General features: G+C 45.1%; 8 protein-coding genes and 1 pseudogene across 11 annotated transcripts in view; all 9 read left to right on the top strand.

Annotated features, from left to right (window-relative positions):
* The first annotated feature begins 273 nt into the window (after nucleotides 1–273).
* On the top strand, nucleotides 274–54,171 carry Stox1 (storkhead box 1). The gene is made up of 4 exons (XM_052744859.1): nucleotides 274–598; nucleotides 41,926–42,078; nucleotides 43,494–45,840; nucleotides 51,534–54,171. The coding sequence occupies exons 1-4, from the start codon at nucleotides 298–300 to the stop codon at nucleotides 51,676–51,678; spliced, it is 2,946 nt and encodes a 981-aa protein (XP_052600819.1). The 5' UTR covers nucleotides 274–297; the 3' UTR covers nucleotides 51,679–54,171.
* Nucleotides 52,336–52,461, top strand: LOC128115106 (uncharacterized; annotated as a pseudogene).
* A 6,641-nt stretch (nucleotides 54,172–60,812) lies between the features above and the next one.
* Ddx50 (DExD-box helicase 50) lies at nucleotides 60,813–94,461 on the top strand. 2 transcript variants are annotated; one of them, XM_052744860.1, is made up of 15 exons: nucleotides 60,816–61,044; nucleotides 65,183–65,476; nucleotides 68,502–68,577; nucleotides 68,931–69,109; nucleotides 71,011–71,128; nucleotides 71,238–71,423; nucleotides 71,865–72,010; nucleotides 75,734–75,883; nucleotides 82,495–82,656; nucleotides 83,635–83,754; nucleotides 84,495–84,568; nucleotides 84,792–84,951; nucleotides 88,819–88,953; nucleotides 91,570–91,614; nucleotides 93,961–94,461. In XM_052744860.1, exons 1-15 carry the CDS (start codon nucleotides 60,958–60,960, stop codon nucleotides 94,237–94,239), a joined length of 2,211 nt encoding a protein of 736 aa, XP_052600820.1. In that variant the 5' UTR covers nucleotides 60,816–60,957; the 3' UTR covers nucleotides 94,240–94,461. The 2 variants fall into 2 exon arrangements, with proteins under 2 accessions (XP_052600821.1, XP_052600820.1); XM_052744861.1 differs by lacking the exon at nucleotides 75,734–75,883 and having other exon boundaries at nucleotides 60,813–61,044.
* A 6,682-nt stretch (nucleotides 94,462–101,143) lies between these two features.
* Nucleotides 101,144–121,268, top strand: Ddx21 (DExD-box helicase 21). Its single transcript, XM_052744863.1, has 15 exons — nucleotides 101,144–101,330; nucleotides 103,732–104,163; nucleotides 105,300–105,375; nucleotides 105,995–106,173; nucleotides 107,696–107,813; nucleotides 108,861–109,046; nucleotides 110,211–110,356; nucleotides 111,040–111,189; nucleotides 111,606–111,767; nucleotides 112,726–112,845; nucleotides 113,855–113,928; nucleotides 116,100–116,259; nucleotides 116,960–117,094; nucleotides 118,214–118,258; nucleotides 118,722–121,268. The coding sequence occupies exons 1-15, from the start codon at nucleotides 101,244–101,246 to the stop codon at nucleotides 118,998–119,000; spliced, it is 2,349 nt and encodes a 782-aa protein (XP_052600823.1). The 5' UTR covers nucleotides 101,144–101,243; the 3' UTR covers nucleotides 119,001–121,268.
* A 2,479-nt stretch (nucleotides 121,269–123,747) lies between these two features.
* Kifbp (kinesin family binding protein) lies at nucleotides 123,748–143,162 on the top strand. Its single transcript, XM_052744864.1, is given in 8 exon segments — nucleotides 123,748–124,246; nucleotides 127,397–127,495; nucleotides 132,653–132,732; nucleotides 132,988–133,171; nucleotides 135,720–135,804; nucleotides 137,827–137,942; nucleotides 141,743–141,961; nucleotides 141,963–143,162. Coding segments are annotated over 8 exon segments (1,854 nt in total). The 5' UTR covers nucleotides 123,748–123,832; the 3' UTR covers nucleotides 142,620–143,162.
* A 24,924-nt stretch (nucleotides 143,163–168,086) lies between these two features.
* On the top strand, nucleotides 168,087–205,467 carry Srgn (serglycin). 3 transcript variants are annotated; one of them, XM_052744866.1, is made up of 5 exons: nucleotides 168,104–168,217; nucleotides 183,382–183,574; nucleotides 189,882–190,082; nucleotides 200,362–200,512; nucleotides 204,797–205,467. In XM_052744866.1, exons 3-5 carry the CDS (start codon nucleotides 190,007–190,009, stop codon nucleotides 205,053–205,055), a joined length of 486 nt encoding a protein of 161 aa, XP_052600826.1. In that variant the 5' UTR covers nucleotides 168,104–168,217; nucleotides 183,382–183,574; nucleotides 189,882–190,006; the 3' UTR covers nucleotides 205,056–205,467. The 3 variants fall into 3 exon arrangements, with proteins under 3 accessions (XP_052600825.1, XP_052600826.1, XP_052600827.1); XM_052744865.1 differs by lacking the exon at nucleotides 183,382–183,574 and having other exon boundaries at nucleotides 168,087–168,217; XM_052744867.1 differs by lacking the exons at nucleotides 168,104–168,217; nucleotides 183,382–183,574 and adding an exon at nucleotides 187,128–187,241.
* Nucleotides 205,468–213,646: 8,179 nt separating this feature from the next.
* Vps26a (VPS26 retromer complex component A) lies at nucleotides 213,647–247,215 on the top strand. The gene is made up of 9 exons (XM_052744870.1): nucleotides 213,647–213,772; nucleotides 221,320–221,469; nucleotides 230,942–231,017; nucleotides 232,084–232,240; nucleotides 233,558–233,722; nucleotides 235,448–235,554; nucleotides 236,447–236,515; nucleotides 243,056–243,198; nucleotides 245,623–247,215. Exons 1-9 carry the CDS (start codon nucleotides 213,770–213,772, stop codon nucleotides 245,734–245,736), a joined length of 984 nt encoding a protein of 327 aa, XP_052600830.1. The 5' UTR covers nucleotides 213,647–213,769; the 3' UTR covers nucleotides 245,737–247,215.
* A 4,949-nt stretch (nucleotides 247,216–252,164) lies between these two features.
* Nucleotides 252,165–282,202, top strand: Supv3l1 (Suv3 like RNA helicase). The gene is made up of 16 exons (XM_052744869.1): nucleotides 252,165–253,417; nucleotides 254,834–254,911; nucleotides 255,459–255,566; nucleotides 256,125–256,239; nucleotides 257,722–257,890; nucleotides 260,079–260,190; nucleotides 263,004–263,081; nucleotides 265,096–265,187; nucleotides 267,223–267,403; nucleotides 267,525–267,618; nucleotides 269,693–269,912; nucleotides 271,092–271,172; nucleotides 271,626–271,802; nucleotides 273,568–273,716; nucleotides 274,334–274,748; nucleotides 279,538–282,202. Exons 1-15 carry the CDS (start codon nucleotides 252,934–252,936, stop codon nucleotides 274,746–274,748), a joined length of 2,553 nt encoding a protein of 850 aa, XP_052600829.1. The 5' UTR covers nucleotides 252,165–252,933; the 3' UTR covers nucleotides 279,538–282,202.
* Nucleotides 282,203–282,543: 341 nt separating this feature from the next.
* Hkdc1 (hexokinase domain containing 1) overlaps nucleotides 282,544–284,982 on the top strand; it is a 39,327-nt gene continuing 36,888 nt past the window's right edge. The window contains exon 1 of the mRNA XM_052744871.1: nucleotides 282,544–282,838. Coding sequence (XP_052600831.1) covers nucleotides 282,776–282,838 — 63 coding nt within the window. The 5' untranslated portion in view covers nucleotides 282,544–282,775. The remainder of the gene's footprint in view (nucleotides 282,839–284,982) is intronic.

Here is a 284,982-nt window from a genome sequence, read left to right on the forward strand (position 1 = left end):
GGCCCTCAGAGTACTCTGCTGCGAGATGAGGATCTAAGACCAGAGAAGCCGGAGAACTGGCCTGAGAGATCAGGAGCGGAGCGGAGGCTCAAACCCGGGTCACCTCCCACGCGCGACCTGGGTCCTCTCCGCCCCTGCGGGTGGGCGATGTCCGGGGCTCTTCGGGTTGCTGCGGGGACCCGGGAGTGACAGCGACGCCCTGGGAAGCCGGGCCCCGCCCCCGGCCCCGCCCCCCGCAGCGGGCTCCCGGGGCAGCGGGCGCGGGCGCAGGGAGCGCGGGTCCCGCCGGCGGACGGTATGGCGCAGCGGGTGCAGCTGGCGCCCGGCTCGCTGGCCCTGGTGCTGAGCCCGCGGGAAGCCGGGCAGGCGGCGGGGGAGCCGGGCGGCCGCGCCCTGTTCCGCGCCTTCCGCCGGGCCAACGCGCGCTGCTTCTGGAACGCACGCCTGGCGCGCGCGGCGTCGCGGCTGGCCTTCCTCGGCTGGCTGCAGCGCCGGGTGCTGCTGGTGCGAGCGCCCCAGCCCTGCGTGCAGGTGCTGCGGGATGCGTGGCGGCGCCGAGCCCTGCGGTCGCCCCGGGGCTTCCGCATCACCGCGGTGGGTGAGTGCCGGCCGGGAGCCGGGGCGACAGACTGCGGGGGGGGGGGTGCCGGGGGGGGGGAGGCCCGGTGCGTGGCCAGAGGCGGCCCGGGTCACCGCGACAAGTCCCGAGAGCCCGCGGGTTCCTGGTGGCAGGGGAGGGGGGCATTTTAAGAAAAGTTAGGCTCTGGTTGGAGAAGGAATCCGCTTGCTCCTTCCTTCCTAGCCTTCTTCTTACTTTTAACTCCCTTTCTTCTTTAATTTCGATCTTTCCTTCCTCCCTCCTTTATTCCATTTCGGTCCCTGGTGTCCTGCTTCTTGGGTCAGCCAACTTTCAGAAGTTTGGGAGATCATCATTAACTGCTGGGGGTGGGATGCGGGGAGAAATAGATGGTGCTGTGGACGCATGCCATTTCATTAACCAATTAGAGAAATTTCCACCTCTCCAGTCTTTTCAGACTGATCATTTGTTTGGGAAACCGATAAGAGCTGTTTGCTTGTAAAATAGAGATTCTCCTTGAGAAATGGAACACACTGACCACTACAGGCAGGCAACTGTGACAGCTCCCTCCAAAGCCTACCTAGTTCTGTCCTAGCTGTCTGTGGGGGCTGTGGGGACGTTTGAGGTGTGGTGGTGATCAGTTGTTTTGACTCCTACCAAGGAACCTCTTCATCTTAGTCACAGGCCCTCCTCCTCCTCCCATGGCAGGAGCACAGCAAATAAACATTCATTATACTCCCTGGGGCAAGGGAACACCTGATGCTGTGTGTGGTCTTGTCCAGGGATGGTGGGTGACCTTCTCTAGGCAGCCCAGGCCAACAGAGCTGGCCTGAACCTTGGAAGGCTTCTCACCTTCATGCTGTCTTAGCCAGCCCACCCCCACATTTCTTTACTTAAAAAGAATAAGAGGAGGTTGCAAAACCACATAGAAAGGTTTCGTCTTTTCCATGCAGGAGTGAGTCAAAAGAACAGCTCTCTGGCTTTGAAACAGGGAGCCAAGTAACCAAGTCAGAATCCTCGCTGGGGAAGGGGGCTTGCAGACAGGCTGTATGAAAAAGTCCTGTGTCCTGGGCTTCTCTGGTTTGAATTAGTGGTTGCATTCTCCCGTCCTCTGCCTCCTTCCAAAGGGTGAGCACAGTGTGTATTTCAGAAAGGGAATTGAATGCAGTGGGGGTCTAGACCGGAGGGGTGAAATAAGAGAGGATTTATGCAAAGTCTGAGGCAGCCATGATATCACCATTGGGGCCCAAGGAGCTGTGGTGCATGCTGGGATAGGGGTAGAAAGGTGAACTGGCCGCCATTCCTTTCCAACACAATGCACCTACCTGACTAGTGTCCAGTAACGAAAGACTCATTGGATGTTTTTCATATTTATTTGTTTTTGTGTGTATGTGTGTATGCATGCCTTGGTATACGTTTGGAGGTCACCAGAGATTCATTAACAAGGCAGAGTATAACAGGCCTATTTAAACGTTTTACAAATGTTGGGGCTGTTTGCCACACGTTTTGGCACATGCCTTTAGTCCCAACACTCAGGAGGCAGAGGAGGTTGGACCAGAGCCAGCCTGGTCTACAGAGTGAGTTCCAGAACAGCCAGGGCTACACAGAGAAACCCTGTCTTGAAAAACAAAACAAAAAAGGTTTATTTTGTGTGTATGGGCCTGAGTGTATACATGCACCTTGTGCTCACAGGAGCCCACAGAGGCCAGAAGAGGGTCAGATGCCCTGGAACTGGAGTTACAGCTGGCAGTGAACCACTATGTGGGTATGTGGACTTGAACCTGGATCCTCTGAAAGAGTAGCTGGTGCTCTTAACCACTGGGACTTTTTCTTTTCCTTTTTTTTTTTTTTTTTTTTTTTTTTTTTTTTTTTTTTTAGGTAGGGTCTAATGCAGCCCAAACTGGCCTCAAATTGGCTATGTAACCAAGGTTGCCTTGAACTGGTTTTCCTTCATTTACTTCCTATGCCTTGTTTATGGGGGTTGAACCCAGGGCTTCATGTGTGCCAGCCAAGCACTCTGTCAACTTCAGCTTGGGGAAGAGCTACCTGACCTAGGGACAGATGCACATGGGTGGTTAGGAGTGTTTTTGTTTTGAATAGGATTGCTAATTGCCATCTATCTTGAGATGCCAGAGTCACAGGAATAAAGAGTCACCAGTCATCAATCAGCTCTTGGGCCACCTTAGAGTCCCAGAGGACAGTGAATATGGGGGATGGTGCTTTCCATCAAAAGAAATGAGGTTTCAGGCCAGGCAGTGGTGGCGCATGCCTTTAATCCCAGCTCTCGGGAGGCAGAGGCAGGAGGATCTCTGTGAGTTCGAGGCCAGCCTTGGTCTACAAAGAGAGTTCCAGGACAGCCAGGACTGTTACACAGAGAAATCCTGTCTTGAAAAACTAAAAGAAAAAAAAGAGAAGAAATGAAGTGTGAAGTTTTAGTCTGTTCTCCCACCGAGGGCAGCATGGGCTTCTGGGGACACAAAAAAAGAGCTTCTGGGGACACAAAAAAAGAGCTTCTGGGGACAGACAGCTGCAGGTGCTAGCTCTTGTCTTAAGGTAATTTGTGGGAGAGAGTAAAATACTGAAAAGGAACACAGAGGGTCTGTTTGTCTCTGCTGTTAATTTGGATCTTTTTCCCCCCCCAGAGCTGAGGACGGAACCTAGAGCCTTGCGCTTTGTTAGGCAAGCGCTTTACCACTGAGCTAAACCCCAACCCCCATAGTTTGGATCTTTCTAAGGCTCACACATCCTTGCAAACAGGCATGTGGGCACAAGGACTGTCGCTGACGGACACAGACAGTGCAGGGAGAGGAGGGAAGACCATCTTCATCCACCCAGCTGTGCTCCCAGGGGACTTTCTAGCTTCTGGAGCTTGTTGGGGCCCTCAAGCCCAGAGGAAAACATTGGTGTGGTGGCACACGCCTGGGATCTCAGTATTCAGGAGGTGGAGGCAGGAGATCAGGCGTTAAGACCATCCTCAGCCATATAGCAAGAGTTCATACCCAGCCTGGGCCGCATAGAGCCTTGCCTCCAAAAAACGAGTGCCACTCAGATTGTTCAGCAGGGAATGGGACCTGCTGTGCAAGCCTGGGGACCTGAATTTGATCCCTGAAACTTAGGAGAGAGCAGGTTCCACAGTGTGCCTCTGACCTCTCATATGTCCCGAGGCCCTGGCACCCACCCCAACACAGAGATAAATAGGCAAAACCCAACTAATAAATAAGGCAAGCACCGAGAGCCTGCGGTCAGGACAGACGGGTCCCGGGGCACAGCTGAACTGGAGGCTGCAGTTTCTTCCCCGACTTGTGCTGTTTCTCTCCTCTTTGCTTAGAGACCTTCCCCACCTCCACCCCCCCCCCCCCCACACACTAGAGGAAAGCCAAGGTGGAGGCCTCGGAGCATTTTCCTGAAAACGGGCATTAAAACTTTCAGCTTGATGACAGCAGGCAGCTGCCTCTTTAGTGCCGGAGGCCTCAGGGGTTTTATTTGGGGTTTTGTTTGTTTTTTAGTAGCAAATGACATTAACTCATGAAAGGGGAATTCTAGAAGCTGTTAGGAGACAGCTGGTTTGCTTACTCAGCTGAGGACCGTGTGTGTGTGTGTGTGTGTGTGTGTGTGTGTGTGTGTGTGTGTGTGTGTGTGTGTGTTGGGGGGGCGGGGCATCGTCTTTTGTTTGGGCAAGTCCAGTTGCTGCTATGAGAACCCACCTACTGGGACAGATAGGAAAGGCGGGCAATCAGTGGGATGCCACTTGTCCAAATGTGTCTCCACGTTCTCACCCTAAACACCGTTTAGAATCTTTACACTATCCACTCTCCCCGACCCCCCTCTGTGACCTCTCACTGAACCTGGAGCTTACCAACTGGCTAGACTAGCTGATCAGTGAACCCCAGGATCCTTTCTCCACCCTCAGTGCTGAGATTACAGGACACACACATACTCGAACTATCTCAGCCCTTAGCATCTTTTCACATTGAGTGCCTGGTGGCTGTGGAGGTCCGAGGTCAGCAACAAATCTCCTGAAACTCACTTAGGATGATTGTGAGCTCTTATGTGGATGCGGGGAATCCAACTCTAATCATCCATAAGAGCAAGTACTCTAAACTGCCCAGCATCTCCTCCAGCCCCCCTCCCCCCCATGGCTTTATTTATTTGTTTGTTTGTTTGTTTGTTTGTTTATTTGTAACAAGATCTATGTAGTTCTGGGTGTCCTGGAACTTGCTATGTAGACCAGGCTGGCCTACACATTTCTTCCTGCCACATCTCCTGAATTTCGGGACCAAAGGCATGTGTCACCACCCCGATGGCTATTTTTAAATCTCCACCAGGCTGAGGAGGTTGCTCAGTGAGTAGTATGCTGCACAGACCTGAGGACCTGAGTTAGGAGCCCCATCATCTGCAGAAAAAGCCAGGTAGGTATGTCGGCTCTGACCTGTAATCCCAACACAGAAGGCGGCTGGGGATAGGCAGGCCCCTTGAGTTTGTTGGCCAGCCAGCTTAGCAAAACCAGTAAGGGACCCTGTCTCAAAAAAAATAAAGTGGCCGGGCGGTGGTGGTGCACGCTTTTAATCCCAGCACTTGGGAGGCAGAGGCAGGCGGATCTCTGTGAGTTCGAGGCTAGCCTGGGCTATAAGAGTGAGTTCCAGGAAAGACTCCAAAGCTACACAGAGAAACCCTGTCTCAAAAAAATAAAAATAAAATAAAATAAAAAAATAGTGACTAAGGGAGTCATCCAATGTTGATTTCTGACCTTGATACCCATATACACATACATACACCTGCATGTACGTGTACACATACAAATATATCCAACACACACACTTTAAACAGTCTTCATTCATTCTTCCATATTCCTGATTATTCCGTTTTCCTCTTCCTTAGTGGTGGAGGTTGCCCCCAGGGCCTTGCACATACTAGGTAAGCACTCTACCACGGAGCTTCATCCCCAGCTCGTTTTTAAAGCGTTATGGGTGTCGGTGTGGGTGGTGAATGCAGGCTCTGGTGTGTGTGTGTGTGTGTGTGTGTGTGTGTGTGTGTGTGTGTGTGTGTGTGTGTAGGTCAGAAAATAACTGGCGGGGTTTGCTCTCTCCTTCCCTCATGTGGGTCCTAGGGATTGGACTCAAGTCACCAGGCAGAGCCGTAAGCACATTTGCTCACTGAGCAATCTCAGTGGTCCTCTCTGTGCTTTTTACTTTGGAGACATCTTGTTCCGTGGCCTGGGCAGGTCTTGAGGTCTTGAATTTATAGGCCTTTGGCTGCAGCCTCCTGATTAGCTGGGGTTACAGGAGTCGACCTCTAGGTTCTGGTGTTGTTGTTTTTTTTTTTTTTAAACTTTATTTTATATGCATTGGTGTGAAGGTGTCAGATCCTGGAGTTCTGAACTTACAGTTATGAGCTGCCATGTGGGTGCTGGGAATTGAACCCGGGTCCTCTGGAAGAGCAGCCAGTGCTCTCAACCATTGAGCCATCTCTCCAGCCCCGGTTCTGGTGTTTTTAATGCATCTTTCTCTAGGCTTATGTGCTTCAGAAGAAGGTAAAGTCGGCCTGTCACACAGGTGAGGGAAGGATAACTGAGTAGGTGACCACATCCCAGGAGCTCAGAGCACAGCCTTCCAGCTGAGCTGGGGGTTGTAGCTTCATGGCGCCTGCCTGACACATGGGAGACCCTGAGTTAGATACCCAGGACTTTCAAATGAAGTTGAGCTGGGTGTGGTGGTGCATGTTGAAACTGAGGCTGAGGCAGAACTGCTTGCTGTGAGTTCAAGACCAGCCTGAGCTGTATAGTGAATTGTAAGACCCTGTTCCAAAACAACAAATTAAGCCAATCCAAGTAATTAACAAACAACAAATTAAGCCAATGTAATCCCAGCACTCTAGGCAGAAGCAGAAGGATCAGGAATTCAAGGCCACCCTCAGCCACTTGTGGAGTTGGAAGACAGCATAGGCTAGTGAGAGCTGGTCTCAAAAAAAAAAAGAAAAGAAAAGAAAAAGTGATTGATTTAATTCCTGTCTTTTCCCTTTTTATTTTGATAGACTAAATGTTTTCTTTTTTGGTTTTTGGGACTTGAACTTGCTGGGTAAGGGCTAAGTCACTAAGTTACATTCTTCTCCTTTATGTCATTGTGCTGGGCTGCAGTTTCAAAACAAAACAGTAACCACAAAATGTTATTCTGGGGCCTGGGCATGTAGCTTAGCTGGTGCATGTGTAACATGTGGGAGCCTTGGGTTTGATCCTCCAGGCTGTGTAAACTGCGTGTGGTGGAACATGTGTGTAACCCCAGCATTTGGGAGGGCAGGAGGTGGAGGCAGGAGGGTCTCTGATGCCAGCTAGGGCTACACAGTGAGTGTGTGTCAGAGAAGTTGGTGAGGTTGTTAAGTCACACACAGTTCAAGACCTGGGCGACGTGAGACGTCAGAAAATGAAAGAGAACAAAACTGTCCTTCTGTTGGGGAGAAATGTCCAGCTGTGGAGGAAGGAACCCATGTGACCACCCCTTTAGTTGTCTGAACGCCATGGTCTTAGCTTGCCCTCCCCATTCAGGCGGAGGGCATCTTCAGCCTGGCTGTTTTTCTGTCCTGGTGACTTGGAGTGAATTGGGATGATTCTGCCCATTTTGCAGGTAGGAAAGGAATGGAGGGTGTGAGGTGGCTCCTGAAGAAGCTTCGGTCTCTTGCCTCATCTCTCTTTCCCTCCAGCCTTCCTCAGAGGCCAGGCCCTCTCCCTTCCAGGAAGGTTGTCAAGAGTCCCCTCTCCTCCTGGGGCATTCATGACAGAAACAGCTGCTCCCCGCTTTCAGCTCCTCCTCCCACCCCAGCTTCAGCCATGTTTTCCTAAGTTCACTTGCCAAGTGTTGGCTCTGCTTGGATCCTTTTTCTGCTCAGAGGCACCCGCAGGCTTCACAGTGGGGTGTCAGGTGGGCATGTTCTTGTCATCAGACTACTTGAACTGCATGCCACATCTGATAGCTAGTGATGTTCCCAAACCCCCGTGCTAGAGGAGAATGCAAGTCCTGAAACCTTCGCAGTTTGGTGGCCAGAAGAGCCAGCATTCTCGGGGAGGGAGAAGGGAGCTGCTTGCCGAGACCACTTGTGGTACTCGGCTCCTTTGATGTCAGCCTTTTTTAAAAATAGAATTTTTATTCTATGTGTATGGGTGCTTTGCCTGCTTATGTCTATGCACTACCACGGGGTGCACCTGGAATCTGCAGAAGTCAGAAGAAGGGGTCAGATCCCCTGGAACTTCAGTTATAGACCATTGTGAGCCCCCAGGTAGATAGATCCTGGGAACTGAGCCCAGTCCCTCTGGAAGAGCAGCCAGTGCTCTTTAACTGCTGAACTATTTTTCAAACCCTGATAATGCCTTTTTGGAAAATGTATTCTTACTGGGCGGTGGTGGTGCACGCCTTTAGTCCCAGCACTCGGGAGGCAGAGGCAGGCGGATCTCTGTGAGTTTGAGGCCAGCCTGGTCTACAGAGTGAGATCCAGGACAGGCACCAAAGCTACACAGAGAAACCCTGTCTCGAAAAACCAAAAAAGAAAAAAAAAAAAAAGTATTCTTTTGGGGGAGAAAAATATGTGAAAAAAGAACTTTCTGTGTGTATGTGTTCTGAGGCAGGGTCTCATATCACCTAGGCTGGCCTGCAGCTTCCCATGAGCTGTAGTGGAAGCTGACCTTCACCGATCCTCTTGCCTCTGTCTCCCGAGGGCTGGGACCACAGGCGTTTGCCCATACCTGGGATAGGACCTTTGTGCTGTCAGTCACCCCTTCATGGCTCCGTACCATTTCCTTAGCAGTTTATTAAGGATCAGTGGGGGGTTGGGAGTGGTGGCACACGCCTTGAATCCCAGCACTGGGGAGGCAGAGGCAGGCAGATCTCAGAGTTTGAGGTCAACCCAGTCTATATAGCAAGTTCCAGGACAGCCAGGGTGTTGCAAGCAAGAAGATAGATATGCGTAGTTGACATAACAAAAGTTGTATTTTATTATGCTTAGGGTCATCACACAAGGTTCACACTCTAAATTCCTAACTATGGTCCTAAGCCTATCTCCCCAAGGCTACTCACCTGTGTGACATATCTGAGCAGAAGGTCAGGTCCACTCTCTGACAGACGTCTCTGGTTCAAGGGTCAGGATCCTGGGGGAGACTCTCCAGGTGCAGGATAGATGAAGGTGGCATCTCTCCAGATGTGCAGAGCAGCACATTGCTCTTGGTGTCTGCTTAGACGTCCAGGGAGTGTCATGGGCATCTGGGACTGTGCCTGGTTATCTTGAATGAGCGATGGGTTCTGGTTATTAGGTGCAGCCTTGGGCGTAGTGGAATGTCTGACTGAGCTATTTTGACATGTCCAGAAGGCATCTTTTATATGCTCATTACATTCCATCCCCTGGTCCTTGAGGTATACACAGTGCCGATGGGGAGCGCGCTTAAGAATTACTAGCAGTTTCCCAGCAATTTGCAAATTCAGGCCACAACAGGAAAAGGAGAAAGCATAGAATAAGTATCCCAATCACTAATAGACACATAAATGCCAGAAAATAAATCTCAGGCATTAAAACATACAATTATTAAGCAAAGTGGTCAAAACAATGTCGATTACAGGATATTGCTGTGATCCCTATGGTATATACGCATTTCCCCAAATTTATATTTTCTACAGGTTTGGTTTGCACCAAGTTGAGAAACACATTCAGAAATAAAAGGTAAAGCAGTCGCTTCCAAACAAACACGTCGTAAAGGGGGGTATAGCAGGTTTGGAGCTGTAGGACTGAGCAGGACCAATCATAGAGCATCATCCCAACTGGATCAGGGTCAAGTAGGAGGAACATGCGGGTCACGGCTGGGGGCCAAGTGTTTCTTCTTTAATTAATGAAAAGAGAAACTAAGAGTCCAGTAAGCTTCAGCGTCCAGTGTTGTCTCTCAGTTTTGTGTATGCTAATATTATAAAAAAGCAGCTGGGTGGTGGCAGCGCATGCCTTTAATCTCAGCACTCGAGAGGCAGGCGGATCTCTGAGTTCGAGGTCAACCTGGTCCACAGAGCAAGTTCTAGGACAGCCAGGGCTACACAGAGAAACCCTGTCATGACAAACAAAACAAACTAATATATATTGTTAAAAAGCAAATGATAGATATAAAGCATCAGGAAGTCTGGCAAGTCTCTGCTGGCGTCCATCTTGGGTCTAAAATCAATGTATGCAGACCATCTCTTTTGGCAAAAATGGCAATTACTTGGTGGGGTAGAAACAGGAATCTGGAATACAATATTCCTTGCCTGAGGTGTCATGTCTGGTGTGATAGTGGTCTCTGGAGCTCTGTGTCATAGCTCCTCCTAAAATGAAGGTTATTAAACAAGCCCAAAATAATCATAAGGAATTTGCATGTCAAAAAGGCCAATATGATGTATACCAAAAGCCAAAGGCTCTCCTTTATCCAGTGGAATAAGTTCCACATGGGGAAGCAAGGATAGTCAAATCTAAACATACAACCAGTCACATCAAATAAAGAGCACTTTCGAAGGTTGCTGCTAACTTTATGGTACAGGCAATAGTGTCCGCGTTGAGTGCAGCTGATAAATGTTGGACTCTGTCTCTCTGTCCTCCAGTGGAAATGTCATTAATGGCTTTCTAGTCTTCCCTAGTGTCTTAGGGTTTCTATTGCTGTGATAAAACACCATGACCAAAAAGCAAGTTGGGGAGGAAAGGGTTTATTTGGCTTACACTTCAGCATTGCTGTTCATCACTGAAGGAAGTCAGGACAGGAACTCAAACAAGGCAGGATCCTGAAGGCAGGAGCTAATGCAGAGGCCATGGAGGGGAGCTACTTACTGGCTGGCTTCCCATGGCTTGCTCAGCCCACCTTACAGAACCTAGGACCAGCAGCCCAGGGATGGCACCACCCACCATGGACTAAGCCCTCCCCCATTGATTACTAATTGAAAAAAATGCCTTACAGCTGGATTTCAAGGAGGCATTTCCTCAGCTGAGGCTCCTTCCTCTGATGACTCTAGCTGGTTGTCAAGTCAACACATAAAACCACCCAGTATACCTAGCAAGCCATCTTCATGTTCATTATTATATAGGGTACCTGAGTCAAAAATGTGTCTCTGTTCAAACATTAGGCCAGAGCTCTTGGGCAGGTTTACCTGTCCTGAGAAATGAGCTGTAACTCCAGCAGCGTTGTATACAGCCAACCAGGTTCTGCAGAAGAAAAAGTGGAGTCCAAGGTATCCCTGGAGATGTTATAGATGTCAACTGTGAGGCTGAAGGCCGGCATGGAGCATGTGGTAAAGACTCCATTGCCAAGGTCTGTGAGTTGGTTTGCAGAGACCGAAGGAATCAGTTCTGATGTTTGGAGCTCATTGGACAGAGGGTGGGTGGCTCCAAGTGAGATGGTATGTTTCTCTAGGTAGTAGACATCCTTTGTATTAGTCCAACTAGTTCATAGGGAATAGTTAGTGGGTTTAATAGATCCACTGCCAAGTTTCCTAGGAAACAGGTGTGTGTGCTAAGCTGGTACTGAAGTCTATATAGACTAAATGTAAATGTATTTTGCAGAATCCATGCTCACACCACAGGGTTTGCATTGGGTCTAGGAGAGACTTGTAGATTGCCATTTTTGTTCCAAATCCTGTAGAGAAGGGCTGAGATAGTTCTGTGTACTCACTGACAAGTGAGTCTTGCTTGGATACATTCTTCTCTTTGTTCCTCTGAAGAAGTTGAAGCAGATAATTTTGAGAGATCTGGTTGGCTACAGCTAGTTTCTTCAAACTTTCAGCTGTATATTTATTAGTATCCACCAACAATTGCTTCAGTAAATTTAGTTCCAGATGAAGGCTTGTAATCAGTTTGTGAGTTGTATCTAGTCCATCAGACAAGGTATTAATGGCCAATTTTTGTTATTCAGTAAGATTTCTGATGTCTGCGATATCCTCATTTATGTCTGAAAGAACCAAGATGCTATGCCAGTTCCTAGTGAGGAGCCAAACAATACAGCTCCAGCAACCGTAAGGGTTTTCCTACAGCAAACCGATTTCCTGAGGAGTAGGAGAAGACTGGTATTCTCCTAAATTCAGGCTCAGAGCGGAGTTCTTCAGGTGGGAGCCATGACTTGAGGTTGAAGGTAAGTGAGATCTTCTGGATCCTAGGTGTGATTCCAAACCTTGCAGGTAGGCTGAGGTCTGATGTGATGCTCTCCCGTAACCACTGGTGGGGAAGTAGGAGAGTCGACAAATGCTGCCTTCTAGTGGGCTGTGAAGAATGTGCTGTTCTTGTCTCATCCTCCTTTATCAATGATGCACGGTGTTAGGCTGCCTTCTTTGATCCCATAGAACTTCCATGTTATGGAGAAGACATACGCCTCATCAAATGGGGGTCCTTTGTGCAGTTCCTCCATGTGATATATTGACTATTGGCTTATGGGCCTCAAAGTCTCCAATGCCCCATTCCTTGAGCTGTAGTAGAAGGAGAATCATGTAGAAATAATAGGGAAGTCCTAGGGGGGGTGTGTTTCTAGGGTTCCAGTTTGAAAAGGTCCATATCTGAAGTTTTCCACCAATGTAAGTTTCCGTGGTCTGCCTTTTTATGTGATACCTTGGCACAAAGGAGTCGTAGGATCCAGGGCATCCTCTGGTTGCAAATTGTATCATATCCACTCTTGGGTTGATGTATTCACTTTGGTAGCTGGTATAAGTCCAGGCTGGAATTTCAACAGACTGTGAACCAGTGTTCCATATTCTGGGAGGAAACAAATGTGTGATGTTCCCGGCGTGTATATCCAGAGGAATTGGGAAGTCTATCATTTCATTGTTGTGGAGTATAGGCATGATATCACAGCTCCAAACATTCTTCCTCATTTGGCAAGCGGATTTTTTGGTTTTAAAGATGGGTATATATCACTGATAATTAGTGATTATGCATTGGTTTCAGTTTTCCTTAAAGGTAAGTCAGTAAACGTAGTTGTCAAGTGTTGAATCTTCTAAGAGTGGTGTATGAAACAGACTGGTAGGTCCGTTACATCACTCCATTGTCTCTTCCACCACTTAGATTGTTGTTCTCTTGGTGGTTGGTGTATTAAGCCTTGTGTAGTGGTGGTCCAGTTGGAGCCACTGATGGACTGCAAGGCAATTTGAATGGATTTTCCATTACAAGTCCAGTGTGAATTGGGTGATTGCATTGAGAAGTCATCCCATATGCTTGAGGTGATGTTAGTCACTTTGTTAGTCCAGTTTACACCAGCTGGTACCCATCCCAGAGAGTCTATTATGGGGGTTGAGGCCTTTTGCATCAAAATTGTGGTGGTACACCATGTGCCTACTGTTCATTCGAGACCCCTAGGAGCAGCCCCCAGCCTGGGCTCCATACCAAGTTCCGGCTGTGGTTCCAGACCCCGAAGAAGGACTTGGGACACCCGGTCCTGAAGACATACTGAGCCTGACTGTGTGCTGGACCTGAATGTCCGTGCCTTCTCTAAGAAGCGCTTGGATGGTTCTCAACATGCCAGCAGGGCTTGAGTCCACTGAAACCCTGCCTTCCCCTCCCCCTGGAGTGTGGGAAGTCACTGCCATAAAGAATGACGGGTGTGGGGTCAGTGCTAAGTTAAAGACTGCTTGAGAAGGGCTTGCTCTGGCTCTGTCTACAGTATATCTCACTTGCCTGACATCAGCCTAGGGAAGGGAAATAAAGGTTGTGCCCATTAAAAAAAAATTGTGGTGGTATGTAAGTCGTGTTTGTAGAAAATATGGCTGGCTATGCTGCAGTATAATCTGAGTTCTGTAGAGTACCATGCAGGCACAGAATGTCCAGGTGTCTGCATGGATTCTCCTCAGGGGGCAGAGCAGGCTATTCCCCTTACCCTCTTCCCTCTGTCTTCTGTACTACTCTTCCTCACCCTCTTTGAAGTACCTCCTTCCCCCCATTTCCCTAATCAGAGCATTTGAACCCCACCATTCCCTCTCCATTGCCTCCCAACCCCCCATCCTGGCAGCGGTCCCATTTTACTTTCTTGGTTTCTGTAGTTCCTACAAACTGTGTACTCACATCTAAAGATTTGGAGCTAGGCACCTCCAATAAGAGAGATGTATGCCGGGTGGAGGCAGAGGAAGGCAGATCTCTGTGAGTTCAAGGCCAGCCTGGTCTACAGAGATGCAAGACAGCCACCAAAACTACACAGAGAACCTTGTCTCAAAAAACCAAAAAGAAGAAGAAGAAGAAGAAGAAGAAGAAGAAGAAGAAGAAGAAGAAGAAGAAGAAGAAGAAGAAGAAGAAGAAGAAGAAGAAGAAGAAGAAGAAGAAGAAGAAGAAGAAGAGAGAACATGTGAACATGTGACATCCTGGCTCCGGGTTACTTCACTCATTATGAACTTTCTTAGTTCCATCCATCAACCTGCAAAGCAGTTTTCTTTACAGCTGAATAGTATGCCATAGTATATATGTACCACATTTTCACTATCCATTCCTCAGTCGTCAGACGTTGAGGTTGTTTCCCTGTCCTAGTTATTGTGACTAGAGAGCAGTGAACGTGGCCGAGCAGGTACCTGTGGAGTGGGATGTCAGGTCCTTTGGGCAGATGCCAAGGAGTGGTTTGCTGGGTCATATGGTAGATTTGTTGTTAGCTTTCTGGGAATTCTGCACACTGGTTTTCAGTGCCTGCCCCAGTTTGCAGTCCCTCGACAGTGGGTAAGGATTCTCTTTTCCCCACATCCTTTCTAGCATCTGTTGTCAAGCTCTTCCATCGATCTTTTCCGTTCTGGCTGGGGTAAGATGAAATCTCAAAGTTGTTTTGATTAGTAGTTCCCTAATTGCTAGGGATGATGAAAATTTTGAGAAATTTCTTAGCCACTTTTTTCTTTTGAGAACTCCATTCAGATCCCAGTCTCATTTACTGAGTGGGACATTTAGTTTTTTTGACTTGTTTTTTGAGTTCTTTATATATTCTGGATATTAATCCATTCTGTGGACTTCACTCAGTTGGCTGTTTCTTTAGCTGTGTGGAAATATTCTGGTTTTCTGAAGTCCCTCTTGTCAATGGTTGGCCTTAGTTCTTGGGCAAACAGAGTCCTATTCAGGAAGTCCTTTCCTACACCTATTTCATGGAGGGCATGGCCTATGTTTTCTTCTAGCAATTTTGGTGTCACGTAAATGGTCTTTGATCCATTTAGAGGTAGTTTTTGTACAAGCTGATTCTTCTGTATGTGGACATCCAGTTTTTCCAGCAACATTTGTTGAAGATGCTTTCTTTTTTCCAGAATATGTTTTCAGCATCTTTGTCAAATATTAAGTGGCTGAAGTTACATGTACTCATGTTTAGGTCTTCAATTTTGTTAGGTTGGTCCATGTGTCTATTTTTGTGCCAATACCATACTGTTTGTTTGTTTTTTGTTTTGTTTTGTTTTTCGAGACAGGGTTTCTCTGTGTAGTTTTGGTGCCTGTCCTGGAACTCGCTCTGTAGACCAGGCTGGCCTCGAACTCACAGAGATCCGCCTGCCTCTGCCTCCCAAGTGCTGGGATTAAAGGCATGCACCACCACCACCACCACCACCACCACCACCACCACCACCACCACCCGGCCACCATACTGTGTATCTGGAATTATAGTCCCTTTAGTGTTTTGTTTTTGCTTAGGGTTGTTTGGTTACCCAGGGTCTTTTAGAGTTCCTTATGAAGTTTTAGGATAGTTTTTTTTCTATTTCTATGAATAATGAAGTGGGAATTGCGTTAAATCTATAAATAGTTGATGGTCATTTTCACATTAATTCTATGAATCCATGAGCATGGGATGTCTTTATATTTAGTGTCTTTATCTCCTTCTTCAGAGTTTTAAACTTTTTACTGTAGAGATGATTCACTTCCATTGTTAGATTTAGTCTCAGACATGTTGTTATTATTATTATTATCATTATTATTATTATTTGTTTTTTTGAGACAGGGTCTGTCTGTGTAGTCTTGGCTATCCTGCAACTCGATCTGTAGACCAAGTTGACCTTGAACTAGGAGATCTCCCTTCCCCTGCCTCCCAAGTGCTGGGATTAAAGGCGTGTACCACCACTGCCTGGAAGGCATATTATTTTCTTTCAGGCTATTGTGAGTGGGGAGTGTGTCCATGATCTCCTTCTCTGTGTGTTGTTGGTGTATATAATAGAAAAGCTATTGATTTGTACATGTCAATTCTATATCTTGCCACACTGCTGAATTTTCTTCTAGAATTTTCTGGTAGAACTTTTTCTGTGATCTCTTTTTGAGAATCATGTCATCTGAAAATAGGGATAGTTTGACGTATTCTTTCCCTGTCTGTATTCCTTTAATTTCCTTCTCTTGCCTTATTGCTTCAGTCAGTCCTTCCAGCAGGATGCTGTAAAGGAGTGGGGATAGTGACTCTCCATCCCTGTCTTGTTCATGACTCCCATTGTTTTGCTTCAAGCCTTTTTCCATGGAGGATGATGTTGCCTGTTGTTTTTTTTGTATATAGCTTTTATTACGTTGAGCTATGTTCTCTCTAGCCTTACATTCTCTAAGACTTTTATCATGAAGGCTGTTGGATTTTGTCAAAGGCTTTTCCTTCATCTACTGAGACGATCATATGATTTTTGTACTTAAGACCATTTATGTGGTTTATTACATTTATTGACTTGGGTTTGTTGAACCATCTCTGAATTTCGGGGATAAAGCCAAGTTGAGCATGGTGTATGATGATCTTTTTGATGTGTGTATTCTACTTGCAAGTATTTTGTTGAGAAACTTTGAGCCTGTCTTCATTGGGGATATAGGTGTATAGTGTTTTTTTCTTGTGTCTTTGCCTAATTTGGCTATTAAAGTGATACTGGCTTCATAGGAGAAATTTGGGAGTGCTCCTTCTCTATCTTTTTGAATAGTTTAAGGATTGGTTGTAGATCTTCTTTGAAAGTCTGGCAGAATTCTGCTGTGACTCCATCTGTCCTGAAAGACTTTTTATTACTGTTTCAATGTCCTCATTTGTTATGAGTCTGTTAAGGTTGTTGATATCTTCTTGGAATTTTGGTAGTTTGGCTGAATCTAGAAAATCATCTATTTCTTTTCAGTTTTCCAGCTTCATGGAATACAGGTTTTTTAAATATTCCTGTACAGTATTCTGAATTCCCTTGGTGTCTGTTGTAATGTTTCTCTGTTCATTCTGACTGTTAATTTGTGTCCTCTTTCTCTTTCTTTTCGTTACTTAAACCAGGGTCTGTCAGTCTTGTTTATTTTCTAAAAGAATCAGCCAGTATATTGATTGATTCTCTTTATTGTTTTGTTTCTATTTCATAATTTCTGCTCTGATTTTTATTATTTCTTTCCTTTGACTGGGTTTAGATTTAATTCGTTAATTTTTTTTAACTTAAATTTTTTTTAGATTTTTAAAAATTATTTTATGTTTAGGAATATGTGCCTGGTGCCCTACAAGGTGATGAGTCTCCATGTGGGTACTGGGAACTGAACCTGCGTCCTTTGCAACAGTAAGAAGTGCTCTTAACCACTGAGGCAACTCTCCAGCCATTTTTCCAACTTTTTTAATTGCATCATTATTAAGGCATTTATTTGTGCTCTTTCTGATTTCTTTTCTTTCTTTCGTTTTGTTTTGTTTTTTTTCAAGACAGGGTTTCTCTGTGTAGCTTTGCACCTTTCCTGGAACTCACTCTGTAGCCCAGGCTGGCCTTGAACTCACAGAGATCCGCCTGCCTCTGCTTCCCGAGTCCTGGGATTAAAGGCATGTGCCACCACCGCCCGGCGTTTTTTGTTTTTTGAGACAGGGTTTCTCAGTGTAACAGTCCAGGCTGTCCCAGAACTCACTTTGTAGACCAGGCTGGCCTCAAATTCACTGAGATCCGCCTGCCTCTGCCTCCCAAATGCTGGGATTTTAGGTGGGCGCCACTACTGCCCAGCTTTTTTTTTCTTTAATCATATATAGCTGTTTAATTAGGTTGTTAGCAATTTAGAAAACCAGCTTGTGAGGCTACATCCCATTTGTCAAAGAGAACTACATTGCAGGTAGCCCTGGAGCTAAGGAACAACTTTGATCTTTGGTAAACCTTGCTCTGTTCTGTAATCTCGTATTTCCCCTTTTCGGTGTTGAAGCTCTTGCCCTCCCTGGGGCCTGGGCTTGCTCAACTGCTTTTTTTATTTTTATTTATTTATTTATTTTTTGAGACAGGGTTTCTCTGTGTAATAGTCTGGCTGTCCTGTGGAACTCAATTTGTAAACCAGGCTGGCTTTGAATTCATAGAGATCTGCCTGCCTCTGTCTCTCAAGTGTTGTCTTTTTTTTTTTTTTTTTTTAAAGATTTGCTTTATGTACATGAGTACTCTATCTGCATGTACAACTTTATGCCCGAAGAGGGCATCAGATCCCACTATAGATGGTTGTGGGCCACCATGTGGTTGCTGGGAATTGAACTCCGGGCTTCTGGAAGAGCAGTCAGTGCTCTTAACCTCTGAGCCATCTCTCCAGCCCCTCTTTGATGTTTCTATCTCTTTATTAGATGACAATTTCAAGGCCTGGATTGCCTTGGTCACTTGCAACACCCTTCTGTTTGTGTTTTCTTGGGCATCTCAGGCATTTCTCCTCTCTTAGCTCCTTTTCCTTGATTTCATTGAACTGTTTCTGATATCTTCTTTAAAGTCCTTTAATTCTTTGAGGAGGTTCATGATCTTTTTTTTTTTTTTTTTTTTTTTTTGGTTTTGGTTTTTTTGAGGCAGGGTTTCTCTGTGTAGCCCTGGCTATCCTGGAACTCACTCTGTAGACCAGGCTGATTTCAAACTCACAGAGACCTGCCTATTTCTGCCTCTTCAAGGCACGCACTACCACTGCTGGCTCCTTCTTTTTCTTCTTTTTTAAAAAATGTGCATTGGTGTTTTGACTGCATGCATGTCTGTGTGAGGGAGTCAGGTCCCTCAGTCAGTTTAAGTTTGTTGTGGATGGAGCAGAGTGGGGGAGAGGAGAAGATGTAGGCCTGGGGATAAGTCTAGAGGTTGGAAGTGGTGTGGGTAGAATGCAGTCAGGTGGGCAGAGGGGACTGGCTGATGCACAGTGGGCTGGAAGAGTGGGACAGGATGTGGGAGGGTCCTGTGATGTGACAGATAGGTAGGTGGGATATAGGCCCAAGCCTAGACCTCCTCTGCAATCAAGGCAGGGAAAGCAGATTCTGCTGGTGTACCCATAGTGGTACCCAGGCTAAATCTGGTAGACTGTGGGAAAGATGTGGATGAAGAGGTCAGAGGTACTTGCCAGGCTAGACTCCAAGGAGGATGTATCTGGGTATGGAGGAGGTTGGTGAAGGGGATGCAGAGTCCTGTGAGTGGATCTAAACTCACATTTTCATCAGCTCTGTTCTCAACTGTGAAACTCTGACCTGAAATCAATCCCTCCCTCTTTATTAAGCACTTTGGATCACAGCTACATCCATGTGACTAATACAAATAGGTCCAGTTGGATGGAGGAAGTGAGCCTTGTCGGGTAGAGCTGGAGCAGAGTGTGTGTGGAGGTCAGAGGTCAGTTGCCACAAACTCATTCTTCTTCCCAAGTTGTAGTAAACTTCTTTGATTATGTTTTCATTTTGGCACATACCTATAGAACAATTTCCAGATACTTAATTTTTTTTTTAATTACATTTGCTAACTGTGGAGGGAGGAGAGTGTGCATGCCAAGGCATTTGAACTTGTAGAGGCCAGAGGACAACTTGTGGTAGTCAGTTCTTTCCTCCCACCATATAGGTTCTGATCTGGCATATACTCAGGTCGGCAGACTTGTGGGCAAGTGCCTTCACCTGCCGAACCATCTAATGCCCCAGTTTCCAGAAACTTTTATAACCAGTACAGCAATGGTTGTGTGTGTGTGTGTGTGTGTGTGTGTGTGTGTGTGTGTGTGTGTTTAATGGGTTTCAGCCAGATTTGCTTTGCTGAGGAGTAGGGTCTCTGGCTTTCTCATACTGACACCCTAAAAGAGGAACCAAATTAGTTGTTATGCAGATACCCTGGGGTGACACTGAACAAGAGATGGAAACTATTCTTTTTCATTTTTAAAGAATAGACTAACTTTATGTGTGTGAGTGTTTTGCCTGCATGCATGTGAGTATACTGCATGCATGTAAGTATACCACATGCAGCCAGTGGCCATAGAGCCCAGCAGAGGGTACCAGATCCCTGGAACCAGATGAACTGCCATGTGGGTACTGGGAACCAAACCCAGGTCCCCTGCAAAGGGCAGCCAGTGTGCTCTTAACCATGGAGCCACCCCTCCAGGGCCTGCTGGATGCCACTCCACACAGAGCAGCCTTTCTTAGCTTATACACAGGACAAAACCAGTTGCTTCTTCTCTTCCCCAAGGAGAGGGGGAACCTTTGCTGTTAGAAGACCAGATGAGAAGGCTCTGGATTCTTTCTCTACCTCTTTGGAATGTAAATACATCTCTCCAGAGATCTCACCCTAGAGACGTCTCTGAGCCTCCTGTTCCCTGGTAGGATAAACACATGCCTCTGGGTTCTGTGAGTTGCATGGAGTTTCCCTCTCTACAATTATAGCTGAGTTTTCCAAACCTCTAGGAACTCAGGTTTCTGGCTCGATGTATTCAGAGTGGTCTGACCATGCAGAAACACAGAAGTCTTCTGTCTGTATCACACAATTGTATCCCTTGGGTTTTGCCACAGTTGACTGCTGTTAAGTTTCCCACAATATGCCATTCTGTTGGCTTTTTTCTTTTCTTTTCTTTTTTTTTTTTCAGACAGGGTCTCACTATGTAACCCTGAACTCCCTATATACACCAGACTGGCTTTGAGATTACAGAGATCTGCCCGCCTCTCCTTATTGGCTGTTTTGTTCCAAGCTGAGCAGCAGAAGCTAGGACCTAATCCACTGTGGGTTTGTCTTAAATGGCACCTGCCCAGCTGGTGCCTGCTTGCAAAACTCCAGAGGCAGGATGTTGTTAATTCTACTGCCGTGATATCAGCTTCATTCTCCAAGACTTCCAATCCAATTCGAGTTATTTGAACAAATCTCATTTACTATAGATCTACCTTAAAAGCCTGTAGTGGAGCCGGGCGGTGGTGGCACACACCTTTAATCTCAGCACTCAGAAGGCAGAGCCAGGTGGACCTCTGTGTGTTCGAGGCCAGCCTGGTCTACAGAGCGAGATCCATGACAGGCACCAAAGCTACACGGAGAAACCCTGTCTCGACACTCCCCCTGCCCCCAAGAAAAAGCCTGTAGTGGAACTGCTCTGGATAGTTTTATGTCAATTTGACACGAGCTAAAGTCATCTGAGAGGAACCAATCTCAACTGAGAAAATGTCTCTATAAGATCCAGCTATAAACTAGGGTGTGGTGGCTCATGCCATTAATCCCAGCATTCAGGGGGCAGAAGCAGACAGATCTCTGAGTTCGAGGCCAGCCTGGTCTACAGAGCAAGTTCCAGGATAGCTAGGACTGTTACACAGAGAAACCCTGTCTTGAAAAACAAACAAAAAAAGATACATCTGTAAGGCATCTTCTTAATTAATTTTCTTAATTAGTGATTGATGGAGGAGAGCCCAGCCCATTGTGGGTGGTGTCATCCCTGGGCAGGTGGTCCTGTTCTACAAGAAAGCAGGCTGAGCAAACCATGAGGAGCAGCACCCCTCTATGACCTCTGCATCAGCTCCTGCCTCCAGGTTCCTGTCCTGACTTCCTTTGGTAATGAACTGTGATATGGAAGTGTAAGCCAAACAAACCCTTTCATTGCAGCAATAGAAACCCACACTAGGACAGGAACCAAATTAGTTATTATACAAATTAGTTACAAATAACGTAGTGATGCCTGCATTTAATCCTAGCACTTGAGAGACAGAGGCAGGTAGATCTCTGTGTATTCCAGGACAGTCTTGTCTACATAGTGAGCTCCAAAACAGCTAAGTGTAACATACTTTTTTTTGTCCACCAACCAGCTCCCAAATCATGACACAGAGGCTTATTTGTTATGCTGCTCCGCATTAGCTTAGGCTTGTCCCATTAGCTCTTATAACTTATTTTAACCTGTTTTTCTTCATCTACATTTTGCCTCGGTTTTTCTTTTTTTTTAACCTGTCTTTCATTTTGTATGTCTTACTCTGTGTCTGGCTGGCTGGCCCCAGGCATCTCTCTCTCTTTTTCTCTCTCATTTTCCTTTCTCTTCTCTTCTCCCTCGAGGCTAGATTCCTCCTCCTAGTTATTCTCTCTGCCCGCCAGCCCCACCTGTCCTTCTACTGTCTAACTATTGGCCATTCAGCTTTTTATTAGACCAATCAGGTACCTTAGTCAGGCAAGGTGAAGCAGCAACATATGTTTACATAATTAAACAAATATAGCATAAACAAAGGTAACACACCTTTACACAGTTAAAGTAATATTCCACAACATAAACAAATGTAATATACCTTTACATAGTTACAGTAATATTCCACAACATAAACAAGTGTAACACATCTTTATATAATTAAAGTAATATTCCACAACCAAGGCTATATAGACAGAGCCTGCCTCAAAACAAGTCTGTAGCTTCTCCAAATCACTGTGTTAACCTAGTTCAAGATGTATACTCTTTTTAATAATTTATTATTTTTATTTCATGTGCATTTTTGTGTTTTGCCTGCATATATATGTATATATATGTGTATACATATGTATGTGTATATATATATACATATATATCTGTGTGAAGATGTTGAATCCCCTGAAACTGGAGTTATAGGCATTTATGAGCTGCCATGTGGGTGCTGGGAATTGAACCTGGGTCCTCTGGAAGAGCAGCCAGTACTCTTAACCACTGTGCCATCTCTCCAGCCCCAAGATGTATGCTCTTTATATAGCTGGATGGTATTGTTAATAACTTGAACAGATTCTGTTATTGCTTGCAAGGAAAAATCTGCAGCAAATTCTTCCATGCAGCAGCCTCGTGAGCTGAAGCCAACCTCAGTGCCTTCGAGGCTAAGCAGGCATGAGTGAGGAACAGAGCTTTGTGTTTTGTTTCCTTTCTAGTGGAATTTTTCTCACTGTGGGAAGCCGCCCACAGAGCACACCCCAAGTTGCTTGATCTTTTGGGGATTTCATAAATGCTTAAGTGTTTCTGATGACTGTCTAAGTACCCAGGAGATCACCTTTTAGTTCCCTTTGGCCAGAACCTGCCATCTAAACGTGACATTTCAAGAGGGAGGGGGCGTCCGTAGTGGGCTGGGAGTGCCAGGAACATCAGCGGCACAGAGGTGACACTGTCACCTAGATTCTGAGGAGGACTCCACACCCCACCACCCTGCTGCTTCAGCCTGACTTTGCTGCAAGAAGAATTTTAGGCCAGCACAACTTTAATCCCAGTACTCAGGAGGCAGGGGCACGTGGATCTCTGTGAGTTCGAGGCCAGCCAGGACTACCCTGAGAAACCCTGTCTCAAAACTCATCCCCCACAAAAAAAGAATTTTAGGATTAGTCAGTATGAAGCAAAGTTGGACTTACTAAATAGACATAAGTGAGATTTAAGTGTATGCTTAGAGCTAAATACAGGATTCTGAGGCCTTTAAAGTTGCCTTGCTCAAAGGATGTAATTTAATTAACAATTGGACTAAATGATTAAGCAAAGTTCAAAAGATACATTAAAATACATGAATTGTCTCCGAGGTGTAGCTTGGTTGGTGGAATGCCTAGCATGAATGAAGCCCTGAGTTCATAATCCAGGTGAGGTGGTACACATCTGTAATCCCAGCACTGGGGAGGTAGAGGCAGGAGGATTAGGAGAGTTCAAGGTCATCCTTGGCTATATTCTAAATTCAAGAGACCCTATCTCAAAACAAAACCAAACCTGAGAAATGTTGAACAACAGATTTCTGCCGTTGTTGAATGCAGGAGGCCTGCCTCTGCAGGGGACAGGTTCTGGAGAGGAGGCAAGGTGTAGGCAAAGGAAGACGTGAGCCAGGATCTCGCAGCCTGACTGACTAGCAGTCAGGGTGTTTATACAGAACTCAGTAAGCAAGGATAGATTCATGTTGTTCCAAAACATAGATCATGTTTTTATTTTCAGACTTGTGTTTAATTCTTTTCCTGCACACCCAGGGTCACAAGTTTAGTTATTATCGATAAACTGACAGAGAAGAGTTATCTCTTACAATCATTTTTTCTCAAGTTTAGTCATCATTGATAAACAGAGTTATCTTTTATACTCATTTTTACTCATCGACCCCATAACCCAATTTCTTTTTGGTTTTTTCGAGACAGGGTTTCTCTGTGTAGCTTTGGAGCCTGTCCTGGAACTCAATCAGTAGACCAGGCTAGCCTCGAACTCACAGAGATCTGCCTGCCTTTGCTTCCCAAGTGCTGGGATTAAAGGCATGTGCCATAGCGCCTGGCTCCCCATAACCCAATTTTAAGAATCTAAGGGCATATGGCAGCCTGTTCTCAGGCTGGTAGCTTTTGTGGCTTCAAGGATGCTAGACAGAAAGAAAATCTCCAAGCCAGCCTAGGCAGTATACTATGTTCCAAGCAGTGTATTAACTCTTAATGATCAGAGTGCTCAAGAAAACTCCTCAGGCCAAAGCTGCTACAGTTACTATTCAATTTCTTGCATAATACAATGTTTATATTTTATGTCTTTGTAGAATTGGTTTATATGTGTAATCCTGGCATTTTTGTTGTTCCTTGATCATATGACACCACAGTGACTCTGAATGTGTTAACTTTCCTAAGAAAGGGAGATCCTGACACTTCATTCTTTTATCATCCTTCCACATCATTCTTTGCTCATCAATGTAAGTACCTGCGTAGGGCAGAGGGAACTCCAGCTAATCTAACTCTGTTGCTGTATATGCCTGAGTGGATAGTGGGAAGAGGCTCGTCATCTGATTTTTGACCAACTTCTTGACAAATCTCATTGACTTTTTAAGTTTACTTTGTTCTGATTATCTTGTTCCTGAGTAAGCAAAGGGGCAGATGTTTTAAGACTGTCTCAGAACCTCATGAAGAGACCTCTGGCCTCTTTATGTGTGGCACAACCTCCAAGGCTAAGGAAGATCTTCCAGTAGATAAGGAGATCTCTAAAAGCTGGAGGGGTAGCGCGTTCAGGACTTTCCTGGGGAAGCTAAGAAGCAGTACTCCTGGGAGGAGGCATACCTAAATGATTCATAAGAAATGTTCCATCAATCCAATATCCCCAAATTGTACAAATATTAGAAGCCCCCCAAGCATGCAGCACGTGGAGGTCAAAAGCGAAAGTGGCCCGGAGGCCGTCATGCATCTCAGCTTCGCTGGATCTTTGTCAAGCGGCTGTGCCAGGGACCCCTGCCTCAGCTTCCCAGGTCCTGTCGTTACACCACATCCAGCTATTTCTTTTTTTTTGGTTTTTTCGAGACAGGGTTTCTCTGTGTAGTTTTGCGCCTTTCCTGGAACTCGCTTTGGAGACCAGGCTGGCCTTGAACTCACAGAGATCCGCCTGGCTCTGCCTCCCGAGTGCTGGGATTAAAGGCGTGTGCCACCACCGCCCGGCCCAGCTATTTCTTACTCTAAGGAATTTCCTTTTGTAAATGGTGCTGTAGGGTGGTTTAGGAATGAGAGAGGACTGTTGACAGAGGTCAGCTCAAAGGTCACAAGGTCACGTGGGTTCTGGCTCGAAGCAAGATGAGCCCTCTTGACTTGCAGCACTTTTTTTTTTTTCTCGAGACAGCGTTTCTCTGTGTAATTTTGGTGCCTGTCCTGGAACTCACTCTGTAGCCCAGGCTGGCCTCGAACTCACAGAGACCTGCCTGGCTCTGCCTCCCGAGTGCTGGGACTAAAGGCGTGCGCCACCACTGCCTGGCTACTTGCAGCACTCTTGAGACACCTTGGGAAAGGAGAGCTCTGTCTTCATGTTTTGCTTATCAGGATTTATTTCAAAAGTCAAAGAATCTGCTTTCAAAGTCTTTTTTTTTTCTTCCCCCAAGATAGTGTCTTTATAGCCCTGGCTGTTCTGGAACTCATTATGTAGACCAGGCTAGCCTTGAACTCACAGAGATCTGCCTGCCTCTGCCTCCTGAGTGCTGGAATTAAAGGCTTACCAAGTTTTAAGTTCAACATTACTCTGGTTTGTTGTTTTTTGTTTAATTTTATGTGCATTGGTGTTTTGTCTGCATGTATGTCTGTGTGAAGGTGTTGAGTCCCCCTGGAACTAGAGTTACAGACAGTTGTGAGCCACCACATGGGTGCTGGGAATTGAACCCAGGTCCTCTGGCAGAACAGCCAATGCTCTTAACAGCAAATCCATCTCTCCTGTCCCATTCTCTGTTTTTAAAATGTGCAGCAAAATGTCACTTTTTTGGGCCACTGACAAGAGTCAATGACACAGATGCCTTTGGACACTTGTACCAACCCCACCACCATTGTGCCAAAATGACCCACGTTACTCTGTAAAGTGGCAGCTTTCAGATACTTGGTGACTTTTTGGACACGGATAGTCCCCCTAGTGTAGACCATTTTCCTAGTGCTATTAACATGAACTTTGAGCCTCTTCATTTGCACAACTTTGTGGATCAAATGATTCTCACCAGTAACATTTTCTCAGAAAGAGAAAGCTACTTCATGCTCTGAATTATCAGGGCAGAATTCTGTCTAAAAACACTCTTTAGACTTATGTTACCCTCTACCCACCCGTGGCCGCAATCCCCGTCCATGATCTGACCTAACAGACACCGATGATGATAAATGCCTTCCTGAGGTGCACCTACCAGGAGAGAAGGTGAGTGCTTGGAGTCATAATGACATCGGACTGTTGAGTGACTTCTGGCAGAACCAGAAAAGGCACAAATTGCCAAACCACACAAGTTAGAAAGGCCAAACACAGAAAGTTAGTAGCAATGACATCTTCCCCAGAGGAGCCCCGAGTCCTGTCTCACTCCGTCTACCCAGCAGGCAGGGGAGCCACACTTTTGCCCAGTCCCTCTTTCTTGCTCTGCACCTTCTGTTCAAATTCCCACCAGGCTCCATCCTCTGTGACCTTAAGGGAAGACAGCCCTTTCTGTGGGCAGGACCCACACAATTTCCCAGCGTTCACTAGTTTCCACAGCTGGCAGCCCCTCAGTGGGGTGTCTTTCACCAGCCTCAAGAGTCTGAGTCCTGCTCACTGAACAGGAAACCTTGCCCGTTTCAGCTTTGTGGAGCTAAAACCCACACAGGCATCCAAGTGCTCAGGACCAGCAATTGAGGGAAACCTTGTAAGCCTAATATACACGCATGTACACACACATACACAACCTCCTGATGTTTCTCCTTGCAACAGAGGGGACCCGCTGTTGGCTTCTCATGCAAAGCTTGAGAGGAGGCTTCTAGGAGCTCCTTCCACCTATCAGTCCAGTCGCCCCCAGCATGGCCATCTGAGTTGAGCTCATTAGCAAACCTAAGAACCTCTTCTCAGCAAAGTCGGTGTCCCGGAAGTATACTGGGATCTGGAAGTGGCCCCCTTTTCATGCTCTCTTGCATATTGCCTTTCCTGAGCCAGAAACACCAAACGCTAAGCCAAATATGTTCTGGAGTCTAAAGTCCTAGATTCCAGGACCCATCTGCCTGGGTAAGAACCCAGCAGTTTTCTCACTGCCGGAAGCCCAGGCTCAAGAGGCGTCCTTGCCATCCCAGGGCGGCGAAAGCAAGGGCACCTCAGAAAACTCTTGCAGCACTGAAATTGTCCTCTCCGTTTCCCTGAAGCTCCTTCCTAGCCCTTTTGACAAGTAACAAGACGCCGAAATCGATGCTGTTGTGCGTTGTTACAATGTAGACACAGGGACACGGAGAAAAATGCAAAGCCGTTGTAAAGACCTTCAAGAGGGGTGTGGTGGGACAGCCTTCTGATTGCAGCACTCAAGACTGTGAATTCTAGGCCAGCATGGTTGAAGACCTCTTCCAGAGAGACAGAAGAGAGAGAGAGACAGACAGACAGAGAACTGAACTTCACTTTGCCACTGTGAAGTTCTGCACAAAACCCCTAACAGTTAAATTCAGCATTTAGAGGGATCGGGTCACAGCTGTGAGGGGAAACTTTCCTCCCTGTTAATAATGAATGCAGACGAGGGCATTGTCTGGGATGGGACATGGTGTGGCTCTTTATAACCCACCCCGTTCCAGTGCTCTAGAGGCTTCTCTATACCCCTCAGCCTCTTCATTTGCTGCTGACTTCTAGTCCCCTCTCTGAACTGACTTGTCACTCAACAGAGCTGTCAGTACAGTGGCATCCCCTCCACACCCCTGGTCCCCCTATGGAAGGGACGGCAGGCTTCTCTGGACATGGGGCTAGGGTGGGGTCTATAATCAGCCAAGGCAGAAAGGAAGTGAAGAACACAGGGGACCAAGGAGTGTAAGATTGTGAGCCAGATGTTTTTCCCGAGGTGCTTGACATCTTGGCTCTACAATCTTGTCCCTGCTCTAGCTCTGGCTACCAGCTCGCCTTGGTTCTCTCTCTACTGTGGGAGAGAACAACACTCTTGTCCCCCTGAAGCTGGCCTTGAAGGCTCTCTGGGCCTCTTTGCCTCCCACTGAAAGGAAAGAGCAATGTTGGGAGGTGCAGAGGTCTGGCCAGCAGCCTTCCCAGCCCTTCCGCAGGGCCGTACCACTTCTGATGAGTACTCCCCAGGTCTGGCCAGCAGCCTTCCCAACCCTTCCTCAGGGCCGTTACCACTTCCGATGAGTACTCCCCAGGTCTGGCCAGCAGCCCGCTGAGCTTGTCTCTCTTCTCATAAACCACCTGACAAAACAAGATCCCATCCTCCTGCCCTCTATAACTTGGGCTTTTAACATCCATCTTTGTTCATTTTTGTTGATTTTATAATCATACTTGAGTAGACAATCGTTGCCCTAGGGTTTGACCCTGGGGTGACTGGATAAAACCCAGATAGAAAGTTCTCCAATATAGGTAGTCAGGCCCATGGGGAGGGATGGAGAAAATGGGAGGGGAAAAACCTTTGCTTTTTGGAGACAGGATGGGAAAGCCCGGCCTTCTCTCTCTAACCTTTTGGAATATAAACGCACCTCTCCAGGAGCCATCTGCTTCAGTGGCCCTAAAGTCCTGAGGCTTGCTTTTCCTTGAAATGTAAATACATGTTTTGGGTTTGGAAATCTCACCGGAGACTCTCCCTAGTGGATGTAAAGCAAGCTGAGCATTCTGGAGTTTTCTAGAAAGCACAACTCTTCAAAGATCGGTCTCTTACTACCAAATGAGCCATCCAGCTGTGTTGAAAGCAGGGCCAGTCCTGCCCCTGCAGTCATGCCCCTGCAGTCTGTTCTGACTTGCCTCAGCATGGCTTAGGTCGGCTCAGATAGCACTGCTGTGCCTGCTGGCTGGAGGCTGCCAGGCCTGAGGAAAGGGTGGAGGGACCCAGACCCGGGGTTGATGATGTAGGAGAGGGACTCTATCTGTGAAGCCCTAGGAGAGGGGCTTGTTCGTTAGGAAGAGCAGCATGAAGGTCTCAGGTGCCACAATAGGAGAAAGAGGGATCTAAGAGAGCTAATGAGGTAGGAAGGAGGTGGACCTTTAAAAGATGTTCAGCTCACCCAGAAAGGCAGGGAGGATGAATTTATGCTGCAGGGGAGGAGTTAGGGAGCCAGGTGTGAGCAAGGCCAAGGAAGAGGCCAGATAGCTGTGGATGGCTCATGCCAGGAACCTCTGGATCCCCCAGGGCAGAGGTGTAGTCATTTAAAGGGCTCAGTAGGTCAGCTCTTAGGAGTGGCAATCAGAGCCACTGACCTACAGTGGTCCCTTTTCACATTTCTCATCAAGCGATATTTCTGGAACCTTGAGGGACAGGCTGAAGTGTGTTGAAGAAGCCAAGCAAAGAAGTACCACTTTCCTCTCAGAGGGATGGGGGTTTCAGACAGGTGGGGTGTACTTAGTACATCTGTTTAGATGAAGATGAAACACGAAATCATCTTATTCTGTGCTCAAGAGAACCTGCAGACTTGAAAAACTGCACTTTTGTGTCTTTAAAACGTAAACATTTGGACACAAAAACCTCATCAGCAAGATGGCCCCTGGAGTCATGTGAGAAGTCTTTAGCAAGACTCCCTTCAGCGGATTACTCTGAGGCTCATCACACTAAATGCAGCAGTCAGGCCTGGAATTCTGCCTCCTCCGGCTGTTCTTGGCTCTTTCTCCACAGAGGGGCTCCTCCACCCAGCACAAGGGCTGGATTTCCATGGCCTGGACAGATTCCAGCCCTCCTCCTGGCTGCAGAGGGTGAGATCGCCATTGGACCAACGGGAAGAGCTTTATCAACCAGTTCAGTCTAGCTGCTACACGTGCTGAGGAGATTCCCTACCGTAGTCATGCAGGCCTTCGTCACTGGTGGATTATTGAGAACAGCCATGCTGGGTTGGAGGGGAGGCTGCTGCCTTCCAGGATGTAAAGCGTCAGCTCGAGAGGAGCACGGGCCAGACTTCCTTTATCTTAAAGCACTCAGGCTTTGGAAGGCCGCGAGGCCATTGCTCCTGGGCATTTTCCAAACTGACATAAAGTAGCGAATGTGAGAAAGAGGAAGACGGATAGCACCTTTGGAGACTAGAGATCTAAGAAGGAATTATTGTCCACCCTCTCCGACAGGGAGACGGGAGGCATTGCAGCGACCCACCACTGAAAAAGACGACAATATCAGGGCAAAATTCTGATGGACTCAAGGAGGTATTTGGTCTAACCAACCAGGACCTCCAGGCTGTCCTAGGCATCACATCCCCAGAAGAGGGTCTAACCCCTCAGACTCTGCTTGACATACTGAGGACACAGCATTGGCTCATTTATATACATAAATCATTTTTTTAATAAATCATTTTTAAATTAAAATTTTACTATTTGGTGTGTATGGCTGTTTTGCCTGCATGTATGTCTGTGCACCAGGTATGCACAGTGCTAGCAGAGAGCCAAAAGAGAGTATCAGAACCTTGGAACTGATTTAGAGATTGTTGTGAGGCGACATGTACTAGGAATTGAACCTGGGTCCTCTGCAAGAGTAGCCAGTGCTTTTAACCACTGAGCCACCTCCAGGTGCAAGCTTTAAAGTTTTAATGGTCTAGAAATATTTCTCAGTGAGATTACATTCATGGGAACTGTTTTTTCAGAATGGCTTTATTTATTTATTTATTTTTCCAGACAGGATTTCTCTGTACAGCCCTGGTTGTCCTGGAACTTGCTCTGTAGACCAGGCTGACCTTGAACTCACAGAGATCTGCCTGCCTCTGCCTCTCGAGTGCTGCACCACCATGTCCATCTTGGCTTTTATCTTTTAGAAGTTAATATTTCAGAGGCCAGAAGAGTCAGTAATCAGCTTGAAAGAGCCGGAGCTGGGCAGACAGTCTAGACAATGTGAGTGGGACCGTTGATCCAAAATGGTGCCTTTGAACTGCCATGGTGCAGTTACCAAGAAAGAAGGTGGCCAGCAGGCGGAGCTGCCCCACAGAAGGGAGAGGGGACATGGTACTAGTGGGCAGGGCCAGGCCTCCCTGGATTTTGTTTTTGTCCTGAATGACCACATGGAGCAGACAAGGTGCTCTCTGCAAGGCTTCTGGTAAACCTTGGGTGTGCAGAGTCTGGTGGAGAGGCAGTGTTGTGTCTATCTCATGAAACAAAAGTGCAACCTCTCTAGCTCCTGTCACCACAGAGCCCAGGTCCCAGTGCAGCAGCAGACTGCTGGGTGTAACCTACTTCCAGGCAAACCCACCCACAGAGACTTGGGGAGTCAGGGAGGATCCAGGCTCATTTAGGACCCAGGCAACTTCCTTTGACAAATGTCAAGGATTACCTCCCAAAGTACAGGAGGAGTCACAGCTATTTGCCGCTATTTCCCGAGGTAATACTTGATTGCCTCTCAGGGACATCATTCTAGATACTCATTTCCCATGATTTCCACATGCAGTAAGGAGTATCTCCTGTAAGCTCAAAGAGAGATTTTCATCAATACTTAAAGCTCGCAATGCTAGTTGAAGGCGCAGCTTCTGCGTCTCGTAGTATTGTAGCTCAGCTTGGGCATATAGAGCCTAGGACCTCTTCTGTAGACAGCCGGCAATGTGGCATTCTTGTGAAGGGGCCGTAGTGGGTAGCTGTTCTAGCTATGACCTTGAAGCACCGCCCCCAGTGAGGTAGCAGGTAACTGTTACATCTACCTATGACCTTGAAGTACATGTCCCTGGGGCGTAGCCACTCAGGGACCCTTAAGAAGTGGGATGCATGTACTCGGCGCTCCTCTTTGCTCCCTCGTGGTTTTGGATGCTGAGACTGACCAGGCAGATCTTGGAAGAAGATCAGCGTGGGACGTAACTTGGCTTTCCAGGACCCTACAGTAAATACTTGTGCTAAAGTGAATTAGCCCCTAATAAATTCCCTTGCTCATTAAATAGACTCCGTGGATTTCTCACATTAAGGGGCTAATGAAGTATCTTGTGATATCAAACCCAGAGGCTCTAGTCAAGCCCTTGGCGCTTACAGCTTACAGCAGAAACCATGGAAAGACAACTCATGTCATTTGCCCTGGAGTGGAGAGATTTGGGTTAAACAAGAGTTTGGTTGTGGGATTTTAGAAAGCTGGAAAAATGGCTTTATACAAACGAAGGGTAGATTTGCCTCCTATAACAAGAGGCTTAGAGGTAGGTAGGCTGGCATGGGTACAGCTCAGCAAGGCTGTCCAAACCTGGGAGTTCCTGTCTGCTCTCTGCTCGGCCTTCTTGAGTGGGTAGGTTGTTTGACCTCCAATTTATTTTCTCCTGGTCATGAGATAGCTGCATCTACCTAAGACCCAAGTGGGAAGGTGTGGTAGCACACACCTGTAATCACAGCACTCAGGAGGCAGAGGAGGCAGGAAGATGAGGGGTTCAAGGCCATGCTGGCCAAATGAGACCCTATCTGAAAACAAAACAAAAATCAAGCAGGAAGCAAAAACGAAGAATGTAAGAGTCTTTTAAAATCGCTTTGGCTGAAGAAAGTCATGTCGCATGTCTTGCCAGTTTTAAGTGAAGCTAGAGATGTAGTATAGATCTTTCTTGCCTCCACACCACAGAATGACAGTGAGTGGGGCCTTGGGAATATACTGAACGGACCAATCAAATAAAATACTAACTGCAGAAGTATATCTCTCATAAATGAAGTACAGCTTACCTAGCCTGACGTCTTTCCTTTCAGGTGAGAGGGCCATTGTCAGGATCGGTGTTTAGTCAAAAGGCTATGGGAACTGGAAAAAGTCAGGATTGATCTAGAATCTTATTTATGTGCCTAAGTAATGGGCTGCAAGAAAAAAAAAAAAAAACCAGGGTGCTAAAGATGCTGTGGCTGATCAGGTGTCTTTAGTTTGGGAAGAAAAGGTAAAGATTCTGGTACTGATGAAGAGCTGACACATGTCAGTCTTACTCCAGTACTGCCAAATGTTGGCCTTGGGAGTGCCTGTGAGCAGCTACTGTTCCCTTGTTGAAGAGTTGAGGTTACTAATCAGTAAAGAGGGCACCCGGAAATGAAGTGAAAGATGTGAGGCCAGGGCTGCTGAACACATACCGGGACTGCCCCGGCTTCCCCATGCTGCCATTAGTACCTCAGACCCCACAGCAATGTATGTGTCTGATTCTTTTTTCATTCAGGCCTGCCCTGCTTGGGCATCTCCAAATGTCTTGAGAAAGCATTCGGGTGGGAGGCTGCAGCTCTCACATTGGGTTATGATTGGCTCCACCCCACTGCTCCTCACTACAACCGAAGCCCCTTGAGGGCAAGTATTGGGTCCCGTTTGCTGTAGTTCCCAGACACCTGTCGTATAACAGATACTCAATAAATATCTTCTGGATAAGGAGTGGTGCGGGCGCCTGATGCTGCACTGCAGTGGCTACTCCCTGTATCTCAAAGATGTACATGGAGAATGTATTCCCAGCTGCTGGCATCCAGGAATATTCAGATACACATCATGAAAGTTAGCCTTAAGTGATAGCGCAAAACACAGGGGCCAGGCTTAGGAAAAGAGGCACGAGGTCATAGAGAGGAGGGAGTGTCATGGAGGGAGGCTGCTGCTGGTTGCTACTTCATAAAAAGGAGTGTATGCCAGACCCTCCCCTCGGGTTATGATTGACTGGGACCACTGCTCCTTAGGGCCAAGAGCGGTTGAACAAAGCCAGCCAGGCAGGCCATTCTTTACAGATGGCCTGTAACCGTGTCATTGAGATTCCAAGCAGCATCTTTTCAAACATTTGACTATCGGATACTGTTTTTCTTTTCTTAATATTATTGGGAGGGAGGGGTGCATGCCATGGTGCATGTGTGGAGTCAGTTCTCTGCTCCCACTTTTATGTGAAAGGGGGAGGCGTTGAACTCAACTCGTCAGACACATTTGAGCAGCAAATGCCTTTACCCACTGAGCCATCTTTCTGGCCCAGGACCTTTTTTCTTAGCATGTAGGCGTGATAGTGCACACCTTTAATCTCAGCACTTGGGAGGAAGAGGCGGGAGGACCACTGAGAGCCAGCTTAGTCTACATAATGAGTTCTGATAAGTTTTTGGCACCCCAACAGGCCTCTCTGCCGATGCAGCAATCCAAATCAGACGAAATCAGACCGAATTAAAAAAAGCCCTGGTTTAATGGCTAAAGCATTCCCCAGTGATTCTCCGGCCCCCAAAGAGGAGACACGGAAGGGAGACCGGAAAACCATGGCTCTGTTTTCTGGGATGCAGCTTAAATACCCTGTGGGAGTATTTAAGGAGTATTTAAGGTCTTGAGCCTCTCTAGGAGAGGAGCTATGTTTGGCGGGCTTTGAAGGGGCGGGTTTGGGGAAAGAGATGGGGGAGGGGAGTTGAGGTGGATCTTCCACCAGAACATTCCAGACTCTTTGGGCATGTGGATGCCAGGGTGCCAGGGGTTGAGGTGGAGCTCCCACTCCAACACGTTTCAAGACATCGAGGACAACATAGAGACTCTCTCAAAATCAAAACAAAAAATTTTTTTAAAAAAAGGTTATTTTTATATGCATTGGAACTGGTGTTATAGTTGTGAGCTGCCATGGGGGTGCTGGGAATTGAACCCAAGTCCTCTAGAAGAGTAGTCAGTGCTCTTAACTGCTGAGTCATCTCTCTAGCCCCTTAATCTTTATTTTGATTGTACGCATATGGGTATTTTGCCTGCTGCGTATCTCTGTACCATGTGCATGCAGTGCGTTCAGCTGCCAGAAGAAAGCATCAGATCCCTTGAAACTTTAGTTCCAAATGGTTGTGAGTGGCCACGTGGGTGTTGAGAATCAAACCGGTCCTCTGTGCTTGATCTTTGCAAAGAATAAAAAAAAAAAAGAAACCAAAAAAACCTCAGGGTCCCTCTGGAAGAGCAGCCAGTGCTCCTAACTGCTGAGCCATCTCTCCAGCCCCAAGGACCCTTTTTCTTACAGAGTGCTTCATGCAATGAATGTACAGTTTGAAAAGTGCTGGTCTATCTCAATCCCACACATATAAACAGGGAACTGGACCAGAGAAGAGCTGTGATCACTTGGGGCCACACAGCAGACTCAGATTAGAATCCCGAAACTCTGATTGGAGTGTTTGACACCCCACCCTTCAGTGAGGCTCACTTTAAATGCGGGGGACTAGGCAGATAGAAAAGACAGCATTTAATAAAAAGTCATATGGAAATATTGTTATTATCCAAATAACGACTCGGCACTAGATTGTCTTCCATGGTTACATACAATGTTTCATTTTGTTTTTCAAGACAGGGTTTCTCTGTGTAGCCCTGACTGTACTGGAATTAGCTCTGTAGACCAGGCTGGCCTCGAACTCACAGAGATTCTTTTGCCTCTGCCTCCCGAGTGCTGGGATTAAAGGCGTGTGCCTTCACTGCCCAGATAATGACAGCATTTTTTTTTTTAGACCATATCTTATTTTTAAAGTTATTATTTACTTATTTAAAGTTGCATATGTGTGTGTGTATGTGTGGGTGTGCACGTGCCACACATCATGAGGAGTAAGAGGACAACTCGTGTGACTCTGAGGGATCAAATTCAGGTTGTCAGACTTGGCAGCAAGCACCTTTACCTGCTGAACCATCTTGCTGGCCCCAGGGATATTTTGTATTTATGACACACAGCAACGAGAGCTGGGTTCAATGGGAGCTGCCCCCTGTGGTCTCCGAGACCTCTTGGGAAAATGAATCACCTCAAATTTGCCCCAGGCTTGCCTAGAAAGCCAAGAACAGAAGTCATGCACACATTTTCGGGGGAGGGAAATGTGGGAACCAGAGCAATATATAATTTAAGTTTAAAGAGCATTATTATTTTGGTTTTTCAAGACAGGGTTTCTCTGGGTAGCCTTGGTTGTCCTGGAACTCCCTTTGTAGACCAGGCTGGCCTCAAACTCACAGAGATCCACCTGCCTCTGTCTCCTGAGTGCTGGGATTAAAGGCATGCACCACACCGCCCAGCAAGTTCTATTATTTTAATTGTTTAAAAAGTTTAGATGTGTGTGAGTGTTTTGCCTGCATATTGTCTGTGTACCACGTGCATGCCTGGTGCCCTCAGAAGCCAGAAGGGCATCTGATCTTCTGGAGATGGAGTGACAGAGGGTTTTGAGCTGTCATGTGGCTGCCAGGAATTGAACCTGGGTCCTCTGGAAACACAGCAAGCACTCTTGACCACCCAGCCCTCTCTACAGCCCAAATGTATAGCTGTTCTCTCTCTTATTGGTTGTCCATATACCAGAGGTACTGGGGAGAATGATCTACCAAAGACATCCACTCCCTGGAGCCTGTGGATATGTGGCCTTGCATGGCAGAAGAGATTTACAGATAGAATGGGCTCTCCATTTGAGAGACTCCTCTGTATTGCTGAGATAAGCCTGCTCTAATAATTTGAGTTCTTAAAACAAGAGAAATGTCTATGGGTAGTATTGGAAGTGACACAGACTTTGAAAAGCAAATCAAAGAGAATGGAGGTGTTAGGAGCACTGTGATGGATGATGATGTGGGCAGCACCAGATATGCCGGTGCCTTTGAATTTCAGAGCAAGGCTCAGCTTGGACCACTCTTGGTGATATAGGGGACCTTAGTCATCAGTCTTGTAATCACAAGGAAAGGAATTCTACCCCAAACCCAAACCTAAACTTACTCATCAACTCTCTAGGAGACTAGGCTGAAAGCCTGGGCGTGATAGCACATACCTATAATCCTAGGACTTGAGAGATAAAGACAGGAAGATCAGGAGTTCTAGGCTAGCCTTTGCTACTAAGTATGAGGGCAATGTGGCCTACATAAGATCTTGTCTGGCTCTGAGACCCAGAGGAAGAGGAATTGAAGCACTCAGACTCCTGGTCTCTAGAATGTGTCATGAGAAATGTATTTTGTTTTGTTTTGTTTTTTTAAGGCAGGAACTCACTTTGTAGACCAGGTTGGGCTCGAACAGAGATCTGCTTCTGCCTTCCAAGTGTTGAGATTAAAGGTGTGAGTCACCACTTCCCGGCTGATAAATTTATTATTTTTTTTTTTTTTTGGTTTTTCGAGACAGGGTTTCTCTGTGTAGCTTTGCGCCTTTCCTGGAACTCACTTGGTAGCCCAGGCGGCTGGCCTCGAACTCACAGAGATCCGCCTGCCTCTGCCTCCCAAGTGCTGGGATTACAGGCGTGCGCCACCACCGCCCGGTGATAAATTTATTCTTAAAACCCCTAAATTTGTGGACTCTCCCTCTCCCTCTCTCTTTCTCATGCTTGGGATGCACCCCAGGGCCTTGTGAATGTTCTGCACACGCTCTCCACTGAGTTACAGCCTGTCCTTGGGGTTTTTTTTTTCTTTTCTTTTTGGATACAGGCCTGATTGTGTAGTTCAGTCTGACCTTGAACTCTTGGTCCTCTTGCCTTGCCTCCTCCAATGCCTTAGCTTTCACACCAGGCTTGTTGGAATGTTTAAGAGGCAGCTGGTAGGTACCAGCCTTACAGGTATGGAGTTAGCATGGCTGCCGCTGAGAGCCAGCTGGTTTGGGCCACTAGCTCCTGCCCTCCCAGCAGAGCCCTCCCTGTGTCTCTACTGATAATGAGGATGGCACAGGAAAGATGGGAGAAGAGAGGCCTGCAAAAAATAAAAAGAGGGTGGTGGTCACAGGAGAAAAAGCTGGAGCTCAACAAGTACTTCCTAAGTAAAGGCCATCTGTTTTTTCTCTGTATGTATGTGTTGTCTGACAACCAAACTGTGGAATATCTGTCATCATTGGTTCAAGGCATCTCTCATCTATCACTCAACTGGTATTTGATATTTTATATATCACTTAAAAAGGAGGCTGGTGGCCCATGTCCCATACTCTGTGCTTGGAGCACCCCAGGCTAATGTGTTCCTCTGTGGTTTATCCCCCAGTTGGCTGCCACACTAGTACATCATGTGGCCAAGCAGTACCCAGGTTAAACATCTGGGCATGGACCCGTAGGCAGCTGGTGTCCACACACCAGTGCTACAGGGTCACCTGGGCCGTGACTAGGGGCAACATCGGCCCCTGCAGAAGTCCTCCACCAGCCTGTGCAGGAGCTGGGTTAGCCCTATTAGAGTCACTCTGGTCAGGAGAGAAAAGGCTCCAGATCTGTGGCCAGGGGAGGCTTTGCTATGGAGGAAGAGGAGGAGACTGAATGGGGAATGGGGTGCCTGGGAACTGTCAGGAGTAACACACCGGTGCTGTCGATGCAGCCCAGTTAGTAGAATGCTGCCTTGGCATGCATGCCTGTGATCCTAACACTTGGGAGGCAGAGGCAGAAGGATCAGAAATTCAGGGTCATCCTTGGCTACAAATCAAGACTGAAACCAGCCTGGGATATGTGAGACCCTGCCCCTCCCCCAACAGGGCTGGCCTCAAATTCAGAGACCCACCTGCCTCTGCCTCCCAAGTGCTGGGATCCAAGGTGTGCGCCACCACTGCCCACCAATCCTTTCTTTCTTGGCTACATTACTAGTTTGGTTGCAATTCCAAGGCCCCATGTCAGAGTTGGCATCACAGTGGCTATGAGGGAAATCAATCCTGCAGTGGCAGATTTGACACTTCTTCGAGTTTGATGTTGAACCAATCCATGCAGGACCAGTGAGGCACTTTATGAGATGGACTATGTATGGGCTAAAAAAATAATCAAGGAGGTGTCCACTGCAGATCCATCATGGAGCAGATCCACTGAGCTTAGCTCTCCTTGATCCCAGTGCATTATTGACTCTGTTTGAAGTCCTTGGAGAGGAACATCACTGTGCTAGACCCAGCCCTCTTGCAGCATGCACCCAGAAAGGGGTACTGGTGAAGGCCAAGTGAACTGAACTGGTCAGACTCTGAAAAACCCCCTTGTTTAATACAGAACTTAGGTGGATTCTCTATTCAGTCTTCACAGACAGGCCCATGAAGATATCAGAAGCTAATTCTCTGTGTGCTACTGTAGACTGTTCACCCCATACATCACACCCAAACAACTCTGTCCCAACTTAAAATGTCTTCAGCTGCCACTGGGGCATGGGGATTTATAGCAAGAGAAGAGCATGGGTGAGTGACGCCAACTTTGAAGCCTCGGGCATTGCTGCAATCAAGAGCTGACTGTCCTGGCCCGAAGGCGTGAGAAATCCTGTTGTCTGTCATCGTGAACTTAACACACCACCCACACACCCCCACACACACACCCCCACACACCCGTCAATGCTGTCCTCTTTTCTCTAATTCCCTTTTCTTTCCTATTAAAACACTTGCCTGATAGTTCACACTCTAGTCTCAGCTGTTTTGTTTTGTTGTGAGACTTAGTCTCATGTATCCCAGGCTTTCCTGGAACTTGCTATGTAGCAAGGGATGACCTTGAACCCCTGATGCTGGGATTATGAGTTTGCACCATCATGGCCTGTTTTCTGTGCTGTTGGGCATACCAGGCAAGGTGCACCCACAGGGGCAAAGTGCCCCCATATCCATATCTAATGTGCTGGAGGAAGAATTTCCCCTTCACGACAGATACCCAGCTGCCTTAGATTATAGCCAGCTCACAAATCCTGGCACTATTTGGTTGTAGATGTAGAGGAAAGTGCGGTATTTTTTTTTTCTTTCATTCAGCTGAAAGGGAGAGAGGGAGAGGGCTTGACTCTGTGAGACTGAAACCTTTCTTCATCTTATTTCCATTCTGACTGATTTTTTTCCCCCTGAACCTATTTGAAGTTATAACACAGCAGATCAAATCATTTAAAGCCACCGACCTCTGTGCAAGCCGTTATCTCCGAGGAGGAGCATGTTGTTACAAAAGGCTGGTTTGGCTTGCTTGCTTTCTTTTTAAAACCAGGTCAGGATTAATTTTAAGGTTAAAAAAAAAAAAAAAAAAAAAAAAAAAGATGTGGCAGATAAAAGGGCAGCTTGAAATCCGGGGCTCTTCTTGGGTTACTCTGAGCCAAACATCCTCTTTCATTAAACCAGAGTGTGTCTGCAGGCTGCTTTGTCTGCTCTTTGCTGTCATCTCTAATGCACTTGGAAGAAGCCTTTCCCACCGTGGGATTCAATACCAGGCCCCAAAGAGATGGGCTCCGATTTCCCGAATCCGGGTAATTAGCTGAGGTCTAGTGGCTCAGTTAAACCATCTGAAGGTCAATAGCTTATAACTATCTGTAGTTGAAGTCTGGTGCCCCCATCTGGCGATGCAGGCAGAACACTGCATAATAAATCTTAAAAACTTTTTTAAAAAATACTTTCCAGTCTGTCATCTGTCTGTCTATCTACCTACCTAGCATCTATCTATCTATCTATCTATGGATTGTAGAAGATGTATCAGACACAAATGCCCCTCGTTCTACTTAGATGATATTTGTCTTTCAGCCTAACCCCTTTTTCCATTTCTGAAGCACCCAGGAATACCAGACTGTGTAAACAGAAAGAACCTTGTGGTGAGCACTCTCTTGCCTACACTCTCTTTAACCCAATGCTTCCACAAGCTCTGGGGTGAAAGGTCCCAAGCAGGCCTGTTCTTAAAGGTGCTGCATAATTCCTCTTCAGTCGGAGCATCTCTGGACCTGTGAGATCTGATTGCATCTGCAAGTGGGATCGTCTGCACTTTGCATTGCAGAAACCCAAAGGATGCAATAGTAAGGGAAGCAGACCGTTGCTGGAGCTTGGAAGCCATCCCAGCATCTGTCACCAAAGTTCCCAGGTTAGGGTTCACTTCACTTTCCTGCGCACAGAGAGCTTCATTTATGCACCTGCAGCATGTATCTTAGCAACAGCTGTGAAGGGAATGCACTGGGAAACTCTCCCGGCTTTGTGTAGTGGGCCGTCTGGGGGGGGGGGGGGAGGCGCGGGGAGGCTGTGAATGTGGCCCCAGCACAAAGTCGGAAACTTACTGAAAATATGATGAGTTTTTTTTGTTGTTGTAACTCACTGTGGGGGTCCTGAGCATGAGAAACTTGCAGATGAGAACTTTGTGTGTCGTAGTGTCAAAAGAGTGGACACACACATGGTACTTAGAGGAGAGAAAAACAGAATGTTCTCTCTAGCATGTTTTGTACAAAGGCACATGGATTTTAAAGGGGAAGTCACTTTTAGCTAGTAGTAGTTTTGTTTCTGTTGTCTTCATTATTTTTCCTTAGAAAAGGCCTCATGTAGCCAACCCTGATCTTAAACTCACTATGTAGCCGGAGATGACCTTGAACTTATGATCCTTCTGCCTCTGTTCCCGACTTGTGAGGATTGTAGGCAGTAGAAGATTAGTTTATCTTAGTATGTGTGAGGTGCCTCAAGATGAACCTAAGGCCTACCCTAAAGGAGATGAACATGCTAGGCAAGTGTCCTACCGCTGAGCTATGTCCACTTGCGCTTTTGAAACTGAGTCTCGAGTAGCCCAAGCTGGCCTCCAATTGACTATGTAGCCAAGGGTGACCTTGAACTTCTGATTCTCCACCCTCCATGTCTCAAGTTCTAGGATTACAGGCCTGTGCCACCAGGCTCTTTATGCCATATTGAGGGTGAGCCCAGGGTCTTTTGCATGCTAGGCAAGCCCTTTACAGACTGAGTTCCATCCCCAATCTATTTACCATCAATGGTTATCTTTGGTGCACCAAACTCCATACACACAAATAGGTCATTGGCTGGCTGATACCCAGTCTGTAACTATAGTAACAGGCATGGTGTATCTCCACCTGTGCTGCAAATGATGCTGTACTTCCTACCACGGCTTCCCAACCGATAGGGAAGTATGCTTTTAACAATGTGAACTGCTGGATAGCATGTCTGACCTCTGCGACAGCACGTCACAGAGGGACCGTGATGCAAACCTTTGTCTTCTGTGGTTTCTACCATCGCACATGCCATGTTAGCAGAGTCTGGGCCCGTCATCCAGTCAGACTTAGACTGTTCTCTGCTCACTAATTCCGAATGATTCATAGCAGATTTACCACCTACACTGTTTTTTGACCTCCAATTCAGGTGATGTCTTCCCAGTGCAAATGAGTCCCATAGCCCAGTGTCGGTTTGTGCCCTTGGCTGAAGTTCTTTGCTGCATTATAGCTGATATGAACGCGGCTCAGGTGGCTGTAACACAGGAATCACTCTTGGAGCACTTGAAGAAACATTACCCAGGTAACCAGTGTTCACCACTTGAATTCATTCAAATGTGTTTGGTTTCTATTTATAAACAATCCTACAATATAAGTAACGGTCCTGGTGTCCTTTTTTCCCTTTTTAGAATCTTTCGTCACAACACTGAGTTACCCAGCTCAGTGGCAAAGGCATGCAGTCTCAGCTACTTGCTAGACTGAATCAGGATTGAAAGTTCAAGGCCAGCCTAGGCAGCTTAGTAAGACCCTGTCTCAAAATAAAGGTAAAAAGAGGGATAGAGATATAGTTCACTGATGGAATGTTTGCCTAGCATGCGCAAAGCTCTGATCTCCATCACCAGTACAGAAAAAAAACCCAAAAAACTGTCAAGAATAGTCCTACATTAACATTTGTGTGTGCATGTCACATGCATGTCACGGTACACGTGTCAGAGGACGACTTGCAGGAAGAGTCAAGACTTGCTTTTCACCCTGTGGGTCCCAGGATTGAACCCAGGTCCTTGGGCTTAGCAGCAGGGGTCTGCTGAGCCGTCTCACCAGCCCAACTTCAACATTTCATCAAGATAAAATTTCTTTTACTTTCTGGATTCTTTTTCATATGTAAATTCGTGTTAATCAGCTTCTGTCGTGAGGGACTTTTCCCTCAATTTTTCCCATGTCTGTTTCCCAGAAATGGAACTGATAGAATTGTAGCTCTTAGTTATGCCTCCACAGACTGTGTTTTAATGTACAATGACATAAGTGGAATCATTCTGTACATTCTTCATATAGTGCTCATGAAGACTTTTTAATTTCCATGTTTGTTCATCACGAGGCTTTCTCAAGGTGTATGTAGGTTTGGGTTTTTTTTGTTTTCAGTGCTGGGATCGAACCCAGGGCTTCGTTAGGCAGTTGCTTTCCTACTGAGTTTTCAAATTTTAAGTTGATTTATATCCAGTGATATTCAGATTTTTGGTTTTTGTACTTAACCATTAACCTTGCCATATGTAATATGGGGACCAACTTGTATAATGTTTTGTAGTTTAGTTCCACATATTATTCTTTGGGTTGTTTTGTTTTGTTTGAGATAGGGTCTCACTGTAACTCAGACTGGCCTGCTTCTCAATATCTAGCTCAGGGTGGCCTTGAAATTGCAGTCATTCTCCTGTGTCAGCCTCCTGAGCGCTGAGATTACAGATCCGAGTCACTAGGCTCAGTTCTAATTTTAAAACAGTGTGTGTACGTGAGCGCTGGCACGGATGTGTCACAGTCCACGTGTGGGAGTTGTCCTCTGTCCTGCCTCTTTGTGGGACCGAGGACCAAACTCAGGGGTCAGGTCTGCATACATGCACCATTATCCACTGAGCCGTCTGACCAGCTAGCATTTTAATTGCATGTAATATATACAATCAGCTCCAGGTTTGTGGTCGTTCTGAATTTCTAACTGTTTGTTTTTAGGTATTGCGGTTCCTTCCCCAGACATTCTCTACGGCACCCTGGGCGCTCTAATTCAAGGGAGGAAGATTTACCACACAGGAGAGGGCTACTTCATCGTTACACCGAACACTTACTTCATCTCAAATACACCCATGCAAGAAAATCAGAGAGCCCTCCTGCCAGACGAAGGGTGCCCAGTGCCAACTTCTGTGACCTATCTGGTCAGTGTGGATTGCTGTGCAGAGCTGGCCCAGGAGAACGAGGTCCCTGTTTCCCACTGTCCATCATGTCAGTGTTTCCTTGATACAAGTGTGCAGGACTCTAAGGACCCACTGACTGGGGCAGAAGTGTCTAGAAAAAACCAGGAAGGTCTTGAGGAACCCACACCTTTGTCTAAGAACCAGGTAGCTGCAGCATCTGAAGACACCCAGGTCTGTGTGAGCCCCAAACCATTACCATACACCAAAGACAAAGGCAAAAAATTTGGTTTCGGTTTCTTGTGGCGAAGTTTGTCCAAAAGAGAGAAGTCTAGAACAGAGCACCACAGTTTCTCTGCACAGTTCCCACCCGAAGAGTGGCCTGTCCGGGATGAGGAAAGCGCCAACAACATCCCCCGAAATGTGGAACATGCGATAATCAGGAGCATTAATCCTGTGCTGACTGTTGACAACCTAATCAAACACACAGTCCTAATGCAAAAATATGAAGAACAGAAGAAATACAATAGCCAGGGCACTTCCACGGATGCGCTGACCACCAGGCATAAGCATTCTTCTAAAGAAGGAATTCGGAAAAGGCAGGGCCACTTTGCCAAGCCTCACAGGCGGGGCTGTTCTCACAGGGATAGACACAAAGCATGGAGCCAGGGGAGTGAGCTGGAGCCAGGAAGCACTGGACTTTCTGAAAAGCATCCCAAGGTCCCCACAGCCCAGCCTGCTCCCAGAATGAAAAGCCGCAGTGAAGAAATTCAGCAGTTGCGTGGTGGGATTCCAGCTGTGCTAGGTCCCCATTTGATTTACAAGAAGCAGATCAGTAATCCTTTTCAGGGCATGTATCTCAGAGGGCCCCCAGTATCCAAAGGGCACAATGTTCAGAAGAGCCATGATCTGAAACCTGGTCCCGTCGGGCCAGAAGAAAAGCCTTTCCAGAGGGCAGGGTCTTCAGGTCCTTTGGGAGTCTTTGATGGTGGAGGCCAGGAGCCATATTTGGAACAATGCCATGATAAACTGGAAGCAGAAACCATGCTTTCAATGAAGGCTCCTGGCCATCCTGTCAGTGACGTCAGAGGTGGCCCAGGAAATTACCCTCCGTGTAATGTTTTGGCAAGCCACCCTCGGGGCTGTTCTTTCAGGGAAAGCGTGTTGAGAGGTGAACTGTATAATGAAGAAAACAAGATCTTGAGGAAAAGTTATTCTGACTGCGACATGTTCTTGGGAACCACAGAAATGCATCAGGTCTTGCCCTCACAAAGTCCCCCCTCTTTAGACCCAGTAGTACCCTGTGTGTGTACATCAGTGAATAAGACCATACACCAGTTCCAGAACCTGGGCCTCTTAGATTACCCAGTTGGAGCAAACCATTTGAGGACACACCAAAGACAAGGTGACTCCAAAGATCTATCTAGGAAGACATTTGTCCCAGAGGCAGAGATTGGGAATGTGGAAAATGAGGGGCCCTCCGACAGTGAGCAGGACGAGGCAGCCGTGAACCAGAGTGAGGCAGGGGTGGATGATGGGGCCTGCAGTTCACTGTATCTAGAGGATGATGACTTCTCTGAGACTGATGATGACTCCTGTCACACACTGCCTGGACACACTCAGTATTCCTTTGCAGGTGGAGGCAGGCCGAAGCAATGGCAGGGAAGACCAATGGTGACTGGAAGACTTCTGACAGGATGTAATAGCAAAACTGATAGGTTTGAGCCCCTGGCGCTTGAAAGGAAACACTGGTACAAGGCCACTGGGTTGTCTGCAAATTCAGAGGAAGGTCCAAACCCTGATCTCACAGACAACCCTGGCCTACACTCAGGGACTCCATTTGGTTTCCACTATGAAGGAGAGCCCATGGCTGCCTGTGTCCAGGCCCCAGCAGCCGCTGGTGGAAGTTTACTTGAATTCTCTACTGCAGGGAAAACCAGTTGGAGGGCTGAGGTCCTTCGAGATTCTCCTGGTGACACAGGAGAGAATTCAACTGGCTGGAGACAGAGCCCTGCAAATCAGGAAATGGAAAAACATTTCCCAGACAAGTCACGACTTTTCAGCACCTCCCATGTGCCGGTGTTGGCTCAGGAGCCACAGCGAGAGCATAGTCGCCTGGAAGGGACAGAGAGTTGTAGCGTGACAGGAGACAGCGGGGTCGATTCCCCAAGGTAAGGACGCATGTGGGTGCTACATTAGCTCCTCCTGCAGGAGTCCATTAGTCAGGGCACGTGGAGCTGCCTAGTGAGAGACTCCTGAACACACCCATGGAACAATGTCAGCAGCCTTGGGGGAGTAAATTGTATCAAGTTACGATGAGGTTGCATATGGTAGGACAGAGTCTACTTTTTTTTTTTTTTTTTTTTTTCCGAGACAGGGTAGCTTCGGAGCCTGTCCTAGAACTCACTCTGTAGACCAGACTGGCCTCGAACTCAGAGATCCACTTAGCTCTACCTCCCAGAGTGCTGGGATTAAAGGCGTGCACCACCACAGTCCGGCTTTGTTTTTGTTTTTCGAGACAGGGTTTCTCTGTGTAACAGCCCTGGCTGTCCTGGAACTAGCTCTGTAGACTAGGCAGGCCTCGAACTTAGAAATCCATCTGCCTCTGCCTCCCTAGTGCTGGGATTAAGGGTTTACACCACCATCATCTGGCCAGAGTTCACTTTTAAAAACTAATATCTTTAGAATTTTAGACAATATGTATTTTAAGGGTTTATTTTATTTTTATGTGTATCAGTGTTTTGCCTGCTTGCGTATTTGTGCGTGCATCTCGTGCAAGCCTGGTGCCCACTGGGATCAGAAAAGGGCATCAGATCCTCTGGAACTGGAGTTATGGATGGTTGTGAGCCACCATGTAGGTGCTGGGAACTGAATTCAGGTCCTCTGCAAGAGCAGTCAGTGCTCAACCGCTGAGCCTTCTCTAGCCTCATACAATACATTGATCATATTCATTCTCCTACCCCCAGGTCCTCCTATATGTACCCTCTCCCCTCTACCCACCCAACTTAAGTTTTCTTCCCTTTTTTCCCCCATCAAGTTAGTGTTTTCCAACTACTCTTGCGACTGGGGCCTGGCCTAGAGAGTGGTTAACCTACAGGGGTCACAAAATTAAAGAAAACTGACTCAATAGAGTTACTTTTTAGTGGGAACCAAATTTTACTGGGCATTGTTTCTAACACTAGAAAGGAACTGCTAAAAACAAAGCACTTTCAGAACTTAGAGTTGGAGATCTTCTCATCTATTCCTGGATCTATTTGTGTTAAGTAAAGGATGTGGGGGGCTGGAGAGATGGCTCAGCAGTTAAGAATACTGGCTTCTCTTCCAGAAGTCCTGAGTTCAGTTCCCAGCAACCATGTGGTGGTTCACAACCATCTATAGTGCGATCTGATGCCCTCTTCTGGCATAAAGGTGTACATGCAAATAGAGCATTGATATAAATAAATAAATAAATAAATAAATAAATAAATAAATCTGAAAAAAAGATGTTAAAAAAAAAAGGATGCAGCCACTTCTCACTCAACTTGTTTAAACAACAATTGTTGTATGATAAACGGAATACGGACTTATAAGATACTTAAGAAGTGTTTGGAGTTGTAGCCCAGCTGGTAGAGTGCCTGCATGACATGCGCAAAGCCCTGGGTTTGATTCTAACATTGCATAGATGGGATGTGCGGGCATAGCTCTCATCCCAGCTTGTGAGAGTGAAACAGGAGTTCAAGGTCATCCCGGGCTACATAGCAAGTTCAAAGCCAGTCTGGGTTCAACCCCCTCCCCCAACACACATACACGCTAAGTATTAAAACTAAGTATTAACTAAGTATCAACAAGTTTTAAATAACATTGTGTGTGTGTGTGTATGTGTGTGTGTATGTGTGTGTGCATACACTCCTGTGCACATGCACACACGGTACAACAGAGTATGGAGGTTAGAAAGAATTCTTTCTTCCACTGGGGATAGATGGGTCCTGGGGATAGAACTCAGGTTATCGGTATCCGCAGCAGCAGGTGTCTACCCACTGAACCATCTTACCATCCTCCCCAAAGTATTTTTAAAATTTTGTAATGATCCTACTATTTTTTTCTTTCTTTCTTTTTATCTTTGCATTTTTGAGACAGGGTTTCTCTGTGTAGCCCTGACTGTCCTGGAACTTGCTGTGTAGACCAGGCTGGCTTCAAACTCAAGAGATCTGCCTGCCTCTGCCTCCTGAGTGCTGGGATTAAAGGCATGGACCACCACACTCAGCACAAATACAAGTATTTTAGCAAAAATACTGGGGGCTAGAGAAACGGTACAGTGGTTAAGAGTACTGGCTGTTCTTCCAGGAGACCCAGGTTCAATTCCCAGCACCCACAGGGTGACTCACATCTATGATTGTATCCCCATGGGATCTGATGCCTTCCTTTGGAGTGCAAACGCACATGCAGACAAAACACTCACCCACAGACGCAAGAAGAATCTTTTAACAGGAAGTCATTCACAGCCATGTGTCCTTTTCCACCCAACTTATCATGGATAGCTTGCAATTGATATATTCACGGCTATCTTGGGGGTTTGTTTTGCTTTGTCAGATTTTTAAATTTTTTATTCATATATATGTGTGCATATGTGTAATGTATGTACATGTGTGTGCAGTAAGGCGGCTTTGGATCCCCTGGAGTTGGAGTCACAGGCAATAGAGCCACCCAATGAGGGTGCTGGGAACAGAACTTTATCATCCACCGGAGCAACAGGAGCTCTTAACTGTTGAGCTGGTTCTCCAGCCCCCCGCTTTTTGTTTTTGAGACAAGGTCTTATTAGGTTGACCAGGGTGGCTTCCAACCTGTGACCTTCCTGCATTACCCTCCCAAGCCTTTGTTGTTCTGTTTTGGTTTGGTTTTGGGTGGGGTGCTGTTTAGTTTTTTGAGAAAGTCTTCCCATGTACCCAAGATCCTTCTATGTAGCTCAGAGTATGATGGTAGCATTATCACCTAGGAGACAAGCTTGTGAGGGATTATCTAGATTAGGTTGATTGGGGTGGGAAAACCCATCTCAACTGTGGGCAGCACCGTCCCATGGGCCGGGCTCCTGGACTGAATGAAAAGGAGGAAGAGAGGTGTGTACTTCTTCCTGACTGTGGGTGCAGCCTCTCCAGCTGCCTTGAGCCCTTGCTCCTGCCATGATGACTTCGTGCCCTTGATGGACTGGGTGTGCCCTTGAACTCTGACCCAGTAGACCTTTTCTCTTAAGTTTGTTTTCTCACAGCAACATGACAGACAGCACACACAGCTCCCTCAGGGCCCAGATTTCCAAGCATGAGTGCGATAGGCACCTGACTATCTCACAGCTTTTATTTTTATTTACTTTTTTTTTTTTTTTTTGAGACAGGGTCTCACTATGCAGCTCAGTCTGTCCTGGAACTCACTCTGTAGACCAGGCTGGCCTTAAACTCAATCCACCTGCCTCTGCCCTTCATGTTGGGATTAAAGGTGTGAGCCACCACACCTGGCTATTTTTATTTAAAAAGTTTTTTTCTAGTTTCTTTTTCTTTCTTTTTTTTTTTTTTTTTTTTGAATTTTTTTTTTCAAGACAGGGTTTCTCTGTGTAACAGCTTTGGCTGTCCTTGAACTCACTCTGTAGACCAGGCTGGCCTCAAACTCACAGAGATCCACCTGCCTCCCAAGTACTGGGACCAAAGGTGTGCGCTACCACCACCCAGCTTAGTTTCCTCTTCTTTAATTAAGGAAAACATTACATGTGTGGTGCTTTGCCTGTATTTATGTCTATTCATCACATGTGTGCTTGGTGCCCACGAAGGCCAGAAGAGAACATCAGATCCCCTTCAGTTACAGATGGTTGTGAGCTGTCCTGTGGGCGCTGGGAACAAAACTTGGGTCCTCTGCAAGGGTAGCCAGTGTTTTTTGTCTGTTTTTGTATTTTGTTTTATGTTATTTTCGAGACAGGGTTTCTCTGTGTAGCCATGACTGTCCTAGAACTCACTCTGTAGACCAGGCTGGTCTCAAACTTGGGAAATCTGCCTGCTTCTACCTCCCAAATGCTGGGATTAAAGGTGTGTCCCACCACCCCCCAGCTGGAGACAGTACTTTTAACAGTTGAACATCTGTCTCATGAGTTCTCAACAAGTGGGCAGAGACCACTTTGGAAGTCCAATGACCCCTTTCACAGGGGCTGCCCAAGACCATCAGAAAACACAAATATTTACATTATGATTCATAACAGGAGCAGAATTACAGTTACGAAGTAGCAATGAAAATAATTTTATGGTTGGGGGTCACCATAACATGAGGAACTGTATTGAAGGGGTGCAGCATTAGAAAGGTTCAGAACCACTGACCTAGCCAATCCCATAAAGAAGTTATTTTTTAAATTATTTTGCGTTATATGTTTGTATGTGTATGTTCATCTGTATATAGACAGTGTTCATGTGGAAACAAGAGGACTTGGGGAGTCAAGTTCTCTCCTTCCACCTTGAGGCAGGGTCTCTCTTGTTTCTGTCTCCGCACTGTTTTCACAAGCTTCTGACCAATTCTTCTGTCCCCACTTCCCATCTCACCCTAGGACGGTTGTCATTACAGCCGAGAGCCATGGGAGCGGGCGATGGGGGTGGGCTGGGGTGGGGTGGGATTCGAGACAGGGTTTCTCTGTAGCCTGGTTGTGCTAGACTTAGTCTAAAAGTCACTTTTAGACTAAGCTGACCTCCACCTGCCTCTGCCTCCCGAGTGCTGGGGTTAAAGGTGCGCGCCACCACCGCCTGGCTGAGAGCCTTTTTTATGTGGATTTTGGATATCAAACTCAGATCATTAGGCCTGCATGGCACACAGTTTTAAATGCTTAGCCATCTTGCTGGCCCAACTTCTTGTTTGGTATATTTTTAATTTTTAACTATGTGTATTATGTGTATGTCTGTGTGGGTATAGGCACAGGAATACAGGTACCCTCAGAGACCAGAGGCCTCCTGGAGCTGAAATTATAGTATTGGTGATACTTGGTCATAACATGGGTGCTTGGAATTGACTTCAGGTCCTCTGCTAGAGCAGAGAGCTATTTCTCCATTCCCAAGTTTATTTTTTAAAATTGATTATACTACGGTTTTCTTGAGAGCCTTATAATTACAGATGTTAAGAAGGAAAAGGAAAACAGCATTTGAACATCGGCTCTGTGCTGTGGTTCTTAGGATCAAGGCCAAATGGCCAAGACATCACTGGTACCTTATTTGAAGAGAACTACAAACAAAATTAACACAGACAGGCTGAACTGAAGAACACGCACAGATTCTTCACGTGTGGGATTCAGGGTGACGGGAGAGCTAGGGAGATACTCAAGGGTAGAGCACTTGCCTAGCATGCTCGAGGCCCTGCGTTCAACCCTAGCACCACAAAACAAAACCACCCCCAAATTACTGGTGGAGCTGCCGTGCGTCTTGGCAGTAGGGTACACAGGACAAATGTGCTGGAGCAAGACAAATGTGGCTAGATAAGAACATGGCTCCTAGTTCCCAGGACGAGGACATTATCACTGTGAAAAGTAAGAGTTGATTCTCCCTTTCTGTGACTTCCCCAAAAAAAGATACTATACAAGATATGGATACTGATTCTGGCTGGCATGGACTAGGCTTGATACTTGATACTAGGTTTGGGAACCGATGTTCAGAAAACACAAACTTCTTTGAAAGCATCTGGCAAATAATTGAGGTGCTATTGTGGAGCTTTTCACATGTGGAAAATGGGCTAGGTTTTGGAAAGGTTGCCTTAGATGAGTATGAAGTGCTAGCGTTGCTTCAAACTAACAAAATGAAATTCCAGTGCCTTGAGTGGCATTCCGGGTCCCTTGGGAAGACAGTAATCCTGTCCCTTTTGATATCTTTAGGACACAGAGCCTGGCATCTAATAATTCAGCTGTTTTGGATGGAGCTAAAAGAAGACAGGCTTTTCTGCAGAACAGTGAAGACATGAAGAAGAGCCACCAAGCACCCAGTTCCTTGCTCCAACTAACCCCAGTCATAAACGTCTAACTTTGAGATGAGGTTTTACACTGTAGTTGAGACTGGCCTGGATCTCAATGGGTAATCCCCCTGCCTTAGCCTCAGGAGTGCTGGGATTACAGGCATAAATTACCATGTCAGGATTAAAATTTTAACTGACTTTGGAGAACTCTTTAAAAAATTGGATATGTAAGGATCCTGTAAAGCTGAACATATGTGCTATTATTAACCCCACCATACTGTGTTCTAATTACTTTCTTCCTTTTTACCGTTTTTAAAGCAGTTTTCAGTGCCCTTTACTAGAAATTTGTTGCAGTTTTCAATAAAAGAAACATGAAATTGTTGGTCATTTTCTAACTAAATGTCGTTAATTTTCCTCGATCAGTTTCTCCAATACGTACAATGCTGACTTAGTACCCAGTAGTCTTCCTCATCAGCCAGAGGAATATGGAATTCTCAGGTTAAGCGGGTTTCACACAAAACCCAGAAAACAAACATGGGCTTTAAAGGTTGCATTGATACTTGGAAATGAAAGGATTATCAGAAAGAATCGATACAATGTGTTGCCTATTTTCTAGAAGAATTCTTCCCCTGGGTCATTGCTGCCCAGGGTCTTTTTCTTGTCAATCTGCCAGTAGGTAATCAAATGGCTCCGAAGGGACTGACTAAAGATGTCTAAAATCCCTATGTCAGTAGGCTTGTGGTTCCTCCTTGCATGGAGACCTGTGTGTTGTGACTTCAAACAGCAGCCATCTTGGAAATGCCGCAGCCCGTCGCTTGCATGTGTTGCTTTAAGGGACATTTGAGACAGTTTTCCGGCGAATAGTCATGCTCCTGGTTTCACGTTGTCCCCAGACCAAGGTCCAGACAGGTTACGCTGTATGCCATGTACTTTCGGGAAGCCGCGGAGCACAACTGCCTGCGCTCACATTGGCCAGCTCATCCTATTCGTTCCAATCAAGCTGCCGAATGAGGAACACGTGACTGAGGTCCTGCAGCTTCAGTCCCCGGCCACCATATCTCAAACAAGGCTTCACGAAGTTAAGTTCTGATGAAGCTGAAGGCTGGTGGCTGAGAAGCCGCTCATCCCTGATGGCTGTGGAGTCAAATACATTCCAGTCACGGACCCCGTACAAGTGGCAGACCTTGTGCTCGGGAGGGCCTCCCTCCACTGTGCTCAACCTCCTACCCTGTCAATTTTCTCAGCCATATTTACTAATAATGTCATCTCCATTCCAAAAAGAACAAACTAAAATAAGACAAAAAAAAAAAAAAAATCCCTCCAAGTGAAAAGTTGGGCAGATGTCTAATTTTTGTTGTCGATAGTAGTAAGGCATTCTGTTTAATTTGCAGAGAACTTGTCACGTTTTCAAAGATTTAAAAGTCATTCTACATAAAATGTGCTGCCAAATTGGATGTGTATCAAGGGTTGTGTTGAAGAGCCTGTTGGAAACGGATGGAGAGATTTTTTCCTTAACAAACATTTTTTGAAAAACTGAAACTCGGATTCTGTGGTAAAAGCTGGTTATATAGTAGCATATTGAATAGCAACAAAATAATTTACTGATGGTGAGTTTGTTAATCCATGTATAGAGAGTAAGTATATCAGATGTAATACCTGGGTGGGGGGAGGATATTTCTAAAATCAGCTTGTACATACAAGTAAATTAAGGAATTGGAAAATGGAAAGAAATTCTGAGGGAGATAAGGATGTAGCTCAAATGGTAGAGTGCTTGCCTAGCATGCAGGAAGTCCTGGGTTCAAGCCCCAGCACTGCATGAAGTGGGTGTGGCAACTCATGCCTGTCTTAGCACTTGAGAAGTGAAAACAGGAGACCTAGAAGTTCAAGGTCATCCTTTACTATGCCAAGTTTGAGGCCAGCCTGGGTTACATAAGGTTCTGCCTCAAAAGGAAGGAAGGAGGGAAAAATTATAGAAGTGTCAAGGTTTCTCCTAAGCTTTGGCTGTGGACGTTCACACTGGTGCTGCAATTACACCTCAGCTTGCTCTCTCTCTCTCTCTCTCTCTCTCTCTCTCTCTCTCTCTCTCTCTCTCTCTCTTTGCTTGTTTTTTTGAGACAGGGTTTCTCTGTGTAGTTTTGGAGCCTGTCCTGGATCTCACTCTGTAGACCAGGCTGGCCTCGCACTCACAGAGATCCGCCTTCCTCTGTCTCCCGAGCGCTGGGATTAAAGGCGTGCACCACCACCATTGCCCGGCTTCAGCTCTCCATTTTTCTTAGTGGTACTGATGACAAATGTCACTGTTGGAAGAAATGTCTTTTTTGTTTGTTTTGTTTTGTTTTTTGTTTTTTGAGACAGGGTTTCTCTGTGTAACTTTGGAACCTGTCCTGGATCTCACTTTGTAGACCAGGCTGGACTCGAACTCACAAAGATTCGCCTGGCTCTGCCTCCCGAGTGCTGGGATTAAAGGAGTGCACTACCACCACCCAGCAAGAAATGTCTTCTTGAATGCCATTGACACACACTACGTAGATTTGTACAAAATAATAAATATATTAAAAGTTTTCTTTTTCCATTGTCAATGGATCTGGATGGTACCCTGTGATAATAGATGACCGGGACTTGGAAAATAGAATCTCACGTAATTACCACCCCAAACTCACCCTTACTGAGATATCATTGCGTAGTACATCAGGGAAATTCCCTTGAAAAATTGTTAAATACATCAAGTCTGTCACCAAGTTTGAATTTCATAAAGGGTCAAAGGATTAAATCACCCCCAATTCCCAGAATTTAAGTGTTCACGCTGACTTCATCGACATCCTTTGCTTTGGGGAGGTAAGATGGCTGAGTTGAAGCCAGATGTTGAAAAAGCTATGATTTTTGACATGAAGTGGTTTATAGTATCACAAGCAATGGGTGGGTGAACTGGCTCATTGGGTAAAGGCGCTTGCTGCCAAGCCTGAGTTCAAGTCCTGGTATCGACATAGTGGAAGGAGAGAACCGACTCCCAACGGTTGTCTTCTGACCACACCACTGGACACTAGTAAACGCAATGACAAATGTCTCATTTGTTTCATGTTATTCTCTTTATTACTTTTATAGTAAAACACAGTTTTAAAAATCAAGAAAGGTCCAGCGAAAGCTGGGTGGGTTAAGGCTCCTAAGTCCAACAACCTGAGTTCAATCCCCAGGACTCAAGGCGGGAGGAAAGAACGAACTCTTGAAAGTTGTCCTCTGACCTCTACGCTTAATGCTAACCACAATAAATGTAATTTTTTTAATCAATGAAGTTTTATTATTTATATATGCTATTGTTTTTATTAGTGATTGCAAACTTATGACCTGTTTTTTTATTAAGAATTTTTTTATTCATTTTACATACCAACCATAGATCCCCTCTCTTCCCTCCTCCCGCCCCTCAACCTTCCCCCCTACCCCCCAATCCACCCCCTATTCCCTCCTCCAACAAGGTAAGGCCTCCCATGGGGAGTCAGCAGAGCCTGGTACATTCAGTTGAGGCAGGTCTAAGCCCCTCCCCCGCCTCAAGGCTGTGCATGGTGTCTCAGCATAGGTAGTGGGCTCCAAAAAGCCAGTTCATGCACCAGGGATGGATCCTGATCCTACTGCCAGGGGACCCCTTAAGCAGATCAAGCTACACAACTGTCTCACTTATGCAGAGCTTATGACCCGTTTTTAGGACTCTCTGAATGGGCTACTGGCTACACCACAGAGTTGTTGTCTCCATGTGCACATAGACTTTCCATCACATGAGTGTATGAGTGTTTTGCACACAATTATGTGCTTACCACATACATGTCTGGCATTCTTAGAGGTCAGACAGGTGCGTCAGATCCATTGGGACTGGAGTCACAGAAAGCTGTAGGTCCACATGTGAGTGCTGGGAACTGATCCCTGGACTTTTGCAAGAAGACATACTCTTTTGTTTTGTTTTGTTGAGACAGGATTTCTCTTTGTAACAGCCTTGGCTCTCCTGAAGCTCACTCTGTAGACCAGGCTGGCCTTGAACTCAACGGAGATTGCTTGCCTCTGCCTCCCAAGTGTTGGGATTAAAGACGTGCGCACTACCACCACTTGGCAAGAACAAGTACTCTTAACAGCTAAGCCATTTCTCCAATTGTCCCCCCCCCACACACACCTACCTCCCTGCCGCCCCATCCCATCCTGTCCCCGGTCCTCCTCCACCCCCACCCACACTTTTTTTAAAAAAAAAAAAAATCAAATTTACTGATAGTAGTTGAAATTACACCAGCTCAGGAATAGATTCCCATGCTGGTGTGCTGTTAAACTAAATGTGTGTGTGTGTTCTTCGATCATGGACCTACTGTTGAATTTAATTTAGCAAACATGATATTGGAAAATGTCAGCTCTGTTATGGAAAGCAATGGGAAGAGCCTGCTGCTGCATTTAACTTCTCTGCAGCTACAGCTACTTGAGAAAACAGGAAAGAAGCTGTGGCCTACCAGGGGTTAGAACACTATAAAACAAGAATGGGTTGCCCTGGACAAACTTCAGCCTCTCACACAGCCCCTCTTTCCTGAAGCCTTCCTGGCTTCTCAGCAGTTTCCACACAGTTCTTGGGTGATGGCGCCCTCTTTGCGGGTAACTCACCCTGGTTCCTACAGCCCAATTCAAAACACAGGCAAAGCAGGGCTGGAGAGAAAGCTCAGCGATTAAACACCTGTATGGCTTGTGCAGAGGACTGTAGTGTGGTTTCCAGGGGATCTAGTGGCCTCTTCTGGCCTGCCCAGGTCTTCATATACGTATACCGATACACATATATACATATAATTAAAAATGCATTCCCCCCCTTTTTTTTTTAACTCACAAAACTATTTACTAATGGTGGAGCTGGTCATGGTGGCACACACCTTTAATTCCAGTAGAGAAGGCAAGAGGCAGGCAGATAGTGGGTTAAGGCAAACTTCTTCAGCTACATAGTGAGTTCAAGGCCAGCCTGGGTAACTTGAGACCCTGTCTCAAAGCAGCAGTAACATCTCGATTAAGTGTGAGCACCCCCGTACCTCACCTCCACAGTGATGTTGCATTTGCCAATCCAGTTTCCTGCCTTGTCCTTACTTGGCTGTTTTTAAAGGTGAATTGGCTCAGGTCAGATGGCCTCTTGCCTCTCATTCTCTACTCCAATTTCTCCTTAGCACTCTCAACAATCTTGTCCCCACTGTCTCCATCCATTTATAACTGCCCCCTAATTTCCATATCACCATCTGAAATGTTTTATTTCCTCTTGTTCTTCTCATTCACCTTCAAGGAGGTGGATGTAATTTGATAACTCTTTGCCTTCTGCTTTCTAATTATGGGCTAAAAAAATAAGCAATTTTGGAAATGGCCAGAGCAGCAAGTTTAGAAATAGTATCTTGGTTTTTGTTGTTTTTTTTAAGATTTATTTATTATACATACAGTGTTCTGTCTGCATATTTGCCTGCATACCAGAAGAGGGCACCAGATCTCATGATAGATGGTTGTGAGCCACCATGTGGTTGCTGGGAATTGAACTCAGGACCTTCAGCCTGGTACCTTACAAGACACACAGTTTAATAAGCTAAGGCCAAAGGCAGGGAGATTTTTATAGAACATTATTATATAGAGAATAGCCAGGAGAGCACAGCATTTATGTCTTCAGGGTGCATCACTAACTCTTTTAGGATGTTTGGAAAATAGGATCAGCAAGATGATTCCATTGGTAAAGGTTTCCACCACCGAGTCTGACAATCCGAGTTTGATCCTCAGGAAGCACGTTGTGGAAAGAGAACTTCTACACACAAAATGCAAAAAATCTGAAGCCAGGCATTGTGGCACATGCTTTTCTTTAATCCAGTACTGGGGTGGCAGAAGCAGGCAGATCTCTGAGTTTGAGGCCAGCTTGGTTCACATAGCAAGTTCCAGATCATCCAGGAGTACTTGGTAAAACGTATCTAAAACTTATAAATTAAATAAAAATATTTGGACTATAAAGCTTTTCTGATAAAGTTATGTTTGGAACTAGGCACCGTGGTCCATGCCTGTAGTTCCAGGTACCAGGGAGGCTGGAGCAGGATGATGATCACTTGATGCCATGAATCTGACAATTATATTTTGAATCCATGTCCATGATGGTTTATATTGATGGTCAACTTGACCGGATCTAGAATCATCTTAGAGAAAACCCTGTGGGCATGTCTATGAGTTTGATTAATTGAAGCGGGTAGACCCACACCTACTGCCAGACTGCATAAAAAGTTTGGTGAGTGCTGTCATCTCTCTGCATCTTATGGAACGAGACCAGCTGCTTCATCTGCCTCTTACCACGACTTCCCTGCCATAATGGACTGTACCCTTGAACTATGGGCCAAAATGAAACCCTTCCTGATGTCCCTTCTGAGGTGTTTTGTCACAGCAATGAGAAAAGTACTGTTTTAATTCCCTATTGGTTCCACATCTCACAAGCAGACATAAATTTGAGGTTTTTTTAAAAATGATTTTTATTTTATGTGCTTTGGTGTTTTGTCTGTACATCTGTGTGAGGATATGGAATCCCCTGGAACTGGAGTTACAGTTGTGAGCTGCCATGGTGGAATTGAATCCTGGTCCTCTGGAAGAGCAGCCAGAGCTCTTAACCACTGAGCCCTGTCTCCAACCCCTTTACTGAATTTTAAAGTTTGAAATTCCTAATGGATTAAGCTAAGCAGATGGTTACTGAACCCTCCACTCCTTGGGCAAGTTACTCAGGTCAAGGTTTATACTCTCCTTTTCTACCTGGCTAGATAGAGATCAGAGAACTGGTTCAGGCAATGAGGAAGCATTTGTTGTCACAGAAGGTGAAAGGAGCAGGGGCACCCACTGAGACCCCAGGTTAGGCGCAAGCCACACCCAACACCTGATTTCACCGAGAGGTCCTTTATTAAGCGGGGAGGAAAAGTTAAAGTGGCTGCTTTCTGACTCATCTGCTGCAGAAAACAGCAGCAAGTGACCTTGTGGGTGTCATTTGAGAGGAGGAAAAGGGGAGGTCTGTGGTAGAATGGGCTAGGATGCGCTGATGTAGAGGAGATAGGGGACAAGGGAAAGGGGGCAGGGGTATTTGTCCCCAAGGGATGAAGGACTGCTTCTGGATAGAGGCGGCAGACGTGGCCCATAGGCAAATGGTTGTTTTATAAAGGGGGAAGCCCCCGTGTTAGGATGAGGTGTTTAATTTTAATTGGGCATGTTAATTAGGTGAGCCAAAGGAGGCTTTTGATTACTGAATTTCAATACTTTGATAGCTGGACCTTGGTAGTCGGCCTCAGGAGGAGGAAGTGGCCAAATAAGGGAATGGACCTTGGTGGCTAGCTGTAGGAATGTGATCTAACAAGGCAGAATGTGATTTAGCAAGGCAGAGGGAATGGGGGAGAAGGGCAAGGCCTGCCAGAGCCACGTGCTCGAGTGGGCTAGTGTCCCTTCAGAAGGTTATTTTGGAAGAAGTCACTTAAGGAGGGAGTACAGAATAGGTTTAGTCTTTTCAGGCTTGCCATGAGAAGTTTTGGCATGAGAACAAATACCAAAAATAGGATCCCAAGGAGCTAAAATTTTACTTCATCTGTGTGACCTTCAACTACAAGGAAAATCCCCATTTTCCGTGCGACATTCTTCACCCTATCCTATGTTTCTCTGCATATCATATTCTGTTGTAGGGCACAATGACTGCCACTATAGAACTGGGTGTGGGTGTGAGGCAACAGGATAGATTCAGAAAAACTATTTGGATTTATAGATTTAGACCAAGAGACCCATATCTAGTTATCCAACCTCCGGAAAGAGCATTTTTCTACCATCAATCCTTGGACACACCTGGTGTTCATAGAACTGAATCCATAAAACTACAGATAAACGGTCACTGACTTTAGGCCAATCTTGAATTACACAGAAGTCCGGAAGCTATCACAAAGTTAATATTGTGATTCCAGTTATTCATGTCTAACCCCCAAACTCAGGGCACGTATCCATTTGCCGCTTTGTGTTTGGGGCTCAGATTACAAGGCCGCTACACTAGGCAGGATCATGTGGTTGGCAAGAATGCCCCCTGCACCTCCATCTCAGTTTTGTGTCTTAGCTCCCCTCAGGAATGGAACAGCTGACCAGATGAATGAAGATATCATCAAATGACTAAGAAGGTTTAACTGTTGTTCAACTGGTAGCAGGCTTGCCTGGCCTGCGAGGTTCTGGGGATTGAACCCAGTCTTTGTGAACACACAAAGAGCAAGTCAATTCGCTGGTACTGATACCTTTTGTGTAAGTTTGTAACTCAAGAGCGAGCTAATCCTGATCAGTAAAATTAAATCTATTTATCACAACGAGGTAATCTGTCAGACACATTGGGTTTGCTTTTCTCATCTTAGGCTCCTTTGGGTGTTTGTTTTTCCTATTCCTTCTCTTTCACAGGAGCAGGAGTCCCCCTTCCAACTCTGAGAAACTTATAGCTGAGACTGGTGTTTGCCCATCTTGGATTCTGAGCAATGGTCTAGTCCAGCCGGCGCTGACTGACTGACTGACTTTGGACACATTCCTGTCTCTCGGGTGGGTTTTGTGTGTCTTCTGAGGAGCGTGAGGACGAAACGGAAGCCGTCCCTTCACGCCGGCTTCAGGGGCGCACGTCCGTGCTGCCCGCCCGCCCGTCCGTCCGTCCGATCGTCGCCCACCCAGCCGACCCCAGCCGACCCCAGGCAGCCCCAACGACAATGCCCGGTCCACCCACCCGCCCGGCGGGGAGCCGTTACACGCTAACGCTCCACCCACTGCGGAGCGGGGCGGGGCCAAGGGCGGCAGTTTCCGGCGGCGAATGGCCGGACGGCGCGTGGCGCCCGGGTCGGCGGCAGCGCGTGCCGGCCCACGAGCTGATGCCTGGCGCGTCAGCCCCTCTCCCCGGCCGCCCGTGAGGGGGCTGCTCGAGCCCCGCAGCGCATGCTGGGAAGGGAGGTGTTCCAAGGGGCGGGGCGGGGCGGGGGGGGGGGGGGAGGAGGGGGGGAGGAGGCTTGGAATTCTTCGTCCGGCGCCCAAGGCGCAAGAGCGTCCTTCCTGGAGATTGGCCCGTGCCCGGGAGAAGCCTGTCACTTCGGGGCGTGGGGCGGGGCCATCGGGGCCTCTCCGCGTTTTCATTGGCTGAGGGGAGGTTGCGGCTTTCCTCCCGGACAGTTCGGGCTGCTTTTTTTTTTTTTGCTCCCGCCGGGCGGTGCGTGGCCCGGAAGTGACGCACGGCCCTGGCCGGCGGCCGCCCTGCCCCCGCTTCCTTTCACGCTGTCGGTGGCCGTAGGTGGTCGGTGGCCACCGCACCCGGCGGGAGGTGGCGGCGGCGGCCCGTAATGCCCGGGAAACTCCTCTGGGGGGACATCATGGAGCTCGAGGCACCCTTGGAAGAGTCCGAGAGCCAGAAGAAGGAGAGGCAAAAGGTGCGCTGCGGCCGGGCCGCGCCTCCCGCGGGCGGCGCCGGCCTGGGCGGGGAGGGGAGCGGTCCCTGAAGGGGGACGACCTGTCAGTACCGGGCGCGAGCTTCCGAGGGAAGGCTTCCCCTCGCCCTGCTCGGCCCTCTGAGGTCCCGGGGACCAGCCCCATCGCCACTCTCCCGGACCTGGAGCAGAACGGACCTAGGCTTCGGCCCGACTTCCGTGGCACTTCAGCCCGACGTCGGCCTTGGCAGCCTGGATCTCTCCCCAAGAGATGGGCCGACTCGAGCTGCCATCGCCGCGGATTCTGCCCCTTTCCCCTTCCTTCAGCGGCGAGGCCCTTCATTTGGTTTTTTTCCAGGGCCTTCGAAGAACGTAATTAAGAAAGATGATGGCTTTGCCTGTGTGTTGCTTCTCGGTCGCGGTGTCGTGTCTGCAGCACGACAGCCTTTCTTGGGAAAGGCTATCCTAGGGTTACAGTCCTCCATGATTGGGTAATAGAGGCTCAAGGAATAGTATCGCAGCCAGGGTTACCAGGGTTCGGCTGTGATGGAGTTCGTGGGGGTTGTATTACGAATAGCCCTTACTGTCAGTATTTTCAATCCACAGGTATTTATTGAGCCTAATTTGTGCCAGACTCTTTGCTGAGTACCAAGGAGCTTAAACTAATTAAGTATGCAAAATGGTCCCTGCCCACCAGGAGCCTGTAGAGGAATTTTTAGAGGCTCTGCCCCCACCTCCGTCCGAAAAAAAAGAAAAGGAAGAAAAAACAAAAATCCCCCCCCCAAAAACCCCGAAACAATAGAGGATCTTAAGGTGCTAAGAAAATGCACAGGTAAAATTTTTACTGGAGGCGTTTGACCTGGAGGGGAAAAAAAAAAAAGAGCTGAGGAGGATAGAAGTGACTGTGGGAGAGATGAAATTTGATAAAAATATTTATTCTGTAGAGTGCTAGAGATGAGGGAATACCCTTAGGATTTACCGCGAAGGCAAACTTGAAATAAACTTATTTCAAGTTTAATAAAGTTATGGCCAACCAGTCTTGCTTCCTTCTTCCCTGCTTGTATGCCACTTCCTAGTGGGCATTGAACTGGCATGCATGCTTATGCCCAGCATTGAGCTGTATTCCCAACCCCCACTTCTCTGTTTTTGTAGAATAAACTAAATTTGGGATTTACATTTTGGCACTTCCGTTTTTTAGTGCTTGGGTTTGAGCTTGACCGCATCCACTGCCCTTTTTTTAAAAACCGTTTTTAAGTGTATAACTTGGTGTCAATAAGTGTAATAGAACCGTTCAGTTGTCATGACCACCATCCATCTCGATAACCTTTTCATCCTCCCGAGCTGAAGCTTTTTGCCCCTGAAAAATTAACTCCCAAGCTTTTCAGTTTTACTACTGTAGGCACCTGGGGTAGATTCTGTATGTAATCCCCAAGCAATTATTTTAATTTTAGTTCCTCTTGAAGAGCTTATTTTTCCTTTTACACCTAAATCCTTCATCTGTCGATGTGTAGGTAATGTTTTTTTTCCCAACCGTACCAGCATACAGTAATCTCATCCCTCTTCAAGGTCTTGTTCTACTATTATCTTTGTGATTAGTGTTTTTTATATGCTTCCTTGTAAAGTTAGCTTTTCTTTATATATGCTGAACATCTCCCAAAGGTTCTTGAGGAAAGTGACGGTATCTTTGTGCGTCCTTACATTTCACTATGTTCTTATATGTTGGTAGCGTTCACATTGTAAAGTCTCCAGAAATATACTTGTTGATTGCCCATCATGAAAGAGAACTAGAGATTTGGAAATGGACTGAGACATGAACTAGCAGAAATAAAACATTAGGCCAGGTCTGGTAAGATGAAGATAATTCTGGTTTAGCTATGTTGAGGTAATGAATTCATGTTCTTAGAAAATGAATGAAGGGCCTGGAGAGATGGCTCAGAGGTTAAGAGCACTGACTGTTCTTCCAGAGGTCCTGAGTTCAATTCCCAGCAACCACATGGTGGCTCACAACCATCTATAATGAGATCTGGTGCCCTCTTCTGACTTGCAGGAATACATGCAGGCAGAATACTGTAAACATAATAAATAAATAAATCTTTAAAAAAAAAAAGAAAGAAAATGAATGAAGGTAGAGAAGAGTCTGGAAGAGTGTGTTGAAGGCAAAGACTTAAGCTTCGGCTGAGAGTGAGGACGGGAAACTGAAGAAGGTTTGAGAGCTAAGAGTAAGAAGACGTACACAGCCGTGGAAACAGGAGATGGTGTCAGGCCCTGTCGCTCCAGTATAGAGTAGTGGAGTTTTCAGCCCTTTGGGATGCTGCAGGGTTTGGACTTGGAGGTGTCACATTGACTTGCTCCATCTTACCAAAGTGCAGCCCTGGAGCAATTCAAACCCCAGGGCTGACTCTAATATTGCTTTTCTATAGGACTTACTACTTTAGGAAGCTGTGGGCTAGTGTAGTTAATTAAAGATCAAATGATGTAGCACATTTTTTTAAGGCATTTTCACATATTACTCAATGTGCTCAGCTGTTTTATGGATGAGAAAATTTTGTTAAAACACTTTAAAAAAGTGGTGTCAGAATGGTGAAAGTTTGATGCTTGTAGTTTTAGTATAGTGAAGTACTGCTAACTAATCTTTTCTGAAGCAGGTAGTTTATTTATTTGGCCAAGGGACTCTGAAGGACTAAATTTCCAAATCATTTTTTGTGGTTTGTAAATATTAAAAAACAAAACAAAAAAACTTCCCTCCGGTTTGGTATTTTAAAGAAACCTAAAAAAATTTTTTTTTCTTTTTTAATGTGTATGGGTGTTTTACCTGTGTGTATGTCTGTGTACCACTGCTTGCTTGTCCTCTGAGGCCACGAGAGGCTGTCACATCCCCTGGAGCTGCCCTGTGGGTGCTGGCAATTGAATCTGAGTACTTTGGAAGAGCAGCCAGTGCTCTTAACCACTGAGCCATCTCTGGGGTCTTAGTTTTGCATTTTAAATTGAAGTTACAGAATTGTGCCATTGTGTTTGGCTTTTTTGTTGTTCTGTTAACCTAAACACAGTCTTAAATTTCAGGGTTATAGTCCTTCTATGGAAGTGTAACAATTGGTTTTATATAATATAAATTACATAGTTTTGTTTCTCTTTAATCTATCAGAAGTCAAGGAGAACTATGTCTACTAGTAAGTACATACCTGTTCCATGCACTTGGGAGGTGGAGGCAGGAAGGTCAGGTGTTAAAGGCCACCCCCGAGCTACGTGAGAACCTATCATAAAACAGAAGAAACAATTCAGGGAGGAAGCATGGTGTGAAAAGAACATAGACTTTGAGGTCAGACAGGGCTACATTCCATTCTGTCCTTTCCACCTGCAGAATAGCCTTTAGAACTTTGGCAAGTATTTGACCTCTTCAATTCTGTTTCCTCATCTATAAAGCGGCGGCAAAGATAATACAGGTTCACCATCCCTTATCCAAAATCATTGGAGCTAGATGTGGTTTGAAATAACTGGAAATCATTAGAAGGGTTGGGGACCTGCAACCTTAATATTAAATATGGATAGTCAAAATAAATGGGTGGGATAAATAAAGACTATATAAATAGCTTCACATTAGTTGTCAAATGAATTCATGCCATCGAATGAATTCAGATCAGATAAAGTTTTGTCTCCATATAAGTTACAAAAACACTTTCGGTTTTCAGAGCTTTATGGATTTCGGAATTTCGGATAAGGGATTATGGACCTGTACTTCCCTGATAGGGTTGTTATGAAGATTTAAACAAGATAAGCCGAAAACATTACACAATGATGGGTAGGTACTCGATATATTTTTTTCCCTTTTGGAGATGTTAGTTTTTATTTGTATTTTAATTTGTAATTTTGAGACTTCATTCTTTTTCTGAGGAGGAACTATTTAACTTTCCTAAAAATCTTAGGATGGGATTAGAATGTTCTAGAGACTGAGTCTTGAAAAGGCAAGAGATGGCATGACAAATTGAAGCAGGTAAGATGCAGACTTCGAATTACTAACCAGTGTGGATTTCTTGCAGGTAGAGTGTTCAGTGTGACTATAGGTTGAGCCTAGCCAGCTGGGGAGTCATACTTGAGCTTTAGTCCTCAAAGGAGAGCTTGTCACTGTTTGTTTCTTTGTCTCCAGAGTGACAGAAGGAAGTCAAGGCACCATTATGAATCAGATGAGAAAACAGAAACAAGAGAAAATGGCATTACAGATGACCTAGATGCTCCCAAGCCCAAAAAAGCTAAAATAAAAGAGAAGCTAAATGGAGACACCGAAGAAGGACTTAGTAGACTTTCAGATGAGTTCTCCCCGTCTCCTAAGTCGAGAAGAAAAGACCTCCCAAACGGAGATGTGGATGCCTACGAGAAAAGGTCAAAGCGAGTGTCATCCTTAGAGAATTCTACTTATAAGTCAAGTGATAGAGTGGAGGAGGTACACATCATATTTACTACCTTGCATATGGTGTTGTCTTTGAAATGTAGGCTGACTTGATCTTTAGGTTCATTAGAATTGATTCTGTACTATTTTCTGCTTAGTGTCTAATGTTCTTATTTGAACCAGAGAACCAGAATAGCTGAAACCTGAGCCTTTTCCTCTTTGGCCCTGTTTCTTTCACTGTATTGTCTTTTTAACATTTATTTATTTATTTTTGTGTGTGGAGGTGACGTCACTTTCCCTTCTGCTACATGGGTCCTAAGGATCAAACTCAGGTTGTTAAGCTTGGCAGCAGGTGCCTTTAACCACTGAAACAACTTGCTACTACCCCACTTTCTTTATTTTATTTTATTTTTTTAAATTTATTTTTTTTATGTGCATTAGTGTTTTGCCATGGATGTTGAGTCCCCTGGAAATGGAGTTACAGACAGTTGTGAGCTGCCATGTGGGTGCTGGGAATTGAACCTGGGTGCTCTGGAAGATCAGTCAGTGCTCTTAACCACTGAGCCATCTTTCTAGCCCCTGTTTTGTTTTCTTGAGACAGAGTTTCTCTAGGTATTAAATTTGGGGAAGTATAGTAGACATGCTTAGTATAGACTCTTCTCTAAGACCTACTGTAGTAGTGTTTATTCATTTGTTTGAGATGGGGTCTCATATAGTAGCTCAGGCTAGTCTCAGACTTCCCAGGTAGCTGAGGATGACTTTGGACTCTTTATCCTTTTGACTCTGCCTTCCAAGTGCTGAGATTACAGGTGCATACCACCTGTTTTTGGAGACAGGCTCTCACTCAGTAGCCCTGGCTGGCCTGGAATTCAGAGAGATTCACCTGCCTCTACTTCCTGTGTGCTGGGATTAAAAGTGTGCCCAACTGTTCTGGCTTTATATCTGCTGAACCTCTTGGGATACTTTCTTTTTAGAAGAGTTTTTTTCCCTCCCTCTTATATGTATGAATGTCTTTTTTGCATGTATATACATGCTCTATGTACATGTCCAGTGTCTACTGAAGCCAGAAGAGGGTGTCAGACCCCCTGGAACTGGAGTTTCAGATTGTTGTGAACTGCCACATGGGTGCTGGGAACTCAACATGTGCCTCCTGAGTGCTGGTATTAAAGGCATGCATCACTGTGCCTGGCCTCTCTTTTTAATAATAACTTATTACAATCTTTAAATTTGATAATAGCTAATAATTTAAGCCATCCCCATTATTTCGTTCTGCTGTGCTAGGAATCAAACCCTGGTATAGGCACCGAGGTTAATTTATGTGAAACCCTTGGAGGATTGTGGGAAGAGGTAAATCTTTGTATTGCTGTTCTGTATTTTTCCACTTGTAAATTTGTTATTTGCCAAGAAGCACATATGTTAAATTGAGTTCAGTAAGGGCCTACAAATCTGTTTTGCTAGTAGAATGTACAGATTGCTCCTGGCTTTGTTGAAATTTGCCTAATGCAGTGTAAACTGTTGATTATTATTTGTGTGTGTGTGTGTGTGTGTGTGTGTGTGTGTGTGTGTGTGTGTGTGTGTATATGAGTCTATGCCACGTGGCTGTGGGTGTCCAGGGAAGCCAGAAGAGGCCATTGAATCCCTTGGATGTTGGTGAGCCACCTGACATGGGATCTGGGATTTAAACTCATGTCCTTTGCAAGAACCAAATTTGTTCTTAATGCTGAGCTGTATTCACGCGCTGGTTATTTTATTCCTGTCAAATTAGATTTCAGGAATTCTGCTTTTAGGAATTTATGCTAAGGGTATACTGTGTACAAAACTATATGAATTAAGTATAATGTCGATCATAGCAAAAGTCTAAATAGCCTATATGTCTAATAATGGGCCGTTAGTTAAATAGAATATGTGTCTATGCAGTAGAACACAGTTATTCCTGCTGGTGGCACAGTCCTTTAATCCCAGCCCTTGGGAGGCAGAAGCAGGTGGATCTCTTGAGTTCGAGGCCAGCCTGGTATACAGAGCTGGTTCCAGGACAACCAAGGCTACACAGAGAAACCCTGTCTCTACAAACCAAAAACCAAAACAAAATTCAAATTACACAATTATGTATATATATTTATATAAAAAGACTAATAGTGTGAGATACATCAGTAGTGGAAATAGCTTTTCCTGGCTCTGCAATCATCCAAACAAGATTGTAGAGGCATCTAGCATATTCCACTAAAAAATAAATAAGTAAGTAAGTAAGTAAGTAAGTAAATAAATAAATAAATAAGGGGCCAAAGAGATGGCTTTGTAGTTAAGAGTGCATGTTCCTCTCCTAGAGGACACAGGTTCAGTTTTCAGCGCCCACATTGGACAGCTCACAACTGTCTGTTACTTCAGCTTTTTTTTTTTTGTTTTTTTGGAGACAGGGTTTCTCTGTGTAGCTTTGTGCCTTTCTTGGAACTCGCTTTGTAGACCAGGCTGGCCTCGAACTCACAGAGATCTGCCTATCTCTGCCTCCTGAGTGCTGGAATTAAAGGAGTGCGCCACCACCCCCTGGCTATTTCAGCTCTCTTAACTCCAGGGGACCTGATGCCCTTTCTGGCCTTCTTGGGCACCTGCACACATGTGGCACACACATAGACACATAAATTTAAAATAAAGTTTTTTTGAAAAGACACTAAAGGATGAAAATCTTTTTTTGAAAATACTTTATGGGATTGGGCATGGTGGTGTATGTCTTTAATTCTAACACTTGGGAGGCAAAGGCAGGTGGATCTCTTGAGTTCGAGGCCACCCTAGTCTAATTAGCAAGTTCCAGAACAGCCAGGGCTACATAGTGAGATTCATATTTGTGTGTGTGTGTGTGTGTGTGTGTGTGAGAAAAATAAGCTTGCCATTTATGGAAATGTTTGGCCATGTACAACTGTAATTCCATCACTCTTAGAGGTGGATGCAATCAGAATTAAGGGCCGTCCTTTGCTGCAGTCCAGGCTATATGAGACCCTATCTGGGAAGCCCCCTCTTTCCCTCTCAAAATGAGTAAAGGTCAATATAAACTATATTTTTTAGAATTTTGGTTTCATTTTGACAGAGTCTAACACGTGAACAAAAGGAAGGAGCCTTCTCCAATTTCTCCATTTCTGAGGAGACCATAAAGCTTTTGAAAGGTACTGTGATTTTCATGTCATTGAAAATTTGCTGCTAATTTTATAAAACTCTGGTGACTTTTTTGACTGAAGGGAGAATTTAAAAGATAAATAGCCCCCTCTTTTTAATTGCAGTTATTTCTACATCATTCTTTTTCTTTATTCTGACTTGTTTTAACTGTAAGAGCTATATGTGTTTGTCAAATCAGACCATTTTATTCTAATTCCTGTTTGGGGTAGGAATAACTGTAACCATTACTAGGTCTAGGTAGTGTGTCTTTAGGTAGTCATGGAGAAATAAGGATTGTCATTTTCAAATGAATTTATTTTTTCCTGATTCTAGTCACAAATTTTAATGAAATCTCATTTTACAGGTCGAGGGGTAACATATCTCTTTCCTATTCAAGTTAAAACCTTTGGTCCTGTATATGAAGGAAAAGATTTAATTGCTCAAGCCCGGACAGGAACAGGAAAGACATTCTCTTTTGCCATACCCTTGATTGAAAGGCTCCAAAGAAATCAAGAGACAATTAAAAAAAGCCGCTCACCAAAGGTAACGGTTATTAAGGAAGTAAAAGCTCTTAACATTAATGAGGAAAAAAAAAAGTCTTTTGGTTTTTGGTTTTTTTTCCCCTTGGTGCTGGGATCAAACCCAGGGCCTTGTGCATGCTAAGCTCATGCTCCCCCACTGAGCTGTACCCTAAATCCTGAGAGAATTATATTAGTCTCAAAGTCAGCTATACACCTCCCAAATAAGAGTCATTACCCCTTTTTTTATAAAGTTAAGTTTTGATTTCTAAAGAAAAAATTTGTTGTTTTTCACATAGGGAAATTTCAAGCAAAGCTGAATTACATTGGTTAATGAGCACAAGTGTACTGTCTCTGGATATATAGACATCTTCCATAACTTTGAGTTACAAAGTCAGTTTTCCTTAGAGAATTCTTTTTATTTAGTGTATTTAGTGTCTTTTCTCTTTTCATTCCCGACCTTTGCTTACAAATAATGAATTTTCCAATGAGATATTTACTTGGTGATTCAGTAACTATTCAAAATTATTTCACAGGTTGACTTTTTATGAAGAATATTACACCAGTGATATTGCTATTATTGGGTACTAGAGCTATGTCTTAATTTATAAATAGTAAAATGAGTTAACAGAGAGAACTAGTAAAACTCTAGTCTACAATTTGACGTTTTAGAACCTGGGTGCACTTTAAGGTTTGTAACAGTGGAGAAGAGAAGTCATCATAGTGATTTGAACAGGTACGTTTGTGCTGTCAGGTACTCCTAAGGCTACACTCGAGAGGCAAAGTCATACGTATGTGAATAGAATGACATCATAAGGGCTTAGGAGCCACTATCATACCTATTGGCTGTGTTGGTTTTCCAGGATAAATTGTTTTTCTTTGTTGAAATTAGGGAAAGTTGCAAGTAATGAAGATAGGAAACAGTTGCACCCTACCTTAGTCTGTTAGAAGGCTGTTCCTGAGATCACAGCTCCACTATTTCTAGCTGTGGGAGGGACCTTGGGCACGACTTATAACTTCACTGTGACTCAAGTTCAATGTCTATAAAATTGGAATATTAATGCTGCCTCACCTGTTTTTCATGATAAAATCACTAATTCACTAATCACAATCACTAATTCATACAAAGCATACACACCGAGTATATGAACCATCTTGACTTTGACAAATACTTTTTGAGTTTTGTTCTGTACCAGCTTCTTAAAGTACAGCGAATACAGTGCCTCTCCTGACATGAACTTTGCATTCATCGACCTTACATTTGAATAGATGAGCTAGACAGTCAGCAGGTAGTGTACATTGTCTGTCTATAGATACATGTCTGTATTTTAGGGCAAGTTTGAAGTTTGAAGGAAAAGGAATAAAGAGGGACAAGGAAATCATAAAAAGGCTTGGGAACCTCATTAAGGAAGTCTCTTATATTTTATTTTTATTTGTTTTTTTGAGATAGGGTCTCATGTAGCCTAGGCTGGCCTTGAGGTCACTATATAGTTGAGGACAGTCTTTTTGCCTCCCAAATGCTAGGATTGTAAGGGTGCATTACCACACCTGCTTTTGTGCAAAGCTAAGGAATGGACACTAGACTTTGTGTATGCTAAGCACACACTTTACTAATTGAACTATTCCCAACTATTCAGGAAAGTAACTTTTGAAATCTGATAAAATATGCCGTAGTAAATACAAGCTGTTCTTGTTGATATTTATGTTCTCTGTCTGCATACCTTAGGGCTGGCGATTAAACCCAGTTCATGCATGCTAGATGATTATTCTGCCACTAGCAATCTGCCCAGCGCTGTCTTTGAGTGCTTAAGAAGTTAATGTTGAGGTTCTTCCTCTAAATGCATCTTTACAGAAATGTCCTTTCAGGTTGAATTTAGATCAGCCTTTAGAAAATATGTATCTTTGTTTTTTAAACTTCTTGCTCAGGTACTTGTTTTGGCTCCAACAAGGGAACTGGCAAATCAAGTAGCCAAAGATTTCAAAGATATAACCAGAAAACTCAGTGTCGCGTGTTTTTATGGTGGAACATCCTATCAAAGCCAAAGTGAGTAAATACATACACTAGTCCAAAGCTGTGTTGGTTTTAAATCGAAAGAAGTCATGGGAAAGCGTCTTTCTGATTTTTAACAGTCATGCTGGTTTTCCTTTCACAGTTAATCACATTCGGAATGGAATTGACATCCTTGTTGGGACTCCAGGGCGTATCAAAGACCATCTGCAAAGCGGCCGTTTGGACCTTTCAAAGCTGCGCCATGTTGTGCTTGATGAAGTAGATCAGATGTTAGATTTAGGTTTTGCTGACCAAGTTGAAGATATCATTCATGAATCCTACAAAGCTGGTATGTCCTAGTTGAAGAAAGTGTATTAGCAGCTGTTCTTTGATAAAAGCTTAGAAATTTTCATTTCATAATTTTTATTACCTTGTCTCTTGGTATTCTAACAAAATTAAAGTTATTTGGGATCTTTTCCCTAAAAAAGGAAACTATAAAAGCATACTCTGAATCTTCTCTTGATTATTCTGTAATCATTCCAGGTAGATTTACTACTTTATAAACCATTTCTTGAGTTGTTCTTTCTTAAATTCTTTTCTTCCTAGTTTAGTTTTCTTTTGTTTCATTTTGAAAGTTAAACGGATACATTGAGATTTGTATGTTGAAAATTTGCCCCAAGTTTTTCATTTTTCATTTTTTTGTTTTGTTATAAAGTTTGGGGTGATTTTTAAAAGCTGGCTACCTCATGGGACATGAAGAAAACACTTGAATTGTTTTTGTTTGTTTAAGATTCAGAAGACAATCCTCAGACCTTACTTTTTTCTGCAACTTGCCCACAGTGGGTATACAAAGTTGCCAAAAAATACATGCGGTCCAGATACGAGCAGGTTGACCTGGTGGGGAAAATGACGCAGAAAGCTGCGACCACTGTGGAAGTAAGTAGCTTTGCCACCGTGCAGATTTTAGCTCTTAATTGGTGTTTAACATTTGAAGTTGAATGAAGCTGAATTCAAGTTTGAGGTACCTCCTGAAGCCTCACCTCTTTTCCTGCCCTTAGTAAGACACATGGTAGTGCTGGGGACTGTAGCTTAATGGTAGAGTACTTGTTTAGCATTTGTGAGGCTGTAAATTCAGTTCCCAGCTCTCAAAGTAAAGTTAAACATACATTGTATTTCTACAGTCTGAAACCTAGGAGCAGATAGAACAGGAGTGGGGGTGTGTGAACAAGGAAGGCCTAACTTAAAAGCAGCAGTAAAACATGCTGGGACTGTTTATTGCTATAGAGGCCAGGTGTGACGGGGCATGCGCTGAGGAGACTGAGCCAGGACTATCCCATTAGGTTGAAGTCAGTAGAGGCTACACAGTGAGGTACAAGTCAGTCTGAACTACAGTATGACACTGTGAAGAGCTGTCTCAAAAACAGTAACACATCCAAAACAGGGGAGAAGAAAGAAAAGAAGCTAACAGAAGGCAGTTCTTAGTTAATGAGAAAAGAGTATTTATTACTGGGACCAGTAAGATGGTTCAGTGGGTAAAAGGTATCTTTGGCCAAGCCTGATGACCTGAGTTCTATCTCAGAACCTATATAGTCAGAGGAGAGAACTGACTTCTGAAAATTGTCCTCTGACCTCCACACATGCACCATGGTATGCAAAAACATGCAATGCAATAAGTAAGTGTAACTAAACAAACTTTCTTGTTTGGTTTTTGAGACATGGTTTATCTGTGTAGTCCTGTCTCTCCTGAATCTTGCTCTGTAGACCAGGCTGGCCTCAAACTCAGAGAGCTGCCTGCCTCCGTCTCCCAAGTGCTGGGATTAAAGGTGTACACTACCATGAACGACAAAATATTTACAGAATGCTATGTATAGAATCATAGTATTTTAAAAAAATACAGGATTCTTAGCACCTCAACAAATCTAAAACATGTAATGCTCAATGGATTTTTTTAGGTGTAAGCCCAGAGAATGAATATTAACATGATTATATCTTGAAAAGAGGACATTGGCATGCTTTATGGTCAGAGGAAGGATGTTCTCAAACATATGCAAAGATTGAATGGTATAACAAATATGTACTATTATTTAGGCTTTTTAAAATCCCCCTCATATTTTTCACTTCTGCATTTAAAGTATTACCAGCCATGATTTCATTTTCATGTATGGAAGGCTGGCTTCAAATTTCACTTGATAGTAGAAGATGACCTGTAACTTGTGATCCTGCTGCCTTTATGTCCCAAGTGTTGGGATTATTGGCAAATGCCACTACACCTGGTTTCTGTGGCACTGGGGATTGAACCCAGGGCCTCAAGCATTCTTCCAACTAAGCTACATCTGTTGCCCTACCTTGACTTCACCTCTCAGATCTTGAGAATATAGTCATTCATGTAACACTAAGATTGGCTGTTTTTTGTTTAAAGCTTTATTTTTATTTCATATCTATGAGTTTTTGCCTGCATCTGTGGCATTGGATCACCTGGAACTGGAGTTAGATGATTGTGAGCTACCGTGTGGGTGCTGGGAACTAAATCAAGGTCCTCTGGTAGAGCAATATGCTCTCTTTAACCACTGAGATCTCTCTCCCAGCCGTGTTTTGTTTTGTTTTGTTTTGTTTTGTTTTGTTTTGTTTTGTTTTGTTTTGTTTTGTTTTGTTGAGAAGGTGTTTCACCCTGTAGCTTTGGTCTGGTCTGGAACCTCCTTTGTAGAATAGGCTGGCCTTGAACTCAGGTTGCCTGCCTCTTCCTCCCTAGTGCTGGATTGAGGATGTGTACCACCTCACCCAGCTGTTTGTTGTTAACAGTGTCTTGCTATGTAGCCCAGGCTGTCCCATATCTTGTCATCATACTTCTATGTTTTGAAATTATTGGAGTGATATCATACCTGATTCCCCTCCCCACCTTGTACTCTTTGTTTGAAAACAAAACAAAACAAATTCATGTTCTATCTTAGTCATCTCTGGTCTTCATTTTTCTGCTGTGTACCCCTGTCATGTTACTTCATATATTGGGTAAATTGTGGGTTTGATCTGATTCGGGTTTTTTTTTTGGTTTTTTTGGTTTTTTTTGAGATATAGAAAGAGCAAGATTTTGTTGTGGGTGGTATAAATAACTTTTAGTTTTCTTTGTCCTTTTTGACTTACTTTGCATGTAGTTTATAGTTGACATATTACATTAATTTTTTTTAAGAATAATTTAAGCCAGGGTTGGTGGTGCTTGTCTTTAATTCCATTATTGGTGTGTGTGTGTGGTGGGCATAGGCAGGCAGTTCTAGGCCAGCCAGGCTACTTAGTGAGACCTTGTCAAAATGAAAGAAAAAAGGAGTGGGGGCTGGACAGATGGCTCAGAATTCTTGGGTAATACATGCACATGGTACACAGACATACAGGCAAAACATCCACATACATCAAATAAAAATGGCTAAGTTCTAAAATTATACCCAGATGATAGGGCCAGTGAGCTAATCTAATTAATGGGTAAAGGTGCTTGCATCCAACCTGATGATGACCTGGATTTGATTCCTGGGACCTGCATAGTAGAAAGAGAACTGACTCCCACAGATTGTCTCTTAGTTCTCTACGTATGCACCGTGGTATGTGTTCTGTGCAAACATGCTTACACTAAATATATACAGGAAAGATGAGTGGAATAACAAAAACGAGTATTAGATTTAAAATGTTGTGTAACCTTTTTCAAACATTTTATTGTGTTAAATTTGTAAACATTTAGATAGGTTAAAAGGATTTTATAGTGAATATATTTAGATATATATGTACTTAGCATCTAGATCCTATTACTAATGTTTTATTTTCATTTTTGTCTTTTTGCTAGTTTTGATTTCTTGAGGGACTAGGAACTTGCTGTGTAGCTAAGGATTGCTTGAACTCCTGATCTTTCTGTTTCTCATTTGAATTGCACCCTCCTCTTTATCTGTCTTTGGGGTTGGGTCTGGCCACGTACTCTAGCTCAGCAACCTTAGTCTCCTACAGGGGGGCTGCACCACACCTGGCTCATTGCTTTATTTTCTTGGTTATGTACCTGCCCATTCCTGTATTCACCTGGCTTTTATTTTATTTTATTCATTGTTTTTGGTGCTGGAGATTGAATTCAGGCCTGTCTTGTATATAATTCAGTATCATCTAGTATTATATTTATGACAGATAACCACACTTATATCTCCATCACCCCAAAATGCAGCTCTGAAACTTAGTGAGTCATTCCCTAGTCTGTCCTTCCCCTAGTAGGCCCTGGCAACAGTTAATCTTCTATCTTTGTGAATATACCTGATACGGATATTTCATATAAATGTAATTATACCATGTGATACATCTTTGTGTTTGATCTAAATTCAAATAATATTTATTTTCATCTTCTCCCTTCCACCGCTAGGGATTGGCTCCAGAGCTTGTCTATGTTAGTGAACTGTTCTACCATTCAATTACATCCTTACCCCTTCTGCTTGGGTTTCACTCTTAGACAGGCTAGCCCTGAGATTCCTGGCCAGGTATGAGTCATCAGTCCTGGTTTATGCAGTGCTGGGGATCTAATCCAGGACTTCATTTATGCTAGGAAATCATTCTGCCAGCTGAGCTTACAACCTCAGTCCCTTTAAAAAATAATTTGTGATGAAACATAATTTTGCCTTTTTTTTTCTTTTCTTGAAGCATTTGGCTATCCAGTGCCATTGGTCTCAGAGACCAGCAGTTATTGGAGATGTCCTTCAGGTCTACAGTGGATCTGAAGGGAGGGCTATTATCTTCTGTGAGACCAAGAAGAATGTAACTGAAATGGCCATGAATCCACACATAAAACAGGTAGGCCTTCTTTACCTTTCCTAGATAATTGAGACACATCAGTAGGCAAAATTCACTCGTTGTGGACTAAACTTGATAGTTTATTCAAAATAATTTAGTTAGATGACATAGCAAACTTTTTCTTACCTTAAGTCATAATAGGTTGTTTTTCTTCTCCTTCTGTTAACAGTCAAGCCAGGACCTTATTTATGCTACCTAAATAGTATGCTACTGAGCGAGCCCCAAGAAATTTAAAAGTCATAGTATGGGGCTGGAGAGATGCCTCCACAGTTAAAAATAAATGCTGCTCTTCCAGAGGACCCAAGTACAACTCCCAGCACCCAAACAAGGCAGCTCACAACCACCTATATATCCAGCTCCAGGGGAATCTCTCTGGGCACCTGTACTCACTTGTACATGCCCAAACATAGACACACGCGTACACATAATTAAAAGTAAAGTAAATCTTAAAATAAAAATCATAATAAAATTTGTGTTTTTTGAGGTTTGTATGATATTAGGAGGGAATTCTGTCATTTTTCATTAGAAACATTTTAAGATGTTAGTTTTGTGTGTGTGCATGCATGTACAGGCCCCCAGAGGCCAGAGGAGGACACCAAGTGTTCTGCTCTGTCATTTTCTCCTCAGTCACTTGAAGCAGGGTCACTCACTGAACCTAAAGCTATTGCTAGGCCAGCTGCTACCATTTCTCCAATGATCCTCCTGTCCCCTGTCTTCACCATACGTCCAGAACACAGTCATACTAGTTTCTTACATTGGCTCTGGTGATTGGAACTCAGACTTATGCAACAAATGCTCATACCCAGTAAGCCATCTCTCCATCCCTTTTTAAAACATTTAAAATATGGTCTAGAAAATATGAAAATTGATATAATCAAATTTAGTTGGTAAGAATTTTAATATTTTATTTATTTTTTTTGTTTTTCGAGACAGGGTTTCTCTGTGTAGCTTTGCAACTTTCCTGGAGCTCGCTCTGTAGACCAGGCTGGCCTCAAACTCACAAAGATCCGCCTCCCGAGTGCTGGGCCGAATTTTAATATTTTAAACTTGTGTTATAAGAAAGAATTATAGTCTGGCAGTGGTGGCGCACACCTTTAACCCCAGCACTCGGTAGGCAGAGCCAGGCAATCTCTGAGTTTGAGACCAGCCTGGTCTACAGAGTGAGTTACAGGACAGCCAGGGCTACACAGAGAAACCATCTTGACAAAACCAAAATAAATAGATTAAACAAATAAGTTGTTTTGTGTGTGTGTGTGTGTGTGTGTGTGTGTGTGTGTGTGTGTGTGTGTGTCAGTCAGTGTCAGGCTAGCTTCAGCCTCCTGAGTGTTTGGATTAAAGTTGTCTACTACCACAATGGTTCCAGAGTAGTTGTTCTTCTAAGTATAAATATGTTCATGATACTATTCTCCGTATACTCATTCAGTTATTCCCCATTGTTCCACCGGGTGATGTTCATTTGTTCTTTCCAGTCCCAAATCTCATCATTTCACTGTTTCAGCAGTAGTCTTGTTCAAATATTTGTAGTGTGTTTCCCAAGTAACATTTCTCACTCAGAGTCCTTAGCCCTAATGTTTTTGTTTTTTTTAATCAGTTGAGTTCCTTTTTCTAACATTCTTTTTTCTATCTTTTTTTTTAAAGGTTTATTTATTTATTATGTATATAGTATTCTGCCTCTATGTATGCCTGCCAGCCAGAAGAGGGCACCAGATCTCATTAAAACTGTTGTGAGCCACCGAATGGGTTGCTGGGAATTGAACTGGGGTCCTCTGGAAGAGCAGCCAGTGCTCTTACCCCCTGAGCCGTCTCTCCAGCCCATCATTGATTTCTTACTATTGTCCAGATCTCAGCTTCAGTGTCACTTTCCCTTAGTGGTAGATTCTCCTTTGTTACTCTTAGACCACCTTGCACTTGGTATAGCTGTGTCATACCGTGTTCAAAATTCCTGTCAGAGTCCTAGAACCTCTGGCTTGCCTTCCTTCCTTCCTTCCTTCCTTCCTTCCTTCCTTCCTTCCTTCCTTCCTTCCTTCCTTCCTCCTTTCCCTTTTATTTTTTGTTTTCTCTTCTCTTTGTTTGAGATGGGGCCTCACTATGAATCCCACATTGGCCTCAGCTTTCCATTCTTCTGCCTCAACAGCACTCAAATATGCTGACATTATAGGTGTGTATCACCGTGTGTGGCCCAGAGCTAATTCTTTATGACTGTTCTCAAACTGGCAATTCCAGACACATAGCAAGTACTAAGTAAATTAATTTATATACAAAGTTTGAATGCTAAGGGGGCTGGGATGTAGCTCCACTTGTAGAGTTCTTACCTAGCATGCACAAGACCTTGGGTTCACTTCCCAGTAGGTATGGTCATATATGCCATACAGTCCTAGCACTTCGGAGGTAGAGGTAGGAGAATTAGAAGTCCAAGGTTATCCGTATCTAAATAGCAAGTTTGAGCTCAGCCTAGGCTGTATGAGGTCATGTTGTTTTTAAAGGTTGGCTACTTAGGCTTATATACTGTCAGACTTTAATCATGGCTAATGAATTTTTTTTTTTTTTTTTCCTTTTTAGACAGGGTTTCTCTGTGTAACAGCCCTGGTTGTCCTGGAATTTACTCTGTGGCCCAGACTGGCCTTGAACTCACAGTGATCTGCTTGCCTCTGCCTCCTCTGCTGGGATTAAAGGTATGTGTGACCACTTCCCAGCGGCTAATGGATTTTTCACTATAGTAGTAGGTAGGGATACTATTAAAATATTAGGAAAAATGGGCTGGAGAGATGGTTTAGTGGTTAAGAGCATTTGTTGCTTTTCTAGAGTCCTGCACTTACATGGCAGCTAACAGCTGTCTGTCTGTAACTGTAGATCCACGGTATCTGACACCTTCTTCTGGCCACTCTGGGCACTGCAAGTGGTGAACAGACATCCATGCAGGCAAAATACACCTACGTATAAAACAAATTAGGAGAAGTATTTCTGGCACAGATACCAATCAGTACAGCAGAAGTAGGTTCAGCCTAATAAAAATTACAGAAATACCAGGCTGGAGAAATGGCTCAGTGGTTGAAGAGCACACTGACTGCTCTTTCAGAGGACTTGGGTTTGATTCCCATCATCCGTGTGGCAGCTTAGAACCATCTATAACTCTTGTTCCAGAGAATCCATGACCTTGAACACAAGGCATGCCTGTGGTGCATAGGTGTACATGTGGGTAAAATACCCATGAACATAAAAACAAATACCAAAACTAGAGAAAAGCAAATTAAATGATTGGGATATAATTTTTGCCTATTAACAAGGATTATGATTTATAATAGATTGGCATTGGTGGGTAGAGTATAATTAATAAATATAGAACATTGAAAGGTAAGTGGGTACAACTAATTTTTTTCTTTCTTTTTTGAGACAGGGTTTCTCTGTGTAGCTTTGGAGCCTGTCCTGGAACTTGTTCCTTAGACCAGGCTGGTCTCAAACTCACAGAGATCCTCCTGCCTCTGCCTCTCGAGTGCTAGGATTAAAAGAATGCACTACCACCGCCCAGCACAATTAATTTTTATAATAGCTTGGCAATAACAATTAAAATCTTAGGAGCTAGAGAGGTGGTTTATTGGTTAAGATTACTTTCTGCTCTTGAAGAGGACTCGGACTCTATTCCCATCACCTACTATCAATTGGTAGCTATCAATTATTGTACCTCCAGTTCTGGGGATCTAATGACCTCGTCTGACCCCCATGGACACTACACATACGTGGTGCACAGACATACACGCAGACAAAACATTCAAAAACATAAAAATAAATATTTTTTAAAAGATTTATTTATTATGTATACAGTGTTCTGCCTGCATGCCAGAAGAGGGCACCAGATCTCATTACAGATGGTTGTGAGCCACCATGTGGTTGCTGGGAATTGAACTCAGGACCTCTGGAAGAACAGCCAGTGCTCTTAACCTCCGAGTCATCTCTCCAGCCCCATAAAAATATTTTTTAATAAAAAAGTTAAATTTTTTTTCTGGGTATTGAATCCAAGGCCTTAGCTATATTTAGTAGTCCTCTTCCAACTGAGCTCCAAATATTCATTATATTTGATCCAGAAATTCAGTTTCTAGGTAAGTATGCTTCTGAAACACATATGGGCATATCCAAAGATGAAAGTAAATTGTTTTTCACTGCAGCATTGTTTCTGTGAAAATTTATATACAATACAGATGTTCATCAGTTCTTTAGTGAGATACTGCTAAAATAAGTCTTTGCGTCCATATGAAAACAAGTTTGTGCATCTTAAAAAATTTAGTGGAGCAGGGCAGTGGTGGCACATGCCTTTAATCCCAGCACTCAGGAGGCAGAGGCAGGTGGATCTCTGTGAGTTGGAGGCTAGCCTGGTCTACAGAGAGATACAGGACAGGCACCAAAACTACACAGAGAAACCCTGTCTCGAAAAACCAAACAAAAAGAAAAATTAGTGGAGTTTGTACTTACAGATATCAGAAATGGCTGCATTGTATTAAATTTATAAATTAGGTTGTAAAACAGAACATATGTAGTTTCTCTCCCCCTCCACCCCGTTTTTTTTTTTTTTTTTTTTTCTGTTCTTTTTTTTTTTTTTTGAGACAGGGTTTCTCTGTGTAGCCCTAGCTGTCCTCTGTATACATAATAAACTCTTTAGCCCAGGCTGGCCTCAGACTCACAGAGATCTGCCAGCCTCTGCCTCCAGAGTGCTGGGATTAACGGCATGTGCCACCACTGCCCGACTGTAGTATCTCACTTTTATGGAGACAGATTTGTACCATATACTAGTGAGTGAATTGTGTTTTTATTAGAGACTAATTTTTATTTTGTGTATGAGGATTTTCCCTGTATGTGGTATTCCTACATGCAGTACCCACGGAAGCCAGAAGAGAGCGTTAGATCTCACAGGAGTTACAGTTCTGAGCCACTATATAGAGCCTGTGAAGAGCAGGTGCTCCTAACTGCGGGGACATCTCTCCAGTCTCAGTCTTGTGTGTGTGCGTGTGTGTGTGTGTGTGTGTGTGTGTGTGTGTGTGTGTGTGTGTGCGCGCACGCGACAGAGGGAGGGAGAAAGAGAGGAGAATTGGGTATCTGCCATGATGAGTGAGTGATGGTCAGAGGACAACCATGGATGTCAGGCCTGGCTTTCCCCCTTGTTTGCCTAGCGTAGCTTGCTGGTGAGCTTCTGACATCCTCTCTGAACCTCCATCTTTTTGTAGAAGCATTAGGATTACAGACACTACAGAGTCTGGCTTTAGAAAAAATTCTGGGGAGTCAAGCTCAAGACTCATTCTTGCTGAGCAAGTACATCAACCCTGAACCATCTCCCCAGCTCTGATGTATGTATTTGATTTATTCTTGGTTTTTTTGAGACAAGGTCCCACTATGTACCCATGGCTGACCTGGAGCTTGCTTAATAGACCAGGCTGGCCTCAAACTCATAGAGATCCACCTGCCTCAGCCTTGGAGTGTTGGGATTAAAGGCACTTACAAGAACCCTGGCCTTGTGTATTTATTTTAAAAGAACAAAAATGTACCAGCTAGTTATGGCAGTAAACCTATAATCCCAGTGCTCAGAATGTAGAAGGAGTATAGCAAATTCAAGACCAGCCTGGCTTATACCTGCCTTAAAAAAACTACCAGGGCTGGAGAGATGCCTTAGCAGTTAAGAACATTGCCTGCTCTTCCAGAGACCTTGAGTTTGAATTCTAGCTCCACAAGTCTTTAAAAAGAATAAAACTTAGCTGGGCAGTAGTGGCACCAGCCTTTAATCGCAGCACTCCAGAGGCAGAGCCAGGCGGATCTCTGTGAGTTTGAGGCCAGCCTGGTCTACAAATCGAGTTCCAGGACAGGCACCAAAGCTACAAAGAAACCCTGTCTTGAAAAACCAAAAAAAAAAAGGAATAAAACTTACTTTTAATAAACCCAAACAAACAGAAAACTTGGGCATGGTCCTTGTAATCTGCACATTCAGGAAGCTAAAGCAGCAGGGTAATGAGTTGGAGGCTAGCTTGGGCTACATTTCAAGACTATCAACAGTACAAAAGGAAGCAGACAAACATGTTCAGTCCAGCATGCATAGCTCAGTGATTGAACTATTCATCCTAGGAAATACTTGACCTAGGATGAACAAAGGATTCGATCCTTGACACTGGAAATATAATAGAAGTTGTATAAACTATCTTTCAAACTATTAGCAATTAATTATTTCTTAGAGGCCGATATTAAATAAGATTTACATTTTATGCAGTATATTTTCTGGAATGTTTTGGGTTTTAAATTTTTTACATTTACTTCTGTATTTAGTGTTTGCACACATGTGCACATGCCACAGTGTTGAGTGTGGAGGTCAGAGGACAACTTGTAGGATTCTGTTCTTTCCTTCCACTGTAAGGGTCCCAGGAATTTAACTGAGGTTGGCAGGTTTGGTGCCAAGTGCCTTTACTTACTGAACCATCTCACTGTGTTTTTTTTTTTTTTAAACGAATTATACATTGTTATTAAAGATAAAATTTAAAAAGAAACATAAGAAAAGGGCACAGACTGAATGGTGTTGGGAAACCAAGTTATACGTATAAGATATACACTTATTATTTTTTTTGCTTTTTTTCAAATAGAATGCCCAGTGTTTGCATGGGGATATTGCACAGTCACAAAGAGAAATTACCCTGAAAGGCTTCAGAGAAGGTAGTTTTAAAGTTTTGGTGGCAACCAATGTGGCTGCCCGCGGCTTGGACATTCCTGAGGTTGACTTGGTGATTCAGAGTTCTCCTCCACAGGTAGGAAATGAGGTTTGATTTGAACAATCAGAATAGTTTTGTAAATGTTACTTTATGAAGTATTGCTTAATATGTGAAAAATATATCTTTCATTTGTTGTTGATCCTAACCTATGTTTTGTTAGGATGGTATTACATTGATCAGATGTACCACCCTTATAAATAAATAACTTCGTTGTTTGCATCTAAAGGTTGATCAACCTAGGTGGTGCTGACACACACTTTTAATCCCAGCACTTGGGAGGCAGAGGCAGGTGGATCTCTGTGAGTTCCAGGACAGTTAGGGCTGTTGCACAGAGGAACTTGATCTCGGAGGGGGGGGGGGGATAAGATTGATCAGTAAAATACAGGAGCCAGGAATGTGGCACATACTTATAGTCCCAGCACTTTGCAGGCAGAGGCTGAAGGGTCATTGCGTGTTCCAGGCCAGCCATTGATACATTCCAAATTCCTGTACAGAACTGAATGATGGCAACAACATACACATCTCATTAAGGAATTATACAGAGTTTCATATACAGAATGCTAGTGTATGTGGATAAATAGCTGGGAATTGAACTTAGGACCTCTGGAAGAACAGCTAGCGTTCTTAACCTCTGAGCCATCTCTTCAGCCCCCAGATTAATAGCTTTTAATCGGTCTCTTTATTCCAGAATTCTAGCATATAAATTACTTGTGATGTCTTAAAGTACAGAAAAATTGAATGTAGTTTTGCTTTGTTTTTGATCAATAGTCTCAGACCAGGCAGACCTGAAACTCTTTTTAACTCAGGCTGGCCTTGAACTTGATGCCTCAGCAGCCGCTGAGTACTGGGATTACAGGTCTGCACTACCATGCCTAATTCTTTTTGGTGTTCTTGAGGTTGGCCTTAGGCTTGGGTCAGCTCTCTTGCTTCAGCCTTCTGAGTACTGGTTTCAGGTGTGTATCATGGCTGGCTCGCTTGTCAAGTTTATAAATGAATTTTCCTTTTTCTTGTTAGGATGTTGAATCCTATATCCATCGCTCTGGACGCACAGGTAGAGCTGGCCGGACAGGAATTTGTGTGTGTTTTTATCAACCAAGAGAAAGAGGTCAGCTGCGATATGTGGAACAGAAAGCAGTGAGTAAAGTTACATTATTTCAGTCCTATCATCTGAGTGGTTCCGTAGAAGAGAGGTTTTCTACTTATTCTCACAAATACACCTCCCCAGTGTTTCCCAGCTTAAGCTGCATTTCGATGTCAAGCATGTGGAGAGCTAAATTTGTATTAGTTGCAGGACTTTGTTTTATACAGCTTTTATTGTGAAGCCAGAAGATCTGACATGCTCCTTTTTCTTTGAATTTCTCCCTTGATACTAAAGTTGAAAGTGTGTTGTTAATGGTTCCAGTATCATTGTGACTACTAAGCATTGTGAATGGGTAACTGATTCTGATTTGGCATTGCTATTTTAGTTAGGTTGATAACACAATAACCAGTTTCATTAAAAAAATACATTTTTATGGTCTGCATTTGCTTGTAGTCTTTCACATTTTACCAGCTACCTTTATGTTTATTTTTTATATAGTAATACATTTGTAAAACTAAAATGGTAAGAAAATGTTGACAGATTAAAATGACATCTTTTTCTCCTTTTGAATCAACTTTGTTTTGCAAGTGAAATTCCATGATTTAACTAAGGGACAAGTTCTTTTGTTTTTTCTTTTGTAATTGATTATAGATGATTTGTTAGAAAAAGCTATTTTTTTCATCTGCTAGGGCTTGGAAATCTTTAAGTCCAAGAATGGAAATTCAACAAACTATATTAATTTAGAAATTAACTATGACTTCCTTTTTCTTTAATGTAATTCTTTCATTTTCAGGGAATTACTTTTAAACGTGTAGGTGTTCCTTCTACAATGGATTTAGTTAAATCTAAAAGCATGGATGCCATCAGGTATGCTTTCTGACCTTGCTGAGTAATTCTCTTCTATATTAGGCTGTTCATCTTTAAGCTCTCCTAGTTCCAATGTGAGAAAATTTTTGTCAAGGTTTTTACCAGAAGACATTTAGTTACATTATTATATGAAAATGTTACTCTTTCTTTTCCCATTGATGATCTTGCCTTTACTTTTCCCTCTGTATCTTGACCAAGAACATTTACTATTTTTAAACCATAGGTCTCTGGCCTCTGTTTCTTATGCTGCTGTTGATTTTTTCCGACCATCAGCTCAAAGACTGATAGAAGAGAAAGGGGCAGTGGATGCATTGGCTGCAGCATTAGCTCACATTTCTGGTGCATCAAGCTTTGAACCACGATCTTTGATCACCTCTGATAAGGTAGAAATGTGTGGGGAAGTGTATATTTGGCTAGAGAAAGTTAAAACTGAGCCTTAGCAGTTATACAGTACATTACTGAAATACTGCATTGGGTTCCTTCACTGTATTAAGGTTTTGTTGTTGCTGTTGTTTTCCTTTTCTGTCTAGAAACATCTTTCTCTTCTCGTCTTGTATACATGGCTGCAATCCCAGCACTCTGCAGGAAGACTAGTACAATAAATATCATTTATCATCCACCTTAATTCATCAACTGTTAATATTGTGCAAAGATGAAGATATCATTCCTAAATATTTCAACTTGTGTCTTCTAAAAATAATGACATTCTACTTAATCACAGTATCACAGTATAATCTGCTTACAAAGATGGCTCTTTGTATCAGTCATTTGATATCTGTATTTAGATTTGCTTCTGTCCACACAAAACATAGCTCTCACTCCAAAGGGTGTATGAGATAGTTTTATTTTCAGCTGTATGTGAGTTACCATGAATTTGGATTTAGGTCGATATGAAGGATGTGTGCCACCATGGAAGTGGTTACATGTGCTTTCATAGTCACAGAACTAAAAGTCATTAATTGGAGAATTTATTACATACATTGGTATAGATATCAGATAGGCAGGTTACAGCCAGGTTGGAAAATCTGTTTTAGATTTATATGTTAGATGATAACATTCTTAGTTTTTGGATTTGCAGAAGCTATTGGTCTACTAAGATTGTAAAGTTTTGTTGTTTTTTGTTTGGTTTTACCTGACAATTGAAAGACTGTAGGTCAAATACAGAGGTGGGCATCAAACAGCCACTAGGATTTTTTTTTTTCTGAGACAGGGTTTCTCTGTGTAGCTTTGGTGCCTGTCCTGGATCTCGCTCTGTAGACCAGGCTGGCCTGGAACTCACAGAGTTCTGCCTAGCTCTGCTTCCCGAGTGCTGGCATTAAAGGTATGTGCTACCGCCACCCAGTGGCTACTGGGATTTTGTAAGCAGGGGTGGTGTAAAAAATTTCAAAGATAATTTTGCTCTGGATTTGTAACATTCCAAATTGCTAAAGTTTTAATCAGTCAGCCAGGCTGGCAGAATGTTTTTTTTCCCCCTTTTGAGATAGGGTTTCTCTGTGTAGCTTTGGAGCCTGTCCTAGAACTCACAGAGGTCTGCTTGCCTCTGCTTCCTGAGTGCTGGGATGAAAGGGTGACAAGCTGACAGAATCTTAAGCAGACATGTGGCTTGTGGGCCCCCATCCTTCCATCCCTGTCCCTGGGAATTTAGTTCTTATCATATCAAAGTGTATAAAGAAATTCTGGAAAGAAAAGAAAATTATCACTGTACCAGATGGGGCCAACTGAAACTTGGATTTTTCATTTTATTAGTTGCCATAGAACTACAAAGTGAGTAGATTTTGTAAAGGCAAAGTAAGGATTACTTTTATATGTATAGGGGTGTCTATGTTCTGAGTTTGTGTAGCACTCCTGTGACCTGCTTGCAGGTTAGTGTCAGATAACAAATCTGTCACACCAGAGCCATTTGTTGCAAGTGGTTCAGAGATTTGTTACTTACTGGGATATAAGTGGGGTGGGGTGTGAGTCTTGAGAAGGGACAAAGGAGGGAGGAACGCCACTTGTCACGTAAACCATTTTAAAAGCATATTTTATTCTCTGATCATCTATATGGTGATCCGTTAGCACTGAGTACATAGAGAATCCCTAAAAACTCATCAGATACTTTATAAAATAATAGTCAGGAATGATGGGTGTGACTATAATTTCAGCATTCAAGAGGCTGCTAGCCTGGGCTACATACACAGCTAAACTTGTCTCAAAACCAAACAAAAGCCACAAGTGGTAGCTCATATTTGTGATCCCAGCACTCAGGAATCAGAGACAGTATGCTCAAAAATTTGAGACTAGCCTGTTGAACATGAAGGTTTTAGGCCAGCCAGGGCTACATACAGAAAACCTGTATTAAAAAACAACAACAAGCCAGGCGGTGGTGGCGCACGCCTTTAATCCCAGCACTCGGGAGGCAGAGCCAGGCGGATCTCTGTGAGTTCGAGGCCAGCCTGGTCTCCAAAGTGAGTTCCAGGAAAGGCGCAAAGCTACACAGAGAAACCCTGTCTCGAAAAACCAAAAAAAAAAAAAAAAAAAAAAAAACAACAAAACCCCAGTGGGTGTTTTATTTATTTTTGAAACAGCCTTTCAATGTGTACCTTTGGCTGGCCTGGAACTCACAGAGATTCCCTGTTTAGCTGTGAATCACCACCACACACCAACCTGAGTATTTTATTTTTTGGAAACAAGGTCTTGCTGTATATCCCATGTTGGCCTTGAAGTCCCAATACTTTTCCTGCTTCAGCCTCTCAGATAAACAATTTTTTTTGAGGTCACTTACTGCTAATCCTTGTCCTGTGAAAGGATTCTTTGGCTGGCCAGAGAGGTGGCCACATCTGGAATCACAGCAGTTGGGAAACAGCAGGAGACTGCTGCAAGTCTGAGGCTAGCCTAGCCAAGAATAATTTAGTAGATAGATCATTTAACTTTTAATTAAATATCTTGGGAACAAAGTACAAATGCCTGAAATTCCTCTTAGGGATTAAACCATATTTGAAATCTTAATTTTTTAAAATTTTATTTTATGTCTAAGAGTTTTTAACCTGAATGTTTGTATGTGCACCATGTGCATGCAGTGTCTTCAAAGTCAGAACTGTAGTTAGCACTGGCTGGTTGTCAGCCACCTTGTGGGTACTAGGAGTTGAACCAGGGTCTTCTGGAAGAGCAGCCAGTGCTGGCTTTTTTTTTTTTTTTTTTAAAGATTTATTTATTTATTTATTATGTATACAGTGTTCTGCCTGCACGTATGCCTGCACACCAGAAGAGGGTACCAGATCTCATTGTAGATGGTTGTGAGTCACCATGTAGTTGCTGGGGATTGAACTCAGGACCTCTGGAAGAGCAGCCAATGCTCTTAACCCCAGAGCCATCTAGCTCTGAAGTCTTTATCATGAATGTCCCATAATGCTTGGTGCCTGTATGACTTCACTTTTTCATCACTCTTGATTTCTCTGTCTGAATCTATTTGACTTTACTTCTACATTAACCCACTCCTGCAAAGACCTTCAGCCTTACTCATTTTCTCAGCCCCCTTCCCCTTACAGCTGTGTGCCTTCCTCCTTTATTTTGGCCTCTGCTCAAATATCATCATACTCGAGAAATCTTTGCTGATCATTCTGGTCCTCTCTTCACTGTTTTACATTCCCTAGTCCTGCTATGCTATTCTTTATGATACATGTCACTGACATTTTATATCCTTTGTTACTATCTCCATCCCCCACCCCCTGTAAGAAAGCCATGTCCCTGAGAGAAAGGTCTGTTTGTTATTAAATATCTAGCCCTTGGCATGCTCTAGGGAACATTATAGGAGGTAGTCACTAAGTATTTGCTAGGTAAATATTTCCATGTTGATACTTTTGCTGTCCAAAGAAGCTTCATGGAACAAGTAATTTTTATGTGGTAGTCCTCCAAAAGTTTGAAGATTTTGATGTCTTTTTTTTATTGTTAAGTAACTGACTTTTAATCATTTTCTTATTTCTTCACTACTTTTCCCCCAACTCCTTCTGTGATGGGTCTAATTCTGTCTTGTAACATGTAGAACGTAGTCTCTGTGTGATCTGTAAGTGCAGTGTACAGAACATGGTGCTTTCAGTGATTGTAAACAGCCTTCTAATACAGTTTCAGAGAAGTGAGTTTTTAGTAGCCGTGTTACACTGTAGGCACACTGCATGGTAACTGCGTAATAACTGAGAAAGGATCACAGAGTTCAAACTTATTATCCTGCTGCTGAATTTCTCCCAAACCTAACAGGACTTTTATTTCTAAAGGGGTTTGTGACCATGACTCTGGAAAGCCCAGAAGAAATACAGGATGTCACCTGTGCTTGGAAAGAGCTTACCAGAAGGCTGAGTAGTAATGCTTTATCTCAAGTAACCAGAATGTGCCTCCTGAAAGGAAATATGGTAGGATTTTCTAGATAATAAGCATTTTAACCAGTTATTGATAATATTTATATTTATAAAGACCTCAAAGATTTGGGATTATATAAATGGTACATTCCTTCAGAATGTTAAGTCATTCTGCTTTGTTTGGCTAATATCTAAATCTTTGTTGCTATTATTATTTTGAGACAAGGCATCCCTATGTAGCCCATGCTGGCCTTGAACTCATGATCCTTCCCTGAATGTTGGGATTGTAAGTAGGTGACACCATACCTGTCTAAGACTTAAGCAATCTAAGTTTCTGCTATGGTATCCTTGCCATGTGTGGTTGTGTGTTTATTTTTTTTTATTTTTTTATTTTTTTGGTTTTTCAAGACAGGGTTTCTCTGTGTAGCTTTGTGCCTTTCCTGGAACTCACTTGGTAGTCCAGGCTGGCCTCGAACTCACAGAGATCCGCCTGGCTCTGCCTCCCAAGTGCTGGGATTAAAGGCGTGCGCCACCACCACCCGGCGTGTGTTTATTTTTTAAGACTAGTTTCTGTGTGTATCAGTTGAACAGCTCTTACAATTAAGAGAATGCGTACTATTATTTTTTGTTGTCTGCTAGTGGTTGCTAATGAAAGTAATGATATGATCTCCTTTGAGATGGTATTTCATAGTTAGCCTTGAACCTCTTGCTCCTCTTCATTCTACTGCCTAAGTACTGAGGTTACAGGCATATGCCTGAGTAAGTTACTGTGAAATGAAGTCATTAAAGCTAATTAAAGCTTTTTTTTTTTGGTTTTTCGAGACAGGGTTTCTCTGTGTAGCTTTGCGCCTTTCCTGGAACTCACTTTGGAGACCAGGCTGGCCTCGAACTCACAGAGATCCGCCTGGCTCTGCCTCCCGAGTGCTGGGATTAAAGGCGTGCGCCACCACCGCCCGGCTAATTAAAGCTTTTTTGTTTGTTTGTTTTTGTTTTTGGTTTTTTTGAGACAGCATCTCTCCATAAGCCATGGCTGTCCTGGAACTCACTATGTAGAGCAGACTGGCTCACAGAAATCTACCTGCCTCCGCCTCCCTAATGCACTCACTGTCATGCCCAGCTTAAGCTTAATCTTAGTAATTGGTTTCTTTTAATATTTTGAGATAAAATAACTAAGATTGTTTATCTAACATTACTACATAGATTATGTAGGTGTATCTCAGTGAGATTTAGGTCAGCTTGGTCTACAGAGCTAGTTCTAGGATAGCCAAGGCCACACAAAGATCCTGTCTCAGGCAGGTGGTGGTGGCTCACACTTCTAATCCTAGCACTTGGAAGGCAGAGGCAGGAGGATCTCTCTGTGAGTTCTAGGCCAGCCGTGTCTACAGAGCTAGTTCTAGGATAGCCAAGGCTACACCAAGAAATCCTGTCTTGAAAAATCAAAAAAAAGAAAAAAGAAAATCATCTCTCAAAGTTTAGTGTTACCTTCAATAAAGAATTGATACAGATACATGAATTTACCGCTCTCCCCCCCCCCACAAAAAAACTGCACAAACAAACAAAAAAAAAAACAGTTGAGGGAAAGAAAATTAAAATTAGACCACTAGTCCAAATGGGTTATTCAGTATTAATTTTAACTAATGGCCACCAAGGCCACAAGAAAAACACTTTCTGCTCCAAATTTTTAAGAATCCAAACTTGGGGTTGGGGATTTAGCTCAGTGGTAGAGTGTTTGCCTAGCAAGCACAAGGCCCTGGGTTCAGTCCTCAGCTCTGAAGAAAAAAAAAACAAAAACCAAAGAATCCAAACTTTTAAGAATCTTAGTCTTGGGGCTGGAGAGATGGCTTAGGGTTGCCGCCTGCTCTTCCAGAGGTCCTGAGTTCAATTCCTAGCCACCACATGGTGGCTTACAACCATCTATAATGAGATCTGGTGCCCCCTTCTGGCCTGCAGGCAGAACACTGTATATGTGATAAATTAAAAAACAAAACAAAAAACTTAGTCTTTTGCAGTGCTTGGGTTTGACCCACTGACTTGCATATGATAAGCAAGTACCATACCACAGACCTGTGTTCCCAGCTTGTCACTAATGTTTTAAAGAAATTTATTAAAAGAACCATTTTCTTTTTTTCTTCAATCCAGAGTTTCTCCGTGTAGTTCTGGCTGCCCTGGAGCTAGAGATCTGTCTGCCTCTGCCTCTCAAGTACTAGGATCAAAGGCTTGTGCCACCACTGCCCAGCTAGAAGGACCATTTTCTTCTAGAGAATATTCTAGGTACTTCAGTCTTACTAGTTATACCTAGTTCTATCTGGAATTAGAAACTATAGGATGGACTGCAGATCATCTGTGCTTATGTGTCATCTGTTTTGATTCTGTAAACAGTCATGGAATACATATTTTTGAAAATTATTTATTTTATATATATGAGAGCTCTATCTGCATGTATATCTTTATTTCAGAAGAGGGCTTCAGATTCCACTATAGATGGTTGTGCGCCTCCATGTGGTTACTGGGAATTGAACTCAGGATCTCTGGAAGAAAAGTCAGTGCTCTTAACTGCTGAGCCATTTCACCAGCCTGGAGTACATATTTTTTAAAAGCAAAATGCAATAAATGTTAATTAGTAAAATTAACTCATGTATCTAAATAAAAATCTTTTTATTTTTCTTTTAGGGTGTTTGCTTTGATGTTCCTACAAGTGAGTCAGAAAGATTACAGGTATTTAAAGTTTTTTATTTATTAAGTAGCTGGGTATATTTCTTTAAAAAAGACTGTTTTGAAAAACTTAGAGTCATTTATTATGCCTAAATCAATTAAGAAAGTCCTTAATATGAAATATTGCCTGTCCCTTAATTAAAAATTTATTATATGTAATTTCAAACATAAATGATAATTGGGGGCTAGAGAGAAGTTCAGTGGTTAAGACCACCTCCTACTCTTAGGTTCCATTCCTAGCATCCACATGAACATTCACAACACCAGGATCTGACACCTTCTGACCACCACAGGTACTGCACGCACATACTTGTAGGCAAGACACTCTCATGTGTAAAAAAACTTTTTAAAAGAATTGTATAATGAGTCACCATAGGTGCATAATCAGCTTCAACAATTTGATAATTTTGTGGAAAGTTTTATCAAATCCTTTCTGTCCACTTCCAGTGTTTACAGACAAACTCCAGGCATTTTTTTTTAACTTTATTTTATTTTATGTGCATTGGTGTTTTGCCTGCATGTACGAAATGAGGATGCCAGATCCCCTGGAACTGGAGTTTCAGACAGTTGTGAGCCACCGTGTGGGTGCTGGGAATTGAACCCGGGTCCTCTGGAAGAACAGTCAGTGCTCTTAACTGCTGAGCCATCTCTCTCGTCCCCTTGTCATTTCAACCTTAAGTATTCCTACATATTTAAATGTTAGGGATTTAAACATAATCATAATACTATAATTACTTCTATACAACTATTCTTTTTTTTTTTTTAGGTTTTTCGAGACAGGGTTTCTCTGTGTAGTTTTGCGCCTTTCCTGGAACTCACTCTGTAGCCCAGGCTGGCCTCGAACTCACAGAGATCCGCCTGTCTCTGCCTCCCAAGTGCTGGGATTAAAGGCGTGCGCCACCACCGCCCGGCTATACAACTATTCTTTAATATAGTGTATTTAAATTTTCCCTGTTGTCTTCTTGATTATCTTTTTTTGCTGTTCTCAGCTTGGAAGCTAGGATCTTACACATAATAGGTTAACACTGAGCTTCCCCACAGCCTTACTTAATTTTTTTTTTTTTTTCTGTGGGTTTCTCTGTGTATCTCTGACTATCTTGGAACTCGCTCTGTAGACCAGGCTGATCTCAAACTCAGATATCTGCCTGCTTCTGCCTTTGGAATGCTGGGATTAAAGGTGTGGGCCACCATTGCCCACCCCACTAGATTCTTACAGTCAATAATTTTTTTTAAAATGTCTTTGCTTTTATGTACATTTTGGGGAGGTAGTGTTGAAACAAGAGTCCTGGAATCTAGCCCAGGCCGGCTTGGAACTTACTATATAGCTCAAACTTGGTACTTCTATGTGTCACATATAGCTTATTCATACATCTATTTTGAAATAATGGGATTGTACTATTTATTACATTCATTTACATGTAGGGTGGGACATGTGCACACTGTGGCATATATACAAGTTCAAAAGACAACTTGTGGGAGTTGAGTGTCTCCTACCATGTGAGTCCCAGGCATAGAATTTAAGTCATCAGTGTTGGTAACAAGCACCTCAGCAGCTCTGATTATACTTTTTGGAGTCTTTAAAATATTGTGGATACCAAAAGCCGGTGAGGAAAGGTGCTTGATGTAAATTCAATCCTTGGTACCCACATAAATGTGGAAGAAGAGAACTCCTCAAAGTTGTCATTTGACTCCATACATGCCCACCCAAATACCTACAGACAAAACGTCCACATATATAAAAGTGAAAAAGAAAAATTATTTAAAGTTTAAAGAAATATTATGGATCCTTTTGGGGGTGATAATTGGTAATTGAACTCAGGATCCTCATGAATGCTAGCTAGGCAAGTGCTCTAACCCTCTTTTTGTTTAGAGACACGGTCTCACTAACTTGCTCATTCTGGCCTAACTCAGTAGTAGCCTAGGCAGTCCTTGAACTTAGATGTTCCTACATCAGCCTCACATCTAGTTTTACCTCTGGTCCTGTTGCTGTAGTTGCTCATAATACTTCACCGCTTATTAATGGTCTGTTTCTTTGTCCTGAGAAAGAGAATGCTGTCTTTTAGAAAATATGACTGTTAGGAGTAGGGATTTAGAATCTTGAAGTAGGTCTGAGGGTTTCTCTACACTTGATCTTTCCCCCAGAAGACTGAGAAGTGACAGAAACTTTCAAGATTAAAATTTGGACATGTTACTGGTTTTGCTTATTTTCTGTTTTTCATTGTTCTCGACACTTTAAGGAAAAATAGCTTTTAGTTAGTAGCTAAAGAAAATGAAAAGAGCGTCTTCTTGACTCACTTGTTTATATGTTTTATTTTGCGTTTGTATTAATGAAATACATTCCTTTAACAGGGAGAGTGGCATGATTCAGACTGGATACTCTCAGTGCCAGCCAAATTACCTGAAATTGAAGAATATTATGATGCAAACACATCTTCTAATTCCAGACAGAGGGGCGGCTGGTCAGGCGGCAGGTCAGGTCGTTCGGGCCGCTCTGGCGGTCGATCTGGTGGCCGATCAGGTAGACAGAGTCGGCAGGGGAGTCGGTCAGGAAGTCGGCAAGATGGGAGAAGACGAAATGGGAACAGAAATCGCTCAAGAAGTGGAGGCCATAAACGGAGTTTTGACTAAGTGTTTGATAGTTGATCTTCCAGTGTGAGCTTGCCTATTTCTGTCTAATCATGTATATTATTTACCAAAAATTAGGTCATCATAGTTGAGGTATTTGTCTGTAATTTGCAAAGAAGTTGGTCGTATTTTTTTAAAAAGTATTTCACAAGAATGGTTGTAAACAAATTACTTATCCAGCTATACCTTTGAATTAAAAAAAGCCCCTTTTATTGTCTGTTTTCATTCTGTATTAAGAATTTTCTCAATGTAATCTTTTAAAATTTCTTCTATGATGTAGTAGTCTTTTTTTTTTTCCAGGTTTTTTTTTTTTTTTTTCAGGTTTTTTTTTTTTGAGGTAGGTCTTCTCTGTGTAGTCCTGGGTCTCTCTCATTCATGTTTGGTGAAATGTACCAGTTTAATTTAATAGACAGATTAGGTAGATAGTTATGCAAGCAATGTACACGCCCTAATTTATCAATCATTTATTGAATATCTGTATATCTACTCTCCGGTAATCACTAGAGCACACATTTATAAATAGGGCATAGTCACTAGTTTCATAAAACTCATCTAACAGTCAGCCAGTTATAATAGACATGAATGAATAAAGACTAAGACTGAAGCAGGTGTGGAATGCAGGACTGCAGTGTACCTAGTCAGTTTTAAGATTCAGGGAGACTTCGGAAGAAAATCTGACAGCCATCTGTTCATGTAACTCTGGGTGTGTGTGTGTGTGTGTGTATGTATATACAGAGAGATAGCAAGAGGGAGAGAGAGGAGGAGTTGAGTTAACTTTGTGGTTTTTATTTTTGTTTTTGGAGTGTTGCTGTAGGCTAGACTGGCCTTAAACTTGCAGTCAGCACCTCTGGGCAGATGACTGTAGAAGGGTGAGGGCTTGCAGGCAGAGAGCAACATATGCAGGGATCCAGAGGTAAGTCTGAAGACCACTTCAGTCTAAGGGCAGGGGAAGGGAGAAGGTTATCAGAGTATCCAGTGTTAAAAGCCGCCTTTTTATTGTTATGATGGAGTTCCATTTTCCCTGAGTACAATGGAGAGAACATTCCACAGGTTTTAAGGTCAGAAATGATGAGGGTTTTTTTATTACGGGTTGTTTTATTGTTAATTGTGTGTGTATTGTCCGCACGTGTATCTGTATACTATGGGTGTGTTTGGTACTGTTGGAGGCCAGAAGAGAGTGTTGGATCTCCTAGAACTAGAGTTAGAGATGTTTGTGAGCTGCCATATAAGGTGCTAGGAACCCAGGTCCTCTTAAAAAAAAGCAGTCAGTGCTCTTACATGCTGAGCCACTTCTTTAGTCCTAAGGAATAACAACATGATTAGGTTTGTATTTCAGAAAGATTCCTGGCTTCATAGAGATGACCATGTTGGAGGAGGGCCAGACTGAAGGCCAGGAGACTTCTGAAGAGGCTACAGGAGGACTGGGGATGTAGCTGAGTAGTAGAGTACTTGGCTAGCTGGTAAAGGAAAGGGCTTAGTCCTTAACACAGAAAGAAAAAGTTGTAGAAGTAATTCAATATAGAGATGCTGGTGAGCCAAACTGATTGGTAATATTTTATGTAATGAGAACCAATGCATTTGAGATGTTGGTACCCATCCAAAATCATAGCTAGATAATATGGAGTGAAGACTTAAGCCCATAGAAGCCCAGTTTCTTAATCATTACCCAAAATTAGTGGCAGTGGATATTAAGAAATATGGGTAAGCTGGGCATGGTGGCTCGTGCTTTTAATCCTGGCACTCAGGAGGCAGAGGCAAGTGGATTTCTCTGAGTTTGAGGCCAGCCTAGTCTACATAGGGAGTTCCAGGCTAGCTAGAGCTACATGGTTGAGACCCTGTCTCAAGAAACAAGTAACATGGGTAAATTAGAGAGGATTTTAGGAGGTAGACTTGTTAGGACTGAAATGTTGGTTGGACTAGAAGATGAGAGGCACAAGGAAATGATTTGACATTAGGATACCAAGAAGAGGAAGTAAAGTTACAGGGGAAGTAGGGGTATGATTAATTCAGAGTTACATATACATATACTTTTATTTATTTATTTTGAAGACTGATCTCTCTACACATCCCAGGCTGGCCTCAACTTCAGAGATCTGTCTGCCTCTGCCTCCCAGTGCTGGGTTAAAGGTGACCATCAAGTCTGGCTGTTAGGTATATTTTAATTTGAGTAAACCCCATGACAGTCTAAGAAGAGAGATAAATAGTGGGCAGTTGGGTTTACGGGTCTGAAGCATAAGGTTTCTAAAGAGACACAGATTTGAGGGGGGAATAAACTGTATTCCATATAAACGCAGTTATCCAAGGAGAGCATTGTCAAAGCTGAGATTAGGAAAGAAATAAGAGGTAGGTATACCAGTATACTTTGTGCATGAGGGGAAGGAAATCCATTGACAGGAACACCGAGAAGAGGGCAGAAAGCTCAGGAATAGCAGGCTTTCACAGGAAAACAAGTCTGAGCTAGTTACTAGATTTGAGAAGGAACCAGGACCACTGGAGCAGTGAGAGTAGTAGAGAGAGTGGGTTTGGTGGCACAGACTTGAACTCCAGCTGGTGTAGGTCAGCGTTTAAGAGGCTGGATGGGGGTTTGAGGCCACCCTGGGTTACATCGAAAGACTCAAATCCCATACGTACCAAACCTGAAGAACTCTCTTTAGAAACTTGGCCATAGATAGGGAGGGGAGAATAAACTAAAGCTGTAAATAGAACACAAGATAGTGGCTAGGATTTTTGTGCATGAGGATGGTGATAGGAGGGGTATCTGATACATGTTGAAATAATATGAAGAATTCAGAAAGGAGAAATTTAGAACAGAAACGGAGCAAGATCCCTTTAAAAACCCAAATGAATGAGATCATGCACAGAACTAGAAATTGTAGCTTCAGGTATGTGGGGGCAGTGCCTTTGAGTATTTTGTCAGGAATAAGACGTCGGAGAGTCTGGGTGCTGAGGTGAGGTTAGACATGCAGTGGTTACAATTAGAAGATGAAGTGATGATTTTCCTAGGCACCACAGCATCTCACAGTGTGGGAATGGAGATGGAAACAGGTGCCTGAGCACAGCTAGGTTCTACTCTGAGAAATGGAGGACTGGCAAAACCAATTGGGAACATGATTAACGTCTGTGGCACCTAGACCGACCAAGGATAGAAGTGCTGACTGCAGTATAATGGGACAGGGAACTGAAGGTCTGTGAGAGCTGGAGAGGTTTGAGATCTGAAGAGTAGGGGAGGGGCATGAAGCCATGGCTCAGTGGATAAGAGCACATACTGTTCTTGCAGAAGACCCAAGTTCAATCCCAGCACTCACATCAGGCAGCTTACATCTGCCTGTAACTCCAGCTTCAGGTGATCTGATGCCCCTCTGACCTTCTGCATACACACAAATAATAACTTAAAAAGAATATGGAAGCCGGGCGGTGGTGGCGCACGCCTTTAATCCCAGCACTCGGGAGGCAGAGCCAGGCGGATCTCTGTGAGTTCAAGGCCAGCCTGGGCTACCAAGTGAGTTCCAGGAAAAGGCGCAAAGCTACACAGAGAAACCCTGTCTCGAAAAACCAAAAAAAAAAAAAAAAAAAAAAAAAAGAATATGGAAAACTCAAAGCGATTCCACTAAAATCAGGAACAAGACAAGGCTTTCCACTCTCCTCCATATTTATTCAATATAGTACTTGAAGTTCTAGCTAGAGCAGTAAGACAACAAAAGGAGATCAAGGGGATACAAATTAGAAAGGAAGAAGTCAAACTTTCACTATTTGCAGATGATATGATAATATATGTAAGTGACCCCAATATACCAGGGAACTCCTACAGCTGATAAACTCCTTCAGTAAAGTGGCAGGATACAAGATCAACTCAAAAAAAAAAAATCAGTAGCCCTCTTATACACAAATGATAAAAGGGCTGAGAAAGAAGTCAGAGAAACATCGCCATATACAATAGCCACAAATAATATAAAATACCTTGGGATAACACTTAACAAGTGAAGGACCTGTTTGATAAGAACTTTAAATCTCTAAAGAAAGAAATTGAAGAAGATATCAGAAAATGGAAGGATCTCCCATGTTCATGGATAGGTAGGATTAACATAGTAAAAATGGCAATCTTACCAAAAGCAATCTACAGATTCAATGCAATCCCCATCAGATTCCCAACATAATTCTTCACAGACTTGGAAAGAAAAATACTCAACTTCATATGGAAAAACAAAAGACCCAGGATAGCTAAAAGAATCCTATATAATAAAGCAACCTCTGGAGGCATCACCATCCCTGACCTGAAGCTCTACTATAGAGCTATAGTCATAAAAACAGCTTGGTACTGGCATAAAAACCGACATACAGACCAATGGAATCTAATTGAAGACCCTAACATTAATCCATGCACATATGAACACCTGATTTTTGACAAAGAAGCCAAAACTATACAATGGAAAGAGAAAGTATCTTCAACAAATGGTGCTGGCATAACTGGATGTCAATATGTAAAAGATTACAAATAGATCCATATCTGTCACCATGCACAAAACTCAAGTGGATCAAAGACCTCAACATAAATCCAGTTACACTGAACTTGATAGAAGAGAAAGTAGGAAGTACTCTTGAACACATTGGCACAGGAGATCATTTCCTAAATATAACACCAGCAGCACAGACACTGAGCACAACAATTAATAAATGGGACCTCTTGAAACAGAAGCTTTTGTAGAGCAAAAGACATGGTCAATAAGACAAAAAGACAGCCTACAGAATGGGAAAAGACCTTCACCAACCCCACATCTGACAGAGGACTGATCTCCAAAGTATATAAAGAACTCAAGAAACTAGACATCAAAATACTGAACAATCCAATTAAAAAACGTGTTAAAGAGCTAAACAGAATTCTCAAAAGAAGAATCTCAAATGGCTTGAAAGATTTAAAGAAATGCTCAACATCCTTAATCAGAAAAATGCAAATCTAAACGACTCTGAGATACCACCTTACACCTGTCAGAATGGCTATGATCAAAAACCCTAATGACAGTCTATGTTGGAGAGGATGCAGAGCAAAGGGAACACTCCTCCACTGTTGGTGGGAGTGCAATCTTGTACAACCACTGTGGAAATCAGTATGGCGGTTTCTCAGAAAATTGGGGAATCGATCTACCTCAAGATCCAGCCATACCACTCATGGGCATATACCCAAGGAATGCTGTGAGTTTGAGAGACAGCCTTGTCTGTATGTGTTTCTTGACCGTCAGGGCTACGTAGACGCTGTCTCAAAAAATAATCTTTTTAAGATGTGATTTGTATGTGTATTTCTGTGAGCACAGACACATACATACCAGGGCCCATGTGTGGAGGTTAGAATACAACTTTGAGTGCCAGTCCTTGCCTCCACTTTTTTTGAAACAAGAGACTCTTTTGTTCCCCAGTTCTACACCTGGTAAGCACCTTCACATACACCCATTTTCATGGCAATGTGGTAGTGTCAGTAATGTTAATAACTTATTCCCATTTTAGGAAAGTAAGACAGAGACAAATAAATTATTTCTGGAACATCTTCCATTTCCAGCCTTCTAAGGTTTACCTCAGACCCAAAGTCCAAAGCAGCTAAGCTCAAGATTTGAATCTAGAATTTCTTCTGCTACACTCTGCTGTTTCCCCAAAGCATAATATTATAGTGGACCCATTTAAAAACATTTTCTTAGGACCCGTGAGATGGTTTAGCTGGTAAAGGTGACTGCTACCTCATGAAAAATTGCGATCGGTATCTGGAACCCACACAAAGGTGGAAGAGAATCCACTTTCCACTCTCAGTTCTCAAACTACTATGATAAACTGTCTTCCAATTATTTGAATCACTAGTTTTTCAGAAGAAGCTTAAAAACTTACCACCGGTGTGGTGGTACAAGTTTTTAATGCCAGCATAGGCAGATGTAGTTCTCTGAGTTCAAGGCCAGTCAGGGATGTACCAAGAGCCTGACTCAAAAACTTACATCGTCACAGATCACTCAACTGGCCACTTTCCCTTACCCGATGGAAGTAGTGAATTGTCCAACGTAGGCACCACTGGGAACCCATTCCTAGCCTGAAAGCCCTGTTAAAGGCCTTCAAACTCATTAACGTCCGTCCATCTCTTCTGACAGTCTATAATCCGTGAGGGCAGGGAAGGCTCGAGCACCGTCTGTGAATCCTAGCCGTTTCTCACATTTGACAGGAAGAATGCTCAGGACGTTTGTTCAGTGAATACATGAATAAAGGACCATACTTTTCTGAATTTTTTTTGGTGGGGGGTGTAATGGGAAAAGAGCTGTTGAGGCAGGATCTCACCCTATGTCTAGCTGGTCTTGAAGTATTTGCACCAGGCTGGACCCAAGTTTAGAGATCTGCCCGGCTCTTGCTCCTGAGCGGCGTGCACCCCTACACCCTGCCAATTCTGGTTCTTTAAAATTGTTCATACTGTGCGGCGTGTATATGGGTGTCCCGGGCGCCACGGCGCGCGCGTGTGAAAAAGAACAACTGCAGTCGGTTCTGGATTCCAGGGATCGCAAATTCAGGCCACTAGAACTGAGCTGTCTCGCTGGTCCCTGAATTCTGGTGCTCACCAAGGCACCTGGGTTTAGCTGTCACCTCCATCAATTTTCCATACGGGATGAAGGATACACAAGGCAAGACTTGTTAGCGGAAAAAAATGTTGCCTGCCGGTAATCCCAGACTTGGTAAACGGAGGCAGCAGGGTTAGGCTCAAGGTCGTTATCCGGTTCTAGCTGGCTAGACGTGTTTATCTCACAGGGCCGGTGGGAATCGGGCCATAGTTAAACGAGAATACCAAGAGAGCCTCCACGCCGCATTCACCGAGCCTACAGCCACGGCCGTGCGAACCGGAGCCTTCCGGGTGTTCGCTGCTTCCGCCGGATGCGCCCGTTCCGGAAGTGACGAGCGAGGGCGGGCTGAGAGCCGGTGTGCTTTCTCTCTCTCTCCTTTGCACGCGGTGCAGGAAGCCGGTAGGCCCGAGCAGCTCGTGCTGAATAATGCCGGGAAAACTCCGCAGTGAGTCCAGGTTGGGATCAGACGCGGCCGAGGACATCATGGAGACGTTGTCGAAGACAAGCGAGAAGGTGAGACCTGGGGCCCCGGGCCGGGCCGGGCCGGGCCGGACCGGGAGCGCGTGGCCGTCCGCCCCGCGGGCCGCTCTGACACGCTGAGCCGGCTGGCGCGTCCCGGGCCACGCGTTACTGGCCAGGCTCGCGAGTGCGGGAGGGGATCGCAGATCGCGTCAGTGTGGACTGGAGTCGCAGTCAGCGAGGCCTGAAACTAGGGCACATGGGCGGCTTCTGCAGTGACACACACACACATGGTTACCCTTCTTAAAAAAAATTGAGAAAACGAGGTAATGCAGGTCTTTCTAGTATTTGTCGCTCAGATCTGCGTGGAATTGGAGTTGGGCTAAGTGAACACCCTCTTACAGAGGGGATCTGTGTGAGCACTGTTAAATCACCCTCGCTCCTATTCCTTGGATGAGAAGATGTAACGTGACTGTCCCTAATGATCAAAGTAGGACGGAACGAAAGTTGTCCCAGAACTCCTGTGTTGTACGACTGAGTTGACGTTTTTGCTGTCTCGGGGAGCTTTTAGGTAGGAGACTTTAAAAGAAACAGTAATATATTCGGATAAGGTGGAAACCGCAGGTAGCCCAGCGTCTTGGGTTTGCATCCGCGTGTTCAGCTGTGGGATGCTGAAGTCAAGAGGGAGGGACCTGACTACTCGTTTATGTTCCAAACTCGACTTCCTGGCTGTTTTTCACATCTGTAACAGACAGGTGTTTAAGAGATGGGGAGATTATCCATAATCCATTATTTTTTAAGATGGTTTTTGTGGTATCAAGGACCAAACCTTGGACTGTTCACGTGTTGGCAGGTGCTGAACCATTGAACTGTATGTAGCTCTAGCTTTAGCCCAGCGGTTTTCAACATATGGGTCGCGGCCCCACTGGGGTGGCGCATCAGATACGATTCATAACAGTGACAAAATTACAGTAATGAAGTAGCGATGGAAATAATTTTATGGTTTAGGTCAGCACAGCATGAGGAACTGTATTAAAGGATCGTGCAGCATTAGGAAGGTTGAGAACCACTGCCTTAGCCCGTGGTTTCAGAGAGGGCAGGCCCGCAGTTCAGGGAGTCAGAATTTAGTTCCACGTTTCTTGATTGTCTGGAGCTCTACTAGAGTCTAGTAGGGGGCTCCTAATTGGTACAAGTTTTCAGTAGTATGATACGTGTACATTTAAATAAAGTCCGTGTTTTTTACATATGAGAATGATAAGTTGGATTATTTTCATAGTATTTTTTGTTTCATATAGTGTCTTTATGTGAATTCATTTTGTCCTTCGAAGTATAAGTTTCATGAGTGTTTTTACTGTATAGGAATTTAGCAGAGAGAGAAAAGAAACCCACTTTTAAGATTTGTCTGAGGATATAACAAAACTTTATCTCTCTTATAGTTACTTTGGACAGTGCTTGGTCACTGTTATCGTGTGTACCTGTGTGTATGGGTCTACTTAGCCCTGTGTGTGTGGAAGCTAGAGGTCAACCCTGGGTGGGTGTCTTTATCACTTCCCACTTTACTTTGGGGAACAAAGTTTCTCTATGAATCTGGACCCCCCTGGTTCACTTAGGCCGACTAGCTCCCCACTCCAGCCCCACCAGCTGGGGTGACAGGCACATGCCTCTACACCCATCTTTTTACAAGGGCACTGGAGTTCCCAGTTCAAGTCCTCATGCTTACACTGTAAGCATTTTATCCCCGAACCATTTCCCCAGCTCCTGGTCACTTTTTGTAGTATGTAGATTAGAGAGAGCCTTGGGGATCCCTTAAAATCTCTTGGGAAAATTCAGTTTTGTAGTGATTGGCCAGTATGAGCTGAAGAGTTACTGTGAGTTCTTTTATTCCCTCATGCTAATATGACTATTATATATATGTATCTCCATTGAACTAAGAAATGGTATTAAAATGGATACTGTGTGGGTTTTACAATTACATTAAGCCAGGCCTAGTGGTTGCTCACCTTTAATCCCAGCAGCCACAGGCAGATCTCTGTGAGTTCAAGGCCAGTCTCGTTTACAGAGTGGGTTCCAGGAGTAGCCAGTTCTATCTAGTAAGACCCTGTCTCTTAAAGATTATAATATAATTACATAATTTGCCCCTCTTTCCCTTTCCTCCTTCTGACTCCTTCCATATAAGCCCCATCTTGCTCGCTTTGAAATTCATGGTCTCCTTTTGAATTGTTAACACTCCTTCAAATTGTTTTCACACACACACACATTCCTAAATACAGCCTGCTCAGTCCATGTGTTACCTGTACGTGTATAATTTCGGGGCAGATTTTTTAACTTTTATACAATGTTGAAATGCCTAAGGCTGTTCTTCATAACTATAAGTAGTCCTGAAATAATCCAGAATTGATGGAATTTATACAAGTATAGTGGGTTTGTTCAGTGCTGTGTCTTTATTAATTTTTAGAAAACTAGAAAAGAGAAGCCAAAATCTAAGACCAAAGAAGCAACAGAAGGAACAGAAGAAACCGTTTCCCCCAAAGCTAAAGCAGTTAAAAAGAAAGGGCCCTCTGAAGAAGATGTGGATCCCCCGAAGTCCAAGAAGGCCAAAAAGCAAGAGGAGGCACCTCAAGATGAGACTGCTTCTAAAAGCAAAACCTCCAAGAAGAAAAAGGAGCCCCTTGAGAAGAAAGTGCCCTCTGCTAAAACCAAAGAAGTAAGCCTCGAGGAGCCTTCTGAGGAGGATGCGGATGTTCCTAAGCCCAAGAAGATGAAGAAAGGGAAGGAAGCAAATGGAGACATTGGAGAGAAAAGCCCCAGGCTCAAGAATGGATTCTCTCATTCAGAGTCGAACTCCAGTGAAGCCACGGGGGAAGAGAGTAGCAGTGAGACAGAGAAGGTGAGCTGAGCGTCCCTTTGTTTGTTTTTATTACGTGTGTTTAGGTGGGTGTGTGTGTGGGTGTGTACGTACACAACACTTGCAGGAGCTCATTCTCTCCCTCCACCGGGTGGGTCCTGGGGATTGAACTTGGCTTGGCAGGCTTGGGTAAGCACCTTACCCACTACTCTATCACCAGTGAAGTTGTACTAGAGCAGGCAGACTGTTCCATTGCTTCAGGAGAACAGGCAATCGCTACACACAATTGTAAACATTTTACAATTGTTTGGGTAGTAGAGGTTGAGCCCAGGACCGTGAGCATACATGTTATTTTAATAGTAGAAGGAAATTTGATATGTCAGCACCTCGTTGGGGTACATAACAAGCTGTAGGGTGGCACTTTGCATCAGAGAGTTAATTCCCCCCTCCCCTGACACAGGGTTTCTCTTCATAGAACTGGCTGTCCTGGAACTCACTCTGTAGACCAGGCTGGTCTTGAACTCAAAGAAATCTGCCTTCCTTTGCTTCCTGAGTGCTGGGATTAAAGGCCTGTGCCACCGCCACCTAGCTTATTTTTTTTCTAAATGATGTGGTCTCATTGTGTATTCCTGAATAGCCTAGAATTCCTCTCAAATGCTAGGGATAAAGGCACATGCCTGGCCTCCATCTTTAGTAGGCATCAAGGCAGGCTGAGACAGGGTCTTGCTGTATTTATTCTCAGCCTGGCCTTGAACTCTGTATAGCACATAGAAAACAAGTGTGTGTCTGGAGGTGAGGGGAAACTTTGAGGAATTCTTTCTTTCTCCACCCCAGGGCCCGAGGACTGAACTCAGTTGTTATGTCAGGCTTGGACAGCGAGGGCTTTTCCCAACTGAGCCATCTCACCAGCCCCTTTGAGTGGTTTAAACTGATGTGTTTAGAAGAGCTTTTTTGTTTTTAAAAAAAACATTCCGTTTTTGTGGAGGGCTGGAGCAAGTACCATGGCATGTGTGTGGAGTTGGCACAGCTTGTGGTGTGGGTTCTGCTGATCAAAGTCCTGCATCTGGCTTTGGCAGCCTCTGCCCCAGAGCTGTCTGAGAACAGGCTCTCTTCAGGGAAGGCTTCTTGCATTCACTTGTATGTGAACTACTGATTTCTGTGGTCTTTTTCTTTGGCAGGAAATACCTGTGGAACAGAAAGAAGGCGCTTTCTCTAATTTTCCCATATCTGAGGAGACTGTCAAGCTTCTCAAAGGTGAGATTGCCTGGTGTCGGAATTTGAATTCACTCTTCATTACGGGGATTGGGGACCAGTTCTTACTGTGGGCATCTCTGCTACAGTGAAGTAGACTTGTGTGTCACAGATAGGACTGTACTGTTTTGATTCAGTTATTAAAATTTAGTCAACATCCAGAAATGCCATGACTGACACTTTGTGTGATTTCTGTCTGTCCTCTTCCACCTGAGGTTAATGTCACCAGGATGGCCTGGGTCCTTTGGTCTGTTCCTGACAAGTTTGAGGTGTTTCACTGGCACAGCATGGTGTAGAATGGAGAGCCTCAGTCCTTAAGGTTCAGATAGCTTGTGGGTGAGATTTGATATAAGTAATTTAATCACATTATTAAAATTATAATTAAAAGATTATTAATACTTTTTATAGTACAGTGGGTTCTAGACTACTCAGAATGTATTTGAACCTGACTCTAGATGCTGGTGAAAAGGTAGAATTCCCTAATTCTTTCTGCAGGACCAGAAATATGGATGTGTTTCATCAGTTGGAGTTGGTATTTTAACAGAACCTCAGGGTTCTGTCCCGACCACTGGGAAAAAAAAAAAAAAAACAATGGCAAGTAACATGATTGATTTGTTTGCAGCTCGTGGGGTGAATTTCCTATTTCCTATCCAAGCCAAGACATTCCACCATGTGTTCAGTGGGAAAGACTTGATTGCCCAGGCACGGACGGGAACCGGGAAGACATTCTCCTTTGCCATCCCTTTGATTGAGAAGCTTCAGAGCGGGCTTCAAGACAGGAAGAGAGGCCGGGCCCCTCAGGTAACTGTCGTAAGCCCATCCCAGGCCCCGGTCAGCTCCCAGAAGCACATGGGCCTGGTTTGCATATGCTGCTTAGTATTGGTTCCTCCAAGGTCCTTGCGCTCACTGAATTTCTCTGAACGTAGGCTGGGGTGATTCTTTCGGGTTGTTGGCAGACCACTCTATGTTCCGTACTGTAATCTGTCCTGTGTTGTGATCATCCACACTTGTGAATATTCATATTCCCTTTAAAATGTGGGATGTGCTTGGGGCTTACAGACTTGACTGTGGCTATTTATTTATTCTTTTATTTGAGACACAGTCTCTGTGTAGACTTGGCTGATCTCTAGCTCACGGAGATCCACCTGCCTCTGCCTCTTGATTGCTGGGGTTATAAAGGCGTGTAATAGCACAGCTGGCTTCTGGGTCGTTGTTTTTGCTATTATCCAGAATGAATTGAGTGAGTGTTAGAATAACCCATCCACAAGTGTTGGGCCCTGCCGCTTGTAGTTTAAGTCTAGGTTGGCCTCCATCTGGCTTTTATCAAGAAGGCAGGTTTTGTGGTTTTATTTAAGTACAAATAAAACACACAGGCAAGCCATCTACTCATCCTCTTCACTGCATAGCCTGGCGTTGGGATTGGTGGCTCTGACCGGTACCTGTGCTGCTCTTCCTGCGGTGGATGTTGTGGTTCTTGGAGGAAACGCTGTGAGCAGTCTCAGCACAGTAAGATTTGCTGCACACCAGCAGCACTTCCAGCCCCTTGACATTGTGGACCAGAAACTTGCAGAAGCCGCTGGGCAGCGTGTGCTTGGTTTTCTTGTTGCTCCCTTAACTCATGTTAGGTATTAGGATCTGGCCCTTGAATCTTCTCCGCACCCTGTTGTCGATACCTCTGGGTTTCCGCCAGTTTCACTTAATTTTGACATACCGGTCTGGGTCTGGGTCCATCTAGCCTTTAGACTTTATTCATTTACTCTTCAGTATCTGCCTCAAAGGTTGTTGAGAATTAAATCAGACTCATGAGTAGAAAGTACTTTATAGTGCATAAGACCCCGGGAAAACTGGAATATCAGCTAATGTTGATTATTTTCCTCAAACCAGTTCTCTGGAGCAGCATCCATTTTGACACCCACATCTAATCGGCTTGATTAGACTCTTGCCTGGGGACTGTTGTAGTGGTCCTGTCCATGTAGCTTGTGATATTTATTGCAAAGCACATGATAGATGTTTTGAGTATATATCAAGATGAATAGGATGGGGAGCTGGAGAGGTGGTTTAGCAGTTAAAAGTACTGGCTGCTCTTCTAGAGGACCCAAGTTCAGTTCCCAGCTTCCACATGGTGGCTCACAGCCAGTTCCAGGGGAACAAATGCCCTCTTCTGGCCTCCTTGGACAGTGTATGCACGTGGTGCACAGAAAGTAAAAATAAATGAACGTTTTAAGAAAAGATGAGTAGGATGAGTTGATCATGGTGAATTCTGGAGTGGCTGAGAAATAATTACTGCACAGTACTTTGGAATTCTGTGTTTTCTCTCTTTCAGGTACTAGTTCTTGCACCTACAAGAGAACTAGCAAATCAAGTGAGCAAAGACTTCAGTGACATCACAAAGAAGCTGTCAGTGGCTTGTTTTTATGGTGGAACTCCCTACGGTGGTCAGAGTAAGTCAGTTCGAAAGCCGGGGAGGGGGTGTGCAGCCTTTGTTCTTCTGGAGGCCCCTCAGCTTGAAGTCTGTCTTTATCTCATTTTGGGGGTTTCTGTCTTGCCTATTGTTTAAAGATGGCCAAGAGCAGGGTCCTCCTGGGTGATTCAAGGTGAATCTTAGGGTGCTTAGTACTTATCTAAAGACTGCGACAGGACAGAACCCAGTGTGCCTGTTTTGCCTCTTTTACATGTGTCTTTCCTGCTGCCAGCGGACTTCTTCCCCAGGCATCAGCTAAGGTTGCAGTCCCTTCTTCCTAACCTGCTGCTGTCTAGTCAGGACCTTGATCAAGCATTGGCACACAATGAGGATGGTTTCCATCATTGGCTTTGGAAGACCTGGACTTGATTGAACCTTGACTGATCCCGTCATCATTCAGTGTCCAAGTCGCTTACTTTTTCTGTCTTCGTGGGTTGTGTTAGATACCCTAAGGTGCCCCGTGCAGTCCCTGGGCCTCCTTCCTGTCTCCCTCCGTACTGCACCACGTCCTGGTGGTTCTCTACCTCGTTAGAGTGTTTGCCCTTCTGGGCTGTCTCACCCTCTTCCCCCAGTTACCCTGCAGGAAGTCCCTAGTTCAGAGCCTCACACAGGGAGTGACACTCTTGGGAGATGAAGGCTGGAAAGAGGGCTGAGTCCAAGAGCATTCTTAACTACATATTAATACCCTGTCTCAGCCCCCCGCCCCTCCCCAAAGTTTCTGTTTCTCTAAGACTGTCACTTGTGGTCTGTGAAATCTTGACATTTTCTGCCAGCCAAACAGGAAGTCATTTCTTGCGCTACTATTTCCAGTGGATCATTTTCCCATTAGTTAGTATGCTGGCCCTCACTTCTCACGTACTCTCCTACTGAAGTGGAGGTCCTTCACTATTGTTAACATCATTATTACAGCATGTTACTTTATAGCCGTCTAGTAAGAGTTAGAGGGAAAATGTGTTTAAATGGATACTCCATGCCGATAAAAGGAATTTTCAAACAAAGCAACTCTTTTTGCTGCAATTTTTTACAGTTGAACGAATGCGGACTGGGATTGATATCCTGGTTGGAACCCCAGGTCGTATTAAAGACCACCTGCAGAATGGAAAGCTAGATCTCACCAAACTTAAACATGTTGTTCTGGATGAAGTTGACCAGATGTTGGATATGGGTTTTGCTGATCAAGTGGAAGAAATTTTATGTGTGGCATACAAGAAAGGTAAGCCCCAAATGGAAGGAACTGATGGAAAGGACCTTAGGAAGAGTCGTGGTGAAATTGTCTTCCAGGAGATAAATAAGGGCACTTACTCAAGGAAACATAGAATTTTTATTTTTTTTGTTTAATTTTGTTTTTTGAGCCAGGGCTTCTCTGTGTAACAGCCCTGGCTGTCCTTGAACTTGCTCTGTAGAACAGACTGGCCTCGAACTCACAGAAATCCACCTGCCTCTGTCTCCTGAGTGCTGGGATTAAAGGCGTACGCCAGCACTTGGCTGAGACTTGGAATCTTTAAAGCCAGATTTGTTCTATAGTTGGTGAAAACTTGGGAGAGTAAATGAAAATTTTCCTTTTCTGCCAGCTTGCTACACTGTTCCAACAGCTTTCAGTGTATTCCTGGTGTGTATGTGCTGGCTGTCAATCCACTGTTAGCTGTTCAAACCTTGTCAGGTGACTGGGCACGGGTCATTCTTCCACCCACCACTTTTCACCTTTCTTCCTATAGAGGGTTCGGTTTACAGTGGCTGTAAGCAGCTGGGTTCTGCGGTGTCTGGACTTGGTTCTGTAGCACAGATCTCCTTATGCAGAGCTACTGATCCAGTTGTAAAGTGCACTGACCTGGGTCTACTAGCTTGTGCCCAGTGAGGCTTCTGAGAACAGCAGCATAGTGCTCTTAAGTCGGATGACCAGGTGCATTGGCTTTGCTTTTGGGGCTGCTGAGGAATGAGCTGAAGGCTTTGCCACTGGATTGCATCCCAGCCTGAATTCTGAATTCTTAAAATACTAAGCTGCTGTGGGTTTTGTCACAGGCTGCTTAATTAGAGATCCGTGCTGGTTGGTACCTGGACTTCCAGGATTCTTTGTTCAGTTGATGGGCCTCCTTCATGGGACAGATTTCCTGTGTGAGTGAGAGAGGGCAAAGGCTAGAAGACAACATAGATTATTTCACATACTTTGATCATCTAGGGATCCTTTACGATGACAGATGGTTTTGGTTTTTGTGTGTGGGGAGTCTCCGAAGACATCTTTATTTTTGTGTCTCTGATGCATGGCTGGCTGCCAGTGGTCGGTGGTAATGGTGGTGCGCCCTGGAGGTGCCAGGTGAGGTGGAGTACTGTGTATGCAGGCTTGTTTGGATTATTCACACTGACTTCTTTTTCCCCCAAGATTCTGAAGACAACCCCCAAACATTGCTTTTCTCTGCAACCTGCCCTCACTGGGTGTTTAATGTTGCTAAGAAATACATGAAATCTACATACGAACAGGTGGACCTGATTGGTAAAAAGACTCAGAAAGCTGCCATAACTGTGGAGGTAAATGATTCATTTAGTTGCCGGAATTAGTATTCAATTGTCAATCCTTTGTTTCCTGTCTGATAATTTTAAGACTAGCAAGTACAAGCTCTTTTTCCAGATAAATACTAAATCCTTATGAAGAGCCAAGTAAAATACATCTTCCTCTTCTATGTATAGAATCTGCTTTCTGGATTTTCGCCATCTAGCAGCCTGATTTCAGAGTCACTTGAAACCCTGTGTTTGAATTTGATAAGCAAAGTGGTTACATTTAGAATTTATCCGCTAGAGGGCAGCAGAGCAATCTGACTCATCATGTTGAATCCGTTTCATCTTAGGCTCCGGTACCTAGATGAATTCATTTCACCTAAGGGCAGGCCTGTACAGACTGTACTGAAGTGGTTGAAGGGCCATAGCACAGTGCACACAGGCCTTTCTTGTCATTATTTGGTTTCCTGGAGATTACATTAGAATGTAAAGAAGCCAGAAGCTCTTTGGAGAAAGGCGAGAGGCCTGGGGACAGACCACAATGCTCTTTACTTTGGTTTCTTCAGCTTCTTGCTTTCCCTGTAAGCAGTGGTGGCAGGAGACAGCCCTGTAAGGCCTTCGTTTACTTCCTGTACATGACATTAGACTTGGGAGTTGAGAAGGGAGCTGTGAGGTCCCAGGCAGGCGTCACTAAGTGTTGTTTCTTCTCTTCAAAGCACCTGGCCATCAAGTGTCACTGGAGTGAGAGGGCAGCGGTTATTGGGGACGTGATCCGAGTGTACAGTGGTCACCAAGGGCGTACCATCATCTTCTGTGAAACCAAGAGGGAAGCCCAGGAACTGTCCCAGAATACATGCATAAAGCAGGTTGGTCCTTCTGCCCGGAAAGGCTGGCTCATCAGTCCATCTCCACCCGGGGCCTGTCTGCCGTCACTGGCTGATTCCAGGTTTTGATAGATCAGGGGAAGCTTCTTTGCTGGTCATGGGTTATGTAACCTACCAATCCTGCCTCCCAGGTTGCTGGGTCACATGTAAAGCTACACTTGCAGTTATAGCCACTCTTGGGTGGTGCTCTCGACCTTGGAAAGTATGGTTAGGAACAGTTGATGTCAGGCTGAGGGCTGCAGACAATTGAAGATTTTCCCACGCAAGAAGCAGAAATCAGAAGGCATGTGTTTCACTTTGTGATGTTTCCAGAAGGAGTATCCCCAGACTGAGCCCTGGGCCTCTTGCGGGGTGGCGTGTTGGGTTTGTAGTCTTAGGTCAGTTTATTTTGTTGGCAGGATGCCCAGTCGTTACACGGCGACATTCCACAGAAGCAAAGGGAGATCACCCTGAAAGGTTTCCGAAATGGCAGTTTTGGCGTTTTGGTTGCAACCAATGTTGCTGCACGTGGGTTAGACATCCCTGAGGTTGACCTGGTTGTTCAGAGCTGTCCACCAAAGGTACGTTTTAAACAAGACATTATTGCTTTCGTTTCTTTGGGGGGTACTAAGAGTTACTTTATTGACTTTCGTTTCTTTGGGGGTACTAAGAGTTACTTTATTGACTTTTGTGGTTTCCAGTAGATTGTTAGACATGGTGACATACACCTTTCATTCCAGCATTCTGTGTTTGCTACCTTGCCTGGCTTTTTATTTACTTTGGTAGTTTTTTATTATGTACTTTGGCTCTTGAAGACTTGCAGAAAAGAATGTGATAACCCGTTGCTAACTTGTTTTTATATCGTGGCTTGCTGTGATGTGACTTATTTGTATGTGTTTACATGTCTGCCCATCTCTCTGCTTCCTGTTTCTGTTTCCTACCTTCTACCTTCATACTCTCCTCCACCTTCATAGTAGTGTGTTCTAGCAGCCTCCCTGTTCCTCTCGGGGAAAGGCTTTTCCCGTGGGGCCTTTCTGATTTTCTGGATTCTGCAGTCAGTTTGGGTGAGTGGGTAGGTTGACTGATTGATGGATTAGAAGTCAGGCTTTGCATGTGAGAAAGAACAGTGTTTGTCTTCTTTCCAGGTATTTCTGTCTTCCTACAGATTTCTTCATTGCCCTCTGTATAATGTAGTAAAATTCATTGTGCCTGCACACACTGTCCTTATCCATTCATTTGCTGGACATCTAGGCTGGGCCCATGTCTTTTTTTTTTTTTTTTTTTTTTTTGTGAATAGAAATAGTCTAACTTGTTAGCAAATTTTTAATTCAATGTACAGAGTTAAATGAGATGTATTATTAAAATAAATTTCAGTACTTAGACTGCAGCCAGTTGAGGCTTGGAAATACACATACCCCTAGAGTATTTGCACACAGAAGAGGGAGCACTGTTGGAGAGGTTTGGAAACTCATAGTTTCATTCACTGACCTGCACACGCTGCTTAATCCCTTGTCTCACTCCTGCGCTTGGTCTCCACAGGATGTGGAGTCCTACATTCATCGTTCGGGGCGGACGGGCCGGGCTGGAAGGACCGGGGTTTGCATCTGCTTCTATCAGCACAAGGAAGAGTACCAGTTAGCTCAAGTGGAGCAGAAGGCGGTAAGGACGTTGCTGACTTGCACTCAACACATGCTAAGTTCTGAGGCAAGGGCAGTCTTCAGGACCATGGCGGCAAGCCTCTTAGATCTGGGCTTCCTTTGGGATTCCATGGTAGAAGGCTGTGAAATAACTTGCATTTGAAGATAATGATCTGTTTCTTATATTTGAAAGACAATTTGTAGACAATACTATGAATGTGACCAGAAATACTAGAGGAGGTTAGAGTGTGGAGAAGGATAGAGGAGCATTGGAAGGATAGAGGGAACTGGGAGTGGTACATGTACCTACAACACTTGAGGAACTGAGGCAGGAGGATCACCATGAGTTTGAGAACCCTGTCTTTAAAGGATAAGGAGAGACTAAATTTCCTTATAGAATATTTATAGATTCCTCCTTCTCCAGGAAGACCTTGGCTGCTCCCTTGTGTTCAGTGGGCTTCACTTAGTGCCTGCTGCACAGAACAGAGCTGTGGGTCTGAGATGAGCGAGAGTCCATTGCCTGCAGCGCTGGAGAGGTGCTGATGAGAGGTGGCGGGATGGCCAGTCACCTGCAGAATCAATTCTGTCCCCAAACCATAGCCTCAGTCTAAAGATGAGAAAAAACATCAGACAGTGTCACCTTGGGGGGCAGCCTATAAATAACACCTCAGAACTATTAGGGTCTTGGAAAACAGACAGATAGGCACATATAGTAAAGTGGTTTATTTGGTAGATTTAAGAAACGAGTTGTTTGGTCTGAAGAGATGGCGGGGATAGTGGCAAAATGCCTTTAATCCCAGCACTTGAGAGGCAGAGGCAGGAGGAGCTCTGAGTTCGAGGCCAACCTGGTCTACTGAGTGAGTTCCAGGACAGCCAGGGCTATACAGAGAAAGAAACCTTGTTTCGGGAAAACAAACAGACAAACAAACAAAATGAAACGAAAAACTATTTAAAATTTTAAAAAATGAAATAAGTTACTGTCTCAGAAACAGTAACCTTTGTACATGAAATTGTGGTTTGTTTCCTTGTAGGGAATTAAATTTAAACGGATAGGTGTTCCTTCTGCAACAGAAATAATCAAAGCCTCCAGCAAAGATGCCATCAGGTACGTTCTTTCACATCACCAAGGTCTCTTTCCATGCTGCTTCTTGGACGTTAAAGTTTCTTTTCCGTATTCCTTATAAAGAGTTAATATAACCAGCTGCTTTTCACAAAGCAGCCAGCTTGATAGATAATTAAATAAACATCATGTTTCTAGTCGTCCCTGCTGTTTCTCAGGGGAGGCCACTATCTAGAATTGGGTTTGTATTGTATACTTTAAGGATGTTTCCGGCGGGCAGTGGTGGCGCACGCCTTTAATCCCCAGCACTCGGGAGGCAGAGCCAGGCGGATCTCTGTGAGTTCGAGGCCAGCCTGGGCTACCAAGTGAGTTCCAGGAAAGGCTCAAAGCTACACAGAGAAACCCTGTCTTAAACCCCCCCCCCCCAAAAAAAATTAAACAAAAAAAAGAATGTTTCCCATGTTGTGGTGGTTAAATGAGATCACAGACAGCTGTCCAAATCTTCATTCACTTATTCCCTATGTGGTAGGATGAAAAGTGATAGAATGCAAGGACTGAGCAGCCGTTTCTCAGGTTTTATTGATAGTGGTATGATTGTGTAGAATTATCCTGTAAACTGAAGGATTTTCAGTTGATCAGTGTTCCTTATTGTGGCCTCTGTATTACCATTTGGAGGTGAGCAGGGTTAACATTGTGTGAGCCAAAGTCTGTTTGCACACACTTTGAGGGGTGACTTATATCCCCTGCTTATGCATACTGAGCTCAGAGTGCAACACAGTCACTGCTGTAGATGTGAAACATACTCATCACAACATACAGAAAAGGGACAGGGCCCCAGAAGTCAGCAATTTGCACTAAGTCAGAATAGTGAGCAGTTGTCTTATTGCAGCCCAGGCCAGGGCTGGCTTTTGGCAGCCCCAGAATGGTACCATCATGTCTCAGGGCTCAGGGAATGACCTGTGTGAAGTGACTATGGAGATGGAAAAGGAGCCTAAAAGCAGCTTCCTGAGCCCTTTGTAATGACTCGAGGCTTCAGCTTAATGGAGCACTGCACCTGACCAGGTGGAGCACTGCACCTGACCAGGTCTTGCCTGAAGAGCAGTGGCCAGGAGAGAAGATGAAGTCTACCTGGAGCCATGTGTGATAGGGCTATCCAGGGAAGGGTGTCAGAGTGGCGCTGTAGTCGGGCAAACTTGCAGCTGACCCGGGATTTTACTGAAGCACACAGTTTGAATGGGTAATGAGCAGGCAGGGAGTCCATGAGCAGTGGAGGTGCTGGCTGTTGGTGTGGTCGTGAGAGCCGGGGAGCTTGTCCCAAACAGCATTTTCAAGTTGAGTTTTTACAGCATGTTTTCTTTCAAGTGCCCCAAGATGGGGCACCATGGGGTACTAACTAATTCAGGAAATACAGGGTTGAAGAAGAGGCACAATCTAGTAGTATGTAAGAGATGTCTAGCTCGCTCTGCGTAACATACAGATATCCCGCTTTGTTACTGCCAAGACAGTGGCTATGCTCCAGCAAATAACATCTCAAAAAACTCTGTGTTTTAAACCCGATATAGAACATTTGTTAAAATTTCAGAATATACGTGGCTATAGTTTTGTCCAGTTCTAAGAGTAACACATAAGTTCACTATACTGTTGCTGTACGGGGGCTGGGCATGGTGATGCAGAAGGCTGAGTGTGAGGCCATCCTGCTCTTCATAGCAGGTTGCAGGCAGATGAAGTAAGACCCTGTCCCAAAGAGCACAATAAAGGCAAGTGTGCTGTGGAACCTCATTGTCTTCCATATGGAGACAGTCTGCTGTCACTAGAGGATGACCTTGAACTTGAGGCCCTCCTGTCTCCACCTCCTAAGTGCTTAGGCAGCCCCTCCGGGGTGTGCGGTGCTAGGGATTAGACAGGCCCTGCCTTCCGGCCAGGTTAGCTACACCCCAGGTGTGCTGGTGCCCATCTTTTTTTTTTGTTTTTTGTTTTTTGTTTTTTGAGACAGGGTTTCTCTGTGTAGCTTTGCGCCTTTCCTGGGACTCACTTGGTAGCCCAGGCTGGCCTTGAACTCACAGAGATCCGCCTGGCTCTGCCTCCCGAGTGCTGGGATTAAAGGCGTGCGCCACCACCGCCCGGCGAGCTGGTGCCCATCTTAAAGCTCGTTTATTTTCCTCACTGTAGTGTCCTTGTCTGCATTATTCTCTAACAAGCTCATTCTCACACCCCAGGCTTTTGGACTCTGTACCTCCGACCGCCATTGGCCACTTCAAGCAGTCGGCTGAGAAGCTGATTGAGGAAAAAGGGGCTGTAGAGGCCCTGGCAGCCGCGCTGGCCCACATTTCAGGGGCCACATCGGTCGACCAGCGCTCCTTGATCAACTCCCAAGCGGTAAAGTTTTGGTCCTTTATAAAATGGCGTCAGCAAAACTGAAAAGTCGTTAGACTTTCCTAGTTGTCTTCGCCTTCTCTGGGAGGTAGGAAGGCCTGGTTGGATTTAACCATTTCCCTACTTAAACAAACTCAGGGGCAGCTGAATAGACGCCTGCTTCCCGGGCTGGATTCCCAGGAGAACCAGCACTGGCTGCTCTGGGGTGGAAGGGCCAGTGAGACTTAGCAAGGCAATGGCCTGCCTCCGAGCCTGACAACCCCGGGGTCCGCAGAGTGGAAGGAGAGAGCAGATTTCTGCACCTGCTTGCTGTCTCTGCACGTAAGCTCACAGAGAGACAGACAATGAATTCCAGTGAACTAGAACTGAAGGAAAACCCACTGCCTGGACTGTTGCCATGGAGAATTCCTTTGATGCATTGACGTTTCCTGTTTTTAGTGAAATAATTGTAGACCCGTGTGGCAGAAGAAGTATACAGATTTCCCCGTGATTCAACCAGACCTCCCCAGTGCAGGCACTTTAGAAAACTCATGACTGGGTACCAGTCTTCCTAAGATTGCCCCAGTCTCCTTGTGCCCATTCTCTGTGGCTGGGTGGTGTGTCGTCAGGGAGCTGCCCCAGGAATGCTTCCCTCCTCAGAGCAAGTGTTTAGGATACCGATTGGTTGTCAAGACTTAACTTCTGTGCCTCTTTCTCCCCTAAGGGCTTTGTGACCATGATCCTTCGGTGCTCAATTGAAATGCCCAACATTAGTTACGCTTGGAAAGAACTTAAGGAGCAGCTGGGCGAGGGCATTGATGCCAAAGTGAGGGGGATGGTCTTCCTCAAAGGAAAACTGGTAAGTGCCGGGGCCTTGGCGGCCTCATCTTAGTTTGGTGGTTAGCATGGTAACCAGGATATGTCCTCTCCCATGATGCTGTCTCCAACCCAAACTGTTGTGCGAATATCACTGTACCTTCATGGGAAAATAAGAATAAGAAGGGCCGAGAAGTATTCTTGGGAAATAGTTTTGACTATGGGATCCCTCAATGGTCACATTCACGGATGCACATGGAAACCCAGAGCTCCAGTGTTAGGTGAGGATGCTCATAAGGTAGGAAATGGCATGGTCAGAGACGCCGTGAGCCTAAGCTGAGGGTAAACTTGTTCTGCTTACCACATCGCCACCTCTCGCACCCATTACTGTGGGGATATCAGGCACCGGCTGCCTTCTTCCCCGTGGGGGCTGACCCTGGTTGCTGACCGTGCCTTCCCTCCACGGTGCTTTGAGGCTTAGCTTTGACACTCCGTGCAGCGTCCCAGGCTCGGCACAGTTAGAGGAGTCCTTGCCTGTACGGCAGAGTTCTTAGGGTGTGATGTTCACCCCAGTAAGTTCTCCCTCCCTCTGATTGCTTACAATGAAGGCTTCAGTCCTTGTGACCTACTCAAGGGCAAAACCTCTCTAAGTACCTGAATGTCCCCATGTTCCTGGAGTTGCCCGTGCATGGAGAAGTCCGTGACTGTCAGGGTCCTTCAGCACCTGCCTATGCTATGGCTGGGTAAATTTCTGGGGCGGGTGTGGCTCCAACTGTGCCCTTACAGGAGTAGTTTGGTACTGTACTGTTGGTGGCTTCCCCAGCTGATAAGGAGAGAGCTGGTTATCAGAGGTCCTCCAGAGTAAACCATATACCTTGTCTCATGTTCTCACAGAAAACTGAGTTATGAAAACTAGAAATCAGCAGTGCCATTTTCTGCCTTTCATTGTGTCCTCCTGAATATGGGTTAGCACAGGGTCATAGCCCGGAACGCCCACGCAGGCGGCTGCATGTCCTGGTCCATTTGGGAGCATCTCTCCACCTCTGCTGCTGTCTTCAGGGGCATGTTAGCCGTGTTCCAGAGGCTTGTCCGGCATCAGTACCCGCTGATTTCTTTGTATTTGGCAGTTACTCAGATTAACTCTTCCTGCTTTGATTTCTAGGGGGTTTGTTTTGATGTCCGTACTGAAGCAGTCACGGAAATACAGGTATTTTCTTTTCGTTTTTAGTGTTTGTAGACCCAAATCATAGAGTATTCATTCTGAAAGCAGAGTGACAGTGTGGCCACAGAGAACAGTCGCACTGTTTGATTGTGACCTTGCTGCTGGCATGCCCTGCTGCTCCTGGAGTTGGACTCAGCGGCCGCCCCACTGTTCTGGGCCGCATGCTTTCCCGCGCACTTGCTGTTGCTGTGTTTCTTAGTGTTGCTGTGCCGAGTGTGTGCCTCAGACAGCTGCAGTGAGTGATGGTTAAATTCAACCGTAGTGAGAGCCGCCCCTCCACAAGACCTGTCCCCGCCCTCGCCCCACGGCGTTGGGGCCCCATACTTGGCACTAGCAGCTCTTTTTAAGCACCTGTTTACCAACTTGTTTCCTTGGAGACATGGCAACAAGTTTTCCTTGTGGCTTTACCGAATTGAATTAAGCCACGAAACAAACCTTCTACCCACAGGAGAAGTGGCATGACTCAAGACGCTGGCAGCTCGCTGTGGCCACGGAGCAGCCGGAGCTGGAAGGACCCCTGGAGGGATACCGAGGCGGCAGGGGTCAGCGCGATGGCAGCCGCGGAGCATTCAGAGGACAGCGGGGTGGAAGCAGGAACTTCAGGGGACAGGGACAGCGAGGAGGAAGTAGAAACTTCAGAGGACAGCGGCCTGGAGGTGGTAACAAAAGTAACAGATCCCCGAACAAAGGGCAGAAGCGGAGTTTTAGTAAAGCGTTTGGTCAGTGAGTGGAGGCTGGAAGGACTGTTCACCCTGGACTCCAGTGCCCCGCCCCCCACTGTCAGCGCCAACTCCTTCCTTTTTGATCGTTTGCTCAGTCCCCGTTCCTGGCAGAGATGGGCTACTGAACTGTTCGATCTAACATCGACAACTCTCTTCATTTTGAAAAGGGATAGGAATTCAGTTTATCATTTTCTAACACAGTGAGTGTCTAATTTTACAAAATGAAGCTAACCACGGATCGGTGTATCCTTCCATGTTGACCTTGCAAATCCATCTTTGTGTGCGTGCACCGGGGTCTGAACCCAGACCCTCACACATGCTGAGCATGCGCATGCCCTGCAACTAAACGCCATCTCTAGTCCCTAAAAGTGTCTCTTACTCATGTTCTTCAAAGAAAGTCCCTAAGGGGGCTGGAAAGATGGCTCAGTGGTTAAGAGCACTGCTCTTCCAGAGGACCCGGGTTCAATTCCCAGCACCCACGTGGCTGCTCACAACTGTCAGGGACTCCAGTTCCAAGGGACCCTACACCCGTGGCAAAACACCAATACACATAAAATAAAAAATAAATTAGAAAACAAAAAGAAGAAGAAAGTCCCTAAGGGATGCCTCAGTCTCTGGAGGACCCCATGAGTCGGGGATTTTTTTTCTTGCCCCTGATACTTGGCCTCCTGACAAACAATTGCTAGAGTCTCTGTGTGTCTGCTCTTCAAAGGCGGTTCAGACTTAGCTGACTGCAATGAGGGTAGAAGTTAGACAGCGTAGATCTCTGCACAGTGTCTCCACATACTCTTCAGTTTCTCATTAGAAGGGGACTTCAGTTTCTCATTTCAGTGAATGCTCCAGTGTATATAGAAATACATTTTCATAGGAGCCAATGTCCCAAATGTCTAAAGTCTCTGGATTTTTTTTTATCAGTAATAAGACGAGATAGATGGTATTGAAGTGCTTGTGCCCTTCATTTGGAAGATTGATTTACCAAGAAGTAATTAAGGGAAGAGGGAACTCAGTTGGTATTGCTGAAGAATGATTCAGAAAAGCCACAAGATGTTCTTCATGGTCACAAGTGAGGAGGCAGGAGGAGGCTTGCTGTGAATGGTGACCACTGCACAGGTCATAACTCTGCAAGGGACTGTGTCTCTGCAAGGGACTGTGTCTCCTAGTGGTCCATCTGGAGTATTTAGGGGTCACAATGGGACAATCTTCTCAGTGGCTTAGATCTTAAGCCACAGCATAAGTTCTAATTCTATTAGGTTGCTTCTCCATTGAGAAGTTAACACCACCTAGAGAATTTTAAGCCAAGCTACGCCATTTGAAGTTGTTGCTTTGAGGGAACTGAAGAACTCAGTGTAGCACCTGGCCCAGTAATAACTGCCCGAGTTCTTATATTTTCTTTCGGGGGTGGGGGGATGGGAGGATGGATTATCCCACCTAGCACAGATGCTCAACGGTGGGTCTTCTTGCCTTCCTAGTGATTCTGTACAGGGAATCTTAGAACAGGCTCAAAAGGAAAGCCAGAATCACACACATTGTCGTGTTTTCTCCAATTGTTAGATCAACTAAGATCTCCAGGCTCATCCTCTGATGTTAGTATTGGTCTTAACCGGAACACGTAGCACCAAAGGGCTCTGGTCACCAAATTAGCTCCAGACTCAGTTTCTCCCTTGAACTCTGACCCAATGGTTCTTGTCCTCTGTGCTTGGAATTCTTTAGAACTTTTTTCTTTGTTTGACTGCAGCTTAAAATAAGTTTTGGTTTTGCCCAATCACTGGGCATGCATTAGTGAAACATTTCACTATTAGGATAAGAATTTGTGACATATCAAGCTGATGAATGGATATGCTGGCTGTGCTTTCAGGAGTAGAAGGCTAAAATCTTTTTAGACTATGGATTAGCCTATAGAAAAATGTCTGCTGTAAATCAAACAGTGAGGGGAAGATGAATAGGAATCTCACTTATACAACTTAAGTAAAACATAGCTCTCTGAACAGATGAAGATAGGTTTCTTCTGTGTCCCAGAATCTAATCAATATTTATATGTATAATTCAGCTATTATTTGGCTTAAATGGGCTTATTGGGAAATGTTATCTTTTTTACTATTTTCTACATAGAAAATATTTTCCAGTTTCAATGGACTTTTGAATTATAACCCATTTTTATGTTCAGGCTGTCTGTGTATTATTTCTCCTGCAGTTGTACATAAAATGTTTTTACATTCAAATGAGTTACTGTATAAAGTACTGCATTATGCCATAATAAAGATACTAATGCTTTATAGTTAGTTTTGTTTTCTAAAATAAAAATAGCTCGACATTTTTATTATAACAGTGACTGCTAGGTATAAAAGTCTAGTAACTTGGGCTAGGGTTGTGGCTCAGTTGGTAGAGGCTGGCCTCCAGTGCCTATTACACTAGGGAGGCAGAAGTGGGGGGATCAGGGAGAGGTTAGCAGTCGCTAAATTCCAAAAATAAAGCAGTCCTATGGTAACATTTCTGTGGGCAATTTTATCCGAATTCATTGAAACAAATCATCCATTAGGTTTTGAGGATTGTTTCTCACAGTTGATGTTTACCTTTCTGTACATACAGATCCACTATGGCATATTCGCCCTTCCCCACTTGTTTGTTTTTAAGACTTAAAAAATAGCTTTACATTCATTTAATAAACTTTGTTGTTTTCAAGACTGGGTCTCACTATGTAGCTCTTGCCATCTTGGAAACTATGAAGACCAGGTTGGCCTTGAACTCACAGACATCTGTCTGCCTCTGCCTCCCAAATGCTGGGATTAAAGGCTTATGTGCCACTACATGTGGTTTGGTGAATTTATTATTTAAAAACTTGGTAAACAAAAACATCACGCACCAAAATTAACCCGACCCAGGGTCTATACAATTTAATAAACATATACAGCTAGAATTGGCATTGGAAATGGAAATTAGGAAGTTTCATATTAAATTTTACACTTTTAGTATTACATTTTATGTATTCATCCACCACTATTGTATGACAAAACTTTTCCTGGGGAGGCAAGGTTGGGGAACCCACGACAAACCAAAGCACAGATCCCACCAAAGTCCAACTTCGTGAACGAGTGAGTTCGACTGGGGGTAACTAACAGAAGCAGACATGATTCAAAGCTGTATCACCAAGGCCCACTGGAGCACACTACATAGCCTGCAGGCAGCCCAACAGATTGGAGAGTGTCCTTCCCAGGTCCCTCAGGGGTAAACCTCTTGCTGGCAGCTTGACTAGTCTCCGTCTTGCAGCTTTTCCCCTCTTAGAGTCTTCTCCGCAGCTCAGCTTCACTTAGTCTGACAGGGACTCTCAGCTTTTGTTACTTACTCCAGCCAGGGAAGGACCTAAAGAATCTGGTCAGTTTCAGAGACTTCCTGAAGCCATTTTGAGTTGTTTACCTTCCTGCTTAAGGAACTTCACCTAAGGATGGAGAGGAAACTTATACAATCACCAAAACCCCAAATCTAACAGAATTAGAACTAGAAACACAATTTACCTTATGTTTTTACAACTCATGTAGCCAGCCTGGGCTCCGTGAGACCTTGCCTCACACAAAAGCAGGGGTCTCAGACAAAAGCCAGTGAGTGCTCCCTTGTGTATGCATCTCAGTGCTTGACACAGCTAGTGCTTGAGAGTTAAAACGTCCCCTCCATTTGATGGGAACTTCAGAAGTTGTGGCATGAGAAGAGCCATGCATGAGTGAGAGCATCAGAGAGGATACATGGGCATTTGCCAGTGTTTAATGGTTGAAAGGAAAATGGAGCAAGTGCTTTTTATATTCATGACTTTCAATCAAAGGTTACTGAGGGCTGGTGAGATGAATCTGGTTGAAGAATTCTATCACCAAGCCTGATGACCTGAGTTTGAACCACGGCACCCATGTGGTGGATGAGAACCCATTTTATATATATGCTAATAAATGAACCCCAACTGAGCTGGCTAGTGACACACCCAAAAATCCTGGCACTTCAGGTGCAGGGTGTGCTGCCGATGAACAGGAAGATGTTGAGTTTGAAGTTAGCCTGGGCTACATTGTAGCAAGCCATCTCCAAAGTAAATAGTTGAAACATAGCAGGAATTTATTATTTGCTAACTTGAAGCAAGGTCTGTCCTCTGTGTAAACCTACAGATAATTGCCACCGTGCCTGGCTCAAAGCCTTTATAAATTTTTTAGGGGACTTGGGGGGATGTGAGGTGGCTCAGTGGGTAAAGGCTATTGAGGCTGAGGCTGAGAACCTGTGTTTGATCACTAAGATCCACACGGTGGAAGGAGAGGACTGACTCCTGAAAGTTGACCTCCGCACATCGTGGTACACGTTCCCTCCAAATGTAATTTTTTAACGCTGTGATAGCCTAATACACTAATGTTGAACGATCCCTACCTACCAACGGAGCAATGAACTAGCGAAGTTAGCTGTTAACAGTATTCTTTCTGAATTTCACTTCAGCTAGGGATTGCACCCCTGCTTTCATGCCCAGTAGGCAGGTGCCCTACCCCTAAGCTGCATCCCACCTTTCTCATTCTGAGCATTTTTATATAAACCACATCCATCCCTCGGGATGGAGCGCAAGAAACCACACCACGCCGGGGGCAGCTGAAGGCTCCGACCGCCTCCGGGACAGCTTCGTTTCCCTGACGACGGCTGTTGTGGCGACCAGCCCGCCCTCCCATTGGCTGCTGCCGAGCGTCTCGCGCGTCCCTCAACCATCCTCATTGGTCGGCTCTCCACAGTCACGACGTGTCGTAAGTGAAGTGTCGTCGCAACGCGGAGGCCTCCGGTGTCTGGTCCTCGGGCGGGGAGGCGGCCGTCTACTGAGGCCGCGATGGCCGGCACCCCGGGGCCAGAGGTCCGGGAGAAGTTCCAGGCGGCGCTGGCCCTGTCGCGGGTGGAGCTGCACAAGAACCCGGAGAAGGAGCCGTACAAGTCCAAGTACGGCGCGCGCGCCCTGCTGGAGGAGGTGCGCGCGCTGCTGGGCCCGGCGCCGGAGGACGACGACGAGCGGGCTGCCGATGACGGGCCCGGGGACCAGGCCCTGGGCGCGGCCGAGCCGCGGGATGCCGAGGGCCCCGGGGAGCAGCGGGCGCTGCGGCTCGCGGTGATCGAGTTCCACCTTGGCGTGAACCACATCGACACGGAGGAACTGTCTGCTGGAGAGGAGCATCTGGTCAGGTGCCTGTCGCTGCTGCGCCCCTTCCGCCTGTCGCTCGGCTGCGTCTCGCTCTACATCCAGGCGCAGGTGAGAGGGTGAGGCGGAGCTCGGCGTCCAAAAGCCCCTCCTGGCTGGGGCTGTGTCTCAGTTGGTTCAATTCCCCAGCGTCGCAGAACACCGGGCCTGTAATCCCGGTCCTCGGGAGGCTGCGGCAGGAGGATTGCTGCGAGTTCCTGGCTAGCCTGGGCTGCAGAATGAAGCTTGGTCCCTTTTAATTTATCCTAACACCTACCCACCATCTGCCTGCGAACTCCCTCTGAGCTCTCAGCCCCTGCTGCAGCCTCATTTGCTACCTCCCTTAGTCTTGGGCAGAACATTAGCATCTATGCTTTCCAACCCCTTGACAGCCCGGTTTCGTTCTATTAAGAAAAATCCAGCGTGATTCAAATGGGATGAAAATGACAAGGGATAGCAAGAATAATCTGATCTTGGTTCAAAACAAAATGTCCAAAATCTTCAACTCCATTCTTACATTATTTTGTTTGCTCATCAAGGAATTCCCACCTATTCCCCATAATGTGTCTCCAGACCTTTTAATAACTTTATTTTTTTTGTTTGTGTTTACGCAAGGTTTCATGTGCCCAACTCTGAACTTTAGCTTCTTCTTGAGTGCTAGAATCCTCCCTCCCTTTTTTCGTTCAGACAGGAATTTGTTTTTGTAGCCCAGGCTGGCCTTAAGTCATGATCCTCCCGCCTCAGCCTACTTGCTGAGATTACAGGAATGGGCCACCATGACTCCCTCTGGTTTTAGTAATGTTCACTGGTCCAAACTGATCTCTCCTTCCAACTTTCAATATTTTATAATACTGTGTCTCATTTATAGGGTGCATGGTTTATTAAGAAGTCTGACATTCTGCTTGAAGGAACATAACATTTCAAAATTCAAGCAGTGGGCAAAGTTTTCCAGGCTCCTGGGTATAGCTCAGTGGTAGGGCATTTCCCTAGCACTCCAGGTTTCCTCTCCACACTATGGGGAAAAAATACAAATAATATATGACTCCCTTGTGTCAGGTTAGTTTCTTAGACTTACAGACATTTTCATCCTATAGTTCATATATGTGAGCCAGGGAATAGTGACTAAAATTGTTTGTTGAGTAGGTAGGCCTTAAGGGAAAGTATCAACACTTAGAAAGAAATTGTATGTTGAATTCTTTTATCATGGTTCAATAAAATTAAAAGTCAAATCATAATAATAATAAGCACTGCTCATACTTTTTGCTCGGGCAGCGCCGGTAGGTGGCACCAACAGGGATATTTTCTGTGTTCATACATTAGTGAGCTTAAGAAATTCATAAGATGTTCAGTTCAAACAACACCTCAGCCAGCTGCTATCAACACACACCTTTAGTCCCAGCACCCGGTAGGCAGAGGCAGGAGGATCTCTGTGAGTTTGAGGCCAGTCTGGTCTACAGAGTGAGTTCTAGTACAGCCAAGACTATGCAGAGAAACCCTGTCTCTAAAAACCACAAGTAAAAACAAAACAGCAACAACACCAACAACAGCACTTCAGCACTTGGTCAGTTGAGCTTGAGCCATGTGATGATGACTGTGTTGGCAGCTTGGCTGGATTAGGAATCACCCAAGAGATGCCCCTTTGGCCATGTCTGGGAGGGCGTTTCCAAAGAGATTCCCTCTGATGTGGGTGGCAGCATCTCTTGGGAAGTGCCAGCATTTCTCTCCGTACTGATTGTGGATTCGGTGTTATGCTCCTGGTTCCCTGCCTTCCGCAACCCAATAAAACTACATCTCTCAAGTGTGGTCCAAAATAAACCCTTTATGTTAGAAGTTGCTTTTGTCTGGGTATTTTGGCACAACAACAAGAAAATTAGCTTATGTTGTCAAGGTTTTCAAAGGTTTAAAACCTTTTGAGGACTTGGAGAGATGTCTTGGGGTAAAGGTGCTTTTTGCTAATACTGACAACTTGACTTCAGTTCCCAGGACCCACGTGTAGAAAGGAGAGAACTGACCCCTCTGTGTAGCCTCTGCACGCACATCTCAGTACAAACACATACACATGATAAATGGATATCAACACACAGCTTTTTGAAAGGGTTTTAAACCTTAAACATTAAAACTATTTCACTATTTCAACTACAGTATTAGGAACCTGTACATAATGTAACCAGTATATCTGCACTGTCTACTGTATTTTATTGATTTTTAAGGTACATGTTTGATATCTTGGTATACCTAAGATAAGAATGTCTCATGGTGGGACTGGAGAGATGGCTCAGTGGTTAAGAGCACTGGCTGCTCCTCCAGAGGATGAGGTTGGATTCCTGGCACCCATATGGAGGCTCACAATCATCTGTAACTCCAGTCCCAGGGGATCCCACACCCTCTTTTATCCTCCACAGGTACTGCACACATGTAATGCATAGACATACATGCAGGTAAAGTAACTAAAATAACATAAAATAACTAAAAGTTAAAAATAAATAAGTAGCATTGTTTGCAAGTCTAATCCTTTATACCTTAGAGCCCAGTTCAACAAAACAAGAAACTATAAGGTAAATATGTTGTACTTAAGCTACATAGAGCCAGGGGTAGTATCTCACACCTTTAATCACAGCACCCAGGAAACTGAGGCAGGTGGATCTCTGTGAGTTCTAGGCCAGTACTGTCTATATAGCAAGATTCAGAACAGACAGGGCTATGTAGTGAGAACCTGTCTATAAACAAAAAACCTAAAAACTGCATATACATATATACCTCATAAGTTATATCAGTAGTAATTCTGTACATAAGTCATAACCGATTACAGTATTTTTAGAAATTTAACAATAACAACAACCTTAGAAATAATAGAACTATAATTTTAAAAAGAGAGTCTAATAAGTATGATCAAATATGAAGATGTCATTATCCTGGCATTCATTTATAGATTTGCATTAGGTAATTTTGTGTAGCTGTGACCAAAATTCCTGACATAAACACTTAAAGGGAGGAATGGTTTGTTTTAGAAGATTTAGTCCAGCTTTGCTTGGCTACATGGACTCTGGCTGTTGTAACATGACAGAGCAGGACTTCAGCTCATGAACGGGAAGCAAAGTGGTGAAAACAGAGAGCCACATTAATAAAAACCCGCTGCTATTTTATCAGGAAACATGACTTTGAAACGATGAGTCCCTTTAACCAGTGTGTTCAGTTATCCTTCTCCCTTTCTTTGTCCTCTAGAATAACCTGGGCATCCTGTGGTCTGAAAGAGAAGAGATCGAAACTGCACGGACCTACCTGGAGTCATCAGAGGCGCTGTACAATCAGTACATGAAAGAGGTATATTACCTGCAGACAAAAATTAAAATTAGGACTGAGACTCAGCAAGAATTGGTACAAGAATTCCTTATTCATGCGCTGTGGAGATGGCTCCTTTATAAAGTGCTTGTCTTGCCAGCATGAAGGCCTGACTTTGGCCCCCAGAACCCAAATAAAGGGCTGGGTGCTGTGGTGCATGCTTGTAATGCCAGTGCTGGGACTCAGGGACAGGAGATGCTCTGAGCTCAGGGACCAGCCAGCCTAGCCAGCTCAGCAATTCCCAAGCCAGTGAGAGACCCTGGCACAGAAAAAAGCAAGGTGTTGGCTTCTGAGGAACACCTGAGCAACGATGACCTTTGTCCCCCACGGGCACATGCATGCACATACACACAAGAGTTCTCCATTCATGATATTGATGGGATTTTTCAGTATCCCCAGGAATTTCTCTTTAGAGCTGTCTGAAATTACTGCATATTGAAGATTGGGGTTCTTAAAAATAATCCTCAGATAGAACATAATGGCAAAGATAGTCTTAATATAATCATAAAGGAAATACTCTAATATTATCCAGACATACCATTTGAATATTTTTGTATTAATTTACTTTAGATTTATTTCATTTTGTGTGTATGAGTGTTTGCTGCATGTATATCTGTGCATGTGTGCATGCCTGGTGCCCTTGGAGGTCAGAAGAGGGCATCAGATTCCTTGGAACTTCCAGATAGTTTTGGAACCACTAGGTGGGCACTGGGACCTGAATCCACCTAGATCTGCAGGAGCAGCCAGTGCTCTTAACCACCGAGCCATCTCCAGCTCATTTTTGTTTGGACTACAGATTTTATTTTGTTTTAAGTAAAGACAGCAGTGCTTTGAGGGAAACCAGCTACCCGAGCAGTACATCTGAAATCTTTGGGCTGTGGTTTGTGACTATGGCGTGCACATCAGAATCACCCAAAGGACTTGTTAGGCCTCAGTAGGCCATGTAGGCTCCTGTGTTCCCAGCAACTTGGAAGTTGAGGGAGGAGCTTGTGTTCAAGACCAGCTGTGCCACACAGCAAGACTCTGTCTAAACCAAAACCTATCTCCCAGGCCCTTGTGCAGCAGTTCTGGGCTGCAGCCTGAGAGTGTGCTTTTTAACAAGGTGACATTTGTGCTGCTGCTGTGATTACTGTGTTCTGAGAGCCCTGCTGCAGGGCCGTGTTTCTCCTAATGATTTCCCTCAACATCTGAAATGCAGCTTACACAGTTGAGTGTCTCTGGATCCACTGCAGCTTCCTATCTCCCCATGAGTGATACTCAAGAGTGCTGTCCAGTTTCAGGGGCTCTGCAGAACTTGGAAATTCTCACTTGAGTCGTCACAGTCCTCCGAGACAACAAACCACCCCTGCTGCCATCTGCTCCCCTCTTTCTCCATGAAGGATGTTAGCAAGCACAGTGTTTTTCTGTGGATTATCACTGTTGCAGTTACCAGCTTTAAAATCCATTAATAAATTGCTAGTTGTTTTAATTTGAGACAGGTCTCACTGTGTAGCCAGAATTGGTCTCAAACTTATAATCCTCCTGTCTCCACCTCATGAGTGGTGATCTTACAGGTGTGAGTGAGGCACTTCTTCTGGCTAAGAGTCTTAGACATCAGAGCAGTGTTCCACTTCATAAACAGTAGAGTACCTAACGATTATCAGCAACTTATAAATAATACCTCATTGAATCTTAACTTGATAAGGTAGATTGAAACTGCATGGTCTTACACTTTATAGAGAATTGCTGTCCTAATTTTATAGAGAAGGAAATGGAACACCAGAAATTAAATGACATACCCAGAATAAATAGTGGAGATGGGATTCAGCCTATGCCATACCCTTTTCTTGTTGTGGGTTTTAGACAGTTTCTGATGTAACCCAGACTGGTCTTGAACTCACTGTAACTGAGAGTGAGAACGACCTCAAACTCCTCCTCTTCCTGTCTCTGTCTCCCAAGTGTTAATCCAGGCCTGTGCCGCCCTCCCTTACTAGCACCCATATTTTAAGGGACATACTCAACTGCTTCCTTAGTAAGTGCACTTAGACTAGAATACAAAAATAGTGTTCCTGTAGAGCTGTATGAAAATGATGGTAGTGAGTAAAGAGAATGAGCTGTAAGTGGAGCCCCTACACTGCACATTCCTGTTCGCTTTGCAGCTCTAGTTTGCTAGATATGTTTAGACTGTGCACCAGGCCCTGTGCGAAATGCTGATGGACCATGAAAACAAAATCACTACCTATAACAGACCAGATAAAGATTGGAACAGACAGAATCACACCAGCCCAGACTTTCAGGGTGTGTGTTTAGGATATGTTTCATAGGCCTTTACCATACCCACACCCCAAAAAACCTATTTTTCCCCCTTGGGAATATCTCCAACTTCTCCAACTTAGAGACTTTTTTTATTTGAGACAGGGTCTCACTTTGTAGCTCCTGTTGTCCTGGAACACACTGTGTAGACCAGGCTGGCCTTGAGTTTGGAGAGATCCTGTTTCTGTCTCTACCTTAGCCTCTTACCTCTCTGCTGAAGTCCTAGGAGAGAAGAACTGTAAAGTAAGGATGCTGAGCATCTGCAGTCCTTCCTCAGAATGGTGTGTATGTGGCAGCGTCACATATAATGCACCCTTTTGACCTAGATGGGCCTCCATTTCAGTTAGGACGGATTTGACTGGCAGTGTAACATGTGAGGTGTGGCAGCCCCAGCAGTGAATTATGTCTGGAGAGGTAGTGCATACAGAGGCTGGAGGACCAGGGCATCGTCAATTCTCAGTTATGTAGAAAGTTTAAGGTCAACTTGGGTTACACAAGAAAGAACCTGTTCCTGTCTCAAAAATAAACCAAAACCAAAACCAAACAGAAAAAGCAGGGAGCCTGAGAGATGGCTCAGCAATAGCATGATCAACTCTTCCAGAGGACCCACCACTCACAGCTGCTCTCACCTCAAGTTCTGTGGGATCTGACACCCTCTTCTGGCCTCACTGGGCACCAGGCACAAAGGTGGGGCACAGATATTAAATACTCATATACATAAAATAAATACATTTTTTAAAAAAGCAGACTAACTGAATTATATACATAAATGAGGCATCACGTAATTCCCATTAGCTAGAAGGGGGAAAGCCTCTTGAATCACCTTCAGGATTGTTGCAGTCTCTGAAGAGGACCTGTCTGCTGTGTGCCTTGGCCTTCCTTCCCAACTTACATTTCGTTTTTTGTTTTGTTTTGTTTTGTTTTGTTTGTTTGTTTGTTTGTTTTGAGACAGGGTTTCTCTGTGTAGTTTTGGTGCCTGCCCTGGATCTCACTCTGTAGACCAGGCTGGCCTTGAACTTATAGAGATCCGCCTGCCTCTACCTCCTGAGTGCTGGGATTAAAGGTGTGCACCACCACCACCTGGACCCAACTTACGGTTTTAGTCTCTGGAGTTGTAATGTTGCTAGATAAAACACTCCGACTGAAAGAAACTGAGGAAGGAAAGGGCTTATTGGTCTTACACTTCCAGGTCCGTCTCTGAAGGAAGTCAGGGCAAGAACTCAAGCAGAAACTTGAAGCTACGGGAAATGCTGTTTGCTCACTTACGCAGCTAGCTTTCTTACGTAGTCAGGACCATTTGGCCAGGGAGTGGTTTGTCCCAGAGTGGATCGGACCCTCCTATTACCAGTTAATAATCCACATCATCACCTGCAGATCAGTCTGATCCAGCCAGTTTCTCTCTCAAATGACTGTGCTGTGTCAGGGTGATCAATTCTCTGCAGAAAGGATTGCTGTCCTTGGGAACTTGAGGAGTTCAGTTAAAAGCAAGGGTGGGGTTCCGAGGCAAAGCTCAGGGATAGATGATATGCTTAGCGTGTGCTAGACTCTGGGTTCGTTCCCAAGCACCACAAAAACAATATAGCAAGATGCAAGCACGGACTTATAGCCGGGACTGCCCTCATAAAGGGTCAACATTTATACTCAGACCAAGCCTTCCTGTTGTAATGGATCAGTGGTGAGTAGCTCAGTCATCCTGACAGCCTGAGGAGGTTAGGGGCTGGGACTCCTACTTGTCATAGACAAGGGAACAGCATACGAGATTGGCTTTCCTAAGACAGTGAGCTATGTGATCACTGCTTCTTATTTAGTTGTTGAAAAGTAGTGTTAACACTTAATGGATCCCTGAGTTCGAGGCCAGCTTGGTCTACAGAGTGAGTTCCAGGACAGCCAGGGCTACACAGAGAAACTCTTTGCTTGTTTCCCTGAGTTGATTTTCATTAGTAGTGACAGTTTAAACTGTTACCCAAGAAGATATAAATCACTATTTTTATGCCTATGTATGTTTTCTGTTTTATTATATTTACTTATTTGTGTGTGTGCGTGCGTGCATGTGCACGCGCGTGCGCTCTTTCCACCATGTGGGCTCTGGGGATCAAACTCATGTGCTCAGGCTTGGCAGCAGGGTGGGTTTGTTTCTGTATTTTGGAGTTTATTTTATTTTATTTTATTTTTGAGATTATAACATAATTACATCACTCTCCCTTTTCTCTTTTTCTCCTCTAAACTTAGGTAGGTTTTTTTGGTTTGTTTTTTGGGGGTGGAGGATGGGGGGTTGGTTAAAGGCATGCACCACCACCGCCAGGCTTATGTAGGTTTTTAAAGAGCCTTTTTAGTAGACAAAACAGTATTCAAAAATACTTAATTATTCAACTAAAGTGATATATGATGGATTACACCTGTAGTTCTGGCCTTCAGAATATGGAGACAGTGGTATCGCTAGGACTCTGAGGCCACCCTGGGCTACATACTGTGTTCTGGGCTAGCTTGAGCTGCCTTTTTTTTTTTTTTTAATGTGCATTGGTGTTTTGCCTGCATGTATGTCTGTGACAGAGCCAGATTCCCTGGAACTGGAGTTACAGACAGTTGTGAGCTGCCATGTGGGTGCTGGGAATTGAACCTTGGTCCTCTGGAAGAGTGGCCAGTGCCCTTAACTATCTCTCCAGCCCGAAGATCCTAGCTTTAAAAAAAAAAAAAATGTGTCTGCCAGCCTATAGTCCCTCTGTAACTCTGAGTTGCAGAGTCACATGGTGAGGCTGTCCCAGACAAAGGTCATTTCTCCAGTCCCTCCACAAGAGAGCGCTTAGGGTTTGTGTTTAAAGTTGAAAGAGCTTTGTTCTTTAACCACAGATTGGGAGCCCGCCGCTTGACCCAACTGAGCATTTTCTTCCTGAAGAAGAGAAACTTACTGAACAAGAGAGATCCAAAAGGTTAGTCTTCATAGAGACCACAGGTATACCCAGAGTCTCCCTGGGTGCTTGCTCAAGAATGCACACATGGTGTGTACTGCTTATGGCGCACCCCCAGGATACAATGTGCATAAGACTTACATTTGTCACTTACAAGTCACATGACTTTGTTCAACTCTAAGACCCAGATAGATCCAAGGGCCAAGCTGAACTCAGACATATATGAAATTTCCTCATAAGTTGTAAATCATGTGAGTCCCTTTTTTTCCTTCACAGATTTGAGAAGGTTTATACTCACAACCTGTATTACCTGGCTCAAGTCTACCAGCACATGGAAATGTTCGAGAAAGCTGCTCATTACTGCCACAGCACTCTAAAGCGCCAGCTTGAGCACAATGCCTACCACCCCATGGAGTGGGCCATCAACGCTGCTACACTGTCGCAGTTCTACATCAATAAGGTCAGGGTCCCAGAGCAGTTCTCCAGCAGCCCTGCCAGTGCCTGAAGGCGACAAGGCCAGTAGCACTGTCAGAGCAGGTCACTGGATCTGATGACGTAGAACCCGGTGTAGACCTCAGCCCGCCACTCTGGCAGAACACTATTGGAGTGCTCTGTCCCGTGAAGACTTTGGAGTCTTTAAAAAAGAATGATGTTTTTAGTGATTGTTAGAGAATTTCCTGCTCTTTCCCCTCCCCCACTTTTGCATCCTTGAAGTGCTGATGTCGTCATGCCTGGACATGTTGCTGTCCCTCGGGTGACAGGCTACCTGCCATCAGTTCTGTTCAGCTGTTAGCACACTTTCATTTCACTTTTGCTCTGTGTTACCTTAAACTCAGATTTTTATCTTGTTAGAGATAAAACTTTATCTCCCTGCAGTACTAATCTTACAACTATTTGAGAATTTGTCTAAGGAAGTTGACGGTTAAATGTGGGCTTTGATAAAAGCATGTGATGTGTTTCAGTTGCTTTTCAGAATTAGCTGCTCTCTAATAATCATGTTTGATGTTGAAAATATGTGCTGAGTCCTAGAGTTCCAGGTTTTATGACATACTTTGGAACTGCCCCGTAGAGACAAATTTGGACTTCATAGCGACTTGTCCAAATCACTTAGCATTGTATTGTGTTTTGAGTATACCCATTCCTTCCCCAGTACTTTAGTTTCTAATGCACACACACATCGGTTTTTTTTTTTTTTTTTGGAGGCAGGGTGTTACTCTGTATCCCTGGCTTGAAACTTGCTATATAGATCAGGGTGGCCTGGAACTCAATGATATCTGCCTGCCTCTGCCTCCCAAGTACTGTGACTAAAGAAAGGCGTGTGCCACTACCATGTCCGGCAGCAGAAACTGTTTCTATTTGTAGTTCTGATTCCCAGAGCTCTGACATTTGGTAATTCTCAGCCCGTCAGCATCCCTCTTTCTCCTCTGATGGCCTGCCGCCAGCCCCTCGGCCTTTTCCTTACTAAGCCTGTTCTCTGGTTCTGTAAATGTGCCTGTGTTTAGAGTATTATCCCACAGAGTGTCACTCAGAAAAACTATCAGGAGAGAAAGGGCAGTGGTGAGTGACTGTGGCATATTCTAGGAGTTTGCTCTATGATCAAGCATGGAAGGAAGGCTGTTTGCATTCAGTCAGACTCAACCCCTGTGCCTCCATTTCATCCTGGTCCTCATCAAGAGGCCCCTCCAATGCCTTCTTCCCTCTAGCTGTTGGGGCCCCTTGTTTGTTTTGTTTAGCAACTTTCATTTTCCTTGTTCAGTATGGTTTTAATTAACACCTAAAATTCCATGGATATTCATTGTACAGAAAGCCTGAATAGTGAGCGTGTGACTTTGAAGTTGTTAAACATTACTTCTGTGGAGCATGTGGTCATTTTTGTGAGTCTCTCCTGTACCCACAGCTTTTTTTTCCCCGCATCACACCCAACTAAGTTCTGTCACGAAAAGAGAGATTTGAACTGTGTTTGAAAGTGATGCTGTCTGTATTGTTACCATCTCCATCTGCTTCGGTTTTGCTGCTCTTCGAGTCCACATTTACCAGCTACCCGCAGGGTACAAGGCAGTCTCTGTCTTTAGCAGTGGCTGCTCATAGGAAGACAGTCTGGACAGAGCCAAAGTGGTAATGATGGTTAAGACACTGTAGATGGCCCGGTAATGTTTCTTCATGTGAGCTCTAACTGTCGTATGGTTGGGGGCTTCATACCAACGTTTGGAGGGATGGATGCTGCTGGCCTATTGATACCCGTGGTACCCGGCTGTTCTTTACGATGACTCTGAATTCAGTGTGAAGGCGAGAGGTATTGCTGTTGAAGTTCTATCAACCAGATCAGTCTTTCAAACTTACTGATATGAAGCCGACATTCTCTTTAATGGGGGCGGCTTCCATTTAGAGGGTAGACTTTGGCTTCCTTCTGCTGGGTGATCCTGCTTTTTGCATGACAGATGACAAGTATTTGGTGTTTAACACAGAGATGTTCTTGAAGTGTTTGAGAAGTTTTCTGCACCCAGATTTAAATCCTGAGTTCTTTATGAGTATTGACGAAGTAGTTCCATAAAGCTCATCTAGAAATCTGTTGATTGAAAGCTTGATGGGGAGCCTTACTGTCTTGTCACCTCCCTCTAAAGGTTTTAGAAGACAGGAACGAGTCCTCAGTACTCTGGCACAGTGTAAACGGTCTAAGAATGAACTGTGCATGGGACTAGGCTATTGGGCTGAAGCTGAGGGTATCGTGAGGAGATTGGAGTATAGGCTGCTCCGTGTTCCTGGTCGCAGGAGGAGAGTGGACTGTCAGCCTTCAGTCATCTTCCCATCAGCTTGGATCATTATCGGGAGTGGGGGATATTGGTAGTTTATTCTCTGACCTAATACCGTTTCCATAGCGACAACACTACAGGACCCCTTTAGTGGGGTACTTTTCCTGATAGTACAGCTTTCCCCATGTTAGTAGATAACGTTAGTTGTAAACAAGGCTTTGTCATAGTCATGCTTGTTCTTGTTTATTTTCTCAACAGCTCTGCTTTATGGAAGCCAGACATTGTCTGTCTGCTGCTAATGTTATTTTTGCTCAAACTGGAAAAATCCCAGCTACAGAAGACAGTAAGTTCGTGTGTGCATTTCATTATATAGTTTCTCACCGTGACAGTCTTGCCCATGTTGGCCTTGAACTCAAGATCCTCCTGCCTTAGCTAAGGACTGCAATTATCAGTGTGTACCCTGGTTACTATATAATTAAAACCTAGGTGAAGCCGGGCGGTGGTGGTGCACGCCTTTAATCCCAGCACTCAGGAGGCAGAGCCAGGCGGATCTATGTGAGTTTGAAGCCAATCTGGTCTACAGAGTGAGTTCCAGGAAAGGCTCCAAAGCTACACACAGAAACCTTGTCTCGAACAACAAAACAAAACAAAAAACAACACCAACAAAAACCTGTGTGAAATTCTGAAACTTAGTTTTCTTTTTTCAGATTGATTTATGTGTATGAGTGTTCTGTCTGCAGGTATGTATGTATACCACATGTGTGCATGATGCCTGCAGAGATCAGAAAAGGGTGTCTCATTCCATGGAACTGAAGTTAGATGGTTGTGAGCCACAGTGTGGGTTCTGGGAACAGAACCAGGGTCCTGCAAAAGCACCAAGAGCTCTTAACCATGAAGCCCTCAAATTTGAAACTGTTTTAAGCTTTAGAAAAGTTGTAAGAACAGAGTTACCATATGCCTTTTTCTAAAGTCATCACTTTCAATATTTGTCACTTTGTTTTCATTTTTCTTTCTGACCCATTTGAGAGGAGGTCTTACAGGCTTCTTACGACTGTAATACTTTAATACATGTTTTCGTAAGAATGAGACTATCTTCAGCTAGGCATAATGGCTCATGTCTGGAGTTCCAGCACTTCAGAGACTGAGGCAGGAGGGGTGCCACAAATTTCAGGCCAGCCCAGACAGTAGAGTAAGACCCTTTCACAAACAAACAAAAACACACTGTCTGTCTGTCTGTCTGTCTCTGGACAGTTAGCAGCTTCAGGAAGTGCAGCACCAAGACAGACAGACTTCTGTCTGCAGTGCATATCTCTGCCATCAGCTGCCCTCTACCGTCCTTTACAGCGATGTTTTTCTGGCACTGTGGCACACGGCTCAGGACTGCATATCGTCCTCAGCAGCCGAGTCCCTCTAGTCCTGTCTCTGAGGCAGTTCCTCGGCCTCTCCTTCCCTTCATCACAGAACGTTTTGACGAACACGGGCTGGTTACGACATAGAGTTTCTATTGCTTAGGGTTTGTGTGATGTTGCCTTTTGCCATGGTTGAGATTTGGTCATTACACTACTTAGGTAAGGGCTGTCTCCTCACTGTCTTTCCTAATTGTGGAGGTTTTGCGTGGTTGCTTCTTTGTGTGTACGTGATGCTAGATTGAAGCAAGGGCCTTATGTGTGCTAGGCAAGCTGATTCTAGCACAGAGGGAGGGGTCGTGGAGAAAGGTGAGAATTGACAGTGTCCATTGTTTTCCACATGCTTTCTGTCAGCATACAAAAATATTGTTGGATATGGCATTTGTCAAAAATAATTTGGCAGTTTTTATTTAAAATATTTTAAATTGTGTAAACTGTTTGACCTAGTAAATTCCATTTCTAGAAACCAGTCCAGATTCTAGATGGATATATGTATAGGGATCTGTATCCTAGAATTGTTCATAATAGGAAGAATTGGTAACAGAATTTTTTGTTTGTTTGTTTGTTTTTTCGAGACAGGGTTTCTCTGTGTAGTTTTGGTGCCTGTCCTGGATCTCGCTCTGTAGCCCAGGCTGGCCTCAAACTCACAGAGATCTGCCTGGCTCTGCCTCCTGAGTGCTGGGATTAAAGGTGTGTGTCACCACCACCCAGCAGGGTCAGAATTTTAGTGGCACACCATATGAAGAAAAAACTATTGAAAAGTAAATATACATTGTGACCTTAGTTTTCACCTGCAGACAAGAACTAAGAAAACTCGGGAGGCTCTAGAGGCACGCAGCACTGGGTTCCTCCCGGCCTAGTGAGGGTCTGCCGCTGTGCAGTCAGGAGAGTGGAAGAGCAGAGGACAGTGGTCAGGGCAGACGGCATTGACCGTGCTGACAGTCCGCCTGTGGTTCTAGCTCCTGAAGCTGAAAGAGACGTGCCGGAGCTCCACCGTCAAAGGAGAGGGGAGATAGCAAGATGCTGGATCAAGTACTGCCTGACTCTGCTGCAGAACGCCCAGCTCTCCATGCAGGTGTGTCCATGGAACCGCCTTCAGCTCTCAGGGGCTTGTCGGGCGGCCCACAGTGAGTGTGTGTGTGTGTGTGTGTGTGTGTGTGTGTGTGTGTGTGTGTGTGTATGTAAAAGCATGTAAGTATTGAGGTGCCTGTGTGTGTGCAGAGTTGGGTGCACGTGTAAGCTTGCCTGTGAAAAGCAGAGGATAACGTTGGGGTTTTTTGAGATAGAGTCTCTCTGAACCCGGGGCTGGGTGATTAGCTTAGGCTGGCTAGTGGGCCAGCAAGCGCCTGGGATGTACCTGACTCTGCCTCACCAGCACTTGGATTACAAGTACTTGCCACAATGCTCAGCTTTTTTGTATGGGTCTTGGGGATCCAATCTGGGTCCCCACGCTTTCGTGACTAGCCCTCTCCTTACTAAACTACCTCTCTAGCCCTATCTGTATTTTTTATGTTTAACAGTCTCACTCCATAGTTTAAGCCAGCTCCTCCCTCAGCCTCTCCATCTCCTCCCTCAGCCTTCAGAATGCTGGGATAATGGGTGTGCATCACACCTGGTAAGGACCATTCAGAATACCACCTCTTTCTGGAAAACTTTCTTTTAGCTAGGCTATGGGAGGTGGGGTCAGCATCATATTCAGATTGTTACATAATTGTCATTGTCCCAAGTGGTTATTTAAAAAACGAATTGTTGAATGAATAATTCTTTATCCTCCACAGATACTATCTCCTTCCTTGAGCTTCATACTCTAAGTCATTTAAATTCTGTTTTGTAAGCCAGGAATGGTGGCACATGCCAGCACTCAGGAGGCAGAAGCAGGAAGATCTCTGTGAGTTGGAGGCCAGTCTGTCTACAAAGTGAGTTCCAGGACAACCAGGACTGCACAGTGAGACCCTGTCTCAAAAATCCAAATAGGGGGCTCAAGAGATGACTCAGTGGTTAAGAGCACAGGCTGTTCTTCCAGAGGACCAGGGTTCAATTCCCAGCACCCACATGGCAGCTCACTACTGTCTGTAACTCCAGTTCCAGGGCATCTGATACCATCTTCCAACCTCTGCAGATGCCAGGCACCAACCTGGTGCACAGACGTACATGCAGGCAAAACACCCATGCACATAAGATAGAAAAGAAGTTAACTTTAAAAAGAATGGAAGAAAGGAGAGACAGGGTGTGGTGTGGTGGCGTAACCCTTTAAAAATGACCAAAATGAATAGATGTGGTCCTCTCATCTCCTTTCTCCTTTTGCTCATCAGTGTGTGTTTTGAGACAGGGTCTCTCTCTAGTACTGTCGGTATGGAACTTACTTCAGTAGTCCAGCCTGGCCTCAGACTTGTAGCAGTCCTCCAACCTCAACCTTCCTAGTGCTAGGATCACAGAGTACACCACCATGGATGGCCCCTTAATTGATTTTAGACTGCAAGTCCTTGAAGGCAGGAAATGACTCTAATAACTAATTTGTGTGTCTTTGCAGTATTACCTTACAGACTGACAGTCTTAGAGGTTTAAGGCACAGCCAGTCAGCGGTTAGGTGTGCACACAGCCAGTGCAGTGGTTAAGTGTGCACACAGCCAGTGCAGTGGTTAAGTGTGGACAGTGCAGCGATTAAGTGTGGACACAGCCAGTCAGCGGTTAGGTGTGGACACAGCCAGTGTGCAGCGGTTAAGTGTGGACACGGCCAGTGCAGTGGTTAAGTGTGGACAGTGCAGTAGTTAAGTGTGGATAGTGCAGTGGTTAAGTGTGGACACAGCCAGTGCAGTGGTTAAGTGTGGACAATGTAGTGGTTAAGTGTGGACACAGCCAGTGCAGTGGTTAAGTGTGGACACAGCCAGTGCAGTGGTTAAGTGTGGTCACAGCCAGTGCAGTGGTTAAGTGTGGACACGGCCAGTGCAGTGGTTAAGTGTGGACAGTGCAGTGGTTAAGTGTGGACAGTGCAGTGGTTAAGTGTGGACAGTGCAGTGGTTAAGTGTGCACACAGCCAGTCAGCGGTTAAGTGTGGACAGTGCAGCAGTTAAGTGTGCACACAGCCAGTGCAGTGGTTAAGTGTGGATATAGAACCAGCCACAGTAAGAAGCTTAGCTCCAGAGCTCTGATGTGAGCCCAGCTCTGCCTGTAGCTCTGTGTTTCTGGTAATTTTTTCTTTCCTTCCTTCCTCCCTTCATCCATCCCTCCCCCTTCCTTCCTTCCTTCCTTTTTTTTTTTTTTTTTTTTTTTTTGTTGTTGTTGTTGTTGTTGTTGTTGTTGTCGTTGTTGAGACAGGGTTTCTCTGTGTAGTTTTGGTGCCTGTCCTGGATCTCGCTCTGTAGACCAGGCTGGCCTTGAACTCACAGAAATCCACCTGCCTCTGCCTCCAGAGTGCTGGGATTAAAGCAGCCACCACTGCCTGGCTTTTCTGGTAGTTTTCTTAATGTCTCTCTGCCTCAATTTCCTCATAAGCAAGACAGAGATGTTAATGCCTGCTTAGTACTGTTGTTGTGAGAGTTAGCATATTTAAAGGCCTCAGAAAGTATCTGAGTGTCTAAGCCAGGGCTGATGAGCTGACTCAGCAGGTAAAGGTGCTTGCCACCAAGTCAGAGTTTGATTCTCAGGAGCCACATTACAGTAAAAGAGAACCAACTCCTACAAGTTGTCCTCTGACCTCCTCATACACACACACACACACACACACACACACACACACACACACACACACCCCTAAATAAGTCTAATTTTAAAAAAAGAGTACCTGAAATCTACTAAGTCCTCACTAAATGTTAACTTTATCTTCACCATTCGTACTAATCTACATGGGGCCCTTGTTCCTAGACACAAAGAAGGAATATAAAATAAATTACCTGTAGACACATAAACTTTCTGGTTATTGTACTTTGTTTTTCTCTTTGTGAAAACTGAAATATAGTAATTATAGCTATAATGATATAGAGCTCATAAAGCTGTAAAAATAACAAATGCAGAAGCACACGTTAAGAAAAGGGGACCATTTTGGAAAATGGAAGTAAGGACAGGACATTGTGTGGGCTGAGGATGTAGCTCGGTTGTCAGTGTGCCTGCTTAGCCTGCGCAAAGCCAGGGGTTCGCTCCCCAGCACTGCGTGAATGAAGTGGCTGGGACAGGCCTGTGGTCCTACAGCTGCGGGGAGCTCAGAGCATCCTTGGCTTCCTGACAAGTCTGAAGCCAGATTTTACCACGAGAGACTTGGAAGGAGTGTGGGGGTGCAGTTGGGGGGAAGAGAAGAGAAAAAAGTATTGAGCTGGGTGGTGGTGGCACACACCTTTAATCCCAGCACTCAGGAGGCAGAGCCAGGTAGATCTCTGTGAGTTCGAGGCCAGCCTGGTCTACAGAGCGAGTTCTAGGACAGCCAGGACCACACAGAGAAACCCTCTCTCAAAAAACAAACAAACAAATAAATAAATAAGATTGATTTATTTTATCTTACATATATGAGTGTTTTTGTACGTCTGTGTACTACGTGTGCACCTGGTGCCCATGGAGGTTAAAAGAGGGTATCAGTTCTTCTGGAATTGGATTTACAGGTGGTTGTGAGTGCTAAGAACTGAACCTAGGTCTTCTGTAAAAAAGCCATTTCTCCAGCCCCAACTCTTGGTTTGTTGAGACTGGGCTTTGCTGTGTATCCCCAGCCAGCTTGGAATATGCTGTTTGGCCCAGGCTGGTCTCCATTCTGCAGTCCTCCTGCCCCTGCCTCCTGAATGCTGCGATTCCAGGTGTGCTCCACCACATAGCTGCCTAAAGTTTACTCTTTGCTTTTATTTCCCAGCAGATGAGTATCCTGCCTGACTGCGATTTCTCCTTTTCTTTTAGGACAACATTGGAGAACTTGATCTTGACAAGCAGGCGGAACTCAGAGCATTACGGAAGAAGGAACTCGATGAGGAGGAGAGTATCAGGAAGCGGGCTGTACAGTTTGGAACCGGCGAGTTGTGTGACGCCATCTCTGCAGTGGAGGAGAAAGTGAGATACTTGAGACCATTAGATTTTGAAGAAGCCAGGGAACTTTTCCTACTGGGTCAACACTATGTGTTTTGAGGCAAAAGAGTTCTTCCAGATTGATGGGTATGTTACTGACCATATTGAAGTTGTCCAAGACCACAGTGCACTGTTCAAGGTGCTCGCATTCTTTGAGACTGACATGGAGAGGCGGTGCAAGATGCACAAACGCAGAATAGCCATGCTAGAGCCCCTGATTGTGGACTTGAATCCCCAGTATTATCTGTTGGTCAACAGGCAGATTCAGTTTGAAATCGCACACACTTACTATGACATGATGGATTTGAAGGTTGCTATTGCTGACAAGCTCAGGGATCCTGACTCACACATTGTGAAAAAAATAAATAGCCTAAATAAGTCTGCACTCAAGTACTACCAGCTCTTCCTAGACTCTCTGAGGGACCCAAATAAAGTATTTCCTGAGCACATCGGGGAGGACGTTCTCCGCCCTGCCATGTTAGCTAAGTTCCGAGTAGCTCGTCTTTATGGCAGAATCATCACTGCAGACCCCAAGAAGGAGCTAGAAAACTTGGCAACATCTTTGGAACATTATAAGTTTATTGTTGATTACTGTGAAACTCACCCTGAGGCCGCCCAGGAAATAGAAGTTGAGTTAGAACTTAGTAAAGAGATGGTCAGTCTTCTCCCAACAAAAATGGAGAGATTCAGAACCAAGATGGCCCTGACTTAAGCCTTGGTTCAAAGGAAAGGAAACATACAACCTGGAGCAATTCCCCCTCCATCCACCCTAGTGAGCGAGCCCAGCTCCATGGCCACCTTCACACCAGAGCTAGAGGAATGCACTCTGAGCTTCAGATGCAGTCAGGTACCTGAGACTGTGCTAGGACCTTAAGCAACATAAAGTTCAGTAATAATTTACACCTAATTATGTAAATTGCCTTGCTAAGTGACAGGTGTTTTGCATTTTCGAGCGCTCGTTTTCCTGTTTAAATTTCTAACTGTTGTGTCCTCTGCTGACTAGTGCTTGTTAGATTTCACACTGGCAACAACACTAGGAAGTGTGCCTGTAGAAGAACCTGTTACTGTGCCGGATTTGAGAAAGTTACTTCCTATAGTCGTTCTTTGTAAAATACTTTCTTAAACTCCTAAATAAATCTTTCCCTTTTGAAAATACTAAAAACTTAAGTTAATTGAAAATGTTGTAAAATTGCTGATCTTAATTAGAAGACAAAAGGCCTTGCACATAATAAATTTACTTGTTTCAACTAGTAAACACTTCTATTACCCCTTTTTTTCTTGTAAGAATGTTCTTTTTAAAAAAAGATTTATTTTTATGTGTGTGTATGTGCCAAGTGTTATGTCTGTGGATGGATCATGTATCTGCAGTGTCTATGGAGGCCAGCAGAGGGCAGCAGCTTCCCCTGGAACTGGAGTTCCAGGCAGTTGTCACTGCCGTGTGGTGCTAGGAACCAAGCCCAGTGCTCTTAGCCATTGAGCCAGCTCTCCAACCCATTTTCTTGTAAAAATTGTCTTATTTTTTTCACTTTAAAGGTATTAGCTTATTCAGAGCCAGAGAATAATATTTCAGTGTTTTTATTAGTGTATATTAATTATTCATAATGATAGATTTCACTTTGACATTTTCATACACATATATAATGTATTTCAATTATACTCACTCCTGTTACCTTCTCTTGTGCCCCTCCCATTTCCTCAGACTCCTTCCACAAAAGAAGAATATTTCTTTAATAGTATTGCACAGTGAGGAAACATTTAAATAGAAAACCGTACTGATCATGTTTATCATCAAAGAGTCCCGCTCTAGTTATAAACCACATCATAATTGTGATAAAAATTGACATTGTTTGTGTGTGTTGGTCATTTAAAGAAATGCAGAATTCAGGGCTGAGGATGTGGCTTGGTGGTTGGAGCACTTGCCTAGCATGGGCAAGGAGCTGGCTTGCACAGTCAGCATCCAGGAAGGAGGGAAGGAGGATGTCGGCTCACAGTCCAGATCAGTTGTAAGATTTGCTGTAGAGAATAGCCCTGTGCCTGCCTTTGCTTACCTATTAACTTGCATCCTAAAGCTAATCCTAAGATTCCATGACGTTTCTTATGGGTGTGTATTTATATACCCATTATGCTTTTCGGTTTGCTGGGGAACAAATCTGTGAATAGCAGTCAGTGTGGAGGATTCAGTTAGAATTTCACCGGTGTGAAATTCATTAAAGTGCATGTGAATCAGGCTCTGTCCTCATTCTTAGCATGAGACACGGGATGAGCAGAGCAGGGCCCTGTGCTCACAGAGCAGATGAACAGAGAACAAAGTACCTTGGGGCTCAGTAAAATCCAGTGCTGATGCAAACATTTGTGGGAAGGAATGTTCTTTAGCTGTGCTGGTTTGGAAGGCCTGGACAAGGTAGAGACCCAGGGTGGAGAACTGAATGAGAAAGAATGCTTATAGTCTTTATTGGAGTGTTCCAGGGGTGCTAGGCTGAACAGCTTGCAAGGAGCCTGTGGCAGGAATGGACCTGACTCGGGGTGGGCGAGGAGGGGCAGACACCAGAGTCAGGTGGAGGGAGCTCTGTAGCTTGGGGACAGTTTGCATTCTAGGTGCAATGGTGTGTGGAATTTTAGCAAGAATCCTGGCCAATCGGATTAGAATTTTTAAGAAATCAGCTCCTATGGTCTGGGAACATGGCCTAGTTGATAGAGTGCTTGTCCAGAATGTTGAGAGTCCTGAGTTCAATCCCAGCACCACATAAAGTAGACATGGTGCTCCACACCATGTCTCAGTACTGAGGAGGTGGAGACAGGAGGATCATAAGTTTGAGGTCTCTTTTATCTACCCACTGAGTTTGGGACCAGTCTGGGCTATATGAGACCCCGTTAAAAGAGAAAGAGAAGGATCGAGGAAGGGAGGGAGGGAGCAAGGAGACTAGCTTCTGAGGGGGATGGGCTGATCCAAGTCAGAGACAAGGTGGCTTGAACCAGGGTGGTGGGGCAGAAGCAGAAGCCGTGGGCCATGCCAGGGGTTTCTAAGGGAGAAGAATCAGGAGCCACAATAAGTCAAGGAAGTACTCTGTGGGGCCTGTGGGGTCCGAAGCAAGAGTTCTATTTAGGATGGTAAGTAAGCCTGAGCTGAAATAACTGCTGTTCAGTAGCTTTTTCTGAGACCATCCCGAAAAGGGAATGGAGGAAGCTCGAAGGAGCCAAAGAGGGCAGGGCAGCTTCTTGGGGACAGAGATGTGACAGGGAAACTCACCCTCTCTGTCCCAAGCCTTCCTTTCACAGATGGAGATGTGTATGAGTGGTTTTCATGTATGTCTGTGCATCCCATGTGTGCGGTGTCCTCAGAAGTCAAAAGAGGGTGTCAGACACCCTGGAACTAGAGTTCCAGATGGTTGTGAGCTATCACGTGGGCTCTGGGAGCCAAAAGGTCCTTTGTAAGAGCAGTAAGTGCTCTTAACTGCTAAGCCAGCTCTCCAGTGCGTCCCCACCCCCACCCCCACCCCCCAACCTGGCCTTTCTTGATACAGTCATTTTCATGACCTCAGTTCAGTGTTTATTCATTTAAAAAGTACCTTCCGAGTTTGGGGTACTACACTTGGAGAATTTGCTAAAACTCAATGGCTTTTGTCTTTGCCTCTCTCCTTTCGGGCAGTGTTAACTCGATTTCAAAGGGTAAAACAATGCCAAGTAGAACAGGCAGTGACCGTAAAACCGGTCGTCATCCCTGTCGACATCAGCATACTCTGCTCTTTGTCCCTTGCTCTCTGTGGCTTTTCAGACTTTAAGACTTTGTCTTTGGTTATCAGCAGAAATCTCAGCTCTGTGTTCACTGACGCCTGGCATCCGCCTTCTGAAGGCGCTGGATGCTTCCCTGCAGAGGGCTGCTTCCCTGCAGAGGGCTGTTTCGGATGTCCTGCTCTCGAAGCCCTTTATACTGACATTACAGAGGACAGACAGCAGAGATCTGGGTTTATGTGCTCTAAAGCTTTCTACGTTTATTTCTATAAAGGTTGAGCAGTCATTGAGTGGCAGGCCTGTTGGGACCCTGGATCTCCTACAAAACTAAGCTAGTGGGTCCTACCAAATTAGTGAGAATGGACTGTAAGCATCTTCAGTAAAATTCTTCACAAGCTACCCAGTCAGGTAGAAATGAGAAGGAAAATTGGCCTAACACTCCACCTTATCCAAACCGTAATTGTAACTCTATAAAGAGGTTTTTCAGTTACCAGTTTTGTTTCTAAGTAGCTGTTCAGTGTTAGCAATCTTTCTGTAGCCATTGGAGAGAGTCGTCCCCAGTTTTCATTTATCAGAAACAGTTTCTAATCATGAGCTGTAAAAACAGAATCTTCAGGGCTGGAGAGATGGCTCAGCAGCTAAGAGCACCACTGGCTGCTCTTCCAGAGGTCCCGGGTTCAATACCCAGCCACCACATGGTGACTTACAACTGTCTGTAATGGGATCTGGTGCCCTATTCTGGCCTGCAGGCATACCTGCAGACAGAACACTGTATATATAATAAGTAAATAAATCTTAAAACAAAAACAGAACCCTCAAATGTTTGGACAATAATATTTTTAAATGACTCAGTACATATGGATGTATTTGTCTGTCTTTTTTGCTTGATTTTGGCTTTTAATGGCTGAGTCATCTTTCCAGCCCTGTTTTTTGGTTTTGTTTGTATTTTGTTTTGTTTTGTTGATTGTTTGAGACAGGGTCTCTCTGCAGTCCTGGCTGTCCTAGAACTTACTATGTAGACCAGGCCGTCCTTGAACTCACAGAGATCCACCTGCCTCTGCCACCGGGGAATGCAGCTCTCCTTCCTTTGCTGTTGTGCTCAGCAGGAGGTCGTTCACTTGGCCTCACTGTGGACACCATGGCTTTGAATGCAAGCCAATCCTGTCCATTCTCCCAAGTGCTAAATTGCAGACATGCCGTGGCACCCTGTAGTGTTTGTATTGTAGACACTGGTACACAGATGGGCCTTTCCGTCATCCTGCCAGCCAGAGAGAGAATCTCTGAAGAAGGAAAAAAAAGGAGCTTCATTATATTCACTCGTTTTGTTTTTAAAATTATTCTTTTTCTTTTTTGTTTTGTTTTGTTTTCTCGAGACAGGATCTCACTATGTAGCTCTGGCTGTCCTGAAACTCACCATGTAGACCATGCTGGCCTCAAACTCACAGAGACGCACCTTCCTCCTGAGTGCTGGAATTAAAGGCGTGCACCACCACACCTGGCTAAAATTATTTTTCATCATTATTTTGACGTGTTAGGACCTTCTGTGCATTAAGCTCAGTGTCCACCGTTGCCCTGTACCTCCAGGCCCTTTTAGTAGATTTTAGAAAGTAACCTGAAACCTACTGTGCACAAGGTCCTGGGTTCCATTCCCAGGGCTGCAAGGACCCAGTGCACACGCCTGCATCCCAGCACTTGAGAGATGGAGGCAGGAGGACCGGGAGTCCAAGGTTGCCTTTGGCTGCACGGTGAGCCTGCATGTAACTGTATAATCCAGCCAGACCCTTCAGGCCCTTGTCAGGAAGGTCATGACCCCATATTACATTTTATCTGCAGGAAATGACAAGGTTATATAACGTTCTATGTAAAAATACAGTTGAGAAGCCTGAGGTGCCTGCTGGATGTGGTGAGCTGCTGAATGCACTGTGACCCGCAGCCGCCGCCTCCAGCACTGAGCTCTGGCAGGCTCCCTTCTGAGGGTCTCACTGGGGTTCCTGCTGTTTGTCTTCTGTGATCAGCAGGCTTGTCACGGTCAGTCACCTCCGATCCAGTCACCCAGCAACTGTTCTGCAGAAACTAAAAATGGCACGTCTTTAATCCCAGCACTCAGGAGGCAGAGCCAGGCAGATCTCTGTGAGTTCGAGGCCAGCCTGGTCTACAGAGCGAGATCCAGGAAAGGCGCAAAGCTACAGAGAAACCCTGTCTCGAAAAAACCAAAAAAGAAAAAAAAAATTTTAAGCATACAAATTAATGGGCTTCATTATGGCATTTCTCTACATATAGAAAAATAATAGATTTTGCCATGTAAATTCAACAAGGTGTGTTTACCAAATCTAAAGATATGTCTGAATGCTCTGACTTGAAATTTGCTTACTTGTTTTAAAGAAATGTCACTCTTTTGTTTTCTTTTTGTAACTGTGGCTGTCCTGGAACTAGCTCTGTAGACCAGGCTGACCTGGAACTCACACAGAGATCCATCTGCCTCTTAATTACAGGTAGACACCCTTCAGGGCATCTGATGATAAGGCATGAAAGGCCTTTGAAGCTGGGACTGTAGCTCAGTTGGCAGAGTGCTTGCCTGGCATTCACTACCATGCCAGGCTGCGATGGTACACACCCATAATCCCAGCACTTGGGAACAGAAGGCAGGAAACGCAGAAGCTCAATGTCATCCACAGCTTCATAAAGAGTTCGAGGCCAACCTGGTTTACAGAGCGAGTTCCAGGATGGCCAGGGCTACGCAGAGAAACCCTGTCTCAATAAAATAAAATAAAATAAAAATGAATATAACTAACTATTGGTGAGAGGCCTGCATCAGAAGATGAGACACATCCCACAGCAGCCGCCCACCAACTCACGTCAGCTCAGAGCTCTCTCTCTCTCTCTCCCTTCTGAATGGTCTCATTGAACTTTTCTCTACCTATGTTTGTAGAGAAAACAGATTTCTTTCCTTTCTCTTTTGGAGACAGGGTCTCACAGTGTAGCCTGTGGGTTTTGACGTTATCTTCGTCCACATAGCGAGTTCAGGACAGCCAGAGCTTGTGAGACCCTGTCTCAAAACAAACAACAACAACAAAAACCCAAAAAACAAACAAAACACGAACAGTTTAATGAAAAAATGGAAACATTTCAAGACAAAGTAGAATTTTTTGTTTCATTCGTTTTTTGTTTTTTCGAAACAAGGTTTCTCTGTGTAACAGCCCTGGCTGTCCTGGAACCCACTCTGTAGACCAGGCTAGCCTCAAATTCCTAGAGACGAGTCTGCCTTTGCCTCCTGAATGCTGGGATTAAAGGCTATACCACCATACCTGGCAGACAGCTGATTTGATAAACCAAAATTACACACTGGAGAAAAAAACAGTATCTTCAACAAATGGTGCTGTTCAGACTGGAGGCTACCCGTAGAAGAATGCAGGTAGGTCCATATTTATTACCTTGGACAAAACTCATCTCCAAATGGATCAGAGACCTCACCATAAGACCAGATACCCTGGATCTGATAGAAGAGAATATGAGGGACAGTCTTGAACTCATTGGCACAGGAAAAGACTTTGAACAGAATACCAATAGCACAGGCACAAAGGAGAAAAATAAATGGGACTTCTCAAAGCTGAAAAAACATCTGTATGGCAAAGGATATCAGAAATCTCAAGGTCTTCATACACGTGAGAGAGGGTTAGTATCTAAAACACATGAACTAAAAAAAAAATCAAACATCAAGAAACAACTCAATGAAAAAATGGGGTACAGAACTAGAGAGAGTTCTCAAAGGATGAAACACAAATGGCTGAGAAACACTTCAAAATGTTCAACATCCTGAACCGTCAGAGAAATGCAGATTAAAACCTGAGATTTCATCTTACTCCAATAAGAATGGCCAAGATCAATAAATGACAGCTCATGCTGGTGAGGATGTGAGGTAAGGGGAACACTCATCCATTGCTGGTGGGAGTGCAAACTTGTACAGTCACTATGGAGAGCAGTATGGCGTCCACAGGAAGCTGGGGGTAGATCTACCTCAAGACCCAGCTTTGCCACTCTTGGGCATCTACCCAGAGGACTCTCCATCCTACGATAGAGACACGTGTTGATCCATGTTCGTTGCTACTCTATTCATAATAGCCAGAAATTGGAAACAGCCTAGCTGTCCATCAACTGGTGGATGGATAATGAAAATGAGGTACATTACCCAATGGGAGAGTTGGGTCCAGGAGAGGCCTGTTAGTAGACTTCTGTGTGCTTCATATGTACACCACAACCCAGAGCCCCTGCTCTTGGAGTTGAGAAGGAAACTAAAGCTTTTTCTGTTTTGTTTTGTTTCGGTTTTTTGAGGCAGAGTTTCTCTGTGTAGTCCTGGCTGTCCTGGAACTTGCTCTGTAGGCTCAAACTCAGAGAGATCCTTCTGCCTCTGCCTCCCTTTATAGACAGGGATCCGGAATCAGAAACTCCGCCTGTGCTTTTGGTTTCCAAGGGGACCCTAGCCTGGATACAGAGGGACAGAACAAACATCCCCAGCAGTCTCCAGGAGCCTAGCAGCCGCAGCTGGTCTCAGCTCCCGAGGGTAGGATTCCCAGGTGTCAAGTAGACACTCCCTAGAGACTCCTGGAGAATATTCTAGATTGCCTCAAGGGAGTCGAGGGATGGGAAAGTGAGTTATTAGAAACAGCACACAAGCAGCAGTCTGGCAGGACTGGAAGAAAATGCAAATGGTTGCCCTAGGGGTGGCTCTAACCGACTGCAGGTAAAGCCAGGCTGTCCCTTAGGAAGCTGACGTGCGTGAAGTGGAGCAGATCCTCTAGGATCACCCCTTTCATACCTAAGAAAGGCCCCGTGCTCTGGTGAGGTCTGACCGGGAAGAAACGTTAGCGATCCCAGCACCTTTTAGCAAGTGCAGTACCACCACCGTCCTCTGGGGGGAGCTCAAGGGCGACCATGTCTTCTGAGCAGTGGAGAGCCTCAGTGAACACCTGGAGGATGGGGCACCAGGCTGCTCTCCAAGAATGGAACCATCCGTGGCTGCCACTGAGACAGTTAGTTGTCAGGCTGTAGAGAAAGGGTCAGCATTGTCCCACGACCTCATAAGGCTCACACAGGCCTGAGCACCCATTCTGAAGCACACGTCTTAATCAAGGCCCAGGCCAATGCTAGGGGGTGTATCAGCCTGGCTGTTGGAGCAAACATCATTCTGAGGCTGAGTCTGTCATTTAGTGGTAACTAGACTCGAATGCCCAAGGCCCTGAGAACCACCCTGACTACAAAACAAAACAAAACAAAACAAAACCCAGCATTGTTGATGTTTCTGTGAAGCATTTGGGAGATAGGATTAATTTTTTAATCAGTGGACTTTGAGTAAAACAGATTTCCTTGTGGTACATGCCCATAATCCCAACAGAAGTTCAAGGCCATCCTTGACTACATTTGAGTTTCAAATAAGCAACAAAACAAAAAAGCCAGATTGCCTTCCAAAATGTGGTGGGCCCTCGTCCAATTAGACAATCTTAAGGCTGCGGTTTCCTGGAGGAGGAAGGATTCTGTTCTCAGATTACCTTTGAACTCAAGACTTTGAGACCAACTTTTACTAGACTTTCTGTCCTTCCCTAACTGTTCTGCAGGTTTCAGGCTCATCAGGCACCACCATGGCAGGGCCCATTTCCCTCAAATAATTCAGCTGTCTGTCGTTAAAGACAGGAACGGTGGCATACACTTGTAATCCCAGCCCTTTGGAGGTGGGGGTAGGATGGGAAGTTCAAGAGAGTTCAAAGCCAGTATCTCTTGGATTTGAGGGGAAGTGAGTCATATGGGAGTGGGCTCATCACTATCTTAACTATAATTGAGACATCACAAACCTGGCAATATTCTTCATTTGTGTTACAAATGTTAGTGTAACCTGGGGTGTGGTGGTGCACACCTGTGATCCCACACCTTGGGTGGCTGAGGCAGGAGGAAGGTGAGAGGCCAGCCTCAGCCAATACAGGAGGACCCACGTCAGGAACAAACAAACCTTCAGTATTATTTTAGAGCAGGTGCACAGGAAGAAAGCATCCCCCAAGATGGCTCAGAGGTTAAGAGCACTGGCTGCTCTTCCAGAGGTCCTGAGTTCAATTACCATCACTCACATGGTAGCTGACAACTATCTATAACTCAATCTGGTGCCCTTGTCTGGTCAATCTGGTGCTCTCGTCTGGTATGTAGGCAGAACACTGTATATGTAATAAATAAATAAATCTTAAAACAACAACAAAAAAGAAAGCATCCCCCAACCCTCTGGTCTGGGAATCCACCCATTGATAATTTTGTTCTCCATTCCCATGCATGGCCTTGTGGGTGTGGTACTAGAAGCCCAAGTTTATCACCAAGACCTGAGCCTGTATCTCAGCCATTCCAGTCAAGAGCTGTGACCTTTTGCTCTCTCGGCTTCCTGTGCTGCCTAGGTTTAGGTCAGCTTGACACAAGCTAAAGTCATCTGAGGGGAGCTTAATTAAGAAAATGTCTCCAAGCTGGGTGGTGGCACATGCCTTTAATCCCACACTCAGGAGGCAGAGGCAGGCCAATCTCTGTGAGTTTCAGGTCAGCCTGGTCTACAGAGTGAGTTCCAAGACAGCCAGGGCGCCACACAGGGAAACCATCTCAAAAAAACCCAAAAAACAAAACAAACTCCCCCCCCAAAAAAAAAGAAAAGAAAAAAGGAAGGAAGGAAGAAAGAAAAGAAAAGAGAGAGAGAAAAAAAGAAGGGAGAAGAGGAGGAGGAGGAGGAGGAGGAGGAGGAGGAGGAGGAGGAGGAGGAGGAGAAGAAGAAGAAGAAGAAGAAGAGAAGAAGAAGAAGAAGAAGAAGAAGAAGAAGAAGAAGAAGAAGAAGAAGAAGAAGGAAAGAAGAAAGGAAAGTCTCATTTAACCCAAGCTGGTCTCATTTCTCTCGTCAGCCAAGACCCTTCCACCTCAACCTCCCAAAGACTAGGATTACCACCCTGAGCCACCGCACGCATTGTTCCTTCTTATTTTACACAGAGTTTAAGGCAAATTTCAGCAGGTTAACGAGAAAAAGCAGATATATGAAGCGGAACCAACCCAGCGGGGTTCAGAATCGGACACCCTCAGGTAGCAGGGCTGGCTCAAAGCTCCTGGGAACCGCTGAGAAAGGGGAAACTGGGCCGTTACACAATTCTGCACTGTTGTCAGTGAGGTAGAGACAGCTAACGGCTGCCTGCAGAAGAACCCCAACCGGGCAGGCCCTTCTGCCCTCCACGCTTCCTCCTCCACCTAGTGATTCCCACGGAATGAAAGTGTTGCTGAGTCTGATGGAGGGCCAGTCCTCCTAAAAGGGCCCCTCCCTGTCTCCAGCTGAGCCAATAGAGGAGGCTTCCGACCAGAGACCTAATCCCGAAATAAGGCTAAAACTTGGAGTTTCTAAAAGGCGTCGCGGACAGAGAACAAACAAGCCACGGCCCTCTGCGGTTAGACTGCTTATAGCCACGCTCGCTTCCTCTCCATCACCCGTTTCCTCTCTTGACCCAGCGCGCAGGCTGCTCCGGCTTCGGTCTGGGCATGCAGTCAGTGTCAAGGCCCGCTTCGGCTCCTCCGTGCGGTTTATCCAATCCAGGGCTCAGCAAAGTGTTTCCGAGTATTTCTTTTCATGCAAGGCTCTCCTGCCGAGCCCCCCGTCCGGGAACCCATGCCCTCAGCCTCTGGGAATTCAGAGGAAGCTTTCCAACTCATGGGCTGGAGCAGCATGGAAATTCCAGGGGAGAAGCGGGACTTTCTGGATAAAGAACGGACGAGGATAGGAGAGGCCGAGTACGATGAGATCTAGCCGGGTTCAAAAGCAGCAGGAGATGCTTGCCCTGCTTGAAGCAGAGGTCCACAGGGAGAATCCGGAGTGGATTTCAGCATCCTTCGGGAGGCCCCCATAAGCACTTGGTACAGGGACCTTCAGGCATGTTCCTTGTCCCCCCGGCATTCAGGGAATCTCCAAGAGTTGCCCATCTGGGATTTTTCTGAAGCAGTCTGCCACTTGAGAATTTATGTGCTTTTTTTTTTTTTTAAATAGGGTCTCACTATGTAGTTCTGGTTGGCCCAGAACTCACCTTGTAGTCCAGGCTGACCTCAAACTCACAGAGATCTACTTGCCTCTGCCTCCATGGAGCTAGGATCAAAGGCAGGTGCCATCCTGCTGTGCTAAACTTATATACTTAAAAACTATTTATTAGTTAACATAAACAATGGTTTTTATGACAACATTTCAATCCATGTCTGTCACAGCCCTTAGTTCACACTTGTCCTGGGAGTTTATCTTTTTATTTTATTTTATTATTTTTTATTTTTTTTTGAGACAGGGTTTTTCTCAGTGTAGTTCTGGCACCTTTCCTGGAACTCACTCTGTAACCCAGGCTGGCCTTGAACTCACAGAGATCTGCCTGCCTCTGCCTCCCGAGTGCTGGAATTAAAGGCATGTGCCACCACCGCCGCCGCCCGGCGAATTTGTCTTTTTTTTTTTTTTTTGTTTTTCGAGACAGGGTTTCTCTGTGTAGCTTTGCGCCTTTCCTGGGACTCACTTGGTAGCCCAGGCTGGCCTCGAACTCACAGAGATCCGCCTGGCTCTGCCTCCCGAGTGCTGGGATTAAAGGCATGCGCCACCACCGCCAGGCGAATTTGTCTTTTTAACAACGTGTCATCAAGCTGGTAATTTAGGTCAGTTGGAGCCCTGGGTTTGAACACCAGCATGGCATGAACCTGGTGGTGTATGCCAGTAATCTCAGCACTCAGGAAGTGGAGGCAGGAGGCATTCAGGGTCATCCTAGGTTAGATGGTAAGTTTGAGGCCAGTCTACATATCTTTAAAAAAAAAAAAAAAAAAAAAAGGAAAGAAAGAAAAAGAGAAAGAAGGGGGAAAAGCCATATCTCTGGGTAAGGTGGGATACACTCAGGACCCCAGCACTTAGGAGGCAGAGACAGGATGCTTACATGTTTGAGCTTAGCCTGAGCTTGGTAGAGAAACTGTATCTCAACAGCAATAGAAAGGATCATCTCTAAGAGATGATGGCAGAGTCAACATGCCGATGGCTGGGCAGGGAAAGTCACTGAGGCCCAACCACTGGCTTTGTGGGAGGCCTGAAGGGCCAGGACTCAGGGCCCTATGTTGTAGGTAGGATTGGACCATGAAACTTGGTTTGGGTTCATATCAAGGTTTCCAGATTCCACCTGTGGTTCTCTGTACCTTGGCATCTTGGAGATGTGTGTTATGGTTTAGCTCTCAAATATCCCCCAAAAAGCTTGTGTGTTGAAGGCTTGGTACCCAATATAACAGTGTTTACAGTGGGTCTGTGGGAGCTGACTGGATCCGTATGGCTCCAACAGCATACGTAAATTCATCCATTTATGGGGTTATAGCTTAATGAACCTAACAGGACACTCACAACCTCTGAGCTTCTAAATCAGTGGTTCTCATCCTTCCTAATGCTGTGACCCTTTAATACAGTTCCTCATGTTGTGGTGACTCCCAACCATAAAGTTATTTTCACTGCTACTTTGGAACTGTAATTTTGCTACTGCTATGAATTGTAATATAAATATCTGTGGTTTTCAATGGTCTTTGGGGGTTGCGACCCACAGGTTGAGAACCACTGTTGGTAAGTAGTGTCCAGTACCCCCACACCCCCACAGTGATACGCTGTCTCCACACAGGCACAAAGCACCTTGGCCAAGCAACTGTAGTCTAAAACCTGGCCTGGCAGTCAAAACACTTTCCATCTTATGTCATAGTGAAAGGTAAGCCCTACAAGTGCTGGTGTTTGATACATGTGGTTATCCTTCAAGTCACTGGAACATACCCCCCTGTCACGTGGGGGAGGTGAGAGGAAGAGGTAAAAGAGAGGGAAGAGGTCCTGGTGGCCGAGAGCTGTGAGAACCACACCCAGCTCCTCTTATAACTGTGAATAATTTAATTCACATTGTCTCCAATCTTTGTGGGAGGAAATAGATTTCAAATGGTAAAGGAAATCGTCCCCAAGGTCACAGGGCTAGAAAGTGGTAGTTATCTGGCTTCACCACTGAAGGGATGGCAAAGCCTGGCTTTCTTTTTTGTTTGTTTGTTTTTTGAGGCAAGGTTTCTCTGTTGTAGCCCTGGCTGCCCTGGAACTCACTTCGTAGACCAGGCTGACCTCGAACTCACAAAGATCTGCCTGCCTCTGCCTCCTGAGTGCTGGGATTAAAGGCATGCGCCACCACTGCCCGGCTAAGCCCAGCTTTCTTCAGCCAGGAGCATCTCCCCTAGAAACCTACAAACCAAAGTCCCGACAGCAGAGGCAGGAAGAGGGCTGGTCCTATGATCAGCCAGGTTTGAGGGGAAAGGACTTTCCTCAAAGGTCCTTCCTCGGGTGAGGTGGGTGGTCTCCTCTGCGTTCTAGGGACACTCACACCAGTCAATGGAGGCCTTCATGGATACCCTTGGAGAGAAAAGAGGAAGCCACTGCCTCTCTGTGGAAACTTCTCTGAGAACTGTTGGGTACAGGATGTGTCAGGATGTACAGGAGACGACTGCACCATGCTGACTTCAATGTCTTCCAGTCCCTCCAGCTGCGGATGCCATGCTGAGAACCTCAGCCTTCCCGGGCCTGGAATCTGAGGGGCAGGAGCGAGCAGGGAGCAGCGGTCCTGAAGCATGACGCCCAGTGCAGTGTCACAGAGAGGCTGTGTTCATCCCCCAGCTAGGTGGCTGTCCTAGTCAGGGTTACCACTCCTGTGATGAAACACCGTGACCAAACCACCTTGGGGAGGAAAGGGATGATCTAGCTTCTACTTCCACATTCGTAATCCGTCACTGAAGGAGGCAGGGCAGGGAACCTGGAGGCAGGAGCTGGTGCAGAGGCTTACTGGCTTGCTCGGCTTGCTTTCTCCTGGAACCCAGGACCACCAGCCTAGGGATGGCACCACCCACAATGGACTGGGCTCTTCCCCCATCAATCACTAATTAAGAAAATGCTCTACAGGCTTGCCTACAGCCCAGTCTTATGGAGGCATTTTCTCAATTGGGGTTTTCTCCTCCAAGGCCTATCTTGCACAAGGAAGACTCTCTTCCAGGCTATCAACCTGTGGCCACTGCATGGGTTCTCTGGCCTTTTGGAAGGCCCAGACATCTCTTCGAGGATTTTATAAAACTGTCCACCCTTGCCTGAGGAAAAAAAGCAAATGCCCCTAGTCTTTCGGTTGCCTCTGAAAACTATTTCAGAGAAATTCATGGGATTTTCCACAGCTCTGTCAGGCTGTGGAAGCCTTTCCAAGCCCTGGAGGCCCTTGTGCTCATGATAACCCCCCTGCTAGCCCTCCTGGAAGCCCCTATTTCTGAGTCACCCAGTGTGGAGCTGTAGCACTAAGAAGCCCTTGAGTGCTTGAAACTCCACACTGAGAGGCGCTGTGAGCACAAAGTGTCTTTGAAAGTTTAGAGGAGAAAGAGGAATGGAGCTTGGGAAGCAGCTCCTTGCACAGCCCTGGGTTTAACCCCCTAGTGTCAAAGAAAAAGGAAAAGCTGAGCTTGAGGTGCATGCCTAGCACCCCAACATTGGGAGGCAGAAGCTGGAGGACTGTCACAAGTTGGGGGACAGCCTGAGCTGCACAGAAAGATTTTTTTGTTTGTTTTTGTTTTTGTTTTTCGAGACAGGGTTTCTCTGTGTAGCTTTGCACCTTTCCTGGAACTCACTTGGTAGTCCAGGCTGGCCTCGAACTAACAGAGATCCGCCTGGCTCTGCTTCCTGAGTGCTGGGATTAAAGGCGTGCGCCACCACCGACCGGCATTGCACAGCAAGATTTTATCTCTACAAAAACAAAATAGAACCATTAAAAAAAAATGGTTATATGATGGTGCAAAACTATAATTCTGGTGCTTCCGAGGTGAAGGAAGAGCATCGGGAGTTTAAGGTCATCCTCTACTATGAGCAAGGCCAGCCTGGGCTACATGAGACTCTGTCTTTTTAAAAAGGGAGGAGGCAATAAAATGTCTAATTAATGATTTTGATTGAGACATTATAAGTTGACTTGCAGTTGATATTTCCTATTAAAATTTTGGGGGCATCGCGGCACATGATTGGCTGTGTCATCCCTGAGCCTTAGCTGTGCGCCGACCAATGGCTCTTCGCTGTCTCTCACTATTACCCCTTTCTCTCATCAACAGGACATGGGCTGAGGAAGGAAGTGGAGGCCCTGGGTCCCCACTGGGGCTCCTTTAAAACCCTCTGTCAGCTCCTCTGGTGCCTGCTCACCTGCCTCTCTGGGCAGACAGATCCCCACCCACCCAGACACAGTCCCCTCACGGCGCTTTGCGGGGCAGATGAGGGAAGGGGGCTGAGAGGAGACAGCATGTCACAGCCTTGCAGCTGGGGCTGGGGCTGGGGCTGGGGCTGGGGCTGGGGCAGGGGCAGGGCCCGGGAGGGACTGGGGCAAGTCACCTTCTGACAGCCTCTTCCCACCCAGTGGTGCTGAGACCAGAGGGACCTGGGGGTCAGTAGCCTGTCGCAGGCTACTGGGCTTCTGCTGTGAGGACTTCTGGGTAGTCTGGTGCAACTATGACTGACCCCACTTCCCTTCCAGTTTCAGAGAAGCTGGACGGACACGCGCACGCGCACACACACACACACACACACACACACACACACTCACACACACACGTCACTGTGGTTTGGCTCTTATTAAAACCCTGACTAGGGCCAGGCAGTGGTGGCTGAGCACCCCTTTAATCCCAGCACTGAGGAGGCAGAGGCAGGTGGATCTCTGAGTTTGAGGCCAGCCTGGTCTACAGAGCGAGTTCCAGGACAGCCTGGGCTACACAGAGAAACTCTGTCTTGACACCACCCACCCCCAAAAGAAAAAAAAAAAACAAAAACACCTGACTAAGGACTTGGATAGGGAAGAGGCTGGAGTCTTAGGGGCCAGGCTAACATGAGTCCGTTGGATCCACATTTCCCAGTCCCCATCCCCCAAGTCCACACTAGTGACCAGTTGTTGAGAACTAGCAATGTTGCCACAAGGGAACATGACCTCTCCGCCCAGAAACATAACCAAGGCTTTATCTATTTATTGTTTAGATTTTTGATTATGTTTTGTTTATTTGAGTAATAAATGTATTTGAAAACAGTGTCCCAGAGTGAAAAATACTCCCATGTCCGTGCCACAGAAAGTGTGTGTGCAGATCAGAGGGCAACTTGTAGGGCTTGATTCTCTCCTTCCACCATGTGGGTTCTGGGGATTGAACTCGGGTATTCAAACTTAGCAGCAAGTGCCTGTACCTGCCTAGCCATCACGCTAGCCCAAGGCTTAGGAAAGCAAAATAGATAGTCGTGAGTCATAGGAGACGTCTGAGCTTCAAGCCTGAGGTTACAACTTACATAAAACTATGGACGTCAGAGCCAGGAAGTGGCTGCACCAGAGAACAAGGCTCTCAGATACCAGCTTTGCTTCTCCTGGGACCCGGGAACTCTTTCAGCCCCTGAAGAAAGCTCAGGTGTCATGTGAATGTTCTACCCTAGAGCAGACACTGTTTCCCAAAGACTGTAAAACCCTGTGCATGCAGGAGAAAGGCAGTGCTGGAGAAGTGGAATGGAGGCCCCATGACCCACTGAGAGCCTGGTTCGTGGTGCAGCTAGGATCCCAGGAGCCGGGTCTTTCCTCTTCCTTATAGAGGTGGGATGGAGGTGGTGGTAGCCCAGTTCCAGTTCCATGACACACTGGAGAAACTAAATGGTAGGAATAAACACAGGACACAGAGGCCCCAGCTCCTCCCCGGTTCCCATCCTCCTCCAACCTTTAGATCCTGTGCCAGACCAGTGGGCCCTCCTGCATGTAAGGCTCTCCTCCTCCTGCAGAGGAAGGCTCAGAATTGATTTTTGCTTGAGATCAAACCCAAGGAGGCTGGGGGTGTAGCTCTGGGGATAGGGTGCTTGTCCTGCATGCAGGAAACCCTGAGTTCTATCCCCAGCACTGCATAAACTGTGTGTGGTCATGCATATCAGTCATCCCAGCACTGAGGAACTGGAGGCAGGAGGTCAAGAGTTCAAGGTCATCCTGTACAACATAGGGAGTTGGAGGAGAGCCTGGACTCTGTCAGATCTGGTCTTTACAAAACAACCAACCCCAAAACCCCAAAGCAAGCCCCAGGCCTCATGTGTACAAGGCATTTATGTATTTGTTTGATGTGTAGATTGCATCTATGTGATAGCGTACATGTGCCTGACATGCATGTGGACAATATTTATTTGTTTGATGTGTAGATGTGCATCTGTGTGGTAGTGCACATATGTGTCACGGCATGCATGTGGAGGTCAGAGGACAATTTGCTGGAATTGGTTTTTTCTCCTGCCACATGGCTTCCGGGGATTGAGCTCAGGTCACCAGACTTTTCCCCACTGTACCATCTCAGCAAGCCAGACTCAGAGTTTTAACAAGAATCAAAAACCACAGTGACCTCAGAATATCCATCTTTGCCGAATCTAACAGGAAAGTGGGCCAGTGGCTGGCGTGGGCACCAGGAAGTGGTGTCCCCTCAGAAGGACAGACACCTCCCAGGACTTCTCTCGGCCTTTCCTAGAAGGGCTGCTGGGAACACAAGGAACCTGCTAGAAATAATGGATGATGTTTCACAAGCTCCCAACAAATAAGCCTACAAATAAACGGAGGAAATTGGGGCTTGGTCCCTTCTCAGAGCTGGGCTGGCCCACATCCCCGAAGGGCTCTGGCGTGATCAGGGATGCCAAGGTTCCTGGATGCACTTTTCCAGGGGGTCTGTGCCTAGAGGCCCAGGGTGTTCTCAGTATCCATCTCATCTAAGCCATCGCCCTTCAGGGAGGGAGGCAGAACTGCCTTGTTGAGGTCTGGGGCCCGGTCCTAGGGTACCTGTTATGGGAAGAACCTGGGGGAGCCCTTGGGATTGTGGCCAGGAGAGTTCTGCCCTCTCTGGGGCGCCAATGCTTTCTGATAAAGTCAGCTCCGTCCAGCTTCTGGTTTCTGTACTGCTTCTTTGCCTTTTCTTTTCACTATTCACTTTTATTTGTTTTTCGCCATCAAAGGGAAACCAGCTCTTTCTTCCTGCCTACGAGGCGCTGTTTTGTTTTTGTCTTGATTTTTATTGTTGTTTGCGGTGCCGGGGTAGAAGCAGGATGTTATGCTCGGCAGTCACTGATCTGGGTTTTAATTTGATAATTTACCAGTTTTGGGCAGCAGACTAATTGCTGGAGAGCTTTGTTTCCTTAAATTCTTAGGAAAACCCCCTGGATCTTTGTATAATTCATGCTCCTGTCTCAGACTGTTTCTAAACAAACTTCTGTTCCTGCCCTGCCCTTACCAGCATCAGTGAGTTGGGGAGTACAGACTTGTATTCTGGTGCTCTTGGTCCATGAAATCCTCCTGGCTAATAATACCTTTGAAATACAAGCCAGAGATGAACTAGACATTGCTTTTCAAACCACATCCCCATCCCAGGGAGGCTCAGGGATAGCCATCCCCCTGCCTTCTTGAAACTGTCATAGAAGCTGGACTTGGTGCTCACACCTGTCATCCTAACCCTTGGGAGGCTGAGGCAGGAGGATGACCACTGGTTTGAGGCCAGCCTAGCCTATATAGAGTTCTAGATCAGTCTAGGCTACCAGGGAGACCCCATAACAAAAAAATTAAATAAGAAAAGGAAGGGAGGGAGGAAAGAAAGGAAAATAAGAAAAGAAAGAGAATGCAAACTTACCACTGGCGGGCGGGGGGAGGAAAGTCATTTAAAATATTAATGTATGGTGATTTTTTTTTTTTAAAGACAGGATTCCTAACCCAGGATGGCGTCAAACTCTATGCAGCCAAGGCCTGTTACTATCTTGTCCTGGTTGGGTTCATTTTCTCCGCTGACTAAAAATTTATAAGATTATAAGGCAGAAAAAAATCTCAGACACAGCAGATGGCAACAGCTGACAAACTTTATTACAAGTGTAGAAACATACACTCACTCACACTCATGTACACACACACACACACACACACACACACACACACACACACACACACACACACGCACACACAGCAAAGCACCCCTGAGAAAGACTCCCTGCAGAGCAGAGAGGGGCCTGAAATACATTCCCTGACAAAGGTCCAGGAGTCTTAAGTGTTCTTGGTGACTGAGATGGGTCTCCTTCCCTGATATAAGTTTGGTCCACTGAGACTAAGGGAAGCTGACAGGCTCACAACTTCAGGGAACATGTTCAGAACTGGCCTTCCTTATGTCCAGGCCACCCTGGACTGGTCAGCCAGACGAGGCCTGCTGATGGGAAAACAAGCTCCCAGGCCTTTGCCTCAGGTCAGACGGTGAGGGGGAAGCCAGGGTTCCCACCTTTACTGCCCATGTCCTTTGTCCCCATCTGTCATCCTCTCAGGGATCTATCAAGCACCTGGTTCCTCAGGATGACCATAAACTTGGGATCATCCCCACCCATCTCCCCATTTCTGGGATCACAGACCTGCACCACCACAGCAAGTTTTATATCAGACTTTGAATTGAGTTTTTCTTTTTGAAACAGTCTCATGTAGCCCAGGGTGACCTGACCTAGAACTCACCATGTAGCTGGGACTGGCTTTGAAGTCCTAACTTCCTTAAAAATTCTTTTTAGATTTGTTTATTTGATATGTACAAATGTCCTGCCTGAATGTATGCATGTGTACTGTCATGTGTGTACCTGGTGCCCCGGGAGGCCAGAAGAGGGTGTCGGCTGTCCACGGAACCAGAGTTACAAATGATCATGAGGTACATAGGATGTGGGTGCTGGGAACTGAACCCTGGTCCTCTGCCAGAGCGGACTGTAGATGGCTGGGCCATCTCTCCAGCCCGGGTTTTTACTTTTAGATTCTTATCTATTTCAGCAGAAAATTTCTGCCATCTCCTTTTACACAGATAGCAAATCATCCTTGGTGAAGTTCACGTGAAGAGACCCTTCCAAAGACACACGTGTGTTGGTCGTCACACACTGGATAAGGGAAAGCAGGTGACGTTCGCTTCTGATGTGTCTTTGACTTTGCACGGAATGGATGACTGAGCGGACAGCCTCTGTCACAACTCCCAAATAAGGAGTTAGAGTCACCTCCGAGATTTCTTAGGAACAGAGAACAGCTTAGGCTGACTCTTTCTTGGACTCGTGGGCTGATGACGAGGCGCAGCAGCTCCAGGGATTTAGTTTTCGCCCGTCTGTGTTTTGTGTTTAATCATCGTATAGTTCAATGAAAACTTTCTGTTCCTGTTCCTGCTTAATAAAAATAGCAAGAGAAGCGTACACGGGATTAGGAGAGGAAAAGTTCTGAACAGTAAATTCCATTCCACCCACCACAACTGAGACGATAGTGATCAGAGGGCCACTCCCAGGGACCTTTTCCTTCTGGCCTTGTGTCCTTCCTGGACTTGGAGGGCTCTGCTGGGTGTGTGGTCTAGGCAGGACTCTGGGTCCCAGCAACGCTGCTCACCAAGTGCCACCACCTTGTACCTGAAGACACGACTGAAGGGGGCTTGGATGCAGCTACTGGAAACAGTGGGAGTTTGTCGTCTCAGGTCCATCTGTTTTCCAGATCCTAAGCACCTTCAGCCTCCAACCCCTTCCCTGCCTCCGGTTTTAGGAGAAAAAGGACTAAGTAAGCTTCAAAGGGCTCACAGTCTGCTTAAGGAGAAAAGATGAATCACGTAAAAGCCATTTCCTTCTCTGTGCGCTGGGGATTCTAATCCGAGCATCGCACCAGATGCCCTGAACTGCAGAGATCTTGAAACCGGAGTGTCCTGGTTCATGTCAGAACCGTCTGTATGCAGGACAGTGTGCCGATGAGATGGACCAGCACTCATATCTGAATGTCAGTATAATAACCAGCTCCAACTGCTGCTATGCAACTGGTGTTTACTAGTGCCTGGGCTCAAGTGTTTTATAGGGTTTGTTACCATCAATCCACTCTGTTACATCCAGTAGATGTTTGTTTGTTTGTTTATTGAGACAGGGTCTCTCTGTGTACCTCTGGCTGTCCTGGAACTCACTCTGTAGACCAGGCCGGCCTCAAACTCACAGAGATCCACCTGTCTCTGTCTCTCAAATGCTGAGATTAAAGGCATGTGCCACTGCACCCAGCCTATTTGTTTATTTAAAAAATTATTTTTGCCAGGCGGTGGTGCATGCCTTTAATCCCAGCACTCAGGAGACAGAGCCAGGTGGATCTCTGTGAGTTCAAGGCCAGCCTGGTCTACAGAGCGAGATCCAGGACAGGCACCAAAACTACGCAGAGAAACCCTGTCTCGAAAACAAACAAACAAAAATTATTTTCATATATATGTTTGTGTTTGCATGTTTGTATGCACAAACACATGAAGATCCCATGAAGATCCTAAGGAATGGAAGTTACAGGCTGCTGTGAGCCACCATGTGGTTGCTGGGAATTGACCTGGGGACCTCTGGAGGAGCAGCCAGTGCTCTTAGCTGCCAAATCAACTCTCCAGCCCTGTTATTATTTATTTTTCTGTCCATTTTCCATATTAGAAATGGGGACATAGGGAGATCAGGGAAATCGAGTTCTGAGGTTTTTGTTTTTGTTTTTTGGGTTTTTCGAGACAAGGTTTCTCTGTGTAGTTTTGGTGCCTGTCCTGAATCTTGCTCTGTAACCCAGGCTGGTCTTGAACTCACAGAGATCCGCCTGGCTCTGCCTCCCGAGTGCTGATATTAAAGGCGTGCGCCACCGTGAGTTCTGAGGCTTTTAAAGCAAGGCGTCGACCACTAGGATGACTCAGCAAGTAAAGATGATTGCCACCTGATGGTCTGAGTTTGATTCCTGGGACCCACGTGACGGAAAGAGAGAGCCAACTCCTGAAGGTTGTCCTTTACCCTCCAATCATGTGCCTCATTTTGTGTGTGTGTGCGTGCGCATACACATAAGTCAATACAATAAACGTTGGTCTCAGTGGCCTGCCTGCAAACCCAAGCTATATTTTTGTTATTTTTTTAAAGAAGGAAGGGTTTCCTTTGGCTTGCAATCTGCAGGAATACAGTCCACACCGGGGAGGCACGTGGCAGGCAGCTCCACGGTGTCAGCAGCGTCCCTGAGATTCCTCACGTTTCACTTGTCGGAACTGCCCCAGACCCAAGGCTTTAGTCACTGCACAGAGGTCAGGGTCAGTCAGCGCTTACCTCTCACACACTTCCATTGTCCTGGTCGGGATTGTCATCATTTTCTCGTGTGTTCTCTCCTACAGAGTGTGTCTTCAGGAAGGCGGAGAAGGCAGGACTATGACCATCCTACCATCACGGGTGCTCATGGGTAATTCCAGCACCTGCACTAGGAACTCACGTAGAAGGTACTCAAAAGGCTTCCCAGATGGATCAAATGCAGGGAAGGAAGTAGAAGCTTCCTTTTCACAAACACCCACTACTCCCTGGGTCTGCCAGTCAATAGCCAGCAAGTATAAACTAATTGTCTCACGTCCCCACCTCCCACTTCCAGCTTCTCTGTAAACAAAACAAGGAGTCTCCCCATTCCTCAAAGAGTGAAACATAACCCCAGTACTTCAGAGGTGGAGGCTGGAGGGTCAGAAGTTCAAAGTCATCCTCAGCTATGTAGTTGGAGACCAGCTTGTGATACTTGAGACTCTATTTCAAGGAAAGAGTTGGAGAGATGGCTCAGTGGTTAAGAACACTGACTGTTCTTCCAGATGTCCAGAGTTCAATTCCCAGCACCCACATGGTAGCTCACAACCATCTGTAATGAGATCTGATTCCCTCTTCTAGAAGTGCTTGTGTGCTTGAAGATAAGACAGGTCACTCATATACATAAAATAAATATTAGAAAGAAAAAAAAGAAAGAAAGAAAGAAAAGGAAAGAGCCCCCCCCCAAAAAAAATGCCCGGCAGTGGTGGCATATGCCTTTAATCTCAGCACTCGGAGGGGAGGTAGAGGTGGGCAGATCTTTGTGAGTTCGAGGCCACGCTGGTCTACAGATTGAGTTCCAGGATGGCCAGGGTTACACATAGAAACCCTGTCTTGAAAAACCAAAAAAAAGAGCCAGGCAGTGGTGGCGCACACCTTTAACCCCAGCACTCGGGAGTCAGAGGCAGGAGGATCTCTGTGAGTTTGAGGCCAGCCTGGTCTACAGAGCAAGATCCAGCAAAGGCACAAAGCTACACAGAGAAACCCTATCTCGAAAAACTAAAAACAAAAAACAAAACAAACAAACAAAAACCCCCCCAAAAAAACCAAAACAAAGGAAGAAAAAGAAATACAGAAGTTCCAGTTGTGGGTATATGCCTGAGAGAGAGAAAAATAGCGTCTGTCCAAACAAAACCACACAAGGCAAGCGCCCAGCGGTATTACCTATAGGTGATGTCCGTCAGCAGATGAGTGGATGAAGCCACGTGGTTCAGGTATATGATGGGCTATTTGCCCATCAAGAAAGGAATAAGTGCCTAACACAAGCTACACGCAGAGACCCTCAAAAACAGCATGCCAGGGCCAGCGAGATGCCGCAGCTCTGGTAAAAGCACTTCCTGAGCTAACCTGCTGCTGATCGCTGGGACCCACATAACGCTAGAAGGAGAGAACAACCCATGGTTGTCTGCAGGGATCCCAGTGTTTGTGGCCCCACAAATTGAAGGGAAAGTTAAGAGGAGACTTGTTCAGTCCAACATCTCAGGGTTTCGTGCCTGGCTCTCCTCTGCCACTGTCGTCCCCCCCCAACCCCTCCACCCCCGCCACTGTCGTCCCCTCCCTTGCTGTATAGACCAGGGTGGCCTCAAACTCATAGAAGTCCAGCTGCCTCTGTTTCCAGCTGCCTCTGTTTCCTGCGTGAGTGTTGGGATTAAAGGCATAACCGCTGCACCCAAATTCAGTACATATCCAGGGTGGCCTTGAACTCCTGATCCTCTTGTCTCCTGGAAGGTGTTAGAGTTTCAGGCATATATTCTAATGCCTGGTCTTCCTCTGCCGCCACCATCCTTCTACACAGCACCATCACCGTCTGTCTGAAGCTACTCTACCAGGAGTCATTCATCCCAGAAGTACTTGTTGGATACCCACAAACACTGGGTCACTGTTCCAGGTCCTGGGGCTCAGCGGTGAGCACCCCATCCCTGATTTTTTTTTTGTCCCTTTAATTTGTGACTGTCTCACCTAGGAGTGGCCCATCTGCCCCTCCAGGAGCCTCCACACTCTTGTTCACTCCCCCCAGAGTTTGCCTCAATCATTGTTTACTGGTTGGATTTTATCCCTTGGCCATTGTCTGATAGAAAGGTGTGATCTCTGGCTGTCACCCACAACCCCAAGCCTGACAATGGGGCTCAGTCCTCCGTGATCAGGTCAGACCTGGATCTAGGGAAGGCTGACAGTATCTTGTGCTGGGACGGGCATTCTTTCCTCTATCTCCTCCAAGGACCCTGCTTTGTGCCTTTTACGTGTTCACCCGCCAGGGCTTCCAAGGTCTCTTGAGTGCCTCTTCGATACGTGACTTCTGAGAACTGGGACTTGCGGGAGAACTGTGGAATCGCCATTTTTGAGGTTGCCAGTGGAAGCTAGAGACTTTCTGTTACAGTTGGGGAAACCGAGGCGTAGACTGGGATAAGGATACATCCATGAGAATGGGCAGATTCTAGATGAACTCCTCAGACTGTAGAAGCAAATTGCAAGTGCAATTGTGCATCTATATTATAAACTATGTTATAAACACCGTGAAGAGTTGGATGGTTTTGGACAGTGTTCCCAGTGCGTTGCTTTTGCTAGTGCTGGGGTCTAACTGGCCTGGTACCTGGAGGACAGGCACTGTAGCAATGAGCTCCCCACACTACTGTCTTGTGGGAGCTTAGTATCACACCGAGGGACAGGGACTCTGGTGACAAGCTCATGATGGGACTCTGTGAGGTGCCAGGTCTGCAGACGCTGCTTAAACCCCATTTGCTGGCTGTGCCCGGGCCACAGAATGAAGGAGAGAGAGAAAATGAAGTAGATGAAGGGATTAAGGATTAAATCACAGCCTGTGGTGATGGCGCAGGCCTTTAATCCCGGCACTCAGATCTCGGTGAGTTCGAGGCCAGCCAGGGCTACACAGAGAAGCCCTGTCTAGAAAAACAAACAAACAAACAACAACAACAACAAGGAATTAAATTACACCCTACTTATGTTTGGTAACACTACTTTTGTGTTTTTATTTGTTTGTGGTGCTAAGATTGAATCAATTTCCTCTTTTAACACAGGCAAGTGCAACAAGCTGCACTCGGAAGCTGCCAGACTACTTTAAAACACCAAGTCCCAAACACAAGAAATAAATCCCAGCCCGCAGAGGAGTGGGACCTTGGATCTGTTGCCTGACTTCCCACTGAACCCGCCCCCCCACCGGAGGTTGGGTGAGCCTTGAGACATAATCTCTGAGCCCCTCTGTTGGATCAGAGGGTCAGCTGACGGGAAGACAGTCCCATTGTATGTAAAAGACTCTTCATTAAGCTTTCTCTATTCCAACTGTGCCAAGTGGCAGGCAACTTAAGGTCTCCCGGGGAAGAGAATCTCAGCAGACCTTCCTCCTGTCAGTGCCGCCCAGGAAGGCCAGGCACAGGGCTCGGAGACAGGTGAGTGGCCGGAGGCATGAACTGTCCTGTCTTTTCTGAATGTAACCTGGTGATTCTCCTGGGGGGGGGTGGTGGCTTGGTTTAGGGGAAAATTAGGTCCATTTTTTCTTTACAAAGAAGACATGACCAGGTACGAGGCCTCTGTGCTTCAGATCTCAGTTGGTTTGCCTTAGACACACCCATGGCTATACCACATTGAGAAAGAAATGCAGAATGGAAGAGTTGGACTCCAGGCCATATGGGCTGAGGGGCTGAGGTTGGAGGACATTGAGGGACTGGAGGCAGTCTGGAGGTTTCACTCCATGCATTGTTAGTCTGTGTTCCAGGCTGTTCTCTCCCTCTCTCTCTCTCTCTCCCTCTCCAGTTTTTTGAGACAGGGTTTCTCTGTGTAGCTCTGCCTATCCTGGAAGTCACTCTGTAGCCCACGCTGGCCTCGAACTCACAGAGACCCGCCTGGCTCTGCCTCCCCAGTGCTGGGATTAAAGGCGTGCGCCACCACCGCCTGGTCCAGGCTGTTCTCTTTCACTGCGGTTTCCTTCTGCTGAGGAGACCCTGGCTGTGACTTTCACAGTGCTCCGGGAACATCTCCCTTTGCTGATGGTAGAAAGAGTCTCTGACTTGGAGTCTGGGGGCCTGGATCAGAATCTTGATTGCTATCAAACTAAAGAGCGCTGTCTTTGTAGACAGCTCGGCTCGGGCCCTGGCTCTCCCCTTGCTAATGGCATGGTCTGGGCCAGTGAGACGCCCCACTTCCAGAGCCTCGGTGTCCTCATCTCACGAGGAGGCCAGTCCGTTTTGAGTACTGTCGGTCTATCCATTCCTTCTCCTAGACATTTTGTGACAAACCTGGTTGGGAGTGAGGGGTGAGGGGGTGGGGGTGGAGGGGTCGGGGCGGGGGGAGTAGGGGGGAAATGTCACTTGGTCCACTGGAGTGTCCAAGAGGCAGCACTGGATTAGGCAGGGTGGACTCACCTCCAGTTCCAGGCCGCTCTGGGTTACAGAGTAAGTTCCAGGCCAGCATGAGCCACAGAGTGAGGCCCTGGATCAAACAAAGCAAAGCAAAACAAAACCCGAAATGTGGTGGTGTAGGAATCCCAGCACTTGAGAGGCAGAAGCAGGCAGATCAGGAGTCCAAGGCCAACCTCTGTTACATATCGAACTTGAGACCAGCCTTGGTTACATGAGACCCCCATCTCAAGAAACAAAAAATGCAGTTTGTTTTGGATTGAGACAAACATTGATTGTCATGTAGCCACAGAATTCACTTACCAGTAAGGGGTATGGGAACTCACTGGGTATGAGAGAGAGAGAGAGAGAGAGAGAGAGAGAGAGAGAGAGAGAGAGAGAGAGAGAAGAAAGATTGATTTTTTTTGAGGTAGAATTGGAATGAAACTATATAAGAAACACATTTCTTTTTTTTTTGTGGCACACCTTTTATTTATTTATTTATTTATTTATTTATTTATTTATTTATTTGAGTAAAACCAAAACTTATTATAAGCCACAGTCATCCTAGGGTCCCCCCTGCTATATAGCCTCCCTGGATCTGTGGGTTGCAGTCTGATTGTCCTTTGCTTTATATCTAGAATCCACTTATGAGTGAGTACATACCATGTTTGTCCTTCTGGGTCTGGGTTACCTCACTCAGGATGATATTTTCTAGTTCCATCCATTTGCCTGCAAATTTCATGCTGTCATTGTTTTTCTCTGCTGAGTAGTACGCCATTGGAAACACATTTCTAATACCCAAGACATTTCTTATACCCACTTCAGAAAAAAATGCTTGCATCCTTTATGGTGCGTGTACATGTTTATGTATGCAGGTGTGTGTGTAATCCAGAAGTCAACCAGAGCATCATCCCCAGTGGCTTTTGTTTTGTTTGTTTGTTTGGTTTTTGTTTTGAGCCAGAGTCTCATCACGTAGCTCTGGCCGGTCTGGAACTCACATATAGACCAGGCTGGCCTTGAATTCATAGAGATTTACCTGCCTCTGCCATCTGAGTACTGGGATTAAAGGGCTGTGCCACCACGCTGGCTTGTATATGTTGTTTTCCGCCTTGGTATTAGAGACAGGGTCTGTCACTGAACCTGAGCTTGCTGATTTGACCAGGCTGGCCGGCCAGGGAGCCTCAGGGAGCCACCTCCAAGCACATGCTGCCAGGCCCAGCTCTCTCTCTCTCTCTCTCTCTCTCTCTCTCTCTCTCTCTCTCTCTCTCTCTCTCTTTGGTTTTTTGAGACAGGATTTCTCTGTGTAGCTTTGGAGTCTGTCCTGGAACTCACTCTGTAGCCCAGGCTGGCCTCGAACTCACAGAGATCTGCCTGCCTGTGCCTCCCAAGTGCTGGGACTAAAGGTGTGTGCCACCACTGCCTGGCCTTTTGTTACTTTTTTTTTTTTTTTTTTTTTTTTGGTTTTTCGAGACAGGGTTTCTCTGTGTAGCTTTTGCACCTTTCCTGGATCTCGCGCTGTAGACCAGGCTGGCCTCGAACTCACAGAGATCCACCTGGCTCTGCCTCCCGAGTGCTGGGATTAAAAGCGTGCGCCACCACCGCCCGGCCCTTTTGTTACTTTTAATCCCAGTGTGCACCAAGTGTGAGAACCAGAGCTGGAGAATAGGTGCCCATGCAACACCCTAACCATGGACACTTGAGATGATGTGTGCTGGGTGGAGTGGAGAGAGCCTCGGAGTAGGGAGCCAAGAGACACTGTGCGATCTTGTTTGAGGCATAGCACGCTGGAGGGAGGAGCCTAGTTCCTGACTGGTCCAAGGAGGAGCCTTGGCTAAATATCTTGGCTAATATCGGAACCATCGGGCAAGCCACACATGTCCTTGTCCTGAAATCCCAGCCACTCAGAGGCACACAGAGTTTTGTTTTGTTTGTTTGTTTTTAAGAAAGGGGCTGAGGAGATCTAGCTCAGTGGTAGAGTTCTTACCTAACTTGCTACGACTCTAGATTCAGTTCCCAGCACCTAAATAAATAAATAATCCAACCAACCACCAGGAAATCTATGAGAAAGAAGGACAAATTAAAGAGGTGTGACTTTATCCTGGAATCCTGTCTGTTCTGTCCCCAGGGTCCCTCAAGGGGTTCTGATGTGCAGCCAGGTTTGGGGTGACTAACTTCAGGTAGTGGGCCCCAGGAACCCAGGGACATTCTTGTGTATAAAACACCAATTCTAAGCCAGGTTCAAACCTGTAATCTCCTCACTTGAGAAGCTGAGGCAGGAGGATAGTCACCAGTTTGAGACCAGCATGGGTTACACAGAGATTTCAGGCTAGCCTGGGCTAGAATGAGACCCTATCTCAAACAGCAACAACAAAAACCCCAAACCCACCAAACAAAACCAATGAAACAACCGTATTTTGGGCTCACTGGGGTTTCTGATGTTCATGGACCTGGAGCGACTTCTCCTGCATCCCTCATCTAACAAAGATAAGGCAGGATGAAGCTTTAGAGAGAGCTCCTTATTTACAGACTCCAGGACTCTAAGCAGAGAGTGGGGTTCAGTGTCCTTCCCTCAGAGCATCCTAAGGCTCAGTAAACTGTCACAGTGTGACCCTGTGTGATAAATGCTTCGGCAAGTCCCCAAAGTTTGAAAGACACTGAAGCCACCCTTGGAGAAAAAGAATAGAGGAATTCAGTGTGTGGAAACTTTCGGATTAAATCTGACCATTAAGTATACCCCACCGTATGTTCACAGAGAGTCCTGGGTCTTGACACATAGGAAGAGAAAACTCACACAGACACAGACACACACACAGACACACACACACACACACACACACACACACACACACACACACACACACACACACACACAGGTGTTTAAGTTTCTAGCTAGTAACCTTTTTTAAATTCTATAACAGATTCTTGTTTTATTTTGTTTGAGACAGGATTTCTCTATGTAGCCCTGGTTGTCCTGGAAATCTCTCTGAGGACCAGGCTGGCCTCAAACTCACAGAGATCCGCCTTCCTCTGCCTCCTGAGTGCTGGGATTAAAGGTTTACCAAGGCAATCTTTAGTCTTCAGTAGAGTAAGTGAATGTGTATTCTTATTTCCTTTTTTTTCTCTTCTTCCCTCCATCCCTCCTTTGATACCTCCCCCCTTTTTGAGACAGGGTCTCACTGTGTAGCCCAGGCTGGCCTCAAACTCCCAGAGATCCACCTGCCTTTGCTTCTGAGTGCTGGAATCAAAGACATGCACCACTATGCCTGGTTCCCCACTCCCTTTTTTTTGGGGGGGGGTTTCGAGACAGGGTTTCTCTGTGTAGCTTTGGAGCCTGTCCTGGACTAGCTCTGTAGACCAGGCTGGCCTCGAACTCACAGAGATCCACCTGCCTCTGCCTCCTGAGTGCTGGGATTACAGGCGTGCGCCACCACCGCCCAGCTCCCCACTCTCTTTTAAAGGTAGTTCTCACTATGTAGCCCAGGCTACCTTCAAACTCATGATCCTCCTGCCCCAGCCTCCAGGATGCTGGGATTACAGGTACACCCACCCCCCATCCTCCCCACCCCCCCCCCCACACCCCAAGCTCTTATTTCTATTATCTGAGGAGACTGGAAGCATTGTTCCACATGGAAATAAGAACTACAGGTCACCTCTCAGAAGTCCTTTTCCACTCTGTGCGGGGCACAGCCCTGGTGGGCATTGGGAGGCCTGGATTTCCTGGCCAGCCGGTAGAGTTAGAGAATTCACCTCTAGGTGGGTGGTTCCCTCAGCCATGGTGTCAGAGGTTGCTCTTTATGGAGAGGCAGTTTCAGCTCTACTGGCGGTTGGGACTTCCTCAAACACCTCTGTCCTACTGACAATGTAAAATTTCGCCCTGCCTGGTGGGACATGCCTTTAATCCCGCCCGACACTCAAAGGCAGAAGCAGAGGCAGGCAAATCTCTGTGAGTTTGAGGACAGCCAGCACTGTGCAGAGAGAGCCTGTTTCCAATAACCTAAACGAATAAATCAAATGAAGTTTCTTTGGGCCCCACAGACTGGAGTCCCTGCGGCAGGGCCCGTCCATGAGTCTTTCAAGGTGCGCTCACATTGAACTGAAATGGCCTGCTGGCATTCCCAGTTTGGAAGTCTACTGGGATAGTGATTTCTATGAGCCACTGTGCTTGGCTGACAGACATGGATATAGAAGGTGTTCCACGGGCATCTCTGAGTCAGAGAGAGAGAGAGAGAGAGAGAGAGAGAGAGAGAGAGAGAGAGGATTGAGAATCTCTAGGGGTAAGACTGCTTACCTAGCATGTTCATCCTCAATACTGTAATAAATAAATAAATAAATAAATTTAGGGAAGCCCACCCAGGGAGAACAGTTTGTAATTTCCAGCATATGAACCAGAATTACAGGAACCAAGAATCATCTTGGCTTCATGTAAGTCAATTCTTTTCAATTAAATGGGCTTAGTAAAATAGTTTTGTTTTGATGTTCTCCCGCCCCCTGCCACACACACACACACACACACACACACACACACATACACATACACACACACACACACACACACACACACACACACACACACACACACACGGTTTCTCTGTGTAACAGCTCTGGCTGTTCTGGAACTTGCTTCTTAGACCAGGCTGGCCTCGAACTCACAGAGCTCTGCCTGTCTCTGCCTTGCGAGCACTGTACATGCGGCACCCCCACAGCCCTGTGAGACAGGCTAGCAACTTTGCAGATGTGCTAACAGGGAGAGAGCTGTCGTCACTTGGTACTAATGGGCCAGGGCACCACGCGCCAGCTCTTCTAGGGGCTGGGAGGCAGTGCAGCTGGGGTTTGACCACCACGTACAAGAAGGCCCTGGGTTTGATTGCCATCACTGCATAAACCGGTAGTCGGGGAACACGCCTGCAATCCCAGCACTCGGGAGGTGGAGGCCGGAGCTTCAGGAGTGCGTTGATGGTTATTCTCAGGTGTGTAGTAACTGAGTTTGAGGCCAGCCTGGGCTACATAAAACCTTGTCTCAAAATAACAGGGACAATCAACTCCACCCTCCTAACAGCTGTGAGGATGAGGCGGGGGCTAATTGCTAATGGACACTGAGTTCAGGTAAGTTCATTAGATTCCTCAGGGCATTCATGTGACAGATTCCAAGCACTTTGTCCTCATACTGTCTGTAGTCATGGGTCCAGCCATGTCTGAGCCTCAGGCACATACTGAGAGCCAGGCACAAAGAGTTGTCCTGGGTTCAGACAGTCCATGCTCCGGTGCAGTGGTGCGAAACCTTCCTAACGCCATGACCCTTTAATACAGTTCCTCACGTTGTGGTGACCACCCCCCCCCCCCAACCATAAAATTATTTTCGTTGCTACTTCATAACTGTCATTTTGCTACTGTTAGGAACTGTAATGTTAGTAACTGGTATGCAAGCTATCTGATAGGTGACCCCTCTGAAAGGGTCGTCGGACCCCCCAAAGCGGTCAGGACCCACAGGTTGTGAATGGCTGCTCTGGTGGGTCTCATGTGTGGCCGTCGCGTGGTGAGGTGGAGGGCCGTGGACATCTATGAGATAACGGGGCCAACACATGAAAGCTAGCCCAGCTCCCGTCTCCCCTGCATGGGCAGGGCAGCAGGATGGCCCAAGCTTCTTCTGGCCTGTTTGCCCTGAGGTAATGATCACCCGGTGTGGGGAGCTGACAGAAGCAGTCAGGTGTCTCAAGGCCCTCCTTATCTCTGGACTTGGACCTCTCTGGGGCTTCTGTCACACACCCTCCGGAGGACTTTCCCTATCTCTGTTTCACACAAACAAGCGCAGGATAGGAGATGCCATCCCGGGGCGCTGACAGAATAGCCTAGCCCCACAGCATTGTCCGGGCAGGATTAAGAGGCCTACCTGGACATTTCTACACAAGTGTTTGTGTCTCACTAGATGGCTCCGGTTGTGAAGGGTTTGGAGGTGGCAGATAAGATATCCACCCCCTCCATGTGAGTGTGTGTGTGTGTGTGTGTGTGTGTGTGTGTGTGTGTGTGTGTGTGCAGAGGTCAGAGGGCAGCAGTGGGTGTAGTTCCTCAGGCTCTAGCCAACTATTTTTGGAACCAGCGTCTCACTGGTTTGGAACCTGTAGGTTCAGCATGGCCGGTCATCCAGTGAGCCCCAGGGACCTGCTTGTCTCTACTTACCCCATGCTGGAGTCGCAAGCATGGGTTACCAAGCCCAGGCTTTTTTTTTTTTTTTAATGTGGGTTTGGGGGATCAAACTCGTGTCTTTGTGCTTGCAAACAGAGCTGTCTCCCCAGCTCTCTGATTAGGCTTTAGCAAGCCAGCTCTGGCTGCTCTGTGATTGGCAGGTCTAGACTCCTCTCCGTTCAGGGAGTCCCTGAATTAGCGTGCTCCCTCTGGGCTTTATCACCATAAAGATCAAATTATACTCTCAGATATAAATTATTCTTTATCTGTCTCAGAGGACTTGAGAGAGAGAGTGGGGGAGAGAGAGGGAGAGGAGAGGAGAGGAGAGAGAGAGAGAGAGAGAGAGAGAGAGAGAGAGTTAAATGCATTCATCTGTGAAAAGTGCTAAGATAAACAGAGTCTGCCCTTGTTTTCTGTGGGTGATTTTAATTACACCCAGCCTCCAAAACAGAGCTGGGCATACTCCAGCTTCCCACCTCCTGTCAGTCAGCCTCAACCCTATCCCCTTCATAAGTGCATGGAGATGTGTGGTCAACCTGGCAGATATGGCTGAGGACCAATAGGTCCTCACTTTCCTAAAAAAGATAATAGATAGAAAAACCAAAAAAAAAAAAAAGAAGAAGAAGAAGAAGAAGGAGTGGGGTGGGGTGGGTGGTAACACTCCTTTAATCCCAGCACTCGGGAGGCTGAAGCAGGTGGATCTCTGTGAGTTTGAGGCCAGCCTGGTCTACAAAGTGAATTCCAGGACAGCCAGGGCTACACAGAGAAACCTTGTTTCTAAAAACCAAAACCAAACAAACAAAAAGGCAGAGAAACTGACACAAAAAGGCCTGAGATCACAGGGAGTCCATGCAGTCCCCGCAGAAGCCCCAGGTCCCACAGGGATCGTCTGACTCTAATGTTACAATTCACAATTTAGAAAAGGGTCAAAGTCTTGGTTGTGTAAACGGCAGTACTTTTCTTTGTATCTTTTCTACTCCCACTCCATTCCTTTCTTTTCTGTTTTAAAGACAGAGTTTCATTTGGCCCAGACTACCCTCGGATTCCTCATGTAGCCAAGCAGGTCCTGCCTTCGCCACCCTAGCCTGGGAGTTCAGTGGGAGGCACCAACCATGCCTGGCCTCTTCTCCCTTTCTGGAAGATCTGTTACTCCTGGAGTTAGAAATTCCAAAGTCCCCTCTGGTTACATTCTGCTGCTGGTTAATCTTCTAAACAAAGCTTTGTTTTAAAAACGGATTGAATTCTCCTGTCTCAATAATCGGCCTATTTTCTCTTGCCGGCGGGATGCCCTTTCGAGGCTTGAAAACAATCTCGTGGTAGCTGGAGTCCCAACTATTCTTCTCTGAAGCTGGGGGACCTGACTTCTTCCCCTGGGCTGGGTGCTCCCCCTACTGCTTATGGACTGGGCAGCGAGGTCACGCCCAGGGATACCCAGGGTCCGGACAAACCTCACTGGGCTCTTCTGCACCTGCTTGGAAGTTTATTTGAGTTTCCTCTTTGGTTGTCGTTTTGCTTCTCTTTCCTTTCCTGCTCTGTTTTCTTGCTTTGTGTGTGACAGGGTATGGCCCTGGGCTGACCTGGAACTTGAAGCGATCCTCTGAGACTGGGATGATAGGTGAACATTGCCATGCCACACCTTTATTGTCTTTGTAGTCCAATTTTTGGAGTTAAATAGAAGTATAAAGAGCTAGGGGTGCTAGGGACAGAGGGCTTGCCTAACTGCTGAGGCCCAGAGTCTGATACCCGGCACTACAAAAAAAAAAAATCTAAAGATGGTTGTTGGTGGGGGGTGTGGTATTGGCAAGATGGCTCAGTGAGAAAATGTTCCTGCTGCCAAACCTAACAACCTGAGATTGATATCGGGGCCCCATGTGGCAGAAGAAAAAACCTATGGTTCAGCAGTGAAGAGCATGTCCTGCTCTTCCAGAGGACCCCAGCTCAGATCCTAGCCCCCATATCAAGTGACCCACAGCCGCCTGTAACTCCAGCTCCAGGGCATTCGGTGCCTCCAGCTGCTGGGTTTCTTCCTGCATGTACAAGCACATACCCACACACAAACACACATATATAAACATAATTGAAAATAAAAGGTGTTTAGACTCAAGATTTAACTGATCTGCACTTGCATGCATTTGCAATAGGAAAAGCAGTCTCTAATCCACACTCCTCGGGTGTTAGAATCAAACCCCAAGCCTCAGGCACACAACACAAGTGCTCACCATCGAGCTATATCCCCAGGTCCCCCAACACTTTATACAGATTAGAGTTCATTGTGAGCCCAGAGGCCTGCATGTCAGGCACTCTGGGGTGTGTGTAAGAGACAGTCTCCTTGATCTTGCCCTGAGGCCCCTGGCATATGAATTTCTGGACATTAAGCACAGGCTAGACCATTTTAGTGCTTGTGAACACCTGCTGCAGGCAGGGACTCTTCTAGGCTTTTGAAAACACATCAGTGAGCAATAGATTCCTTCTTCGTGTTCGAGGCATCCTATGGGTGTGGCAGGTGAGGGGTTAATGCTGTAGGGAAGGCTGAGAAGGAAAGCTGGGGGGCTGTGGCTCCCCTGAAGGATGTGGGTGAGGTCAAAGCATTAGTGAGGTTTCTGGGCCTGCTTCCATAAGAAGGTGCAATTTCAACCAAGGTATGAAGCTGGTGAGGGGTGAAGATGGATGTCGGGATGATGCGGATAAAGCCTCCCACGTCTGGGAAGCAGCCAGAGGCTGCAAGAAATAAAATCCAACACAAACAGCAGGAAGGGGGCCACCCAAAAGATAAGGTTTCTGAGAAAGGGCCAGAGGAAGGGAGGACGATGCTCATTGTGTGTGGCTGCCCTGTGGGTGGGGTGATTTACTGGACCAGCTCTGCGCAAAGCCCTGGGCTAACGGAAAGCAGACCAATGTGGCTTGTGGAAACGGCTCCCAGCCCGGCTCTTTCACAAGCACGCATGACCTGTTGTCTCCTGGGCCTCAGTGGTCTGGATGCAAGGAGATGCCCAGAGCCTATAACCCCAGCATTTGGGAGGCTGGAGCAGGAAGATCTGGGCTAGCCTGGGCTGTGTGATAGCCATATAGGCCCTGCCTCCAAATATTGGGCTGCTCATTGACCTCTTGTTTGTTGACCTTGGATGTCCTTAGTGACCGTAACAGTGCCATTAATAAGGCAATATGTAAGGCGTCTTTTTTTTTTTTTAAGATTTCTTTATTTACTATGTATACAGTGTTCTGCCTGCAAGCCGGAAGAGGGAACTGGATCTCATTACAGATGGTTATGAGCCACCATGTGGTTGCTGGGACTTGAACTCAGGACCTCTGGAGAAGTAGCCAGTGCTCTTAACCTCTGAGCCATCTCTCCAGCCCGTGTGGCATCTTTTGAAAGTAATTGCTTTTAGTAATGAAACATGTGTGTGTGTGAGTGTGTGTATTCATGTATGTGCATGCGTGTGTGCATATGTATGTATGTGTGTGGACATTTGTGTGTGCTTGTGTGTGTGAGTGAGTGTACATGTGTGTACATATGTGTATTATGTATGTGCATGTGTGTGTGCATGCATATGTGTTGGTGTGTGTGTGTGTGTGTGTGTGTGTGTGTGTGTGTGTACTGGGGATTAAGCATAGGACCTCACACTTGTTAGTCATGCACTCTACCACAGGATATCCCAAGTCCTTTGTTCTTTTGAGATACCAGGTCTCCCCAAGTTGTCCAGCCTGGCTTTGAACTCACTCTGTAGCCCAGGCAAGCCTTGAACTCTCAGTCCTTCTACCCTCAGCCTCCTGAGTAATTAGGATTAGGGGACTAATGACACCACACGAGGTCTTGAAACTTCAGAGGTTTTTTTTGTTTGTTTTCTTGAGACGGAGTTTCACTATGTAGCCTAGGCTAACCTCAAACCATGTAGCTGAGGATGGCCCAGAACTCCTGATCCTTCTATGTGTACCTCACAAGTGTGAGATATTATGCTCAGCCTGCTAATGTTGAGACTTCGTGCATGTGTGTGTGTGTGTGTGTGTGTGTGTGTGTGTGTGTGTGTGTGCGCGCGCGCACGCGCGCACAGTGTATATATGTGTAATTTCAGAGCAAAACTTGTGGGAGTTGGCCCCTCCTTCCACCAAGCAGGGATCAACTCAGGCCATTGACCTTGGTGGCAAGCTCACCCTCTCACTAACCTGTATTGAGACTTGTTAACTTTACTAAAAGCAAAGCCATCTGACTTGGTTTGAGGAAAAGACAGGCAGGAGGTAGTCTCTGGTCAGGAAAAACCCTGTGAGAGCCAGGCCTGGGAGCTCCTAACAAGCTCCCTGGAGAGGGCTTACGTTGCCTGCACAAGGCTCTTGGTTGATCCTAAGGCTGAAAGTTAATATTTATTTAGTTTTATTAGGTGTGAAGGCCCCCTTTCCACTACACCACACAGACTGCCTTGTGGGAAGGTTTCTCTGCGAGCCGCTGTCATCCGTCCGTTGGGAAGGTTTAGAAAGTATTGTGCAAATACTTGGGGGTGAGGGTGTCTTTGTCCCCCCCCAAAACCCCAAAACCTAGCAAATGTCTTAACCTTTGGATAATAGGGAAACTGGTGTGTTCTGACCCCACCCAGGAACCGCTGGTGACCCTGTAATGGCACATGCTTTGGTCAGCTCCTCTCCGGCTCTCCTGGCCCATGACAGACAGGGTGGTGGTTTTGCTTTGTTGTTTTGTTTTAAGACAGGAGCTCACTTTGTAGTCCTGGCTGGCCTTGAACTCACGGAGATCTGCCTGCCTCTGCCTCCTAAGTGCTGGAATTAAAGGTGTGTGCCCTTATGCCAGGTAGATGTTTGGTTTTTCACTACCAGGACAGAGGTGAGATGGACGTGTTGGGAAAAATAGGACTGATGAAGAAAATCCCTTCCTCCTACAAAGAGAGCTCATACAAGGGCCACGAAAATGGGCCCTGTGAGGTCTGGGGTCAGACTGCCAGACGTCAATTCCCAATTGCATTTAAACATTTTTGTGACTCAGTTTCCTCATTTGCGTCGTAGGTATGAAAATGATGCCTAAGGGTTAGAGGGATGTAGTTTAGTTGGTACAGCATGCAGGAAGCTCTGGGTTTCATCGTCAGCTTGCATAGACTTTGTGTAGGCATGCACGCCTGTAAGCCCAACCCTTGAGAGGTGGAGGCAGGAGGATCAGGGCTTCAAAGTTGTCTTTGGCTACATTGTGAGTTGGAGGCCAGCGGAGTGGTGGTGGCCCACGCCTTTAACCCCAGCACTCAGGAGGCAGAGGCAGGAGGATCTCTGTGAGTTTGAGGCCAGCCTGGTGTACAAAGAGATTTCCAGGACAACCAGGGCTACACAGAGAAACCCTGTCTCGAAAAAAAACAAAAAACAAAACAAAACAAAAAACAAACAAACAAAGAAATGCAGAGGATCCTACATAAGCTCTATGATTCCATGATTGAGTTTTTTGTTTGTTTGTTTGTTTTTTGTCTTTTCTAGACAGGGTTTGTCTCTGTAGCCCTGGCTGTCCTAACTTGCTCTGTAGACCAGGCTGGAAGATTGAGGTTTTAAACTAAACTACACTGAGCAAGTTCTTATTCACTCATAATGTTCTTTTCCTTCCTTGGTTAACCCAACCCTCTGCCTCAACCCGTCTTGTCATTTTTTTTTTTTTAATAGAAGGGTCTGACTGTGTGTCTCTAGCTAGGTTAGAACTCACTATGTAGCCCAGGCTGTCCCCAAACTCGGAGAGACCTGCCTGCCTCTGCCTCCCAGGAGGTAGAATTAAATGTGTGTGATACTAGGCTTAGCATGAGGATATTTTGTTTTTGTTTTTTGATTTTTTTTTTTTTTTTTTTTTTTTTTTGGTTTTTCGAGACAGGGTTTCTCTGTGTAGCTTTGCGCCTTTCCTGGGACTCACTTGGTAGCCCAGGCTGGCCTCGAACTCACAGAGATCCGCCTGGCTCTGCCTCCCGAGCTGGGATTAAAGGCGTGCGCCACCATCGCCCGGCTTGTTTTGTTTTTTTAAAACAGGGTTTCTCTGTGTAGCCCTGGCTGTCCTAGAAATCATTTTGTAGACCAGGCTGGCCTCAAATTCAGAGATCCACCTGCCTCTGCCTCCAGAGTGCTGGGATTAAAGATGTGCACCACCACTGACCAGCCTTTTGTTGGTTTTTTGAGACAGAGTTTTACTATAGGCAGGTGGTCTCAAACTCATGACAATCCTCCTGCCTCAGGTTTTAAGTGCTTGAATTACAGATGGGACCCACCGCACTAAAATCTGCCTTGATGACTACATTTTAAAATGATCACCATCAGTCTTGCAATGATTCTCATTCTCTATTAAGATGCAAATGTTAGGGGTTGGGGATTTAGCTCAGTGGTAGAGAGCTTGCCTAGCAAGCACAAGGCCCTGGGTTCGGTCCTCAGCTGGGGGGTGGGGGATGCAAATGTTGCAGGGCAGTGATGGCGCATGCCTTTAATCCCAGCACTCGGGAGGCAGAGGTAGGTGGATCTCTGTGAGTTTGAGGCCAGCCTGGTCTGCAGAGTGAGATCCAGGACAGACACCACAACTACACAGAGAAACCCTGTCTCGAAAAACCAAAAAAAAAAAAAAAAAAAAAAAAAGATGCAAATGTTGAACGAAAGTATCAGTTGGAGAGGAATGGGTTTGAGGTCTACTGTATGACACTGGCAATAATAACAAGGCATGGGTGCTTTGTGACTTACAGTGTGATGTCCACTGACCCATCACAAACTTACTGCCTGCCACTCCTCAGGCCGCCGTGAGTCTCCTCACTTCCATCTGTGCTTGTAAGCTCACTGTGAGTCACAGCTCACTCACTGCCGGAGAACACAGGGTCACATACCTTGCTCGCAGAAAGAGCGAATTCAGAGTTCGAAATTCAGTTCCTGGGGAGTGCATTCCATGTTCATAGTATCATAGAGTTGAAAGGTCGTAAGTGGAGTCATTGTCCTTTGGGGGTCAATTGGCTTATTCCCTTGAAAATGTGATATGCTGGGTGTGACTGCTCATGCCTGTAATCCCAGGAGCACCTGGGAGTCTGAGGCAGGAGAATTGCTGCAAGTTCAGGTCCAGTCTGTGCTAAAGAGTAAGACCTTATCTCAAAAATCAAGAAAAAAATTTTAAGAAAATAAATAGGTTTTTAAAATCTCACTTCAAAACTGTGTGTGAAATAGTGTGTTACTTGGCTCAACTGAGTAATTTCATGGTGCAAACATATTCTAAAATGTCACTTTGGTGAGTATGATCATTTTTGTCAGTGGGTAAAGGAACTTACCACCAAGTTTGACAACCTGAATTCAATACCTAGGATACATGATGGAAGGAGAGAACTGACTCCTGAAATTTGTCCTCTGACCTCCACAAGTGTGCTGTGGCATCCATATTTACATGCGCGTATGCCAACACTCATGTCTCCTGTGTGTGCGTACACACACACATACATACACACACACTGCAAACTCTGGGCCATGCCTTCATTGAATGTCAGCAGACACTAAGGTAGTGAGGTGGGGATTATAATGGATGGGAAGATATCTGGGGTCGGGTGTGGAAGCTGAGAAGGGGTGTTGCTTAAAACGGAACCTGCCGGAAGGGGTTCTTCAGGGTCTGAGTCTTCAGTGAGCCCTGTGAACTCAAGTTCCTTAACTCATAGTGACCTCATTAGCCGAAGGTAGCAGCCGTGCGTGGGGTGAGCGTGTGCCAGCATTCTGGATGCACTCAGTACACATTACTCCGGGTGAGTGGCTCTGCATTCGGAAACTAAAATACACTTAGAAATTCCACAGACACCTTCTGCCGGCCCATCCCCACCACTCCCAAAGGAGAGCACACTCACCCTCTCTCTCTAGAGAACTGCCCTTTGAGGCAAATACCCCTCCTTGGTCTTCTCTGAGGTAGGATGTGCCTTGTCGAATCCCGGCTTGACTGAGGACGGGGCCTCCCCCTCACTCCTCATCTCCCCATCTGTCATTTTAAGATGTAGCCTCACATCTTTCCTGCAATCTCTCTCATGAGTTTGTTGAAGTTCGTCGTCTCCTTTTCCTAGCTCCAAGTCCTTGGGAAAAACTTGAAATGAAAGGGACCTCACTTTTACCCCTGTGAGCTAACGTGAGTGCTTCCGTGGATGTTCCAAAATCAAAGGACACTTCACTTGTGACAGAGCGCGACTGTTTCGCCCCCAAATATTCTTTCTCCTCAGCCTCCCAGGCTACAGTGATTCCCAGCTACACTGCCTTGAGGTAAATAATAGTAATCGTAGCTATTATTATTACTATGCTGAGGGCCAATCCCCCGGTCTCAGGTTGACATGCTCTGCCACTGAGCTGTGTCCACGGCCCTAACCACAATTGTTTTATGGGTGGTTTTTTGAGAGCTGATCTCTGACGTGACCTCTTTATTCTCCTTGGGCCCCGGGGTCGGGGGTGGTTATCCAAGGCTTGCTCTCTATTAAAATATTTTAATTAATGTATTTATTTTTATGTGTATGAGTGTTTGGCCCACATACGTGTACATGCATCACATATGTGCCTGGTGTCTGTGGAAGCCAGAGGTGGGCATCAAATCTCCCGAACTGGAGTTACAGACAGTTGTAGCCACTATGTAGGTGCTGGGAACTGAACCCAACTCCTGTGGAAGAGTGGCCAGTGCTTTTAACTGCTGAGCCATCTCTCCAGCCCCTAAAAGAATTTTTTAAAGTTAACATTTTTTTTTTTTTTGAGACAGGGTTTCTCTGTATAGCCCTGGCTATCTTGGAACTAGCTCTGTAGAACAGGCTGGCCTCGAACTCAGAGATCCGCCAGCCTCTACCTCCTGAGTGCTGGGACTAAAGGTGTGCACCACCGCTGTCTGGCAAGTTAACTTTTTGTATTCTAGCAAAATGGCTTTGGGGGAGGGGGAGGCTGGGTCAGTCTCTACATGTCGGCTCCAACTCTCCATAACTCCAGATCCAAGGGATCTGGTGATGCCTTCTTCTGGTCTCCTTGGGCACCAGGCACACACGGTGTACATACATGCATTCTTGTAGGCACACACTCATACACATAAAAAACAAAAGTAAATAATCTTAAAAACAAAAACAAACAACTTTCTGGGGTCTAAGAAGATGATGGCTCAGTGGTTAAAGTACTTGCCTTGGACTCCAGCACTCGGGAGGCAGAGGCAGGCAGATCTCTATGAGTTCGAGGCCAGCCTGGTCTACAGAGTGAGTTCCAGGATAACCAGGGCTACACAGAGAAACCTTATCTTGGATCCCTTCCCCCCTCCACCACAAAAAAAAAAAAAAAAAGATCCTGCCTCAGTGAATAAGCTGAAGAGCAGTCAAGGAAGACACTTGGTGTCAACCTTGAACCTCCTCACCCTGCACACACATGCATGAATACTTGCACACACATGTGTCCACATACAACCATCCACATGAGAGAAAGAAGGATCTTCTCGAGTGTTTTGTCAGATGACTAATACGATAGGTAATTTTGTCCTATAAAATTTATGTCAGTAGGGCTGGGAATATAGTTCAGTAGAACAGTGCGTGCCTAGAGTGTGTGAGACCCTAAGGTCATTCCTAGTCCCGGGGTGGGGTAGGAGGCAGCTCTTCTCAAAATATGTTCTTTGAGAAAAACCTTGTCTGGAAACTGTTGACATTTTAAAATCAATAGCTAAATGAGCTCGTGATATTCAAAACCGTACCACTGAAATAAAATCGGCATGAAGCTGGGGGAGGTGGTATGTACTTCCAGTACTCAGGAAGATTAGGAGTTCAAGGCCAGTGCTGGCTCCATACCAGTTTAAGTTTGGTATTAGCTACGTGAAACCCTGTCTCAAAACGTCAACAACTGCTCTGAAGCCAAGACTAGACCGTGTGAGACCACAATTACTCAGGCAGAACTTATCCAGTGTCTTGGGGGTGGGGGTGGGGGGGGCTGGACAGAGGTGTGCTAAGGCCATCCGCAAGCTTAAGTGTTGGGGGGGCAGTTAAAATCAAAGAAGAGTCAACAAAAGACACATCATTTAATTACAAATCAGAAGAGAAGTAGCCAGATTTTACATTCCTTTATCGTTTAATGGGCATTAAGTTTTAATTTACTATGAATAGAGCATGGGGCTGCACATCTCGAATCCTAGCACCCAGGAGGCTGAGGCAGAGATGAAGAGGCCAGCCTAGCCTGCTCTATAGCAAGCGCAAATCTACCTTGGCTGCCATCAAAGAGACAGGCTACCTCCTCGACTTCTGGTGTGTGAATTGCCGAGGGTTGAACCAAGGACCCCTTGCATGCTAGGCAGACACTCTATGGTTATCGGGGCTAGTCCCCGATAACCATTACATTTCTAAGTAGCATTTCACTAAATGAGTCTGTTCCTTTTCATGTTTTCAATGAAGACAAGGGGGTGAGGAAGCCTAGAGTCGAGCATAAAATAAGAACCAAGCAAAGTGTAGTAATTTTATTGGTCAGTGTGGTCAGCCCCTGGAGCTGGAAACGAAAAGGCCGTTGAAGAACGGCTTAATGGTCTGTGGTTACACATTAAGGAGCAAGAACTTCCTTCTTCCCCTGTGACTGGCAATGCTAGGTACTGGGAGCTTAATTTTGGGTTCTTCTGAGCAGAGAAGTAAACAGGAGTGAGGTTGGATTGTGAAGTCTAGACAGTGTTGTGTTATGGACAAAGCCGGGTATGGTTGGTCCTCCTCAGATACATAGTGAGTTCAAGGCCAGCCTGAACTACCAGGGACCCTGCCTCAAAAAATAAAAGAATGAGTGTAGTGGTGCACGCCTTTAGTCCCAGCGCTCAGGAGGCAGAGGCAGGAGGATCTCTCTGAGTCTGGCCAGCTGTGTAATGAGTTTGAGGCCAGTCACTGAGTTGAGAACTTGAACGTGGATGGATTGCTTATCCCAGAGGCAGCTTAGAATCTGCAGGAAGTGCATCTGATGAGTGACAGGACTGGCTGGAATCTACTGGCTATCAATGGGGCTACACGGTACCACAGAGTCTGAAGAAAAGCAACAAACAGTGACGAAAAGGGACCCAGTAATGCTGGGTGCTGTGGACAGTTGACGATTGCCGGGGCCAGGGCATGGTTTCTGTGATCTCTGGGGTAGAGGACGACAAGGGATTTATCTTTCAAGTCCTTCCTGGAAAACCTCCAACTGCTGACCTTTTCCCAGGGATCACTAACTGATTTTTAATTAGAAAAGATAATTAATGACACACAAAAGCAATTACAGACTAGCTTGATAGCATGTCTTAGGAAAAAGGTTCGGAGCTTTGAAATTCAATAAGGACTCTTTTGAATCAGGATCTCAAGTAGTTTAGGAGGACCCCAAATTCTTCTTTGTTTTTTTTGAGACAGGGTCTCTCTACATAGTCCTGGCTGTCCTGGAGCTTGCTGTGTAGATCAGCTGGCCTTGAATTCACAGAGGTCCTCCTGCTTCTGCCTCCCAAGTGCAGGGCTCAAAAGTGTCCAGCGCCGCACTTGCCTGGCTTTAAACTCCTGATTCTCCTGCCTTTATTTCCAAGTGCTGGCTTATGGTCATTGGCTACCATGCTCGGCCAGTTTTGAAATCCTTCTTTTCAAAGCGTCTACTTCTGCTCCCTTATGCCTGAGTGTTTCCCCGAGAGATTTGTTTCCAATATTTTTGATACCTGTAAAACGATTCCTAGGACCCTGTCCCCTGTCACTCAGGTCAGTGATATTCAGCACCTGGCTCTTATGTGGCTCTATTTAGCCCTTGAAAGTTTAGACTTTGGAGTTGGCATGTATTTTTGTTTATTTGTTTCTTTGCTCTTTTTGCTTTTGAGACCAGGATCTCGGGCAGCCCAGGCCCGCCTTGAATTGGCTGTGGAATCCTGGTCTTCCTGCCCCTACTTCCTAAATGCCGAGAAGCTGATATTTCAAATCTTACTAGATTCAAGGTAACAGTCATTTAAATTTTCCCCTGAGTTTTTTCCAAAAAAAAAGGTAATGAATGGATTTAAGAGCTGGGTATGGTGAGGCACACTTGTGATTCCATCACTTGGGAGGTGGAGGCAGAATGGCTGCGAGTTTGAGGTCAGCCTTGGCTACATGGTGAATTCCAGTGAGTTGCAGGGTAGGCTATGTATGGAGACCTCATCTCAAAAACAAACACACATCTAAAATCAGAAAATCAGGAGGGGGTTTCCCACTAAGGCAGACTCGAGGTAGGTAAGAGACCCCTTTTCAAGAGGTGATCTTTAACAAATGTCTCAGCTTCAGCGATGATCAAACTATAGTCTCGTCCGCAGCCTCAGGTTATTTAGAGCAAATCTGTCTTTGATCAGCCTGCATGGAAATGTTTAGCAGATACCCCTGAGCAAAAGAGACTCGCAGAAAGACTTCCTTTCACACACCAGCCTTATTTCCTCTTCATTGCTCACCTGTCTCTGGAGTCTGGTTTCGGGCGATTGTGTTCTAGAACGGGTCTGGCCACCGACACCAGCAGTGTGAGCAGAGGGGACTAGAGACTCGGGAGCCTTCCAGATTATGGGAGGTAGTGGCAGGAGGCTCGGGAGCTCACAGTCGTCCTTGGCTACACGACAAGTTCAAGGCCAGCTGGGGATACCCGAGACCCTGCCTCAATAAATACATAAGTAAGTAAATAAATAATACTCCCATGACTCAGAGACTAGAGGTGGGGGTCGGGGGGAGTCTCCAAGTGAGAAAAATCCCCCAATGATCATTTTCAGTGGCAATGTCTCTTTCTTCAGGTTTTACTTCTGTGGCTGAGATAAAGTACCCTGACAAAAAGCCACTAGGTTCCTTACAGCTCACACTTCCAGCCCATTACTGTGAGGGAGTCGAGGCAGCATGAGCTGTGGTATCTTCTACTCTTCCTGACACCCCAGATCCCTAAGCCAGGGCACTGTGCTGCCTACCACAGGCTATGGGCTCTTCCCACAGCAAATAAGAGAATCTAGACAATCCCCCACAGGCCCGCCCGTGGCCAGCCTGATCTGGCGATCCCTCCCTGAGATCCTCTTCCCACGTGATTGTAGGTGGTGTGGAACTGACTCTCCACTTCTAATTGTCTCTGAGGTGCTGTGGGAAACCTACTGAAGGTATTAACAGGATCTTTTGTTTTGTTATCAGGGGTTAATAATTGAAGGTTAGGATAATGGAACCAATGATAGGAGTTCCACCAGATACTAATTTTCCACATGGGGCATGTGCTGGGTCTGTGTGCGAGTTGGTTATTACAGTTTGGGACTCCTTGGCTCTGAGAGGCTTCCGAAGAGAGTCGGTTGTATGCTACTGTCTCTATCAGGGCTCCTGAGCTATTACATTCTGAGGCCTGTCCTTAGCAGGAAACGGTAAGGGATCAGTGGGAAGCCCAGAACAAGGGAAGGGAAACGCCTCCCTCCTGTCAAAGCATGGCCAAGGGGTAGGAGCATGAAATAGAAAGTAGGCAAGAATCTGAGCAGCCTAGGAAAGACACCCCTGAAATGGAGAGTGGCTGAACCTTCAAACAAAGAAGGGGAAAGCTGCCTGGGTAAAGATGCAGCATAAACCACCCTTCCTGTGGGACTGTGGCACAGGGCAGCCCCCAAGCTCGCTGGGCACTCTCTCCAGGGACAGGGAAAGGCTAGTCCTTTATGTACAGGAGTATGTGTGTCCTGTGTTTTTATATCCCATAGCCCTCAGAGAGGGGAACCTGCCCTTGTTCCTGATTTCTGACTTACCCAAGGCCAGAAAGATCTAAAACATAATTTCAGCATAAATTAAAAAAAACAAAACAACAAAACAGGACAAAAGATGAAACATGAATAGAATCACCCCCCAGGGAAGCAGTTGAGGTAGAGGGACAGAGAAAATGCTAAGTTTTTGTTGGTGGTGGTTAGTTGTTGTTGGTTTTTGTTTTATTTTGTTTTTAAACAAGGTTTCTTCTCTGTGTAGCCCTGGCTGTCCTGGAACTCACTCTGTAGACCAGGCTGGCCTTAAACTCACAGAGATCCACCTGTCCCTGCCTCCCCAAGTGCTGGGATTAAAGGCGTGCGCCATCACCACCCAGCTACCTTTTACTTTTAAACCCCAAGTCCTCACTTACTTGTGAGGTGGAGGGAAAGCCTGAGATCCAATGAAAAGACAGACTCCAAGAAGAAACTGGCTGCGAACCAAGAACACTCACTCCCGGTGGGCGGGCGAGCATCCAGCATGGAAGAAGGTTCCCTGCCTGAGCCTGATGTTTCTCTTTGATGTGCTTTGTGGGATGAGCCGGTGGCATCTGAGCTCCCTTATCTCACCAGCCTCGAAACAGCTGAGCCCTCATCTGTTTAGATCGTTACCTGAAGAAAGGAAGGGAAAAAAACTGCTTCTGAATGCTGATTCGCCTTTTTTTGATGGGGAAAACTTTTTTTTTTTTAATTTTAATTAACATGCAAATGACAAACAGCAAAACTTTTTGGAAAAAAAAAAAACAAAACGCAAAAGCTTGGGGAGAGTCCGATGTTTCATCATGGGTATGAGTAGTTTTGTTTTTGCAGCTTTCTGTTTCTTCTTTTCTGAGTGTTGATGCGGATCTCTTTCTATTTGTTCAGGAAACTGTGACGTGTGTTCTTGGGCAGGGTCTGAGGTTTTGGAACCTTTTTCTGAAAGGGACGGAGAGAGCCCTCTGCAGCATTTGCTAACCGAGAGGCTGGTGTGTTGGGCTGAGCTGGACAGGATGCAGCGGGTTCCCATGGGCAGCAGGCTGGTCCTGGTTCTCGCCTTCATCCTGGTTTGGGGATCTTCGGTTCAAGGTAAGACCCAGGAACCCTTCTCCCCTGTTCTCCGATATGAAAACCTCCGCATCTATACCAGTGGTCATCTCCATTTGAAGGTACAGGGTGTCCTATTGTGGGAGAGGAGGCAAAGAGGGATTCGAGGTGGCTGAACTTCTTAGTGTGAGTCTAAAAATCCCTTATATGTCTAAAAAAATAAATAAATAAACTCTAAGGCATGCGGCAGCCTTAAAAACCTATCAGAATGACTGAAAAGTACTCTTTTTGGATGAAGACCTGTGGTTTATTCATTTAAAGAATTCAAGAAATAAATAGAAAATTACCCAAATGACTGATCTATAGAGATGATGATTATCTTGGAATGTTCTAGAATATCATCCTATTCTTTAGCTGTCCACATGAATTCCATCTTTGTTTCATTTTGAGGTAGGGTCTCGTGTAGTATAAGATGGCCTTCAACTTGCTATACAGCTGAAGATGACCCAGAATTCCTGATACTTTTGCCTCCACCTCCTAAATGCAGGAGTGTGTGGTCATGCTGGGCTCTAAGTCAGAATGCATTCTGATGGCCCTGTTATTTTAACAGAGGCTTTTTTTTTTCTTTTTCTAATTGGGATAAACTCAGCTATTGTCTTTTTCTTTAGCTTTGTTCTGACCAAACATTCGATTTTGGCTAGGCATTGCCGACCCAAAGAAATATGTTAGGGACAGCCCAGAGAACGTTAGCATTTGTGCTCTTGTTCAGAAAACAGTCCATTTGGTAACCCTTCCTTAAGTTTGGTTATCATTTAGGGCTGTTTAGTCACGTCGAATCTCCCTAAAACTTTTCTTGACTAAGAAGATGAAAATGAAAAGTTTGTAAGGAAAAAAAAAAGTACAAATTCTTCTCCTTTGATATATAGAAAAGGAAACTTTTCTAAATGAGGGGGAAGGTCATGGCCTGATAAATAGGTAGCAGAGTTTATGGCTGAAAAACATATAGTTCCCACAAACGGTGAAGGAAATGTTGGGTCACAGTGACACACATGTCCTGGGGTTGTTTCTTCGAAGTGACTCTCAGCTAGCCTGTTCTTCCTTCCGGTAGAAATAAAACCTCACAGGTAACCTCGGAAATCCCTTATATGTTGAAAGAATATAAATTCATGTTTATCTGGTTATGCTAACGTTGGAGGAATACAGGAAGTGACCTTGGCTGAAGCTTGTTTCTACTTAGGCAAGCTTTGTGGTGTTGAGCCTCGAACCCAGGGCTCATGCATGGCAAGTGCTCTACCACTGAGCTGGAGCCCCAGCTCTCTGTTTGACACAGAGAACAAGTTTGCTCAGATCTTTTAGGGAAAAACCTTTGGCTTGATGTAACGCGTCCCCGGTAGCCACGTGCTCTGCCCAGATAGACGACAGTGAATTCCGAGTTTGAGACATGCGGGTGATCGGATGGCCATGGGTGTCTCTCTTACCAGGGACGTCTCTGTAAGCCTTTCGGTTGCAAAAGTTCCCAGAAATGTCACATGGCACTCTGATGGTAAAACAGCTGAAAACAAAACCTTGTAGATTTCATTATTAGCAAGGAACGAAGAAGGAGCCGGGTCGGGTGGTTTGTACAGCACTCAAGAGGCAGAGGCCAGCCTAGTCTACATAGTTCCAGGATAGACAGGGCTTCACAGTAGGGCCCTATCTCAAAAAATAAAAGAGAGAAAGAAAGCCTGGGGACGGTGTAGGTGTGGACAAGGCTGTCGTTTATGTTTCCAACTTGTTGATCTAGCGCTCAGTTGGAAAGGGAAGCAAAGAAAAGGAGAAAATGAATGAACCGAAAATCTAGGGTGTTTCCAAGGGGCTCTTGGCTCAGCAGCGGCTTATGCTTGTATCAGAACACGAATGGAAACCGGTGCTTGGCCATGAGTTAGTGCGAGCTGCTGCCCAATGGGTAGTGTCCTTACTTGTCATACGCACTCTGTGTGGTGCCAGGTATGAACAGCACTCCCTCTCTGTCTTTTTTTTTTTTTTTTTTTAATGACACAGGGCCTCCAATCACTTAGCCCAGGCTGGCCTTGAATTCATTATTAGCTGAGGATGGCCTTGAACTTCTGATTGATTGTCCTTCCTAAGCGCTGGAATTATGTACATGTGCCGCCATGTGCAGTTTGTAGAGTGCTGGGAACCCGGGCCTTTGTGCGCGCTACACCAGCTACACGCTCCATCTACTCAGCTGCAGCCCCAGCCTTCTCCTTATCGCTAAACAAACATTTGAAGACCAGCTTGTCTGCAGCTTTCTGGTTTGGATGGTCAAATGCACCAGACTTGTAGCTTCTTGATCTTAGGTTACTGTATTGGTTCTCTCTCTGGGCTGCCACAACAAAACACCAGAGACTGGGTAGCTTAAACAACAGAAATGCATTTTCCGCACAGTACCAGCGTCTTAACTCAAGAGCCCAGTGTTGGCCATGATGCCCGAATTCTGACACCTTTCTCTTTAGCTCAGGTGTTGGTGCCCGTGTCTTCACTCAGGTCCTCTTCCACACACCCTGTTATCCTCTTCTTTGAAGGACACCGGTCATACTGAGGGCCACCCTCACGGTCATTTTAACTTCATTTTCAGGGACCATGTTTCCAAATATTGGCGCACTGGAGGCACGTGTAGGTTAGGACTTCACATGAAATAAATCCTACATAAACAGAGATAACTCCTATAACAAACTACTTATTTCCACAAAGTCAGCTAAAATCGTCATGTAAAAGGCTGTGCCAAGTAATGGAAACTTGGGTGTGGATGGTAAGAAGAGATGGCTGCAGGGTGGTGGGGGTGGTGGCGGCGGCGGCGGTGGTGGCGGTGGCACACACCGTTAGTTCCAGCACTAGGGAGGCAGAGGCCATGGTTCTCTGTGAGTTCAAGGCCAGCCTGGTCTGCAGAGCAAGTTCCAAGACAGCTAATGCTACACAGAGAAACCCTGTCTTGAAACCCAGCCCCCCCAAAAGAACAATGGTTAATCTACTTACTATAGGTTCCATTGATGAAGCCAGTGACTTCTACACTGTATTACCTTTTTTTAAAATGCCTGTAAACACTCCGGAGGTGGAGGCAAGAGGATCAGGAGTTAAAGGTCATCCTCAGCTACACAGTGAGCCCTGGGCTACACGAGACCCTGTCTTAAAACAAAATACTCACAGAGAGATGAAATGCCAAGTGCATGCACAGATGTGGTGTAGGGGCTGGGGCTAGCCCTTCAACACTCACAATAACATGCCGGGTCCACTTGTGCACAGCTGTTGGTCAAGTGATTTCACAATCACTGACCAATAACGATCATCGTGTTCAACGTGAGGAGGAGTTATGACAGAAGAAGAACTAACTGGACCTGACAGCCGCTGCCTCACGTGTTCCTTACGTCAGTTTACCCCTTGCCAAATACATGCAAGTTATGCCCAAGATCTGTTACACTGAGCTCGTAAATCATTCAGTTTCAAGGTCAGAATTAAGCTTCTAGACAACTCGGGGATCAGACACGTTCTTTAATCAATTTAATTTAATTTAATGTGCAAGGGGGTTTAGCCTGCATGTATGTCTGTGCACCAGTTGCATGCCTGCTGCCCAGAAAGTCCAGAAGAGGGTGTCGGAGTTACAGACAGTTGTGAGCTGCCATGGGGGTGCTGGAATTGAACCCGGGTCCTCGGCAAGAGCAGCCAGGGCTCTGAACCTCAGAGCTGTCTCTTCAGCCCTTTCTTTATTTAAAACAAAAACCTTTCCTTTCACTGAAGCCTTTGCTGTTTCCTGTAGAGGTGAGGGCAAACTGAAAGTAAACTTGGAGCTTTTTATAGCCTGTCAAATGGTGCCAGACGGGGAAGCTTGCCCATCGTGTGCAGTTGATAGGACAATAGGAAGTAGCTCCAACGCAGATAACAGCAGTTGCCCAAACACTACCATTTTTTTTTTTTTTTATGAATCAGAATAGTCGTTTTTTTGGACATTTTTTTTAACCTCCCTTTTGCTTAAGTTTCTGCTTAAGTTCTTCTCATGCATTCGTAGAAAGTTTCCATTAAGAATAGGAAATTAACCGGGCAGTGGTGGTGCACGCCTTTAATCCCAGCACTCGAGAGGCAGAGCCAGGCGGATCTCTGTGAGTTCGAGGCCAGCCTGGACTGCCAAGTGAGTTCCAGGAAAGGTGCAAAACTACACAGAGAAACCCTGCCTCGAAAAACCAAAAACCAAAAACCAAAAAAAAAAAAAAAAAAAAAAAAGAAAAAAAGAAAAAGAAAAAGAATTAACCGGGCAGTGGTGGTGCATGCCTTTAGTCCCAGCACGTGCTTGGGAGGCAGAGGCAGGCGGATCTCTGTGAGTTCGAGGCCAGCCTGGGCTACAGAGTGAGTTCCAGGAAAGGCGCAAAGCTACACAGAGAAACCCTGTCTCGAACCCCTACCCCCCCAAAAAAAATAGGAAATTAGTAAATTGTTGTCTGGTGGGAAGTGGGATAGGTAAAGTATGAAGAGAGAGGAGGCCTGTTTGAGAGAGCTGTTGGCCTTGCTTGCTTCCTCCCAAGAATATTGAGTGAGGCAGAGCTAGTGAGTGTGTGCAGAGGGTGTGCAGGCAGGGAGAAACAGGTTTCTCCCTTAGACTCCACTGTGCCATCAACCAGCAGGTCCACTAGAGTGGGGCATTTGAAGAGGCAACGGAAGGCCTCCCTTTCATGTGAAAAAGTATGATTACCACACACATAGTAGAGCATTTCTACAATCCCAGGACCCTGGAGGAGGCTGAGACAGGATTGCAAGTTCTTGGCTAGCCTGGGCTATAGAGGGAGACTCTGTCTCAAAAAATAAAACGTGTGGGCATGGTGGCGCGCACCATTAGTGTGAGCATTTGGGAGGCAGAGGCAGGTAGGTAGATCTTTATGATCTTGCAGCCAGCCTGGCCTACATGGTGAGTTCCAGGCCAGCCAAGGCTACGGAGAGAGACCATATCAACAGGGGATGGGGGCCATGAAGTTGGATGGGGAAGGAGATGAGGAGGAGCTGAGGGAGAGAAAAGAATATGATCAACATGCATTGTTATAAAAAAAAAAAAAACTTAAATAAAAATTTTTTTAAATGGCTGGCAAGGTGGCCCAGTGAGTAAAGACCATAGTCACCAAGCCTGATGACCTGATTTTGATCCCTGGGACATGGACACACACACATCGGGATAATAAAAACAAAATAAAACAAATAGTGATAATCATTAGAGATTTGCCCAGCAAGATAGAGTCCAGATGCTCTGCAGGAACCAGAACCTTGTATCTTCACAGCTCCCCCCTGCCAGCCATGAACAGCTATGTCAGGAATTCATCATCTGTAACTGCATTCTTTACTTTAATGTACCTTTAATTTCTTTAGAGTAAAAACTGGATGGATTTTAGAGTGGGATGCCTTCTACTTTCGATTTCTTTCTTATTTTATTTGTTTTCTTTCCTTCCTTCCTTCCTTCCTCCTTCCCTCCCTCCCTCCCTCTCTCCCTTCCTTTCTTCCTTCCTTCTTTCTTTCCTCTTTTCTTTCTTTTTTTCCAGATAGGGTTTCTCTGTAGCTTTGGAGCCTCTCCTGGATCTTGCTCTGTAGACCAGGCTGGCCAGGAACTCACAGAGATCCGTCTGTCTCTGCCTCCTGAGTGCTGGGCCACAAGTTCACATATCCCTGGCTAACTTTGAACCTGCTGTGTAGACCAGACTGGCCTTGAACTTGTGGCCACCTTTCCATTCTCCTCAAGTGCCAGGTTTCATAGGCGTTTGTGACCAGCCTGGCTTTGATTTTTTATTTTTTATTTCTTTATTTTAGATAGGGTCTTAGGTGGCTCATGATGACCTTGAATCAGTTTGTAGTTGAAGATGATCTTGAACTTCTGATTCTCTTGCCTCCATTTCCCAAGTGCTGGCATTCCAGATCTAAGCCACCATATCTTTTGTGCAGTGCTGGGGGAGGAACCCAGGCCTTAGCGCATGCTAGGCAAGAACTCTACCAACTGACTACCTCCCAATGTCTTTCATAATTCTAAAGCAGTTCTAGTAAGATTCAGTTTCTACATTACACGGTTCACTCACCGACTTCCACGATGGTAGCTTTCAGTATGGTCGCAGATTGTGTAACTATCAGCGACAGCTTTTAGAAAACTTTCCTGATTCCCAAACATCCTGGATTCTGGGAGGGCTCTTTCTATTCCAGTGATTTGTTTGGCTAATCTGCCAAAGCTGTAGATTTTGTTTTGTCTTTCCATGATGGAAAGATGTGGATGTTGACAGGGGTGCCTTCTTGTTTTATGGGCTGGGGATGCAGCTCAGTGGTAGGGCACTTGCAGAGGCTGCCTGAAGCCCTGGGTTTGATCTCAACCCTGGAGGGAAGTAAAAACATTCAGTTAGCTTTTCAGTAGAACTTCCTCAGGCTCACATTCTCTCAGCTCGATAGGGCATCAGCCACTTGCAGAGGGGATTGCCCTGTCCCATCCAGCAGCCAGCAGCTTCCTGTGGCTACAGAACACTTGAAATATGCTGAGTTTAAACTAACGCTTGAGTTCAAAATATGCACAATTTAGAAGAATTGGTTTAAAACAGTATAAAATATCACACGTGTAACTTTTTTTTTTTTTTTTTTTTTTTTTTTTTGGTTTTTTTTTTCGAGACAGGGTTTCTCTGTGTAGCTTTGCGCCTCTCCTGGAACTCACTAGGTAGCCCAGGCTGGCCTCGAACTCACAGAGATCCGCCTGGCTCTGCCTCCCGAGTGCTGGGATTAAAGGCGTGCGCCACCACCGCCCGGCTTCACACGTGTAACTTTTATATTGATTCTATGTTAGGATATTTTAATATGTTCAATCAACATGTACGTAGTCTTTACGTTTTTTTATCTTAAAAAATATGGTTTCTAAAGAAGAAAAGAAGCAAAAACAAACAACACACACACACACACAAAAACCCAAAACAATGCTGCTGAAATATTCAGTCTCAGTGGTATGACGGTTTTTAATTAGCAATGCTACTCTAGGCAGTTGAAGTGGGAAGACATCGCCCTCTGCTGGACAACAGCCTGCATTTCACCCCCCCCCCCCTCCAGATACAAGTCATAGATTGCTAGATGCCTCAGAGAAAAATCAAGAGGGGAAAATAAGCGTTAAAATGCATCGAACACGGGCTGTGAGCAAAGGCTTGTGTTGGCTGGCTTTATAAACTTACATCTCATTTGAATCTGGAGCTCATGACTATAGTGTTGTTCACATTTGAAACATAGTAAACTGAGAACCGGAGAGCAGTAATCAGTGGTGACTGGGTCTCCCTCCAAGCGATCTGCTCCCAGAAATGGACCAGCGTTGTCCTCTTCATCCGGGTGATCAGCATCTGGAGAGCTGTGACCACAGTGCTGGTACCATTCCAAAAACCTACATTTTGTTTTTCTTTTTAACGTGATTTCCTATATTGTTATTTTTTATGTTTATGGGATTTTAGCCTGCACGTAAATTTGCACTACGTGCATGACTGATGCCTGCAGAGGCCACAAGAGGGCATCGGATCCCCGGCAACTGCAGTTAATGGAGGTTGGGAGCCACCCTGTGGCTTCTGGGAACGGAACCTGGGTCCTCTGCAAGCGCAGTAAGGACTTAGCCCCTGAGCCATCTCTCCAGCCCTTTGTTAGAGTCTTTTAAATGCTTACATCACAGAAGAATGTTATTACAGCACTTTAGAAAACGCGGTTTAAAACTTGCCAGATCTACTACCATAGCCCTTCGTGTGTGTTTTCTGCCACTTTCCGATATTTGTTGTTGCTGAATCGATGGTGTGTGCAAAGGGGTGTTCCACTTTCTCTTTTCTCCTTCATTCTTGGTTTTTTTTTGTTGTTTGTTTTTTGTTTTTCGAGACAGGGTTTCTCTGTGTAGCTTTGCGCCTCTCTGGAACTCACTTGGTAACCCAGGCTGACCTCGAACTCACAGAGATCCGCCTGGCTCTGCCTCCCAAGTGCTGGGATTAAAGGCGTGCGCCACCACCGCCCAGCTTCATTCTTGTTTTTAACCACTTAAAGTTTTAAGGGCCTGGAGAGATTGCTCAGAGTGTAAGAGCACTTCCTGCTCTTCCAGAGGTCCTGAGTTTAATTCCCAGCAACCACAAGGTGTCTCAGCACCATCTATAATGAGATCTGGTGCCCTCTTCTGGCCCGCAGGCATGCATGCAGGCAGAACACTACATAATAAATCTTAAATTTTGTTTGTTTTTGGTTTTGGTTTTCTCAGTGTAGTTTTGGTTCCTGCCTGGATCTCGCTCTGTAGACCAGGCTGGCCTCGAACTCACTGAGATCCGCCTGGCTCTGCCACCCAAGTGCTGGGATTAAAGGCGTGTGCCACTGCCGGCCCGGCTAAAAATTTTTACAAGACATGAGCTGGAGAGATGGCTTAAATGTTAAAAATACCCGTTGCTCTTGTTGAGTAGACACACACACACGCACACACACACACACACACACACACACACACACACACACACACACTCATACAATTAAAATGAATTAATTGGAGATACTGTAGGGGGCTGGAGAGAACCCAGGGGCTGGCACACACTAAGTGCAGTTCTACCACTTTGCTGTACCACTAGCAAACGCATTCATAATTATGGGTTTCCTGTACTGTAAACACTTTCTACCAGAACATTCATTACCATTTGGTCTTATCCTGTGACAAGTGAGCACTTGGCCATTTCTCTGAAATGCTGCCTCCTCTTCCATCCGGGGCTGTCAAACTCCTCTCCCTCCTTTGCAAGAGTCCTAGGCATGCTCCTCCTGGCTGGGTGGTTAGGAGCTGCGCTGGTGTGAGTCAAGCGTGTCCTGAGGCGGGGAGACGAGGCACTCAAAGGCGGTGCAGTATTTCTCACCAGTTCAGCCTCATTAAAGTGCCTCACAGCCCATGAATCCTACAACTTTAAATGGTGCTGTGCACTTGCGGTCCAAACATATGAGGCCAAGTCAGGAGGCAGAGGCTGGAAGAAGACCTCCACACATTCCATGCCATCCTTGTTTATATAAGTTCCAGGCCGGCCATGGCGACCTTGTGAGATGCGGTCTAAAAAGACAAAACAGAACCAAAAATTCCACAAGAGGTGGCAAGCAGCTCTGATCTCTGTGTGGGGGCCTTCAAGATGGCTCAGCAGGTAGAGGCTGACGATCGGAGTTAAATCCCTGAAACACATGTGGTAGGAAGAGAACCAGCTCCTGCAAATTGTCCTCCGACCTTCGCTTGTGTGCTTTCGTGCACACATGCTTCCCTAACCCCAAATCAATCAATAAGATGTTGCTTTAAAGATTTTTAAATTATCTGAGTGGCGGTGGTGCACACTTTTAATCCCGGCACTCAGGTAGGCAGAGGCAGGAGGATCTCTGACTTTGAGGTCAGCCCGGTCTACAGAGTGAGTTCCAGGACAGTCAGGGCTGTTACACAGAGAAACACTATCTCAAAAAAAAAAAAAATGTTCATTGTCATAGGGTTCTAAAACACAAGGCGTAGGGTGCTGTACTGTTCGGGGTCTTCTTAGTGTACCCAACTATTTCCCCTGCTTTGGAACTCGGGGTCGAATTTACTGCCTTGCGCGTGCTATGTAAGTTCTCTACCACAAATTCTCTCACACTGAGTTGCTCAGGCTAGCTCTGACAGGCCTTGAACTTAGGACCTCCCCACCTCAGCTTTCTGAGCAGCTAGGATTACAGGCCTGTACCATGAGGCCTGGTTTCCTCAACCTGTCTGAACCATGAGTGGATTCATCTCCGACAGGGTGTGATGGTTCAGAGCTGGCATCCTAGGACTCAGAAGAGGGAGGTGAGGAGGCGCTCCTCTCCATTCAAGGTTGACCTGGGTCACATAGCAAGACCCTGTCTCCTAACATGGAGAACGAAGGCATAGGATCTGAAGCATCTCTGTAAAAGAAGGCGGTGCTTTGGCATCAGGTACCCATCTCCATCTGGAGGACCTTTGGGTAACGTGGAGATAGAGATACAGGCATGGCAACAGTGCTGGGCACGGGGGTGCACACCTGTGATGCCAGCCCTGGGAATACTGAGGCAAGAGGACCAAGAGCTCGAGGACTGTGGTGGCGCACACCTTTAATCCCAGCACTCGGAGGCAGAGGCGGGTGGATCTCTGTGAGTTCGAGGCCAGCCTGGTTTACAGAGTGAGTTCCAGGACAGCCCGGGATATATAGAGATATACTTGAAAAGGAAAGAATCCAATTAACTTGTTAGAGACAGAGTGTAATAATTGCAATGAGGCTGTGTGAGGGATGCTTACGCCCGTGTGGGTTCCGTGTTCCGACAGGTTACCCTGCTCGGAGAGCCCGGTACCAGTGGGTACGCTGCAACCCTGATGGCAGCAACGCAAACTGCGTGGAGGAGAAGGGACCACTCTTTGACCTCATCATGGACGCATCCACCAACCTCCTCCGCCCATCGATGGCCGATCCTGCTTTGTAAGTGCAGTTTGGTCCGATCTCAATCTCGCAGAAGTGGCGGAGTGTTTCTTTTCAGGTTCCTGCTGTGGCAGCTCTGTTTTCTCCTTCACATTAGGGGAAAACGTGCCACATAGGCTGAACGAAGCCTGGGATGTGCCAACACACGTGGGCTCATCCATGTTTCTGTAAGGTTTTCTTGTGGGTGGCAGGAACAAACATTGAGAACGATTCCCCCAACATACATGGAAAACGATTGAATATGGTTTTTTTTTTTTTTTTTTTTTTTTGGTTTTTCGAGACAGGGTTTCTCTGTGTAGCTTTGCGCCTTTTCCTGGAACTCACTGGGTAGCCCAGGCTGGCCTCGAACTCACAGAGATCCGCCTGGCTCTGCCTCCCGAGTGCTGGGATTAAAGGCGTGCGCCACCACCGCCAGGCTTGAATATGGTTTTATATTTATGCAAATAAAGTGTTTACATATTAAAATCGAATTAGATTTTTTTTTTCTGAGACAGGCTTTTACTATGTTGTCCTGGCTAGCTTGGAACTTGCTCTGTAGATCAGGCTGTACTTGAACTCACAAAGATCAACCTACTTCTGCCTCTGAGTGCTGGGATTAAAGGTGTGTGCTACCACAGTGGGTTTTTTTGTGTGTGTGTGCTGAATTGGAACATATTTATTAAATACTGAAATTAACAGGTTTTTTTTTTTAAATCTTTTCTAGTTCTCATCAGTGTTTATTCAGTTTTACTTTGTGATTGACTTGTCACTCAACATGTTCTGGAAAAACAACGATATATAAATCAATACTGTTAGGATCAAAAAGCAGCTAGGCATGGTACCACATTCCTCTAAAATGGATGGTTGTGAATTCATGTCCGGTCTGGGCTACACAGTAAGACCTTGCCTCAAGTCAGCTTCCACAGCTTAGGAACAGCCTGCTTCTGTTTTTCATTTACGTGCGTGTGTTTACGTGCATGAAGATGCCTCCAGGTACGTGTGGAGGTTGGAGGACAATGTACAGGGCTGAAGTGTTGTCTAGGGGACTGAACTTAAGTCATCGGACTTGGTGGCAGGCACCACATGTGATGTGCCATCTTGCTGGCTAGTGTGGGAAGATGCCAGCTTGGTTCCTTGGCTGTCTCTTGTTGACTTTACATCCCTGCTACTCCATGTTTAAGCAGCCTGCCTCGGGTTAAATATTTAGAGTTCCCCTATACCCTGTACCCACCAGCTTGTCTCAGACTTCTATTCTGTAGTTGCCTCTCTGGTCCAGCATCTTCTTCCACCAGTATACAGACATTCTAGGGCTTCCTGACATTGGATAGACCACCCCCAACTCTGTATCTTTTGTTTTGTTTTTTTTGAGACAGGGTTTCTCTGTATAACAGCCCTGGTTGTTCTGAAACTCACTCTGTAGACCAGGCTGGCCTCGAACTCACAGAGATCCGCTTGTCTCTGCCTCCCGAGTGTTGGGACTAAAGGCATGTGCCACCACCACCCAGCTCCCAACTCTGTCTCTTTATAGCTGTTTCTCGTCTCTGCTCTTTACTATGTCAGATTTTTTTTTTTTGAGACAAAGTTTCCTCTCATTATATAGGAATGTCTGGCCTGGAACTCACTCTGTAGACCAGGTGGCCTTGAACTCATAGAGATCCGCCTTCCTCTGCCTCTCAAATGCTGTGATTAAAGGTGTGCGCCACCATACTTGGCACATCAGCACGTCATAGAAGGGATGCTTATGCTTGCCCCTCCCCCAACACATATAGTTGGACTGTTCCTGTCCTCAGTCCAGAGGATTTGGTGATTGAGACACATCTATTGATCGTGTCTCTATTTTTAGGTTACTTGACCGCTTCACTGCCTTTTAAGATGGTTGACTCACTACTTCCTCTGAAAGCCCCTTCCTGTGGATGTCTGCCATCCACGTGTCTGGGTTGTTGGGTTTCTGTAGCTGTGTTCTCTTTGGCTCACGTTAAACATCTGGTGTGTCCTGGCTCTGTCACAGGCCTATGTGTTTCCTCAAGGTGACCTCTGCCTGTTCCACACCTTTCAATTCCATCTGTATGTCAGTAACGGTCATGTCTGCATCCCGCTCTCGGTGATCTGGCGGGCTGACGCAGCCTCCTGGGCACATTTGATGACATTTGTTTCCTGACTCTGCATTACCTACCATTTTCCTGATTGATTTATTCACTAGGATATTAACTTCTTGAGCAGGGGACCTCACCTTTCTTTCCCTGTTATATCTCAAGCAGTGAGGGCAGAGACCAGCTAGTCAACAAACAATTTTTTTTTTTGCATGAATGACTGGGTATAATTCTTACCAGTTTTTTTTTTTTTTTTTTGGTTTTTCGAGACAGGGTTTCTCTGTGTAGCTTTGCGCCTCTCCTGGAACTCACTTGGTAACCCAGGCTGGCCTCGAACTCACAGAGATCCCCCTGGCTCTGCCTCCCAAGTGCTGGGATTAAAGGCGTGCACCACCACCGCCCGGCTAATTCTTACCAGTTTTACAGCTTATAGTTTGTGATTTTTCCTGGAGAAAATGACCCATAGGCTATAACGTTAACAACCACCCCCACTTTTGAAACAGGGTCTTGATATGTAGACCTTGTTAGCCACAAATTTGTGGGCACCCCCTTGTCTCTTTTTCCTACTGGTTTGTGCCACCATTCTGGGCTGGAAGTCAACTTTTGCCAAAGATGCTCTGCTGTCCAGGTTTCCCAAGGATGGGTGGCAGCGTTTCTCTGCTCTGGCTTTCGTGTGCTCTGTAGAATGAGTTACATGTGTCTAACCAACCCCCTGACTCAACCCTGGCCGATTCCCCCTTTAGCTCAAGAGTACATATTTAAGTCTTATATTTTAGGAGAGGAAATTTAGTGTTTAAGTTGTGGTAAGGTTAATAGCCTCTTCCAGGTGTGGTAGCCCTTTAATCCCAGCACTCTGCAGACAGAGGCATGTGGATCTCTATGAGCTCTAGGCCAGCCTGGTCTACAGAGTGAGTTCTAGGCCAGCCTGGGATATACAAATGAGACCTTTGTTAAAAAAAAATCTACAAACAATAACAAAAAAGAACTTCTTGAGCTAGGTATGTAGGTACATGCCTGCAAGCCTCACATTTAGGAGGCTGAGGCAAGAGAGTCAAGAGCCTGAGACCAACTTGGCCTTCCTAATGACACTCTACCTACCTCAAAAGAACAAAGAGTGAGCATTAATCTGTTTTGGTACCATGTGAGTTCATTAGAAGTTTTGTGGAAAGCTTAAATTAGGAAACAATGTCATCTGTCTAGAATGATTTGGTGGTGTGCCCTTTCTTTAGGGAGAAAATATCAAAAGATTTTTTATTTTTTTTTAAGTAGATGGTGCTAAAGAAAATAAAAAACAGGATTTCTGTAGTTAGTGATATGAACGATGAACACTGTTCATCTGAGTCTGCCTTGGGTAAATGTGGAATCAGTGAGGGCAATGAGTTAATATGATGAAAATAAGCAAACATTGACATGGAGGGCTTGGTTTATTGTTTTTCTATTAAAGATTTTATCTATTTTTTAAAGATTTATTTACTTATTATGTGTACATAATATACATTTAAAGATTTATTTACTTATTATGTGTACATAATATACATGTATGCCTGCATGCCAGAAGAGGGCGTCAGATCACATTACAGATGGTTGGAGCCACCATGTGGTTGCTGAACTCAGGACCTTTGGAAGAGCAGCCAGTGCTCTTAACCTCTGAGCCATCTCTCCAGCCCAAGATGCATCTATTTTTATTTTACATGGACGAGTGTTTGCCTGCATATATGTGCAGGCACCACATGCACGTCTGGTGCTGGAGCAGGCCAGATGAAGATGTCAGAGTCTCTGAAACTGGAGTAACAGGTGCTTGTGAACCTCCCTGTGGGTGCTGGGAACTGAGCCCAGGTCCTCTGCAAGAGCAGCAATTGCTCTTAACCACTGAGTTGTCTCTTTAGCTCTGGCTTTTTGTTTTGAAGCATTGAAGAGGGTTTTAACTCCTTGATTTTGAACAGCTGGGTGTCTAAATATGTCTCCATGTCTTCTTCTCACTCCTCTTATTCTCCCTAACCCAACCCCATTTTTGTTTTGTTTTTGGAGCAAGGCTCAGATAGCCCATGCTGGCTGCAGTTCACCACGGGTCCAAGGATAACTCTGATCCTGCAGCCTCTGCTGCCCAAAACTGCAGTCATGTGTTACTCCACACACAGCTTATTTCTTTAGATTAAAATATTGAAATTACAGTATTGGTAAGTTGAACTTTACATTTTTTTTCTTTGTATTTCAGGATGAGAGGATTCCCAGATGATATCATCCCTATTTCTGAAGACATTTCTGGGTCAGGCTCTGGCTCGGGTTCGGGCTCTGGCTCCGGGTCCGGGTCGGGCTCCGGCTCTGGTTCCGGCTCCGGAAGTGGCTTCCTAGCTGACCTGGAATGGGAGTACCAGCCAGCAGATGAAAGCGAGGCTGTCTATTACAACTATAGGCCTTTAGACAGGATGCCCCACGAGCAAAACCAAGCGCAACCAGAAGATCTGATTATATGAAAGTGACCGTTTCTGCTCCCCACCTCCGCACAGAACAATGTAGTCAGTATACTTTGTGTACCACGTTTAAATGATCAGTCTTGGGATAAAGAGTTTTACATGAAATTTAAAATACCTGGAAATGACTCTTAAATCCTGTCAGCCTTTCCTCATGAATTCTTAAGGAATTACGCTTAAATGCTGTTACTGCTCTGGAAAATATCTGCACTTATATGTGTATTGAATCAACATTATGGAATTAACTTCCAAACAGCCTTTAAAAGCCATGCTGTTTCTGAAAAATTCAATTTGAATAGCAAATTGATGAACAATATTTCATACCAAAAGTGTTCAAGAACTCGACTTGTATTGTGAATGACTAAAATCCTCCTTTTTATGATTAAAAATAAAATAAAACGAAACAGTGACCTCCTCCAGTGGCTACGTGACGTGGTTTAGAGTTATGGCTTCATTGTGCTATGGCCATCAGATATGATGGAGAAGCAGTGAATGTTGTTTATCTAAAAGTATTATGGGTTGGGTTGGAGATTTAGCTCAGTGGTAGAGTGCTTGCCTAGCAAGCACAAGGCCCTGGGTTCGATCCTCAGCTCCAAAAAAAAAATAATATTATTGGTTGTACAGTTAGAAGCTTAACATCTCAAGTAACACATAGTGTGGTCTCAATGCCTCGCAATGTTTGGCCTTTTCCCCCAGATGCCTGTTTAATTTCAAATGTTACTCTGTTAAAGCAAAGATACTACCAAACGGGAGAAGCTTTCTGGGATTTCTTTTTCTAGTCCAGGAAATAATTACTTTAAAAATGATTTTCTTTTTAAATTTGTATATATATATTAAGACACATACGATATCGTGGTGCTGGAGAGATGCTCAGTGGTTGAGCACTGGCTGCTCGGGCAGAGGACCCAGGTTTAATTCCCAGAACTCTCATGGCAGCTCACAACAGGAGATCCGATGTCACTTTCTGGCTTCCTTGGACACCAGGCATGCACATAGTGCACATATACACATACGGGCAAAACCACTCATTCACATAAAATAATGATATATATATATATATATATATATATATATATATATATATTTATATATATATTGGTTTTTCGAGACAGGGTTTCACTGTGTAGCTTTGGTGCCTGTCCTGGCTTTTGCTCTGTAGACCAGGCTAGCCTCGAACATCTCTTCTACTTCCTGAGTGCTGGGATTAAAGGTATGAACCACCACTGTCTGGTAAGTTAACTTTTTGTATTCTAGCAAAATGATTTTGGGGGAGGGTGAAGCTGGGTCAGTCTCTACATGTTGGCTCCAACTCTCCATAACTTCAGATCCAAGGGATCTAATGATGCCTTCTTCTGGTCTCCTTGGGCACCAGGCACACATGGTGCACATACATGCATTCTTTTTTTTTTTTTTTTTTTTTTCCAGACAGGGTTTCTCTGTGTAGCTTTGGTTCCTTTCCTGGAACTCACTCTGTAGTCAGAGATCTGCCTGGCTCTGCCTCCCGAGTGCTGGGATTAAAGGCGTGCACCACCAACGCCTGGCCCATACATGCATTCTTGTAGGCACACACTCATACACATGAAAAACAAAAGTAAATAATCTTTTTTTTTTTTTTTTGAGACAAGGTGTAGTTTTGTGCCTTTCCTGGAACTCACTCTGTAGCACAGGCTGGCCTCAAATTCACAGAGATCTGCCTGGCTCTGCCTCCTGAGTGCTGGGATTAAAGGCATGCACCACCACCCCCCGGCAATAATAAATATTTTTAGAAACAAATAAAAACATACCCCCAAAACTAATTCAATAGCTTTGCATGAGTCTGTGTCTTTAATAGGTAGAATATATGGGTCTAAGAATGAAGGAGCAGAAATAAGAGACTCAATTGCATTGAACGTAACTCTAGAAATCTGTGCTTTCCATTCCTGAAACTGTTTTTCAGATTTAGATGTTCCCTTAGTTAACTTTATCCGTCAACTTGACAAAGCTTAAGGTCATCTAAGAAGAAAATCTCCATTGAGAAATTGCCCAGATCAAATTTGCCTCTTGGGGATTGTTTTGATTGTTAAGGAAGGTCTAGCCCACTGTGGGTGGCACCATCCCTAGGCAGCCGGTCCTGGACTGTAGGAAAGCTAGCTTGGGAGAGCGCAAGCACTCAGCAGTCCTTCATGGTTTCTGCTTCAAATTCCTGCCATGAGTTCCTGCCCGGATTTCTCTCAGTGATGAACTGTGACCTGGAAGTGTAAGCCCAGTAGATCCTTTCTAAGTTGCTTTCAGTCAGAATATTTTATCACAGCAACAGACAGGAACAGATGACATGGCTCCTGTGGAACTTTTCCCCTAGGGTACCTTGTGAGAGTCCTAGTGAACTTTAGGCATGACATTTTAATCCATGTATACAAGGGATGAGAGCCAAAAATAGGACTCACCTTGGGTGTAATAGAGCTAATCACAGGACGGGCCTGCTGCACAGCTGAGGAAAGGGATGGTTGAGACTCAAGTATGTACAGAGGTTCCTCCTAATATTTTACCCTCATTAGCCAAGGACCAAACCGTTAGGAATATTTATGACCATTCACAATATAGTGGTGGAAACACAAATAACTGTAATATATTTTTATTATACATGTTTTTTTCCCAAATTGATAATAATTATAAACGGGGGGTTGGGGATTTAGCTCAGCGGTAGAGCGCTTGCCTAGCAAGCGCAAGGTCCTGGGTTCGGTCCTCAGCTCCGGGGGGGGGGGGGGGGAATTATAAATGGAATGCTAAGACAGCAGAGGGAAGGGGGTGAATGATTGTGCAGAAGCTGTTTGTTGCTACTGTCTTAGGATTTCAATCACTGCTTAAAATATTAATGTATTTATATCTTATGGTATTCTGCCTTCTTTCATCTGTGCTGAACCAGGATTTCTCATTCTTGTTATTATTGGCGCTTTGGGAAGGATTTCTTTCTTTCCTTTTCTCCTTCTTCTTCTGGCTGAATTGGTGTTTGAACCTAAGGCTCTGTGTAGCCGTAAATTTCTCCGGTCCTGCCACATCCCACAGCTGCTTGGTCCCAAGTAAACACACAGAGACTTATATTATTTACAAACCGTATGGCCTATGGGTCAGGCTTCTTGCTATCTAGCTCTTATAATGTAACTCAACCCATTTCTATTCATCTATATGTTGCCATGTGACTGTGGTGTTACTGGTCTGCTGGCCTCTTGTTGCTCCTTGGGCAGCACCTGGGGTCTCCACTCCACCCTTCTTCCTCTCATCTTTAGTTTGAATGTACTACCTAACCTTATCCTGTCCTCCCATAGGCCAATGCAGCTTTATTTATCAACCAATCAGAGCAACACATATTCTCAGCGTACAGAAAGACATCCCACAGCAGCTCTGCCACGAAGCTATACCCCAAGCCTCTGGACAGGATTTCTTTGTTGCAGGGTGATGCCTTGTTTATTGTGGAATGTTTAGCCATGTCTCCAACCCCTCTCCATAAGATACCCAGTAGTTCTGTTCCCCTAGATGTCATGGAAAATACGCCCAAACATTTCCAAATAGTCACCTGGGAGAAGTCGTCGCCTCTTTAGAATTGCGTTGTGGAATTGATGATCACTTAGGGGCTTATGTCTCATCCCTACCACTGCTACCTTTAAATTGATTACCCATTGCACAAGTCATCAATGGTTTACAGAAGCCAGGCATGGTGGCACAGGCCTTCAATCCCAGCACTTCTTAAGTGGAGGCAGGTGAGTTCAAGGCCAGTCTGGTCTCTATAGTGAGTTCCAGACCAGACAGGGCTACAAAGTGAGACCCTGTTTAGAAAAACAAAACAAAACCGTCTGTAGAAAATAAGACATTAGTAGCATAGTCATTCAAGTCTTTGATATAAAATACTTTTTTAAAATATTTTCTTAGTTGGGCGGTGGTGGCGCACGCCTCTAATCCCAGCAATCTGGAGACAGGGGCAGACGAATCTTTGTGAGTTCCAGGCCAGCCTGGTCTACAGAGGGGATTCCAGGACAGACTGGAATACAAAGAGAAATCCTTTCTTCAAAAAACAAAACAAAAAAAATTTCTTAACGTGCATGGGTGTTTCCCTGCAAGTACCTATGTTTACCGTGTGTACCTAGTGCCCACAGAGGCCAGTAGAGTGCATCAGGTCCTTTACAACTGGAGTTACAGACAGTTTCAGTCACCATCTGGATAGCGAGACCAAAGTTGGGTCCTCTGCAAGAGCAGCAAATGTTCTTAACTGTTAAGCCATCTCTCCAGCCTCTGATAGAAAGTTCTTATGGAGGAAATTATATCAATGACTGATGTAAAAATCATCCCCTTTCCTTTTTTTAGATGTTGGTGTGTTGATTACTTGGTGTTTAGTCTTCACAGGGAGAGAATACTAACAGGACTTCCAGAGAATAAGAGCTCTTCAGAATTGAAAATATGTTGGCATGAATTCCTTACTTATTGCTACCTAATGAATCACCTTACACTTTACTGGCTATGTATGTTTTTAATCCCAGTTCCTGGGAGGCAGAGGCAGGTGGATAGCTGTGAGTTCAAGATTAGCAAGTTCCAGGCCAGCCAGGACTAGATAGACCCAAAAACCAACCAAACAAACAAAAACAAAATCTTGGTGGCTTAAAACAATACACATTCTAAACTTTAAAGTTGCTGTGGATCAGAAATTGAGTAGATTGTTTAGAGATTCTACTCGAAGGGTCTTTTACAAAATTGCAGTCGGGACTGGAGAGATGGCTCAGTGTTAAAGAGCACTGGCTACTCTTAGGACCCGGGTTCAATTCCCAGCACCCACAGGGCAGCTCACAACTGTCTGTAATTCCATTTCCAGGGGATCTGACACCCTCATACAGACATATATGCCAGCAAAACACCAATGCACATAAATCTTAAAAAAATTGCACTCAGGATGTTCAATAGGGCTGGAGTCATCTGAAGACTTGATCAGGGATGAAGAGGAGAGTTTCCATGTTGGGATACTCAGGGAGTTGGCAAATTGGTAATGGCCATTTTCATAAGAGTTAGGAGATGACTTCTACCTGAGGCTGTATGGTATGGGGAGTGACCTCTATAGAAATATGTGACCCAGGGGAAACCAAGGCAGCAGCACTTGAGACAGCCACCCCACTTTATTTCCATCTTAGTTTGTTGGCCACACAAACCAGCTTTCATAGAATCTGGGGATGGATCACACACTAAGAGAGAAGGCTCACGGAGAGCTAGGCCTGACTGACATTGTTTACCGTTGTGCAGCAGCAGGAAAAAGAATCATCATCAGCATTAGAACTTGAGCAAGCATGGCGGTTCACGATATAATCTTTGCGTTCAGGAGACTGAGGCAGGAGGATCACAAAGGCAATGTCAGCCTGAGAAGGGTACTAAGACCATTTCCGGGACAAGAAGAAAAACAAGGGCTGGTGAGATGGCACATCTGATGAACGTGCTGGCTGGCCAACCTGAAGATGGGAGTTCAAGTCCCAGGAGGGACATCTATAAATTCTGCTCTGTGCTGCACGCCTCCCACAATAAATGAGCATAAAAACATGAAAAGGAAAATAAGGCCGGGTGGTGGCGGCGCATGCCTTTAGTCCCAGCACTCGGGAGGCACAGGCAGGTGGATCTTTGTGAGTTTGAGGCCAGCCTGGGCTACAGAGAGAGATCCAGGAAAGGAGCAAAGCTACACAGAGAAACCCTGTCTTGAAAAACAAAACAAAAACAAAAACAAAAAAAAATAAAAGAAAAGAAAAGGAAAATAAACAACCAAAGACAGATAGTTGGAATACAGGAAGGAAAGTGAAAATCCACTCAGGAAGCTCAATCTAGAGTTCAAGTAATTCCAGGAAGAGGGCTGGGGATGTGGCCTAGGGGTAGAGTGGTAGATTGGGATACATAAGGTTCTGGGTTCAATCCTCAGCTCCACAAAGGGAAAAGGAAATCCAGTAGAGAGAGGGTGGGGGAGAAAATAAAAAGGACTGGAGCAAACCACCAAAGAAATTTAGAGAGATTGCAGGCTACACATCAACACAGGACGGTCACTCACATCACATTGACAAGCTGGAGAGGGAACCATTTAAATCCCATTTACAATAGTGTAGAAGCTATGGGTACCTAGAGATAAGTTTAAGAAAAGATGTGTTTGACCGAGAACTATAAAAAATGGTGAAGGACACTAAAAAAGATATAAAAGTTAGGAAAATGTACCATGTCCATGAATGGAAGACCCAATATTGTTTTTATACTTCCTTGATTCAAGGTTACTCTAACGTTTTAGTAGTCAAGACAGTGAGATGGTGTGTATAGATACAGAAAGTCTAGAGGAAAGAGACGCTTATTCTACAATCAATTGATTAAAAAAAAAAGCAAAAAACCCAAACCATTTTATATATATGGATGTTTTGCTGAATGTCTGTGCACAACATGCATTGGTGGTGCCCATGGAGGCCAGAAGAGGGCATCAGTTTGGAGCCACTGTTCGGATGCTGGGAATCGAATCTCATCCCCTGGAAGTGCAGCCAGCAAGTGCTCTTCATTTAGCTGAGCCATCTTTCCAGCCCCAGTCGATAGATTTCTGACAAGCATACCACAGCAATTTAGAGGGGAAAGTTTTTTGAGCAAATGGGGCTAGAGTCATGTGAACACAGTTAAGCTGTCAGATCTTAGACTACGTCAATTGTTTCTCTCTTTCGTTCATTTGTAAGAGGGTCTGGAGCTCAGCAGGTCTTTGCTGGCCTTTTAACTCACAACAGTTCTACTTCTGCCTCCAGAATGCTGGGATTACAGGTATGAACCGCTTTGCCTGTCTTTTCCTCTCTTCTCTTTTTTTTTTTTTTTTTGGTTTTTCGAGACAGGGTTTCTCTGTGTAGCTTTGCGCCTTTCCTGGAACTCACTTGGTAGCCCAGGCTGGCCTCGAACTCACAGAGATCCGCCTGGCTCTGCCTCCCGAGTGCTGGGATTAAAGGCGTGCGCCACCACCGCCCGGCTCTTTTCCTCTCTTACAGAGTGGCTGATGCTCCTTTGTCAAACAATTTGATGCTCAGTCCCCACCTCCCACCTCCCCACCCCTCCAGGTAGCCCTGGCTGTCCTGGAACTCACTATGTAGACCAGGCTAGCCTCGAACTCAGGATCCACCCGCCTCTGCCTCCCAAGTACTGGGATTAAAGCCGTGCACCACCACTGCTTGATTCACAGGTTTTTAACCAAGAGAATGTTGAGCTATATACTCTTCTGTCTCCATACTATTTTTTTTAACCTTTTTGTAAATCTGGCCAGTGGCAACACTGGCAGGTAATCCCCAGTACTGAGAAGGCTGAAGATAGGATGGAGGTATTTCTTGACAGCCTGGGCTACATAGACTGCTCCAGACAAGCCTGGGCCACCTAGTGAAACCCTGTCTCAACAATAAATAGATACACAAACATCCATCTGACCCAAAGCTTCCTGGTACAGAAATCTTTAAACCTTGTTTTCAGATAATATAATTTTAGGCTAGAGATCCCCGCCTCTATGCATGCAGTAAGCCCAGGGTTTCGTCTGCAGCAAAGCATAAAACCCGCACGCGACTCCTGCAATCCCAGCATTGGGAAAGCACTTCGGAGGTGGAGGCATGACCAAACATTTAAGCACACCCTCCACTTGAGGCCAGCCTCGTCGTGAGACCCTGTCGAAAAACAAGGAGGAGGAGGAGGAGGAGGAGGAGGAGGAGGAGGAGGAGGAGGAGGAGGAGGGAGAAGCAGCAGCAGCAGCAGCAACATCAGCAGCACCAGCCGCCGCTAACTTCCAGTACTGGAATTCTGTCGCGATTAGAGACCACAGTCTCATATCAACCTTTAAACATTTTAGACTTGCAGACTTGGCGCACCCGCTTGCCACGCTGAATTTTGTTATGACGGGAGGATAGTTTCCCTCCCGAATTCGAGTAAAGGTTCAGCTCGGAAGCCTTCGTAGTATTTCATCCATCCTCAGATCTTCTAGGCCGCCACAACGGCGATTGGGTCACGGTGGTTGTAGAGACGTGTTTTGCACTCTCCCGGAACTTTTAGGAAGGGCTGTTACGGGGGGAGGAGGGCGGAACCCGTTTGTGAGCCCAGCTACTCTGGCTTGGAGGGAATGGTCGCGAGCTGTCCCTGGACTGCAAAGGATGTGCTCTAAGACTAGTTTTTCTCCCTATTGCTCTCTCTGGAGGTGAAAAAGCCAACAGTTCTCGGGGGTGGGGTGGGGTGGGTGAGGCGGGAAACCGCTTCAGGTGAGATAAGGTGCGAAGATCAGAAACGCAGCCAGCCTGCAAGGACACGCGTGCCGCGTCCCGGATAAACCCTAACTTCCTTCCCAGCCCCTCAAACTTCTCGAGGGGAGAGGAAATGGGTGTGCCGGGGGAGGAGTTCCACAGCGCACTGCTCATCATGTGACAGCTCTAGGGTGGAAGGACTGGGAGACCGCTCTTCGACCCCTCCCACCTGACGTCACCCGCAGCGACCACGCCTCTCACCCGAAGGGCGGGGCAAAGAAACCCCGCCCCTAAACGGCCTTCCTGGAGGGCGGGGCCTCCAGTGGGGCGGGGCCAGAGGCGAGGAGGGCGGGGAGGAAAAGGAGTGGTCACGTGCGGCTGGTGGCCTACGGTCACGTGACGGGCGGCGGGGGCGCAGGCAGCCAGGCTGGGAGTTCTCGGGAGGAAAAGCCAAGTGAAGTGGGGGACCCGGCGGCGGCGGTGACAATGGTGAGTGCGCGGCGGTGTGTGCGGCCGTCTCCCGCGGGGTCTCGGTGCGCGCGGCGGGACGCCAACGGCGGGCGCGGCGCCGAGCCTGCAGGGAAGGGGCGCGGAGCGGTGAGGCCTGACGGCTGCCCGGTCCGGGCCAGGCCTGAGCACCTGCGGCCGGCCGCACTGTCCTGGCCATGTCGGAGCCTCTGCCCGCCTTCCTCGACCGGTTTTGGGGGCCGTGGCTGGGCACCCGCAGCCCGCCCAGCCGGAGCCCCGCGGCCTCGCCTTCCAGGGTAGCCGAGGACAGCCCGTGCCCAGACCCTCAGTTCCGGACTCTGCCTAGACCCGCTCACCTTCCTCCCTCGTCCCGAGCTCGATAAAGTCCGCTTATTTTCTTTAAGCTGCATCTGGAGGACTTTCTGCGATTTCACGACCCGGGTGGAGGCTTTTGGCATTTGTAGACTAGGATAGGGGAAAGAGAAAAAGGTGTCTGAACGGCGGAGACCCTCATTTATCTCCAGACGCCGATTTAAGCACTTGGTTTCACTTCCTTCCCTCAGCGGTTTCTACAACGTAGCGCTTTGGGATGTTGCAATGTCTTGGGAGCCAGGGAGGGAGGAAAATCAGAGCACTTAACCACACTTAATGGGAAGCATCATTGGACACGGTACTGTTTAACTGTGCCCACAGTCGTCTTTAGATCGGAGCTCATTTGGCTCATGTTATTTAGCCTGTACACCCTGAGAGCCTTCAGTGTGCCACCTGCTCTCCCCAAGCTCACCAGTTTCACTAAACTGCTTGAGACTTTTAGTTTAGACCAAGCCGGCCGGGTCTATTTAAAAAAAGGTTGCTTTGATTAAATAATTTAAGTCAGAAATCACGTTGTTTTCACTAGAAATGGGGGGACGGGGAAGAGGGAGGTTCATTCTGGGAGCTTTTTCTTAAACACGTTATTTTGGGTGATCCCAGGGACAGATAAACTGTAAGGCTAGCCGCCTGCTCCCTTGCAGCTCAGACTAAGGAGTGAGTTAACGATTTGTTTGGATAATTAGTTTAAGGTGAAAATTACAAATGCAATAAATAAGAAGGAATTATTTGGGTGTTAGGGAACCCTTCTTTCATTGCTTATAATTTGAAAAGGAAACTTAAACAGTTCTCTTACTTTTTGGTTATATTTGTAATTAGTCCTTCTGGTTGTGTTCAAGAGCAATTTTTATTTTCAAAATATTGGCCAAACAAACGAAATTATAAAGCTTTAAAACCTTGAGATGGCCACACATGTATATATGTATGAGAATTTGCTGTTTCATTGTGTGTGGGCTCAGTGAATACATTGTGGAAGCCTTGGTTCCCCTCTCCATTTCTTCTTTCTTTTTTCCCTTAATGAAAGTTTTTCATATATATATTTAATTATGTTTTTCCTTTCCCTCAAGTTCTATTTCTTTACATCCACCAGACTTGGTAAGTTTTCTTAAATGGAGGCCAAAAACTTTGTTAAATTTTTTCTGTATCCATGTGTGATTTTGCTAGATGGTAATGCTCAATAATGGGATTTTAAATTATAAGAAACAGTTTCTTTTCTTTTTTTTTTTTTTTGAGTGTATGTGGTTTCTTTTTTATTTTTTTAATGCAAGGCCTTGCTATTTCGACCTTGTTGGCCTGGTATTCCATGTGTGTGTAGCCCAAATGGGGCTTGAATTTGTGACAGTTTTTTTGCCTCTACCTTTCAAGTGCTGAGATGATAGGTATTATTAGCCCATATGCAGGGCACTGAGACCCAAGAGTTTTAACTTTTATATTAATTTCCAGTATTTCTCCTGAAATGATTGTGTGTGTGTGTGTGTGTGTGTGTGTGTGTGTGTGTGTGTGTGTGTTTCTCAGGAGCCAACTGAAGGTTTTGCACCAGTTAGGGAAAAGATCCACCACTGAGCTGTTTCTCCAGCCCCCAAGTCTCAAATCCTTTGTGCTTTGTTTGGCTTCTTTCAAGTGAGATCCAAGAAACCAAGCAAAAAAAACAAACAACAACAAAACAAACCACCACAATAACCAAACACATTAAAAGACTCCCCCCCAAAAAAAAGGACAGATGTATATGTGATGCTGTGATGCTGGTGTCTGGAGCTGGAGAGATGCTTAGAGGTGAAGAGCACTCACTGCTCTCACAGGATCTCAGTCTCACAGGATCTCAGCACCTACATGGCATTTCACAGTTGTATGTAATTCCAGTTTCAGGGGATCCGACACCCTCTTCTGGCTTCCAAAGGAACTGCATGCACATGGTGCACATACATACAAAGCACTCATACATTTAAAGTAAAACAATTTAAAACATTTTAAAAGTTGGGTCTAGTTATGATAAGCCACATGATATGAGTTCAGTCCCCAGAACCCATGTGGTAGAAGGAGAGAATCAATCTGCAGAGTGTCCTCTGACCTCCACGTGTGTGTTCTGACATGCTTGAGCCACCCTTTAACACAATAAATAAACAAATAAATAATAAATAAAAGTAAGACAAAAATCAACGAGAGGCAGGTGTGGTGGCGCATGTTTGTAGGCCGGGAAGTAGAGGTGAGAGTTAGTTTCTCTAAGTTCCTGGCCAGTTTGGGCTGCACTGCAATGGTGGTTATGGGGTCCTCCCCACCTCCCAGTGTACATCTCGAAGTACAACAGTTCAAACCAAGTCTTTGGGTGCAAACAAGCTCTTTTCTCAGATTTGTTGTTGTTGTTTTTGCTTGTGTTGTCAAAATGTTCAGTAGAAGATGTCTATAATTGGAGGCTTTTAAAGTGATAGCAGTTACCTTGTTAAAGTGCTGCTCATCATTTCTCCTCTTCATATGCTGTACTAAGCTTTGAAAAGGATCTTCTGAGCAATTTAATTTTGTTAAAATAGTGCTTAATTTGCATCTTTAAATGTCAGATTTCAAATTGGGAAGACCGTTACATAGAGTATATATGTGGGGGAAAGTTGCCATATTTCATTTTATATGTAAAACAACTTCCATGGTTTCCAAGTCTTTCTTTCCTTTCAGTAGCTTTGGGGAGTATACAGTTAGGGAGAGAATTCATTTTCATTTCTTGCCTGTGTTTTGTAACATGAGCGGATGTTGGCACTGTGGGAAGGGGAGTCCGCCTTGTTGTTTTACCACCAGCTGCCTTGGTTTAACATAGCTGACTTAGTTTCCCTGTTTCAGATGGGCAGCTCCTTGGGTAGATTATCTTTCCCCCTTGTCAATTTTTCTTTCTGTCACCACCTTCCTCCCTTGCTGCCTCACTGAGTTGCACATAGTGGATAATTGCTAACTATCAGGCAATCAGTTTTGAGCTGCACAGACATAGAAGTTTTTGGGGATAAATGCACTGTTTCAAAATTACCGTTTTGCTTTTTAAAAAAGTTTTGACTTTCAAGACTTGGTGTCTGAAAGGTAACTAGGATACCGGGCATGGTGTTGAATGTTGCCTGGGAGTTGAGACAAGAGAGATCTCAAGTTTAAGCCAACCTGGGCAGCTTAGACCCAGTCTCAGGCTGGAGGAAAAAGAATCAGAAGAGGATGGTCAAGCTCAGTGGTGGAACATAATAAGCACAGGCCCTGGGTTCAGTCCTCACTGCCTGAAAGAAATCAAAACGGGCCAGGCAGTTGTAATGCACACCTTTAATCCCAGTACTCGGGTAGGAGGCAGAGGCAGGTGGATCTCTGTGAGTTCGAGACCAGCCTGATCTACAGAGCAAGATCCAGGACAGGCACCAAAACTACACAGAGAAACCCTGTCTTGAAAAACAAAAACAAAACAGACAAACAAACAAGAAACCAGCTGGGAGTGGACCATGCAGATCATCTGCCTGCTATTTTCTCTTCTAAATATTTAACTAATACAAGTTTTCTTATTAAAGTTAGCTTTCTGGTTAAATTTTGAGTTTGTTTGTAATGTTGCTAAAAAAAAAAAAAGTTAAAAACTATCATCACAGAAAGAAAATTGCTGTGTGTCTTTGGAGCATGTCAAAAGTACTAGTTTGTAGTTAGTTATTTGAAATTGTCCCTTCTGTTGGGGCTGGAGAGATGGCGTAGCAGTTAAGAGAACTGGCTGCTCTCTTAGAGAGGACCTGGGTTCAATACCCAGCACTCACACAGTGGCTCACAGCCACCTGTGACTCCTGTTCCAGAGGATTGGATGCCTTCTTTAGACCTCTACAGGGATCAGGCACACACATACAGATATAACCACAGGCAAAACATCAGTACAATAAAAATGAAGATAAAAACGGGCAGTGGTGCTGCATGCCTTTAATCCCAGCACTCAGGAGGCAGAGGCAGGTGGATCTCTGAGTTGGAGGCCAGCCTGGTCTGGTCTACAGAAGGAGTTCCAGATAGTCAGGGCTACAGAGAGAAACCCTGCCTTGAAAAACCAAAAAAACAAAAAAGATACAAATAAAGTATTTACGAGAGAGAGAGAGAGAGAGAGAGAGAGAGAGAGAGAGAGAGAGACTGAGACTCTTTTGTTAATATAGGAATAATGAAAACGGTTTGGTCATTGGGTCACCTGTAACCTACATAATCTCAGCAGGCTCCTTAGATTGTGTACTGTCGTTATCTGTCCACCCTAGGACAGAGCTGACGCTTAATGAGTTCCAGACTTAGACTTTGACTTTCTGAGGAAGGGTTTGGGTCACCAACAGTTAGAGATTTTAGCCCATTTTCTTGTCCATAGTCACTTATTTTCTGTTATTAGAATGGTGTGTGTGTATGTATTGAAAATGAACACTCCACAGGTATTTGAGGCCTTGTTTCAAATACTATAAACTGCTTTTAGGCTCTGTTTTCAGTGATGAACAAAGGAGAAAATGTCTGGTCTCACAGAGTCATAAACCTCCTCAGCCTGGAGACCAAAACTTGCAGAATCCAGTTTGCACTAGGGTGTCAGGTAAAGCCCTTACAGAGATGAGTCAGCCACCAAAGGCTGAGTGAGTCAGGCTGTAGTACTTTGCCTGGCTCTAGGACAAGGGGGAGAGGGGCAAATTTGATGAACTTCTGCACAGATTATTTCATCATTTGAGGCTGTTGTATCTGGAGAGCTGGTAGGTCTATCTAAGCCACATCAGAGAATATAGTGTATGTGTGTTTAAAATAATATATTTGAAGTCACCATTACCTATAAAGATTTTACATGATGAAACTAGAACAATGGCTCAGTGGTTAAGAGCACTGGCTACTCTTCCAGAGGACCCAATTCAAGTCCCAGCACCCACATGATGGCTCACAACTGTCTGTGTAACTGTATTCCCAGGGGATCTGATGCCTTCTTGTGGGCTCTGCAGGCACCAGGCATGCACATGGTGCACAGACTTACGTGCATGCTAAACACTCACTCATACACGATAAATGAGAAAAAATTGTACAAATTGATGAACTCCACCAAGTGAACATCAAGAGCTCAGATACAATAGCACCTGGGTTGGGTATAGTGGCCCATCCCTTAAATGCCAGCACTCAAGAGGCAGAGGTAGGTGGGTCCCTGTGATTTTTGAGGCCAGCCTGGGCTACATGGTGAGACCCTGCCTCAAAGAAACTATGTATATTACTTATATGTAATACATAATACATACATTAGCACCTCAGCTCCTCTGTAGCTTTGTAGGTTCTTTGTTGCTGTTTATTTACCTCTGTTTTTAGACAGGTCCTGTTCTGTAGCCTGGGCTGTCCTGGAACTCACTTACATAGGCTAGGCTGCCTTGAACTTTTGTAAGCCTCCTGCCTCAGCTTCCTAAGTGCTGAGATTATAGGCATTCACCACCATGGCCAGCTGCCAAAGTACAGTTTTTTTAATTGAAGAAATATTTGCCGTCATTTATTGTGTGTGCATGCTTGTGCATGTACATGCCACAATGCATGTGTGGAAGTCAAAGGAAAAATTGTGGGTGTTGGTTTTCTCCTTCTGTCATATGGATCCTAGCGATTAAACTCAGGTTATAAGGCTTGGTTCCAGGTGCATACACTCAATGAACCTTCTCTCTGGCCCCAAACTGCTCTCTAATATAGTTCCACTTTATAAGCTTTCCAGCCTGTTGCAATATTTAAAAGAAGAGCTGTGATCAGATTGGTTTTTATTTTATTAGAATTTCATTATGACATTTTCCTTTTATTTCTGAGGTGTGTGTGTGTGTGTGTGTGTGTGTGTGTGTGTGTGTGTGTGTGCATGTACGCACCCTCGCACGCACGCACAAGTGCGCTAAGGCTATGGATACAAGCAGTCACACCCACAGTCCGCTTTTTTTTTTTCTCACATGGGTGCTGGGGATCTGAACTCAGGTCCTCTCCCCATTTCCCATTATGACGTTTTCATACTTAGGTATCATTGTACTTTGCTTCTATTTGCACCCTTCTTAACTCTGCTTTGTCTTCATTCCCTCCCTTCCTTGCTAGTCTCCTCCTCCTCTCAAATAATTCCTCTCTACTTTTGTGATATTCGTGTGTGTGTGTGTGTACATGTAGTTAAATATAGATTCTGTCTATGAGAATTTTGCAGTATTTGTCTTTTTGAGATTGCTTTACTTAACATCATGATTAGATGAATGTTTTTAAAAGGACACTGGTTTTTTTGTGCAGAACAGAGTAGAAAGGAGGCATATAGGCACTGGTGTGGGGGTTTGTGTCTGTGGACCTAGCTACCTTGAAGGCTGAGGTAAGAGGACTGCTCCAGCTTTCTGGGTAGAGACCAAATCGAGCAACATAGAAGAACCCCATGAAAGCACACATGAGAAAGGATATAGACCAGTGTGATGGGAGGCTGTCACCCTTACATTTGAAAGACTAGAACATCGTTGTTAGTGATCACACAATCCATGGCTGTGTCTAGATGTCGGCTCCTTGTTAGCTGCTGCATTGCCAACTAGAGAGCTTGTCATTGGGAAGCACTTATCTGAAGTTACAGTGCCTCTCTATTTTCTTTGGAAGTGTTTACAGGAATTTCATTAGTCTCAAATGTTTGTTAGTGCCAGCTTTACTCAAAAGTCTTGTGTGTGGTAACACACTCTGTCCAGACCTGATAGGGCAGAGATTTTATGGTAATTAGTTCACTCTGCTGACGCTGGAGCTTGAGGGTTACTTTAGACTGTGCAAGGTTTTCTCTGATGGAAGTCTCTTAGGGGTCTACACTTGCATGTAAGAAATTGACTTCCTACACTTTTGATAAGTTAGTATTTGATTATTATGTAGGTTACCTGTGGAAATGATTGACGTTATAGCATGTTCAAGTTCTTTTTTCATTTTGGTGGTAGAAATTATAACATGAAGTCTATTCTCCAAATTGTGAATTAGATACAGTGTTAACTGTGTGTGCGCTGTGCTCAGTTCAGGTCGTTGCTTTGGTTTGATGGCAGAGCTGGGGATTGGATGCATGTGCGTTTAATTAAGGCGAGCCCTTCAGTTCGGTTTTCATGTAGAATTTAATACTTTTTAACTCCTAGATTAGTAATTTGGGTTGGCTTTAAAATAGAATTAATTAAGTTTGAATTTCAAAATGTCGTGACTGGCTAAACATGATAATAATGAGCATTTTAATTTTGTTTCAGAGTTTTCTTGGAGGCTTTTTTGGTCCCATTTGTGAGATCGATGTTGCCCTTAATGATGGGGAGACCAGGAAAATGGCAGAAATGAAAACTGAAGATGGCAAAGTGGAAAAACACTATCTCTTCTATGACGGAGAATCTGTTTCGGGAAAGGTAAACTTTTGTTTGGCCAATTACCTCATTTTAGGATATTAGAATCAGTTATCAAAATAGTTTGTGCTGTATCCAAATCTGAATGATTGTATTAGAAACAGAGTTGGTGGGTTTTTTTTGTTTTGTTTTTTTCCTGAAGGTCAACTAAAATCCTTGATGGATTAAGAACAGTAAGAGGAAGATCCTTTCCATGGGAGGGTCTTGGGGCAGGGTATGTGACTTTCACAAACATTTTTATTTCTCCTTTAGATAGAGTTGAGTTGGAGAGATGGAGTCGTTGTCTGGGGTGGCGTACGAAGGGTTCTCTCTGACTGTAGCTTGCCCCCTATGCTGTCTTTATGTCTCATTTGTTCTTGTTTCTTCATTGGGGGCGGGGCCTCAGGTCTTGGGATGTGTCTGTGTGGTTAGGTACATTTAAGATACCTTCTTCTGTAACAGTCAGACCTCTCTTGCCTTTTCTTTACTCAATATGTGTGAAATCCTTCCTCTCCTTCTTTCTTCTTGTCTCATGTAGCCCAGGCTGGTCTCAAAATCCCTGTGTTAAAATTGTGGTCCTTTTCCTGTCTCCCGTCTAAAACACTGGGATTACAGGATGGACTACCATACCTGCCTAACCCTTTATTTTTTTAGAACAGTTTCAGATTTTCAGAAAAATTGGGTAAAATACAAATTTCTTTGTATTGCCTCCTCTTCACTACGCCTCCGTATATAGTATAACAACACAACATTTGCTTGTTATTGTTGTATATTGAGATAGGCTCACGTAACCCAGGCTGACCTTAGACTACAGTGATTTAGTTTTCCTGCCTCAGCCTCCTGAGTTCTGGAATTGAATTCATGAACCACTATACCAGGTTTAGTGTGGTAGATTTTTAAAAATTAGTGAACCAAAGTCAGCCATAGTGGTGTGTGTCTGTAATCCCATGCTTGGCGGTAGAGGCCTGAGGTAAGGAGGTTAGGGTTATCTTTTGTTAGGGAGTGCCAGCCAACCTGTGTTACATAAGACCCTGTCTTTAAAAAAAAAACAAAAACAAAAAAAAGCAATGAATTGTGAACTAGTATTGGTAGATTGCTTTATAGTTTAGAGTTCACACTTGATGTTGCATGTTCTGTGGGTTTGATAAATGCATATTGTTAGGTATCATCATTTGAATATCATGCAGAATGGCTTAATTATCCTACAAATTCCCCTCTGCTTCTCTTGTTCATGCCTCTCTGGCACCTGTACCTACACCAGTCTCCAAAGCCTATGGCCACTATGATTTTACTTTTCCCAGAATGCCATGTAGTTGGAATCATGCATTATGAAGCCCTTTTAGATTATTGCCTATGTCTGTTTGATGTTCCTCAATATCTTCTTGTGACTCGGTAGCACATTTGTTTTTAACATTAAATAATACTCTGTGCTGGCCATGGCTCAGGTCTATACTTTCAAGCATTTGGCATGCTGAAAAGGCTGATGGGTTGCTTCAGGTATGAGGCTACCCTAGGCTACAGCAATAGTGATTTCCAGACAGGCCTGAGCATGTGTGTGTGTCTTTTGTATGGATGCCAGTGTTTTGATTTTTTCCATTCGCCTACTGAAGACTGTCTTGACTGTTTCCAAGTTCTGCTCAGTTTGCTATTTAATTGACTCTCATATTGGTGTGTAGGGCTTCATATATATTTTAAGATTTATTTTTATTTGTTTTGTGTGTGAATGTGAAAGTTTGGGCATACAGAGAGCTTGTGTTGTTCAGAGGACAACTTTTCTGGCCTCTGTTCACTCCTTCTACCGTGGTTTAGAGGCAGTTTCTTCTTATTTTTCCCACTGGTTGCATATGTGAAGGTCTAGCTGATTTTCCCATTTCCACCTTCCATCTGGCTGTTAGAGTTCTGGGGCTAGGAATTACAGCTAGGAGCCACGTCTGGCTTTTTGACATGGTTTCCTTTCCTACATAGGTTCTGGAGCTTGTATGACAAGAGCTTGTACCTGCGGCGCCATCTCACTGGCCTCTTTTCTATGTTTTTGATGGGAGTCTTTTTTCTTTTTCTTTTTCTTTTTTTTTTCGAGACAGGGTTTCTCTGTGTAGCTTTGCGCCTTTCCTGGATCTTGCTCTGTAGACCAGGCTGGCCTCGAACTCACAGAGATCCGCCTGCCTCTGCCTCCCGAGTGCTGGGATTAAAGGCGTGCGCCACCACTGCCCGGCGGTTTTGCTTTATTGTAAAAGTCAAACGTGTCCCCACACTTGGACCTATAGTAACCCAGGGCATACATTGAACAAGTCATCCTTCCTGTCATTGTTCTGTAATGGCACCTTTGTCCTAAAGCAGAGGTCAGGTGGGTCTATTCTGGCTTCTTTGTTCTGTGCTGTTGGCCTGTCTGTGGCCAACAGACATTCCTCTTAAATATTCTAATGAAGTTGTCATTCATTACCATGCGTTGGCCCTCATCTAGTTCAGTTGCTGCCTGCTGGATTTGCAGGGTTTGCAGCTTTCACTGCTGACTTCAGAACCTTATCCCTCTGAACAGAAGCCGTGGCCACTACCTGCAGATCTCTCATCTACAAACTGAGGTTGTTCCTCTACGGAGTTGCCTGTTCTGGACGTTCATATACATGGAGTCACTGTGGCCTCTGGGTGTGGTTCCTTTCACTGAGCATTATCTTTTCAAGGTAGCAAGTGTTCTACCGCATTCTCTTAAACTATATTTTAAATTCAAAAATATTTTAGCTTTATTCAAGAAAGATCCCTTATCCTCTTTTATGAAAGGCTTTGACTTTACTTACCAGACATATTATTCCTAGATATTCTGAAGTCCTCTATGGTTTTTAGATTATAACTCATTGTAAGGTTATTAATAATGATTATTATATATGTTTGTTATTCTGATTTATCACAGGAAAATTTTGCCTATTAAATTTTTGTTGGTATTGATGTTTTATTGAAAATATACATAACAAAGATTTTAAGGCATTTTTCATGTTATTTATTTATTTATTTTTTAAAGACAGGGCTTCTCTGTAGCTTTGGAGCCTGTCCTGGAACTCCCTCGAACTCACAGAGATCCGCCTACCTCTGCCTCCCGGGTACTGGGATTAAAAGCTTGTGCCACCCCCACCAGCTTAAAATTTTTTTAAGCATTTGTTTTATGAGGGGGTGGGGGAGGGTATGTGCCACAGCATGTATATAGAGATCATAGGACAACTTTTAGAAATTGGTTCTTTCCTTCCATCCTGTTAGGTTCTAGGGATCAAACTCAGGTCAGCAATATTGGTGGCAAGTGCCTTTACTTTTTTTTTTGTTTGTTTTTTGTTTTTTTTTTTTTTTTTTTTTAAAGATTTATTTATTTATTAGGTATACAGCATGTATGACTGCAGGCCAGAAGAGGGCACCAGATCTTGTTGCAGATGGTTGTGAGCCACCATGTGGTTGCTGGGAATTGAACTCAGGACCTCTGGAAGAGCAGTCAGTGCTCTTAACCTCTGAGCCATCTCTCCAGCCCCCTTGTTTTTTGTTTTTTGAGACAGGGTTTCTCCATGTAGTTTTGGTGCCTGTCCTGGATCTCACTCTGTAAACCAGGCTGGCCTCGAACTCACAGAGATCCGTCTGACTCTGCCTCCCGAGTGCTGGGATTAAAGGCATGTGCTACCACCGCCTGGCAAGTGCCTTTACTTAATGAATTGTCTTGTCAACCCTAATTTGTCATTATAACCATACAGCCTAATGGCATTACCTGTGTTTTTTAATCTTAATCACACTGGATTTTCAAAGTTTTGATGTGACTCCAGACAGAAACGTTATATCCTATTAGTCACTGCTCTTCCCTGGTGCCCTCTAATCTGCTTCCTGACGCTCTGTCTGCTGTAGCTGTTTTGTATAAGTAGTTGCATGATATTTGTCCTTTAATGACTGCATTGTTGGGCATGTTTTCAAGATCCCCTGTGTAATAGCATGTGTTAGAAATCCATTTTATTCTGAATCATATTCCTGCTATATTGTATCCATGTGGTGAAGGATATGCCAGGTTGGTTGTGGTAGCTCACACCTGTAATGCCAGCACTTGAAAGGTTGAGGCAGGATAATTGCTGCTGCAAGTTGAAGACTAGCCTGAGTGTCTCGTAGTATAAGTACACTCTAACAGTGAGTTAGAGGGAGGCCCTGTTTGACCCTCTCCTCGGAAGAAAAGATGTTTCCATGTCTCACTGTAAGGTTCCATTTGTAGCGGTGTACTTAGGAACGGAGTTGCTGCTGTGTGCCAGCTCTGCTCCCTCCCCTGGAGGAGCTGCCAGGTTTGTAGAGCAGCCGCATCGCTGTTTTCCCCAGCACTGAGGGACGACTCTAATTTTTCTTTATTCTTGACGACACTTGCATTTCTTTCTTTCTTTTTTACTTTTGAGATAGTCTTTTGTAGCCCAGGCTAGCCTTATCCTCTGCTTTCACCTTCCAAGTGCTGGGATGACAGGTGTGTGCCGCCCCAGGCAGATTGTGGATAGTTTTCTGATTGTGTCTGTCTTAGTGTGACGTTTTAGCTCGTGGTTTTGATTTCTTTTCCGAGACAGGGTCTCATACAGCCAAGGCTGACCTTGAACTGCTGGTCTTCTTGGCTCCACATCTCCTAAGCACTGTTTGTAGGTGTGCACCACCATGCCTGGTGGCTTCCCAATTCTTTTGTTTGTTTGTTGTTTTTCAAGACAGGGTTTCTCTGTGTAACAGTCCTGGCTGTCCTGGAACTCGCTGAGATCCACCTGCCTCTGTCTCCCAAATGCTGGGATTGAAAGCGTGCACCAATACTGCTTAGTTCTTGATGGTGTCTCTGTAGCACAAAAATTTAAAATTTTGATGGAGTGCAGTTTATCTATTTTTAAATTTTATTTTATTACTTGTGCTTTTAAGAAACCACAGCCTAACTGGGCAGTGGTGGCGCATGCCTTTAATCCCAGCACTCGGGAGACAGAGCCAGGCGGATCTCTGTTGACCCGTCCCGCGGGCCAGGTTATTGGGGAGACCCGAGGAGGCACCTCCTGAAAGATCAATGGGGGCGAGAGAGAAAGGAGACCAGGCGCAATAAGGGAAGACAGAGTCAGTCTGAGTCGCGTCAAGGTCTCGTTTATTGACTGGGTATTGAGGTTTATAAGCAGGGCTTCAGGCAGGGAGGGGGAGCAGAGAGAGAAGAATGAAAAATTCCTGAGGAAGGGTGAGGTCGATTTGGTCCCAGGCCCCTGCAGCTGGCTGATTAGCACCTACTCCAGGAAGTTGTACAGCCCGCGGTTAGGCCAGGAACCTGTTTTTTGCAAGGTTTGATAAAGTAAGGAAGGTCACACAAAATTCAAGACACAGCTGTCCGGAGTTGGTCTCTAACACTCTGTGAGTTCAAGGCCAGCTTGGTCTACAGAGTGAGTTCCAGGACAGGTACCAAAGCTATACAGAGAAACCCTGTCTCGAAAAACAAAAACAAACAAACAAAAAAAAAGAAAGAAAGAAAGAAAAAGAAACCACAGCCTAAGTGAAGGTCCTGAAGTTGTGTTTGTGTCTTCTACTAAGAATTTGGTGGTGTACAGGTCTTTGTCTGTTTGGTGTGAGGCAGTCTTTCAGTGCTGATCTTCTGAGTGTTGACACCCATTTGCCCCAGCACCACTTACTGAAAAGAGAATCGCTTCTGTTGCGTTGTCTTGATGCTCTTGTGCAAATACCTTTGCAAATGAAAACAATTCTTGTTTGTCTACAGCTTCAGTTTCTTCTCTGTTCTGTTCTGTACCTTGTATTATAAATTTATAAAGAAGGGCAGAAAGTAAAAACTTTCTTTGAACTAGGAGGCTCATTCTCCTTTATTTTTGAAGTTTTCAGATATCGGCCTTAAAAGGGCATTGTTTTTACATGAAAAAACTATTATTATTATTATTATTTATTAATTTTCAACAGGCCCTGCCTGCCCTAGAACTTACTATGTAGACCAGGTTGGTCTTGAACTCAGATCCGCTTACCTTTGCTTTACAAATGTTGATATTAAGGGTGTGCACTACTATACCCTGCTTAAAAACAATTCCTGTCAAAGCAATTAGGTGCTGCTGTCAAAACTGTTGGGTCTGTAAATAGGAGTTCTGCCATAGAAGGAAAAAATTGAGACCCTGTTAGAGTTCATCAAGATAAAGCATTGTAATTCATATCATTGGCAATTATTTCAAAGTGACATTATTATAAAAGTAAATTTTTTCTTGTTTCTAGCTTGTTTTTATTGGGCATTTTTACTATTTTGTCAGTGGACAGGGACTTGATGCTTGATGACCTGGGGGCACTGGGCTGCCCACACTGAAAGGTGCTTTTTTCCTTTTGCAGCAGTAAATGCAGCAGTGCATAAAGGTGTATGTTTAGTCTGAGCTTATGGTTTATAGCTGAACAACTTAGGTGAGGGATGTTTGTGGACATGGCCTGTGTTCTTCTGGCAGAACTTAGAAACGTGATCTTAGATCCTCACAGTATTGAGTAATAATAATGTACAAATGTTTTGCCGTCTTCCTGTGACACTGTAAATGGTATGTGGTACATTGACATGTTTGTCCTAAAGAGTCTACACTATCAGTCCCTCAATAAATCATGAAGATAGCATTCTTTGAGACATGTTCAGAATATCATATGCTGGCATGGGAGCTTTGAGACTGCTTTATTAGTTTGAGCCAGTATTGTGTAAATAGACCTGTCTTCCCTACATTCAGTTTTCATCACCTTTTAAACAAATAGCCTCACCCATTTCTACACAAAATCCTTATTAGTAATAAAGGGGAAATATCAACTTTAAATTGGAGAAACTGGACAAATGGCATTAACTGAGTGATTGCAATTAGCAGCACTGCTGTCGAAACAAAGTGGCATAATGTAGCTCGGGATGGCAGTCCTGTTTGTGATGCCGACACCTGAGAGTTGGAGTCATCCTTGGATATATAGGATGTGCAAGACCAGTCTGGGTTTCATGAAACTTTTCTCAAACAAAAGCAGACATTATATGCTTCCTAATATGGATACACTGAGAAAAACACAACTTCATTTTTGTAGTGTTCTTGCTAAAAATGTATAATCCTAGTAAAATATCAGACAAAACAAAATTAAGGGACATTATTGACCTGTGTTCTTGAAAACTTTAGTTGTAAGTTAGTTTAAAAACCCACCCCAGACCCCCAAACGTACTTTTTTTTCTGATTTTTTTGTTTGTTTGTTTGGTTTTTTGAGACAGGGTTTCTCTGTGTAGCTTTGCGCCTTTCCTGGAACTCGCTCTGTAGACCAGGCTGGCCTCGAACTCACAGAGATCCACCTGCCTCTGCCTCCCGAGTGCTGGGATTAAAGGCATGCGCCACCACTGTCCGGCATGCGCCACCACCACCCGGCGTACTTTTTTTAAAAATAATTTATTTATCTTTGGGACAGAGTCTGTGTTTGTAGCCTAGGATGGCCTCAAACTTGTTACGTAATCCAGGATGGGCTTGAATTCTTGATCCTTTTATCTCAGCGTCTCGAGTTCTGGGGTTGAAGATGGGTGTTGCTACCATACACGGTGTAAACCTAACATTCTTGGTATATGTGAAGCTTATTTAAGTACTTGTCTTTCTTAAAAAGTTTTCTGACTTTTTTTCCCAGAGTGAATGTAAGTTATTAAGGAAAAGTGAGAAATTAAGTTTTTTGACTTTTGACAGGATTAATGGCCTATTATAAAAACCAAAACAGAGCTTGAAAACTACAAAGAAGGTCTGGTCTTGGTTTACACTTGTAATTCAGAGGGCTGAGGCAGGAGGATTTAGAGTTTGGGTTGGTGTGGGCTTGTTGGAGCATCTAATCCTCACACACACGAGTGAGGTAAATGCGTGAACAGAGCAGATGTGGGCTGTGGTGGTGGCCAGCTAGGCCGCCGCCCCTGCCGCCACCATACTTCTCTCAGATTTATTGAAGCCACAGGTGGTTGTGCCCCTGTCAAGTGACTCTTCCCAGAATACCCTGCTGCTGCCCCAAATCCAACTAGTGCCACCACCGTGGTAGTGACAGTGTCCTGCAGTCAACAGCTGGTCCCCTCCTCTCTTCTGCATCTCTCTCCTGTTAGACTTAAGTCAAGAAGGGTCTCTGCCATTTTCTAAATCCAGTTCAGATGGCTTCCAGAAGTTCAGTGTGGGAAGGAAGAAACAATTTTGCATCTAATCTATTAATTCCATGCTTTTTTTTTTTTTTTTTCTTTTCGAGACAGGGTTTCTCTGTGGAGCCATGGCTGTCCTAGAACTTGCTCTGTAGCCCAGGCTGGCCTCCAACTCACAGTGATCTACCGACCTCTGTCTCCCTAGTGCTGGGATTAAAGGCCTGGGCCATCACTGCCTGACTGGCATGTTTTCTTGACACAGAAAACGTTGAAAGTTCTCCAGTTGATAGGTTGCAAACACACTTTTCGTTCAGATGAAATTTCTAAGTCTGAGGGGTGGAGGATGTGTGTAGGTAGAGTGCTCACATGCACGAAACCTTGGGTGCTTCAATCCACAGCCCCACATAATGGGGACATGATGGCACATGCCTGGAATCCAAGTACTTGGCAGATAGAGGCAGGAGAGTCATAAGTTCACAGTCATCCTCAGCTGTATAGAAAGTTTGAGGCCAGTCTGAGTTAGATACCCTGTCTCAAAAATAAACAAAAATGTATAAGCTTAGTATTTCCACTTGGCAGGTACATCAATCTAAGGATTTTGAGATAATGCAATTCAAAAGTAAGACAGGGCTGGAGAGTTAGCTCAGTGGAAGAACACTTGGTTAACGTGAACAAGGCCCTGGGTTCAATTCTTAGCACTGAAATATGAATAAATGGGTTCATGCAAGATAAACCATACTAAAATTAATTTATATCTTAAGACAGTCTACATTTTAGCATGAGTTATAGACTTAGGGAAAAAAGTGTTCTTTTAACTTTTGTTTTTGAGGCTGGGTCTTAAACTGGTCTCAAACTCAGTATGTAGCCTTGGCTGGCTTTGAACTCATGATCATCCTATCTCAGCCTTCCAACTGCTGATTACAGATATGAGCCACTGTGTCTGGTTTAGTGAGCATTGTTTTTCAGGCTAGAAGTCATAACAAGTATATTGCTCATGGTTATAAAAAACAAAGTTTTTAGGTTAATTCTTGGAATTAGTGACTATTTCACATTAAAATTATTTTGCTCCTAGAATTGTTTTATTATCTGACCAGACATATGGGTAGGTGGAGATTTCCTTTATCTTTGAGCCTTTTTATATTTCTATACTATGAGGGACTCCTTCCTAATAAAGTAGATGCTTTATTTGTGCAAGTAATGGGTTCCTCAGTGACTGACTACCTATGAGTTGCTCTCCCTGGTGCTGTGGGGGGTCACTGCCTTTCACCTCTCTTGAATGAATGCCTCAAATACTTCCAGATTATAGTCATCTAAAAGGAATCTGGTAGGCTCATTCAAAGGACTGTTAACATCTCTGACAATTTCATGTTTTGGCAGGTAAACCTAGCCTTTAAGCAGCCTGGAAAGAGGCTAGAACATCAAGGAATTAGAATTGAATTTGTAGGTCAAATTGGTGAGTTTTAAAATAGTATTCTTTTTTCCTTTGATGACTGAAAAGGGTTGGATTTAGTAGTTAAATAATTGAATTAGAGCTTAGCTTTATGAAAAGAAGAAACTGATTATATGTAATAAAAGAAGACCTAGTACTGTAGTCATGCGTCTCAGTTGTATTTAATGATATGTGACTCATTCTGCCTTCATTCTTAGACTCTACTATTAAAAATTAAAGGAGTTATGTAAACTACCAGCCTTGAAAAATAATCCTATTGTCTCCCGTCTGCCTTCCGTTTTCATCAGCCTCACTCACAGTCACCACCTTCACCTCCATCTTTCCTTTTCTAGCTGCATGTCATTTGTCTCCTGAGCTAGACTGGAGCCAGACTCCCCTGAACAGAAAATCCCACGTGCAAAGGAAAGGAGTAATTTCCTCTTCACTTAGATCAGAGTGTGTACATTTATTTCCATGTGGGTGCTTTGGAGACACTCGAGTTAGCAGAAAGCAAAACTACACATCCATCTTTTGGAGTTGAAGAGTCAGGAAAGGAAGCATGTCTTACTAAGACTCTCTCCATAGCTAGGTTTAAAATCTAGCTCATTTTTATTGTACTTTTTTAAAGTACCAAAGCTGGGATGGTGGATATTTATATATCTATTATGGATAAGACTGTATTCAGGAGCAAGTTATAGAAATTAACTGGGAGTTGGTGTTGTTCTTTTGTGCATGGTAGTTTTAACAAAGTAATATATTTATCTAATAAAGCAGAATTGTTCTTAAAGGGAGGATTGCTCCGATGACTCCTGGGGTGTGTCAGCTTCATATTAGGAAGTATAGCTATGTGAAAGGAATGAGACTTTTCTATCAGAAGTTGTCTTTGTGCCAGACTGGAGTTTGTTTATGCCCAAGTGGATGAAATGGGGGAATAAAATCCAGATCATAGTTCTAGATATTAAAGTAGAAGCATAGTTAGCTAATTTCTCTTGGTTAAAAAAAATTTTATTTGTTTAAGCGATAGAAGCTTGGGTTTTATTGACTTGGATAATAAATATAATTGGTCTTTTTGCTGTTTTAAATTTCTTAGAACTTTTCAATGACAAGAGTAATACTCATGAATTTGTAAACCTAGTGAAAGAACTAGCCTTACCCGGAGAACTGACTCAGAGCAGAAGTTATGATTTTGAATTTATGCAAGTTGAAAAGCCATATGAGTCATACATCGGTGCCAATGTCCGCCTGAGGTATGGATGTGTATTAGAAATTATAACAGAATCAAAACTGGAAAACCATGCTACTGCCGATGTCTTTATATAAACTTGTAATTACTGTTCTGGAATGGAAGACTTAAGATTTAAAATATTCTGTTACATACTTTGTTTCGCCTGACTGGTAATGATTTAAAGTAATCATGGCTATTACCATAATGGATTCAGAAATGTTTCAGTTTTACTTTGTATGAATTATCAGTATTAGTTCAGTTCTTTAGTTTCCTGATGAACCTCATTCGGCATATGTATGGTTAAGAAGAGATAACCTGGCCAGGTGGCGCACACCTTTAATCCCAGCAGAGGCAGGCAGATCTCTGTGAGTTTGAGGCCAGCCTGGTCTACAGGTGGAGTTCCAGGACAGCCAAGGCTACACAGAGAAACCCTGTCTCGAAACACACACACCCACACACATACACACACACACACACACACACACACACACACACACACACACACAGACAGAAGAAGAGGAGGAGGAGGAGGAGGAGGAGGAGGAGGAGGAGGAGGAGGAGGAGGAGGAGGAGCTAATCCAGGGGCTGAGTGCAAAGGGCAGAACTGAAGTAGGGTCCAGTTTTCTTTACCTTTTGTCTTTTTATTCTGTGGGTGGGCACCTGCATGCTACTGTGCGCATACAGAGGTCAGAGACCAACGTCCAGTTGGTTCTCTTTCCACCGCATGGGTCCCAGGAGTCGAGCTCAGGTTTCAGGCTTGGCAGCAAATTCTTGTACCTGCTGAGCCACCTCACTGACCCCCAAATCCCATTTTCTGAATTCTCAATCTAGTGTTCTTTCCTATAAGTCTCCATCCTGGAGGCCCAGGCGGCCTCCAAGAGTAATGGAATATTTGAATGGTAATGAAGCAGTCAAGAGCCCTCTTTCTGTTCACTTGGGGTTGGGTTTGACCGCACAGAAGCTGACACTGGTGCCTTGACTAGAGTTGAAGAAACAGAGCAGAACCAAAACAGTGATAGGAGGGGCTTTTTAAACAGGCTGAGGATGGTCCTCAGGGCCATTTCAGGAGTTATTCGTAAAATGGAATTTTGTATTTTTTCATGTTGGCAGAGCCAGAAGTGTAGCATAGATAGAGTACATGCTTAGCCTGCAAGGGCCTTTAATCTACTCCCTAGTACCAAACAAAGCACCCCCAAATTAGAGTTCTTTTCTGAGTAAACAAATGGAGTAAGTTGACACTAGGTCCCATCAAGAAGGAAGCTGAATTGGTTGACATTTGCTTACTGAAGCACCTGCATTGAACAGAGGTGGTTGACTTCATCTTCCGTTAACTTTGTAGGTATTTTCTTAAGGTGACGGTTGTGAGGAGGCTGACAGACTTGGTGAAAGAGTACGATCTTCTTGTTCACCAGCTTGCCACCTATCCTGATGTCAACAACTCTATTAAGATGGAAGTGGGCATTGAAGACTGTCTGCACATAGAGTTTGAATATAATAAGTCCAAGTAAGTACCCCGAGTGGTCACTGTTGCATCCCTGTGATCAGACTACATGACAGAGACAGCGTAGAGCAGTGAAGACTACAGACTTGTTTTCTGACTGCTTAGGCAATGCATGTGCATTGTTGGAAATTTATGTACACGTGAAAGGAGGGGAAATCACATGACTTTCATCTTTACCACTAACCCACTATTCATGTCTTCTTGTATGTCTTTCCAGAGGTAAAAGGGGTGGTATACATGCCCTTTATATTGTACTTTTAGACAGTGGTCTCAATTTGTTTATTGTATTGTTTCTTGTTGTTGTCGGTGCTGGTGCTGGTGCTGGTGCTGGTGCTGGTGCTGGTGGTGGTTTGAGAAAGGGTCCTAACTACATAATCTTGGCTGGCCTGGAACTCACTATGTAGACTAGGCTGACTTTGAACTCATAGAGATCCAGCTGTCTTTTTTTTTTTTTTGGAGTGCTGGGAAAAGTACTCCTTTTTGGAGTACTTCTGGTCTTGTATAATGCCTTTGAAAATTGTATTATGGAAGATGTGAAAAATGTGAAGATAGCAAGGTACGTGAATAAAATACAGTGATCAATAGAAGAAATCTTCACATTGGTATTATCCCCTCCAATAGTTTGTTTTTAATTTGTATTTTTGAGATAAAAGTTTGCTATATAGTCCAGGCTGACCTCAAACTCATGGTGCTACTGTATCAACTGGGGTTTTAGACATGTAACCACCATACTCAGTGTCACAGTAGTTACTAATACATGGTCCGATATATTTTATCCATACAAAGTTCTGCACTTCCCATTATATTGAATCAAATTGCAGACATTCATAAAATTATATGCTGTAAAAAAAATCTCTATACCATTATATCTAAAAGATTAATAACTCCTTAATATCATCATATATCTGATAGCATTCATATATTGCTATTTTTCTTTTTTCTCTCCTTTCTTTCTCTCTTTCTGTCCCTCCTTCCCTCCCTCCCTCCCTCCCTCCCTCTCCCCCTCTCCCTCCTCCTCCTCTCTTTCTCTCTTTCTCTCTTTCTCTCTCTTCTCTCTCTCTCTCTCTCTCTCTCTCTCTCTCTCTCTCTCTCTCTCTCCCTCCCTCCCTCCCTCCCTCCCTCCCTCTCTCTCTCTTTTGTAGCCCTGTAATTCATTCTGTCGACCAGACTGGCCTCGAACTCATAGAGATCCTCCTGCCTCTGCCTCCCAAGTAGTGGGATCAAAGGCGTGTGCCACCATGACCAGCTTCCTGCTGTGTTCTAAATGTATTTTTCATATGGTTCTTCAGTATATTGTATTAGGGTTTTTTGTTTGTTTGTTTTGCTTTTCAAGAAAGGGTTTTTCTGTGTAGCTCTGGCTGTCCTGGAACTCACTCTGTAGACCAGGCTGGCCTCAAACTCACAGAGATCCACTTGCCTCTGCCTCCTGAGTGCTGAGATTAAAGGGGTATGCCACCATGCCCAGCTATGAAAACTAACTTTTAAAGAGAGACAATTAATTGGGCTAATTAGTCCCTCAGGTATATTTGACCACCAAGTAAAAGTTTAATTTCATATTTGCATAATGAATTGATTAATACTGTTTGAGAAAGGACATTGAAGAATATGAATAATTGCAATGGTATTTTGAGATAGTTATTTTCCTTGAGGTAATCTATTACCTTTTTTGACTTGTCTCACTTTTTTTTTTTAAACTCATAGTATGTTATACATATTCTTTCCAAATAGGTATCATTTAAAGGATGTGATTGTTGGAAAAATTTACTTCTTATTAGTAAGAATAAAAATACAACACATGGAGTTACAGCTGATCAAGAAAGAGATCACAGGAATTGGTAAGTTGAAGAAAAGATTTTAATTGAAATTAAAATTCCTTGTTAGTTGAAAATTTAGAAGCTTTGGATATTAACACAATTTGAAATCCACATTGGATATTGACTTTGCTATTTGGTATTTTGCTGTAATTCATACTTTTAAAAAAACAGTTCTTGAGCTGAATATAGTGCAAGGCCCTGTAGACCAAGGCCAGAGCATCACTTGAACCCAGGTGTTGAGACCAGCTTAGTTAGGAAAATAATTTTGTAATGGGTACTTATAAATATCTGATTCTTTTTTCTTTTAAAGACAAGGTGTTGCTGACCTCTAGCTTTTCTTGCCTCAGTTTCCAAGTGCTGAGACTACAGAGACTGAAAAAGAAGCCAGGCTGGGCTGTATAGCCAGACCCTGGTTCCAAACAAACAAACAAACAAAAAAAAAAAAAACAGCAACTCACCTGGAAAACCTGTACTGCTAAACCACACCCTTAGCTCTTCATAGTTTTGTGGTTTTTTTTTAACTTACAATTGACCTCATTTTTTAGATATCTGAGTTAAAATGTCCTAGAGTTAATCCCAAAGTTTTGTATGTATGTCATTTAAGTATTCGGCTTGATGTTTTTCTCTATGTTAAAATGAACTCTATGGGCAGGTAGTTGGAAATTTGAGAGAGAACCTTGCTGTAATGTAAGCTGTGAGGTGTGTGTCACTGCCTTCTTTCTTAGCATAGAGTAGAAAGGATTGCAGGAGCTCTGGGAGTCTGACTCTGAACTGCATGTACCTGTGGGGAGACTGAAGCATGCCGTTGAGTGATAAGTTTAAGAACAGAATAAAACTTGGAAAAGAATGGCAGTAATTAGCTGAAACAGGACAGAGAATATTCAAATCAATGTCGTTTCTACTGTTATACTAGGACCCAGCACCACAACAGAAACAGAAACAATCGCTAAATATGAAATAATGGATGGTGCGCCAGTAAAAGGTAAATCAGTTTCATTCATCTGTTATTTTCTATTTGATGTAAGTCCTACTGCACATCTCTGGCTGGCCCTGTAACTGTCTCTGTAGACCAGGCTGGCCTTACTGACTGGTGGTGGTCCTCTTGCTTCTGCCCCGCAAGTGCCAGGGGTTATAGGTGTGTACCACTGCACCTGCACTCATTGACTTCAGACTGTTGTGAGCTGCTGAGTGGGTGCTGGGAAACAAACCTGCTCCTCTGGAAGAGCAGCCAGTACTCTTAAACTGCTGAGCCATCTCTCCAGCCCCTGAAAATCTTTTTGTACGTTATTTGTTTGTGTGTGGGGAGGGTTGTGTGTTTGCAGTGGCATGCATGTGGATGTCATAGGACAACTTGTAGGAGATGATTCTCTGCTTCTACTATGTCCTCAGGCTTGGTGGCAAATGCCTCTGCTTACTCAGCCTTCTTGAAGCCTTTTAGTTACTTCTTTTATGTGTGTGGATGGCAGTGTTCATAGCAGTTGAACTTTACTCTTCATTCATTGTGAAAGAATGAATTCTTAAAATGTATAATGGCTGGGCATTGTAGCACATACCTTTAATCCCAGAACTGAGACAGCAGCTGATGGATCTTGGTGTGTAGTGGTATTTGCTCTGCCCATGACCTTGGGCTATAGGACCTGAAGGAGGTGGTGCTTCCTGCTGTTGTATGTGACCTCTTATAAGGAGGAGAGAGGGGTCATGTGGTCCCTTCTCACTGCTGCCTTCTCCCTTTTGTTTGTTTATTTTTTATCCTGGCATGATCACACTCTGGATGACCTGGGAATTAAACCTGGTTCCTCTGGAACATCGGTCAGTGCTCTCAACCACCAAGTCATCTATCATTCATATATATGCACATATGAGGTCACGTACAACCACCTCCTATGGGCCCTATAGCCCAAGGTTATGGGCGGAGCAAATACCACTGCATTTCCCCTTTCTGTCTAAATAAGAAGGTTCTAAACTTAATGCAAACTATATACGATAAGAATGATTATCAAGTATTGTCCAGGAAAAACAAAGGGTAATAACATAAACAAAAATGGAACTACAACCAACAAGAACAATATCAAACAAGAAAGGCATGCTAAATGTCCAGAAATGTTCAGAACATAGGTAAATGGCAAATTACCAAGATTACTCCAATAGCTGTTCTATCTTGAAGATTCTAACTCTAGTACTAATATGTTCTAGCTAAGATGCAGGAAGATTGTAACTGTAACTATCTAGTCTTCAACTCCATCAAAGACCTGAGAAGGAACATAATAATACCTGAGAAAATGGAAAATGCGAACAAGCAATTTCCGAAATTCTTACGAGAATAGACAGAGACATCAGGCAGCCTGGACAGTCAACTAAAGTTTCTCAGCATTGTCGGAACATCCAATTTACTACAGGCCTAGAATATCTGACAGACTATTTTCAGAAGCAGGACTTTTGAAAGACCATCTTACCCTGCTGTCTTGGCAGAGTTCAGTAGTTGCTTTTCCTTGTGTCCTGGTTATCCAGAAAGGACAGCGTTCATACTGTCAACAGTTGAGGCAAGGGCAGTTCTTTGCCCACCAGGCCATTTTGTGCCAAGAAGAAGACAAACTTCCATGTGGAAATATCTCAGAAGCCCAATATTCTCTTGGGATCAGATCAGTGCTGCCAATAGCAATCGTGTCTCATGTCAACAGAATTCTTAGCTATCAAAACATTTAAATGCATATTCTCTAGGTCTGTGAAGTGTTTGAAGATTACCTATCCGTCTGACATATGTTTCTGTAAATCTGGAGAGCATAACTGACATAACTATTGAAATGACAATCATGGGTGACGAGCTCTGTAAGTCTTTTCTACCCAAATAACCTAAGGACTAAGGCTTTATGTAAACAAGGCAAACAGTCTGTCAACAGATGTATTGTATAAGGACAATGACCTCAAAATTGTGACAATACACAAAATATCTTAAACAGAGGTAGAAATGTATAGTGCAGTATGACAACAATATCCTTAATATGTATCAATATACAAAGTATCCTAAACAGAGGTAGAACATACATGCAGTATGATAAATATAATATTACATTTGTATCAATATACAAAATATTTCATACAGGAGTAAGAATATATATATATATATATAACAACAAATAAAGTTTTGTATTTGTATCAGTATACGAATTATCTTAATATAAGAGTAGTTTACATTTGTATCAAATATACAAGAATCCATATCAGTGCAAATTATCCAAGACTGATAGTTTGCTAAATCAGTTTACTAGTAAATACAGTAATCTACCTTAATGTACTATACCTATCCATTCCCCTTTTTCTTTTCTAAAGGAGAATATTGAGTCTAAATTTTATTGTTCCACCCCCAACCCTATAACTATACATCCATAACCCTGAGAAAAATGAAACCTTTGGGAGAGGGATGTTGTTTTTTTAGAATTGCTTCCTGCTGTTTAGGGGGCAATGGTATCTCCTACGTTGGGTGCCACTTATTAAGATCAGTTCGCTGGGCGGTGGTGGCGCACGCCTATAATCCCAGCACTTGGGAGGCAGAGCCAGGTGGATCTCTGTGAGTTCAAGGCCAGCCTGGGCTACCAAGCGAGTCCCAGGAAAGGCGCAAAGCTACACAGAGAAACCCTGTCACGAAAAAAAAAAAAGATCAGTCCACATGAGTCTATTTAATGGGTAATAGGGATTTATTAAGATATAAATTGAAGAAATGCACTCACGAATACAGAACAGAGTAGACAGCTAAAGTCGTCCTCTGATCTGACCGGGAGCGAATCTACCTCGCAGTCAGCAGGGAGAAGGGACCAGTTGACCCCTCTCTCCTCCTCGTGAGAGGTCATGTACAACAGCAGGAAGCACCGCCTCCTTCGGGCCCTATAGCCCAAGCAAATACCACTACATTTGTGAGTTTGAGGCCAACCTGGTTTACATAGAGTTCCAAGATAGTCAGGGCTACAAAGAAAGATCCTATCTCAAACAAACAAAAAACAAAACACACACAAAAAAATTAAAAACAGCAAAAACAAAAACATTAGAATGATTTTTTTTTCAGTGCTAGAGGTTAAACCCAAGACCCTCATGCAGGCTAGGTAAGCACTGTACTACTGGGGCAGATATATCTATATATCTATATCTATATCTCCCACATATATATGTGTGTGTGTACATATACATACACACATACATATACATACATATATTTTATATATATATATATATATATATATAAAATACATGTATGTATGGCCATCTTTTAACTTTGTGTGTGTGTGTTTCAGTGCAGACACTTGTGCCATGGCTACATGTGGAGGTCAGAGGACAACTTTGAGGATTTGGTTGATTTGTCTCCTTTCCCCCATGGGTTCCAGGAAGGAATTCAGGCTGTCGGGCTACACGAGTGCCTTTCCCTGCTCAGCCATCTAGCTGACTGGTCCTTTTGGTTTTGAGACAGTCTTACTAAGTTGTCCAGGGAGTCTTGAATTTTATGGTCTTTTGTTGTTGTTTTAGACAAGGTCAAGCTGGTCAAATTACTCTACAGCCAAGGATGACTTTGGATTACTGCTCCGCCTGCTTCCAGAGTGCTAGGGTTGCAGGCATGCACCACCATGGCCAGTTTACATTACTTGATAATCTTTAGTATGTAGGCCAGGGAAACCAGTATTCTGGTTAGTTTTTGTCAACTTGATACAACCTACATTTATCTGAGAAGAAAGAATCTTAATTGCAAAAATGCCTTTGTAAGATTGGCCTGTTAGAAAGTCTTTTCTTTTTCTTTTCTTTTTTTTTTTTTAAAAGATTTATTTATTACGTATACAGTGTTCTGCTACATGCCAGAAGAGGGCACCAGATCTCAATACAGATGGTTGGGAGCCACCATGTGGTTGCTAGGAATTGAACTCAGGACCTCTGGAAGAACAACCAGTGCTCTTAACCGCTGAGCCATCTCTCCAGCCCAGAAAGTCTTTTCTTGATTAGTAATTGATGTGGGAAGGCCTAGCACACTGGGTGGTGCCACCCCTTGGCAGGTGGTCCTGGGTTCTATAAGAAAGCAAAGTGGAGCAAGCCATGGAGAGCAAGCCAGTAAGCAGCACTCCTCCATGGTTTCTGCTTCAGTCCTGCTTCCAAGTTCCTGCCTTGGCTTCCCTCTGTAGACTGTGACTTGGGATAGGTAAGCCAAACAAACCCTTTCCCTCCTAACTTGCTTCTGCCCATGGTCTCTATACTAACAATAGTAACCTGAGACATCATGTTCTTAGGTTTTCTTACTCTGGGAGGAATTACTTCAGAAAGGAGATAATGTTTGTTGAGTGCCAATTGTAAATAAGACATTGTAGTTTTTAGGTGTCATGAAATTCCTACTATTCTTTGAACTATTTATATCTTATTTTTTTAGATGAAACTAAAGTGCAAAGAACTTAAAACATTAGCTACAGTTTATAGAGTGAGTCACTGTATAGTTGGCATTTGACCCAGGCCTTTCAGACTCCAAGGTCCACACACATGCACTTTTGTCAGATGCAATATTAGTTTGTAAAATTCCAGAACTTCAAATTTGTATGTAAAATAGAGATTTTGTGTAAATGAAATCCTAGCCCTTAGGTTGCTGAAGCAGGATGATCGCTGTGAATTCAAAGCCAGCTTGGGCTAGTATGAGACTGCCTCAGAAAACCCTACAAACAAAAGTGAAATAATGGGGACCAGAAAAGATGGCTCATTGGGCAAAGGTACCTTTGGGGAGGGGCTCATGAGGCCTGTTCTTTCATCAGGACCTACAGGCAGGTGATGGCTGCTGGGTCGGGGGGACATTTTCTTCAGTGGTGTAGTCACTGGAAAGATGTCCGCACTCTAAGGAATGCTTGCCTGTGCTCCTAAGGAAGCCTGATTGACCTCACTGGTATGTGTTCTCTCCCTCCCACGCACAATGAGTAACTGGGAGGAGGAAGTAGATCAGCTGGGGGTTCAGCGGCAGTGGGAGGGCTGCAATAGAGCAGACTGAAGAGTAACATGATAATGATCAACACATCATATACAGGAAAGTGCCAACATGAACCCATTGTTCATAATTGATGCATGCTAACTAAAATATTTACATCATACTAAATATGTATGGCTGGGCATGGTGTTTCCATGAATGTTAACCCCCCACACTTGGAAGGGCAGAGGCAGGAAGACTGAGAGTTCAAGGCTAGTCTTTGGTTTTCTCAAAAAGGAGCCAGGAGAGAGAAAAGAGGGACAAAGAGGGGGTGGGGAAAATAGAAAATATGGGAATCTCAATAACATATTTCTTCCCGGTATTGAGGATTGAACATAGGGTTATGAACATGCTAGTCAAGTGTTCTACCACCGAGCTATCTCTCCAGTCTCTCTCTCTCTCTCTCTCTCTCTCTCTCTCTCTCTCTCTCTCTCTCTCTCTCTCTCTTTCTTTTATTTGTTGTTTGTTTTTGTTTTTGTTTTTTCAAGACAAGGTTTCTCTGTGTATCTTTGGAGCCTGTCTTGGAACTCACTCTGTAGACCAGGCGGGCCTCGAACTCACAGAGATCCGCCTGGCTCTGCTTCCTGAGTGCTGGGATTAAAGGCGTGTACCACCACCCTATGGCTCCAGTCTATAATATTTTTAAGTGAAGGCCTGTCATTCTTTTTTGTGTATGTTCATATGTGTGCATGCATGTGTATGTGGAAGCCAGAATCAACCATGGATGTCATACCTAAGGAGTCCTGTCCACCTTGGTTTTTGAGACCAGTTTCTGATTGGGATCTGGGGCTTGTTGCAAGTTAAGAGGCCCTGGGATCCACTTGCCTCTGGTTTCCCGGTGCTGGGATTAAAAGTGCATGCCAGCAGGCCTGGCATTTGACACGGGTGCTAGGAATTGAGCTCCAGTCTTCTGCTTGTGCAGTAAACACTTTACCAGTTGAGCTGTTTCCTAGCCCTGGGTCGTCATTCTGTACATTTTTTGCTTTGGATGAACTAGTATGTATTTATAGACATTATATGCATTAATGAAATTATGGTAAAATTCAAAGCAGAAATGCAACTACGTCTATACAACAACACTTACTGGCTGGCACTGTTCTAATCTCTTTCTGTATTTTAACCTCCCAACATAGTCCTTACAGTTTCCCTACAGATGGGTGTCATTGTTACTGCCCGTTTCACAGATGAGAAGCTTGAAACAGTGGCTCGGTCCCACAATTCAAGGATTCTTGGTCTGACCCAGGTTGTTCGAGAGCAGTGGTTCTGAGCTCAAGTCAGCTCCCTGAGAAACACTTGACATTACCCAGAGAAATTTTGTGCTCTCTGTTGCTGGCATCTGGTGGTGTTACTAAGCATGTAGGACCGCCCCCCAAGGAGTCATCTGTCCCCCGATGTCAGCCGTGACAGACTAGACAGTGCTTATCTCAGGTCTGCATCTCTCTCGGTGAGGCCAAAGCACTGGTGTGCACTGGCTCTCTCTGTCCTGAGTCTTGGTTGATTATATTTAATTACCTGAGAAGTAAATGGAAATTGCTTTTCTTTCAGGAGAATCTATTCCGATAAGGCTGTTCTTAGCAGGGTATGACCCAACTCCCACAATGAGAGACGTGAACAAGAAGTTTTCCGTAAGGTACTTTTTGAACCTCGTGCTGGTTGATGAGGAAGACAGACGGTACTTCAAGCAGCAGGTAGGGCTCTGTTCTGGGCAGATCTGACACCACCTGGAGAGCATCTCTGTCTCAGAAGCTTACTTACTATGCTAAGCAAGTGGGGCTCTGAGTGTGAGGGACACTGAGTGTTCAGTACAGAAGTAGGTGTTGTACGAGATCTTTCCAGCCATTCCATACGACTTGGGATGAGCTACACTGTCAGTCCTTTTATTGTTCTCCTAAACAACTTTTTCACCCCTGGATAAAACCACCTACTATTTATGGTATCAGGCAAATAAAGAACAGAAAATGGCAAAAGCCAACAGAAATTCTATCATTACTGTGATTAGTTTTTCAGATATATTTAGGTGTGTTTTAGATCATACTTTTTCTTTTGTTTTTGGTGGTTCTGGGGTGGAACCTTGGGCTTAGTAGGTAAGCCTTCCTCCCAACTCCTGCACCTTTACTTTCCTTCTGATTTTGACAGAGGTCTTACTGAGTCGCCCAGGCTAGTCTTATATTTACCCTCTATCCCAGGCAAGCCTTCTACCTTAGCATGTACCGCCAGCTCTAGCGTTTAAGAGTGTCTTGAATGTGTTTCTACTATTAAATGTAGATACCTTCCTAACCCTGTCTCCATCATTGTGTACCATCCCACCCGTCCATTGAACCCAGGCTCATACATGCTAGGCTGGCACTCCATGACTTAACTACATCCTCAGCTCTCCATTGTTTTTTAATTTTCTGGTTTTTTGAGACAAAAGTTTTACAATGTAGTCTAGGCTTACCTCAATTTTCCAATCCTCCTGCCTCACCTCTTACTGAGATTATAGGTATGAGGTATATATATGTCTCCATGCCCAACTACCAATTATTCTTTCTAATGTCTGTAATTGATAGATTGAGGTTGTCATTTTTTTTTAATAAGTAGTTGTTATGTCTTTTAGAATACCCAGTTCTGATACTTTTTGTTAAGTGTAACATAAAACTTATCATTGGAGAATTAAGTAGCCTTTGGGGATCTTGAATAAGGTTGTAGTTAGAATGGTCTACAATGAGAAGTGGAGTAATAAGCGGGTCAGTCAAGTGTTCCATAGCCATATTAGGAATTATTCTGTGCTATCTGGGCATGGTGGCTCATTCCTATAATCCTAGCATGTGATGGCTGAGGCAGGAGGATTAGAGTTTTGAGACTAGCTTGGGCTACATAGCAAGAACTTGCCTCGTAAGAACTAAAGACGGGGCTGAGGAAATGGCTCATCAGTTAAGAGCACTTGGTGGTCTTGTAGAGAACCCAGATTTGGTTCCTAGCACCCAGATTGTGGCTCATTGGGCCTTCCTAGGCACCAGGTATGCACATGGTGCACATACATACATGCAGGCCATACACAAAAAAACAATAAATCTAAACAAACAAAAAGCCCCGCCAGGTATGATTTGAAACAGGAATTTAGAAGAGGAGAGATTTCGGGATTGACTGGTTAGGATACCATTTATATAGACAGCACCAGAGGGAGTGGAAGGCGGTGCTGGGAAGAGGTAGGGCAGCTTATTTGGCATGCATCAGAGCAGAGACTAACTCAGTTTGGGACAGGCGTTTAGGGAAGGAAGGAGGTAGTAAATTAACATAAGGTATGGTGGGCCTCACATGTTTGGAAGTTTATCCCGGAGGTACCAGGTACTATCAACGAGCAATACAAGCAATGTTTATAAAACAGATAATGTGGGGGCTGGAGAAATGGCTCAGAGGTTAAGAGTACTGATTACTCTTCCAGAGGACCCGGGTTCAATTCCCAGCACTCACATGGCAGCTCACAACTATCTGTAACTCCATTTCAGAGGATCTGACACCCTCACACAGGCATACTTCAGGCAAAACACCAGTGCACACAAAATAAAATTAAAAAACAAAACAAAACAGATAATATGGGATCCAGTGAATGGCTCACTGGGTAAAGATGCTTGCTGCCAGAAGACCTGAGTTCATCCCTCAGAACTCACAAGGTGAAAGAAGAAAACTGACTCCAGAAGTCCTTTAGTCTTTACATATGTGCTGTGGCATGCACGTGCATGCACAAGCGTGAAATGTGCAAATAAAAATAACATGGCAGTGATACACAGGATGAGTTAGAACAACCAAAGCTACTCCCCAGAAAGTAGGGTGTTCTAAGGCCATGACGAGGGGTTGACCTTGGAGGAAAGCAATGGAACAGCAGCAGATTTGGGGGATTCTCTCAAGCAGTAACAACTAGGACTGTGTGCTAGGGAAGATTTTGGTGGTGCTGACCGTGAGTGCAGGTGGGAGTAACAGGAGAGAGGGAAAGGGGTCAGTCAGGACGGCTGGAGGCTTTGGTAGGGGGGAATTGAGATTGTTTTACAGCTTGTTACAGCCAGTCTTTTCATGGTGAAACTCTAAGACATAACAGAGAACACCACTTATGGCTGTCTTGTATTTTCCCCTAGGAGATCATCCTGTGGAGAAAAGCACCTGAAAAACTGAGAAAACAGAGGACGAACTTTCACCAGCGATTTGAATCTCCGGAATCACAGGCATCTGTGGAACAGCCTGAGATGTAAGCAGAATGGGACAAAGCAGCAGGAACAAGAACTGTAGCCGAGAGGTGACGCTCAGTGGGCTAGAGCCAGTCACAGCCGGGAAAGTCCAACTCTGTCTGCTAGTCTTCCTCATCCTCAAGTGCTGCATTATCTTACAGTATGATTAGAGATTCTTTGTGTATATCAGTTTTAAAAAGTGCTTTCTTGGAAACACTGGAGAATTCTTAAGCTGCCTTTTTTGTTTTCTTTTTTACTGCACACTGATAAGTACTCAGATGCATCAACATAAGCATTAAGGATTTTCATGTGAGTAGGCTGGTATTTGTAATTGTTTTCTTTATGCATAATGTTGAAAATCCTTTTCTCTTTTTTCATGCTAATGATTACCTCTTATTCTCTATGTGCAAAAAATTAAATATTTTTTTTGTTCAAGTAAAATGAGAAAACCTGAGCAGCCCTTATGTCCTGCAAAGTTTTAAGGCACGGCTCCTCAGTATTTTTGAGAATTGTTTTTACATGTATATCAGAAACCAACCTGGTGTTGCATGGTAGGTGCTTCTGGATCTACCATTTCATGGCCTCCTGAATTTTAATGGGGTCTTCTGAGATATATTAAAATTTTCCAACAAGGGATTACATGGCATGTCGTTGTGGCCCTCTTCCCCCATTAACCTTTTTTGCTATTACTTTCTGTATCACCATGTAGGTTCTGCAGTGTGGAGTTGACATGTTGGCATTTTAGAATACCTTAAACCTGTATCATTTTTCCATAAATACTTTGAAACATGTATATATATATTTTAATTTAAGGACTCTTTGCCATGTGTATGCAAATATCCATTTGGGGATGAGAGGGCTCCAGAGGACCCGTGAAGCATATGTAAGTGTCCAGATCTGGACAATTTCTCATTAACTGGAACATTGGCGAGTTCAAACTCATTTAAATGTCACCTAGTCTATTTAAAAACAAACAAACAAACACGAAATCCATTTGTTCAGTGGCTCTGAAGAAGTCGGCTGCAGTCATCTGAGCACAGACCACTAACGTGGACTGTGGGGCAAGACAAAGCCTGCTGTGTGGGAGCTACGCTCACTCATGGTTCATTGTTCTTTTGTTTTTTATACCAGTATTCCTTGACACCTCAGAGCAAGTTCTGTCAGTTAACCTTACTTTCCGAGGAAGCTGAACAGCCCAAGTTACCTTTCTTTAAACCTATTTTACTATGATGGCACTTTGATAAAATGGCCAGCAACCAACCCTGGCCAAAGGTTCCACATACGTCCTGGAGCAGCTACTATAAATGTGGAGTTCTAAGAATGGCCATGTTTCCCTTCATGTAAGTGCCTGTTCAGAGATTCAAATTTTCAAAATGCCAAATATTTTCATGGTCACTTGCATGTAGTAATCTAGGAAATATTCAGAGATTTTGAAAACCAGTTGTATTTAACCGGCCTCAAGTTGTGCAACTATGATATATAATAAATAATTTGAAACAGAAACTTGTAGTCTGAGTAAAATGACTTTATTCTCAAACCTTCTCATTGTTAGTAGGTTGAACACAGGCTTGTCCAGTGGTTCAGGAAGACATAGTCGTAACAGTGAGTTTTTATAAATAGTATGAAGCTTAAGGTTTGTGAAGGTTTATTCTGTTTTTTATTTTATGTGTATTGCTGTTTTGCCTGCATGTCTGTCTGTCCAGACATGTGGGCAGTGTCCAGGCAGGGCAGAGGAGGGCATTAGACCCCCTGGAGCTGAAGTTACAGGTGGTTGTGAGCCCCCATGTGGGTGCTGGAAGCAGCCCCATGTGCTTGCTGTTAACCACTGAGCCATCTCTCCGGCTCCAGCGCTTCAGTTTTAACTAGTTTGCTTAAAACTTACATAAAATGCTGATTCACTCCACCTAAGACTTTCTGGTGTATAATCAATTTAAATTTTTTTTGGAATTCAGTTTTGGGATTTTAGTCAAAAGCTGGTAAATAAAAACCATCAAACTACAAGCTAAATTTGTCCAGTGATGTAGTGTCACAGTGTCACAGTGGTTCTCAATCTCACTCCAATGTCAGGATCACTTCAAGAGCTCTAAAAAGATGGTCATGCCTACGTTCTACCTAGACGGTAAAATCAGAATCTCACTGGGAGTAGTGGTACATACCTGTAATCTCAGCACTTGAGATGCAGAGGCAGGAGGATTACCACAAGTTCAAGGGCAGCTTGATCTACATAGTGAATTCCAATCTAGTTAGAGCTATATGAGGCTCTATCTCCAAAAAACATTTTTTTCCTATGTATTGGGACCTAACATAAAAACGAAACTACCCAGGGTTAAAGAGACAGTGAACATGTTTCTTGTTTTAAGATGGTCTCATACAGGCAGAACTGGTCTCAAATTCACTAGATAGCTGAGGATGACCTCAAAATACTTTTAAAACAAAATTAAAGCCCAACACTCGGATGGCAGAGGCAGATGGATCTCTGTGAGTTTGAGGCCAGCCTGGTCTACATAGAAGAGTTCCAGGACAGCCAGGGCTGTTACAGAGAGAGACTGTCTGGAAAAAGAAACAAACAAAAAATTAAAATAGGGTCTTGTAGCCCAGGTTAGCTTTGAACTCCTTATGTAACCAAGGTGATCTTTAACTTCTGATCCTTCTGTCGTCCCCCCCCCCCCCCCCCCCCACACACACACGTTGATGTAGGCATCACCAGGATGCCTGGTTCACGTGGTACTTGGACTTCCTGACTCAGGGCTTTGTGCACGCTAAGCAGGCACTCTGTCAATTGAGGTACAACCCTAGCTCTAACCTCAGACTTGAGTCCCTCTGCCTCCTGGTTTATAAGATGCTAGATTGGACCAAAGGCTTCATACATGCTAGGCAAGCACTCTAGCAATTCAACTATATTCTCAGCCCCATTTAAATGTTTGGTTTTCCCATTAATGAAGTTTTCTTATTTGACATAGTTGGGGATGAAAGGATTTTTCCCCTATTGTTTGAGACAAGGTCTCTGTTTGCAGTTAGACACTACTCTGTCTCAGCCTCTTGAATGCTGGGTTTACAGACATGAATCACCATGCCTTCCACACTAAGTGATGGACACAAGAGGAAGGCCTATGTAACCACACACCTGTGAAGGTTCACAAACTACAACTCAAAGGGAGTGGGTAAGACTTGGTGCTTATGTACCTTCTTAAAGAGTGGTATCTTAGGCGAGCTGCAGAGGTTTCTGTGAGGCTTAGGCATGGTACCCACTTACTGCTTAGGAATAAGTCAGTCTTCCCTGGTCAGCTCCTGGGTGGGTATCAGTGGCATATCTGAACCTCTTCAGTATGGATATGGTAGTTGTGATACTAAATTTCAGTTACAGTGTAATGAGCAAAGTTATTTGCTGTACCATTTATATTGGTTGAATCTGTTGATCACGTATGAAAGCACCCTCTAGTGGCTTATACCTCTGCTGGAACTTTACAGATTTTAAATTTTCAGCCATAAGCAAAAGCATAGTGCGGAAAATACCCTTAAATACGTTTTTTTTTTTTTTAAAGACTTGGATGTTCTGAAATTGTTAGAAGCTGGCTGCTGACTAGCATGGTCAGACTACACTGCAGAAGACCTCTTCAGCTCTAGTTCTGTCCAACTCCATACACACTGCTGCTTCCCACCCTTGCTCCACTTGACTTACCTTCCAGTAAGACTGTCCCAGGGAACTTTGTTTTTTTAAGACAGGTTCTCAGTATACTTAGCTAGCCTGGAACTCTGTATGGACCAGGCTGGCCTCAAACTTGGAGATACTCTTGCCTCTGCCTACAGAGTGCTGGGATTAATTTTGTATACCGATATGCCTGACCAAGTCTTTGAATTTTCAAGTTCAGTGTGGGGGAGTGGACAAGGAGAGGCAGGAGGAAGAGGAGGGAGGTGGAGTTAGTTAGGAAGGAGTGGGAAGAACCCGGGAGTAGGGTGAGAATTGTGAGGCAGAGGAAGGGAATCTTCAGTTTGCAAAGTGGGGAAACTGGACTAGGAGAGTAGGCTAGGTTTGGAGAGCACAGACTTTGAGCCAGGCACAGGGATTTTGTCCAACAGCCAATGATCCATATAAGGGAACTGACTGAGGCTCTGGGGTACCTGTGACGTTGAGCCAGATGACTCAAGCAGCAGTGGGGTCCAGAGAGCCAGCTACTGGCCAGCCCACCTTATATGAGGGCCAACTGACCTCACAAAAAAGCACAGTTTCCCCTTAGTGAGGCTAACACAATAATTGTCCCCAAAACTGTGGGGAAAATTCTTGAACATGCATTGTAGGAGAGGTTTGGAATGGTTGGCCCCCATTGTAGAGAAAAGTTTATGTGACTCCAGGAAGCAAAAGGTCAAAGGGATCAGACGGAGAAGGTGGCAAGAAGATGGGGTGGTATTAAGGGAGACCTTTGGGTCCAGGACAGGAGTGTACTTGCTCATCCACCTGGAGAACTCTTGTCCTCAGAAGAAAGGAGGGAGGGTAGTTTGCAGACCGTGGGGTCTCCCCTTTTTCCTGGTGGTCTGTTGGCTACCACTCTGCAAGGGCAAAGGGAGCAGAGGTGGCGTGCAGGGCTTTACAGCCTGTGAGTAAGGCGGGAATAGCCTTCCAGGAGTCTGCTTCAGTGCTGCGGCTCAACTTTACTTCAGAGTGAAGGGAATATATAGGTTGGGAAGAGTAGCCGGACATCACCTAGTCTGCACTTTGCAGCATGCTCCTGTCATACAGCTGGAGTCCGATACCTAATTACCATATGGGCAGCAGGGGAAGAGCATCTGCAAGGAACTATGTCAAAGGTCACACTTGATAAGTCAGGCATCTGGGCTCAAAGAAGCTTCCAAATGAGGTCAGGTGGAGAGCAGGAAGCTCCCAATGGGGGGAGGGAGTCATCCATTTTACACCAAGCTCAGGAGAGCTGTCAGACAAGGAGGACTGCTCCCCACAGGGAGTAGGGCCCTCCGACAGCAGACAAAAGACAAGGAGGGCAGAACTTACTGGAACCGTCGTTATCCCAGGGCAGGGATTAACACTGCTCTTGTAACTCAGGTGAAGAGGGCAGTGGGTTGCTTCTTGAAAGGTGAGGTGCACACCCCAGGTTGACTTCTGGTTGTCACTAAGTCAAAGAGCCTGGCGGACAGACCAGCTCTTGTATCCTTGAGACAGACGATCTGGTGCCCTCTTCTGGACTATAAGCATATATGCAGATAAAACACTATACATAATAAATAAATCTTTAAAAAAAAAAGTTCCTGTCTGCTCTGTGCTGAGTCCTAGTTAAGGGACAAGTCCCTGTTTGTGCTAAATAAGGTTTCTATTTGTAGTTAAGAGTAAGTTCGCCGGGCGGTGGTAGCATATGCCTTTAATCCCAGCACTCGGGAGACAGAGGCATAGTGAGTTCCAGGCCAGCCAGAGCTATTACACAGGGAAACCCTGCCTCTAAAAACCAAACAGAAATAATTAAAATTAAAAAATAAAAAAAGAGTTTTTGTTTCTTAGGTCTGATGTAAACTGCTTGTAACCCCATTCACTTGATATATATTCTTGCCTTTGTTCATCCCCTTTCATTGTATCCTTTTAACAGCATATAACAGCCAACCTTCTCGCCCCTGTGAATACCTTATCTCTCTCCTATAAGAGGGACTTAAAAGGCCAGCGGGAGCTGCTCTTGTAAATTCCGACTTAGGGTGAGGCAGGCAATGAGCCAGTCCCGGGTGCACCCCCAAATACAGCTTGCTTTAACTGGACAATCACGGACTTGGATCTTTTCTCCTCACGAATTACAGATTTAACGAATTACAGGTTTAACAGCAACCTGATTTCTAGGCCACTTACATTTGTCTTCGGACTAGACTTCACTTATCATTTCTCCATGTCTCTTGTTTGCTTTTAATTCTGCAGAAATCTCATTGTAGCTTTGGAAATTACTACCTGGACATGCTGTTAGCCCATTATAGTAATAAATACTTCCATTATTTAACGGGTACCATTATCACCAAAATCAGATCGGAAATTGAGTGTAAAGTAATAAGTTTTCTGCACCCCCCCTCCCCAAATAGGTTTCTCCACCCACACAGTAAGCCAGAGAAAGCCAAACTGAAAAAGTGTAACAACGGGCTTATTTGAGCAAAGCAACTTCTGGGCGGGGTTTCCAGTCCCAGAGATCGAGGCGAGAGAACAGCGCCCACAAATGAAAGCAGGGAGACTTCATAGGTTGTAGGCAAGGGATGATGACATGTACGCCACAAGCTGGGTTTGTGCCTAGTATGGTCAAAAGCTGAGCGCATTAGATGGGGACTTGAGCTGCTGGCAACTTCAGGGGAGGAAGCTGTAGTAGCCGCTAAGAATTCGGAACTGGACTTTTTGTCGCCTTTCCTTTGTTCGGAGGCTGAGTATGTGTGGGAGGGGGCGGGGGACTTGGGGGCAGAGACAGGCAGAGACATAAATGGGGCTTTCCGGATCATGCAGGGGCGAGACGGAGGTTCCAACCGAACATAAAGGACTTCTTAAATCTCTAACGTTACCTTGTAAATCAAAAGCACTTAGCAAACTGTTTCAAGAATCCTACTAGACACAGAATGTTACTTATATAACACGTCACTTAAAGTTACAAGATCACAATGTAGGAATGGAGGAGTATAAGGAACATCTGGCCGTTTGTTTTGAACTTAATATGTTTCAGTCTCGGGAGGAAACAGTATCCAACTAATACAAACGAGATTAATCTTTTAAGAAGGTACACAGCGTTTACTTTTGTCCTGTTCTGACTTTCGAGTTGTGAGGAGTGCAAGCTGCTTACATTAATGTTTAAGTCCTGTAGCTCAATGGTGGAGCAAATGTCTAGCATGCTCATGGTTCCGTCATCGAGTCCTAACACCGAGGAGGGACACACATGTGCCATACAAGGACTTTACCTACTGTCGTACAAAGAAATTTCTCTGCAACTCGTCTTGCTCTGTAACAGGTCAAGTCATGTCCTCCAACGTTATCCTACCAGGGAACTAAGGACGATAACACACCAATTTTCTTGGGGAATGAATTTTAGCGTTTAAAGCCACGTGCTGCTGGATGCTGGCTCACCGCAGTGGCCAGTTTGGTCACATGACGACGCTTGCACGATTTCCCCTTGGCTCATCCGGGGCGTCCCTAGAGATGCCTGATTATTCTCCCCTTCTTTGGAGAAAGCTGCTGCCAATTGCCGCAGAAAGCGTGAGAGGATGGGAGCTTGTTTCCTCCAGTGTACCCTACAGACGTCATTCTCCCTCGAAGAGAGCGAGCTTCCTGCCCTTACATCTCCTTTACGGTCAGGCGCATACTGGGACAGCCCTGCTCCCGCTCTGGGTCCTTTCGCTCTGCGGGCGCCGGCGCGCGTCACTGTTCAGCGCCCAGTCGCCGGGCTTCTCCCGGCTCGGGTTGGAGCCGCGGCCTCGATGTCCTTTCCTCGGTGTGCCCTGCTGTGGGCTCGGCTCCCGGCGGGGCGCGGGGCTGCGTCCCGGGCGGCCACCCGCTCCGCCCTTCGCGCCCTCGTGGGGCCTTTCCCCGGGGCTCCGGGACGCGTTCCCTGCCTAGCCGCCTCCTCCTCTGCCTCTGGGGGCTCCAAAGCCCCGAACACGTCCTTGTTCGTGCCGCTGACAGTGAAGCCTCAGGGTCCCAGCGCCGACGGCGACGTGGGTGCCGAGCTCACTCGGCCCCTGGACAAGAGTGAGTGTTGGAGCCGCTCAGCGAAGCGGCAGAGTTTGAGGCTCGGATCTGCGGAGTGCGGTGTGTGCTCCTTTCTGGAGCCCTCAGCACTCGGAGCTAATTCATTAGCTCCCTTTATAGGGACATTGACCCTTCCCGTCCTTCGTCTGAGTGGTTAAACTCCGTCTCTTGGGTTGAGAGGGTTAGGAAAGAATGTTGTCCTTTAGTGGTGCGCCGCTTGTGCTCCTCGGGTCCTCAGAGGGCGTGAAGGGATGACAGCGAGGACTTTCAGAATTCTTTGCCATTGACTGGACTCGGATGTCTAACAATGTTAAGATGCCGTCTTGTTGCCAAGACGACGAGTGTCCGATTCCGATTTCTCAATAAATGTACTCTCCCACGAGGTAGACCGACATGTAAATACAAGATAGAAGTTGATAAATGAGTCCTTGCCAAGAGTAGTAGACATCCCTACCCTCCCAGGTTCCAGAGACGAAGAAAAAACAAAAAAACAAAAACTTAGCAACACTGGTGGCAGTGGGTTTTGTCCTACCAATTAGGTTCGGGTGAGTTTGACAAGTGTGTAAATGTTTTCAGTGGAACGGGGCTTCAGATTATATGGCCACTGTATGACGAGGAGGGTGAAAGGTTCCCTCCAACCGAATGACATTCTTGAAGATTGAAAGAATACCATGTCTTCTAGACAAAAGCTGTCCAGGAACGACGACCTTTAGGCAGCTGGCTTTAATAAGTGAAATTGATGCTTCCTATTGTGACTTTAAAACAAACTTTATCTTGGGAGTCTGAGGCAGAGGGATGGTAAGTTTAGTGCTAGCCTGGGCTATAGAGTGAGTTCAAAACCAGCTAGGGTAACTTAAAGAGATCCTGTTTCAAAATTAAGTTTGTTTGTTTCTAAATGAGCTTGAGGATACAGCCCTGGGATACAGCGCTTGCCAAGCATGTGTGCAGTGCCCTAGGTTCATTTCCCAGTACTGTCTTCAACTAATCAACAAAATAGTACTCCTCTTCTTTCCCCTTCCTCCCCCTCTACCCTTTCCCTCCTCAAAAGAAGCCCAGGCTGTTCTCAGACAGGGGATTGCCACTGACTGATTACTGGTACGGGCCACCATGGCCAACACTACTGCTAGCAGTGAGGTACTTCTGCCTTGGAAAGTGGAAGGGCTCACCTCTTCCTGGAAGTGATGGCTCCTCTGGGAGCTTTGGGCACAAGTGGACATTAGAAGACCACTCTGTGGAGCTGGTTCTCTCCTTGTGTGTCTGCGGTGGAACAGGGATGTTGTGTTGTTTTGTTCTGTCATTTTCCTTACACTCCATTGCACGCTAACTCACCAAGAGGGATCAGCTCACAGCTTCACGTTCTTGCAGCATTCCTGAGGCTGCTACCTTTAGTGTTGTGACTTCATATCTCTCTTTTAGACGAAGTAAAGAAGATCTTAGACAAGTTTTATAAGAGGCAAGAAATTCAAAAACTGAGTGCGGACTATGGACTTGATGGTAAGGCCAACAACTTTTTTAAGATTTATTTTCAGTTATTTTTATCACTTTATGAGTATTTTGCCTGTGTACCACTTTCCTGAAGTGCCCATGGAAGAGGATGTTGGATACCCTGGAGTTGGAGTTAAGAGATGGTTGTGAGCCACCACGTGGGCACTGAGAATGGCACCTTGTTTCCCTGGAAGGGCACTCTTAACCACTGAGCTGTCTCTCCAGCTCTGCCAATAACGTCTTTATAGAATTGTTACATTTTACTTTGTACTTTGTTATATGTAGTTACAGTCCATAGTTGTAGTCTGCAGAAAAGTCTCTCTGGGGACCCCCAAGCCCATCTTGCAAGCCAGACTGCACAGTGCAGGAGGAGCTACATGTTCAGCCTGCCTCAGGGTCCTGTTTAGTTTCAGTTTTAGCCCAACTTATAATAAACCAACTGTGCTACCAAACTGTTAATAGGCGCTTGGAGCTTGCTGTGGTCTGTATATGTTTTAAGATTGAGAACGCAAATAAAGACTAAGTCTTGTATGCTTTGATATTGTGTTTTCCACAGCCCGTCTCTTCCACCAAGCTTTCATAAGCTTTAGAAATTACATTATGCAATCCCATTCTCTGGATGTGGACGTTCACATTGTCTTGAATGATATCTGCTTCAGTGCAGGCAAGTGCTTAGAGAATTCTTTAAAAAAAGTTATTTTGTGTATGTGAGATAGAGAAGGGGGGAAGAAGAGAAAAAAGCGCGCGCGCGCGTGTGTGTGTGTGTGTGTGTGTGTGTGTGTGTGTGTGTGTGTGTGTGTGTGTGCGTGCGCGCGCGCGCGCGCGCGCTTGGTTGGAGGTCAGAGGGCAACTTTTGGGAGTCTGCTCTCTTCCCGCTGTAGGTTCCCAGGATTGTAAAGCAGTACCTTTGCTTGCTGAGCTGTCTCCTGGGCCTGCTTGGGTTTCTTTTAATTATGTTTATTTTATGTGTGCGGGTATTGTGCCTGTACATATTTCTGTGCACCACGTGCACGTGGTGTCTGTAGAGGCCAGAGGAAGGTATCAGATCCCCCAGGACTGGAGTTGTAGTCAGTTGTGAGCTGCCATGTGGGTGCTGGGAATCCAACCTGGGTCATTTCCAGGCTAGCCTGGTCTACAAAGGAGTTCCAGGATTGCAAGTTTGAGATTCAGTTTGGAGCATTCATGCAGAGCGAGCATGCTAATGCACTGTGCTGTTTTACAGCCCACGTGGACGACTTATTTCCATTTTTCTTGAGACATGCCAAACAGATATTTCCTGTATTGGAATGCAAGGATGACCTCCGTAAGATCAGTGACTTGAGGATCCCGCCCAACTGGTTAGTTCTGGTGCTTACTGATATGGGATATCCTAATTTGGGGAAACTAATGTTGATGCTTTTGTTTTATACTAGATAATAAATTATAGAGTCTAAATTTTGTTTTTCCGGAAGACAAAATAAAATAAAATAACAAAGAGATTAATTCTGTCAGACATTTTATTGGTATGTCCCTTTCATCCTGATAGAGCTTGGATTAAGGTTTTCTTAGGACAGATTTCAGATAAAGTTTCTTTTGCAAAATTGTTCTAAGTTGTAGTCCTGATGTCTTAGCTGACTGCCTGAATGGTAATAGTTCTTTCCCCATCGCCGGAGCTCAGCATCTTAGCACTGTGATGCCTTTGAGACACTCCACTCAAATCCTGCGGGCTGCTTCTAGGCCCTGCCAGGTCTCACCGTACATAGGTCTAGCCCAGCCCTTGGCCAAAACCCCACAGAACCCCCCTTCCCATCCACACGGTGACTTCAGGGCTCCCACTGTTTGCATCTTTTTTGCTCTTTGACATTCTGCCATTCAAATCCCAACTGCTTCAATCTGGATTGGAGAGTTTGCTCAGTTGATAGGTCATTTGTTTAGTAGGGACAAAGCTCCAGACTTGATGCCCAGTACTGAATAAAGCCAGGCATGGTGGTAGATGCCTGTAATCCATCATCAAATCCAGCATTTGGGAGGTAGAGGCAGAGGGTTAAGAATTCAAAGTTGCTGGTCGTGGTGGTGCACACCTTTAGTCCCAACACTCAGGAAACAGGAAGGAGTATCCCTGTAAGTTCGAGGCCAGCCTGGTCTACATAGAGAGTTCCAGGCTAGCCAGGGCTACATAGACTCTGTCTCAAGAAAAAGAAGAAAAAAAAATCAGTCATTCTTGGCTATATAGCAAGTTGGAGGCCAACCTAGGCTACATGAAACCCTGTCTTTAAAAAAAAAAAATTGCAGTCACTTGAGCAGCTCTAAGTCTGGCCTGCTTGTTCAGGGCAGTTGTCCTTTGCTTGGCCTCCATCACTTTGTCCTGATGGGGTGTCTTAAGATCATCTCCAGTGCCCCCTTCGGTCAGGAGTCTAGTCCTCATTGCCTGTGTCTCTGTCCCAAAGAGTTACTGCAGTATTTGCCTCGTTTTGTGTTTGCAGATGGTGGTGGGGCATCTCCTCCCCAGTCAGTCCACGTGGCCAGAAGCAGAGGCTCAGTTACTATCTTTATAAATACTGACATTACTAGGCTGGGGGTATTTCCTTTGGGGTCTTAGGGTCAGAGTTGTGGGAATGTGGGAATGATGTAAGCATCTCTATGGGGCCAGTTTAAACTCATTTTCAGAACCTTGAGATAGCCAAAACATTCTTTTGCATTTGGGGGTTCTCCAGTAAGTCCATTCTGGAAGTCTTGTTATTTTAATGTGGTTACACATCCCTTCAGTGAGTTTCAAAGACTGTCTGCTAGGATTGGTTATGAGGTTAATAGAATTAATTCTTTACCTACTCATGTTTTAGGTACCCAGAAGCCAGAGCCATACAACGGAAGATAATATTCCACTCGGGCCCCACCAACAGTGGAAAGACTTACCATGCAATCCAGAGATACTTGTCAGCGAAATCTGGAGTGTACTGTGGCCCTTTGAAACTGCTGGCACACGAGATCTTTGATAAGAGTAATGCTGCTGTCAGTACACTACCAAGTGTTTGCTCATTTCCTTGATAACTTTCCTTTGTTGGGGTGGAGGTGGAGGTGGGGAAACTGCGTAGTAATTCACTATTGACAGGAAATGCCTGTGTAGTGCCCTGAGAAGCCGTCAGTTGTCAAAGGTAATGGTGCCCCACCCAGTTGCGGGAGGAAGAGATGCCGGACTCCAACATGCCACCCATGTGCTGTATCCTTAGTTCAGAGAAAATGTGAGGAAAGGCCTGTGATCCCAGCACTTGGAATATGGAGGCAGGAGGCAAGCCTGAGCTACATAGGAAGCCCTGTTTCAGAAAACCAAAAGAACATCAATGAACACCTAGTACAGAGAACGAGATTAAATATTACTAGAATATTTATTGTAGAGAGAATGATGAGGAACCCACCATCAAACTCTACATGTGCTTCATTTCCTTTTTTTTTTTTTTTTTTTTAATTTATTTGCTTTTTCAAGAAAGAAACCATCAGTTATTTGAAACTTTCTTTGAACTGTTCCTCGCCAGGATGTGTACTTAGCAGTGTTAGATCAGACTTGGATGCTCTGAGCTGGAACTGCTCATCAGGACTAGAGCCATGTTTTCAAAACTGGACTGAAGCTCTTTGGTCTGAGCATTGTCTCACTAAATGGGCCACTTTTCATTATCTTAGTATAGCATGATGTGACGTTAGCCAGTTTGGTTTAGATAATTTGTATTCTGCATTAAAAAAAAAGATTACTTTTTTTTGTATATGTAATACTTTATCCATACATTTTGGATGTTTGTCTTCAAAACGAAGACTTGGTTGGGTTTTTATTTTTTATGTATTTTTTTCCATTAACTATAGAATATTTATCTGAAAGGATATTTAGTTGATAGACTACTGTTATTTAATACTTAATCCATATTCAAATTCAAGTTTTGTTGGGCTGAAAAAATGACTTCACTGGTTAAGAGTGCTTGCTGCTCCTGCAGAGGATCCATGTAGGCTAGCTCACAAAGTGCCTGTAACTCCAGCTCCAAGGGACCCAACACCTTCCTGTCTCTACAGGTAGCACACACATATGCTTAAGGAAAAAAATAAAATATCAACGCCAGGCCATGGTGGCACACACCTTTAATCCCAGCACTCGGGAGGCACAGCCAGGCGAATCTCTGTGAGTTCAAGGCCAGCCTGGTCTACAGAGCGAGATCTAGGACAGGCACCAAAACTACACAGAGAAACCCTGTCTCGGGGGGGAAAAAAAGGAAAGAAAAAAAAATCCTAAATATTTTTCTATGTCAGTTCTCAAGTAACAGTCTCTCTAGTCCTTCCTAGGCTCCCATCTAAGTCCTCACATGCTGTGCCCATTTTTCTAGTTTACATTAATTTCAGAATTCCTCATTCTGTCTTTGTCCCCTTGGAGCCTTTTTATGTTTTAAATACTCGAGTTGCTTGTTGACTAGACTTTCTCAGATTGAGCACAAAGCATCCTTTATTTTGGAGAGCGCTGCATTCTCCAAAATAAAGCCATGCCTGTAGCCATGCCTAGAGTGGTTGAGAACCCCATTGTGCCATGGCGCTGATGTTTCTTCAGGGGAGTTAAAGTGAGGCCTCTTTATTCTCAAGCTTTACTCATAGGGGTGTTCTTGAGTGTAGAAACAGTTCATGTTGATCGCATTCATTCCACCAGTGCTGAAATGTGCAGAGTGGAAGTGAAAGGTGGAGCCCAGTGGTAGAGCACCTGCCTGGATCCACTACCTATTACTGCAAAAGGAAACAGACACCAGAGCCAGAATGTTAGCCGGGAGCCTTGCTGCATGTCTATAATCCCAGTACTTGGGAGCTGGAGGCAGGAGGATGAGGAGTTCAAATCATAGTTGGTTACATAGTAAGTTTGAGGCCAGCCTGGGCTGCATGAGACTGTCTCAAGGATCAGGAACCACTATGGTTTCTCTGCTGAGGGTTCTTCTGATTGGACGTTTCTCCAAATTTATCTTAAGTGTACAACAAAGTGGTTCTGTGTGTGTGTGTGTGTGTGTATGTGTGTGTGTGTAAGTATGTGTGTAAAAGCATTGGGAATATTTTATTCAGCTATTTGAATAAGTTTGATAGGAATGGAATGCATCCTTTTAAACATCCTAGGCTACCTTTTGTTACCATTTTCAAGTCAGAGATAAGTCTGGGTTTTGTTTTGTTTTTTCTCTTCCAGGGTGTACCGTGTGACTTGGTGACGGGTGAAGAGCGGCAGACAGTTGAGCCTGAGGGGAAACAAGCCACCCATGTCTCTTGTACTGTGGAGATGTGCAGTGTTACAACTCCTTGTATGTATATGCTGTTCATAAAAGTAGGATGGGGAGGGTGTCAGCACAGTTAAACTTAGAATGTAGGTCTGGGTTTCTGATGAAAACGTTCAAAATCTGGAAGAAGATAGTACACTGAGTACTTGGTGCTTCACAGTAAACTGTGTCGTGCTTGATCTAACCCCAGTGCCTTAATCCCAGCACTTGAGCAGAGGCAGATGGGTCTCTGTGAGCTCAAGGACAGACTGGTCTGCATGATGAACTCTAGGACAGCCTGGTCTGCATGATGAGTTCCAGGACAGCCTGGTCTCCATAAGGAGTTCAGGACAGCCTGGTCTCCATGATGAATTCCAGGACAGCTTGGTCTCCATGATGAGTTCCAGGACAACCTGGTCTCCATAAGGAGTTCAGGACAGCCTGGTCTCCATAAGGAGTCCAGGACAGCCAGGGCTACATAGTGAGACCTTGTCTTTAAAAAAAAAGAAAAAGTCAGATGTAGTCTGGTTGTGAGATATATATATATTTGGAGTTTATCCATTCAAACCATTACATAATATTTTTTTATGACAAAAATTCTTCATTTTCCCTATTAAGGAATATTTAGGTTGTTTAAATTTTGCCATGGGTCCAGAACGTAGCTCAGTGATAGAGCACTTACCTAGCAAGTGTAAGGCCCTGGGTTCCATCCTCAGTGCTGAAAAAAGTCTGTACTGTATACAGTGCATTAATGAACTTCTGGCTTATTTAGTTAGTTAGTTAGTTAGTTTTTTGAGACAGAGTTTTGCTGTGTAGCTTTGAGCCTGTCCTGGAACTCGCTCTGTAGACCAGGCTGGCCTCAAACTCACAGGGATCCACCTGCCTCTGCCTCCTAAGTGCTGGGTTTAAAGGCGTGTGCCACCACTGCCCAGGTGTTTTTTTTGTTGTTGTTTTTTTTTTTTTTCTGGCTTCATTTTTAAAATACTAAAGTAGGGGCTGGAGAGATGGTTCAGTGGTTAAGAGCACTGGCTGCTCTTCCGGAGATCCTGAGTTCAATTGCCAGCAACCATATGGTGGCTCACAACCATCTGTAATGAGATCTGGTGCCCTCTTCTGGCTTGCAGGTGTACATGCAGACAGAACACTGTATACGTAATAAATAAATCTTAAAAAACAAAACAAACAAGCAAACAAAACCCTAAAGTGTAAGCAGACAAAGAAAACAGATATATGTAGGTTTTAATCCTACCTGTCCCCAAACAGTGATTTTTTTTTTTTTTTTTTTTTTTTTTTTTGGTTTTTTTTGGTTTTTTCGAGACAGGGTTTCTCTGTGTAGCTTTGCGCCTTTCCTGGAACTCACTTGGTAGCCCAGGCTGGCCTCGAACTCACAGAGATCCGCCTGGCTCTGCCTCCCAAGTGCTGGGATTAAAGGCGTGCGCCACCACCACCCGGCCCAAACAGTGATTTTTAATTAACCTGTATATTTTCTGAACTCTGCTAATATTCAGATTTTGTTATGTGTTACGGTAGGTTATGCACTCGGGTGAATATGTTAAATATAGTAAGGATCATAGGGTTTTTTTTACTAACAGTTTGTTTTTCTTTTTAAAATCAACTCTTCAAATAAATAGTTTTATATTTTTCAGTGTGTTGTAAAAGTCATACCTATAACAATGCAAATGCACACACAAATCATAGGTTCTCTGCTTCCTGCTTTTTAACCTGTTTGTATGCCTTGATGTGATGAGTAATTTTTAATCTTGTTTTCATTATGAGTTAGATTTCTTTGATGTTCTCAATTCCTTGGTATTTGGGAGGGAAATGAAAGTGTGACTTACAGAAACAGTGTAGCATGGTTAGAAGTATTTGGGCCAAACCAGGCAGTGGTGGCGCACGCCTTTAATCCCAGCACTCGGGAGGCAGAGGCAGGTGGATCCCTGTGAGTTCAAGGCCAGCCTGGTCTACAGAGCGAGATCCAGGACAGCCAGGGCTACACAGAGAAACACTGTCTCAAAAAACGGGGGGTTGGGGGGGGGAGTATTTGGGCCTGAGGAGGGAAACCAGGTGCTGCCTTGCTTTCCATGATGATGGGAAACCCTCAAGCATGAGCAGAGCCCGCGGGCCGAGGAGTCCTCCATCACTGCACCTGCTGGTCTTGAGAGCGGTCTCAGGGGAAGCTTCTTAAGTCTCTGAAAGGCTCTCCACTCCTCACTCCTGGACGCATAGGTGTCTGTCTTCTCCTTTGCCACTGTGTAGATGTGTTAGTTTGTTCGTTGAGACTATGTAGCCTTGGCTGGCCTGGAACTTGCTATATGGACCTGGCTCCTCTCAACCTCATAGAGGTCTTCCTGCCTCTGTCTCTCTACTGCTGGATCAAAGACTCGTGCTACCACGATGCGCTAAGATTTATTTTTAATTGTGTGTGGGTGTGTGTATTTGTGCACTCATGTTTAAGAGAGGGCGCTAATCCCGATCCTCTGGACGCACTCTGTTGCCCATCAAGCTGCCTCCAGCCCACTGTGGTCATTCGTAGTAGGCAGAGTTAGCAGGGTGTGTCTGAGGTTGTAGAGAGAGGGACAGATGGAGACAGTGGAGGAGAGTGGCTGAGTGTGGTGTTGAGAGTAGGTGGCTTGGATTTGATCTTATCCCTACACATACTGTCTAACTTCCCTGGGCCGCCGTTTACTTGCCATTCAAATGGAGATAACCTCATAGGATTCTGAAGGGGAACAAACCACTGAGAACAAGCCTGCTAGGAAAGATGTACCCAGTAAGCCGTGGTAATGAATGAGACTGGTGAGGGAGCTGGTGTTGCAGTGTAAGTGGCTTATTGCTCATGGGGACTCTTCTGTTTTAAGATGAAGTGGCTGTGATCGATGAAATTCAGATGATTAGAGACTCAGCCAGAGGATGGGCCTGGACCAGAGCACTGCTAGGTGAGTGTCTGACTGCTTCAGCCAGCCGCTGCCTCTCTTTTTGAGAAAAGGTATAAGCTTTTATATTATTTAAATATTATTCTGATAGTGAAAAAATCCTGTTTTGTGAGTTATAAAGTTAACACAACCAAGTAACTCAAGTAGAAATGTTTGAATTTCGGAGGATATAACCCAGTGGTAGAGCACTCTCCTAGCATAGGAGGGCCCTGAGTTTAATCCTTAGCACCAAAACAGTTAAAATTTGAGGTTAGGGACATAAATAATCTGTAGAGTAGCTGCCATCAGGCCATGCATGAAGCCCTGGGCCTGATTCGCAGAACCACATACCGGGTATGGTTGAACATTCCTGTTGTCCTAGCTCTTGGGAGGAGGAAGCAGGACTATCGGAAGGGGAGAAGATTATCATGGATTACACAGCAAGTTTGGGGCCAGCCTGGGCTACCTTAAAGAAAAGGAAAGAAAGTTGTCTTGCCATATTTACAGTCACTGTTAATGTCTTGATATGGTTCATGTCAGTCTTTTTATGCATGTGTTGTTTGAAGGACTTAGAACTTTGTGTTTTGCTGTTTTCTGGTTCTGTTGTTTCATATTCTGCAGGTGACTGTGTCTGGGTATTGTCTGTTGAAAAGCAGTACTGTACTGCACTGCAGTTTGTTTCCTGGTGCTGAACATTTTTCTCATCAATGACTGTGTCTGGGTATTGTCTGTTGAGAAGCAGTACTGTACTGCACTGCAGTTTGTTTCCTGGTGCTGAACATTTTTCTCATCACCAACAGTGCTGCAGTAGGATTATCGGTGGATGTAGCTTTTTACTTTTGATTTTTGTTTTATAGGATGGGGTCCTAGAAGTGGAATTCTTTAGGTTCACAGGCATGAATGCATGTGTATTGCCTGATTTTTATTTTGTTTATTTTTTGTTTTTTGAGATAGGGTTTCTCTGTGTAGCCCTGGCTGTCCTGAAACTCACTTTGTAGACTAGGCTAACCTCAAACTCACAGAGATCCACCTGCCTCTGCCTCCCCAGTGCTGGGATTGAAGGTGTACACCACCATGCCCAGTGTATTGCCTGATTTTTGAAGTGGATTTTCTCCTCCTCCTCCTCCTCCTCCTCCTCCTTCTTTTCTTCCCCAAACTCTGTAGCCCAGGCTGACTTTAAACTCCAGGTTCCCCTGCCCCAGCTGTAAAGTGTAGGGTTCTAGGCTAGTCCCACCATACTTGGCTTGGAATGAGTTTTGATCTAGCATGTTGCAGGGCAGCATTTTCAGATTGAAAACAAACAGCTGAACCCTGAGTTTGCTGTTAGACAGTGGGGAAAAATAGGTCTGCTCAGGCTCAGGAGCTTGGGGACATTTTTGCTCACCAGCCCCCACACCACTCCTTGAAGCACCTCAGCTTCCATGGAGTTCTGACTTGAAGAACTCGGGCCTAGGACTGATACCTATCATTAAACATTAGAGTGCCAACCTCCGGTCCTGCTTGGCCTCACCTTACAGTGGTGTCGACCTTGTTTGGAGCAGTTTAAAGTCTGTAAATTTATAAAACTGGCCTCTATCTTTGCCCATTCAAAGAAGACTTGGGTCAGAGAAACTGAAAACATTGGACAGAGTTACAGTGCCATTCGGAAGAATACAGAGTGTAGTTGGAAGTTTCTCTGGTCCTGCCCCGGCCCTGCGGTCCAGACGAATTTCTCCTACCCAATCCTACAGTTGTTCAGACCCAAAGAAACATACAGAGGCTTAATATTAATAATGAACTGTATGGCCATTGCTTAGGCTTATTATTGACTAGCTCTTACACTTAAACTGAGCCCATTTCTGTTAATCCATATGTCGCCACGTTTTCTGTGGCTTTACCTGTGTGCCTCAGTCTTCCTCTTCCCAGAATTCTCCATGTTTGCTTATCCCGCCTATACTTCTTGCCTGGCTACTGGCCAATTAAGTGTTTTATTAAACCAGTGTACAAAAGCATTGTTCCACAGCATCAGAGCAATGTAAATCTCTCTGTGCATTTACAGGACTCTGTGCTGAAGAAGTCCATTTGTGCGGAGAATCTGCTGCTATTGACCTGGTCACTGAGCTTCTGGACACAACTGGTGAGGAGGTAGAGGTAAGAAATTGTGGGCTGCTTTCTCAAGGGCTGTGCCACAGAGCTTAGGGTGCCCGTCACTGGCTCCTGTATGCTCTAGGCTCGCAAAATCAGAACTTAACTACATACAATGAATAAGTACCAGAACATATGTGAAGTCAGCATAAAGAGACCCCTTATTTGTATGCAGTCTAAAAACTATTGTTTTAAGAAAGATTGAAAACAGAGCTTAGCAAAAAGGGAATCTTTATTTTCTTGTAGCTGACTGGCTCCTCTATGTTGTTAGAGTTTTTCTGCCTGGCCCACAGTCAGGGCAAATCTCTCTCACCCGCCAGTCCCAAGCCGCTCAAACCCGATCAAGTAAACATAGAGACTTATATTGGTTACAAACTGTATGGCCGTGGCAGGCTTCTTGCTAACTGTTCTTACAGCTTAAATTAATCCATTTCTATTAATCTATACCTTGCCACGTGGCTTGTGGCTTACCGGTACTTTACATCTTCCTTGTCCTGATGGCGGCTGGCAGTGTCTCCCTCACCCAGCTTCCTGTTCTCTCCCTTCTCCTCTCTGTTAGTCCTGCCTATACTTCTTGCCTGGCCACTGCCAATCAGTGATTTATTCATTGACCAATCAGCAACACATTTGACATATAGACCATCCCACATCACCTCTATATATGGTAAACTTCATAATGTGACGTTCTGATGGAGAGGCCATGACCCTATGTCTTCCAAGAGTGTGAGAGATTCTTCATCTTCACAAAATAACTTGTTCATTTGTTTGAGGGGTGAGGTTGTTTTGTGTTTTTTTGCTTTTGAGATACGGTCTCACCAAGGCTGGCTTTAAATTCATGGCAATTCCTACCTTAGCCTCCTGAGTGCTGGAATTATAGGCATTTACCACCACGCTCAGCTTTCAATTTCATAAAAATCTTTGGAGGATTGAACCAGATATGTTTATTTATTTACTTATTTATGGTGCTGGGAATCGAACCAAGGGCTTTATGCATGCTCTACTACGGAGCTACATCCACAGCTCATGAATTGAAGTCTCTTTAGAGCTAAGTGAGTCAGACTATTGAATTTGAGACTCAGCCTAAGTCTGTAGTGTTCTCAGTCCTCTATATCACACGTTGAGGCTTTTGTTATTTATGTAATTGCCAGATCTAGTTTGTATCCGTTTTGCAGATGTGGAGTGAGAAGAAACTGATTTCCTTTAAAAACTGCCCAGAATTCAGAATTCCTTAATAAGATAGTAAAATTGTATCTGTTCCTTTTCTCATTGCTGTGGCAGATAGACAAGTATGGAAGGAAGGAAGGAAGGGAGGGAGGGAGGGAGGGAGGGAGGGAAGGAGGGAGGGGCGGGCAGGCATCTTTTGCTCACAGTGTCAGGGTCAGGAGCAGAGAGCCACTGACAGGCGCTCAGTCAGCTTTGCTCTTCATGGGATGCTCAGCCATGGGATGGTGTCACTCACACTTAAGGTAGATCTGTCCTGCTGTTCCACCCTTTGACAAACACTCCCATAAGGCATACCCAGATGTGTGTTTCCATGGTGATTCTAAATCTCGTCTGCCTGACAGTGAGGATTAGTTTTTGCAGAAATGTAGACATGCTTTAAACCTGTAACAAATTTGTGCTGTACTTTGAGGGAGACAGAGTAGAATGCAGTGGGAGAAATTCTGGATTCAAATTCTGGACGTCACTGCTTTGGGCGCTGTCTGCAGCAAACAACAGAAGGCTGAAAAGATCTGATCTCATATTTTATTGGACTGTTTTACCCTGTCATAAAATGGAAATATCAGTCATAACCTTTCTGAAGCTGCCACGCTGTCCTGAAAAATCAGTGTGTGTTAAAGTTCTTTAAGGATGTCGACACAACATTAATTTAGCAATGTGAAGAATTAAAGGTAGCCCAGCATCCCAGTGAAGGTTTCTGTGTGTTGCTCCTGAAAGTTGATGCTTAACCAGCCTTTAGTTCAGTTGATTGCCTGCAAACTTTCCGGTGATCTGGTACTGACTTGAGTGTGTTACTTTTCCGTGTGTGTCTTTATTGCAGGTTCACAAATATGAAAGGCTTACCCCCATTTCCGTGCTGGATCATGCACTGGAGTCTTTAGATAATCTTCGGCCTGGGGACTGCATTGTCTGTTTTAGCAAGAATGATATTTATTCTGTGAGCCGACAGATTGAAATTCGGGGACTGGAATCTGCTGTCATATATGGCAGCCTCCCACCTGGTAATAATTAGCCTTTACTGGGACTGGGTGTAAAATCTCTTATATTTGCCATTTAGGTTGAGATATGTTTAGAAAGCATAGTAAGAAAAAAAATGGAATTAATGTGAACTATTCCTTCTAGGGACCAAACTCGCTCAAGCACGAAAGTTTAATGACCCCAGTGATCCATGCAAAATCCTGGTAGCTACAGATGCCATTGGCATGGGACTTAATTTGTAAGTAATTTGTTGTTTATAATAAACAATGGGTTAGAAGGCAGGTGTTTGTTTTTTTGTTTTTGTTTTTCGGTTTTCTAATCAATTAGGATGGAATTAACAATGTAGATTTGAGCTTTATCTTTCTATACTTGTTTGGGAAATAAAAGAGACTATCACAGAATACTGGGGTTTGGAGTGCTCCCCCACTCGGGCAGATCAGTTGTTACCTTGCTTTATTTTAGGTCTCTTAGTCATGCGGTGTCCAGTACCTCCAGTGGGGGGCACTCGTTGTCTCCAGATCGTGAAAGCAGCCAGACTGTTAAGACTCAGAAACCTAAGAGTTCTTGGCAGCTGCGTGCGTGCGTGCGTGCGTGCGTGCGTGCGTGCGTGTGTGTGTGTGTGTGTTTGTGTGTTTAGGACAGACTTGCTAGGTTGCCCAGGCTTGCTCTGCCTTGAGTTTAGTATGTAGGCTCCACTGACTTTGAGCTCTTGCCCACCACTCAGTTTGTCTTTTTTGTTTGTTTTGATTTTGATTTTTTTAAAGGATTTAAAAATTTTTTATTTTATGTGTGAGTGTTTTGCTTGCATGTTATATACGTGCATCACATGTATGCGGTACTGAGGGGGTCAGAACCTCTGGAACTGCAATTATAGATCATTGTGAGGTACCATGTAGATGCTGGGAATGGAACTCAAGTCCTCTGCAAGAGCAGCCAGTGCTCCTAAACTGAGCTGTTCCCTCAGTTGGTGCACTACACTGCCCAGGCTGGCCTCGAACTCCTGGGTCAGACAGTCTTTCTGCCTCAGCTCCTCAAGTACCTGGGACTTGAGGGCTATGCCGCTGTTCTTGGCACCACTAAGCTGTAACACAGTATGAGAGCACTTTATCTGCTGTCATTTTCTTTAGCTTAATAATTCAAATACTATACAGTTTGCCCTCTCAAAGGGTGATTTTAAGTAAATATACACAGTTATTCAGACTTCTTGCTTGAGAGCTGGCCATGGTAGCACATGCCTGTAAACCCCAGCACCCAATAGGCCCAAACAGGAAGGTCCTGCCTTTTTGTTTGTTTGTTTGTTTGTTTTTCAAGACAGGGTTCCTCTGTATAACAGTCCTGGCTGTCCTGGACTCGATTTTGTAGACCAACCTGGCCTCCAACTCATAGAGATCCACACCTGCCTTTGTCTCCCGAGTGCTGGGATTAAAGGCACCACCACTGCCGCTGAGACCCTGTCTTAAAAAACAAAAACGAGCTGGGCGGTGGTGGCGCATGCCTTTAATCCCAGCACTCGGGAGGCAGAGCCAGGCGGATCTCTGTGAGTTCGAGGCCAGCCTGGGCTACCAAGTGAGTTCCAGGAAAGGCGCAAAGCTACACAGAGAAACCCTGTCTCGAAAAACCAAAAAAAAACCAAAAAACAAACAAACAAAACGAAAGATGAATAAAAAGAATTCACAGCAAGCGTCTTTTTAAATTTTACTAGCCAGGCTGTCCTAGAAGTCATTGTGTAGCCCAATCAGCCCTCAAACACACAACAATCTTCCTGTCTCAGCTTCCTGAGTGCAACAGTGCCTGGGCTTTTCTCATTAAGGATAAAAAAAAAAATCAGCCAGGTGTGGTGGTGCACGCCTTTAATCCCAGCACTCGGGAGGCAGAGCCAGGCAGATCTCTGTGAGTTCGAGGCCAGCCTGGTCTACAGAGTGAGATCCAGGACAGGCACCAAAACTACACAGAGAAACAGTCTCGAAAAAACAAAAAAAGCAAACAAACAAACATAGCCAAGGAAGGACTATGTAAACAGACAAAAAAAAATTATTTTTAAATAATTTTATGTGTCCGGGTGTTTGCCTAATGTGGTACAACTGGAGGTGTCAAATCCCCCCAGGACTTGATTTCTGAATGATTGTGAGCCACCATGTGGGTGCTGGGAATAGAACTCTAGAGTCTTCTGGAGGAGCAACAAGTACTCTTAACTGGTGAGCCATCTAGCCAGCCCCATTTTGACTTAAAGGAGAGTTAGACTGAGCACATCTTGATGACCCAAGTGACAGGGCTGTGTACAGTCTGTGGGGTCACTTTTATTTCTATTTCAGGAGCATAAGGAGAATTATTTTTTACTCCCTTATAAAGCCCAGCATCAATGAAAAGGGAGAGAAGGAGCTGGAGCCAATCACCACCTCCCAAGCTCTGCAGATTGCCGGCCGAGCCGGCAGGTTCAGCTCCCACTTTAAGGAGGGAGAGGTCACAACAATGCACCGGGAGGACTTGGCTTTGCTGAAGGAGATTCTGAACAGACCTGTGCCTCCTATACAGGTAAGGCTGCACATGTCACTGCTCCCGCTGCGCGCAGGGCAGTCTCCTTCCCTAGTCTCCTGCCTCAGTGTGTGGAGACGGAAGGGCAGCCTGAGCTGGGGAGACCACGACAAGAAAACTCTCCTTGGGGCTGGAGAGATGGCTCAGCAGCCGAGAGTGCCAGCACCCATGCCAGGCAGCTCACGACTGCCTGTAACTCCAGCTTCAGAGATCTTCTACGCACGCACGCACGCACGCACGCACGCACGCACGCACGCATGCACACCATAATTTAAAAGTAAATACAAGGCTTTCCTCTAGTGTTTGGAGAGACATCAGTACCTCTTAGACAGAGAATCGTGGACAAGTGAGAGATCCAGAGTCAACAGGCTGGTTGGCCTGATTTCCTCGCTGTGGGTGCACATAGAGTTATGTCATAAAGTGGAGAACGAACTGAGCTTGACTAGACAAGAGACTTAGCACTGAGTTATACAACTGCAAGTAAGGACTTCTGTGGTTCAATCCATGGCTATTGGATCACATTTTAAGTTTCTAGAAATTCGCTTCAGTGGCTCATTTCATCTGTTAGGAAGATGATAGAACTCTGTGAGGTGATGGGGTGGAGGCTGGTGACATGACTGTCCCTGGGTGTGACGGCTCCTGTGCAGTGCGTACTCAGCCCTCTCTCCTTGCTGTGCACCTCATTTCTGGACGTCATACGACCTTTAGGGCTTGAGTCTTGAGTTCTTCCTCCCCACTTCTCTCTCTCATCCTCATCCTCAGCTGTGGGCGTGGCTTAGCACTGCAGTATAAGGGGCCAGTTGACGTCCAGTGTAGATGTTGTCTCATGGCTGCGGCTTCCTTGTTCACTCCTAGTCAATAGTGAGAACTGCAGTTTGGAAAGTTGTTTCATCCCTGAAGGCATATTTGTTGTTCTGTCAAATCTGGTCAAATGACTAAAGCATGACAGAAGGCTACATAATCTGCCATTTTCATTAAATAATCCTATCAGCTTTGCTAACTGCAGTAAATACTTCAACTGGTCTTGTCTTTTTCTCTCTAGTACTGAAATTCTTGGCATGGGACTCATTTGATAAGAACTTAGCCTAATGTAGGACATTGTTTCAAAAGAAGAAAATGCCATTCAGAAAATGAAGGGGCAAGCTCAGCTCACAATTATCTTATCTTTTACTTCTACAGGCAGCTGGTCTTCACCCCACTGCTGAGCAGATTGAAATGTTTGCCTACCATCTCCCTGAGACAACGCTGTCCAATCTCATCGTAGGTGGAAGCTCCTCTAATCTTCTCTTCTCCAATTGTTGACATGCCGTGTCAGTACCGGCTCACTGCATGGGCCAGAGTGGACAGTCTGCCTCCGTGCAGTCGCCGTCCATGAAAGGGGCATCACTGGTGCAAACTTCTGAAGGATTCGAGTGCTGGGTACACATGGCAGTGCACACCTGTAAACCCAGTGCTCAGGACACTGCGGCTGGAGGCCCTAGAGTTGGAGGCTAGCCCAGGGGGCGCAGTGAGCCTCTGTATCAAAAAGAAGTTCAGGTTAGGAAGACCATGGGAGAAGTGTCTTAGCTTTAGAGAGCAGAAAGTTCGGCACACCTCTCCTGAGGTCTGCTAAGGACTAAAGAGCTGTCTTTTGTGGGCGTGAATTCTGTATTCACACCCAGTGGGATAGTCACATCCATTCAGTTCAGTAATTTCGTATGTATTTTCCCCCAGGATATTTTTGTAGACTTTGCACAAGTTGATGGGCAGTATTTTGTCTGCAATATGGATGACTTTAAGTTCTCTGCAGAGTTGATCCAGCATATTCCACTAAGTCTGCGGGTGAGGTATGTGTTCTGCACGGCCCCCATCAACAAGAAACAGCCTTTCGTCTGCTCGTCCCTGTTACAGGTACGTCTTTAGCTCTGTGCTGTTTTGAGTTGTTCCAGGTAGATCCATTTTCCTCCAAACGGTCCTTTGTCCACCAAAAGAAACACTTGGGAGAGCACCCTAAATATAGGACACTTTGTGACAATTTAAACATAAAGTGACCTTGTGTTTGGGCCTGGATGAAAGCCACTGTGCAAAATCTGACGCACAGGGACAGATAAGCGGTTGGAGGGATTAGGGTTTGGTGGTGGCGGTGGTCCTCGTTTCTTCCCTCTCATCTGTTCATACTGGGCTGTGGTGTGACGTGTGAGGAGCACAGGATTCTGGGGGGAAGGGCAGCGGACTGAACTGTCTCAGGAGCACAGGATTCTAGGGGAAGGGCAGCGGACTGAACTGTCTCAGGGGCACAGGATTCTAGGAGGAAGGGCAGCGGACTGAACTGTCTGGCCCTTAAGTACCTGCTGCTCCATCCTGGGTGCTCACCTCATGCTGCTAAACTCAGGTTTCTCTGGATTTCCTGACATCTCCACCATAGGCCTTAGCATTCTGTTCATCAGCTCTATGTCGATTACCTTTATTTGTGAATTTACTTTTTAAGTTATTGTAATATATATATTATAATAATATATATATAAATAATACACATGCCAAATTCAGGCATTACAGAAAGGTTAAAACTGTCTGCCATCCCCAGCCTCAGGCCTCTGGACACCTGCTGTTAATTTATTTCATATGGTATCTACGTACTGTAGGAAGTCCAGTTCTGTTTGGCGGGTGTTTTCCCATAGGTGTTAACATGAATTGTTCTACAACTCGCTTTCCCTTTCCCTTAGCAGTGTGCCTTAGAGGTCCATGTTCACGTATTTTCCAGGAAGTAGGTCATTGGTGGAGAGCCAGGGGAAGGGGGAGGTTGTGGGGCAATTTTCAGCTCCTGCATGCTCACATGACTGGATCTGCTTCCTGTGGCCTTGATCCTGTTTACACCATTCTTCAGCCGGGCGGTGGTGGCGCACGCCTTTAATCCCAGCACTCGGGAGGCAGAGCCAGGCGGATCTCTGTGAGTTCAAGGCCAGCCTGGACTACCAAGTGAGTTCCAGGAAAGGCGCAAAGCTACACAGAGAAACCCTGTCTCAAAAAACCAAAAAAAAAAAAAAAAAAAAAAAACATTCTTCAAACAACAATTCCAACAAAGCAGGAGCCTCTGCCAGGGAGAGGACCCTGGAAGAGTACAAGTCAGCGGTTGTTTAGGCCTTCTGTTGGAAGCTGTGAAATCTAGAGGCTTTCCCTATTCTGGTACCTCATCCGTCCTGGACTATTAGGAGCTCGGTCTGCTGATGGCCTCAGATGACACTTGGGATGATGGTTTTGAGAAATTATGCAGATTCTGGGTACCAAACTCAGGCCACTAGGCTTGTCAGCAAGTGCCCTTCCCTAAGGAGTCAGTCTTGCTGGCCCATTTTAATTTCCAATGAACATTTTCAGCTGAACGTGGTAGCACACTTCCATAACCCCAGTGCCCAGGTGGAGGCAACAGAATCAAGAATTCAAGGCCTCTCTTGGTTAGATAGCAATTTGAGGCCAGCCTGGCCCAAAAAAGACCTTGTTTGAACTAAATAACCCCTTATAAAGTATTAAATGTTTTTTTAAAGTAGGAAAGTATCAAGCAGGAAGGAAACCAGCTTGTCTTTTCAAACAGCCACAGTTAACAGGTTGCACCTCCTTTTTCTTTCTAAATAGACCTAAGAGGATGCTGGTTATGTTACCAAACTTTGTTCTTTCCTCTCAGTTTGCCAGGCAGTATAGCAGGAATGAGCCCCTGACCTTTGCTTGGTTACGCCGGTACATCAAGTGGCCTTTGCTTCCGCCTAAGAATATTAAAGACCTCATGGACCTTGAAGCTGTCCATGATGTCTTTGATCTCTACCTGTGGCTGAGGTACCGAACCTTCTCCTTTCTATGCTCTCAATTTTCTAACTCGCAGGGCAAATAAAGGTTTGTGAGTGGGTTTCTGTTCTTTCAAGTTGGAGATACTTGGTGGGTGCTGTCTATTCTATTTTCTGTGGAGGTATTTGAGTTTAGTTATACTCATTCCTGAGAAGACTTCAGGAATACCTAAGATAGCAGCCGATGGGGATGTTGACTAGACCCTTGCTAGTGGAAGAGTAGTGTCCCTTGGGGACTGTTCAGAAGTAAAGAACTTCAGCTCCATCTAGACCTAAATTCTCATTTTTAAAAAAAATTATTGCTCTGTGCGTTCTTGCGTGCGTGCGTGCGTGCGTGTGTGTGTGTGTGTGTGTGTGTGTGTGTGTGTGTGTGTGTGTGCATGTTTGTGTGATGGGGTAGGTGGGAAATGCACGTGCCAGGGTGCATTTTGTTTCATTTTTTGGAATTGATTCTCTACTTCGTATTTCCTGTGGGCCCCGTGACTCTCACTCAGGTCGCCAGGTCTGTGAAGCAGTCACCTTTATCTTCTGAGCCATCTCCTCGGCCCAGATGGTGCATTTGAACACAGCTTCCAGCCGTAGCTCTAATTCCCTTTGTTCTTTTCCCAGCTACCGATTTATGGATATGTTCCCGGACTCCAACCTTGTTCGAAATCTCCAAAAAGAACTGGATGTCATTATCCAAGATGGTGTGCACAACATCACCAAACTGATTAAAATTTCTGAGTCACGCAAGCTTTTGAAGCTGGAGAGCCTATCTTCAGGGAGCCAGTCAACTTTGTCAGGAGCCTTAAAGAGCCCGGCAAGAAGGACACGTGGCACCAAAGGTGCTGGGGGTAAAGCGGCAGAGGCACCCAGCCCCGGCGCCGGGGAGCTGCCCCTCGCTTCCAGGCTGGTGCAGCAAGGACTCCTCACTGCAGACATGCTGAAGCAGCTCCAGAAAGAGTGGCTGACACAGCGACCAGAGCAGGGCAGAGAGAAGGCCGGGACGAGAAGGAAGAAGAAGGACCCCAACTCTGAATAGGTTTTTTAACTTTGCAAATAAAATCGATATTAAATCCTTAGGCACATGGCATTCACTGCCTGTGGTGGGATTGTGGCCATCTTGTACTTTTTTATATTTTTTTGCAAAGTAAATTCCTAGAGCCACCCAAACTACTCATTCCAACTTTTAAAATAGTGTCTTCGAGGTTTTACCTAAGTGTTCCTAATGGCCTCTTGTAGAGTAACCCTGAGACACTGCTGTTTCAGAAATCCTGCACGACGTCATATCGCTTTGGGGGATTGTTAGGCCTGTTGTTGAGGATGCCACAGGTGGAATTCTTCGACACACACTGCTGTGGGTTATGCCCACTACCAGAGATTGTTCTAGAAGCTGGAAATACACACTAGCAAGATGGAGTACAGCTCAGCAGGGCAAGGACACTGTGTCTCTAGTGTGCTGCAGTAGCCACTGTGTGGGCTTGTGTGGAAGCAGTCTGACTCTGAAATGAGTGCACACACGGGTAGAAATAAGTGATGGGGAAGGAAGCGGTGCTGTCAGGTCACCCCTGTTTAAAGGCCAGTCTGTTGCATAATGGTCTCCTTCTGCCCTGGTTAAAAATGTAGCTAGAGGTTTAAAGGCATCAGCTTAGGTGTTGGATGGACATGGTTCTGTCTTTTTTTTTTTTTAATTATTTATTTTTATGTGCATTGGCGTTTTGCCTGTGTGTATGTCTGTGTGAATGTCTCCTAGAACTGGAGTTACAGACAGTTGTCAGCTGCCATATGGGTGCTGGGAGTTGAACCCGGGTCCCCTAGAAGAGCAGTCAGTGCTCTTAACCACTGAGCCATCTCTCCAGCCCCGGTTCTGCCTTTTTCAATGCAACGCCTGTAAAGGAGTGGGCAGTCGTGCTCAGGGTTGCTGGATGCTTAAGTGACAGACAGTAGGCTGTTTAGTCCCAGCCTGCCCACCGCAAGTTTTGCTAGATGAGCCTGAAGGTTTAGGCCACTGTGCCTGAGAATGGAACTCTCAGGTCATTCGAAGAATTAAGCCAGTTTCCTGAGCATGTGCTGATCAAAGCTGACTCCATGGTAGAGGCCCGAGGAACAGCCAGATATGCTAGTCACGTGTCTCAGCTTTTCTCAGGCGGTTCTGATGGCAGTGTTCACCTCAGACCTCTGTCTTGATGGGAGCAAAGACTGAGAAGTACTGTTCTTTCCTTGTGAGTAAAGGAGTGAAGTGCCCTGGAGAGTGTGTGTGGGTATCCTGGGCTGGACAGCTCTCGTTTCTAGAATTAACTTTCCTCTGTGACTTATAATAATTCTTGTCCACGTGATCTCAAAAAATCCCCACGAACTGAAGCAGACAGCGGGGCTTTTACGAAGGGCAGGTTAGTCTCCCAAAGCCTCTGGTGGGCGGCGGAGGGCAGGGGCTCTCAGGAAGAGCTGCTTGAGTGCTTAGCTGATGAAGGCTCTTCAGTGAGCGTTTGCTCTTGCCCTTCCCTTTTCCTCCTCAGGGGCAGGAGGGTGTGGTTTAGCAGAAGAACCTAGAGATGTCACCAAGATGATGCCAAGGAACACAGACGGGAAACTGACTGGAGTGGCGCTGGGCTGATCTCGGAGAGCTTACATTGTCACCATGAGGGCAGCTTGGTCTCGTTTTCTTTTTTAAGATTTATTTATTATGCATACAATATTCTGCCTGCTTGTACACCTGCTCACCAGAAGAGGGCGCCAGATCTCATTACAGATGGTTGTGAGCCACCATGTGGGTGCTGGAAATTGAACTCAGGACCTTTGGAAGAGCAGCCAGTGCTCTTAACCTCTGAGCCATCTCTCCAGCCCCGCAGCTTGGTCTTGTTAACGTTTGACTGTCACCTTTTTTGTGGGCTTGTATTAATTCCCACGTGTGCATTTTATTTTAATCGTAATGGCATCCTTTCAAAAACATAGCTGTTTTCATTTTCCCTGGCAGTTTTCTAATGTGTTTTTAAATACCTGGCTGAGAGCCCTTGGTGGATTATTGTTGATTCTTCTGAACAGCAGCATGAGGTGTGGACTGAAGCCCAGGTATTGATCCTGATCAGCTCTGTCACTACAGATCTGGGGGGCTTACAGAAACGTGGTTACTACGTATCTGGCTGCCATTAATAACCAGCTACTTAGTACTTTGCATATTAGATCTGTGGGTGAGTCCACATCTACGGCATGACACTAGGTCTTTTGAAAGATAACTTCCTGTGATTTGCAAATACACAGTACTGCCAGCACAAATCGTCAGTCTCATGCTCCAAGCCATCATAAAGCAGTCATTCTGTGTCTAGATCAGACAAGTACATTTAGAGCTGGTCATGGTGGCACACACCTTTATTCCAGCACTCAGGAGGCAGAGGCAGGTGGATCTCTGAGTTGAGGGCAGCCTGGTCCCGTACCAGTTCCAGGGTGGCTAGGGCTACACAGTGAGACTGTATCTCAAAGTCGGAAGCAAACATACGTGGTGTGTTTGGTGCATACATGTATGGAGAGGCGAAGCTTGCTAAGAGACAAGCTCACATATCATGCTAAGAGTTTCCTGTTTGAAAGCTTTAGATTATAGAAACATGAACTCCCCCCCACCCCACCCAGACAGCGTTTCTCTGTAGCCCTGGCTATCCTGGAACCTGCTCTCTAGACCAGGCTAGCCTTAAACTCAGAGATCTGCCTACCTCTGTCTCCTGAGTGCTGGGATTAAAGACCTGCGCCACCACTGGCTAGAAACCTGGGTTTTTATAAACAGAACTGCTCTCTAAATGTAGGATTGAGCATTGAAGACATTTACCTTTTATCTTTTAAATTCTCTGATAAAGACCAAATATTTTAAAACATTTTAGTTTACATATTTTTGTGTGTTTGTGTGAGTGTATGCTACTTATGTGCATGCCTGTTGAAGCCAGAAGAGGGCATCAGATCCCTTGGGGCTGGAGTTGCAAGTATGTGGTTGTGAGACATCCTGTGGGTGCTGGGGTGTGAACTTAGGCCACCTGGAAGAATAGTAAGTACTCTTAACCACTGAGCCATCTTCAGCCTGAAGACCAAATTTAAGAAATTGTTTCTAGCATAATTAGAGTTTGCCCTTTAAGACTACTGTCTTAGAATCTGCCTAAAGAGTATCACCTCTTTGTTCTCACTGTGTGCTCTGGTGGGAGTGTCTGGTACTTAGTGGGTCTTAGTAGCTTCCTTTATTATCATCATTATCTGAATTTTTCATACATGTATACCATATATCTTGTTCATAATCCACCCCTCCATACCTCCCTCAACTTCACCCAGGACTCCCCATCACATCTTCCTCCCCACTTAATGTCCTCCTTTTTTATTGTTTTTCAACCCCCTGAATCCAGTTAGTGCTCATATGCATATGGGTGTAGAACCATCCACTGGGGCCTGGGGAATCTACTCAGTGGTTACCCTTCTGAAGAAAAGTGGCTCTCCCTCCCCCAGCAGCCATCAGCTGCCTCTGCTGCCCCTTGCACCCCATGCTGGAATTTTTAACTGGCTTAACCTTCTATAGGTCTTGTGCAGGTAGCTGCTGTGAGTTGATATGCAACAGACATGTCCTGTCTCAGGACAGCATTGCACAGCCCGCCTCCCCATCCTCCAGCTCTTACATCTCCTACAGGGTTTGCTGAGACTTGCAGGGAGGGAGGGATGGACAGAGGAGCGGGCAGTGATTTCTTAAACTGCCATCATAGGACCTTTAAGTACATACAGTAACGTTGATAATTCTTTGCAGGAAAATCCACAGTGCCTGGAGCAGATTGTGATGAGACAGGGGATTGGTTCTTTTAGGATCAAATCTAGGACCTTGGCCATGCCAAGAAAGTGCTCTACCATAGAGCTGTGTCCCTAACACCCATTTAATTTAATTTTTAAAATTCTGTAAGTAATGTGTAATGTTCACAAAAGTGTCTTTAAACTTTTAAAAATTACATTTATTTGTTTTGCCTTTTAAATGAGTTGGCTTAATTCAGAGTAGCTACAGAATTCAGGGTACAGCAAAGACAAGCAGCAAGCTCAGGCAGGATTCCAGAGCGGGTTTCCTTTAAACTCACAGCTAAGGTAGGACTAGCTGAATGTAAACTGGAAACGATGTTTTGTTGTTTTAAAAAAGATTATTGCAATGTACAGCAGAGTCCAGGACAACACTTCATTCTCACTACACACGGCAAGAGATGTGTCAGGAAACCTGGGTGTTTAAGTGGTAACACAAGAGAGTCACCTCATTTCAGGCCCAAGGAACAGCCTTCTGCCCATTTCAAGTCTCCTTGTGGCCTGTGGGCCCTTCCCTGTGGCTTTGGCTTTTAGATCCTGGAGTTTCTCTTGCTTTTCTTGTTTGTTCATTTATTTTTCAGTTTGTTGTTTTAGATCTTGTTTTGGTTTTGTTTTTAAATTTTTACTTATGTGTATGGATATTCTGCTTGTATGTATGTCTATGTATCAGGTGCATGTCTGCTGCCCCCAGAGGCCGGAAGAGGGTGTCAGATCCCCTGGGACTAGAGTTATAGACAGACAGTTTTGAGCTGCCATGTGGGTGCTGGGAATTGAACCCAGGTCCTCTGGAAGAACAGTCGGTGCTCTTAACCGCTGAGCCATCTCTCCATCAGCCCTGTGCACTTGGGTTTATGCCATGTCTAATCAGAAGTCTCATTTGCTTCTACAGGCTGGTTATCTTCTGCCCTATGAGTTGCGTTTCCTTGAATGGGTTTGTCTTCCTGTCATGTCTTGCAGATGTTTGGGTATGATTTAAAAAGGGTTGGGCATTAACTTCTTCCTAAGCATCCCTTCTCTTCTAGGTGAGTAACAGGTCTGGTGGCATTCTTTAGGAAGCTGCCGAACACTGGCTTCATTTGTGATTACTCCCGAGAAGACACAGCAGTCACCGTCATGGCGGCAGTTTGGAAGTTTCTGCATTGGTTTCCTGTGTGCGGACATTGTTCCCACACATTCTCGTGCAGTCAGCTGAGTGTCGTTTGCTCAGACTGTTTTGTGCTGTGAACAGTTTAATTTTGGACTTACTTTGCAAGCAACACAGTGTAGACATCATGATGTGTTATTGAGACAGGGTCTCTGTGTAGCCCAGCTAGCCTGGAACTGACTATGTAAACCAGTCTGCTCTCAACTCATAGGTGTCCGCCTGCCTCTGCCTCTTGAGTGCTAGGACTAACGTCGTGCTCCACCATACTCAGCCAGTAGCGGAATTTTGACAACGTTCCTGACTGCCTATCACCCTGTGAGTGGAACTGGTACCTTCTCATGGTTTATGGATGTGTTTTACTGAATGGATGGAAAGGGCTACACACATTTTCTTTTCCTCAGGGACCATGGGATGAGTAACAGGTCTGGTGGCATTCTTTAGGAAGTAGGAGTTTTAGGAGGGGTCCCCAGCCTTGAGAAGACTTCAGTCAGGTGATGATTTTGGTGTGCCCAGTGTAAGCTACCCTCCTTTCCTGTGATCTCCAGTCTGCCTCCATTGTCAGAGTGACCAGCAGGGTGGTTGTGAAAATATGGCCTTGGCCTTTCACCTTGAGGGAAGGGACAGCCAGAGTGAGAACCCAGGGCCTGTGCATGTCACTGCTCACTGGGGCCTGGGCTGTTTTCCAGACAAGTCCCCAGACGTCCCTGTGCTCTGATGCCAGGCTGCCTGGGTTTGAATTTCTGTTCCACCCAATACCGGTGGGGCTCTGGGCCTCTACTCCTCCATCTGCGAAATGGAGAGTGTGGTCTTTGCTGTAGGAATTAAAGCTGCAAAGCACCTTGTAAACTCCACGTGTTTCCTAACTAGGAAGGTTTTATTGGGCTGTCTGGACCACCTGTCAGGCTCAGTGCCTGAGAAGAGCAGATGTTGCTTTGGGCTTAGACGAGGCCACATGGGTTAAAGCAGAGCTCTATGGAAGTGGACAAGTGTGAATAGAGAACTTCACTTCCTGTGTTGAGGTGCTGTTACAACAGTGAGAACCCTCACATATGTCCTTAAGCAAAGTCCACAACTTGACACCCAGACATTTTAGACTAGCTGCACAGAGCTTTAATAAAGGTGAAACATTCCCAGGGATAGGTGTGAGAAAATGGCAAGCCAACCCACTTAGTTTATTTTGGTACTGTAAGCTGAAGGGTCTGGATGCACGTAATCTTTAACAATCATTAAACCTCCCAGGTTACTCAGCTGACTCACACCTGGAAGGTAGATGCAGATGTGCTTAGGGGAGAGATGGTGTGCCTTATAACAGGGACAGCCTAGTGTCCTCTGCCTCGGTGAGAGTCCACAGGCTGCCTGCCTGCCTCACAGGCAACTGGAGACTGCAGAGACCCCTGCTATAGTGTTTTCCTTGTGCCCACTGCCCATCCTCACCTTGTATCCCAGCCCAGAGTGGATGACCTCAGTTGGTGCCACAGGCACTTGAGAGGGAATTAAGGTGACAGTACCCTTCCTGGACAGGCAGCCTGCCCAGGATGTTGTCCGGGGCCATTTCTGAATTCCAGCAGTTGTGCGTTTTGGGGACTGAGTGGAAACTGAAGGTTAACCTTTTGTTTGCTTACGAGATAAGCAAAGGAGATAAAACTCACAGTTTGGGGGTAAACAGACTGAAAGGGTCGAGGTTTCCCCATCCAGGAGGTAGCTGTGTCAGTCTGTGGAACTGTGTAATCGTTTAATCCAGACTGGCCTAAGCCAGACTTCTGGTGGTTTCTGAAGAGGCAACTGTGGAAGGTCCCTGGCCGGCAGTGGTCAGCCATTGTTTTGATGGGTAAGATTGGGCAGAAGAAAAGCAGACAAAGCTAAAGCTGTCAGCGGACCAGAGTGACAGAGCTTATCCAGAGGTCACCTGGACAGTGGGAGACATGACTCAGGGGTGGCCACCGCCATCTGGTCAGCTGTTAACTTTCCAGCGAATTCCCTTAGTGTTGGGGAGAGCAGAGTCAGGGATCTGTTTTTCAGGGAACCCCGTTCCCTGCTGGGAAGGGTCTGTTGAAGTCCTGACCTGTGTTAATTTTTAGGCTAGCTAAAACTCAACCCAGCAGAGTCTTAGTTAACCACATAAGTATTGCGCCGAGGAAGAGGGGCTTGTGCTGGTCATGAGTTGGGCCCTGGAATCGAACTTCTGGGGCTGCTTCCTGGCTGAGCATTGACAAGTGTGATTTTGAGTAAGTCACTTAGTTCAGGGCCGCCTTTGTCATCTATAAGATGGGACTAATGAAGTCCCCGCCCCCCATGCCTGGCAGTGACCGGGAGGAGCACCACGGTCTTGGTTCTCACATCGTGCATGATGAGGGAGGTGGGTGAGGAACCAGGTGTCTCAAGGCGGCACACCCTTCCCACCCATGACCTCCGTGTCTCTCTGCAGCAGCACCTCCAGTGAGGCCTGGTGGCTTCCATTCTCTCCTAACACCCCCCACCCCACCCCTGCTCAGCCCCAAGTTACTCCCTGTGAAATAAAGGCTGCCTGGCTTACCACTGTCGAATACTGACTGTTTTTCATTAACCGAGCTAAGGGTTTATCTTCCACGGTAGAGGAATGGTCTCAGTATTTTTGGAATCTGCTCAGCCTCAATTGAGACGGTGCCTCAGAGGGACTGGGAGTATGCAGTTCTGTTGCCCTGCTGAGGAGAAGAGAGGAACCCTGGGACTGGAATTCACCTGCCCAGCAGCCCCACTGCTTAAAATTGGCTGTGTTTTGTCCCCCAACTCCTCATAAGATTTCCCTCGGCTGAGTGGGCTTGAGGCACTGGCGTGAGAGTGTTGCTTGGCAACAAGGTTTTGTGGTGCCCGTTTCTCAAATAGTCAACCCATCAATCCCCAACCTCCCCCTCGGCTGGCCCGCAGCTCCCCCAGAGCCTCCTGTTAGACAGTTGAGTGTGTGGCAGAGGGAGGGACCAGAGACGGGCGAAGTTTAATCATTGAACCGAGCAGCTGGGAGTATTTAGTTCTAGCACCCTGCTCCCAGCCTGAACGAGAGGTGTGCAGCACTCCACAGAGGGAGAGCAGCAACGGTACGGAAATCTCGGCCCGTCTCAGGAACAACCCAACTCGGAAACATGTTTGCAGTCCACTTGATGGCCTTTTACTTCAGCAAGCTGAAGGAGGATCAGATCAAGAAGGTAAGGACTGAGGTGTCTGGCCGTCTACACTGGCAGACTCAACTGATTCCCTCACAACACCAAAAGGAATTAAGGCTCTGGGAGTAGGGTAGTGGTTGGGTGCTTACCTAGCTTGTGTGAGGTCCCGGGTTCAAGCCCCAGCATGGAAAGAAAATATTTAAGAGACCTTATTAGAAAAGATACTGGGAGCCTATAGTGAAAATCTCAGAGGGGAAAAGGTAGCAAGTCCCCCACATTTCTTACTGTCTTGAGTCCTGCCTTTCAGTCAGAAGTTCTTGGCAAATGTGGGACATGGAAGTCTTTAGAAAGCTCAGAGAACTTTATGCCCAATTCAGGGCCATTTAGGGGCGAGGCCACAATGGAAGTGAGTCATTTGTAAAGAATCAGAACTTTTCAAAGTGCATTTGATTATTCATTTGTTTGAAACCACATAAAATTAAAGGCACCAAGAGCAATGTGGGTTTTCTTTATTTTGAGACAGGGTCTCATTCTATAGCCCACACTGGTCTCAGACTACTGCCTCAGCCTCCCAAGTACCTGGAATTCCAAGGTCATGCCACCAGGCATGGCTGAAATGTAAATTTCTATACAGTTGTAATTTTTTTAGCATGTGCTATTGACCAGTGGTGTCCTGTGAATGGTGTGGGTTTTTGGCTGCTTTGCCCCAGGTACCAGTCTACAAAATCAAGATGGGCTATGTTGACTGATGAAATCAGGACTCTCTCCTGAGAGCTAAAATGAGCCCAGCCTGTTCCACTGGTCACTCGCTGGCTGCTGCCCTTAGAAGGCGTGTAGCATCTCGGTTGAGAGAAAAAGCGGTCCTCCAGGCAGCCAGACTCAGCCAAGGTCATCCAGGCATTAAAAGTGAAGCGAGGATCAAGCTGAAATTGGCAGAGGCCTCTTGGAGCCTTCAAAATGCTTTTTGAAATGTGTGAGAGAGTGTGGTCCCTTGTAGCCCTCGCGTGCTGGTGAGTGAACTCCCTCTGACTGCATTCCCGGGAGAGCCAGCGGCAAGCCGGAGAGTAGAAACTCCTCTGTTTCAACAATTATTTTATTCTGTCCTTGGTTGAGTAGATTTGTAGAGCCCTCTGCTGACTACTTGAGGAGCGTAAAGCCCTCTGCCGCCCTGCTTCAGAGCTCACTTTAGTTTCTCCCTGTGTGGCAGAGATGCCGCCCCTAAGGGGGTCTTGGAAACTTTGGAACCTTTACTTCATTTCCTTAGCTCCTTATGGTGACTGGCCTTCTGGTCTAGCCTGGGATAAGTCTGGAGCACGTCTGTCCACCAACCCACAGGCTCCACTGGTGTATACCAGACCCTTCTGGAAGAAAGGCCAGCCTTGGTCAATTCCTGGGTTGAGTTCCTTCCCTCACCATGGAAAGTAAGAAAGTCAGAGTCCCAGGAAGCCACCCTAAGCAAGGACCCAGCAGTCCCTTGGCTTGTGGGTAGGCTGGTTTGTAGTTGGTCTGAGTCACAGCTTGGAGGACATTCCTCCACAGGTCAAAACCAGTTGTCACAAGGCAAAGGGCATTGTTGGAGTGGTGATTCTCACCGTGCTTCCTGCCAGGCAGTGCGCACACTTCCTGCTTGAAGTTGACAAGGTCCTGGGACATGCTTGCCTGCAGAGATGACTCGTCAGACCCTTGAACCATGTTTGGAAATCTCAGAATGACATTAAGACCAAAAGAAGGCCACTGTCTGAAATTGATTTGCAGTTCAATATATTGACATATTTGACCTATTGATAATGCTGGGTTGGACCTGGTCACTGACCCACAGATGGTTCATTCATAAGAACAGGACGGATTGGGCTTTCAATGAGTGAGAGAGAGTGTGTGTGTGTGTGTGTGTGTGTGTGTGTGTGTGTGTGTGTGTGTATTTACAGTAAGTCAACAGTGCAAAAATGTGGAGATGTTAACTTGAATGTCACCTTGAGTTTCTTCAGATCCCAAGTGTGCTCTGTAGGCAGCCTTGTGCTCTGCTCACGTGTGTGCTTTTACAGTTAGGTTGGTGTGCATTGTGCATCATCTCGGACGGACTGCCTCCTGTACACACTTCTCTGTCATCTACATGGTCACCTTTCAGTGTCTTCCTCATCATCCGTTAAGTAGATGTGCGCTATAACATTTCACTTTTCCCTCTTGTC

This window comes from Peromyscus californicus, unplaced genomic scaffold (genome assembly GCF_007827085.1).
Source record: "Peromyscus californicus insignis strain IS unplaced genomic scaffold, ASM782708v3 Scaffold_19__1_contigs__length_69161282, whole genome shotgun sequence".
Classification (NCBI taxonomy): domain Eukaryota; kingdom Metazoa; phylum Chordata; class Mammalia; order Rodentia; family Cricetidae; genus Peromyscus; species Peromyscus californicus.

What these genes read in the sequence shown, in the direction of transcription:
- Stox1 (XM_052744859.1), top strand. Translation starts at nt 298, where the DNA reads ATGGCGCAGCGGGTGCAGCTGGCGCCCGGCTCGCTGGCCCTGGTGCTG. An exon ending in CTTCCGCATCACCGCGGTGG is followed by an intron (nt 599 to 41,925) that starts GTGAGTGCCGGC and finishes CCTCCAATTCAG; the next exon opens with GTGATGTCTTCCCAGTGCAA. An exon ending in CTTGAAGAAACATTACCCAG is followed by an intron (nt 42,079 to 43,493) that starts GTAACCAGTGTT and finishes GTTTGTTTTTAG; the next exon opens with GTATTGCGGTTCCTTCCCCA.
- Ddx50 (XM_052744860.1), top strand. Translation starts at nt 60,958, where the DNA reads ATGCCCGGGAAACTCCTCTGGGGGGACATCATGGAGCTCGAGGCACCC. An exon ending in GACCATAAAGCTTTTGAAAG is followed by an intron (nt 68,578 to 68,930) that starts GTACTGTGATTT and finishes CTCATTTTACAG; the next exon opens with GTCGAGGGGTAACATATCTC. An exon ending in GTGAGTCAGAAAGATTACAG is followed by an intron (nt 91,615 to 93,960) that starts GTATTTAAAGTT and finishes TTCCTTTAACAG; the next exon opens with GGAGAGTGGCATGATTCAGA.
- Ddx21 (XM_052744863.1), top strand. Translation starts at nt 101,244, where the DNA reads ATGCCGGGAAAACTCCGCAGTGAGTCCAGGTTGGGATCAGACGCGGCC. An exon ending in TGTCGAAGACAAGCGAGAAG is followed by an intron (nt 101,331 to 103,731) that starts GTGAGACCTGGG and finishes ATTAATTTTTAG; the next exon opens with AAAACTAGAAAAGAGAAGCC. An exon ending in TTCAGAGCTGTCCACCAAAG is followed by an intron (nt 111,768 to 112,725) that starts GTACGTTTTAAA and finishes TGGTCTCCACAG; the next exon opens with GATGTGGAGTCCTACATTCA.
- Srgn (XM_052744865.1), top strand. Translation starts at nt 190,007, where the DNA reads ATGCAGCGGGTTCCCATGGGCAGCAGGCTGGTCCTGGTTCTCGCCTTC. An exon ending in TTGGGGATCTTCGGTTCAAG is followed by an intron (nt 190,083 to 200,361) that starts GTAAGACCCAGG and finishes GTGTTCCGACAG; the next exon opens with GTTACCCTGCTCGGAGAGCC. An exon ending in TCGATGGCCGATCCTGCTTT is followed by an intron (nt 200,513 to 204,796) that starts GTAAGTGCAGTT and finishes TTTGTATTTCAG; the next exon opens with GATGAGAGGATTCCCAGATG.
- Vps26a (XM_052744870.1), top strand. An exon ending in TGAATTTGTAGGTCAAATTG is followed by an intron (nt 231,018 to 232,083) that starts GTGAGTTTTAAA and finishes TAAATTTCTTAG; the next exon opens with AACTTTTCAATGACAAGAGT. An exon ending in GGTGCCAATGTCCGCCTGAG is followed by an intron (nt 232,241 to 233,557) that starts GTATGGATGTGT and finishes TTAACTTTGTAG; the next exon opens with GTATTTTCTTAAGGTGACGG.
- Supv3l1 (XM_052744869.1), top strand. Translation starts at nt 252,934, where the DNA reads ATGGGAGCTTGTTTCCTCCAGTGTACCCTACAGACGTCATTCTCCCTC. An exon ending in GTGCAGTGTTACAACTCCTT is followed by an intron (nt 260,191 to 263,003) that starts GTATGTATATGC and finishes TTCTGTTTTAAG; the next exon opens with ATGAAGTGGCTGTGATCGAT. An exon ending in GACCTGTGCCTCCTATACAG is followed by an intron (nt 269,913 to 271,091) that starts GTAAGGCTGCAC and finishes TTACTTCTACAG; the next exon opens with GCAGCTGGTCTTCACCCCAC.